General features: G+C 39.7%; 3 protein-coding genes and 1 non-coding gene across 14 annotated transcripts; 3 read left to right on the top strand and 1 right to left on the bottom strand.

Annotated features, from left to right (window-relative positions):
• Positions 1–74,233: 74,233 nt before the first annotated feature.
• On the bottom strand, positions 74,234–86,859 carry LOC105746239 (uncharacterized). Of its 10 annotated transcripts, none has more exons than XR_011648912.1 (3): positions 86,840–86,859; positions 79,857–79,918; positions 74,234–78,349 (listed from the first exon to the last, which is right to left on the bottom strand). XR_011648912.1 is itself a non-coding variant. In XM_071215388.1 (3 exons), the coding sequence occupies exons 1-3, from the start codon at positions 86,648–86,650 to the stop codon at positions 78,318–78,320; spliced, it is 549 nt and encodes a 182-aa protein (XP_071071489.1). In that variant the 5' UTR covers positions 86,651–86,805; the 3' UTR covers positions 74,234–78,317. The 10 variants fall into 10 exon arrangements, 2 of the variants coding, with proteins under 2 accessions (XP_071071489.1, XP_071071488.1); XR_009185925.2 differs by having other exon boundaries at positions 86,345–86,841; XR_011648913.1 differs by lacking the exon at positions 86,840–86,859 and adding an exon at positions 86,345–86,805 and having other exon boundaries at positions 74,234–78,611.
• LOC111764499 (small nucleolar RNA SNORA70) lies at positions 79,207–79,345 on the top strand. The gene has a single exon (XR_002797094.1). It is a non-coding gene; the product is annotated as a small nucleolar RNA SNORA70 (small nucleolar RNA).
• On the top strand, positions 86,112–244,302 carry VIPR2 (vasoactive intestinal peptide receptor 2). Of its 2 annotated transcripts, XM_071215386.1 has the most exons (14): positions 88,725–88,742; positions 88,836–88,935; positions 109,563–109,624; positions 129,354–129,461; positions 135,302–135,399; positions 210,761–210,858; positions 221,194–221,335; positions 230,224–230,374; positions 231,077–231,137; positions 232,639–232,708; positions 233,345–233,436; positions 240,310–240,439; positions 240,519–240,560; positions 242,360–244,302. In XM_071215386.1, exons 2-14 carry the CDS (start codon positions 88,856–88,858, stop codon positions 242,531–242,533), a joined length of 1,308 nt encoding a protein of 435 aa, XP_071071487.1. In that variant the 5' UTR covers positions 88,725–88,742; positions 88,836–88,855; the 3' UTR covers positions 242,534–244,302. The 2 variants fall into 2 exon arrangements, with proteins under 2 accessions (XP_004447691.1, XP_071071487.1); XM_004447634.4 differs by lacking the exons at positions 88,725–88,742; positions 109,563–109,624 and adding an exon at positions 86,112–86,220.
• Positions 172,168–172,933, top strand: LOC101423479 (microtubule-associated proteins 1A/1B light chain 3B). Its single transcript, XM_012525610.4, has one exon. It carries the CDS (start codon positions 172,260–172,262, stop codon positions 172,635–172,637), a length of 378 nt encoding a protein of 125 aa, XP_012381064.1. The 5' UTR covers positions 172,168–172,259; the 3' UTR covers positions 172,638–172,933.
• Positions 244,303–288,358: the final 44,056 nt, after the last annotated feature.

The raw sequence follows: 288,358 nt of genomic DNA, 5'->3' as shown, positions 1-288,358 counted from the left end.
CAAATCCCCTAAATATATCTTAAACCCCAACATTAACTGCACCTCCAGCACATTAGCATGAAAGTCTTATGAAGGGAGATCCCATCTGAGTCCAGATTCATCACACATAAACACCATTTCCAAAGAGGGGCCATCTGCCCTGGTAGTTAACCCCATCGGCCATGACCATAACTCCCATGGGTCTCTTTAGCCCTCAAAGGAACCAATATCTGGGGGTTGTATCTGCTTTATCTGTCTCTCTGACTCTGCTCAGTTGTGCATGAGGGCAAACCTTCTGCCAGCCTCCAGACTCTTTTTTAGAAACTCGTAGCCATATAAACTCATTTCTCCTTTCCATTTCCCCCTTACTTTAGGTCAAACAGCATTTTAAAGTCATGGTATTTTATGTAGACATGGATATTCTGCTGATCCGCATTGAACCTTCCATATAAGGTCATTTTCCAGTTGCATCATCAGTTGGTAGTTGATAGTGGTCCCTCGTTGCCAGGGAGGCTCATCCCCGGGTGTCATGTCCCACGCTGGGGGGAAGGCATTGCATTTACATGCTGAGTTTGGCTTCGAGACTGGCCACATTTGAGTAACATGAAGGCTGACAGAAGGAAATTCCCAGGCACAAAGTTGCTCTAGGCCTTGTTCTTATTTTGGGTTTATCAGCTCACAAGCATAGTCATTAGCATCAGGGGCTCACTGTTGAACCCTCACTCCCTCCCGGTCCCCAACACTGTACCTGGGAGACTGTCGCTGCTCCCCTAGGGACCACGACAGAGCACCACTGGCCAGGAACCCAGTACCCCCCCTGCTGTGGTTTTTAATTGTTGCCACTATGAGTATATCCAAACATTACCATGCACCCTGGACATATGTTCTGTACAGTAAAAAGCAGTTTTAGCACAGGTATTGTGCTAAATCCTTCCTCTACCACTTGTGACCTTAGGCAAATTACCTATTTTCTCTGAGCTAATAATACCTATTTCACAGGATAATTGAGTGGACTAAATGATACTACACCTGAACTGGTCCAGAGGAGTCAACCAAATGTTAGTTTTCCTTCTTATTTGTTATATTTCTTTGAGAAACTCTGAAAGACTTTCTTTTTGCAGTTCATTAAAACAGTACAACTAATTAAGTTACCAGTAAATCCTGGCAACTGGAAACCCTTCTGGTGAATCAAGGATAACATGCTAAATGGTTCTCTTCAAGACTCTTTCACTATAAATAGTCTTCCATTATAATGTTTACCAGGCCAGGGCTGCTTTTGTGTTGAAAGTACAACCTGCTTGATTTCCAAACCTGCTAATTGGAAAGATAGTTGGCTGTGTTTTTTGTTTTGTTTTTTTTTTCCTGTCATAGTTATGGAGAAAAGAAGCATGGAAAAATGAGTTCATAGAAAAGATTTCCAAAGGAAAGAAATCTTGCTTCTTAAAACCCAGATTTAACTGCTGATATAAGGTTTCAACCCATGCTTCCTTTTGCTTATGCTTCTTACTAATTTCCATTTGCTCTTCTAAGATCTAGGGGACCAGTAAGAAGTTGGAGGGAAGGGAGGAAGGGAGGAACGGAGAAAGGGAGGAAGGGAGGAAAGGAGGAAGGGAGGAAGGGAGGAAGGAAGACTTTTTCCCAAATCCAAAAAGGTTCCAGGTTCCTCTTATAACACCCTCCACATGGGAAAAGAGAAATATTAAAAAGGTCAGTCTCCAAAAGACCACTTTTTAAAGGTATCAGATGCATTAATCTTTTCCATTGATAGACAGGAGTTTCCAACCTCATAACAATATTTCTCCTCTCGCCAGTAGAAATAGTAAAGAAATATTAAAGACTAAAATAGAGTCAAAGGGTAAATCAATCCTAACCTAGTCATAAAAATGCAGAAACATAATAGAAGATGCCTTAATTTTCTGAGCTGTATTTATTTTTTCACAAATAAATTTAAAAAGCATGAACAAACACCTTCTATGTTCTTTAGGTACTAACTTGAATACCAGAAATAAAAAGATGATTTTTGTATGGAGTCTACCTCAAGGGAGCTCAAATAGTAGGAAGACAGATCATTAGGCAAACAGTGTTACAGATCTAAGAGGGAAAGTATGTACTAAGTGTAGACATAGATCAAGGAGAGGAGTGATTAAGTCTGTTTGGGAGGGATGAGTCAATGAATTCCTTTGCAAATGATAATCCCTGAGCTTTGTGTTTTGAGGTGTTTGCTTGGCAGACAAGAGCTAGATGGTTATTACAGTAGTGTAAAGTATAAAGTGGTAGATCAGCTGAAGATGATGCTCAAGAAAAGTAAGAGCTGAGATGCAGATACCAAAACTGTTGAGTTATAAATGGTCACTAAAATCATGGGGATGAAAAAAGTTCATTTCAGGCCAGCCAGCCAATCCTCAGTGACTTCCCTGCTATATATAAATTCCTGAGCTACCACTGAAGATCCAGAGATATGATACAATATCACCCCTCAAATAGTTCAAATCAAAAGGCTTAATTTGTGGGAAAACAATCACATCATAATATGATACTGCTATAATGAACTATGTCTGTGATTCAAAGAAGTATAAGAAGGAACTAGGGAACAAATTTAGAATAAGAAAGGAGAGGAGAGAACTCCAGAAACACTGACACTTTAGGGGATATCAATGGGAAGGGAGGCCACAAATGTGATTAAAAAGAATTGGTCCAAGCATGATGTATGCAACCTACTCTCAAATGTTTAGAAAATATCTAGCTAGATATAAAACAAATGTGGCAAACTACTAATCTGGGTATCTGGGTGAATGGTTATGTTAGAGTTCTGTGTATTGCTCTATGTATTACTTCTATATCATTTTTGCAATATTCCTGTACATTTGAAATTATTTCAAAATTTAAAAAAACATTTAAAAATCAGTACAAGATGAAGAGGGAGAATCAGGAGTCAGTAGACTAAGAAGCCAACATAGGAGAGTCCCAAGCAGTGCTGACCACCCATGCCAAACACCACAAAGCCAGACTGAACAAAGCTATTGTGGGTGAACAATTCAGAGGTCACAGTGAAACTGCTGGCATAGTTTTCATGTCATGTGAGTGTGCAGGCTGGCTGCAGCAGGTAAGGAAGTAAAGATTATGAAGAGAAGACAGTGAACTTGTGCTGTTCTAAAAGCTTTTAAGAAGAAAGAGATTGAGAAGCAACTACGTAGAGAGTAGATTTGACGAAGTTATACAGTCCTGTGATTTCTTTATTTTTCCTCCTGGAATGGAAAAGATTTGAGTACATGAATAGCCTGAGGGAAAGAGCTAACAGAGAAAGAGGTGTGGACGTCTCAAGAGAGAAGGGAAAGATAAGAAAAGGATCCCAGTAGAAATGGATGGTGATGGGATAAGGTGAGATTCCTGAATGAACTCAGGATTCTCCATCTTCTATAGTCCCTTAAAGTATAATAACAAATCAGCCAACTATAAATCCTGTGAGTTTATGATCCTCAAGAGTATTGTATGAGACACAGGGGGCAAGAAGGCATTGGTTTAAGTGGACACTCACCATCTCTCTCTCAATAAACAGCTGAGTGATGGCAAGATGCTGCCTAAGTGAGTTCTTTTGGGAACCCACAGAGCAGGAGGTTTCAGGGCATTGATCTGGAGGGAGCCAGACAAAGAGATAAATTGCTCTAGGTAAAACCGTGAGTTTCTCACCCCTGTGGCTGGAAATGGCAGATGGCTAAGCCCCACCCTCAAGGCAAAAATGCTGCTGCGAGCCCAAACTCCTGCTGGCCACACGGCGTGAAGTAGCATTCTCTGAGAGTTGAAGAGTCCTGGCAAAGTGTAGAGAGAGGTTTCCTTTCTGTGAGTTTGGTTGCGTGGACCCCCTTCGAGCTTTGGGGAGCATACCAGGCTGTTCAAGGGGGCACCAGGAAGAGGGGATAGGTGAATCGGCTGAGGCAACCTGATTTACCTAATCCTCCTGGGATAGAGAAATTTGACCTGGGAGAGGGTGGAGCAGGCAGTTGACTAGTCCGATGCTGAAAACTTTCAAAGTTTCAGTTCCTCTAAAGGAGGCAGACAGTCAGAAGCATTTACTAAACTTCCAAGAGCCTGTTTAGGGTCCCCTAGGAGAAGGAAATGGTCTGGAAGAGGGTTGAGAGTCATTTCTCTGTGGTGAGTTTGGATACCAGAGTCCCATTTGAATCAGAAGGGAACTCAACCTGGCCAGGAGAGGTGAGGGGGTATCCAATAACAGGCTATCATGTCCTGCTGCTCTGGGAGAGAAAGCAATAAGAATAGAAAGTGATCAGGGAAAAAAAAAAAAAAAAAGAAAGAAAGTGATCAGGGACAGACAGGCTCCTAATAAACAGGAATCTACCCAACTGCAAAGAGCCAAATCTGCACAAGGGAAAGTGACTGGATAGTTTTCTGAATAGCTAACTGACCCAATGAGAAAGTTTAGCTCATTGGAGGAGTTTCCACCTTGAATATATGAGGTCCCTAGTTCAATTTCCAGCTCCTCTTAGAATAGAGATTGACCGGGATAGCAAACATCCAGCTGATACTTCAGAACAGACATTATTTTGTATTATCTTCTCTTAGGTCTCTTATTTTTCCTAAAAAAAGTTACTTTTAAAAAATTTACCTTAGTTTACTTGCTAAAACCTACTTCAAAACCTGTGGAGAGCAGGCCGCAGGGTAATGGATTGATGAAAACCAGTAGCCTTAGAAGTTTCTCTGGGCCTAAAAGGGAAGACGACTTTTCCTTAGTTTTTCTTTAACTTCTGGCCTCTGTGTGTTTGTTGGTTGGTTGGTTGGTTGGTTGGTTGGTTGGTTGGTTTTTCTTTCCTCTTTCTCCCTGCCTCCACCTTTTTTTATTAGGTGCTGCTGACTTGTTTCTTGTTTGCTGTGTTTCCTCTTCCTTGGTTTCCCCCTTTCTGTGTACACCAATTTCATCTACTAGTGCTCTTTTCCTTCCTTCATTTTTCTATCTTCCACTTTCTGTTGTTCTTACACTCCACCTTCCTTTATTTAGTCCTCAATTATTTTGGTTTTTATCTCTATCTCGTCTATTCTGTTTTCTTCCTTTTATTAACTTTTTTTCTGTTTGTCTTTTCTTTCCCCCTTCCCTCTCTCCTCATGATTCTGGCCTTTTAATTCATTCCATATATTTTTCTCTATTCAGTTTCCCATCTCATTACTGGTACTCCACTTCTATATTTCTATTACTCTACACTGCTTACATGAGTTAAATATTCATTTTCCTAGGTCTTATGTGGCTCCTCTTCTCATTTTTACTATTATCATTACTATTAATCTTTTTCTTTCCTTACCACTTTCCCTTTCTCTGGCTCTAATCTTTTTCCTTCAAGGGAATATAGACAACAGCAAGGAAATAGAATAAGAGGAATAAAGTATCAAAGAAAACACCCAACACAGACACAAAAAACAGCAACTAAATAAAACCGTTGAGTAGAGAGGCTAATGAACTGAATAAAACCAGCAAGGAGATGACAAGACAGAAACAAAAAATTACAAACCATACCAAGAAACAGGAGGACATGGCCCCAGTGCAATGAACAAACTAAAAACCAGGAAGAGATGCAGAATATCAAAAACTAATCAAAGCTGTCCAAACAAATATCATGGACCAAATTAATGAAGTGAAGGAAGAGATTAAGGATATTAAGAAGGCACTGGGAAAACATTCTGAAGAAATTGTAAACATCCATAAAAAGATAATAGATATGATGGTGATGAATGGCACAATGCAAAAAATAAAAAATACACTGGAAGCATATAACAGCAGATTTGAACAGGCAGAGGAAAGAATTAGTGCTGTGGAAGACAATACATCTGAAATCAAATGGATAGTAGAACAGATAGACAAAAAGGATAGAAAAAATCCAGCAAGGACTTAAGGATTTGAACAACAATACAAAATGCACAAACATATGCATTATAGGCATCCCACAGGGAGAAGAGAAGGGAAATGGGACAAAAGGAGTGTTAGAGGAGATAATGGCTGAAAACAGCCCAATCCTATTGAGGAGATGGATGTACATGTCCAGGAAGCACAGTGCACCCCAAACCATATAAATCCCAACAGGCTTACTCCAAGACATATATTTGTCAAACTGTCCAATGTTCAAGACAAAGAGAAAATATTGAAGATGGCAAGAGAAAAGAGAACCATCATATACAAGAGAAGCTCAATAAGATTAAGTGCTGAATTCTCATCTGAAACCATGGAGGCAAGTAGGCAGTGGTATGACATAGTTAAGGAACTGAAAGAAAGAACTTCCAGCCAAGAATTCTCTATCCAACACAGCTGGCATTCATAAATGATGGAGAGTTCAAAATATTCACATGTATACAGAAATTAGGAGAGGATGTCAAAAGAAACCTGCCCTATAATAAATATTAAAGGGAGTCTTGCAGGTTGAAAGGAAAAAACAGAAGAGAGAGAGTTGGAAGAGAGTGTAAGAAAAACTAAAAAGACAAAAAAGAAATAAAAACAACATATGACATACATAAGTCCAAAGAAAATATGGCTAATGTAAGTAATTCCTTGAGGGTAATAACACTGAATGTTAATGGATTAAACTCACTAGTCAAGAGACACAGATTAGCAGTATGGATAAGGAAATATAATCCATCTATGTACTGTCTACAAGAATCCCACCTTAGACCCAAGGATTGAAGAAGGCTGCATGTGAATGGCTGGAAAACAATCTTACAAGTGAACAATAACCAAGAAAGGGCAAGAGTAGCTATACTAATATTGGACAAAATAGACTTTAAATGCAAAATTATTGTAAGAGAAAAAGACAGACAGTATATATTAGTAAAAGGTGTAATTTTCCAAGAAGAAAGAACAATAATAAACATTTATGCACCTAACCTCAAATACATGAGACAAACACTAGAAAAACTAAGTGGAGGAATAGATGCCTCTACAATTATAGTGGGGGACTTTAATACACCATTATCACCATTAGACAGAACAACTCAACAAAGAATCAATAAAGAAACAAAGACTTTGAAAAATACATTAGAAGATTTGGACCTAATGGACATATCCAGAACACTACACCCAAATACAGCAGGATATATTTTCTTCTCTAGTGCACATGGATTATTCTCCAGGATAGAGCAAATGCTAAGCCACAGAACAACTCTCAATGAAATCAGAAAGATTTAAATTACACAAAGTAATATCTCTGATGACAATGGAATGAAGCTGGAAATCAGTAAAGGCCAGAGAACCAGATTAGGCACAAAGATATGGAAATTAAACAACACACTCTTAGACAAACATTGGGTCAAGGAGGAAATTACAAAAGAAATTCAGTAACTACCTTGAAACAATGAAAATGACAACACAACATATCAAAACCTATGGGATGCAGCAAAAGCTGTATTGAGAGAGAAATTCATAGCCATAAATTCATATATCAAAAAAGAAGAAAGAGCTAAATTGAAGACCCAAATGCACACCTAGAGGAATTAGGAAAAGAACAACCAACTAACCCCAAAGGAAGTAAAAAAGAAAGAAATAACAAAGATTAGAGCAGAATTAAATGAAAGAGAAAATAAGGAAGCACCAGAAAAAATAAAACCAAAAGACGGTTATTCTAGAAGATCAATAAAATTGACAAACCCTTAACTAGACTAACAAAGAAAAAAAAAAAGATGCAAATACACAAAACAAGATGTGAGAAAATGGTGTCACCACTGACCCCACAGGAAAAAAGAGTGTAAAGAGAGGATACTTTGAAAAATTATATGCCAACAAGGATAATTTAGAGAAAATAAACAAATTCCTAGAAACACACATGCAGCCTACATTGACAAAAGAAGAAATTGATGAGCTCAACAGAACAGTCACAAGTAAAGAGATAGAGTCAGTCATCAAAAATGTCCCAGCTAAGAAAAGCCTAGGCCAAGATAGCTTCACAAATGAATTCTAACAAATATTACAGTAAGAACCAACACCAATCCTGCTTAAACTCTTCCAAAAAATAGAAATAGAAGAAACATTGCCTAACTCATTCTATGATGCCAAATAACCCTAATACCAAAGCCAAACAAAAGAAAATTATTGGCCAATCACTCTAATAAACCTAGATGATAAAATCCTCAACAAAATACTTGCTAATCATATTCAACAACACATCAAACGAATTATACACCATGACCAAGTGGTTTTCATCCTGGGTATGCAAAGATAGTTCAACATAAGAAAACCAATCAATATACTATGCCACATAAACAGCTCAAAAGAAAAAAAAATCACATGATCATCTCTATAAATGCAGAAAAAGCATGCAAAAAAAAGCAACACCTTTTCTAATAAAAACACTGCAAGAGATAGGAATAGAGGGAAGCAGCCTTGGCTCAATGGATTGGGCATCTGCCTACCACATGGAAGGTCTGCAGTTCAAACCCAGGACCTCCTTGACTCATGTGGAGCTGGCCCACAGTGCAGTGCTGATGTGTGCAAGGAGTGCTCTGCCATCCCCTGCATAGGGGAGCCCCACGAGCAAGAAGTGTGCCCCATGAGGAGAACCACCCAGTGCGAAAGAAAGTCCAGCCTGCCCAGGAGTGGTGCCACACACACCGAGAGCTGACACAGCATGATGATGCAACAAAAAAGAGACACAGATTTCCATGACACTAACAAGAATAGAGGCAGACCCAAAAGAACCCACAGCAAATGGACACAGAGAGCAGACAACTGGGGGGGGGGGGGGAGGGGAGGAAGGGAGAGAAATAAATACAAAATAAATAAATCTAAAAAAAAAAGAGATAGGAATAGAAGGAAACTTCCTCTACATGATAAAGAGTGAGAAAAGAACACCATATACAAAAATCACACCTTATACAAAAATCAACTCAAGATGGATCACAAATCTAAATATTAAGAGCCAAGACCATAAAGATTTTGGAAGATTATGTAGGAAAGCATCTACAGGACCTTGTAATAGGAAATGGTTTCATGAACTTCACACCCAAAGCATGAGCAATAAAAGAAAAAAATAGATAAATTTGATCTCCTGAAACTTAAAACATTTTGCACTTCAAGGGAGGTTGTCAAGGAAGTAAAAAGGCAGCCTACTGAATGGGAGAAAATATTTGGTAACCAGATATATGATAGGAGCCTAATATCCAGCATATATAAAGAAATCCTACACCTCAAAAATAAAAACACAAACAACCCACTTAAAAAATGGCAAGTGATACAAATGGTTAAATAGAACATGAAAAGATGCTCAACATCACTAGCTATTACAGAAATGCAAATCAAAGCAATAATGAGATACCACCTTAAACCCATTAAACAGGCAGCCATAAAAAACCAGAGGACTACAAGTGTTGGAGAGGATGTGAAGGAATGGGAACCCTCATCCACTGCTGGTGGGAATATAGAATGGTCCAGTCATTGTGGAGGACAATTTGGCGGTTCCTCAAACAACTAATTATGGAACTGCCATATGATCCAGCAATTCCACTGCTGAGTATATACCCAGAAGAATTGAAAGCAAGAACAAGAACAGATATATGCACAGCAATGTTCATTGCAGCATTATTCACTATTACCAAAAGTTGCAATCAACCTAAATGCCCATCAACAGATGAATGGATAAACAAAATGTGGTACATATATACAATGGACTGTTACTCAGCTGCAAGAAAGAATATAGTACTAAAACATGGGATAACATGGATAAACCTTGAGGACCTTATGTTGAGTGAAGCAAGCCAGGCATTGAAGGACAAATATTACGTGACCTCACTGATATGAATTAAGTAAATAGAGCAGACTCTGGGAACTATTGCCTGGAAGACAGGTTTACAGTAAATAGAAAGGGAGGAGAAATTTGTGAGCCAACACACATATGGGCAAAATCTATGATAAGGCGGAAGTGTGTAGTTGGGCAATGAAGGGATATGACAGGAGTCATAGTATTGGGTTGGGTGATACAGGTTTGCCTGGGGGGTAGAGTGGGGAGGGTGGGCTGGATGGTCCATGGACCTGGGGGCAGGATTAGGGGAGGGACATGGTAAACACTGGGGATTAGTGGGCATGTCATTGAAAGTACAAAGTTGAGAAAGCCCTTATGGCAATATGACAAGGAAGGGTTTCTGGTTTAGGGTATAGGATAGGGGGAGCATTTAGGATAGGGCACACTTGGGGTAGGCTTCTCGGAAGTGTGTGGGTGATCATTTCATCATAATTCTTTGTATCAGTGGATGGAGACCCACATAATGTGCAGGAAGGAATTGGACTCCCATCTTGGGGAGGCCAGAAATGTTCTCAAAGGGAGGGGTGGGAGTCTCTTGAAACATGGGCCTTTGCTAATAGGGGAGGACAACCCAGAGTGTCAAGACCTCAATGTTGTTGCAAGTAATTATGAATCTTGTTATCCAAGGAGTGAAGCCAGGTGGTCACCATGGGCCCTGAGGGGTGGGGGAGTGAGGAATAGAATAGATGGAACAGGGGGTATTTAGTGGGTAGTGGGAGGAGTTCTACATGATTGTGCAATATCATCAAAATTTATTAAAGTGTATGGTCTGAAATGTAAACCATAACGTAAGCCATTGACCATGGTTAGTAGCTATGTTTCACTATTTGTATGTCAGTTGTAAGAAATGTACCATCCACATATAAAAGTAATTAATATGGAAAGGGGAAATCGGGGAGGGTGGCGGGTATATGGGAGACTTAAAACATCTTTGAAAACAAAATGAAAAACGTAAGACACTGGAGAATAAATGGAAGAAATGCCACTGTACATAAAGAACAACAGATATTACAATGATGAAAGGCAAAATGTCAAAAAAATTTTTAATATTTTTCATTATTTTTTAATGTCCCAGTTTAAAATTTTTATTTTAGTTTTAGTTTTAAAAAATTTTTATGTATTTTATTTCTTATATTTAATCCTATCATTTTTATTTCATTTTCCTATTAACTGTATTTGCCTATTTTATTGGCTTTCTTTTTAAGAAGCTTTAGATCACAGCAGGGTTACAACTAGAGCAGGGGAAGATCATTAGTGTGGGGTGTCAGTGATGGGAGATATATGGGAGGAAGTTCACCTGTACATACATATAAGGTATATAAATGTGTACAAATGTTCACAAGGCATTGTCATAGTGGGTAGAGATTCACACAATACCCAAAAGAATATTGAATTCCCATCCTGGAGAGCTCTGCCACATTCTCTAATGGAATAGCAGCAATCTCCCAAGTACAAGGGCAATGACTAGTGAAGGAGGATGGTCCATTGATGAGCCCTTGTTATTGACAACATTGTTTATGAGACTTAGCCTAGTGTTATAGGGTGCCTAAGAGTTACCTCCTAAGAGCCTCCTTGTTGTTCAAATGTGGCCACTCTCGAAGCCAAACTCAGCATATAAATGCATTACCTTCCCCCCAGTGTGGGACACGACTCCTGGGATGAGTGTCCCTGGCACTGAGAGATTACAACCAAGCACCAACTAGCAATGCAACTGGAAAAATACCTTGAATAAAAGGGGGAAAGGTAAAGACAAATGAATTTATATGGCTAAAAGACTTCAGAGTGAGTTGAGAGGTCATTCCAGGGGTAACGCTTATGCATGTCTCAGCAGGAGCGCATAGACTGCCGGATTAGATACTATCCCAAATAGTGGGTCTCCTGAGGGCTCTGGAGACACCCAGGTCCTGAGGTCAGGGCAGACAGCTCTGGAGTTTGGTGCCTTGTCAGTGGGCCCTACTTTGGAGTTTGTGCTCCTGAGAGTGACAGAGTTGGACTCAGTTATGGCCTCCCCTACACATAGTTCATCTGTCCCTTCTATTTGAACCTATAGTTGGTGATAGAGTTGGTAGATGTACATCTAAGAGACTTAAATCTTTGTGCTGTCCATGTCCCAGTTGGGCCCTGAGTCCCACAGAATTGCAACACCCACTCTCCAGTTTACTGGACTCATCCAGTGCAACTAACAGGAAAGTAAGGATGAACAACCATCATACCAAGGGAACAAGAAAGCCTGGACATTCAAGCAAGAGAGCCCCAGCCATTGGCTGTATGTGATCAAAGCCCCCTCTCAATTAGAGGAGGAGCAGACATCACCATCCCAAAATCCTCAGGATTGGGGAATGACCTATGGACTAGAGTGGACCTACTGGTATTCTTCTATAGACTTTTTGTGATTCTAGCAATGGAAAAAGTACAACGTTGATAAGGAGGCAGTCGCCACTGGAAGCTCTGAGGGCAGGGAGAGGGACGGGACTTGGGAATCATCCTGAATGACATTGCAACAACAGATAAAGGCCATTATATATCTTCCCATAACCTACAGAATTGTATGTGAGAGTGTAAACTACAATGTAAACTATAATCCATGCTCAGTGGCAATGCCCCAAAATGGATTTATCAATTGCAATGAATGTACTACACTAATAAAGGATGTTATTTATGTGGGAAAATGTGGCCAGTGGAGGGCGTAGGGCATATGGGAATCCCTGTATTTTTTATGTAACATTTACATAATCTAAGTATCTTAAAAAAATAAAAAAATATATTAAAATAAAATAATAATTTTTTAAAAAGAGTATTGTATGACAGTAATTGTATAAACAGCTGCTTTTACAAGTTTGACAGCTATTGAATTCTTTTCTGGCTTCCATTGCTCATGAGATGGAATGAGTTAGCACAGGCAATATATCATCACAATTCAAGTTTAATACAGTTATGCCTGGACAAAAGGCAAAAAGCAAATGAGTTCTTCATGAAAATATTTCTATTTTAAAACAAATCAATGTATGCTCAAGGTATTCTTCTCAGATTGATAACCTTTATTCCCAGGATGCCAACCTAGAAGGAGTATTGTAAGATGTAGGTAAAAGTAATGCTAAAAAGAAAATCTATATCTATATTACAGCCCAGGTCAATCTCCCTCTGAATTGGATTAGCTGAAGTGTCCTTGTATTTCATTCAATTTTCCTGACATAAATCTGTCAGGAGACCTTCACACCCTTCCCATGATTGTCATTTCACTTCAGACCATATGGTTTAAATATAGATAGAGCTCTGCTTTTCCTCTGTCCTGTAAGCTAAATGAGGTTATATTTTTATTCATGTGAAAATTTACTGGTGACCAAAGTATGTCTGCTCTAAAGATGGAGTTCATTGCCAAAGAGCTTCCTTGGGTGGTCTGGCCTTTCAAATGAAGTCTTCATTGCATATCAACGTGAGTTTTGACTTTCTATTGAGGGATCTCTGCACTTTCCAATATTATTTTGGAGTCAGATTTTATGGATTATTTCTTTTAAACAATTAGATAACAAGCAGTTGTGGGTTAACAAAATTTAGCTTGATATTGGAACCATTTGTTTCAATGAATTTGTATTGACAATGTCTCTATTTTCTGGTAGAGAGTAGATTTGATGATGTTATACAGTTCTTTGAGTTCTTAATTATTCCCTTCAGCATAATTATATTTTTCAACTCAATAGAAACCCCCTTCTCTGCCTTAATGTTTTTCAGAGGAAATTCAAAAGTGACACTAATTAGTTTTAGTTTTATTTTTTTTTCATTCTCAAATCTAAAGCTTGAACTCCATCCTATCAGTGAGATGTTGCAGAGCGTTTCAACATGGTAGTTTCTTCAGGTAAGAAACAGGACCTTATTATCATTACCATTCAGTTTTAGAGACTCATTAAGTTTACTTATCTTCAAGCAACACCTATTTGCTTAGCAATTCAATAATAAGTGTGCTAGAAAATCTTTAGGATTGGCCACTGTGAAAGATAAGCAACCGACATATTCCAAATTGACAAGAAAGAAGAGTTGCTTGCAGTGTAGCCTTCTATTTTACATACTCCATAGAATGACCTAGATGTGCAAGTTACTGTCACTGACTGAAATGGGTTGATGCACCCTGACCACAAGGACAAGTTACTTCACACAGGAGAATTCTCATTTTCCTTCACAATCTCTGCTACTCCCTACCCACAACGACACATGAAGAGTATTGCATAGTTTTATATACAGAGAAAAAATACTCCTCTCCCTCAACAGACCACATTAGATGTTTAAATCTCGGGGGTAAAATCTTTTGTGACCAAAATACCCCCAATATTACTTATTAAATAAATTGTTTTTTGTTGTTGTTAATGACACAAAGCCTAACAACAGCACAAAGAACAGCAACAACAATAAAACAACTCACATTTCTTCAATTTACCATATGCCCGACAAGTTAAAGTCTCTTTATAAAGTATTACCATTTTTAATTCTAAAGAGTGGTAAATCATGGGTAAATCACATCATAGAGTCCTAAAGTGTGTTGAGCGGGGTGAAGGATATAAGAAGGTAAATCAGAGCTAAGTTGCTCTGCATTAGAAGTGAGAGCTAGTCCAGGGGAGATTTAGGGGTCAAAAGGATCAGAGAGTAAAAGATGAAGAGGGGAACCCTTTCAGTGGAAGTCTAAACAAAGAGAAACTATGAAGAAAAGCTCAAAGATCTTATAGGACTTTTTACAGCCCTCTGTAAAACCAATATTGTTTATGCATTATACAGTCATTTTTTGAGTGCTGGAAGGTATGCACTCACGGTCGTGGGGTAAAAAAAAAATCTAAAGTTAATTCCAAGGAACTCCACATTTATCACAGCTTGAGTTTTAGAAAATGCTTTGAACTCTATACTTTTCTTAAAATTTGAGGATAATAGAGACAATAATATTTCCGAGCAACTGGAAAGTCTCTGCAAAGTTCCAGTAAAATGAGTGCCCCGATCACTAGAGAGAAAGTTGGAATTCCCCAAATTGGGAACAAAATCAAATAAGTCTTTGTACTGCCATGGAAAGGCTTTAATCCACTGTAATCAGGATATATGATTAGGACATATTCAAAACCCATCCTGTGTGATAGTTGTATGAAGTTCATCTGCAGATGTCCAAAGGATCCCTGAAGCCGGGGGTCTTGCCCATATCCCACCTTCGCCATTTTAATAGGCCTGTGCCAGTAACTGTTAAGGATGAACCAGAGAGACCCTAGTAAAGTTTCCTCTTGATAGAGTATAGTGGCCAAACTGTTTTTGCTGTGTTGGGTAATTGCCTGTAAAATTTTTCAAGATACACTTTGTGTTCTTATACCACCACCAACAAACTATCATGAAAAACCCAGAGATTATTCTCATGGAATCTGCAGCCAGACATTTTCCAAAATCTCTATCGTGACTCAAGCAAATTGCTATTATTCTATACATCTTCAAAGATTTGGCCTCTAAGGATACCATTGAGGCTGGGATCTTAGTGAGGGCCACTGGTCTGACATGAGGATTTCTGCCTCAATATATTCACATCCTTTGCAAGCATTAGGGCACTTAAATATTTTTTAATCTGCTGGCTCCTAATCTGGGATTCTTGTTGAGGTCAAGAATTATCATTGTTTTAAACATTTTGAAATCATGTACTACCAAATACATACCTATTACTAATAAGAGTGTCTCTGTGTGTGTATGTGTGTATAGTATTAGCTCATTAATTGGCAAGTGTCTTCATTGTTCCTCCACTTTCTTTCCTTTCTTCAGTTTCTTAGATATGCAGAGTCATTGTTTTTCCAACATCCTTTCTGCCTATAGTAGCTTCAGGTATATTTATTAACTTAAGTTTTTAAAGATTAGAGTGGAGTCATCTACTACTTTATTTTCAAGTCTGTCAATTTATTCAGGGTCCTTTCCTTCTTTTTTATTCAAAATCTCTTTCAAAATATTCAGCAAGGAGTCGGAGATCTGGCAATAGAGCTATTTCCCACTCTGGTTTTTGCTTGTAAAATTCCCTGTTTTGGGTTTCAGGCCACTCACAAAAAGTGAGGAGAGAGTTGGGGTTGTATCTGCATCAGGTTCTACTCTTAAACGCTGTCTAAAATTATTAAGGAACCTATCCATGAAGTTTCAAATAAACTCATCCTTTCTTTTCTTGAGATATTATGTGCTCCAATATATTTTCACAGGAAAGACTTTGAGGATAAGTTTCAAAAGATTTTATCCTATATCTATAGCTGTTTTAAACCCCTCTGGTTTCCCATATAATTCAGGGTCTCTTAGGTCATCCTCATGGTGTTTACTCTGTATTCTCCATCCAATTCTTTTCACAGCTGAGATTCCTGCTTATATACATATCAATTATAGATCTGGGATTCCTGGGTTATATGTTCCTAGAAAAACTTTTAATTCCTTTGTAAATTTATATCTTTATTTTTTAGCCCTTTGAAAATCTTTAAATATCTCATACCTAAATTCAACCATAAGAGATTTAGCTTCAAAAAGCAACTGAGGGAAACTGACTTTGCCCAGTGGTTAGGGCATCCGCCTACCACATAGGAGGTCTGCGGTTCAAACCCCGGGCCTCCTTGACCCATGTGGAGCTGGCCCATGCGCAGTGGTGATGTACACAAGGAGTGCCGTGCCATGCAGGGGTGTCCCCCGTGTAGGGGAGCCCCACGTGCAAGGAGTGCACCCCATGCGCAAGGAGTGCACCCCATAAGGAGAGCCGCCCAGCGTGAAAGAAAGTACAGCCTGCCCAAGAATGGTGCCACACACACAGAGAGCTGACACAACAAGATGACGCAACAAAAAGAAACACAGATTCCCAGTGCTGCTGATAAGGATAGAAGCAGTCACAGCAAATGGACACAGAGAGCAGACAACTGGTGGCGGGGAGGGGAAGGGGAGAGAAATAAATAAATCTTTTTAAAAAACAAAAAACAAAACAAAATAAAAACAAAAGGCAATTGAGCTGCAAAGGTTTTTGGAGTTGGTTAGAGAAGATGTATGAGTAGAAGGTAATACAGGGGCATGGGATGAATGAAAGGAATAGTTGGATAAAGACAATTGGGTTCAGGTTGTGCTTTGGGAATACTTAAAAGAAAGTTAGTTTTAAGGAGCTATTTTGTATTTTGAATTTCTTTTGAAATCTTCCATTTACTCATCAAGAAATACAAACTGTTGAATGTTTAAGGTTTTACTGTGTTTACTCTAAGGCAACTCTTAAATGAGCAATTGCATTTATATTGAATATTTTCCAAGTTAGTGCTATCATTGTAATTATCTATGGTGAAATTACATCAGTTAGAAAGATGAGAGTTAGAGCATGAATATATGTGAAAAATAGGAGTCCTGCCCAGAAAAAGTGTGAATTAAATTTGAGACAATTCCATAAGAACTGCAATTATCAGTAAGAATGTTTCTTGAAACCACATCTCTCTGGAAACTGGACAATGCCCAGTCATCACCAATTGGGAGACCAACAAACCTCTATCTCTAAGAAGACAAAACAAAACAAAGCAGATCTTGGGGACACAAAGATTAGATGGAGGAAAGTACTCATAAGGTTTTGAAAAAGTGCTCCAAAGCAAAATCTGTCCAAAGAATCCTATTATGAAAATCTTTTTAACTCATTAGTCCTTGGAGTTGACCATATTGGGTCTATGTCCATCTTCTTCCTATAGGTTTCCTCTTACAGATACATAAGAGAAAGAAGAGAAAGTGACAAGGACAGATAGAGGAACAAACATAGTATTATTAGTCACACCCAGTAGAATAGCTACTATTAAAAAATTAAAAATAACAAGTGTTGGAGAGGATGTGGAGAAACAGGAACACCCAATCATTGTTGGTTGGAATATAAAATGGTGTCGCTACTATGGAAGAGTCTGACAGTTCTTCAGAAAGTTAAGTATTGAATTACAATATGACTTGGCAATTCCACTTTTAAATGTATACCCAAAAGAATTGAAAGCAGGAACTTAAACCAATTTTTGCACACACATGACTGACATTATTCACAATTGTCAAAAGATGGAAAGAATCCAAGTGTCCATCAAAGATGAATGGCTAAGCAAAATGTGGTATATACACACTATTAGTCAGCCAAAGGGGTGCTCATGCAAAGTACCAGATATCTGTTGGCTTTTATAAAGGGTATTTATTTGGGGTAAAAGTTGACAGTTACAAGACCCTAAAGAGTCCAGCTCAAGGTTGCTTTCTCACCCAAGTCAGTTGCCATGTGTTGAAGCAAGGTGGTTGCTGATCTCTGCCTGGTTTCTACTTCCCTATTCTTCTTAAGGCTCCATGGGCCCAGCGTCTTCTGACCTCAGCTGTAGGCTGACATAGGGCTGTTCTCTCTTCCTGGGGTGGCAGGATCAAAGTTCTCTCCTCTTCCGTGTCATGACAAAATTCTGTCCTCTGGCATCTGTGAAGCTCTTTCTCTTCCCATACATTCTTCTTGAGTGAGTGACATTTATATTAGCTCACCAAGGGACAGGGACTCAACCCTGAGTTGTGCCCTACTGATGTGGTTGAATCAAAACCCTAATCTTTTTTTTTTGAGCATAGAAAAAGTTATCTTTATTTTTTTGTCTTTGTTTTCTTAATATTACATTCAAAAAATATGAGGTCCCCATATACCCCCCATCCCCCTTACCCCACTCCTCCCCACATAACAACAATCTCCTCCATCATCATGAAAAATTCATTGCATTTGGTGACTACATCTCTGAACACCGCTGCACCTCATGGTCAATGGTCCACATCATAGCCCACACTCTCCCACAATCCACCCAGTGGACCATGGGAGGACATACAATGTCTGGTAACTGTCCCTGCAGCACCACTCAGGACAACTCCAAGTCCCCAAAACACCCCCACATCTCATCTCTTCCTCCCACTCCCTACCTCCAGCAGCCACCTGGCCACTTTCTCCACACCAATGCCACATTTTCTTTGATCACTAATCACAATAGTTCATGAATAGAATAAGTCCACTCTAATCCATACTCTCTTCCTCCATCCTGTGGACCTTGGAATGGTTGTGTCCACTCCACATCTATATCAAGAGGCAAAGCCCTAATCGTTTATCAAGTTGTATTAGTCAGCCAAAGGGGTGCTGATGCAAAATACCAGAAATTGGTTGGTTTTTATAAGGAGTATTTATTTTGGGTAGGAGCTTACAGATGCCAGGCCATAAAGCATAAGTTACTTCCCTCACCAAAGTCTATTTGGAGCAAGATGGCTGCTGACGTCTGTGAGGATTCAGGCTTCCTGGGTTCCTACATTCCTGCAGCTTGCTTTTCTCTGGATTCAAGGTTCCTTCCTTCCTGGGTCTGGCTTCTCTTTCTTCTGTGTGCTGACTTCCCCAGGCTCCAGTTTAAGTCTTCAGCATCAAATTCCGACATCTAAACTCCAACATCAGAAACCCTCACATCAAAAGCTCCAACTCTGTGTTTTGCCATGCCTTAATGATATGGCCCAATCAAAGCCCGAATCATAACTCAATCATGTCCAGGTACAGGTCAGATTACAAACATAATCCAGTATCTATTTTTGGAATTCATAACTGTATCAAACTGCTACACAAGTAAACTTAAAAAAACTTTGAATTTAATAAAATCAAAGGTTATCACAGCAAGAGGAATAGACTAGTTTACAAACATAATTTTTCTTTTTGGGGGGATTCATAAATAATATCAAATTACCACATATACAACTGAATAGTATGCAGTCATGACAGTGGCAAATTAAAGGAGGATATTTACCAGATTTTGTGATCTGGGCTCAAGTAGTTTAAGGTGGAACTTTCAAGGCAGGGGACTGATTGATATTGAGAAATCATGCCTCATAATATTTGAGGATTAATGTCCACAATAAAGCAAGGATCTTAAAAGGAATGCTGATGAGAAACAACAAGATGTTCTTTAGGTGAACAATCTGATTGAAAATCTGCTTTTCCAGATGAACATACTGCCCAAATAAACTTTTGGCGAATTTGCTGAAGCAGTTAAGTTATTCTTTTATAGTCTTATGTTCTTGAGAAACCATCATGGAACAAAATTTACCACAAGTTGATACAGATGATCCCAGTTCTCGGTGTCCTTTTCCTCCCTAACTTGTATATCCTTTCTTTCTTTTTAAACCCTAGTTTCCCAGAAACCTCATTGTGGGTACCATCTAGGTTTTGTCTTTCCAAGAAGCCTCTCATATTTTTCTGTTCTTCTATCTATCCGAGATACCAGTTGCACCTTTTAACTCACCAGTCCAACCAACACCAACAAGGGGTTAATGATCAACAACTGCACGACCTTCACTTAGTGATAGAGGTTACAGACAAGATCTGTTGAGGCAAAGAAACATATGTGCCTTAGGGAAAGTATCCGCTAGTCACCAATTGTAGACAAAAATGAGAATTTTACAAAGCCACTTATAAAAACCAAATGAAAGAGAGGGAAATCCATGGAAGCAAGAAGGTGAAATCAATGAAACCTAGAAAAGAAGGGAGAAATAAGCAGATTCCACCTCGTGCCTTGCTGTGTGATAGAAGCCAGGATCTCAGGCAGCCAGTGCAAGAAGGCTGGTCTTTAGGAAGAAAGCATTGCTTTGACGATGCCTTGATTTGGACATATTCCTGGTCTCAAAATCTTTAAGTGGGATTAGACCATAAGTAATGGAGGTGGCCCATGTCAGCCACCTGCACTTAATGCTCAGTGGTCTACACAAACATGCGTGTGGTTCAGATGGTCACACCTGTTTTTCTCAGGTGACTTATGAAAACAATCCTCAGTCAATTGTGAAGGATGCTGCCTTGTCCTCCAGGTAGGTCCACAAGTACAAGCAGAAATGTTAAGAGAGGCTCATCCGCATTGTCATGTGTCAGGACTTTTTTCCCTTTTTATGGCTAAATAGTGTTCCATTGTATGTATGTACCACATTTTATTTATTCATTCTTCAGAATATGGACACAAAAGTTGCTCCCATCTTTTGGCAGTTGTAAATGGTGTCACTGTGAAAATTGGTATGCAAATAAAACAAGAACCTGCTTAATGGGAGAAAGTATTTGGAAAACAAATAATATCTAGAAGATATAAAGAAAACCTTCAATATAACAACAAAAAGACAAACAACCCAATTTAAAAGTGGGTAAAAGTCTTGAATAGACATCTCTCCAAAGAAGATACACAAATGGCCAGAAAGCACATGAAAAGATACTTGACATTATTGATCATCATGGAAATGCAAATCCAAAACACAATGAGACACCATTTCACAACCATTAGAATGGCTGCTATTTATAAAATGAAAAATAACAAATATTGGAGAGGATGTGGAGAAACAGAACACTCATTCATTGATGGTGGCTTATAGAATGGCACAGCCACTGTGGAAGATGATTTGGTGGTTCCTCAGAAACCTAAGTGTATATAACTGTTATATGACCTGGCAATCCCACTACTAGGTATATACCCCAAAGAATTATCAGTAAGGATTTTCTCATTTTATGTCTGAACTTGAATCTCAGTTATTATAGCAACTAATAGTTTTGTATGGATTTCCATTTACCTTAATGTAATAGCTGGATGCTCCTTTCCTATGTGCTCACCATGTATAAGAAATCTAAAGCAATGCATTCTATAAATCATTGTGTCTAAAATATGTGCTTTAGATGCACTTTTGTTTTGGAGCAAGGAACTAAGTAGTGATAGGGTAAAACCAAATTGACTTTTATCAGAGATAAAACTGGTCAATTAGTAACCACCCTTTTTAAATAGAAATGTCAACTCCACATAAAATGTGTGTAGGTATTTGTAAACATATATAATAATATTTTGAACAGAATAATTTCATAAATTAAACTACCTTTTGATTAGGAAAAAACAAATGAAATAACTGAATAAGCTAGTCTAATTAAGTACGTAGGGAAGGAAAGTTTCACAAACGTTCACTTACTTCACTTTCAGAGAGTTACGTTTCACAGAGATTCTTTAGGGATGGTCCAGGCACTCAGTGATTAAGGATTCAAAGGACTATGGCTACTTCCAGGAAGATTCCCAGCACTTGTAACACCCAGATGAGACAGAACAAGCCTCAACACTCAGGAAAACACAACAGTAGTCTCCTTACGAAGATGTCAACCTCAGAGGCCTTTATCAGGCAGTTTTTCATCAAGCATGGTTTGGGGAACTCCTACTTTAGAATCACTTAGATGAGGGTGGGCAGAAGGGTGAGGAGAGGAAACAATTGCAAACCTATGGGGTCAAAAAGATCTGGAGTGGGTCTGAGTGTCTGCATTTCTACACTGAATCAGCTCAATCTGAAATAGGGGATTACTGGTCTTAAAAGGTGCCTAGACTTGTGAATAGCTATCTAGAGGAACAAAGTGGTGCACCGCATTTGAAGCTGGTGAAAAAACTAAAGGTTTCTGTCACCTGCTCCTTGAAGGAAAGTGGAATGAATATTATTGTAATAGGACATCCTCCCTCCCTTAGACAGTAAGCAGGTGATACTTGCTCTTCTTTCAGGTACTTATTTGTCTTTCTGCTATAGCTATGCAGCAAAATGAGAGCTATAAGCTACATGTGACTACTGTGCCCTTGAAATGTGGCTTGCCCAAACCAAGATGTGCTTTGTGAAATACATGCCAGATTTCATAGGGAAGAAAAAAGAAATGTAAAATATTTTATTAATCATATTATATGATTGTATGTTGAAATAGTAACATTTTAGAAATACTGGGTTAAGCAAAATATATTATTGAAGTTAATTTCACCTGTTTTTTTTTCTTTTATTTTTTTAATGTGGCTACTAGAGAATTAAAAATTATATATGTGACTTGTCTTGTATTTATGTTGGACAATGTGCTAGAGGCTCAGGAGTTTATTATTTCAGCGATTGTTCAATAGAGGTTTTTCCTATCTCAGGGATATCTACATTTTAACCTTCACTCATTCCACCTCCTCTGTTTTCTAGATATGTGGTAAAGAAATTACTTGCTTTAGTTTGAACATTGGTTTACTTATCCATAAAAAAATTATTTCACAAGATCAGTACTTAGGGCTAAAAAATAAATACTAAAAGTGGCTAGCATGTTGCCCACATATAAGAAATCCTCAATAAAAATAATGAAAATTCACTGTGTGTGGAGCCAGGCTCCGTGGCATAGGCTTTATGTACATTTTCTCATTTAATCTGCACAGCAACCTCACTAGGTAGGCAGTATTATTACCTACACTTTGCAATGAGGAAACTGAGCATGGGGAGGATAAGTGACTTGATGAAGGTCATACTAGTTAGTAAATGGCAGAGCCAAGATGCAAACCCAGGTAGATTGATAGGGTGCTTACACTTTAGACATGACATGTACATATCTTACTGCCCCTCTTAAATGCATATTTGATATCACTATGCAAGTGAGAGTAAGGAGGAAGACTGGGGAGAAGAAGAGCTTGAAATTAAAACAATGGCACTTAAATACTGAGAAAGCTTGGTAGTATCAGATTGGAAATAATTTTCAAAGTCGTTTATCACCAAGGAAACTGTGACTTTATTGAAATGAAATTGTTTCTCTTAATACTGGAAAAGAACTATTAAGTAGAGTGATATTTTGATAATAGTATTGTAACTCATAATACTCTACTCAAGTTGCCAGCTGAACTTGTGTTACTTGATCTCTGAAAGTAGTTTAAAATTCTACAGATTGCCTTTGTAGATAGGTTGGACATATGGTAGGTTCTCTATGCCCAGTTTCATTTTTTAATGACAGGCTAGTGGTATTTTGTTCATGTATGTGGCACATATTTGGGCATGGAAGCTGAGTCAACATGGGGCTGTAATATGATTCTGAAAGAAGATAATGGAAGAAAACACATCCAACTACAGAAATGCTCTACTGGCCAACAGGCACCATCTGCTTACCAGGCTCCCCTTCTGAAACAATGGCCTGGGCACAGGGCCCCAGAAGGACCTCCCTCACAAGTTCAAGTCCCAAAACTCCTTAAGTCATTTGTTTAATCCTACTTATGTGCCGGGTGGAGGGTGTGGGGATGTGTGTAGGTTGGGAGGTGATAGTGAGTCATTGAAGGCCTTGAAGGGAAAAATGGGAGCCAGTATCCATGTGGGTCTTTGTCTGTGCTCCAGACATCCCAGCTAGTCCAAAAGTAAATTAGAAACATTTGAAAACCCTCCAAAGCACAAAGCTTCCTGAAGCATGGGGCACTGTGGGTGATTTCATCCATCATGCCTGAATTGCCTTTTTTGCTAAACAAAGCAAATGGAAGCCTTTTCAACATGGTAGCTTGAAGAAGGTTTTCTCTTCATTACAAGTTACTCAATCGTAATATATTCCAGATCAAGGACTAGTTAGCTCATTCTTCTCTAAATATGTTCCTGTTTAGCAAAACTGTATCCCCTCTCTGCTCCTCACCCTTTACTTCTCTTCACTTATTCCCTTGTAGACTATTCCTTGCTAATAATCTGACAAAAATGTATCTGCGCATAAGAATTGGAAGTTGTAGTGCTTTCACCCCAAGCCATAATTTACACCTGGGTATTAGGATGCAGAGCATGGTACTGGTCCTAATATTGCCATGTATGTATCTGCCTATTCTACCAAAGACACAAGGAGAACTACGGCCCCAGGCAATGTTTAGTGAACCTTAGGTACTGCAGGGTGTTTGGTCAAAAGGAGGGTATCTTGATATTTGCTTAGTTTGAAAGAAAAAAATGGGAAAAGATTGTAAAAAAAATACTCATCAATCAACTCTTAAGAATCAATTGTGCTGCTCGTAAATATCCGCACCCCACATTTAATTGTCCATTTGTTTTAAACCAGTATTTTCTTCTGAAACTAAAAGTTGGAAATTCACCAGACATGCATGAAGAACTGCCATGATCTTCATGCATCACTGAGGTTCTCTTGAGCCTGAGCAATGCATGGAGACAGGAATCTAAAGAATCTAGCCTTTCACCTAATGTTCCATTGCAGGCTTCCTTCCTTTTCCTTACCATCAACTGCACACCACCCTGTGATTTGAAGGCTCAATTCTACCACTTGACTTTAGCCTACTTTTGCCTTTTCTGAAGTTTCCACAATCAGACATAATCAAAGCTGAGAGGATGGGGATGCAATGCTGGGGAAGCCACAGTTGACATACACACTCACTCACACACACACACACATACACATACACACACACATATCCCAGGAGGGGAGAAAGGCACTAGAAATACCATCTAGATTTTTCCAATTAGTATGTGTATTATTTTGAAATAATTATTATTAAAATGTTTAATGCAGTTACTGCCTATGCCTTCTTGAAGAATGATATTTACCATAATCACACTAAGACATTCTTTTAAAACTAGAAATTGAGTGGGGATAGAAAGTATTAGAATACTTTTTATAAAAAGTAGTATTCAGCTCCTTTAGTTCAAAAATTAGACTTGCTATAGGGCAATAGAGTTGCAAACCAGGCAATTGCCTTGAGAAAGTATTTTCTATATTATTTCTTCCCCTGTAGGCCAAGCAGGGACAAAACACTATATATATAGCAAAAAAGTTTGGGGTAAAAAAAGAAAATATTAGAAGCCCTTAGTTTTTATTAAAAATGAAGGGAACCAAAAAAAAATATTTGATATATGAATTTACACTGTCAAAACTATGCAGTCTCCATCACAGTCACATGTCCTAAATGTGCAGTGGCTTGAGAGAAGAAGGGAAACTCCAACACACAGAGGAGTTGATGGATTCATTGGTTTTGTTTCTTTTTGCTGCTCATTCATTGTTTTTCTGTTTATTTTGATGTGTTGGACTTCATATAAACTAAATTAAGTAGCTTTATAGATTATATGGAATACTGACTTTAAAAGATTCCATAGTAAAGATAATATTAAAACAACAAAGTCAAAGGAACACTTTAAAAAATGACTGAGTTGACCTTTTTAGAATCTTCATCAGTCACACACACACTCTCTCCTTTCAAGGTAAAAATTACATGTTAGCCATGGCAGAAAAGGCAACTGTGATTTTTTTTTTAAATCTATGCTTTTGAAACATTTTGAAAACGGAAATTTGAAAATCTATCATTTGTGATGTGTACCACCTATAAACAACGTATGTGTGTCATTTATAAAAGTTCTTATAACCTGTACCATTTAAAAACATGGAAACAGTTTTTTAGTATATTTATAAATCTTCCAAAGAGTTTCTTTGAGTTTGGAAAACATCAGTCAAAAATATAAATATAATACCATTCCATTATCCTATAAGATCAATTGATTGACATCAGGGAAGATGGAAATTAACTGGGTTAATTTCAGTAAAAACATCTCAGTAATTGAAGAATTATATTGAAAAATTAATATCATAATTTTCATATCTTTATTAAGATGTAGTTCATGTAACATAAAATTCACCCATTTAAAATGTACAATTCAATTTTTGGGTTTAAAAATTTTTTTTAAAGATTAATTAATTAATTTTAAAGATTTATTTTTTATTATTTCTCTCCCCTTCCCCCCCGCCCCAGTTGTCTGCTCTCTGTGTTCATTAGCAGTGTGTTCTTCTGTGACCACTTCTATCCTTATCAGCAGCACCGGGAATCTGTGTTTCTTTTTGTTGCGTCATCTTGTTGTGTCAGCTCTCCATGTGTGTGGTGCCATTCTTGGGCAGGCTGCACTTTCTTTCGGGCTGGGAGGATCTCCTTATGGCACGCACTCCTTGTGCACGGGGTGCACTCCTTGCATGTGGGTCTCCCCTACACTGGGGACACCCCTGCATGGCATGGCACTCCTTGCATGTATCAGCACTGTGGATGGGCCTCCTTGCGCATATCAGCACTGTGCATGGGCCAGCTCCACACGGGTCAAGGAGGCCGGGGGTTTGAACCATGGACCTCCCATGTGGTAGGCGGATGCCCTATCCATTGCCAAGTCCGCTTCCCTAAAGATTTATTTTTTTATTTATTTCTCTTCCCTCCCCACTGCCATTGGTCTGCTCTCTGTGTCCATTAGCTCTGTGTTCTGCATCTGCTTGCATTATCTAGTGGAACTGGGGAACCGTGTCTCTTTTTTGTTGCATCATCTCGCTGCGTCAGCTCTCCATGTTTGCGGTGCCACTCCTCAGTGGGCTGTGCTTTTTACACGCAGGGCGGCTTTCCTTGCAGGGCACACTCCTTGCGCGTGGGACACCCCTACACGGTGGCACCCCTGCGTGGGATGGCACTCCTTGTGCGCAGCAGCACTGCGTGTGGGCCAGCTTACTACATGGGTCAGGAAGCCCTGGGGATTGAACCCTGGACCCTCTATCAGTTAAGCCATGTCTGCTTCCCAATTCAATGTTTTTGATATAGGCACAAGATTGTGCAGCTACTAACACAATCTAATTTTAGAACATTTTGTTCCCCCCTGAAAGAAATCCCATGGCCACTAGAAACTATGCCCCATTATCCCTGCCCCTCTTCCTTACTCCCAAGCCTTAAGCAATCATTAATCTCCTTTCTGTCTCTATACATTTACCTCTTCTGGACATTTCATATAAATGGAATCATATACTATATAGTCATTTGTGACTGACTTCTTTCAAATAATATAATGTCTTTTAGGTTCATCCATATTATAGTAAGTAGTAGTACATCAATTCTTTTTATTGCTGAACAACATTCCATTATTTGGCTATACCTTGTTGTGTTTATCCATCATTTGATGGACAGTTGGATTGTTGTCATTCTTTGTTGTGATAAAAAAAATGCTCCTCTGAATATTCATGTGCAAGTTTTTTCAGAGAAGTATGTTTTCATTTCTCTTGGGTGAGGAGTGGAATTTCTTGGTCCTAAGGTGATTATGTTTAACTTTTTGAGGAACAGCCAAATGGGTTTCCAAAGCAGGTGCAGCATTTTGCTTTCCCACAGCAATAAATGAGGGTTCCAATTTCTCCACATCCTAGGTAACACCTGTTAGTGTGTTCCTTTTTCATTATAACCATCCTAGTGCATGTAAAGTAGTATCCCATTGTGTGGTGATTTTCATTTCAACTATGACTAATGATATTGAGTATGTTTTTCATTATTAATTGGCCATTCATTGGAAAATAGCCCGTTTAAATTTTTCGCCCATTTTAAAAATGGATTATTTGTCTTTTGATTGCTGAGTCTTGTGTTCTTTAATATTCTGGGTACAAGTCTCTGATCAGATATATGATTTATGAAAAATTTCTCCCATTCTGTGGGTAGTCACCACCATCTTGAGGGGATTGTGATGATACTGTCGGCAGCACAAAGGCTTTTAATTTCTATGTAGGCTAATTTTTTTATTCTTTTATTATTTGTTCTTTTTACCCCTGTAATTTTTTCTAAGAATTTTATAGCTTTAGCTTGGCATTAGGTATATGATCCATTTTGAGTCTATTTTTGATTATGGTGTGAGACAGGAGGCCAATTTCATCTTTGGCATGTGGGTATCCCGTTGTCCCAGAACCATTTGTTGAAAAGACAATGGTTCTGGAGAATTATCTTGGCACCCTTGTTGAAAACAATTGGCCATAAATGCAAAAGTTTCTATTTGGACTCTCAATTCTATTCCATTGATCTGTATAGCTAATCTTGTGCCACTACCACACTGACTTGACTATCATCACTTTGTAGTAAGTTTTTAGTTGGGAAGTGCAAGTGGTCCAATTTGCTCTTATATTTCAAGTGTGTTTTGGCTTTTATGGGTTCCTTGCACTTCCATATGAATTTTAAACTCAGTTTGTCAATTTCTGCCAAACAAATAGGCAGGTGGAATTTTGATAGAGATTGTTGAGTATCTGTACATCAATTGAGGAGTATTGCCCACTAAAGAATATTAAGTCTTCCAAACCATGAAGACCATATATATTTCCATTTATTTAGGTCTTTTAAAATTTCTCTCAGTAATGTTTTGTAGTTTTCAGTACACAAATTTTACACTTCTTTAATTAAATGTATGCATATTTTTCTTTATTTGATTCTATTATAAATGGAGTCATTTTCTTAATTTCATTTGTAGACTGTTCATTGCTAGCATATAGAAATACAATTTGCATATTGATCTTGTATCCTGAAACACTGCTGACTCATTTATCAGTTCTAGTAGTTTTTGAGGATTCATGAGAATATTGTCTATAAAAGGCCATGTCATCTGCAAATAGATATCATATTACTTATTCCTATTCAATTTACCTGGCTTTATTTCTTTTTCTTGCTTAATTTCCTTATCTAGAACTTGTTAAATAGAAGCAGAGAAAGAGCACATATCCTTCCTTCTTTTTGTTTTAGGTTTGGTGTGCTCTATTTTCATTTTCTTAAGGGATAAGTTAGGTTTTTGACTTGAGATTTTTCTTCCTTTTTAATATAGGCATTTATAATTATAAATTTCTGCCTGAGCACTGCTTTGAAAGTTTGTTCTAATTTTCCTTATGATTTCTTTTCTGACCCATTTGTTATTTAGGAGTAAGCTATTTAATTTCCATGTATTTGTTAATTTCCCAAATTTATTTTTTATTATTGATTTCTAATTTCTCTTATGGTTAAAAAACAGAAAATGTGGCATTGGTGTGGAGAAAGTGGCTATGGAGGCTGCTGGGGGTAGGGAGTGGGAGGAAGAGATGTGATGTGGGGGCATTTTCGGGACTTGGAGTTGTCCTGGGTGGTGCTGCAGGGACAGTTACCGGACATTGTATGTCCTCCCATGGCCCACTGGGTGGAATGTGGGAGAGTGTGGGCTATGACGTGGATCATCGACCATGAGGTGCAGCGGTGCTCAGAGATGTATTCACCAAATGCAATGAATGTCTCATGAAGATGGAGGATGTTGTTGTTATGGGGGGAGGAGTGGGGTAAGGGGGGTGGGTATATGGGGACCTCATATTTTTTTAATGTAACATTAAAAAATAAAGACAAAAAAAATTTTTTTTAAATTTAAAAAGGAAGTATATTTAATGATCCCAAATAAAAACATACTTTGTATAATTTCAATACTTTTAAGTTTATGGAAGCTTATTTTGTGCCTAGCATATTCTCTAACCTGGAGAATGCTCCATGTGTGCTTATGAAGGATGTATATTTAAATGATGTTGGGTGGAGTAGTCTATAGATGCCTGCTAGGTCTGCTTGATTTATAGTGTTGTTAAAGTCTTTTATTCCTTGCTGATCTTCGGCCTAGGTGTTCTATTCATTACTGAATGTGGGTCATTAAAGTCTCCAGTTATTGTTGTTGAATTTTCTATTTCCTTCCTTAATTCTCTCTGTTGTATTCTGTTTTATATATTTTGGAATTCTATCTTTTGTTAGGTGCAAATGTGTTATAATTGTTACATCTTTCTGGTGGATTTTATTATTATTATGCAATGTACCTTTTTATCTCTGAGAACAATTTTGTTTTAAAGTCTAGTTTGTCTAGATAGGAGGCAAGATAGCGTCGGTTTAAGTGAGCACTCACCATCTCTCTTGCAGAAAACATCTGAGAAGGAGCAAGGGCCTGCCTGAGTGAGCTGTTTTGGGAACCCACAGAGCAGGAGGCTTCAGGGCACGGATCTGGAGGGAAAAGGACAAAGAGATAAAAAGCCCAAGGGAAAACTGAGTTTCTCAGTCCAGTGGCAAAGCCCCATCCTCAAGGCAAGAAGCTGCTGGAAACCCTTTGATTCCCACCAGCCACTGAGCAGGAGGGAACATTCTCTGGGATTAAGAAGGTTCTGGCATTGGGTGGAGAGGGGTTTCACAGATTTGGTTACCTGAACCGCCTTTGAACTTAAGGGAGCATACTAGCCGGCAAGAGGTGGCCTGGGAAGAGGGGAGAGGCAGATCTGCTTAGGCAGTCTGATTTACCTGGTCTACCCGGGAGAGAGGAACTTGGGCTTGGAGAGGGTGGAGTCAGGCAGTTTGACAGGTCCAGTGCTGAAAACTATCAAAATCGCACTCCCCTAAGGAAGACAGGCAGTAGGAAGTGCTCAATAACCTTCCAAGGGCCTATTTAGGGTCCACTGGGAGGAGGGCGAGGTCTGGAAGAGGGTTGAGAGCCATTTCTCTGCGATGAGTTTGAATCAGAAGGGAACTCAACCTGGCCAGGAGAGGTGAGGGGATATCCAATCACATGGGCTACCACATCCTGCTGCCCTGGAAGAGAAAGCAATAAGAATAGAAAGGGGACAGGGACAGACAGGCTCCTAAGCAGCAGAAATTTCCCCAATTGCAAGGAGTCAAACCTGCCCTAGGGAAAGTGACTGGCGTACTCTCTAGCTAACAGACCCCACGAGGAAATTTAGCTCAGTGGAAGAATCTTTGCTTTAAATATATGAGGTCCCTGGCTTGATTCCTGGCTCTTCTTAGAGTAGTGATCTGCCGGGTTATCAAACACCCAGCTGATACTTTAGGACAGGGAACACATAGACAGTATTTTTGTATTAGCTTCTCTGGGGTCTCTTATTTTTCTTAAAAAATGGTTCTTTTCTTTAATTTTAACCTAGTTTACTTGCTAAAACTCGATTCACAACCTGCAAGGGCAGGCTGCAAGGTAATTGATGAATACGGGCAGCCTGAGAAGCTCCTCAGGGGCCTGAGAGGGAATAGGGAATGCTGTTTTTCCTAAGTGATTGTTTGATTGCTTGCTTGGTTGTTTGTTCTTTGTTTCTTTTTTTTTTTTTTTTTTTTTTCCTTTTTCCCTCTATCTTCCCCGCTCCCATTTTTATTTTTGTTTTTTAATTAGGTGCTGCAGTTTTGTTTCGTGTTTGTTGTGTTTCCCCCTTCCTTTGTTACCCCTTTTTTTGCATACCAGTTTTGTCTACCTATACTATTTCTTTTCCTTCTTTTGTCTTCCTGTCTTCTGCTTTCTGTTTTTATTCTTACATTCCATCTCTCTTTAGTCTCCAATTTTTCTTGTTTTTATTTCTATCTCCTCTATTCTCTCCCTTCTTTCTTATTTTAACTTTTTTTCTTATTGTCTTTTCTCTTTCCCTCTCTTCTTATCATTCTGACCTTTTAATTCATTCTAGATATTTTTCTCTATTCAGTTTTTCATTTCATTGTTTATAACTCACTTTTTAATTCTTATTCCTCTGCACTTCTTACATGGGTTAATTATTAATTTTCCTAGGTTTTATAGGGTTCCTCTTCTACATTTATTATTGTGACTATTGTCATTTTTCTCTTCTTATCTCTTTCCCTTTCTTTGACCCTAATATTTTTTTCCCCGAGGGAACACAGACAACAGCAAGGCAATAGAATAGGAGGAACAAAGTGTCAAAGAGAAAACACACACACACACAAAAACAGCAGCTAAATAAAGCCCTAGAGAAGAGAGAGACCTAATCTACTGAATAAACCTATCAAGATAAAGAGAAGCCTAAACACCAAAAACCTATAAACCATACTAAGAAACAGGAAGGCATAGCCCAGTCCAATGAACAAACTAAAAACCAGGAGGACATGCAGAACATGGAACAACTTACCAGAGCTGTCCAAACAATTATCATGAACAAACCTAATGAAGTGAAGAAAGAGATTAAGGATATTAAGAAGACACTGGGAGAACATACTGAAGAAATTATAATCATACATAAAAAGATAATGGATATGATGGTGAAAAGGCACAATCCAAGAAATCAAAAATACACTTGAAACACACAACAGCAGATTAGAACAGGCAGAGGAAAGAATTAGCAATGTGGAAAACAGTTCATCTGAAATCAAACAGATAGTAGGACAGATAGATAATAAGATAGGAAAAATCGAGCAGGGACTTATGGGTCTGAATGACAACATAAAATGCTCAAACATACACATTATAGGCATCCCAGAGGGAGACAAGAAGGGAAAGGGGACAAAAGGAGTGTTGGAGGAAATTATAGCTGAAAACTTCCCAACTCTGTTGAGGGAGATGGATGAACATGTCCAGGAAGCACAGTATACCCCAAACAGTATAAATCTCAACAGGCCTACTCCAAGACATATACTTGTCAAATTTTTCAATCTCAAGAAAAAGAGAGAATACTGAAAACAGCAAGAAAAAAGAGAATGATCACATACAAGGGAGGCTCAATAAAATTAAGTGCTGCTCTCTCATCTGAAATCCTGAAGGCAAGAAGGCAGTGGTATGACACAGTTAAGTTGCTAAAACAACAACAACAAAAACAAAAACAAAAAACTTCCAGCCAAGAATTCTCTTATCCAGCAAAGCTAGCATTCAAAATGATGGAGAATTCAAAATATTCACAGATAAACAGAAACTAAGTGAATATGCCAAGAAGAAACCTGCCCTTCAAGAAATACTAAAGGGAATGCTGCAGGTTGAAAGGAAAAAACAGGAGAGAGAGAGTTGGAGGAGAATGTAAAAAAAAGAAAGAAAAAGAGAAATAAAAACAACATATGACATACACTAACTCAAAGAAAATATGGCTAATGTAAGTAATTCCTTGACAATAATAACACTGAATATTAATGGATCAAACTCACCAGTCAAGAGACACAGATTGGCAGAATGGATAAAGAAATATGACCCATCAATATGCTGTCTACAAGAAACCCACCTTAAACCCAGGGATTCAAGGAGGCTGCAAGTAAATGGCTGAAAAATAATATTACAAGCAAACAACAATGAAAAAGGGCAGAGGTAGCTATATTAATATGGGACAAAATAGACTTTAAATGCAAAACTATTTTAAGAGACAAAGACAAACACTATATATTAATAAAAGAGGTAATCTTTCATGAAGAAAGAACATTCATAAACATTTATGCATCTAACCTGGGCACCTCAAATACATGAGGCAAACACTGGAAAAACTAAGTGGAGGAATAGATGCCTCTACAATTATAGTGGGGGACTTTAAACACCATTGTCACCATTATACATAACACCTCAACAGAGAATCAATAAGGAAACAAAGATTTTGCATAATTCATTAAAGGATCTAGAACTAATAGACTTATCCAGAACACTACACCCAAACATGGCAGGATATACTTTCTTCTTGAGTGCACATGGATCATTCTCCAAGATAGACCACATGCCAAGCCACAGAACAATTCTGAATGAATTCAGAAAGATTGAAATTGTAATTTCAATCAGAAATTGTAATTTCTCTGACCACAAAGGAATGAAATAGGAAATCAATAAGGTCCAGAGAACCAGATTAGGCACAAAGATATAGAAGTTAGACAACACATTCCTAGATAAATAGTGTATCAAGGAGGAAATTACAAAAGAAATTAGCAACTACCTTGAAACTAATGAAAATGACAACACAACATATCAAAACCTATGGGATGCAGCAGACGCTGTATTGAGAGGGAAATTCATAGCAATAAATTCTAAAAGACAAAAAAGACAAAAGAGCTAAAATAGAACCTAACTCCACACCTAGAGGAATTAGAAAAAGAAAAACAAACCACTCCAAAGGAAGTAGAAAGAAGGAAATAACAAAGATTAGTGCAGAACTAAGTGAAATAAAAACACTAGAAAAAAATAAGCAGAACCTTAATCTGGCTCTTTGAGAAGATCAATAAAATTGACAAACCCTTAGCTAGAGTAACAAAGAAAAAAAGAGAAAAGATGCAAATACATGAAATAAGAAATGGGGAAAGGATATCACCACTGATCCCACAGAAATAAAGTGTATCTTAAGGGATACTTTGAAGAATTACATGGCAACAAGAATGATAATTTAGAGGAAATGGACAAATTCCTAGAAACACACAAGCAGCCTAAACTGATGTAAGAAGAAATCGATGAACTCGACAGACCAATCAAAATTAGTCATCAAAAACTTCCCAACTAAGAAGAGCCCAGGACCAGATGGCTTCACAGGTGAATTCTACCAAACATCCCAGAAAGAACTAACACCAATTCTGCTTAAACTTCCAAAAAGTAGAAGTAGAAGGTGCATTGCTAAACTCATTCCATAATGCCAACATTACCCTAATTCCAAAGCCAAACAAAGATGCCACAAGAAAGGAAAATTACAGACTAATCTCTCTAATGAGTCTAGATGCTAAAATCCTCAACAAAATGCTTGCTAATCATATTCAACAACACATCAAATGAATTATACACCATGACCAAGTGGGTTTCATCCCTGGTATACAAAGATGGTTCAACATAAGAAAATCAATCAATGTAATACACCACATAAACAGATTGAAAGAAAAAAATCACATGATCATCTCAATAGATGCAGAAAAAGCATTCATCAAAATACAGCACTCTTTCCTGAAAAAAACACTGTAAAGGATAGGAATAGAAGGAAACTCCATCAACATGATAAAGTATTATATGAAAAACCCAAAGCTAACATCATATACAATGGTGAAATCTGAAAAGTTTTCCCTCTAAAACTGGGAACAAGATAAGGATGCCCACTATTACAGCTCCTATTTAACTTTGTGTTACAAGTACTTGCTTGAGCACTTAGGCAAGAAAATTATATAAAATGCATCCAAATTGTAAAGAAAGAAGTAAAAATTTCACTATTTGCAGGTGACATGATTCTATACATAGACCTTGAGAAATCTACAACAAAGCTTCTAGAGCTTATAACTTAGTTCAGTAAAGTCTCAGGTTATAAGATCAATAAACAAAAATCAGTAGCACTTTTTACACCAATAATGAGCAAACTGAGGAGGAAATCAAGGAAAAAAATCCCATTTACAATAGCACTAAAAGAATCAAATACATAGGAATAAATTTAACTAAAGATGTAAATGACTTATATACAGAAAACACAACACTGTTAAAGGAAATCAAAAAAGACAAATAAGTGGAACAATATTCCTTGCTCATGAATGGGAAGACTAAACATCATTAAGATATCTATCCTGCCCATGTCTATCCTGCCCAAATTGATCTACACGTTTAATGCAATCCCAATAAAATTCAACACAGAATCTTTTACAAATTGGAAAAACTATGAAATTCATTTGCAAGGGCAAGAGGCCTTGAATAGCCAAAGACATATTGAAAAAGAAAAAAATGAAATTGGAGGAATCACACTACCTGACTTTAAAACATACAACAAAGCTACAGTGGTCAAAACTGCATGGTATTGACACAAGGATAGACATACAGACCAATGGGACTGAATTGAGAGTTCTGAAATAGATGCTCACATATATAGTCATCTGATGTTTGACAAGGCCCCCAAGACCAGTCAACTGGGAGACAATGGCCTTTTCAACAAATGGAACTTGGAGAACTGGATATGCATACCCAAAAGAATTAGGGCAGAACACCATCTCACACCTTATACAAAAATCAACTCAAGATAGATTAAAGATCTAAATATAAGCGCCAAGACCATAAACATCTTGGAAGATATGTAGGAAAACACATACAGGGCCTTGTAATAGGAAAAGATTTCATGAACTTCACACCCAAAGGATGAGCAGTGAAAGAAAAAATAGATAAATTGGACCTCCTCAAAATTAAAACCTTTGCACCTCAAAGGAGTTTGCCAAGAAAGTGAAAAGGCAGCCTACCAAATGGGAGAAAATATTTGGTAACCATATATCTGATAGGAGCCTAATATCCAGCATATATAAAGAAATCCTGGGAGAGTGGGGGCTATGATGTGGACCATTGACCATGAGGTGCAGCAATGCTCAGAGATTCATTCACTAAAGGCAATGAATGTGTCATGATGATGGAGGAGAATGTTGCTATGGGGGGAGCAGTGGGGTGAGGGGGGTGGGGGGTATATGGGGACCTCATATTTTTTAAATGTAATATTTTAAAGAATGAATTAAAAAAAAGAAATCCTACACCTCAAAAATAAAAAGATAAACAACCCATATAAAAAATTGGCAAGCAACTTGAAAAGACATTTCTCCAAGGAAGAAATACAAATGGCTAAGAAGCACAAGAAAAGATGCTCAACATCACTGGCTATTCGGGAAATGCAAATCAAAACTACAATGAGATATCATTTTATATCCATTAGACTGGTGGCCATTAAAAAAACAGGGGACTACAAGTGTTGGAGAGGATGTGGGAGAATGGGAACACTCATCCAGTACTGGTGGGAATGTAGAATGGTCCAGCCATTGTGGAGGACAGTTTGGTGGTTCCTCATAAAACTAACTATAGATCTGTCATATGTCCAGCAATTCCACTGCTGGGTATATACCCAGAAGAATTGAAGGCAAGGACACGAACAGATATATGTACAGCAATGTTCACTGTGGCATTATTCGCCATTGCCAAATGTTGGAATCAACCCAAATGCCCATCAACAGATGAATGGATACACAAAATGTGGTATATACATACAATGGATATTACTCAGCTGTAAAGAAGGAATACAGTACTAACACAGGGGATAACATGGGTGAATCTTGAGGACTTTTTGTGGAGTGAAGCAAGCCAGGCATTGACAGACAAATATTACATGATCTCAGTGATATGAATTAAGCAAATCAAGTAGACTCAGAGTTAGAGTCTGGAAGATAGGTTTACAGGAAATAGAAAGGGAGAAGAAGGTTGTGAACCAATGCCCATACAGGTGAAATCTATGATAAGGTGGAAGTGAGTAGTTGTGCAGTGAAGGGATATGACAGAGATTAATGTTACTATTGGGGTGGGTATTGCAAGACTGACAGGGGGGTAGGGTGGGGAGGATGGGTTGGACAGTCCATGGAACTAGGGTAAGGTTGGGGAAGGGAGCAGGTGAATACTGGGGATTGGCTGGTATGTGGTTGAAATTCTAATGTTGGGAATGCTCTTTTGTCAATACGACAAGGAAGAGTTCCTGGTTTAGGGTGTTGAATGGGAGGCATTTGGGACAGGGCACACCTAGGGCAGTCTTCTAGAGACTATGTGAGTGATCATTTTGTCATAATGTGTTGTATCAGTGGGGGGAGACCCACATAATGAGTGGGAAGGAATTGTACTCCCGTTCTGGGGAGGCCAGATATGTTCTCAAACAGAGGGATTGGTGTCTCTCGAGAGCATGGGTGGTTCCTAATAGGGGAGGACAGACCAGTTTGTCAAGCCCTCAGTATTGTTGCAAGTAACAATGAATCTTGTCCTTCAAGGAGTGAAGCCTGGTGGTGACCATGGGCCCTGAGGGGAGGGGTAGGGAGGAATGAAATAGATGGAAGAGAGGGTATTTAGGGGCAATGGAAGTGTTCTGCATGCTCTTGCAGTGATAGATGTTAAATTTCATCAAAAATTTATAAAAGTGTATGGTCTAAAAGGTAAACCATAACATAAACCATTGACCATGGTTAGTAGCTATGTTTCAACATTTATACATCAGTTGTAACAAATGTACCATCCACATGTAAAAACGTTATTAATAGGGAAGGTGGAAAGGGGGGGAGGATGTTGGGTATATGGGAGTCCCCTATATTCTGTATGTGACTTTACTGTGACCTAAATCTTCTTTGAAAACAAAATGAAAAAAAGTAAGGCACTGGGGAAGAAAATGCCACTGTACATACAAGACAACAGGTATTATAGTGTTAAAAGGCAAAACATCAAAAAAATTTTAATAGTTTTCTTCTTTTAATATCCCAATTTTTAAATTTTATTTTAGTTTTGGTTTTCCTAAATTATTATATATTTTATTTCTTGTGTTTGGGCCTATCATTGTTGTTTCATTTTCCTGTTGATGGTATTTGGTGATATTCTTGGCTTCATTTTTGAAGAGGTTTAGGACCACAGTACAGTTGCAGCTATGGCAAGGGAGGATCATTGGTGTGCAATGCTGGTGATGGGGGATGCATGGGAGGAAGTTTGCCTGGGCATACACAGAGGGTGCATAAATGTTTTCAAATGTTCATGGGACATTGTCGCAGTGGGTGGAGATTCACACAATAACTGAAACGGTGTTAGGTTCCCATCCCGGGGAGCTTTGCCATATTCTTTGGTGGAGCAGCAACAATCCTCCAAGTGCAGGGCAGTGGCTGGTGAGGAAGAATCATCCATTGATGAGCCCGTGATATTGAAAATTATGCTTGTGGGCCTTTGCTCTTGGGACTGCAACTTGGCCTGATGTTGTAGCCTAAAAGTTATCTCCTGAGAATCTCCATGTTGCTCAAATATGGCCTCTCTCCGAGTCAAACTCAGCATACAAATGCATTACCTTCCCCCCAGCATTGGGGGATAAGTCTCCTCGACACCCAGGGATCACTACCAACACCAATGAGCAATGCAACTGGAAAAAGACCTTGAATAAAAGGGGAAAAAAGTAAAGACAAATGAGTTTATATGCCTGAGAGACTTCAAAGTGGGTTGGGAGGTCATCCCAGAGGTGGCGCTTATGCACATCTCAGCAGGATCTTGTAGACTGCCAGAGTGGATGCTGCCCCAGGTTGTGGGACTCCTGGGGGCTCTGGAGACACCTAGGTCCTATGGTCATGGCAGATGGCTCTGTAGTGGTGCCTTGGCAGTGGACCTTACTTCAGAGTTGGTGTTCCTGAGTGTGACAGAGTTGGACTCAGATGTGACTTCTCTCCTCATGTCTCTTCTGTCCCTTCTATTTGAACCTATAGTTGATGCTGGAGTTGGTAGGTGTAAGTCCAAGAGACTTGAATCTTTGGGCTGTCCATGTACCAACTGGGCCCTGAGCCACAGCAGAGTTGCAACACCTACTCTCCAGTTCATTGAACTCACCCAGGACAGCTGGCAAGGAGGTGGGGATGGACAGCTGCCATGTCTGAGAGCTGAGGGAATCTATAGCTGTGGGTGGGAGAGTCCCATCCACCAGCTATGTGGGATTGAGGCCCCCTCTCAATTGGAGGTGGAGTGGGCATTACTATCCCAGAGTCCTCAGGACTGGGGAGTAAAATATGGACTTGAGTGGAATTATTGGTATTCTACTATAAAATTATTGGTATTCTGGCAATGAAAGAGATTTGTATCATTGGTGTGGAGATGGTGGCCACTAGGGGTACTGGAGGCAGGGAGAGGGAAAAAGAGGTGTAATATGGGAATATTTTTTGGGACTTGGAATTGTACTGAATAACATTGCAATGACTGACAGAGGCCATTGTATATCCTGCCATGGCCTGCAGAGCTGAGTGGGAGAGAATGTAAACTACAATGTAAACTATAATCTATGCTTGTCGGCAATGCTCCAAATGTGTTCCTCAGTTGCAATCAATGTACCACACTAATGAGGGAAGCTGTTGGTGTGGGAGGGATGGAAGATGTGGGGGGTGGGGTATGTGGGAGTCCTTTATATTTTTGTGTGTGGCATTTTGTATAATCTAAGTATCTTTCTAAAAAACAAAGTATATTTAAAAAAGAAAAATAAAGTCTAGTTTGTCTAATGTTAGTATAGCCACTCCAGCTCTTTCATAGTTGTTCTTTGCTTGGTATATCTTTTTCCATTCTTTTATTTTCAACCTATTTGTATTTTTTAATCTAATGTGTATTTCCTATAGACAGTATATGGTTGGATCTTATTTTTTTTTTAATGAGATCTGACAATCTGTGCATTTATATTGGCTGTTTACTCCATTCACTTTAAAAATACTATTGATAACATTGGATTTACATCTGCCATTCTACTTTTTGTTTTATACCTTTTGTTTTATTTTGTTTTGTTTTTGTTCTTGTGTTCTCCTTCCTTGCCTTCCTTTGTATTCAGTGGCCATTTTCAAGTATAACCTTTTATTTCTCTGATAATATTTCAAAATATATCTTTGTGTTAGTTTCTTAATGGATGCTTTAGAACTTAACAATACACATCTCAACTTATAAAAATATAAATCAGATATATTCTAAATTAATTCCAAATTCAGAAATTTTACTCCTATGTAGCTCTATCCCTTCTCCTTTTTTGTGCTATTACTGTTATACATCTTATCTCTATATATGTTACAAACCCAAAAATAAAGTGTTAAAATTATCACTTTATATAATTTTATATTTTTTAAAGAAGGTGCTGAAAAAAAGAACAAGGATTTATTTATAGTGTTTGTCATATTAACCTTCTTCCTTACCCTTGTTTGGTTTTCTTAAATTCTTACCGTGGATTTGAGTTACCACTTTTATCCAATACAACTTTGTTCCACACCATCCTCCCAAGCTCTTTAATGAAGTTCTTGTCCAATATATTGCATTTCAGTATTTTTTTGACCTAACAATACAAATATATACACATTGTTTTATGCAATTGTTTTTCTAATCACTCAAAAGAAGAAAGGAGAAGAAATATGCAATGGTACTGTAGTTGTAATTCCCTATGTGATTATCTTTCCAGCACTCTGTTTTATCATGTGGATTTGAATTGTGGTCTGGTGTCTCTTGCTTTTAGCTTGAAGAGCTTCCATTAATATTTCTTGTAGGGCAGGACTACAAACAACATATTCTCTGTTTTTGTTTGTCTGGCAATAATATTAAGATTCTTGTTTGACAATATAGTTTTTTTTTTCTTTATTAGAAAAGGTGTGGGTTTACAGAACAATCATGCATAAAATACAGGATTCTTATACACCACCGCACCACCAACATCTTGAATTGGTGTGAAACATTTGTTACAACTGATGATAACACATTTTTATAATTCACAATTAATTAAAATCCATGATTTAAATTAGGGTTCACTGTGTAGGGTAGTTCCATGGATTTTATTAATTTTTTATTCTGTTATCATATATGTAACCTAAGATTTCCCCTTTCAGTCATATACAGATATATGTCAGGAAGGGCTGTCCAAAGCAAATGCAGTATGCAGGGTTTTCTCTGTCATTCCACACCTCTGTGTTGCCTTGAGTTTTCGCTTATTAGTTGTTTTGGAGTTCCCTTGTTTACAGGAGTTTTGTTTTCCTTTCTGTTAAAACCTTCTCTTGGGTATTGAAGTCAGAAGGCCATTGTCTTAGACTGTCTGCTTCATAGTTTTTAGCACTCCTTCTATTGTCTCATGTTGCTTTTGTCTGTACAGCAAATTCTGAGAGGAGGGCACACTGGAAAGAACTTTCCCAATTCAGTCTGTCCCAGTTAAAACAGAGTCAAAGACCCATGAAGGGAGTGCAGACAGGGTCCAAAGTGCCCTGGGGAAGGGATCAGGAAGGGTACCAAGAGCTGCTGGGATGGCTCCCCAAAGCTGAGCTTCCTGGCCTGCCCAGCAAATGCAGCCCCCAGCTAGCTGTCTCCTGCAGTCCTGAGGAAGTGCAGCACCTGTAAGTCTTTACCACCACTGTGCCTATCCAGGAGGATTGAAGGAATAAGAACAGCTGCTGCCATCTTTGTTTAGGGCAGGTTGAAGCAATGGCTGCTGCTGCATTTGTCTGGAGTGGGTTGAAACAATAGCTGCCCTCAGAGTTGGGACCCCAGCAGTCTGAATTTGCTAATCAAAAGCCGTGGTCAATGACCAGCTGTGCCCACCATGTTCTTGGGGAAGAGTATTTTTAGGTCCCTTTCTGTCATCAACAAGATAGCCAGAGGCTAGACACCAAGGTGGCCTGCCGTGTAAGTGGGGGGTGGGCCCTGGTAGTCACCATAGGAAGAGAGCAATTTACAGCTCTTTACTGTAATCTATCAGCCTCTTCCTCCTGCTCTCCCCTGGATGATATAGTGTTCTTCTGGCCGCTGGAATTTCAAAATACTTGTTTCAGACAGTCCCTGCATGTTTAATAGTTGTTTGGGTGGAAAGACTGAGTCCTGGAGTTCTCTACTCCATTATCTCCCACAATCCTCTACAATAATTTAGTTTCAGCACTTTGAATGTGCCGTCCACTGTCTTTTGGCCTCAACTGTTTCTAAAAAGAAATCAGCTGTTGGTTTGAGTCTTTTGTGAATCCCAGAAAATTATGTTCTCAAATTGAACCTATTGTGACCCTTTGATTAAGTTAGATTGCTTAAGGGCAATTTGATTAGGTTGCTCCAGTAGGGTGTAGCCCAGGGTGGGTCTTAACCTCTTGGTGTCCTTTATAAACTAAAGAATAAAAAGCCACACACAAATGAAAAAGCTGTAAGGACAGAAAGAATCTTCCTGATGTTGACAAACCAGGGGGAGAGAAGAGCCACAAAAGGAGCAGCCCCAAGCCAAAAGCAAGTCCTGGAGGGAGAGATGAGAGGACACTGCCACGTGCCTGGCCACCCACAGCTGTAGCTCAGAGAGAAGTCATCTTTAGTCGATGCCACCATGTTCCTGATTGTTCACAGCTGCAACTCAGTGAGACAGTGTCTCTTGATAATGCCTTGATTTAGAGACATTCACAGACTCAGAAATGTAAACTTTTAACCTAATAAATCCCTACTATAAAAGCTAACCTATTTCTGGTATATTCCCTCCACCCCCCACAGTTTTTAGCAAGCTAAAACAGATGTTAATTTTACTGGTGTTCCCTTGAGAAGGTGCAGCCTTTGGCATGAACACAGTTTTCCAGACTGCCATGGATAACTGTGCTATTATTTTAAAGCCTGGCTTCCTGGGATTCACCTCTGGCTCAAGTGGCTTATTGTTCAGCCAGTGTTTGGTCAGAATGTGTTTAAACGCCTTCTACCTGTTGAGGCTTCTTTCCTGCATGGAGGGGTCTGTGTGCATCTTGGGAAATGCTTTCAGATGTGCCTCGCATCCCGTACTTACTGCTTCTGAGGTAGTGCAGTCTAGCATGAAAGCATTTTTTTGCTGATCCCGAGTTGATTGTGATCCCAGGGGACTCTTTTTGTGTTTTCCCCTTGATCTATTAGTCTTCTGGTTGCTCTGCCCTTTTGTTTGTACCATGGAGTTACCATCTTCCTCTTAATTGCTTTCCACCAAGATCTCTATTATTTTTTGACAATGCCCTTCGAGATGGAGTTCTCCACAATTCCAAATAAAGTCATTCCCTTCAGGCAGAACAGCTGGAAATTTTGCTCTTATGGTCTGTCTTTATTCCTAGATAGAACCCCTGCAAGACTGCAGTGGAGACTGGGACCCACTTTTCCTGGAGTGGCACCCCTACTCTAGGATTGGGATCTCAGAGGATGAGGTGACAACCCCTGGTCTTCTTGCTTGGTTTGCACTTCCCAGTATGGATTCTTGGCCCCCTGAGTGAGCCGGAATAGAGACAATTGGGAACCCAGTTTCAGCCTGCTGCTTCTGGGGTAGAGCTTTTGTCCTACAAATGGGGACTGAGTCGGGGAAGATGGAGCTTATCTTTTTGTCTATGCTTTCTGGGAAAAGAGCTCTGTAACACATTGCTGAGAAATACCAGCAGTTTGCCCTTCCTGGGATGACCATGTAGCCACAGATCAGGAGTGGAGGGAGAGGGAGCCCCATATTGTTGGCTGCACATTTTTAGGTAGAGCTTCTATAACATGGAGCTTGGGGATAAGGGGCAATGAAGCTGGTCATGGGTCAAATGCCATAGTCTTTGATGTTCTTACCAAGATTTACTAGATTTTCTTGAAGGCGTGTTTCTCTACTTTTTGTGTTCTCTTAGAACAATTTCCAGAGACATTAAATGATTGCTGTTTTTTGAGTTTTTAAAAACAATTTTCACCAGTTAAATTGTCCATTGAGCTCCTTTCTCTGTCATTCCAGAAGTTCCACATCTCATAATTTAATAACTATATCGAATGATTCATATCTTCCATTGTATCTATGGCTCTTTTTAGCTACAGTGCTAGCTATGAAGGCTATTAAACAAACAATGAAATGAACTAACTCTATTTTGAACAATGCCTATGAATTGATGGATCAATTTTAAGACAAGATTTTTGAAAATAGTAAAATATATTCAGTCACATTGCTCTTACCAAAAGTATTACTGACAGCAAAATATTTTATGATATTAAAAAGGAAAGTTATTTTTTAAAATGTTTATTCCTATTTTATGACTATTTAAAATGTATTTTGTGTCTTAAACTACATACATAAAATAGTACAATAGTATATAAAAATACTTAATAAAAAGATAAATAAAGGGAGTCCTCACTTTGCATAGTTCCAATATGTACCAATTTCAGTTACCATATTTTTGTTAAATAAGACCAGTATCTCAATAACACAATTCCAATTTTAGTTATCACAGTATATTAACTGTGAGTAATTTTACATAAAGTATAAACTTCACTGCTACTTCTTCAGTCCAAGTAAATAATAAATGTGCATCATGATCAGTGACAAATATACCACTTGTTTCAAATTCTATTGGTGATTGATCAGTGGGCATCTATTATTCAGTTTATGCATAGATAGCAAAACATGGAGTTGTGTTGCCCCCTTGTCTGCCAGTGATATTATAAAAAATGGATAATGGACAGAACGAGTTGGCCAACAAAGATGAAAGTACAGCAAAGAAATGAAATGCAGTCACACTAGAAGTGAAATTTGAATTGAATGTAAATGGAGCTATAAAAGAAATAGCTGAATGTGGGAATGCCAGCACTTGCCACAGATTAAAAGCCTCTAAATATGCAACCAGAGGAATTTACTGAAGGAAGCTTATTGATATAAATGAAAAAAGTGGTTGTGAGGAAAAGGATGAACATGTTCCAGATGAAGTGACACTGCCAAAAATGTTCACATTAAAGGAATACTTGGAGATATTTCATGACATTGAAAGTGCAAAGGATAAAATGTTGGAAGCCATCCAATCCAAACTTTGAAAGGAATATGACAATTCACCATGGCAAAGAAAAGATGATTGCATCATATCATAAGTTGTTGGGTATTGAATCTTGTCCCCCACAAGACATCTTCAAGGGCTAAGCACTGCATCTATGAGTGTAAATTCATTTACAAATAGAATCTTCAAAGTCTTAGTCCTGTCAGTGTGGGCACATTTCCAAATAGGATCTTTGACGATAGTATTTTTATTTTATTTTTAAATTTTTAAAATTAAATTGCCTTTTTTAAAAGATATATAGATTACAAAAAATGTTACACTTAAAAAGATAAGAGATTCCCACATACCCACCGCCCCCCCCACTCCTCCCACATAAACAACCTCTTTCATCCTTGTGGCATATTCATTGCATTTGGTGAATACGTTTTAGAGCACTGCTGCTCTGCATGGATTATAGTTTACATTGTAGTTTACATTCTCCCCCAGTTCATTCAGTGGGTTATGGCAGGATATATAATGTGCAGCATCTGTCCCTGCAATATCATTTAGGACAACTCCAAGTCCCAAAAATGCCCCCACACCTCATCCCCTCTTCCCTCTCCCTGCCCTCAGTAACTACCATGGCCACTTGCTCTAGATCAATGCTACAGTTTTTTCCATTATTAGTCACAATAGTTCTATGGTAGAATACCAGTAAGTTCACTCGAATCCACATTTTATTCCTCCATCCTGTGGACCCTCGGTTGGTGATGTCCACTCTACCTCTATATTGAGAGGGGGCTTAGATCCCACATGGTTGATGGACGTGATTCTCCTGCTTGGAGTTGCAGGCACTCTCAAATCCCAGTGTGGTGGTTGACCATCTTCACCTCCCTGTTAGCCGACCTGTGCAAGTCCAATAAACTGGAGAGAAGGAGCTGCAACTCAGCTGAGGCTCAGGGCACAGCTAGCACATAGCCAGTCCAGAGACTGAAGTCTCCTGGGTATACACCAACCCCAGAGCAACCACAGGTTCAGTAAAAGTGACAGAAGAGGCATTTGTAGAAAGTTCACATCTGAGTCCAACTCCATCACACTCAGGAACACAAATTCCAAAATAGGGCCCACTGACAAGTCACTGAACTCCAGAGGCAACTGCCATGAATATAGAACCTGTGTGTCTCTGTAGCCCTCAGGGGCACCTGTATCTGGGATTGTATCTACTTTGGCTGTCTCTGGGATCCTGCTGACACATGCATAAGCATGACCCATCTGATGACCTCCTGACTCTTTTTTGAAGAACACATATTACAGTGATGAAAGGCAAAATGCCAAAAACAAAGTTTTATGATATTTTTTATTTTTTAATTCCCCAATTTATTTTTACTTTATTTTAGTTTTTCTAACTTAGTATGTATTCTACTTCTAATCTTTAAAACTACCACTACTATTTCATTTTCCTATTAATTGAATTTGGCAATATTTTAGGCTTCATTTTTTAAGAAGTTTTGGACCACAGAGGGGTTCAACTATGGCAGGGGAGGAATGCTAGTGTGGGGTGTTATTGATAAGGGACACATGGTCGGGAGGGAGTTCTCCTGGGCATGTGTATAGGGTACATAAAAATGTTCGGATATATGTAGGGTATTTTCATAGTAATTACAGTTACAAATGACAACTGAGGGAGGGCTGAGTTCCTAGCCAGGGGAGCTCTGTCACATTCCCCAAAGGAACAGCAACAATCCCCCAAGTGCAAGGGCAAAGACCGGTGAAGATGGATGCTCCAATGATGGGCCCTTGATACTGAAGACTATGCTTATGAGCCCATGTGCCTGAGATTTGAACTAGGCCTAGAGCTGCAAGGTGCCTAAGAGTTACCTCCTGAGAGCCTCCAATTTGCGCAAATGTGGCCAGTCTTGAAGCCAAACTCAGCATGTAAATGTGTTGCATTCCCCCCAGCATGGGACATGACTCCCAGGGATGAGCCTCCCTGGTGCCAAGGGAATTACTACCAAGTACCAGCTGATGATGTAACTAGAAAATGACCTTGAATAAAAGGGTCAACTCGGACCAGCAGAATATCTCAGTCTACATATAATACCAGGAGTTAAAAATGCTTTTTGACCTGATTAAAAGGGGGAAATGGAAAGGACAAATGAGCTTATTTGGCTATGAGTCTCCAAAAAGAACCAGGAGGTTATCAGAGGGGTTGCCCTTATGTACACCTCAGCAGAGTCCCAGAGACAGAGAGAGTAGATACAACTCCAGGTATTTGTTCTTATGAGGGCTACAGAGACCCACAGGTTCTATGGTCATGGCAGATGGAGTTCAGTGCCATGTCAGTTGGCCCTACTTTGGAGTTTGTGTTTCTGTGTGATGGAGCTGGACTCAGGTACAGTCTTTGTCCACAAGCCTCTCCTGTTTCTTTTAACAGATCTGTAGTTGGTGCTGGGGTTTAGTGTATACCCAGGAGACCTGAATCTCTGGACTGACCATGTGATAGCCAGGCCCTGAGCCTCAAGAGACTTGCAACTCCTACACTATGGTTTATTGGACCTACCCCACTCAGCTAACATGGAGATGAAGAAGGTCAACCACCACACCAGGGAGCCAGGAGCGCCTACAACTGAAAGCAGGAGAATTGCATTCAGCATCCATGTGGAATCTAAGCCCCCTCCTGATATAGATATGGAGTGGACACGGCCATTCTAGGGTCCACAAGATGGAGGAATAGAGTATGGATTAAAGTGGACTTACTGATATTCTATTCATGAACTATTGTGATTAATAATCGAAGAAAATGTGGCATTGGTGTGGAGAAAGTGGCCATGGTGGCTGGCAGTAGGGAATGGGAGGAAGAGATGAGATGTGGGGGCATTCCAGGACTTGGAATTGTCCTGGGTGGTGCTGCAGGGACAGTTACTGGACACTGTATATCCTCCCTTGGCCCACTGGGTGGACTGTGGGAGAGTGGGCTATGGTGTGGACCACTGACCATGAGGCACAGTGGTGCTCAGAGATGTATTCACCAAGTGCAATGAATGTCTCATGGTGATGGAGGAGGGTGTTGTTATGGGGGGAGGAGTGGGGTGAGGGCAGTGGGGGGTATATGGGGACCTCATATTTTTTAATGTAATATTAAAAAAATAAAGACCAAAAAAAGTTAAAAAATAAATAAATAAAAAAGAAGAAAAAGAGAGAAAAGAAAAAAAAAGAGAAGAGAAAAAAGGGGGCAAAGAATGGGGGGGGGGAGGAACAAGCAAGGAACAGTTTTTGCATAACAGGCAGCAATGAAGGAACTGAGCAACAAAAATATGACCTAGAAAGTAAATGGTGAGGACTGGCAGCCCAGCCGTGGTGATCCCTGAAATCTCTGTTGTGCTGCAGTGTTCCCAAACACTGAGTGGCTTGTTTCAGGGGCTTGCAGGGCAAGAGGTGTCTGGATGTCGATTTGGTGACACAGTGACAGAAGAGATTCTTGTGAGAGGTGGAATTTTGGGTTTCTGACATGGAGGTCAGAAGTTGTAGGCGGGACCCCTCCCCCTAGGGCTGGTGGCCCAGCTGTGGTGATCCCTGAAAACTTTGTTGTGCTGCAGTGTTCCCAAACCCAGTGTTAACCAGATACATGGTTCCCAGGTCTGTATCCCCTAAACCCTAGTAGCCCACACTCCAGAGACTCATACACCTTGAGTCTGCAATATCATGGACTTCCCATTTGTGAATCTACCATGCCCTGAAGTCCATCTGAGGTCCTTGATTACCCTAGCCCTCTGCGTTTTGTTTTGTTTTCGTTTTTTTCTCCTTGAGCTTGAGCTCCTCACCATTTACTTTCTAGGTCATATTTTTGTTGCTCAGTTCCTTCATTGCTGCCTGTTATGCAAAAACTGTTCCTATGTGGATCCGTTCCCCACTCCTCCTGTTAATTGTTACAAATTGCAAGTGTATATGTTGTGCATTGATTATTATTGATTTATTATTTTATGTAACTATCTTTAAAAGCACAGACCATAAATACATGAATACTGAATTTTATAATTACATATGTAGCTAACTTTACTATTTTACATCTGATTTTTATTGTTATGTATTAGTTAACTTTACCAGTGTATTTGATTTCTTTGGACTCAAGTTACTAGTGCTCTTTCACTTCAGGCTGAAGGACGCTTTTTAGCATTTTTTAGAGGGCAAGGTTACCAACAACAAACTCAATTTTTGCTGATCTAGGAAGAACTTAAATTCTCCAGATTTGAAGGATAATCTTGCTGGAATAGTTTTCTTGGTTGGCAGTCATTTTCTTTCAGAGTTTTGAATATGACATACCACTACCTCCTGGCCTCCATAGTTTCTAATGAGTAATCAGTTGTTAATTTTATTGAAGATCCCTTGTGCATAACAAGAGGCTTCTCTCTCGCTGCTTTCAGAATTCTCTCTTTATTTTTTGACTTTTGAAAGTTTTATTGTAATATGTCTCAGTGTGGGTCTCTTTGAGTTTAACTTACTTTGGGTTCATTGAGCTTCTTGGATGTATAGATCCATGTCTTTCATCAAATTTGGTAAATTTTCAACCATTATTTCTTCAAATATTCTTTCAGTCCCACCCACTCTCTTCTCCTTCTGGGACTCCTATTATATGTATGTTTGTATGTTTGATGGTGTCCCACAAGTTTCTTAGGCTATGTTCAGCTTTCTTCAGTCTTTTTTCATTCTCAGATTGGGTAATCTCAGTGGATCTAAATTTAGGTTTGTTCGTTTTTTGTTTTTGTTTTTTGGCTTAAATTTTTCGATCCTCTCTGGTACATTATTTATTTCTATTAGTGCTTTGTTTAGCTCCATCAGACCTCCTTTGGTTGATTTCAACATAGTTGTGTTTTTTGTTTTGTTTTGCTTTTTTAACTCTGTGGCACACTCATGTAGCAATTCTCTGAGTTCCTATATTTCATTTTCAAAGCTTTCCTTTAGAGCCATGATCATATCTGCAATTATGGTATAAAAGACATCATGTTCTGATTCTAATGCCTGGGGTTTCACAGGAAGAGTTTCTATTTTCTTTTATTCCAATGTAAAGTCCATACTTTCCTGTTTGCCTGTCTTGTAATTCTTTGTTGAAAACTGGACCTTCTGAATATTATGAATGTGTAATGTCTGGAATCATATTTGTTTCACTCTTCAGTTTGTTTTTGCTGCCTATTGTGATGGCTATTGTTTGTTTACTGACTCTTCTGAACTAATATTATAAAGTCTATACTCTTCATTTTTTGTTGCCACTGAAGTCTTTGGTTAGCTTAGTGATCAATTCATGATTTGATAATTTCTTTAAAATACCTGGAATTAAAAAACAAGAGCAACAACAACAGTAAAAATTTCCCACTCTTTGCCAGTGGGCTCTGTGTGTGTGTTAAGGGCACACCTTCGATACTTAGCTGTGCAGTTTAAAACTCTACCTTAGCCTTCACTAGCTGCTAGCACAGAGCCTGAAGGTCAGTAAAAGGTGAGGACTTACAGCCTTCTCAGGTCTTTTCTAAGTATGTACCCCACTCTTGGTATGCATATGGCATTTTTAAAAGCCCTTATTCTTTAAAGTTTTAGGATCTCTAACCTTTCTTCTCAGAATTTTTGGTGTCTACTGTTTGCCTCAACTGTTATTCCTTTTCCCAGGGAACAGTGGCTAATATATTTGTCTTTAAATACTTTTGAAAAATGCCTCTCAAGTAGTCACCTCTATCTTGGAAGAGTTCTGAGTCAGGTAAAACAAAGGAAACCTCTTTGCATGAGTCCTTCAAGGAGCCCCCACAAGGGTCAAAACAACCAACCCCAATTCTTTGAGATGAAAGTCTGCTCTGCTCCTTCTGGCACTGGGAATCCACACTGGGAAGGTACTGTCTTCAAGACTGCTGCCAATTTCTCAAATGCCAATAAGCATGCTTGTAGAAGCCCCTGGCCTGTTGCCAGTTGTGTGCTCTGTTTCTAGTGCAGGGTAGGTGCCCGGCCCTCGGTTTTGGCTCCGTAGGAGCAGGTCATCACTTCCCAGAGGATGGCTTGCCAGGGCTGTGTATCCCAGAGCTCATCCAGCTTCAAGCAGGCCTCAAGCAGGCCCCTGAGCAAGAGCAGCCCCAAACAGGAGCACTGGCATGGATCATGCACTCAGGGCAAGGGGGTGGCTACCAGAAAGAGAGGATGAGTCATGAGATAGTGAGCCAGGCCTGCATGGAAGAAGAACACCAGAGCCCCAGATTATCTTTTCAAGGATGTTTGGATGGTAAACAGCCTCAGAAAATATAGTGTCTCCTTCTGGAGAAAAGAACAGGTTTGTTTGCTGTCCAGCAAAATAAAGGTAATATCTCCCTCTGGGGAAAACATTTGGGTACCCTAAACTCTGGGTTCTTTCCTTTGATATACCTCACTAAATGGGCAGATGTCACTTGGCCCTATTCACAACACAATGTGGGATCTAGTACAATGTGAATACTCTGGCTACTGCTATTGCTCTGAGTAGTAAACTCTCCAGTATCTTTGACCCAGGAGTCTCACAGCCTCTGACAGCATCCATGAAATTTTCACAGATAATCTTGTTAACTGCAGGAAGGGCAAAATCTCAGATCCTTCATATTTCTTGTTAGAACCATGATAATTTAGGGTACACATTAGGAATGTAAGATTATTAAATAGAATTCATTTCCCAGAGATATTGGAACCATTTCTATAGATAAATTTCCAAAAACTTTAGAATATTTGCTTTATGATCCTGTTGGGGGTTTCATTTTATATGCTGCTCCTTCCCAGACTCTAGGAACCAATATTCTACAGTAATGATAGATGAGTTCCTTTAAGGAAATATAAGACTTTATCAATGGCTAAGTTTGAGGATGACTCATTCTTTACAAATACTTTGCTTTACTCAATATTTAAGTTTGGGCTCTTGTGTCAGTTATCTTTTGCTGAGTAACAAGTACCCCCAACTTAGTGGTATAAAAATAACCAATTAATTTTGCGCAGTAGTTCTGTGGCTCTAGAATTTGAATATGGCACAGTGGGTATGATTTCTCTCTGTTACATACTGCCTGGAACATCAGCCAGGAAGACTCAAACACCTGGGGTTGACTTGAAAGACTGGGGGATGGAATCATTTAGAGCTTTCTTCATTCATGTATCTCCCACCTGGGCTGGGATGCCACAAAGGCTGGGCTCAAATGATACTCTTGATGGGAATGGGGGGTGAAGGGGGGCATGTTTTCACATGACTTGGACTTCTCACAGCATAGTAACTGGGTTCCAAGGTGGAGCTTCTTAAGAGGGATCATTTTAAGAGAATTGGGAAGAAGCTGCATGACATTTTATGACCTAGCCTCCCAGTCCACATAGTGTCACTTCATTGGATTCTACTAGTTAGAGCAGTCACAAGCCTGCTCAGATTAAAGAGGAAAGGACATACACCACAATCTTAATGAGAGGACAGTTACTGTTGAAGGATTTGTGGTCATATTTTAAAAACAGCCATAGCTTGATTAATATTAAATTCCCCTGGAATATTAGATGGTGTATCCATCTCCTTTGCATTAGCATGGTAGGAAAGAAGGATGTAGAGATTTTAAATCCTTGTGACCAAATGTCAATTGAGACATGATAATAAATTATGATATTAAGTCATTATTAGACATTTGTACCTCAGCGATGGATGTTTTTTGCAGAGATTTAGCAAACCAGTGACAATTTCTAATGTAGGGCAGTTACGTTTTTTTTAATTTTTAATTTTTTTATTTATTTCTCTTCCCTTCCCCCAATCCCCTCCACCCCACCCCCCCATTGTCTGCTTTCTGTGTCCATTCGCTGTGTGTTCTTCTGTGTCCGCTTCTATCCTTATCAGTGGCACTGGGAATCTGTGTTTCTTTTTTGTTGCATCATCTTGTTGTGTCAGCTCTCCATGTGTGCAGCTCCATTCTTGGGCAGGCTGCACTTTCTTTCGCACTGGGTGGCTTTTCTTACGGGGTGCACTCCTTGCGCGTGGGGCTCCCCTACATGGGGGACACCCCTGCGTGGCAGGGCACTCCTTGCACGCTTCAGCACTGCACATGGGTCGGCTTCACACGGGTCAAGGAGGCCCAGGATTTGAACCCCGGACCTCCCATGTGGCAGGCGGACACCCTATCCATTGGGCTAAGTCAGCTTCCCAGGGCAGTTAAATTTTGATGGTTCTCCCAAAGAAGGGAGAGGGAAGGTGCAAGGTGCAGGCTAGGGTTTCTCTCTGGGTAACATATCTTGCATTGAGATTTCAAGGGCAGTTGACATTTACCCGAGTGGCCTAGAGAACCCAGAAAGGAAAAAGCAAGGAAAAAACTAGAAGTCTTCTAGTTTGAAGACCTACTTCAAAACTGTGCCTGTGATTGACTGGAATAAAGCAAGTTCCCCTGCTTTCTTGGACTAACAATCTGCAAGCTTTGAGAAAGTAGAATTTCTTCTGCCTGGAAAATAAAATCATAAATCCTGATCATACATGTAAATCCACCCACAGGAAATTCAGAAGCATTTTCTTTTGGCTTGGTAGGTAGGAGCTTCTGGCTTAGTTGAGTGTTCCAGGAGGAAATTGCTTTTCAAGGATTCCTGATTATTCAAAAAGAGGGAAAAAATACAAGGTCTAAGCCCCTTTTCTGATTGATGAGGAAACTTTGACTACCAGTAAGTAGTCAGTTTCCTGGCTCCTGGTTCAATGTTCTTTCACTTCCCTGAACAGTCCCTCTCATCTGTAAGATGAGGGAGATAGATCCAGCTAGAAATTATTCTGTGGCTGTTAAACTTAAAAGTTGAAATTTTTACTTTTCAGTAAAAGTTGTGTTGGTTACAAGTAGGTGGATTGGTAAGGGAGGCTAACTAAATCTTAGTGCTACCAAGATCAAGGTGAAAAGTTTAAAATTTAACATTTTAGCATTGTTAACCTTGTGGTAGGCAGAATAGGCTGTTGTCTAAAGATAATCCACTGTCTCTCCTCCTCCTCAAGTCTTTTCCTCCATTAACTTAAAACGTTTTTGTTTTTGTTTTTTTGGTTATTGTTGCTGTTGTTTTTATCATTCATTTGGGTTAAATCCTTGGAAGCTGAGAGAAAAAGCCCAAAGGAAAAGATCATCTAGATGACTTGTCACATTAAACTATGATCACTCAGTAACCACTTAACGTTTAATATTCTGTTGGATTAAAGCTTGTCCGGTAGAGAAATGTTTGGGGAGAGGACAGAGAATGGTTAAGTTTTACTTTGTGTGTGTGTTTGAGAGAGAGAGAGAGAGAGAGAGAGAGAATCAGAAAAGGTCCAGTACAGGAAGAGGCCATCTAGGTTGGCCCACAGTAGAAGACCTTGAGCAGGTGGTGAGAAAGCTGAGGCTACAGGGCAATGTTTAGGGGAGCTAGAGAAGAACAATTGACAGCAGTCACTAGTAAGAGCTAACAGCTATTGAGTGCTTACACCATGCCTGGAGCTGTTCTAAGTTATCTGTATTTAATCTTCACAACAGCCTATATCAATATTGTTATTATCTTCATTTTTCAGCTGTGAAACTGCTTTCAAAAGGTTAAATAATTGGTGCAAGGTTAGGCAAAAGAACAAGCAAGTGTGAGGATGCAAACCCAGGTTTATGCTCTACTCTAAACTGCTAAGAGCAAGGGTGAAGTGGGGAAAGGAGACTGGAAAAGAGGTAATTGCAACTCAAACTCAATTATTTTTCCCATTGCCAACTCACTAAAGTTGTCTCCCAGAGAAAAACCTCTATAAATGCTCTCAAAGACATCTCAAATTATATCCAATGCCATAGGTAAAGAAGTGTATTGGCCTGGTGTAAATCCATCTCTGCAACTAGCAAAACCCATTTAAATGCCAGGCTTATCATCAGATCCTTAGTTTCATTTAATTGATGATGGAACTTTATCTGTCACCCTCAAAGTTTATCACAGAATGTGATAAAGCTTTTTTGGGACTAGGGAACAATAAATTTTCAAAGACCAACAACCACATTCACTGCCTGCATAGTTTCCAGAGTTGCATTCCAGCTACCCAAACATCTTCTGGATACTGGCCTGGGAGATATAAATTTCACAGCAAGTATCCCCTCCCAGTCTTTTGCACTTGACTCCATTTCCTGCTAGGAGCACCACAGGAGGTTCACACGTATTTAGAGTCTGAACTGAGTTTGGGTTGTAAGAGCAAAGAGAAAGAAAATGGAAAAATTTCAAAAATGTTAATCTATACTTGAAATAAATCAAACTTGAACTTGTGAGAAGGTCTTCATCTTGTCCTAATCCTTATTGTGCAGGAGTTCTTAGGGGAAGATCACAAAAAGAAGTGTGAAGGTAAACTATTAGCAGTAAATGAAGTCTTCAGGAAAAAAACGTTTCAGTTAAGTCAAAATCTTTTTTTTAAGCAGGAGTAGGAAGATTTTGCTTGAAATACCTGAGTAATTTTCTCAATTTCATTTCAGTTTTAAACACTGAATTTGTGACCAAAAGGAAAGTGTTAACTTAAAAAGGGAATCTATTTTGATTTTCAAATACAACAGAAACAATTCTGACCTTTTGAGCACATGGTGTATAGGAGAAGCTGTTAATATTGGCCATATCCCCTCAACATTCACAAGCAATTCTGGCTCCCCTCTAGGTCTTTGGTGGTGAGTTATTTTCCCAGAAGCAGCCAATGACAAATGGGAATTGTAGGATGTATGCCTTGGCTTTCATTTCCCTTGGATGGGACAATTCTGAGGCATGGTCTGTATTATCTCTCAGAGATCCCCAGCAGGATTGTGCCTTAGTTTCCCACATTAATTTTCTTGTTAATGTACCCTTCTCTTCCTTATCTTACTTCCCCACACCCCTACTAGTGCTTCCTGAGATCATGTCCCAAATAAATGACTTGCACTGAAATCCTTGCTCAGAGTCTGCTCTAAAGGGAACCCAACCAAAGACAAAGTGTTCATTCATTAGCACTAGCGTACAGCTATCGAGTATTCATCTTGTTTGCAAAAGGTGGATCTCAGGCAAATTTATTTATATACTTTTCAAATGAATGAACTAAAAAAGGAATGAAAGGTATCTTTTTTAAAAAAATTAAAAGTGGCTTGAGGAGCTAATACCTTTGCAGGTACTTTGTTGACAAATTCCATGAGAAATAAAGAGACGGAAACCATAGTTACTTGTGATCAATAGAACACTGCAATTTCCTACTGGTGGAGCCAAGAATGGTGCTGCTGAGTAGTACCTGCTGTTCTGTTCATTGGCTTTCAGTTTTGCACCATTTTCACCATCCCGTGAAGCCAAGTGAACTGTGTAAAACATAAAAGAAAATCCATCAACTGGATGAAAACAACCCAAAAGGATAAATGTTAGAGTTGTCAGTCTTTCTCCAAATGGACCTTGGTGTACACCAATATCTGCTTCTATGAGATGGAGCTATTTCCTGTGACAACAACAAAAAACTTATGCCTAAAACTACTGAAAAAAAAAAAAACCCTGAGCACTGTCATATTTTTGCTAAGGTATCCCATACATAAAGTGAAAAAATCAAGTATATGATGCAATGTGTTTTACACACAGACATGCACACACATGCACATATACACACCCACATGCCCTATAACCTCAGTATGTTTTCTCAGCCAATTTTCCCAACCCAGAGATAATCACAATGCTAACTACTATCACCAGAGATCAGTTCTCAAACTTGGTATAAGTGGGATCTTCCTTGGTGGTCTTTTGTGTCTAGTTTCCTTCTCTTACCATGTATATGACATTCATCAGGTTGTGTGTATCAGTAGTTTGTTCTATTGCCATAAAGTATTCCAATGCATAAGTATAGTGCAAATTATTTATCCATTCTATTGTTGATTGTTATTTGAGCTGTTTTAAATTTGGGGCTATTATGAATAAAACTAAGAGTATTATTGTATATGTATTACGAAGGACATATGAACTTATTTATATTGGGTATATATACCTAGGAGTGGAACCATTGGATCATCAGTAGACATGTGTGTAGTTTTTAGTAGCTATGGCTAAATAGCTATCAGCAAATAGTCTGAGTTCTAATTATTCCATGTCCTCGTCAAGACTTGGTACTGTTCGTTTTTTTAATTTTAGCTATTCTCTTGGGTGTAGGGCATCTCGCCAATAAATAATGATGAATAACTACATTTAGCATACTTTTATATGGTTATTGGCCATTTGGATATTCTTTTTTGAAAGTAGCTTTTAAATTTTCATTATTATATAATATTCCATAAGCAAAGATGGTCCCCACCAAATGTAATTTTTAAAGTTGAAAGCATGTTGATGCACACCTCATTTTATAATGAAACTTAGCTAAAATATTTCAAAATGAATTTTCTTACTCAAAAAATGTTGCCTTGAAAATTCCTCAGGAAATAAGCTGACCTAGATTTTGTAATAAAAGTCCTGTCCTGTGTCTGAATTATTAAATAATTATGGGGATCTGAATCAGTGAGGGTTTGAGTGAAAATGATGCATGATGGACGCAGCCCTGGTTTGAGAGTTAGAGAATCTTTGGTTCTAGTCCTGGTTTTGTCAGTTAGTTTGCTCTGTGACTTTAGCCAAGTCACCTGAATTTTCTGAATGCCAGATTGTCCATCTTTAAAATTTATAGATCATGGCTGTACTTACTGGATACTCAACCAAGAGGGGTACCTATTTCTCTGGGCAGGACATGTGAGTTCTCTGACCAATAGGATAACATAAATTCTAGGCATTAGTAGCTTCTGTTGCCTGTGTTTTTGGAAGCCAAGCATCATATAAGATGCATGGCCACCTTGACACCACCACACTATGAGAAGTGCAGGAGCATCTAGAGGACTTGGAAAAGGAGAGGCCACATGGAATGAAAGCATTGAGGCACACACCTATGAGTGAAAAACCCATCTTGGAAGTGGATTCGTCAGCCTCGGTTGCCCCAGCTAATGCCACAAGAGTCAGAGAACAACCAATAGAGTCCTTCTCGACCTACAAAATCCTGTGCAAAACAAAACAGCTGTTTTAAGCTCTATATTTTGTTATAGTTTGTTGCACAGCAATGGAGAGCCTAAATAGTCATATCTGGGGGTGGGAGGAATGAGTGAGGGAACTACCTACCTGTTTTTCTAAGATCAGAATGAGCTAAATGACAAAGCCCTGATGTTATGAAGCTTATGTTCTAGAAAATAAACTAGGATTTCTAGTTGAGGGCCGAACTACATTTATAAGGTCTAAATTCTTTTCATCTTAAATTACTTTAAATGATGTACACTTCAGAGGTGGGTGCATTGTAGAAGTTATAAGCGTGGCCTCTGGAATCAGACTACCTAGGTTTCTAGAACTTTTAAGCTGTGATGTTTTGCACAAGTTACTTAACTCTTCTATGTGTAACTCTCCTCATCTGTAAAGTGAGGATAATAATAGCATTTACCTCATATGGGGATTTAAAATATTCATACACATTAACAGTAAAGTACTTAGAATAGTGACAAGTATACAGTAATAATTAATAAATGATACCCATGTAAATTAATTGCTTTCAGACATCAGATAGGGCTGCAGTCAACTAGACATTCAAGATGGCTCAGTCATGAGGTGGTGGTTGAGTCTGGGAGCACAGCTTGAGCTGCTGACCAGAGCATCCGCACCTGACCTCTCCAACATGGTGGTGTCAGGGTAGACTTCTTACATGGCTGTTGGCTTCCCTCCAGTGAGTGTCCCAAGAGAACCAGGTGAAGGCTCCGTGATAGCCTAGCTTTTTATTTTTTATCTTTTTTTAAAAAAGATACATAAATTACACGAAATGTTAAAGAGTATAAGAGTTTCTCATATACCCTACTTCCCCCAACCCCCACTCTTCCCACATCGACAACTTCTTTCATTAGTGTCATATGTTCATTGCATCTGATGAGTAGGAGCATTGCTACGCAGCATGGATTATAGTTTATGTTGTAGTTTACTCTCTCTCCCAGTCTGTTCAGTGGGCCATGGCAGGATATAATGTCCTGCATCTGTTCCTGCAATATCGAGGACAATGCCAAGTTCTGAAAATGCCCCAATATCACATCTTTTTTTCCCTCTGCCTGCCTTCAGCAATTCCTGTGGCCACCATCTCTACATCAATGATATAATTTCTTCCATTGCTAGAGTCACAATAATTCAATAGCAGAATACCAGTAAGCCTGCTCTAATCCATATTTTATTCCTCCATCCTGAGGGCCCTGGGATGGCAATGTCCACTCCACCTCTAAATTGAGAGTGGGGTTAGATCCCACATGGCTAATGGATGGAATTCTGCTTGTAGCTGTAGTCTCTCTTGGTTCCCTGGTGTGGTGGTTGACTATCCTCACCTCCCTATTAGCTGACCTGGGTAAGTTGACAAACTGGAGAGTAGGTGTTACAACTCTGCTGTTGCTCAGGACACAATTAGCACATAGAAAGTCCAGAGATTAAAGTCTTCTGAGCATACACCAACCCCAGTGCCAACCACAAGTTCAGTAAAAGTGACAGAAGAGGCATGTGTAGAAAGGTCACATCTGAGTCCAACTCCATCACACTCAGGAACACAAATTCCAAAGTAGGGCCCATTGGCAAGGCACTGGACTCGAGCCGTCTGCCATGACTATAGAACCTGTGTCTCTGCAGCCCTCAGGAGCACCTCTACCTGGGGTTGTAGCTACTTTGACTGTCTCTGGGATCCTGCTGAGATGTGCATAAGCGTGACCCCTCTGATGACCTCCCGACTCATTTTGAAGTCTCTTAGCCATATAAACTCATTTGTCTTTACCATTTTCCCCTTTTATTCAAGATCTTTTTCTAGTTACATCACCAGCTGGTGCTTGGTAGTAATCCCTCAGCGCCAGGGAGGATCATCCCTGGGGGTGACCTAGCTTTTAATCAGTGAAAATTTCATAGAGTTGATTTTCAAGTATTAATTACCAGGCTACTTAAAATTAAAGCTAATAAAATGAGTTTCAATATCAAAATTATTTCATGAACTTTAACTTCAAAATTAAAAATTTCATTTTTTAGCATTTACCATAAAATTACATTTTTTTCCTCCTGTGCTCTAGAAAAGTCATTCAGACCTCAGTTTGATGGGTTACTTCACTTGAGTTATAATTTCATAAATGTTTGTAGGATGGGAAGAGAACAAAAGCTATCAGATTTAGATGGGTTTGGTGATGGAAGAGGTGATTTTGAGTATTATTAAGAAAGAGGTTAGGACCCTAGAAAGGTAGAGCAAGGAAAGAATTCCAATGTGGGAAATGACTCCAGAGAAGCCTGAGGAGGAACAAATTACTGTTTAATTTGAGCAGAGTGCCTATGTTGGAAGGTAACAACAAAAAAAAATTGAGTACTTTAGTGGAGAAGTTAGGAGGAATTTACATATGAGGAAGAGGAATGTTCTTGCCATTGCAGGAGATAGCTTTGGGAAAACATCTTAGAAAGCAGGAACACTTTGCAACGTTCCCTGTAGCCTGGGATGCATGGTCCCTCCCATCGGCTTTCCCTTCACCTTTGCCAACATCGGTGTCCTTAAAAGTTCCTCAGCTTATGGTCTCTGGCCAGGGACTAAGAAGCACTTTATTTTCCCATCTTCTGAAGGATTAAATTCCAAGAAAATTTCATTAAAATAGTATTTTTAAAAAAGCATTTCATAAATGACTGTAAGGATATGAAAATATTTTTTAAAATTTCTTATTCAAAAGGAAGAGAAACTGAAGCAGCAAAATTGCATTAGTAAAGGTCATTTTGACTTGTTTTTAATAGACTTTTTCAATCTCCTTAATCTATCCTTATTATTCTCTGGTTCCCTATCTTGAAATTAAGGGGTTTGCTATAAGTTGGTTCATCATTTTGAGTTCCTATGTACTCTGGTAATGAAATCAATGATTTACAAAAGAAGTGTCTCTTTTTCTATTTAAAAACAAACAAACAACACAAGTGAAATATTTGTGGTAATGGCTGGGCCTTGACTCCAAGTGAATAAATGAAATTTTGTTAAAGTATAATGATTATATCCAAATAACTGATGTTTTCTTCAATCAATAAACAAGGATGTGAACTTGGAATCATAGAGTTCTGGAGACCTTGAGGTTCTCTCTCCCCTATTACAGACAAGAAAATTAAAGCCTGATTAGGCAGAGCTACCAAAGGTTAGCACTCATTGGAGAATTTCCTTCTAACTTTAGAGTCTCCTGTCTTCTGAGGCCAAATGACAAAAGCATGTTGGTTGCCATAGTCAGCTCCCCTCTGATGACCCTGTTCTTCACTTTGATTAGCTAAAAGGCAGAGACTCAGCTGGCAGGTCTTTAGATTGCCATGCCCTGCCTTTTGTAAATGCCAGAAAAGCAAATGCCCTGGAATGATAAGCTATGTATACTGGGAGGGAATAAGATAGAGGTTAAAATTATAGACCCTAAAATTAGACTATTTTGATTCCACATTGGGCTCTTCCACCAAATAGCTTAATTTATTCTCTCGTCAGTTTATCAGTGAAATGGTAGTGTATATAATACCCTATAGAATTAATGGAATTGAACAAAATATTCCATGTAGAATACCTCACATATAGTAAGTGTTCAATAAATATTAGCTATTATCATTATCAGGATGAGATGGGGCTGGTGCTGGGAGAAAAGAGGCAGGAATCATTTCTGAGTAAAGATGGAAGGGAAATGAACAGGACAGAGTGCTTCACTCTGAAAGTATGCTCTTCTCATTCCCACTGCTCCTAGAACTCTACTGCTAGAACTGATGGACTGAAGTCAAAAGTTGCCAGAAATGGCAAGTTTTAGCACATGTGCTGCCATTCCCCTCTTCTTGCTTGCGACAGAAATGGATAAGCATCGTACTGGACGTGGTCTCTGAATCCTTTTCAACACATCATTCCAAGAAGCTGCACCAATCAATTACAGGCACAAAAAGAATTAAACCTGCTTGCTATCCCTGGATTAGTTGCAGTTATGGATTCAATTGTGAATCCAAACAACATGTTCTAGTCCTAACCCCCAGTTCTGTGAATGTGATCTCATTTGAAAACAGGATCTTAAAGATGTTATGAGTTAAGATGAGGCCATACTGGATTAGAATGGGCCCTAATCCAATATGACTAGAGTACTTACAAGGAGAGGGATTTGACAGAGACAGAGATGGCTGAAGCAGAGAGAGGGAGGGAGGGAAAGAGAGGGGGCAGAGAGACAGAGAGAATGTGAGAGAGAGAGAGCGTGCAAGAGCGAGCACTCTATGTGATGGAGGCAGAAACTGAGTTATGGATACAGACTTCAGCCAAGTCACAACCAGAACCCTACTGATTTCAGAGGAATGCCAGCACCTTGATTTTGGACTTCTAGACTGTAGAACCATGAGATGATACATGTCTGTTGTTTAAGCCAACTAATCTATTATACTTTGTCATAGCAGCCCTGCAAAACAAAGACAGTTGCTGAGGCACAGCAACTCTCCACCTATTTGGAGAGTCATGGGCCAAAAGTGATTGTTGTTACTGTGGTTACCAGCACCTTGTATTGGGGACAGAGGAGCAGGAGAAGCCATTTATGATGAGCAGTGAGTGTGTGGTATCATGGGAAAAGCACTGGACTGGCCTTCTAGAAGCTGGACCTTCAGTCCTGGCTGTGTCTCTAACGCATCATATGACTTTCATGAAGAACTTTAGATCCTCTGCCCTCAGGCTCCTCATCTGCAAAATGATGGTGCTAGATCATCTCTAATGTCCCTGTGAGCTCTAAATGCTAGGAGTCTATGAATTTACTGGTGGTGCTTATAAAAACTCTGGCTGCTACTCATTTCCTGAGGGTAAACTTGAGACAGATGACATTATGAAGTGGACCAATCTCTTATAACTCAGTTACAGCCATCCTCCCCACACACTGCTACTGGAGAGAGGGGGCACCACAAAGTACCTTTTTGCCTACCTTATGTGAATGAAGTGGGAGAAAAGTTGGCATAGTGGTAATTTAATCACACCTGTGCTTTGCTCTTTTAGTATACTCTTCCAGTTTCCCATGTTCGAACATCTTCATGGAAACATATAAGATGGATGGATAGTACACTATGTTTAAAGAAAATTAAGGCAGGATATGACCATTTTGAGGAATGAATCATTTCAAAGCAATCAACTAAAGTGCTCTCAATTAAAATAAGGAACATTTGTCAGGAGAAGCATGGATTGAGTTGTAAGTTTGATGGATCTTCATTTTCTGCAGTTTTGAGGTATCCAAGTTGATGTGTTTAAAAGTTATATTGATTCATAAACGCATTTAAATTAAACCTCAGTATTCATTTCATTTATTATCTGTCTGTCAAATTACACCTAATCATTTAGTTGAGTTTATTAGAACAAAGTACCAAGAACAACATGGTTATTCCTGTAATTATTTGCTGGAACATCTGTCTTCCCTACCAGACTGTAAGCTCCATGAGGCTAGAGACCAAGTCTCACTTTTTTCATTGCTGGTTTTTCAAATGCAGAGCAAAGTACCTCGTACATACTGGGTGCTAACGAAACACTTGCTAATTGGTCAACTAACTCACTGGCCTTTTAGTTTATCTATTTTGGATGACCACCTGAAAATGGACTGGGAGTATGTGGCAAGTTAAAAATTAATTTGCTAGCAAATGTTTATCATATTGAAAGCTTAGTACTAGCCACCATAGGGGGTAAAGGAAATGAATGTCATGAGCAGTTTATAGTCTAGTTGAGGCATTCAAAAATAAAAAACAACTATGCAAACAATATATTATTAAATTCCAAAATGGGTGTACAGACATCAATCATTGTCACTATAGTGGATAATCAATTTCCAGACTATGTTCTAACAGTGTTCTCTTCTTGCTTTGTTTTAGTTTTGAAGTGTAGGACACGGTAATATTGAGGTGATGGACAGCATAATCAGTAGGAGGGGGAACAAGGGAAGCCCCTGAATTTCTGGAAATATTCTATATCTTAATTGAGGCAGTAGTTCCATGGGTGTACACAAATGTAAAAACTCATCAAGCTATGTACTTAAAAGATATGTACTTTACTGGGTGCAACTTATGCTGAATATAAAAAGAGTAAGAGGAAAAATATTTTTTCTTCTAATTACAGCTATCGCTATCATTTAGTTGAATCTGGAAACTTCTATATTTCTGGAGCACAAAAGCATCATCTGGCACACGGTAGTGTCATAATGAACTGGAGAAAGATGACTAGACAGATATAATTCTTATCTTGAAAACGTGCCACTGTATTCTTCTTACCTGAAAAGATTATACTTTATTTGTTTTCTCCTACCCATCTATTTGGGTAAGAAATTTTCCAGCTGATAATTTTAAATTCAAAGCTTTTCACTAGTAGAGTAATTAAATATTTGAAAAATATGTTTTGCCTTCCAGTATTTTATGCACTTTAAAAAAAAATCCTCTTCCAGTAAAAGCATTCAAGCCTCTGTTGTTTCATAAAGTTTGAGCAGACTGAAAAACGCTGTGTCAGATTGGAAATGAGATGTCCTAGACTCTTAAAAAAGTCTCCAGAAAAAAAGGAGGGGAATAAAATTGTCCATCCTCTTAAAGAGATGTATTATGTATATATGCATGCATGTATGAGTGTCTTTTCCTAAAAGACTCTGAAAACACTGAAGCGTCAGTCCGAAGAGGTAGGGAACGACTTCTAGCTATTCATACTTCCTAGTGCCTGGATCTCTGCCTGCTCACAGTGTAAGTACTCTGTGTGTAAGTATTTATCACATTTAATATAAAAAGAAATGACACGAACAATTTAAACCAAAAGAAAATGCCTTTCTTTTTTTTTTTATTTATTTTTATTTTTTTTTATTGACTTTGTAATAATATTACATTAAAAATATATATGTGAGGTCCCATTCAACCCCACCCCCCCCACCCCCCTCTCCCCCCCCCCCCCCAACAACATTCGTTCCCATCATCATGACACATCCATTGGATTTGGTAAGTACATCTTTGGGCACCTCTGCACCTCATAGACAATGGTCCACATCATGGTCCATACTCTCCTCCATTCCATCCAGTGGGCCCTGTGAGGATTTACATTGTCCGGTGATTACCTCTGAAGCACCATCCAGGGCAGCTCCATGTCCCAAAGATGCCTCCACCTCTCATCTCTTCCTGCCTATCCCCATACCCATCGTCCACCATGTCCACTTTTCCCAATCCAATGCCACCTCTTCTATGTGGACATTGGATTGGTTGTGTCCATTGCACCTCTATGTCAAGAGGAGGCTCAGATTCCACATGGATGCTGGATGCAATCCTCCCATTTTCAGTTGTAATCACTCTAGGCTCCATGGTGTGGTGGTTGTCCTTCTTCAACTCCATCTTAGCTGAGTGTGGTAAGTCCAATAAATCAGATTGTAGGTGCTGGAGTCTGTTGAGGCTCAGGACCTGGCTATCACATTGTCAGTCCAGAGATTCAAATCCCCTAAATATATCTTAAACCCCAACATTAACTGCACCTCCAGCACATTAGCATGAAAGTCTTATGAAGGGAGATCCCATCTGAGTCCAGATTCATCACACATAAACACCATTTCCAAAGAGGGGCCATCTGCCCTGGTAGTTAACCCCTTCGGCCATGACCATAACTCCCATGGGTCTCTTTAGCCCTCAAAGGAACCAATATCTGGGGGTTGTATCTGCTTTATCTGTCTCTCTGACTCTGCTCAGTTGTGCATGAGGGCAATCCTTCTGCCAGCCTCCAGACTCTTTTTTAGAAACTCGTAGCCATATAAACTCATTTCTCCTTTCCATTTCCCCCTTACTTTAGGTCAAACAGCATTTTAAAGTCATGTTAGAAAATGCCTTTCTTTAGGTATTATTGTTCCATTAAAAACTTCAAAAATAACCTTTATTTTTGTTAATAAAGTAACAAATAGTTTTAACATCTGTTAATATAGAGAAATGGGGAAAAAAGTAACAGCAGGTTAGAACACTTCACATTCTAGACTACAAAATCAGTTATCTGATTGAGAGTAACATCACAGCAAAATTCTGAAGTCGACAAATTTATCTTCAGAACCGCTTACCTCCTCACTACTCAACACACTCCTCCCCCCTTTTTTTTGTGACTCTTTTTCCCCCTCTCCTGGTTTTCTAGTTCCCTTTCCACATTCTCTACCCCCACATTCCAAAATCTTCATTTTCCAATATGTAAAGGGTTACCCTCTCCAGAGTTATCTGGACCAAAGCCTTAGGCTAGAAGTGTCAACCTTAATGATGGAATTTAGGGCGTCTGAGAGGATTGAGGGATAACGGAGTAGGGTACCAGGGTCTTTCTGTTCCATGCTGCCTACTCATTGTATTTTAAGAAATGGCCTATTTGATTATATGTCTGACAATCATAAAACAACCACCTAAATTAGTTATTAAAATGACTCAAATACCTAGATCTCTCGTTTAAGGGCCAGATATCCACCAAATGCACTTTGGACTCCAGCTAGCCACTGTGCAGATATAAGCTGCTGGTCACCAAGGGGACAGGGGCTTGCCCATGCCTAGAGTTCATATTAAATTAGCTCTTCCTGGCAGTGAGATTTGGGGGTAGGCAATGAGTCGCTACCATATTGAACGAACAATTCTGCTCCCTCTAGGAAGTGTGAAGTTTTTGGTTTTCATTTTGTTTTGTTTTTTAAACCCAGAAAATGAAAACAATCACTGCAGCTTTCTTTAACAGAAGGATACTACAAAACAGCAGCCTAAGCAAGTCTGGCCATGGCAGATAGGTGGGTTGGAAGTGTCTTTCCTTGAGCCTGGATGCCATGCATGCTGTCCACCTGCCCTCTTAATATGATGAGGACAAAAAAGGACCGTTTCCCCTGGATTCTGGGAGCTTTCCTTTCCATTGTAGCTCAAAGGCTGAGTAGGGAAATTAGGACAGTGATCCATGGGGCAACATACTGCTTTTGGGATGGGTGGCACTGAGGAGCTTTTGCACTTTGGAGGGTTTTATATTTATTTTGGAGCCTATTTTTCCAAAATGGCAGCCTATGTCTTGCCAACCTTGGAAACTTAAATGCCCATCAAATGAAAAAGTAGCAGAGAGGTAGCTTAATTTCTTGATTCATTTGTACAAATCTTCTGTCTTTAAACCCTAACAATAACATGGTGAATAACAATAACATACCTAAGCCTTTGCATACAGGACAGTGAATGACTATTATCAATCAGTCACATAGGGTGCTTGATTGGCCAATCAACTGGCAAAATAGGCCGCTTAAAATGTCTTTATTATACATGACCAACCATGAAATATTCTGGCTTAAAAATAGAATAGTTATATATATATATATATATATATGTTTAAAGTATGTTCTATGTTCAGATGTGATTCTTAAAGGCAGAAAAACAATACTGCTTCTACTTAAAATTTAGCTACTTCATCATAGATGTAAGACTATTTTATGGCATTACATGGAAAAATATTTCTTATACTTATAAATATTTTATTTTTATTCATAAATTATAATGTCAAGCCTGTTACATTTAGATAAAGAATTCAGACTGGCTAATAACTACATGTCCAGAGGAATGCAGTCGACCTCTGCTCATAAACTCACACATTCAGCATTCCATCTATGCTGGCTCAGGTGGTTAGCTCTTCATGAGTCTGATCCCAGCATAGGCTGGAAGAAGTAATTTCTTTTGTGCATATAGAGTGAAGGGCTAATTCCCAGCCAATCCTCCATGAAATGTGATATTATAATAATAACAGCTGTGGCAGTTTGATATTATTTATGAATTTAAAAAAGAGATGTTGATTATGTTTGTAAACTGGGCTGTTTCTTAGGGGCAATACCTCTTTGATTGTATTAAATTCAGAGATTTCACTTTTACCTTATTAAGTCAAGATCAAGGCTTTGATTCAACCACATCATTAGGGCAACTCAGAGCTGAGTCTCCACCCCCTTGAGGGACTGTACAAATGGACCCTCAATCAAAAACATGGAAGCAGATATGCGAGAACAGAGGAAGGGAGCTCCATCGACATGGAAGAGGACCCTGTGGCCCTGGGAAGAGAGATGAGTCATTCGCCTGATAGTTTACAGCTGTCCTTGTGAAGAGACCAGGGCAGCTGAGCCCAGAAAGAAATGAGCCCTCCAACCTACAGCTGAGATGGAAGGAGCTGGGACCATGGAGCCTTAAGAGGACAAAAGCAGCACCCTCACAGATGTTGCCAGCCGTCTTGCTTCAACATGTGGCAAAAGACATTTGGTGAAGAAGTACCTCTTATGGTACCTCGAGTTCGAATTTTTAGGACCTTGTGACTATAAGCTTTTGCCCCAAATACGCTTCTTACACAAATACTAACAGATTTTTGGCACTTTGCATTAGCACCCCTTTGGCTGACTAATACAACAGCCAAGATGGCCTACTGTGGGCCAAGGTACTATTGGAGATACTTTACACATATTAACTCAGTGAATCCTTATAATAATCCTATAAGAGAAGTACTATTATTTTCTCCATCTTTCAGATGAGGGAACTGAGGCACAGAGATGTTCAGTGGCGTGTCCACAGTCAAACAGCTGTGGCAGTTCTGGTCATCAAGCCCATGTAGATGGGCTCCATAGTCTACACTCTCAACCATTTGCCTGTGCTCACCTCCTAGCTGGGGACCCAGGGGCTAATTCATGAGGATGGATCTTACAAATCCTTTGTCACTACCCATAAAACTCTTGGTGTACACATATATCCCACTAATAAGTTGCTCATGCCTCTGTGCCTCATCACAAGGGTGTGTCATGTCATATCTGTGCTGGGATTTATTTTCCTCCCTGCTGAAAACAATAGCATATGACTTTTTCAATGATAAAAGCAAGCATCTGAGTGTTTACCATGCGCCAAATGCTAATCTACACATCTTCCCTTTAAAAACAAATTTTAAAAATCAAAGCACCCTATCAGGCAGGTTCCATTATTATGTCAATTTTACAGATGAAGAAATTCAGCACTTTAAGGCTAAATACCCAGCGCATGGTTAGGCAATTTTATTATGTAGCAGGTCTGGAAGTCTGAGCCGAGGCCTTTGACTGTAGAACCTTAGCTAATTGTCACGTAGTTCTGTCCTTTTGTGGGGCACTTGGAGTCCAGAGTGGAGGCAAGACACTGGAAAACTGTTATTCTTAATTTCCTTATTCCAGTAGTTACACCTCATCTGTCTGGAATTAGTGGTTAACAGGAATCAATTTTCCACCCTGCTGAAGATACACTTTGAGACCACTTGAACCAATTTTTTTTTTTTTTGCGGAAAACATTCTCACTTCTCAGCTTTCTTAAACATACCATAAACTTTTCATTTTCTCCATCCTTAAGAGATATCCCCATGGACACTGCTTAGTGTAGAGTACTTAATGCAGTAATACCTTGAAGGCATTGTTTTTGAGTTTCTGAAGCTACTTTTCAATTTTATTAGCTTAATGTCTACCCTTTTATTTTTTGTAGTTGTTGTGAACTTGACTCAATGTTTCTAAACTGCTTTGAAACAGGCCACCAGATAAATCAATGGACTGGAGAAAGGTCCCAAAAGACTTACCTAATTAGGCTGCTCAAGGTAATTTACCAAGTTTCTTGTTTGCAGAGTTTTCTAGATGGTGACTTTACTTGAAAAGTCATTTTTGGAAAAGAGAATTGGCTCTGTGATTTCTTTTTCTTCCACATGAAGAACTGACATTCTGGATTATGGATTGGTCAGTGAGGGTGATATACAGCTATGATAATAGGGTGTATTCTTTGATTACAGATGTAAAAATAGTTCTGAGTTGTTGTCTCTTAAAGATGCATGGTAAAAGGCATGATATGGACTTTTCTTCCACCCCCCACCTGTGACAACAAACTAGGTAAAAATCCCCTTATAATGAAAATGCTCTTGGTCTTTTAAAGACTTCCAAGAAATATGAAAATGCAGCTAAATCTATGTTTAAATATTGGCTTATTTTGATTTACAGTGGTAGAGGTAGTCATAATCATCAATTAAAATAAGTCCCATCTTCGAATTTTATAAATGAGGAAATTTGTGTCCTAAGAGGAGAAATAATAATGCCGAAGTTCCACATAGCAGAGCTGTAATTATTGCCTAAATCTCTGCATTCCCAAGGCCTTTTTGTTCAGCTGCTTTTAAATTAATTTGAAAATAAAAGAGAAGACTGTGTTCCTTAAGAACTGGGCATCCCTAGGAAGATGAGGGCACCTATATCACAGAGGAGCTATTTTACTAGCCACTAATAGTATTGCCTTGGGGAGGTGTTACTTAGTAGTCGGTAGTAAATAACACTTTGTAAATAATACTCATTAGGTTAGTTTATAACTCTGTCTTCTCCTTTACCCTTGTCTTCCTTCCCCTTCACGTTCCAAAACGCATTGGGAATTATAGAAAGGGCCAAATAAAATAGGTTAGTGAGTAGGAAAGAAGATTAAAAAAGAGGGAAAATACAGCAATATTTTAATGAAAGGACTAGTTCTTGAGGTGAAACTTCTTGATAGTTCTATAACCTCCTGGTTTTGTGTATAAAAGGAGTTAGTGATTGAGAACAATTATGCATAGAAAATCTCTCATTTTCATATGGTACTTTATGCTCAGGAGAACATTATCAATTATTTAAAGGGCCAGTTGAGTGATTAATTATCCTTCACTGTTCACTGTAGAGCAAACTTTTTAAAATTTAGCCACATTAATCAATTCACTCATCAATTAGATTTTCATTTCTGCTGAATATGCAGTTAAAAACAGAAATTCTCCATTTTCTTTCCTTTAATTCATTTTCTTCTCTTCTGCCTAATAAATAAATAAAATAATTCAGACTTTCTTTCTAAAGACTCAAAATGCTTTATGCCTATGATTTCTTTCCCTACTGTGGCCAGTCAGGTCTGTCTTTATAAGAGTGATAAGATCAGATCCTTCTCAAAACCTTTGATAAGTCCCCCTTTCCCAGAGAAGTACAGAAAAAACTCAACTTCCTTGGTGTACCATTTAAAGTTCTCTTAAATTTCTAAATCTACTCTTTCAATCTCAACCCTAACTAAACACTTCTGCACTCCCCTGATCTACACTGACTTTCCACCACACTGGATTACCCACCATTTAGTGAATCATTTTCAGGAACTCAGGCAGACTTGCTCCCAGAATGCTGCTTTCTGGAGAAAAACTTTGCTTGCCCTTCTGTTGGAGAAAAATACAGCGCTTACTGGGACACAGAGACTGACTGACCATAAGCAAAGAATTTATTGAGAAGCTCTCCCAAAGGAGGGGGTTTGAAGAACAGACTTCAGCCCCCCCACACCAGCATGATGGGGGTCTGAAGAGAGACTTTAGCCCACTCCTGGAAGTGGGGGGACTTGAATTTATACCAAACTTTCCTAGGTGGGGAAATGATAGTTGGTGGGAGGGGGCTGAGGGCCCAAGTGAAGTGCAGGGACCAACATGAAGCCCTAGAGGTGAAAACTTTTCCTAAGAGTGACTAAAAGATAGGGGGTTAGGGAGTTAGGGCTTCTTGGAATGCTGCAGAAGCAGATATTCCTTTGTTCTGTAGGAATTTTATCTCCCTCTGATATGCAGGTAGGGAAGGTTTCCATTTCCCTTTACTCCTGTTTCTATGTGGTTTCTTTATTTAACCTGTGGGGAAGTGCCATGCATGCCCTTAGGCATGTAGGCTTATGAGGGATGGGGTTAGCCTTTCCCCAGTGCATACTATGGGAAACCGAGAGTACGGCTTGTTAATTATTGCAAGCTTCTAACACCTTCAAAGCCCAGAAAAAAGGTAGCCTTCTCCACAGATCTGGCAGGAAAGAATCCCCCTTTCTCTGTATTTCTGGAGCTCTTTGTTCATCCTTCCTCTCTGGCATTTATCATTCCCCTGTTAGCTGTGCTTCCATGGATACACTGTCTTCCTCAGTAGACTATTAGGTCTTTGAAGGAAAGAATCACTTCTTAATTTTGTTTAGGTTTCCCATACCCTCAGGATTTTGCACAGAACTGTGGGCACAGTGGGACTTGATAAATGGTTGACAAGTGCTTTTGAAAAGCAAACCAGAAAATGAGAGGCTCAGCTGACTGTGGTCAAAAGGAGAAGTAGCATTTTCCATCACTACATACTGTTCCTTTTACTAAACCTCAAACTTTCCCCACAGCAGGGCTTCTGCCCAGGTTTCTCCTGTCAAAAAGGAAAGCCCTGATTTACCCATTCATATTAATATTAGAAAGGTAATACACTGTCCTTCTTCTGTAAAACATAACCAGTTTGAAAAGGAATCAGAAAGGATAGCATAATCCAGAAAAGGGATTTCATCCTAGCAGAAGGGAAAATGTTTGGCAGAGAAGGGAGCCTTTCTGATGTCCCTAAACACACTGTTCACTTGGTCTTTGTCTGTGGTGGAAACTTCCAGGAAGAACAGGAGTGCTTGCTTTTGGCATAAAGCTTAAGTAACTGTTGCTCATTACAAGCTTAATACTATTCCACCAGCTGCCAGTGAATATGGTGTCTTTCTCCTGAGGAAATGACAGGTTCCCTTTTCCTTATTAATAACAATGACACTTTATATCTTTAATGCATGGAGGTTAGGAAGTATTTTTTCATACATCATCTTACTCAATCCTCTCAATCACATTATGAAGTAGTCATCAATCATTTTAATTTTCATTTTATTTCCATAAGAAAAGTGAGCATCAGTGAAGTTTTCCCAAATTATGAAACAGAAAGAGAACCCAGATTTTCTCACTCCTTGGCCAGATCTCTTTCAAAAAACATTTCTTTGTATGGTATTTCTGTTCTGAAATGTCTATATAATGAAACTTATGAAAAACATTATAAATTGGTGTGACTATAGAGAAAGAAGTCAGACTCTTTCAGGAAATGATAGATAATACTCAGCTAATACTTAAGATTGAAAAACCAAAGAAAGAACTATTAGTTTTCTTTTTTTAAAATATTGCTGGTGTTTTAGGTTAATCATAAAATCTTCCACTAGAAGAAAAGAGAGTAATTGATCTTTTCTTGTCTGTATGTTGTAGACTTTTAAAAATCCATTTTTTCCTCAGTGTTCCTTTCTGACACAACTCTATAGTGTGGGAACCAATTTGGGGGAACTAGATAAACTGAAGTTGTTCCATGTGATGGAAGTAGATGATTGTGGCAGAGGAGTGCATTTCCATTAGGCTTCATAATCACAGACCATTTCAGAAAGTGCTGTGCCATCTTGCTGTGTGTGTGGGAGGGAAAATAATGTTTTTCTGATTTACAAAGTGCCCCTCTTTGATTTTATTTTCCATTTACTTTTTTATTGAGTACAGTCCACCTTCTCAACCAAAACAAAAGGTATTAGATGTCTTTTGCAAAGTTGAAGAGACAAAGTATGAACAATAAAAAAGAAAAGGAACAAGTTTGCATAGTGAAACTGCCTGTTGCTTCCTAAGTTTTACTCTCTAGTTTTAATTCACTTGTATCAGTCAGGATTGAGTTTGGCTGCTATAACAGAAACCCAGTATTAGTGATTTAACCAAATAGGATTCTATTCTTCTCAGGAAATAAAGTTAAGAGGTAGGCAGTCTAGAGCAGGTTCAGCAATTCAACAATGCCAATGGACCCAGACTCCTTCCAGCTGCCTCATGTCCTCATGGTGGCAAGATGGTTATTCCACTTCTAATCCCATGTTTGCTTTCCAGGTAGGAAAAAGAGCTAACAAGGAGGGAAAGTAACACTTTCCCAGAACTCTCTCTGGGTTAAATGGTAGTGTCATTGGCCAGAACTACTACATGGCTATTGCTAGCTACAACGTAAGCTGGGAAGTATTGGGCACATTGTGGCCGCAAATAAAACCAAAGTTATGTTATTCAGGTAAAAGGGAAGGATGGTATTGGGTAGGCAACTAGTATTGTTTGCTATGGGATTTGAGGCAGTAAAGACTCCCAGATAGTGTCAAGCTCAGAATAATTAGAATCAAAGGTCATTTCATTCATTCATTTATTTGTGCAGTCAACAAATATTTAGCGAATACATACTACATACTAGGTACAATGCTGTTCTCCAGAAATATAATTGTGAGGAAAACATTTTGTGGTATTAAATAATTTCTCTAAATATATAATAACCAAATTAAGAAAAGTATCACAAAAACAAAACAGTTCTACAAAGGGTGATGAAAAGTTTCCATAAATCAGAATTTAAAGAGCCTGAGCCCAGTGGCTATGAGAAATTGTGTGATAGCAAGCAGTCAGGGTCTCAGAGGAAGAGAATTGTGCAAATTCTTGGGGGAAAAAATGGTCAGAATCCATAATAAAATAGGTTTGACGGTGAAACTGTGACTGTTTGTGGTCTGTGACTCAACTGTACTATCTGGATTCAGTATAACAGACTTGATGGGTCCCCATAGTTTCTAAAAATCAGACAGACTTTGGGTGCAGCCAAGGGCCCACCCTAAAGTCCATGGGTTTTTAAAAGTCTGCAAAACACAGAGAAGGGAACATCAAACACCCTCTTTTCTTCCAGCTGAAGATTTTATGATTAACATAAAATACTAGCAATGTAAACGCTGAACTGAAAAATCAAGAATTTGTTTAAATGGTCAGTCATTCCTTTTGAACATGGTGGCTTTTGCCTTTGTAAGTCCCATCCTTGCCTTTGGTTTGAGAGATGGGATAGGAAGGCGCTGCTCCTTCTATAACACCTATATACAAGTCGATCCTCAGGGCTTTAAAATAATAGTCTCTGAGCAAATAATCTTTGATGATTATTCTGGCTCCATCCCACACGCTTACACCTCTGTATTGAGTGAGGTTTTCTGGCCTTGCCTAGCAGTAAACTCTGCTTAACACTCACTACAGCTGAGAGCTTAGTTTTCCCTCAGCAAGGAAAAACAAGATGCTTTCTGAGACTAGGGGGTCAGGCAGGCTTTCCTGAGGCAATACATCTGAGCTAAGATGGGAAGAATGTGAGAACGGTTAACTGGAGGCCTGTGTGTCGTGCGGAGGGCATGCTCTTCAGGTCAGAGGGAAAAGTATGGCTAAGACCTTGGGTGCAAAGTGAAGGAAAGTGGTGAGAGAAAGTGTTGAAAGTTAAGTAGAAGTCAGATGGTATATGGCATTAAAAGCAAGGTCATCATAAAATATGCCCAAACCAGGACATTTCTGAGAAAGCAAGGGACACTAGTAATAACACTGGACAGTAGGCATAAAAGGGGGCTGACTCAGGCAAACTGTGATACGTGGTCATATTATTTAAAAGACATATGAAAGATTTTAACCTTTATCCTAAGAGGGAAGAGAAGCCAAAGAAGGATTTTAGGTGTGCAGAGTGGTGTGGCCAGACCTGCATTCTGAAAGGTGGGGTTAGTGGATGTTGAGCAAAGCCCATGACTACAAACATCGCCTCCACCTGCTAGGAACCTCAGCATTAGGGGGTTGTCCTTTGGGCTAACCAGATGTGCTGTCCACTCACGGCCCTTCAGGCGCACGAGCGTGTCCCGCGGTGTCTTCCCACACACGTACTTCTTGCCTACAATGCCTTACTCAGCTCTCACTGCCATTGCCCTAAATTCCTGCTTAATTTACTACCTCATAGAGGTCTGGGTCAAATCTTCACATGACTGGACCTCATCTTTCCTACTGGATGGCGGGGCTTTGGTCTAAGGCAGTGTTTCTGGAGCGGTTTTATCGACATTTTTGGCAGGGTAATTCTTTGCGGGGAAAGTCTGCCCCAAGCATTGCAGGTGCTCAGCGTCTAGCCGCACAGGCACTAAATGCCTTCTCGCCACCCCATACACGCCCTGCAGTACCATCTGGGGAGAGAAAACTACTGTCTAAGGTATACCTTTCATCCTCTATTAGTGGCACCTGGTCGGTTCTCGGATGGGTACTGATAAATATCTGTAGATGACGGTGGAAGCCAGGGGGAGGCAGAGCCTTGCCTCACAGGATGGACTTTCAGGTGGGAAGGGGGGAGGGGGAGGAAATGAGTGTTGGGAAAGAGGGAAAGGCACTAGGGGAATCATTTACCCCTCGACTACTCGCCTCCTTGACGGACATCTTGGGCAGAAATCAAGCATTAAATTCTTTCAGGATACTTGGTCCCTGACTGCAGAAGAGAGTGTGACTTAAGAGTCAGAAGCATAAAATCCCATTTCTAAGCTTTTTCAAAAAAAAACAGGGATGAGGTGAAGCACGGGGAGATTCTGGATGAATGTAGAAGAGCACTAGTTTGGTTGGAAGTGACGTGGGGTGAGGCCAATGCAGAAATGTGCAGTGATGAGGATGTGCCATTGATGAACTCCTTGGTCTCTGTCACTTTAGTGCTCACCGCTGAAAATTAAAGCAGCCACGTTAGTGTCACCCAAGGGTGAGAGAGAAGCAGCTGCTCTGGAGCAGTAACCGCATCGTTTAGGGGTGATTTACATCAAGAGACAAAAAGAACGTCGCACAGGATTGCAGTGTGTGGGTTGCAGAAGCCAAATGGAGTTGGAAGGTATGTTGAAAGGTCTGCTCTGTTTTTTGCCTTCTCTTTCCTGGAAACAGTGCACAGTCTGCACTAATCCCCAAGATTCTAGACCAAATGGAGTGAGTGGGGGTGAACCCAGATGTAAAAAGCCTCATTCAGCTGAGGTCATTCTGTTCTCAAAGCCATTAATCTTCACCCTTCTCGTTTGGCTTTATCTGCCCTGTAAAATCATCCTGCCATCTAAAATATCAAAGTTTTAACTACCAAGGCTTTTGTGGTTTTTAACAAGGTACAAAAAGCATCACCCTTGACCTCTTGGTTAATCTGCTGATCAGTTAATCAGTTGATCTAGTCTCCCTAAATGTAACCAAGTCGGAGTCCATTTGATTTATACTCTGGAAAATACTTTGGAAAGTAATCATACATTTACTAAAATATCCTGCTATATTCGACTCCCATCCCTGGCTTTTCTTTGGAAAAACATATCCTTTCAGATGCATGTTACACACCATCACTTTGGTTCCTTTCATTTGGAGAGCCCCTGAAGAATTGGTCTCCTTCCAAGATGTTTCTTCAGGACCCCGGGCCAGGCTCAGCTGAGAGTTATGTAACTGAACATTGAAGACTACCAGACAGTTGGATCAGAGTTCAGGTGGACGCCCCAAAGACCAAGACACTCACAGTCAAGAATCCCCGCATTCCAGAGTGAAGCGCTAGGCCATCGACATAGGTCTAGCTGGGGTTAGCCTGAAACCCATCTCCAGGCTGTGTTAGAGTAAGCGAAGGGTCCCTAAGGATAGGGGAGGCCAGCACTGAAGATTTCTTTGGGGAGAGTAGCTCCTCTACTATGCGTTTTCCCTTTTTTCTTCAGGGAGGATGGGGAAAGCTTCATCCTTCCTCCAACCAAGTGATAGGGCCTCAAGATCCATTCAGGGAGCTTGGCACGTATCATAGGAATGCAGGAATAGTATGTGACTCACAGCTGAAAAGTCTGAAGGTGAGAGGCTGCGGCTGGCTGGCTGCCCTGGACTGCAGAGCCTGGAGAGGCGTCTGTGCTGGCGACAGCCTGCTTCCCACATTTGGCAAAGGAAAGGAGGGATTTATATTTTTATTAACCAGATGGGGGTGCCATGGAAGGGAGCCCTACTGGATCATCGTGAAAGTGTTTATCCCAAGAGGACCACCTAGAGGGGGCAGGTGATCCCAACAGAAGGGAAGTCCACTGGAAGCCAAGAGGCCATATCCATTGCGAGTGGCCAACTTACACAGGCATCCTCTTCATCAAAGAAACTAGCAATGCAGGGCCTGGGGAAGGATCTTGGAGGAGCTTCCAAAACACCATTTGGAATCTGCCACACCAGAGGGCACCCATGCTGCACCAGTAAAATATAGGCTTTTAGACCCTTGCCATCCCTCTCTCTGGCCCTTGGGGAGCCTGAGACATCAGTGGTGATGGGGCGGAAGAGGTGGAGCAAGAAATAAGAGAAGAGATGGCCATCCACCTCCACCTCCACGCACAGCTCCTCCCCGCAGACTTGCTGACCGGATACAGGGCTCGCGCTGGGGAGCAGTGTTTGACGTTAAAGAGGTTGAAAGTTTTACTCTTCCCTTGGACTGAGCTTTTCAATATCTGGAAAAGAGACCAGAAACATGCCAAGGGCTTCTTTGAGGGTTAGGAAGAGCAAGCTGGATCAGCAGGTTTGCTGTCCATTTGCTCTTCAAAGAATCCATCTCATTCAATACACCAGTTAAGGCTGAGAAACAGGAGGGATTGGAAATGTCACAGGGCAGATGCACAGCCAGAAATGTTGATGTTCCATGCTGAGGATCAGGGACTCCATGGTGCTGCGGCTGAGTCCATCCTGGCAGCAGAGGGCCAGGGTCTGAGGAAACTGGGAGTGGGGATGGAAGGTGGATTCCCAAAACAACACGTCACATTTGTATACTTTTAAAAACATGTTTGTGAGAGCTTTCCATATTTGATATTTGATTTTATCTTTGTAATAGTCTTGAGAAGTAGGCTAAGCATATGTTAGGCATCTTAACTCTACAGCCTGGGAAACTAATGCCGTTTTCTTTGACAAGCATGCATTAGACACCAGCTCTGTACTATCAGTGTATCCTGGGTGCTGGGGGTGCCAAGATCAGTAGGATGCTACCACTGCCTTGAGAAACTGAAGAATATAATCATAGAAGACTGTGCTCTCAAGTCTGTTCCCCAAAAACCAAGGTCAAGTCTCCAAAAAGGCTGCTCATCCTAAAGAACAGCTCCCTTGACCAGCTGCTGCTTTCCCCCACAATTACACAGCTGTGAGTGGATAAGGACTTAAAAGTGGCAGAGTTCTCCAACATCTCTTTTTGGGGAGGTGGGAAGAAGTAAGTTATTGAGCTATAACATCCATGCTTTTAAAAGATATGAAAAAGAGGGACACTTAGGAAAATGGTCATTTTCTTCACAAGCACAAGCTTAAAACGAGGAGTTTGGCTCTGCAGCCACTTAGGCTGACCATCCTCATCTCCCCATGGGAGCCAGGTATGCAGTGGCTGCAGAAGACAGTCCAGCACCTTGGTAGTGGACACAGCCTAGTGCTTACATGGTTTGCCCTAAGGAACCTCAGAGACAGCCCTTTCCTGTTGATATTTATCTGACCTCAGCGGTCCCCACTCTAGGCTCCACACAGGTATGTGAGGTGCCTCTGGAAAGCCCCAGGGGTCGCATGGGCCGAGTCATCATGACCATTCACACCAAAGCTTCGAAACAAGGGGCATGTGATTGAGGCACTGGGCAGGGCCACGTTCAAGTTTGCTGGCTGCCAGAAGACCCATATCTCCAAGAAGTGGGGCTTCACCAAATTTAATACTGACAAATTCAAGACATGTGGCTAGAAGTGCCGCATCCCAGATGGTTGCGGGTCAAATACATCCCCAATCATGGCCCCGTGGACAAGTGTGGGCCCAGCACTCATGAGGGCTTTGCCAACACTGCCCTTGCCTGGCTTGTGTCCACCGATAAACTACTTTTGGCTCCCCTAAAAAACGGAGGGGCTTGGGCACCCCTGCAAGGTCCCTGCCATCCTGCATGGGTATTCTTTCCTCCCTCCAAGCAGATGTAGTCACTAGAGCCCAAGTTAACTTACCTGGATGGGGCAGAGACCAGAAGGACCTCAGAGTCATGCTTCCAGGAAGTTTATTTTCTCTCCTGGAAAAGTATAGAGTAGCAGTATGGTATTTATTTTTGAAATGATTGAATGAGTGTATCTTATACTCTCTTCCAATCATGGAACCCCAAGGCTTCCCCTCACTGAATCACTGAGAGTTTCTGGGTTTTTGGGGGATAACAAACAAGGAGCTGCTCAATTTCTATTATTAAGAGATTTGATTCTCCCTCTCAAGAGCTCAGTGTGGTAAAACTGGGGAAGCCACAGGTGTGGCAAGTACCAGAGAAACATGGTTCTATCCAGGCAACAAGGTTGAAGGGAAGCACGGGATGTCTAGGTGGGAGGGAAGGGCAGCTGAAGTGTCCCTCTCCGCACCCTACCCCTCCAGAATGCTTAAGAAAACAGGCATGTGATGGTGCTAAGGGAGGGAACAAGGAGGCCGATGCATGGCAGAAGCTATGGCAGGGTGTGTTAGCACAGCAGGCAGAGGTGGAGGGCTGGCCGTGCCTCAGTGGGGCCAGTGCCAGAGGTCTTGGCCAAAGACCAGTTTAGCCCCACCACCATATCAGACAGCAGCGGAGGTTGGCAGAGGAAACTGAGTCCCTCTATGCCCAGCCCTGAGGATAAGTAAGCTTCCTTCTGCACCCAGACAACATTCTGCCTGTGGGAAGAGGAAACGGAAAACAAACCTGGAAGACTGGGAATTTGCCCAAAGAGACTAAGTTACCTTTAATTGGCAAATACAAGTACCACGCCCATCTCCAACATCAGTGGGAATGAGGGATTCAGAACGAGGTAAGAATAGTCAGAATAGCAGGAACCCATTTGTAGTCCATTCCATGTGGTAGTGTGTTAAATTTTTTATTCTTGCACAATACTGATTTTGCTGTCCACTGGATCTAGATTATCCTTTGGGTTCTTCAGGCCATATTTCTTACTCTGATAATCACAGCACTTTCATTTTCTTTAGTATCTCTGTTCAAGGTATTCTATCCGATTGAAGTGCTCTCCCATTTTCCAACCTTGACCCTCAGTCATAACAATTGTTCCAAATTCAGAATTTTCACTCTTCTGAGCAAAAGCTCATTCCTCCTCGCTTTAGTTTCCAAGATTGCTCAAGCAAATACCATGAAATGGGTTGTGTTAAACAATGGGAATTTTTTTGTTTGTGATTTGAGGGTAAAAGAAAATCCAGAGCAAGGCATCATCAAGGTGTTGCTTTCTTCCTGAACCCTGTGATGTAAGGGGGCTGGCTGCTGGCGAGTCTTGGTCCTTAGCTTATCACACAGCAGGGAACATGGTGTCTTCTCCAGTATCTTCTGGGCTTTGTTGATTTCAGCTTCTCACTTCCTGCGGCTTTCGTTCTGTGCCTGAATTTCACTCTGCTTACAAAGCACTCCAGTAACAGGATTAAGACCCACATTGACTGAAGTGGGCTGTACCTTCTTAACTAAAGTAACCTCATCAAAAGTTCCTACATACAAGGAGTCCACATCCACAGGAATGGATTAAATTCAGGAATATGTTTAATGGGGCTACCTACAGCATCAAACTACTACACCCTTTCTCACATTTGTCTGTATCTTTTTATTCTCACACATATCACAATCATTTATTTAGGTCATACACCCCTAGCCACAGTATATGAACTCCTATAGGGGAGGCAGCCTTGTGTCTTCCCCATCATCTGACCTCTCACTGAGCCCAATGCAGTAATGTTTAGAGTGTAGACTTCAACAAAGCACGTCTGTACACATCAAAATTTTTTGATTCTTACAGAGCCCCTCGAAGGGAAAAGGGCCAGCACCATTATTTCCATTTTACAAAGAAGTAAATTGACTGGCCCAGTCTCAAATAGTGAGTTAAAGAAATATTTGTCAAACTGGACTGAGAGTCAATAAGCTTCTAGGCCCAAATTGCACACCTGGCATGGAAACAGGGCTCATTAGAGATACTGCTGATTCCAGGGCAGGCACAGAGCAGGCACCACAGGAACCTGGAATGTCTTTTCATGCTGAAAGTAAGAAAGTGTTAAAATATGTAATCATAATAATGGACGTATGTCACAAGAAGCAGGAACCAGCATAAAAGGATTTAAGTGCAGTAATGAATTATAAACCATTGGAAAAAATAAGAATCTATGAGTCTATATCAGTAACAGAGAGAAAGATAGATAAATGCTAGGTAGACAGACGGATGATGCTGATAGGAAGGCATATATGATGGAGGGATATAGATTATGGATGGGTGGATTGATCAGTAGATAGACAGACAGACAAGCAGATTATAGTGGAGAAGGGAGGTTTTTTGTCTACAGTAGAATGGCAAGGGTAACTGGTAAATGAAGAAGAAGTGATAGAGATGGAAAATCATTGTTTTGCGACCATAATACTAAAGACTGGTTCAGGCAAGACTCACCAATGGATACTAAATCTAAAGGGAAATGAAGATGAGATAGGATATTTGCATGATCTTAAAGTGTCTCCCCAGACTGCTTATTAGTTATAAAGGGGAAAAATAGTAACTATAATGGCAGAGAAATCTGACCATACTTTGACCAAGTGATCAAAATTAGCATTGCCAATGAGAAGACCATAAACACTGTGTGCCTCCAGATGTGATGCCCAGAGAAGGATACAGCATCAATTCATTTAGAATTCTGGGGTGCAAAACCTGCAAAATCTAATCACGAGCCATATCAGACAAGTCCAAAAAAGAGGAACATTCTACTAAAAAGTAGGGGAGGGGGAAGATGTGTTTTTCAAAAATGTCAATGTCTATATTGGGCTTCAAATTTCGGGGAGTTCTGGATCACAGAGTGTTTCAACAATGGCAATGGAGGGATACTGGTATGGGATACCAATGACAGGTGATATATGGCTGACAGGGAGCCGTACAGAACATATGTCCAAGGTGCATGGTAATGTTTGGATATACTCATAGTGGCAACAATTAAAAACCACAGTAGGGGGGGTACTGGGTTCCTGGCCAGTGGTGCTCTGTCGTGGTCCCTAGGGGAGCAGCCAAAGTCTCCCAGGTACAGTGGTGGGGACCGGGAGGGAGTGAGGGTTCAACAGTGAGCCTCTGATGCTAATGACTATGCTTGTGAGCTGATAAACCTAAAATAAGAACAAGGCCTAGAGCAACATTGTGCCTGGGAATTTCCTCCTGTCAGCCTTCATGTTACTCAAATGTGGCCAGTCTCGAAGCCAAACTCAGCATGTAAATGCAATGCCTTCCCCCCAGCGTGGGACATGACACCCGGGGATGAGCCTCCCTGGCAACGAGGGACCACTATCAACTACCAACTGATGATGCAACTGGAAAATGACCTTATACGGAAGGTTCAATGCGGATCAGCAGAATATCCATGTCTACATAAAATACCATGACTTTAAAATGCTGTTTGACCTAAAGTAAGGGGGAAATGGAAAGGAGAAATGAGTTTATATGGCTACGAGTTTCTAAAAAAGAGTCTGGAGGCTGGCAGAAGGATTGCCCTCATGCACAACTGAGCAGAGTCAGAGAGACAGATAAAGCAGATACAACCCCCAGATATTGGTTCCTTTGAGGGCTAAAGAGACCCACTGGAGTTATGGTCATGGCCGATGGGGTTAACTACCAGGGCAGATGGCCCCTCTTTGGAAATGGTGTTTATGTGTGATGAATCTGGACTCAGATGGGATCTCCCTTCATAAGACTTTCATGCTAATGTGCTGGAGGTGCAGTTAATGTTGGGGTTTAAGATATATTTAGGGGATTTGAATCTCTGGACTGACAATGTGATAGCCAGGTCCTGAGCCTCAACAGACTCCAGCACCTACAATCTGATTTATTGGACTTACCACACTCAGCTAAGATGGAGTTGAAGAAGGACAACCACCACACCATGGAGCCTAGAGTGATTACAACTGAAAATGGGAGGATTGCATCCAGCATCCATGTGGAATCTGAGCCTCCTCTTGACATAGAGGTGCAATGGACACAACCAATCCAATGTCCACATAGAAGAGGTGGCATTGGATTGGGAAAAGTGGACATGGTGGACGATGGGTATGGGGAAAGGCAGGAAGAGATGAGAGGTGGAGGCGTCTTTGGGACATGGAGCTGCCCTGGATGGTGCTTCTGAGGTAATCACCGGACATTGTAAATCCTCACAGGGCCCACTGGATGGAATGGAGGAGAGTATGGGCCATGATGTGAACCATTGTCTATGAGGTGCAGAGGTGCCCAAAGATGTACTTACCAAATCCAACGGATGTGTCATGATGATGGGAACGAGTGTTGTTGGGGGGGGGAGGGGGGGGGGGTGGGGTTGAATGGGACCTCACATATATATTTTTAATGTAATATTATTACAAAGTCAATTAAAAAAAAATGTCAATGTCATAAAAGACAAGTAAAGGCTGTGGAAATATTCCACATCATGGAGGCTGAAGAGCCAGGACAGCTAAATGCAACACCTGATCCAAGACTGGACTTGTACTGAAGGGGGAAAAAATGCTCTGCAAGACATTATTAGGTCATTTGAGGAAATTGGCATAAGGAGAAAAAGATTAGACAAAACTACTGTACCAATGTTACATTTATGGAAGTTATACAAGTTGATAATTGTACTGTGATAACCAGAGAAGATCCCTATTCTCAAGGAATGCGCTTATGTATTTAGGGGTAAAGGGCCATGATGTATGGAACTCAACCCTCTCATGGTTTTATAGAGAAATATGTGTGTGGGTGTGTGGGTGTGTGGGGGGAGAGGGGGAGAGAGAGGGGGAGAGGGGTAGAGGAGGAGAGGGGGAGCAAGAGAGAGAGAGACAGAGACAGACAGGGAGAGGTGTAATACAAATGATAAAGCCAATAATGTGTAAACATTAATCGGTAATCTAGATAAGGAATACTTTTCTATTTTTCTAACTTTTGTATGAATTTGAAATTATTACCAAATGTTTTTTTTTAAAATTACCTGTTCCATTTCACATTTCTCAGTGCTTCGCCATTTAATGGGTGACAACTAGCTATTTACTCTAAATGAATCCTTCCGGATGTTAAAAGGTGGCATGATGCAATTCCTAAGCTCCAGGAAACACTACTCGCTCCCCCCACCCCCCACGCCTTTTCCCCCTGGAGTCTCTGGAGGCAGCGCTGTCGTGGGTATCGCGGCAGCAAAGCGTGTTGTGGGGGAGGAGGCGAGGGGGCTTGTCTCACGCCCCTGATATCACACCCCGGGCAGGTCCACGCTGCGCGGCGGTGTTCTCATCCACCCACCCGCTCATCTTCTGGCGGCTGCGAGTTGTGGGAAAGGGTATGACTTTCCCCATTTTACACACGTAGAACCAAAGACAGGCAGCAGAGCTGAGACTGGGAGCCGTCCACCCTACGTGCAATTTTCTCTCGAGCTTTCTGTTCCATCCGCTTTCCTCTTTTGAGGCTGCCCGGGGCCCTCTCCCCGCCCTCCGCCCCAAAACGAGCTCTAATTTTCTTTTTAATTTTCAGTTGGCCCAACCCCAAAGCCCCAGGCTTCGAAGGCAACCAACTCACCCTTCTTTGGGTGTCTGGCCTTTTTCTTAAACGTCTTTAGTTGTCATTATTTAATGAGGAGGGCACAGGTAGATTCCAGTGCGATTTGCGACGGAGCGCGCACGCCTGGCGCCCTCTTTCCCACTTTGCTCCGTGGATACCTTCCCGTTTGCGCTCCTCGGGTTTTTCTCCACTTAAAGTTGAGCCGAAAACTGGGCGCCCCTCGCCCACCTGCGCGCATCTCGCTCTTCGCTCCTCCCGCCGCAGTTACACCCGCCACTAAGAGGAAAGTGGGGAGCGAGGGAGGGGGGAGCGGGGGCCGGAGAGAGGCCGCCAGGCGCGGGGCGCCGGGAGGAGGGGAAAGCGCGTGGGACTGGAGGCGGCGGGCCAAGCAGCACAGCTCTGGGAGCCGACCCGGACGGGAGAGGCGCGAGGCGAAGGCGCTCCGAGGCGCCGCGCACCCAGCGGCCCCGCGGCTGCCGGCAGCGGGCGGCGAGCGCGGGCGGCGGCTCCCGGGGACCCACGTGGCTGCGGCTGTTCGGGCGGCAACTGCCGCGGCGGCGCCCACGGCTCTCGGAACGGCCGGGAGCCACCGGCTGCCGGGTGCGGAACCGCCCGAGGGCGCGGGGCAGGGGAGAAGCGTCCGCTCCGCACCTGCCTGCCCCGACCCATGACTCTGCCCTCGGCGTCGCAGGCGCCCTGGACAAAGGCGGCGGGCACGGGGTGGCCCGCGTCAGGCTGATCCCCGCCGCCCGCCCACGGGATGAGGGCGTCCGCGATGCGAGTCCCCGCGCTGCTGACCTGCTGCGGCTTGCTGCTCGCCTCTGTGAGTGCACCCCGCGGGCGCTTTGGGGTTCCTGCCTGCGAACCCTTTCGCTCCCAGTTCCCCCGGAATTCCACCCGGTCCTCAGCTTTTCTCCTCCCTCTCCCAAGAGGAGCGCGCTCCTCACCGGCCAGGTTGTCGCTTTCCTCGCCGCGTTCTGGCGTAGGAGCCGCGCCCGGCCGAGTGCCGGAGAAAGTAAAGAACGCGGGCGGACTCGGGTGGGCGCCGTGCACGGGTGGGAGCGCGGTGGCGCAGCCGCGAGGTGGCCGAGGGTTACCCGCGCGCCTGCCCGCGGGCTCCGCCGGCCGCGCGGGGATCCCGGAGAGTTAAAACTGTTGCCATATGGAGTTCGAGACCTTCTCAAGCAGGTCTTGAAGAACCGAGCTCCCCAGGTCTGGTCAGATTTGGAGACTCTGGGGCCGGGAAGACGCATTAACCTTCTTGCAGTCGTCTTTGATTTGGTAGAAACAGGACCCAGTTTCCTTTCTGACACTCCTTAAAAAGATGAAAATAGTTTCCGGCCACTTATTATTAGGGCCTTCAGACCCTGAGTTGTAAAACCCATCGCCTTGGACTTCCCTGAGCGGGTGGGTGGGTGGGTGGGAAGGAGCGCCACAGTCACCTGCGCAGGCTTCGCATTTCAGGGGGAAATTGGAGTTTGCTTTGTCATTAAATACTTCTTCCTACGTACTCGTAATTATTGTTTTTTATTTGTTTAGTGCATGTCATACAGGAATGTGGAGTGCTAAAGAAAGTCCTAGTTTATACTTTACCTTTGGAAATACTTTGCTTTAATTTTTATTTTTCCATGTAAGAGCAGGGAGAAAAATGATTAACAGAAGTTTGTTAAATGAGTGCATTAATACGTGATTTAGCTCTTAAGAATTCTTCCATTTATTTGATGACCTTTTACAGAAAATTTATTTGAACTTTGTTTCTTCATTTCCTCCCTAAACTGAAAGCTGAGTTCACATATGTATACAATACATATTTTATATGTGTGTATCACTGCCAACACCACTCTCTATTGATCCATATTCTCTCTTAGAGCGTGAAGGCAAGGGTGGAGTTGTTTAGGGAAAGTTGTAGTTGCTGCTGCTAATTCACTTTTTAGGAGTGCTGGAACCCACCCCTGCCCGGCATCATGGCCAAACTCCCCTGTCTTGTATGAAGAATACTAGCTCTTTTCTTGCCCACGGGAATACTGCGAGAATAAATTCTTCGGTATTAATTGTAAGGCTCTCAAAAAGCTAGTTTGTTAAAACTACCCGGAATTATTATGGTTAATACTGCTTTACTTTCTAAGTTCTCTCCAAATAACCCATTGCTCTGCATATTCCAGGAATATCAGGTACTGCAGTGTCTTTTAATATTTTACAAAATTTTGTTTTTGTAAGTCAATATAATTGCCCTGATTCTGAAATTTAAACCATTATTTCCTCGTGTATCAAAAATGTTGTGGTTCAGTAATGAGCTAGAAAAAAATAAAACACAAGCTTTGTGTCTTTTTAAAACAAGGGTAAATGTGGCAAAAGTACCCAGCAAGTACTTTTCTTCTCGCAAGTCCGTTAGGAAATTTTATTCCTGTTAAGAATTATAATTGACCTACCTCAGTAGTAGGATACATCCAAGAGTATGATTCTTTTTTAGTGACTGCTTTAGTAAGAGAAACTTTTTGTCAGACACACATACGTATACAGAGAGAGAAAGAGAGAGCTCTTTAAGCAATTGAAGGACAGTTGTACTGTATAGAACCTGTACTTGTTAAAGGGGGGAGGGGAGTCAATTAAAAAAAGAACTGTTGGGCAGTCCTTTGTAAAAATAGAGACCAGAGAATATTATATTCTAAGACTGAAAAACATTATGTAGGTTTGTTTTTTACACAAATGAATAGACTATTAATCACTGTTTATTTAGCATCTTTAATTCCTATGATAGACCCTGAAGTGGGATCACCCACCTCTTGTTTAGTGGAAGTCAAAGTACTCTAACTGACCCAAATCATCTTCTCCCTTCTTACCCCTCCCACTCCAATCTTTTCAAAAATCTTCATGCCCAATTCAGAAGTCGAAATGATTACAGTTTTATCTATATTCATAGGGTTAAGTTTCAGATGTGTACTGTGGCCTTTAAAAATAAAGTTATCCTATTATAGCTCTTTCCAGTGAATGCAGAGATTGTCCTCAGATGAAGCATGCTAGACTACAAATCGTCTATGATCATAAAGAATGGACTTATGAGTAAACAATGCATTTGCTTTAATCAAATCAAAGGCTATAAAATGAAGGAATCTTGAATATTAAGAGATTATTGGATTAAAGAGCTTTATTGCCCTCAAATTAGTACTAACAACATACAATGTATGTTAGTAAGTTTATTTTCCACCTAAAAAATTCTATTGAGTCTTATATTTGTTTTATAATACCTTTACAAAGTAAATAGTGAAGCTTTTTAAAAATAACCATGCCAGGGATGTGGAGGTGATTACTTCAAAATGAGTGTTAGTTTGGAAGTAGTTTAGAACTGTGAGTTATATGGTTGTTTTAGTAGAAGTTTTGCTTGATTTTCCATTTATTATGAATTCTTTACTTATTCCTGTTTCTTTTAACTATTAACAGGTGAATGGCATTCACCCAGAATGCCGATTACATTTGGAAATACAGGAGGAAGAAACCAAATGTACAGAACTTATAAGTGCCCAAACAGAAAAATACAAAGGTAAGCTGGAGGGCTTGATTGTACATACAAATGGATAATTGGTCACATAATAGTTTACACTTGACTTTGATATACTGGTATTTCAAGGTCACCTGCATCTGGAAAAAAATTAAAAAACAGTCCACTTTCCACTTAAAAAAAAAAAGGCCGTGCTGGTCAAACTTATACAGTATTGTGAGTATTTTGGGGGTTTTCATACAAACTTCTTTAAAAAAAGCCTTAATCCTTAGCAGTAATAGTTTGCATGATTTGCGATAATAGCAACAGTTACTAAAATAATTTCATGGAAAATGTTAAGCTTTGCAAAAGTATTTGATTTCTTGCATTTTAAATTCTGAATTACAACACAGATGATTTGGTCCAGTTAAAAATGATGAAAGCTTATCAGAAAGTAAACAGGAAAATGGGACTTCTGTTCTCCTGAAGACAGATCTATTGTGAATACAGTGAACATGCCAATTTTATTTTCTTCAGGTCTGCAAAAGGAATGCTGGGACATTATGCACTCAAACTAGGCATACTCACAACATGTTTATAAACTCAAAAGTGCTCTGGGATAAGACCCAGTTTATAAATAGCAGCAAAAACCTTTTATCCTTTAGCTTTCTTGTCTTCTGCTCTATGTCATTATTTTATACTCTAAAAGAAATATAATATGAGCCACATGTGTCATTTTGAAGGTTTTTCTAGATAGCCATTAAGAATAGCAAAAAGAAACATGAGATTATTTAATATGTTTTTACCTGAATATGTCTGAATCATTATCATTTCAATGTGTAATCATTTAATGAGATATTTTACTTTCTTTTTTTCATATTAAGTCTTAGAAACCCAGTTTATATTTTATACTTAAAGCACATCACAGTTGAATCTAGTCACATTTCCAGTGCTCAATAGCCACAAGTGGCAGTGGTGGTATACCATATTGGACAGTGAAGCTGTAGATTTTTATTAAAATACATGTTCTTTGACCTTTCCTGTCCCCTCTTAAGCCTCCATTTCCTCATCCAAAAATTGAGGTCTCTGGACTTCAAATTTCTTCCCAGCCTTACAAATCTGTGATTCTGTAGAACACGGTTCTGAAGTCCACATCTTCAACACTATCTGGTTGAACTCTCCCCAGACAAAGGCAAATCAAGTAAGTCAGCTCCACAACTGAATGTTGGTGACAAGCCATGTGCAAAACATTACACTATTACGAGGAGAGCTAAGACATAGTTACTGCTTTCCAGGGCCTCGTGACAAAAGAATCATCTATTCTTTTCAGTCAAAATTAAGAAGTTGAGGGAAAGGAAGTGCTTAGAAAACACAGACCTCAGACCTTTAAAACCAGAAAGGTAGTGATAAGTGAATCTGGATCCTGTAACCACATCCTAGAGGCGTCATCAGGTGACAGCCTCCTGCCGGCTGAGAGGGTTGGTGGGAGTGCTGCCTGCCATATCCTCCACGGATGCCACTCAGCCTCCACTTGAAGACTTCTGGGGACGGGAGCTATACCACCATCCTTGGACATTTCAAGTTGCTGAAAAGTTCTGAAGTCGGTCTGAGTCTGCACACTAACAGTTTTCACTCACTGGGTGGCAGTGAATGAAGGTACTTCGGTGTGAGAGGTGTCATCAAACAAGTAAAGGGTGTTCATATGCATATGTACTTTGCCTTCTCTTGTCTGAACAGAATACTTTAAATTCCTGCAACCTGTATTCATGACTTATTTCCCAGGCCCTTTTCCACAAACTCTGGACCCACAAAAGCCTTCTGAAATGTGAAAATGTAGAGTCTAGAAATGAATCGTGTACCTCTATGTGGTCTGACCAGGACGAGGGGTGGGTTTCCTTTATTGCAGATGAAGGTCGAGGTAGATATTCTTGGCAGTCATATTGTGTGTGTGTTTGTTGTTGCTGTCGTTTGTCTCCTGTTGTGCTTTTGGTTTAAGCCATCAAATCTTTTTCAAAGGACTTCCTCCCTTCCCATTTTTATTTTATTTTATTTAGCTTCATTGCAGAATTTAAAGCTATCCCTGTTAAAGTGTACCTTTTTGCCCTCGGCTCCATGTTCTAGCTTGTGGAGACAGTTTTGAATTTTGAGTCTCTTACCAAACACTTGAGCTTCCAGCCACTGCTGCCTTTGCACATCTGGAGGCTGTGCACCCCTCCAAGTCCTGCGTTAAACCAGGGGATCAGACAGAATCCCACGAGGCTTTACTGGGGAGCACCCTGGAGGCAGCACAGATCTATTACTCTCCACAACAGTTTGTGAATCTGGTTAATTCCTATAAATACCCATTTTAATTTCTTAGCCACCAAGTACTTAATTTATGAAATTGCTAAAATATGGTGTGGGCTGAAAATATGAATATATTCTAAAACTGTGTGGCAGTTTGAGATTATTAAAAGTCCTCAAAAGAGAAAGATTATGTTTGTAAACTTCCTCTGGATGTGATAACCCTTTGATTGTAAACTCAAAGTATTTAAGTTTACTTGATAAAATCAATTTAGGGCTTCTGGTTGGGCTACATCAGTAAAGCATAATGCAAGTTGAGTCCTCACCCCTTTGGTGAGCTAATGTAAATGGATACACTCAAGAAGGCACACAGGAAGAGAGCTCTGTCATCTTTGATCCTGGGGCCCTGGGGAGAGATGAACCATTTGCCTGATAGCGTACAGCTGACATTGGGAGGAGACTGCTATAGGAAGCCCTGAGAGACCAGGGGAGAGAGGACAGGAAGCCCAGAGGGAAAGGAGAGCCCAGGCAGCCATCAGTGATGATCAACACGTGGCAACCGCCTTTGGTGGGAAAGCAACCTTGAGTTGGGATCTTTACAGCCTTGTAACTGTGCTTTTACCCCCAAATAAATACCCTTTTTAAAAGCCAACAGATTTTACCCCTTGGGTAGACTAATACAAACTGTTCAGATAAAATTATGTGAGATGGAATCATAGTGAGATATTGTGTAGGGAAATTAGCTTGTGTAGGGATTGACTCTTTTTACTTTTTGATGTAAACAAGACAGCAAAAACTTGACATAACTTAACCCCAAATTCCCTTGTGTATCATTTTCAGAGGCTGTTCTTAGGAGCTTAATTTCATAAAATGCTTAGAGAAGTTTTTAATCATGAACACTTGGAAAACTGCATCCTGTGTGACCTTTTGAAGAGTTTCACTTAGGTTTGGGGAAGACCTAGAGTAAAGAAACTTTGTTTATCCTTAAGTTTGAGACCATAGCACTTTTCTTATTATTTAACATCCTCCCTGAGCCATGAGGAATGAGGGCGGAGACAAGCAACTGCCCTGGTGGGGAGGGGTATTTTATCATTGACTTTGCTGGCGTGTGGTCACAATAAAAAGCAGAACAACTTGTGGCCAGTTTTGTTGTTATTTTTAAATTCTCTACAGCCAATGCAGCCATTCATTGCATGCAGCTGAGGTGGACTGCTCTCATTGCCTTGCCCCTCACATAACGGGTTTGTTATGGAGATGCTCCTAAAATACTATCTTTGGCATTTCTTTCTTACCAGTCTTGATGACCTATGTTCATCAAGAGCATTTTGTTAAAAAATGGAAAACCGACTGTTCCAGTGGGTGACAGAAAATATTTAATGTTGAAGAAAGAGAGTCCTGACCCATGACTTTCCTTTAAGGGAAAATTCCCTCACCATTAGTCAGGCGCTGGGTGGACAGTGGGATGGAGCAGGAAGGAAGGATAAAGCATCTGTTTAGTTTGTGCCAATGACTCACCTTGAAAAGATGCTGGAAGAGGAGAAATAGGACCAAGTTCACAGAGGTTAAGTTCTCTGCCATTACAAAATATATTTTGATCCACAGTCAGGTATTTTTTAAAAAATAGTTAAGATTCTATATTACTGATTGGCTTGCTTCAATGGAATGTTATATTAATTAGTCCAAAATAATGTCCTTTTAGTTTTACTCTATTCCAAAGACACAGGTTTTACCCCTAACCTCTGGCCAACCTTTCATAAGCATAAGCTGTCTGATGACAGAGTGTGGATTAGGGACTGAAAAACCAGGTGCCTCGTGAGCCAGGCAGGACATGGCCACTGGCTGCGCAGACTGTGGGCACCTGGAGAGAATGGAGGGCAGCTGCTCACGAGCTCCAACTGGGTGCTCCCATGAGAAATTGCAGACTCAGAATTTTCCAGCTTTCTGTATTTCAGAAGACACTAGAGATGCAAGCTTTATGTCAAATATCACAAATATCACAATTTCTTAAAAGTTTGCCAGTATTTCATTAAAAAAGGAAAAGAAGTTAGGGAAAAAAAAAAATGAAAAAGCCCTGAGGGAGCTGGGCTGCACTCTGAATAGAGCCTGTGAGCTGCCAGCTTGTACTGTGTGTGGGTGGCTGAACTCAAGTTTAACCCTATTGTTGGAAAAACACCTCATGGCATACTCTCTTCTAAAGATAGGTCAGGACATTTTGAAATACAGTGCATTTTAAAATTTTCACTAGAGGCTCCTTCACAGTGTTCCTTCTCTCTTGACAGATAAAGCTCTTAGTTCAACATTTCTCAAAGTGTGATTTGTGGGTGATCTACATCAGACATTGAATCATAATATCTGAGGGTAGAGTCCATGAATATTCTTTTGAAGCCTTCCAGGTAATTCTTTTGCATAATAAAGTTTGAAAATCATTAAGTTCACTTTGGTATGAATTTGAGCAGAAAAAATACAGTAGATTGTCCAAAATAAGGGCCCGAGGAGCCTCCCTTGTTTAGAGCAGAGGGGAAAGGTATCCTTTCATTTTCTTGCAATGATGAGTATCAGTACTTGGATATTTCTTATATTAATGACTCATTTTATTTTCAGTATCAGCTCTATAACAAAAATATCTGTCTGATTCATTTCACCTTTTTTGACTTGCAAGAAGTGCTTGGTAACAAGCCAGCTACCCTTCAGGAAGAAAGCAACAAAGTAGTGGCTACTCTTTAGCTTTCAGCAAAGACAGACAACTTGTATTCTAAATTCCTTTTTTTTTTTTTTTTAACTCTGAAGCAGGCATGTCTCAAATACCAGGGATATAAATAGTGATAAGTTACCAGAATAAAGCTACTATAGATGGTATAAAACCAAAATCCACAAGCTGCCAGAGCTGAGTGAAGACATTCTAATTAGATAGGGATGAGAGAGATTGCATACTTCAATAAGTGTGCATTTGCTTCACAAAACTGAAAGTGAGATGCAATACTTTAGGATTTGCTGTAGCTTATTTTAAATTCCATACGATTAAGACATTGCCATAAAAGAACACACACACACACCAAAAAAAGCACCAGAAACAAGAAAAAACTAGTTCTCAATTCTAGTGAGGTAAATTGTCTGATATGGAAAGCCTTCTCTTTATTTCATGTAGGGAAAAAAAGAACAAACACGTAACAAATCCAGGCAAAACCAATCTCAATTCTAAACCCTTTTAAAATATTCACTTTGTATAAAAGCAAAGCTTAGGAGATATTTAGAGCCTTGTGACTTAGGATTGATTCATCACTAAAACTAACTTAATCTTACCAATATGTATATAAAGCACTCAAAGGACACAGATGCCTAAAAATATACATTGTTGTCCAACGTATGGCCGATGCTGGTATATAGTTGGAGAAGCTTTGCCCTGATTTCCTGTCAGTGCTCAGATTGAATTGAAATTTTCATGGGACTTTATGTCATTTTTTGTCTAGACATGGAGGGAATGTGGCTGTTATCTGGAAGGATAAAGATAGTACCTGTGTTTTCTTGATAGTTCCACCCTCTGAGCTCTATTGGTAAGGTGCAGCGCTGAAATGGATTTGATGGTAAATGTTAGCTTAGGATCAGGGCCCTAGGCGATACTTGACTGAAGAGCTTATTTTCCTTTAATTTTTTTAAACAAAGTGCTTTAGTTTGCTAAAGGCTGCCAATGCAATATACCAGAAATAGGTTGACTTTTATAATAGGAATTTATTAGGGTAAAAGTTTACTGTTCCAAGGCAGTGAAAATGTCCAATTCAAGGCCTCATCAGAAATGCTGTCTCACTAAATTGCAGCTGGAGGGTGATCAGGCACATGGCCTTAGCGTCCAAAGAGGCTCTCTCTCTCTTTTTTTTTTTCAACTTTGAAGAAAATTTTTTTTATTGTATTTTCTTTTTTAAAAATTTATTCTTTTTTTTAAAGATACGTAGATCACACAAAATGTTACATTAAAAAATATAAGGGGTTCCATATACTTCATTCCCGACACTCCCCACTCCTCGCACATGAACAACTTCTTTCATTAGTGTGGTACCTTCATTGCATTTGATAAATACATTTTTGAGTACTGCTAATACTGCATGGATTATAGTTTACATTATAGTTTACACTCTCCCCCTGTCCATTAAGTGGGTTATGGCAGGATATATGATGTCCAGCATCTGTCCCTGTGCTATGCTTTCTCTTGAAGCTCAGCTGTGGGTGATCAAGCCCACGGCAGGGCATAAAGGCAGTCCATTCATCTCTCCCCTCTCCTCTGGGCCTGTTGATTTCAGCTTCAAGATGCTCTGTGGGCCTAGCCTCTTGGGGGCCACTTTGCTTCAACTTTGGCTGCTCTGCTTATCCCAGCCTCTGACCTCTTTCTCAGCCTCTCAGGGTTTCTCTGTCCTCCTAAGGCTATAGGCGATCCTAGAGTCCTCTCTCACATGGCATGGTAAAAATGGCAGCTCTCTTTCTCTGTGTCTCCCTAAGTATTTTTCTCATTTATAAATAAAGGACTCCAGTAAGGGCACAATACCTGCCCTGGGTCAGGCCTCATTGAAGTACTCCAATCAAAGGCTCCCTACTGAATTCAATCCAGTCAAAGGATCCCACACCCACAGGAATGGATTAGCTTAAGAACATAATTTTCTGGGGTTCACAAAAGACTCAAGCCAGCACAAAAAGAATACTAATTTTGATCTAGGTGTCAAGAACTATGAGGGGTTTGATTTACCTTACTTGCTGGCCAACATTTTAGTCATCCACAGTGTCATAGATGCTGGCAGAAGACACGAGACTCCCAGGTCAGAGACTAAAGACTTTATTGCCCATTGCAGTCAGCATGAGCTTCCTGTTCACATAGATTCCCTTTGATTCCCAAGTTCCACAGGTGCAATGTAGAGTGGCCCAGACAGATGCAGTTCACACAGTGGGTTTGTGTTATAGCTGAGGAACCCTGAAATTAGGAACCCCCAAATGTTATGAGGAGGCTGCTGACAAATCCACTCAACCTTTGCCCCAGAGAGAGATGATACCTTTATCATTATGGTGAAGAAACAAATGTTCCTTCTGCCTGGAGGGAGACACTATCTCTGTGTTCCAAGGCTGTTTGCTATACAAACATCTTGGAAGAGATAGTTTGGAATGTAAGTGTCCATGCCTCTTCACAAGACATGCAGAAAGCTGAGGGTCCTTTGGGAAACTGTCTCCCAATACTGATTTCTCAGTCTGATTTCAATGCCTTTCTTTTATTATCTCAGACATGCAAAACACTTGTTTTGTTGGTCCTTTTGTTACATTGTCTTTGAGGGTAGAGACTACATCTTGTTTTCTGTTGCATTCACCCAATCTTCTATAGTACTGGGCATTAAAAAATATATTAAATAAACATTTGCTGAACAAAGTCATGAACATTTTCACATTAGAAATTGATATGTGCACATAGAAAAAAATGCCATTCATAAATATATTGGGGAGTGGGTATAGCTCAGTGTTAAGCACCTGCTTAACACTGAGTTCCTGGGTTCAATCCCTGGTACCTCCCAAAAAATTTAAAAAAACAAAAGAAAAAATATATATATATAAATGTTTCCCACTTCAGACCCCCAGATCACTTCCCTAGAGGCAATCACCATTGAAAGTCTCTTATTTATCCTTTAAGAGAATCCATTCCTAAGTATGCACATATGTATATCCCTCCCATTTTTCTTCTGCACATATAATAGCTAGCATACTATATACCCAAACACTCTGTTTTGTACCTTGTTTTCTCTTCCTTTTTTAACTTTAACAATATATTTGGAAACTGTTATGTATGGGTTCATATATTCTATTTAAGAGCTGTGTAGTATTCTAATCTACCTCTTTAACCTGTCCCATGCTACTGGACTTTTGGGTAGTTCACAAATATGTTATTACAAACAATGCTGTGGTGCAGGGGTTCTTAAACAGGGGTGCATGAGCTTGAATTGAAATTCAAAAAAACATTATTCTTGTGGGGATGTGTTGTGCAGGTGTGATATATTTATTAAATAGCACACAGTATAGTGTGGACTTAATGAGGGGTCTGTGCTTTTCACCTGCCTGGCAAAGGCATGGAACAAAAAAGGTTAAGGGCCCTTCCTCTAGCTATTATATTTGTTTATGAAAATAAAAGTAATTGGAACTTTCTTCTTATATGAGCAAACTCTCTTCTTAGAAGAACAAACACCATCATTTTAAGCAATTTTCTCTTTCTAAAATGATTATGTCACCTGGAATATGATTAGTCACATCCCATTTTACATCAGTCTTTTCCTTCTTGAGCAGGATATTATCATTGCCCTCAAGGAATCTTGAATCTAGTATGCTTATAACCATGTCTCTGATGGCAACGTGTTGCCATTGCGTTTCAGTCAACCAGGCTAATGGTGGCAGTGACACTTTAATTTGTCAAGAGACAGGGCTTTGAGTCAAAGGACAACAGGTTGTAGGATTTCTGAGAGGAAATTAGAAAATATGAATATGCAGTAGCATCAGTCTACATGGAATCAAAAACTGACCATGATAGAAAAGTGATTGAGGACTCATTTTATCTTTATTAAGAAATGAGGCAGAAAAAAGGTGGTTGAAAAATAACCAGGAAAAATGGAAACTTGTTTTCCATAAGCTAACTGGCAAATAAGCACATCATTAATTTCTTATAAACCTTTTTATACGTATTGTTAATGTTCAGGCGACCTTGTTTCATTTTTGCCACTTATGTGCTCAGGAACATAGAATGGCTCCTACTTGTTTACTCTATGAAGCCTACCTTCTGTTCTGCACTTGATCTTGTGCCCCAGTGAAAGCATCTTCCACACTCCCACCCCACCCTGACCGCTCTCATGTGGACAGCACTGGTCGCAACCAGGCTTCAGCTTCCCCGACTAGAATACTCTCCTTTAACTAGCCTACCCCGTGCTCCATTTGACCTTGATTGAGTTATTTCTAGTATGTATCTTAGGCATGTAAATCATTGTCTTTTCTGAAAGATTTTCCATTCCTTGCGGTCAGAGGTCTTGTCTTGTGGGTCTTCACCATCTTGGCCCCCAGATTTTATCTGAGGGGTCCTTCCAGTCTGGTAGTCATTGATCAGAGAATACCAGACTATGCCCACATAGCGATCAGGAGAATCCATGTGGTCTTGTTAATTAAGGCAATGCAAGGCGGCAAGAGGGCAGTGATAAAGGAGAGAGATGTAATTTACAGCTGAGGTTACCCTGGATTCCCTTTGCCTCATCAGAGTTTGGGGGAGTGCCCATTATCAATACTTGGAAGGATGTAAAGGAAATTGAAGCATAGACATTTAAGGGGACCAAACAAGATTCTCATTACTATTGGTGGCAGAGCCCAGAACCCTGGTCTCCTAATCAGACAGTCTTTTTACAAAACCATATTTAGTGTTTTACAGAAACAGAGAGGCATGCTTTAGAAGAGAATTTTCTTCTTCCTCAATTTCTGCTTCAATGGTAATGGCCATTCCTTTGAGCATCTCAACATCTATTGACCGAGATTTTTTTGAGAATGGGTGTGTGCATTGAGTTTGTTTGCATGTTCAGCTGAAGCTGTCTTCTGGTTTTAATGATTTCCATTAGTTTACTGCACACTTTGTGAACTTAGTGTTTTCTTTCTTCTGGCCTAAATTGATTTCTTTCAAGTTTTATGGCAGTGCCCCATGTTCCTTTATCTAGATTTTGGTGGACTCCTCCATGTTTACCCAGTTCATGTCCTTACTCATTATATCCCCTGACAGAAAAATACTCTAATTTTGGCCACTCTTTATATAAACAGGGACTTATTCTGTAGGTGGCTGTGGTTTATCTGACAAGTAGAGACTAAGCCGTGGAAAGCTGTATTGGACCTTAAAATGTCATAACTAAGAGCATTCTAGATGTGTGCAACCACTTTAAATATTGTAGTCACTATGAACTGCAGTTGGCAATGCTTCAGCTGCTCAAGAATTAACAGTTAATTTCAAAGGTGCCCTTTCTTCCATCCCAAGAAATCTATATTAATACTGCTTTTCAAACAACCTATAATTTACATGTGGCTCCTTCCTTCCTTTTAGAGAGGGGAAAAAAAGAGGGTGCTGTTCCAGGATACATATATGTGTGCCTGTGAATATACATTGAGTCTGAGCCTGGGTCACCTAGCATGGCACTGCCCTTTTGGTCTCTAGTGTTTCGATGACAAGAAAACTGAGTTCTTGTTACAGCTCCATACACATGCAGGTGGTTCATCCAGAAAGCTCTGGTGTCAGTAAGACCCTCTACTAGTTACTGGGGAATGGTAAAAATATATTCATGCACAAGATGGTCTCCTTGCACGCAAAAGAAGTTCTGTGGGAATTCAGAGGAGAGAGGAAGAGTGTCTCCAGCTCGGAGGCTCCAGGTGCTGGCTGTATACTGGAGCATGACGATGGTAGAATTTGCATGTGCAGAGGTAGGAGAAGCATCTGTAAGGCAGACAGAATGGCCTGCGCAAAGCCACAAGGGAGGAACCTTGGTAAGTATGAAACAAGACTTGGGAATATCAGGTGTCCGGTTGGTGGCAAGAGGAGCGTAAAATGAGCAGTTTGAGGAAGGCAAGCAGAGTTGATGTTCAAAGTCTGGAAAGCTGAGTCTTTCAGAAAGGTGGGTCCCCTGAAGACTTTTGAAAAGTGGGGTGTTATGGTAAGAGCTGTATTTCAGGACAATCCATATGGCAGTCATATGGTGACCCTGGAAATGAAGAAACTCACCATGTGAGTAATGTTCCAAGCTGAGATGAGGATGATGGTTCATTATCAAAAATGATGGAGAAGAGCAACTTTGAAGAGCCATTTTAATTGGTTGTAGGAGCCAGAAGCTCTACTGCAGGGAAATGATGACTGAGAATATCCTGAGGTGGTTGAGCTGTGTGTGTAAGCTACTCTTCCAAAATGTGACAAAGGAAAAAGAAAGCACAGGAATAGCCCAGAGCAGAGAAAAAGTACCTTATGGTGGAGACTCGTTCACATGTTTCTAAGCAGGGGAAAGGACTACTGAAGAGAGATATTGAAGGCATCTGAGTAAATGGGATAATTTTTGATAGAAGGTTTTGGAGGTAAGAGGAGGAGTCTCCAAGGGCAGGATTTGGAGGATTTTGCCTGAGAAAGAAAGAGGTTTACCTCTCTCTCTGACAGAGGAAGGAAGGGAGAGAGGGAAGGCATGGATACTGTAGAGAGGTTTTTAATGGGAGAGGAGGGAAATTAAGGCTATTCTTCCTGTGTGACTTCATTCCTGTCGGGAGTAGGAGACAGCATTGTAGATTGAGAGTTAGGGCAACTGAGGATGGATTTGGGGCGTGAGGAAACCAGAGGTTTGTTACACCCCTCGACATGGGACAGGGAGCTGGTGAAGCAGAACTGTGACCTAGGATGCTGATTGGTCAACATTCTAGGGGGTCCAGGGCTGCTGTGCCAGACCACAGCCCTTTCATTTTACAGTCCATGGACTATGGCAACTCTCCTGACTATCTCCTGGGTGGGATTGTATCCATTCCTACCATGGTTTTCTCAACAGGGTAAGATTGCCTATCACCTAGAAGAGCAATGACAGGTGTTTTCTTCAGGTAGTTCATTCTCTTATGTCGAAGATCAGGCCAGATAGGGAATAACTCAGAGAAGTTTCTGTTCCTTGTGTTTTGTGTATGAGAGGATAATTTGTCAAACTCATCATAACACCCGTGGATATATGTTTTGGAGACATTCTGGGAAATTAACCAAGTCCTTATCATAAATCTATGGAAGATTATCTTTGGAACAACATGGCAGGATTCCTGATGATTTGAGTCCGGGCTTACTCTGGCTTCCTTGAATGTTCATCTCCAAATTGGATTAACTTCCTAGGCAGGCCTTTTCATGCAAAGCATTGTGCAAGTCTTGTCTAGCCTTAAAGTTCATGAGGAACCAAGAATGCCCCACATTGTGGCAAACATTGGAGCAAAGATTTTTTTTTTTTGAGAATTTTTATTGTATAAGGAAACAGACTGTCTATGAAAGAGAATCACAGCAATAACTTGCATTGGAGACAGGCACAGACCTCTTGCAGACAATATAGCACACAGATCAGTTTTCCTTAAATGGATGCCATTTTATGAAACTTTTTTCCTTACACAGTGTTTACTAAGTGTCCATTGTCTGGGTGACACTGTTTAAAGGGGCCCGAAGGACACTAAGAATCCTGGAGAGACAAAAAAATGCTGCTCCTGTCTCTGGGGTATTTGCAATCCTTACTCCTTAGGTAGTTACTTTGAAAAATCATTTTCTTCAGTTAATAGCTTTAGTTAATCGCTGGGTTTTGAGTATTGATTTAATACTGGTTCAAGTCACAGAATATGACTTCTGCATGTAAAATCTATTGGATTTCCCTCCCCCCACCCTCATAAAACTTTGCTACTTCTCAGAGTCAAAATTTTGAGGTGATCCAATTTCAGAGTACCATCTAGTGGCAACGTCCCAGCAAATGATCTTCCCCAACATTAATTTGTATATATACAGCCCCAGAATATCGAGGGTGGGATCATTGCTATACTGTATTTAAATACAATATTGGTATATTCTGAGATGGTATGAAAAATATCTAGTTCATTGTAAAATATTCTTATTCAAAGCATGTTTGTAATCTGAGCTCTGTTGCAGGGCCTCAGTTTCCTCCTGTGTAGAATCCCAGGGTGTCTTATACAAGCCATCTGAGGAAGCAATATAATCCAGGGAACCTGGGTTCCAGTCCCATTAGCTGTTTCTCTCAGGGATTGTGTGACCTGTTAATGTTGAGGAGCAACTCCCAAAATCTTTGCTCTGTTAGCATAGTTAATCTTATGCAGTTCTTTCTGGCTGGAAAAGCTCTTTGTCAGGGCCATTCCTGTTATGTGACAGTTATAGAGTGCTTGGGGGTTTTAGTAGCGGCCCAATAAACATTTTTTGAATAAATGAATACTTGTCACAGAAAATTATAAGAAGGCATGGCTCCAGCTTACCTAAGAGCTATGATAAATCATGAAGAAAGTGCAATTTATTGATTTAACCTTCTACTGTTTAGTTTATATCTCCATGGACAATTTGATTATTATCACACTCTGAGCTTCTTCTACTAAATTGTCTTTTGAATCATTCCTCCAACTTGTCATTGTAGTTAACACCTTTTCCAATGTTTGGTCATCTTTCACCTAAACTGATTGTCTCCCAAGAAGAGTACATTCTCATTTTTGTGTTCCATGCATTCTTGAGTAGATTCCTTTTATTAGTTTTGACAGGTTATTGCTTTGGGTAGTTCCCTCAAAAGGCTTCTTTCTACTCTGCTTCTGCCAAAAGCAATTATTGTCATCATTCCTAATTACAACATTTCTAAAACAACATTTGGCACTGTATCCAGCTTAGCTAATACATAGATGCAGTCTTCCTTATATCATTGGCAAATATTTTAAGAACAAAGGATGGAAACATGAGTCCTTAGAACAAAAAGAAAGAAGGAATCCCTCATTTAGTAGAATGTGTGTCATCACTATTAGTGTTTGAAATAACTGGTATCCTATAGAGTTTATGAGTAAGAGAGGATATTTCACAATTGATCACCTGAACAGGCAACATTCAGAGATGGCTAAAGAGGAATCCACGTTAGAAATGGGCATGGACAATTCAGCAGACTGAAAGTACGGACCAGTGTCTCAGCAATCTCCAGATCCACTTAAAGGTTTACCAGAGTAATCATATTCAACTTTCTTAGAGCTGTGAAATCTGAACCCACTTGATAGTATATTCAGCATTTTGAATGGCCCTTGTCAGCTTCATTTTGGAGCCTTGTTTACTTTAAACACTGATAAAAAACAGCCATGGAATGCTAATATTAGAATAACAAAGCCCTCTTGTGCCACGACTCCTTGGTAGAATGGGCATAAACAGCTGACAGCTGCTCAGATGAAAACTTCCACACCCCAACTGCATGCACCCTGAGCTCAGAACAGGATTCTTACTATGATGTGGTCAACTCAGGCTACTGAGAAAGGATGGCAATAAATGTCCAGGCTGACACCAAGTGTTCAGAAATGGTATTATTTTGTGGGGGGTCTCTTTGAGCCAAAAATCAGTCAAAGTAATGTGGAGATGGAACTATTGCTAAATTGCTACAAATTGTAACTGCAACTGTCCCTTTTAAGTTTCCAGAAAGCAGAACTAGAACTTTGGGGTAGAAATTATGAGTAGTCAGATCTTGGGCCTAGGAAATCAGGAAGCATTTCATAGTGAATTTCAGATACCTGGAGAGAATGGACTAGTTGAGGAGGTACTGACTTGACTTCCTAGGCTCTGGGAGTAATAGTTTAGGGATACTTTATTATTTTTTTTTAAACTTTTTAAAATTAAAGCTAATAGATCACAAAGAATGTTACATTAAAAAACATAAAAAATGTAAGAGGTTCCCATATAACCCAGTCCCCACCCCCCCACCCCATCATTTTGTAAATTGTAATTTTTGGAAGATATATACATCACACAAAAAAAGTTACATTAAAAAACATAAGAGGTTCCCATATACCCTCACCCCCCTACCCCATTTCTCCCACACCAACAACCTCCTCCATCAATGTGGCATACTCATTGCACTTGGTGAACACCTTTTGGAGCTCTGCAGAACCACATGGATAATAGTGTACCTTGTAGTTCACACTCTCCCCAGAGCTCATCTTTTTCTTTTTTAATTCTTTATTTTCTTTTAAATGTTACATTCAAAAAATATGAGGTCCCCATATACCCCCCACCCCACCCACCCCACCCTCCCACACCAACAACCTCTTCCATCATTGCAGCACGTACACTGCACCTGGCAAATACATTCTGGAGCACCACTGCACCACATGGACAGTGGTCCACATTGTAGCCCACACTCTCCCCCAGTCCACCCAGTGGGCCACGACAGGACACACAATGTCCAGCATCCATCCCTGCAGCACCACCCAGGACAACTCCAAATCCTGAAAATGCCCCCACACCCCTACAGAGATATAGTGTAGGGGTACTTTAGATCACCTCTGTTGTCCCTTGAAGCCCTGGATGTCTACTACTCTGGGATTCTACTCTACAAGTGAGGAAGGGAGTGTTGATTGCAACTTTCTAACCACAGGGACCTTTGTAGAATGACTTACACATTTACTTATTTGTGAATACATTGCAGGAAAGGATTTAAGGCAGTGAAACTGGTTCTCCACTCAGTAAATCTGGCTTTAAGTATGAACTATTGGATGGCCCATCATTGTTTCTTCAAAGCTAGGGCTTTGTGATGATGCCAGTGAGTGAGAGCCTTTTCTGTTTGCAAAGATTCAGGTCTAAATAAATGGCTGTAGTTCACAGAGAAGGACAAAATACTTTAAAAAATGTATTGTTTTGCTTTGTTTTCCGACTCGGTGACTCATTTCATCAAGCTTTTAGTCATTTAAGTTGATAATAGGCACGGAGGAGGGCTAGGCACAGGAAATAGATCAATAGCTTTGATGACTAAAATGAAGATAATTCATTTTTTTAAAGAGACATATATCAGAATTTTAGAACTCCAAGAAATCTTAAAAAAAAAAAAAAAAAGCTCCTTGTTCAGTACACTTATTTTCCAGAAGAAGAAATGATGGAAGGCTACAACCATAAGGCTCTATAACTGTTGGTTATTGGAAGGAATTCAGAAATTCAGTTAAAATTATCCAGACCCATCCAATGGCAAAGAGCATGGTAAAAACGTCCACGATACTTTGCCGCCCCTATCAGTTTTTACCAAGGTTCAGTCTTTTCCTAGGAGAACACAAAGGCAGTTAGAGCAAAGCATAAGTCCTCTTCTTCAAGGAATAAAAATACATGAGCTACGTGGATGCAAAAGAGCTTACTGCTCTGGAGATGTTCAAGTCCTCTAAAAATAGATCCCAATCACAGCACATTTTCTCCCTTGACAACCCCATCGCTCGTAACCAGCCAGGCACCCAGCCATTGTTTTATTTTGTGCTACCTTTGCCTCGAGACTGCAGTGAGCAGGGAGCCTCCCTTGTCAGAAGGCGGCTGTGCCAGCTCACCCAGGCCTGCACTGGGAACTGACTTCCCTTCACTGCCCCGCCCCAGCCCCAAGCCCCACCCCCACCTCCCGGGGCCTTGCAGAGACGCAGAGAGGTCGCCTGAGCTCTTGTTCATGGGTGCTGCATAGCCAGGTACTTCGCTTCCAAAAGGGGACCCATGATTCCACGTAGTTCCGTGCTATTCTTATGCCAGGATGGTAGTGCAGGTAAAGGAATTTGTTACTCTCCCTTCTGATCTTACCGAGCAGTTTTCCAACAGAAAGGCTCTCTCCCAGCATTTTTTCCTCATCTTTTCCCTATGTTTGAAAAGTTGTGTAATGAAAATATTGAAGGAGAGGTACAATAAGCTCTCAGTGTTCACAATTCAGCAGTTGCTAACACTTTGCATATTTGCTTTGGCTCTATATGTTTATAGATTACAGAGTACCTATTTGGTGGAGCTGCAGCTTCACCCAGGAGCACTTCAGCCTGCATCTGCTCCCTCCTCATCACTCCCCAGCCTGGGTGGGGAGGGGGGCATCAGCTTCCTCACACTGGGGAAGCAACAAAGCATCATCTTCAAAGCCTGGAGTTCAGCATATTAAATATTGTCCCTTAGCCTGGAAGTGATCAGAGAACTCATTTCCTAAAAGTGACCAGAAATACTCTGTGCCCTGCCTGCACTTCCCTCTGGAGACAGAGAAGGAACCTGCCCACTGAGAAGGCTAGAAGGGCAGATACTTTTTTATCTTTATGTATCGCATAAACATAGTATTAGGTCATAAAATAAACATAAGCATTTAGAATATGTATGCACATACAAAGACTCTGCACCACATTATTTATAGTGGGTTATACAGGGGACTGCACTTAAAGGTTGTGGGTCTTCCCTGAAAATTTTTGCAGGTACTTAAGGAATGTTTGGTTCCAGTGACCATATAATACTTGCCTAATTTAAAGATACAAGCCTAGAATATAAATAGAATTTTAAAGACCTATTTAAATGAGGTGTTTTTATTATCACCTTAAATAATGAAAAGTGCTACGCTGTTTCCTTTAGAAAGCAGTTATGATGGTATAGTGGTAAGGGACTGTTGAAATGAGAATTTGTTGATAGTTTTTGGTCTGTTTCTAATGGGTTGACTTCTTCTGTAGAACAGAAGGAGGGCTAAAAGGTTCTTCACTGCTCTAAAATCCTTCCATCTTTTAAAATGATACCATTTTCTAGCTGACCCTCTAATCCAGAGTAATCCATTTCCTGTTCTTCCCCTGGCAGAACCCTGGGACTTATTTTAAACTCTACAAATAGAGTAAGAGAAACATGAAGTTTGTTTTTCTTAAATGCCTTTTCCCATTTAGTCTTTAGGAATTAGTCTGGCCTGAATTACCCCAGACCAAAATTCTGAAAGTCATAGCAACCATAACAACAAAAACCCTTCTCCCAGGTAGCAGGGGTATAGCTCAGTGGTTTGAGCACCTGCTTCCCATATACAAGGTCCTGGGTTCAATCCCCAGTACTGCCTTAAAAAAAAAAAACAAGCCTTCTCCCTGGCAGGCTCTCTGTGGGGCTGGCTCTGGACTTCCCTGGTCCTTCCATTTACTCCACCACATGGCTCCCTGTTGAGGGATGCTCCTCCCTGATGCTGCTGCGGAAAGCCCGTTCCCATTTCCATGGAGGAGCCTCAGAGTAACCGTGGCTTGAAGATGGTGTTACCTTATGGGCACACTGTTCAGAGATCCCCAGCAGAGCCACTTGCCACCAGTGGGAGATGCACATAGGTTGGATGTGATGTTCTTATTAAATCCTTCCCTGCCCCCAGGAGTGATGGAAGTTTCCAGAAGACCCCATCTGCCCCAGTGTCTATGCAGAAGGGCCTCAGTCGACCTAAGCACTCTGGAAGGACAGGCCAAGAATACAAGTCAAATTACCATCTGTACCTCACCAGACTGGAGTAATAGCAAGAGAGACAGTATGGGCTGGTGCTTAAGAGATGGGGCTCAGCCACTGACTAGGTGCCTTACCTTGGGCCATTTAATTAAGCTCTTGCACCTCAGTTTCCTCATATATGAAATGGGACTAGTAATACTACCTACCTTTTGGAATTTTTATGGCAGTCAAAGGAGTTAATATACATAAAGCATGCAGGGCAGTGTCTGGCCCATCGTAGGTATTACATGTGTTAATGTTACTCCTGGACACAGAACAGAAACCTGAAAAGAACCAACACATCATCTCTCTTCCTTTCAAAATGACTTGTGGTCTGGCTGGTTACTATAGCATCCTGTGTCATCCTGGAGGTGTAGGGAGAGGAGCAGTGAGCAGGGAGTCTCAACCTGACTCAGCTGGAGGCTTCCAGGTCCCTTGAAACTGTAACAATAATAGATAGTGCCAGCACGGCTACCTGCTGGAGCTCACTAGGTACCAAGCACTATGCCAAGTGGTTTTCATAAATTTTCTGCTATAACACTGACAAGGGAATTATCTCCATTTTCTAGCTGAGGAAACTGAGGCAGAGTACTTTGCTCAGGGTCAGAGCCAGTGACCTGCAGAGTGGGGGCAGAAACCCAGCCAGTGCACTTGACCACCAGTGCCCCTTGCTCCTGGTTTGTGTGTTGGGAGGAGAGGGTTGCTACCCCTGCTTTTCTGCACCAGAATCACCTGGAGCTTGTTAAAACCCACATCGCTGGGCCCTGCTCTCAGAGTGTCTGAGTCCCTTGGCCTGGGGTGGGGTGGGAAATCATTTCTAACAAATTCCCACATGGTCTGCGGCTGGTCTGAGGACCACACTTGGAGAGAACCACTCCACTAGTGATCTTCAAGGTCCTTTCTAGCATTAAATAATTATAAATGCAAACTGTGCCCAGGCAAATGAAGCCAGAGCCTCTAGGGTGTGCAGTCCAGCCATGGGTCTTTATAGAGCTTCCCAGGTGAATATTGTACAGCTGGGACTGATGAGCCACCACTGCTCACCTTCATTAGGAGGAGGTCTGGATGGTTACACTGGAAGGACCAAAGGACTGTGTTTCACAAGATCTGTGCCCTACTTACTGCTTTGCTACCATCTAGTCCCATAACTATAGCCTTTGATGTCCACAGCTGAAATGTGGGTGGTGGTTGTTGCTAAATCATTCCTCTAAATTTCTAAGTCAGTAGGAACCCACAAGAGGAAGACAGAAACACCGTATAGCAAATCCCTGGCCTCTTTTTAGTTAATGAGTTCTATACATATTACTATGTATAAATAAAAACCTGTTGCAACTAGCAGCATCAGAGAGGAGTTTTGTATAATAAATCTACTTCCATGTCCTGCCAAATGACCCTTGGAAATGGTTTTGTCCTGGCCACTGTGAATTCTATACAAGGAATGATCAGGGTACAAGAAGTGCATTTTCCTGACTTCTCTTTAGGTGAAATAATTTCTTTTTTAAAAAAACTTCTCTCCATAATGGAAGAACTTGGACTTGATTTTTTTCCTTTGAGGATGGGCAGAGAGGGAGGACAGTTGAACTGTGTTGATCCCACATTGAGGCCTTTACCATTTTTTCTTCTTGCCACTTAACAGCAATTTCTTCTCAGTTTCTTTCATCCTTTTCCTCTTGGATCATCCTATTCACGTTTAACCACACCCCTGAACTCACGAGCCACTGTACCACAAAAGAGACAGAAATCCAGGAGGAAGAAAAGGGTGAAGTGAAGCACACTTAATTCTTTTATCTTGCTGCATTCAAAACTTTTTTGCTGGATTTGGCTGGCTGCTCGGGTTCCTATATGGCTCTGTGAAACAAGTAAAACGATACTTAGTGGAATATTCCATTACAATCCAACAATTGGAATTCCTGATATAGGTCATTTTAAACAGATCTTACTCATGTAAGTCTCTCTGGGAAGAATTTTGGTCATTATCATCTGGAGCAGAAGCAATGGGGACACCAGAGAACTCTGCAGACACTGCAGTTAGTAAGTTTGTTCTGGCAAGATCTTTAACTGTCCTGGTTGAATGAGTAGTTACAGGGCCTTCATTAACCATGTCCCAGGAAAAAAAGAAAGGGTCATTCACTGAGTGCCTATTATTTGCTGTGCACTGGAGATAAAGTTGATGAAGACAGGTCTTCTTTGAGCTCACTCTCAGTAATTTCTAGGCTTTTCATACAGTCAGATGTTTGGCAGAGGTTTGTTGCATATGACTTTAGATTTAAAATAAACTTCCTTGAATGAAGAAATATTATTGGTAATAGTTGGATGTGAGGGCGATCTGGCTGCAACATCTGTCACCCCATTGATCGCCAGGGTTGATTCGGTGTCCCCTTCCTCCCTCACTGCTCCATGTGCCTCCCTCCTGAAGCTGCACCCTCGGTCGAAGAGGACTACCCTCCCCACTAGAAGAGAACTGTTCTTTGGTCAACGGTATGTGAGTAGCTGCACTCCCCTGCCAGAACCTCCAAATAATTATTGGTAATAGTTGTTCTCAAATGTAGAGGGAAGCCCATTACAAGCTGTTACCTTTGCTGAGACCTTAGTATCTGAACAGGTTTATTTCTCAGTTTTTCCTTTTTCCACTCCCTTGATGCTGCAACCCATTCCTCATACAACTTCTAGAGAAAGGTAATTCAGGATGATAAATTTTCCTAGGGCACCCAATCCCACTCTGTAGGTTCATTCTTCTCTCCTTCCCCAGTCTTGGGTGACAGTAGTTGAAGTTTCCTTCTCTCCTTATAGGTGATAACATTATCAGCCACTTACTGTAACTGCTTACTATTCTTAATATGAAACACTTTCATTACCATTGTATGAATGAGAACAGTGCAGTTTTATCTTCATGCATCATGCTGGCCAAGCTTTCCTAAACAATTTTACCCCTTCTGGATTTGTGGTGTTGGATATAGTATAGGAGATTAGACCTTTTTCAAGATAGAAACAGGGATGGGAGGGAGGGGAAAAAGTGCAAAAATTGGGGCATCCAATCACTGCCACACAGAAGTATCGATTCTCCAAACAAAACATGCTTTGCACAGTTGAGTGCAATCCAAGAATTTATGAAGTAATATGTGACTGGGAACTATAGTGCATGCAAAGAGAGTGTAGGACATATGACACATTCATCAATGTTCTCATCAGGTAAATATTTACAGTCTTATCTTAAAAATAATAACCTTTGCCTTTGCCTGGCATTTCATTCTACATAAAGTACATACAGTATGATCCCATTTGTTCAAATGTGTTTATTGGAAAGGATTTATTTCCATTTCACAGTTGGGGTTTGAAGAGAAATCTGAACTCAAATACATATCTTTTAGCTCCATGTCTGGTGCTTTTATCATTACATCATCTTACACATTGAAAATATGCAATCATGTGAAACTATCCGAATGTCCTATTTTATGATATTGGTAATAAGTCCTATGAGGTGCTGGCTAACATAGAATGGTGTTCTTCTAGGAAAAATAGCAATGTCTATGGAGTCAAAAGACCTGAATTCTGGCCCAGCTTTTGCTCTTCATTCTGTGACTTTGAACAATATTCTTAACTCTGTGAACCTTGTTTGCTCACCTTGGAATATAACAATGAGAGTTGTTGCCTCCTTCAAGGAGTTGCTAAGAGAATCAAATAAGATATTTGCAAAAGCTCTTTTCTAGTTAAAGGGCTGTACAAGTATAATACATAAATAGTAGATTTGTGTTGCAATTTTCTTGAAAATGAATTGATGTTTATATCATTGATATAATGAGAAAAGAAATCCAAAGTCAAAATAGCATGTCTCCCATTGTCTGTAAGAGTTACGACTTGCTAGGAGCACTTTAAAGAGAAGATTATTCTTTGAATACAGTGGGATTACAGTGTCCTCCACTCAGTTGACCTTTCCCTCTTAGCTAGCTGACTTTATGTAAGTTAAATTATCACTGTCTCCCTCAGAATTTCCAATTGTAGGCAGTCTTTGCTCTGTGCCCTATATATTCCAATATACTGATAACTATACATTCAAATAGCAGCTTTTCCTAAATACTATTCATCAATTTCCTGTGTCTATTCCATTGAAGGTACTGTGAGGTTTAAAAAGGTCTGTAGACTACATAAGATCAGTTTTCTGGATCACTTAGTCTAGAATGTCATTTTCACTAGACTAAACTGCCTTTCAAGCAAAAAGTTAGAAAGCCACCACCATCAATTTATATCGGATTTCTTTGCTTTTTGTCTTTTCCTTTGAAACTTTGCTTGTTCACTAAAAAACCCTCTTAACCGGCCGCCTCTTAGCTTACTCAGTGGTTACTGTGTCTATAGCGTCATTTCCTTCTTGAATCACGCTGTCTCCCATCATGCTGAGCAGCTAGTAGACCTCTCTCTGTAATGCTGGTGTACTCCTGCTCCATGCACCTGGGTTCTGTATTTCCCAAGAATGAGTAAGGTTTGTTCTTGTTTGACTTATTTAGGGCAGTATAAAAAAATCACTGCAAAATTTAGTGGCCTCAAAGATACACAGCAAGTTACTATTTCCCATAAATTTGTGTTCCAACTGGGTCTATTGATAGCTCTTCTTTAGCTGCGCTCAGCTGGTGCCCAGGCAACGGTGGAAGGTATAGGAAGTCTTCACTCTCATGTATCTTGCCTCGTAGTGCCTCTCTGTGTGGCCTCTCCACATGGCTAGTTTAGACTACATCTCATCACAGGTGCTCAAGGTAGTTGGACTTCTTACATGATGGCTACCTTCCAGAAGGAAAACAGAAGCTGTCAGGTACTAATAACTAAGCCCCAGGCCAGGCAATGTTGCTTCCTTTCATTCTTTTGGTCAAAGAAGGTCATGAGGTCAGTCCAGATTCAAAAGCAGGGAAATAGATTCCACTGCTTGATGGAACCTCATGTGCATAAAGGGCAGGAAGGAACTGATGGCAGCCATCTTTGGAGATTCACTACCAAGATTACAAAACAGCTATGCCTGTTAAATATGTTGTCATTCACTACTTAATTAAATAGCAAGTAAACTGATACAATATAAAAAGAAACATTTGTCTCTAGAAAACTAATTTGAATGCTTTGGAAAGACTATAAAAAGAAAGTTGCTAAGCAGCTGTAGAATTAGATGTGAAAAACAACTGTAGAAGATTAAGGGGTTTGAATTATAAAAATCTACCTGAGTGAGAGTTTAAGTTCATGCCAATTTAAATAAAATTGAAAATCAGAGAAAATACATTAGGGGTATAATTTCCACAGAAAATTGGAGAAAGGTGATCCTTGTTTTAAAGTGGCAAATGAATGCATTTCCTACATCTTTTGAGGAAATCATGTGGGTTTTTTTTCTTCTTCATTCTATTAATATTTATATGGTGTATCACATTGATTTTTTTTGTATGTTGAAACACACTTGCATTCTTGGAATGAATCCCATTTGGTCATGGTGTATAATCTTTTTAGTGTGCCATTGGATTTGGTTTATTAGTGTTTGTTAAGGATTTTTGCATCTATATTCATAAGGGAAACGGGTCTGTAATGCACTTTCCTTGTGATGTCTTTACCAGGCTTTGGTATCAAAGTAATGCTGGCCTCAAAGAATGAATTAGAAAGTATTCTCTCCTCTTGAATTCTTTGGAAGAGTTTAAGAAGTTTTGACATTAATTCTTCTTTAAACGATTGGTAAAATTCACCAGTGAAGCCATCTGGTCCTGGACTTTTCTTTGGTGGAAGGTTTTTGATTATTGATTCAGTTTAATCTCTCTGCTTGTTATAGGTATATTGATATTTTCTATTTCTTCTTGAGTCATTTGGGGTCTCTGATTAGTTCTAGGAATTTTTCCATTTCTTCTGGATTTCTAGTTTGTTAGCATACAATTGTTCATAATACTCTCTTATAATGCTTTTTATTTTTGTAAGGTCAGTAGTAATATCACTATTTTTTTCTGATTTTAGTTATTTTTATCCTTTCTCTTCTTTTGTTGTCAATCTAGCTGAAGGCTTATCAATTTTATTGATTTTTTTAAAAAAAACAACTTTTAGTTCTGTTTATTCTCTCAATTGTTTTTCTGTTCTCTATTTCATTTCTCTGCTCTAGTATTAATTATTTCCTATCTTCTGCTAGCTTTAGGTTTATTTTGTGCTTGTGTTTTTAGTTCTTCAAGATGTATGTTAGGTTATTTATTTGAGATCATTCTTTTTTAATATAGACATTCATAGCTATAAATTTCTCTCTTAGCACTGCCTCTACTGCAGCCCATATCTTTTGGTATGCTGTATTTGTTTTAATTCTTCTTTAATTTCACTTGCAATTTCTATTTTCTAATTTCTCTTGTAATTTCTTCTTTAGCCCATTGGTTGTTTAAGAGTGTACTGTATAATTCCCACATATTATTACATTTTCCAGTTTTCCTTCTGCGATTGATTTTCTAGCTTCATTCCATTGTTACCAGAGAAGTTATTTTTTATTATTTCAAGAGTTAAGATTTTATTTAGACCCTTCTTATGCCCTAATTTATGTTCTATCCTGCACAGTGATCCATGTGCACTAGAAAAGAATGGATATTCTGCTGTTGTTGGGTGAATAATATATATGTTCTACTTATATTGGTTAGATTTAATTGCTCGTTCCAGGTGCTCTATTTCCTTATTGATCTTCTGTGTTGGAGTTCTATGTAGTGGTGTACTAAAGTCTCTAACTGTCAGTAGAACTGTTCTCCCTTCCTTCAATTCTGTCAGTGTTTGCTTATTATATTTTGGCACGCTGCTATTAGGTGCATATATGTTTATAATTATTAAATTTTCTTGTTGAATTGACTTTTTTACTGATATACAACATCTTTCTTTGTCTCCTGTTAAAGTTTTTTACTTGAAGTTTATTTTGACTGATATTATATGTTAATATAGCCACCCCTCTCTCTTTCGATTACTATTTGCATGAAAATATTTTTCATTCTTTTACTTTCAACTATTTTATCTATGTATCTAAGATGAGTCTCTTGTAAACATCATATAGCTGGATCATGTTTCTTTATCCATTCTTCCACTTTCTGCCTTTTGATTAGTGGACTTAATCCATTTAATCCATCTTGATATGGCAAAATTTACTTTGGCTCTTATGCTAATTGTTTTGGTTTTTTTTACCCTCCTTTCCTCCATTACTGCCTTTTTGTTATTAAGATGATCTTTTATAATGAGCCATTTTGAATTGCTAATCCATTCCTTTAGTGTAAATTTTTTAGACATTTTCTTTATAATTACCATGGGGATTATCTTTAGTATACTAAATAGATTTCAATTTAGTTTATGTTGATTCCAACTTGACTTCAATAACTTACAGATCCATATTATCTATCCCTTCCTTTTATGTTGTTCATGTCACAAATTATATCTTTATGCATTGTGTGCCCAGTAACAAATATTTGCACTTTCATAAAATGCCTATGAATTTTCAGCCTTATTAAGCAACAAAATGCAGCATTAAAAATGAAAAATGAAATAATACTGGCATATATATTTACCCATATTGTTATTTATACTGGAGATCTTTGTTTCTTCATCTAGCATCAAAATGCTGCCTAGTGTCTTTTCCTTTCAACATGCAGGACTCCCATCATTAACATTAACATCTAAGGCAGGTCAAATGTTAATGAACCACCTCAGTTTTTGTCTCAATATGTCTTAATTTCTCCCTCATTTTTGAAGGATAGTTTTGCCAGATATATTATTCTCAGATAACTTTTTTCTTTCAGCACTTTAAATGTCTTCCCACTGCCTTCTGGCCTCCATGTTTTCTACTGAGAAATTGATGTTAATTTTATTGAGAATCTCTTATATGTGACACATCAATTCTCTCACTGTTTAAAGACTTGATTCTTCTTCTTTGATATTGGACAGGGTTTTCATTAACTAAGCCATCAAAATGCAATATACCAGAAATGGGTTGGCTTTTACAATGGAGATTTATTAGGTTGAAAGCTTACAGTTTTGAGACTGAGAAAAATGTCCAAATCAAGGCATCATCAGGTGATGCATTCTCCCTAAAGATTGGCTACTGGTGGTCTTGAACTTCTCTCTCATGTGGCAAGGCACAAGATACAAGTTCTGCTGGTCTCTCTATTTTCTCCTGGGTTTTGTTGCTTTCAGCTTCTGTCTCCTCTGGCTTTCTCTCTGCTGCTGTGGCTTTCTCTCTGTGCTCCTGTGAGTTTCTCTATACTTCTGTGGCCTTCTTTCTCAGTATTCAGTCCATTTATAAAGAACTTCAGTAAGAGGATTAAGAGTCACCCTGAATCATGCCCTACCAAGGTAATCTAATCAAATGGTACGACGTACAATAGGTTCACACCCACAGGAATAAATTAGCTGTAAGGTTATAATTTTCTGGAGTCCCTCCAGAGTCAAACCATCCTTTTGACCATAATATGTCTTACCATAGGTCTGTTTGGGTTCATACTGCTTTGCATGCATTAAGCATCTTGGATTTGTACATATCTTTCATCAGATTTGGTATTATTTCTTCTAATATTTTTTCTGACCCTTTATCTGTCTCTTCTCCTTCTGAGACTCCTATGATGTATGTATTGGTATGATTAATAGTGTCCCACAGATTCCTCAGACTCTTTCCATTGTTTTTTAATTTACTTTATTCTTTCTGCTCATAAACGTGAACAATCTCAATTCTTTTGTCTTCAGGTACACTGATCTTTTGCCTCCTCCAATCTGCTCTTGAACCCCTCTATTGAATTTTTCATTTCATTTATTGTACTTTTGAGTTCCAGAATTTCCGTATTTCCTTATAATTTTTGTCTCATTATTGGTAATCTCAATTTGTTCATATAGTTTTCCTGATTTCCTTTAACTCTTTGTCCATCTTTCCCTTTAGTTCACAGACCTATTTATGACAATTTGTCTAAGAATTTTAAATAGTAATTCCAGAGGATGTACTTCCTCTGGAATATTTTCCATCAAATTCTTTACTGTGACTGGCATACCTTCCTGTCTCTTTGTATGTTTTACTTTTTTTTGTTGTTGTTGAGATCTGGACATTCTGAGTAGTATGTTGTGGATCTTCTTCAGTCTACCAGACTAAGAACAAGAAGGGGAAAAGGAAGTAAAGAAAGAGAGGGAAAAAAAAGAAAATAAAAGAACAGTAACAAACAGAAGACTTTTTTTTCTTTATTTTTTTAATGTTACATTAAAAAAATATGAGGTCCCCATATACCCCCCACCGCCCTCACCCCACTCCTCCACCCATAACAACAACCTCCTCCATCATCATGAGACATTCATTGCACTTGGTGAATACATCTCTGAGCACCACTCCACCTCATGGTCAATGGTCCACACCATAGCCCACACTCCCATAGTCCACCCAGTGGGCCATGGGAGGACATACAATGTCTGGTAACTGTCCCTGCAGCACCACCCAGGACAACTCCAACCCCAAAAAATGCCCCCAAATCACATATCTTCTCCTCCCATTCCCTACCCCCAGCAGCCACCATGGCCACATTCTCCACACCAATGCCACATTTTCTTTGATTACTAATCACAATAGTTCATGAATAGAATATCAGTAAGTCCACTCTAATCCATACTCTATTCCTCCATTCTGTGGACCCTAGAATGGCCATGTCCACTCCACATCTATATCAAGAAGGGGCTTAGATTCTATGGATGCTGGATGCAATTCTCCTGCTTTCAGCTGTAGGCGCTCCTGGCTCCCTGGTGTGGTGGTTGACCTTCTTCACCCCCATGTTAGCTGAGTGGGGTAGGTCCAATAAACCAGAATGTAGGAGTTGCAAGTCTGTTGAGGCCCAGGGCCTGGCCATCACATGGTCAGTCCAGAGATTCAGGTCCCCTGGGTATACACTAAACTCCAGCACCAACTACAGTTCCAGTAAAAGTAGCAGGATAGGCTTGTGGACAAAGATCACATCTGAGTCCAGCTCCATCACACAAAAACATAAACTCCAAAATAGGGCCAACTGACATGGCACTGAACTCCATCTGCCATGACCATAGAACCTGTGGGTCTCTGCAGCCCTCAGAAGAACCAATACCTTGGGTTGCATCTACTTTTAACTGTCTCTGGAACTCTGCTCAGTTGTACATAAGGGCAACCCCTCTGATAACCTTCTGGCTCTTTTTGGAGACTCATAGCCATATAAACTCATTTGTCCTTTCCATTTCCCCCTTTTATTCAGGTCAAAAAGCATTTTTAACTCCTGGTATTATATGTAGACTGAGATATTCTGCTGGTCTGAGTTGACCCTTTTATTCAAGGTCATTTTCTAGTTACATCATCAGCTGGTACTTGGTAGTAATCCCTCGGCGCCAGGGAGGCTCATCTCCGGGAGTCATGTCCCACGCTGGGGGGAAGGCAGCACATTAATATGCTGAGTTTGGCTTTGAGACTGGCCCCATTTGAGCAACACAGAAGCTCTCAGGAATTAACTCTTAGTCACCCTGTAGCTCTAGGTCTTGTTCTTATTTCAGGTGCACAGGCTTACAAGCATAGTCATTGGTATCAAGGGCTCATTTTTGGACCTTCCTTCTTTTTTGTTCTTTGCCATTGCACTTGGGGGATTGTTGCTGTTCATTTAGGGTCTGTGATAGAGCTCCCCTGGCTAGGGACTCAGCACTCCCTCAGTTGTTGTTTCTAATTGTATCCATTATGAAAATATCGAAACATTTTTATGTACCCTGGATACATGCCCTAGAGAACTCCTTGCCAACCATGTGTCCCCTGTCAATAACATCCCAAACCAGTATTCCTCCCCTGCCATTGTTGAACCTCTCTGCGATTCAAAACTTCTTCAAAAGTGAAGCCCAATATATTGCCAGGTTCCATTAATAGTAAAATGGAATATAGTGATGAGTTTAAAGGTTAAATATAGAATACATATTAATTTAGAAAAAGTTAAGGTACAAATAAATTGGGGTATCAAAAAATTTAAAAATGCAAAAGCTTTGTTTTTGATGTTTTGCCTTCCATCACTGCAATAAGTGTTGCCCTGTATGCAAATTGGCAAGACAACTTCTTCTGTTTTTTCCTCAGTGTCTACATCCTTTCTTTTTCTTTTCTTTTCCTAATTATTAAGCATATCTTCACAAAAATTTTAGATCACAGTAATTCATATATACAATATACAGTACCCCCACATATCCAACATAAAACCCTTTTCCCTTCCATGGCAATAATCTTTTTACATATTCATACTATATTTACTGAAACTGATGTACAGATATTGAGATAATAGCTTTCAAACAAGATAGCATTTGGGTTTACATTGTTGTTTATATTTTAGACTATACAATTTTCTAAATTTTTAGTTATCTTATGTTTTACATTATGATTTACATTTTAGCCTATCAGCCCCTATACATTTTGGTGTAATTTAACATGTCTTATATCCATCCTTGTGTAATCTTGTGGAACACTTCTATTGCCCACACAGTTACACTGATTCTATCTATTCAATATCTCTTTCCCCCTCCCCTCAGGGCCCACAGTGACAGTCAATCTTCATTGCTTGAAGGGCCATGTTCAGAGATCCTTGCAACAGTGTTGAGGGCTTGACATGTTCAACTGCGCTAATGCACTGGGAGCCACCATTTCTCTCAAGAGATACAATTCCTTCTATTGAGAACATCAGTCCTCCCCAGGATGTGGGTATACCTTCACTCTCATTATATGTCTCTGTCCAATGATAGAATCCACTATGGCAAAATGAGCACTCACACACTCCCAAGAAACCTGTCCTGAGTCAGATTATCCTCTTTAAGCATCTTAAACAGGTAACCTTCCTTATTACATTTTTGAAAAAGTTTTCTCAGCATTGTACTCTCAACCAAATACCTGACAATCTCCTATGACAAACAGAAGACTTTCCCCAACACACACACAAAGAAACATGACAAAAAAGAGGGAAAAAAAATAAGTGCTGTCTCTTAAACTCTCCTGTTATCTGCCAGTGGGAAGCCAGAAGCTGCTGTTTTCTAGACCAAAACATAGGCCAATACACTTGCTTGTCCCTCAGGGATCTACTAAACCCAAAAATATAAAAGTAGAGAAAGAAAAAAGCAACCAATAAAAAAAAAAAAAAAGAAACCAAGAAAAGGGTGCACTGACTCTTTATGTCCCTGTAGATGCTGGTGTAAGGCAAGAAGGTGCTGTTTTGGTTTCACTTTTGAGAAAAACGGAGCATCTGCTCTGGGCCTTCAAGGATCCACCTGATTAAACAACACAAAAGAGAGAGAGAAGAAACCCAACCAATGAAAAAGTGCACTGGATTAAGTCCTGGTAAATGCTGGTGTGAGGTCAGAAGCTGCTGCTGCTGCTGCTGCTGCTACAAAGAGGGCCGAAATGAAGACCTAAGTCTACCCGTGCCTTCAGGGATCTGTCAGTCCAGGAAAGGCCCACACACAGAAGGGAGAAATAAAACAGCAAAGAGGATCCACTAGTTCTTTACATCCAGGTGGATGCTGGTGGAAGGCTGGAAGCTATGCTGCCAAGAGGGCTGAAACTGAGTCCAGCTTACATGCTGATACCTTCCTGGTACCCCAAACTGACCTTGACCTTTCCCCCAACTTTTAGAGAGGAAGTATCCTCTTCCAGCCCTGGTCCCACTGGCTGCTCCCAGAAGTGGGGCTATGCTGCCGCATCTGCAGCCATTTCAGCAGCTGCTGCTGTAGGTCTGAGCAATAGGGACTGGTTACTGGTTCATGCTTTTTCACTTATAAAAGTTAAAATCTCAGCAGCCTTTTTTTTTTTTTTCCATTCATATTTTTTTTTATTGACTTTGTAATAATATTACATTAAAAATATATATGTGAGGTCCCATTCAACCCCACCCCCCCACCCCACCTCTCCCCCCCCCCCACCTCTCCCCCCCCAACAACACTCGTTCCCATCATCATGACACATCCATTGGATATGGTAAGTACATCTTTGGGCACCTCTGCACCTCATAGACAATGGTCCACATCATGGCCCATACTCTCCTCCATTCCATCCAGTGGGCCCTGTGAGGATTTACAATGTCCGGTGATTACCTCTGAAGCACCATCCGGGGCAGCTCCATGTCCCAAAGACGCCTCCACCTCTCATCTCTTCCTTCTCAGCAGCCTTTTGCTTCCTCTGGCACTCCTGTGGTTTTTCTAAATGTCCATTCTGGCTCCAAGGTTACCACCTAGTTAATTTTCATTCTTTTTCCAGCCCTTTCATTTTTCTAGTTGAGGGAATGATATATAAAAATTCCTACTCTATCATTTTGTGCTTGCACCCTTTTAAACATACATTTTTGCATTTTAAATTAAGTAAGATGTTTAAAATATGTTTTGTTGTGTTTATGGTTCTCTACTTTAACCACGTTTTTCAATTCACCAAACTACTGTCACTTTAAAACCAGTGCTACCTTTACTCCAGTTTGCAGTGACCGTTTATGTCTGAGGCCTCATCAGAAGTACATTTATTGTCCATATTTCTACAAAAAATCTCTTCAGAGAAATCCAGGCCTTTTCTATTAAGCTTCTCTCAATTCCCATTTCTACTCATTAGCCAATTAAGAAGACTTTTTAGCATTTTTGGCATTTGCAATCACAGCACCTCCACTTTCCTAGTATGAAAATCTGTTTCAGTTTGCTGAAAGCTGCCAAAAGCAACCTACCAAAAATGGGTTGACATTTACAATAGAGATTTATTAGGTTGCAAGCTTACAGTTCTGAGGCCCTGAAAGTGTTCCAATCAAGGCATCATCAGGCAATGCTTTCTCCCTGAAGACCGGCACATGGAGGTATCTGCTGTTCTCTCCCTTCTCTTCTAGTTTGGTTGCTTCAGCTCATTGCTCTTGTGGCTTTCTCTCTCTGCCCCTGTAGTTTTTTCCCGTGCTTCTATGTGTTCCTCTCTGAGTTCCTTTGTCTCCCCATGTCTCTTTCAATATTCATTCCATTTGTAAAGGACTAAGACGATTAAGACCCACCCTAGGTCATGCCTTACTGAAGTAATCTAATCAAAAGCCCTTAACTGATGTGATCTAATCAAAAGGTCCCACCAACAATAGGTTCACACACAAAGGAATGGACTAGATCTAAGGACATGATTTTCTGGTGTCCATTAGCATCAAACCATCATAATCCTGGAGAATGTTTCATGTGTATTTGGGAGCAATGTGTAATTCTGCTGCTGTCAGGTTAGGGATCTGTAGATGTCTAATATAAGTAGTTGGTTTATATTGCTATTCAAGTCCTTTATTTCCTTATTGATCTTCTGTATACATGCTCTATCCATTACTGAAAATGAAATATTGAAATCTTCAATTATTGTTTTAGAACAGCCTGTTTCTCCCTTCAATTTTGTTAATGTGTTTCATTTATTTTGGGACCTTGTTCCTTTGTGTGTTTATGTCTATAATTGTTATATCTTCTTGATGAATTGACTCTTTCATCAGTATATAATGCCCTTCTTTCTCTCTTGTAACAATTTTTAGCTAAAATCTGTTTTTGCCACCCCAGAACTCTTTTGATGACTATTTCCACAGACTATCATTTTCTATCCTTTCACTTTTAACCTATTTGTGTCTTTGGGTCTAAGTGAGTCTTTGTAAGCAGCAGAGAGTTGAATCATGCTTTTTAAATCCATTCTGCCAATCTGCCTTTTAATTGGTGAGTTTAATCCATTTACATTTAAAGTGATTACTAATAACGAAGTACTTCTGCTTTCTGCAGTTTGCTTTCCGTGTTGTGTTATATCTATTTTGTTCCTTAGTCCTTCTGCTACTGCCTTCCTTTTTGTTTGGTTGATTTTTTTCTAGTGTACCATTAAAAGTCCCTCTTCATTTCCATTTTTTTTTGTAATTTTAATGATATTTTCTTTGTGGTTACTATGGGAATTAACACAGAGCATCCTAAATTTATTCCAATCTAGCTTTATTAAAACCCACTTAGCTTCAATAGCATGTATTAATTCTGCTACTATTCAACTTCATCCCCACTTCTACTGTTATTGTCACAAATTACATCTTTGTACATTGTTTACCTACTAACATAGATTTGTGATTATTGTTTCCTGCATTTGTCTTTTAAGTCATATAGAAAACAAAAAGAGGAGTTACAAACAAAAAATAATAATCATCCTGACTGTCTTACTTTGCCAAGACGGTGCTGTAACAAATACCATACTGTGTGTTGGCTTAAACAACTAGTATTTATTAGCTCACAGTTTGGAGGCTAGAAGTTCAAAATCAAGAAGTCATCAACAAGAAAAAGAAACAAAAACAATACTCCTGCATCAGTAGTGTTCTGATGATGCCAGTCATCTAATGACTGTACTTCTGTGTGTTCCTGCTCACATGACAATCTTGATGAGGCCTCCAGTAATAGAGGTTAGGCCCACCATGATTCAGTTTGGCCACACCTAAATATGAAAATAGAAGATCCTAAACACAAATGATTCCACATTCTGACTGGTAATACATAATCAAATGCTCCTATTTACAAGTCAGTTAACACCCAAAGGAACATGGATTAAGATTAAGAACATATTTTTTGTTCAGATAGATATTTTAGTCTTTTATGTGTACTTACATAATTACCTTTACCAGAGATCTTTATTTCTTCATATGACTCTTGTTTAATGGGCCTACTGGTAACAAAATCCCTTAGCTTTTAATTATCTGGGAAAGTTGTAATCTCTCTTTCGTTTTTGAGGGATAGGTTTTCCAAATTTAGAGAACATATAGTTCCTATTTGATGTGTTATTTTTTCCTCCAGCATTTTGAGTAGATCATCCCACTTCTTTTGACTTCCATAGCTTCTGGTGAGAAACTGGCTTCTAGTTTTATTGAGGATCCATTGTATATAAAAAGTTGCTTCCCTCCTGTTGCTTTCAAGATTTTTTCTTTGTCTTTGTCTTTCAATAGTTTGTTAGACTGTGTCTTAATGTAGATCTCTTTGAGTTGATTCTGTTTGGAGTTTGTTGAGATTCTTGGATGTATATATTCATATCTTTCATCAAATTGGGGAAGCTTTTGGTCATTTCTTCATGTCATTCTCTGTCCCACTCTCTCTCCTCTTCTTCTGCATATGTTGTTATGATTGATGAGGTCTCACAAGTCTTTTAAACAGTTCATTTTTCTTCATTCTTCTTTCTTCCTGCTCCTGAGACTGCATAATTTTATTTATATTACCTGCCTACTGACTCTTTCTTCAGTTTCTTCAAATCTGATGTTGAACCCCTGTAGTGAATTTTAACTTCAGTTTTTGTGCTTTTCAGCTTCAGAATTTCTCTTGGGTTCCTTATCATTTATATCTCTTTATTGATATTACCTACTTGTTCAGACATTGTTCTCCTGATTTCCTTTTGTTCTTTGTCCAGGATTTATTTAATCTCTTTGAGCATATTTAAGGTAGTTAATTTAAAGTTTTTGTGCAGTATGTTCAATATCTGGGTTTCCTCAGGGATGTTTTCTGTTTGTTTTTTTCCCTGTAAATGGCATATGCTTTTCTGTTTCTTTGTATGCTTTGCATTTTCATTGAACACTCAACATTTTGATTGTTGTAGTATGTAACTCTGGAAATCAAATTCTTCCTATCCTAGGTGTTGGTAATGTTGCTTGTTGAAGGGTGCAGTCATCCCTTTGCTATGTGAATTTTCCAACCTATATTCCTTGTCATGTGTAGTAACTGAAGTATCTATTTGTGTTGTTTTTTTTTCATCTCCACTGTCAGCCACTTATCTGACAAGACATTTCATTGAATGCCTGGATCTGATAAGAAGAGAGAGAGAGAGGAAAAAATGGGGGGTGAGGGGGCGGTCATTCTGTCAGATGTGGCCCTGGAAGCTGGTTTAGCCTGAGGGGTCTGAAAAAATGACTAGCGCCATTGTCCCTCAGTGACCCACCAGGTAGTCAAAACATACAACACTGGCCCTTGATAATCAAGGTCATTATTGCCCAACCTGGCACCAGCTAGTTGCACAAAGAGCGTGGGCCTTAGTTCCACAACTGCCTTCTGGAAGCTGGTGGATGGAGCCTACTATGCAAAACACACTAACTCACCCCAGTTTATTAGCCTTTCTTTATCAAGCACTTCTCTGGAAAGTGGAAAGGTTTGGCTAACTTCCAGAATTCTAAAATAGTTGATTATAACAATTCTTGCTAACACAATAGTTATTTTCAGGGGAAGGACTGATTCCTGGAATTTCCTACTCTGCCATCTACTGTGACATCACATTGGAAACTTCATCATCTACTTGTTGGATTTGGAAAGCTAGAAAAGAATTAAGTGATAAATGAGAAATATATTTTTATAAAAAGTTTGTTTATTTTGTTGTTTAACTGCTGTCTCTGGGACTGTGCTGTCCACTAGAACTTTCTGTGATGGTGGCAATGTTCTATGAGCTGCCCAGTATAATAGCTACAAGCCACATCTGGCAATTGAGGATTTGAAATGTGACTAGAGTAGCTGAGGAACTTGATTTTAATGTAGTTTTTAATTAATAGATTTTATTTTTAGAATTTTAAGTTTACAGAAAAATTATGTAGAAAGTGCAGAGATTTATGATATATTGCCATGCTCCTACACACAATTTCCCCTATTAACATCTTGCAGTCATACTGTATGTTAGTTACAATTGATAAAACAATATTGATACATTATTGGTAACTAGTGTCTATAGTTTCCATTATGGCTTACTCTTTTTGTTATACAGTTCTTTGGGTTTTCACAAATAAATAATGTTATCTACCCTCCATTTTAGTATTCCTGCTGTTTAGCCACTTTGCCAGCATTTGATAGTATCAGTTTTTTGGATTTTAGACATTCTAATAGGGTGTAGTGATTTAACAAATTTTAATTTAAGTAGCTACATGGGCCTATTGGAAAGTGCAGTCTTGGATTATTTTTCTTTTCTTGATAATATTTGAGAGCAACAGTTAGTTTATCTTAATCCATTGTTTTGGTTAAAGTTTTTATTATATTGTCAAATAATAATGGTGATAGCAAGTATCCAATCTGGTTCCTGATTTTGGTTATACATTTAGTGTCTTACTATTTCTAATAGTATTTTCTATTTTAAGCAAGTGATCTTTGGTCTGTTAAGGTAGCGACTTCTATTCATTCATTTAAAGTTTTTAACAATTAGTAAGGGCTGCAGAATTTTGTCAGAAATTTTTCAGTCTATTGATGGGAACACCTTTTTTCTCTTTTCAGACTGATCTTTGATTTTATTATCAAATCTCAAAAACCTAGGTGTTACCAATGCTTAATAGAAGTCAAATTCCTTACATAAGGCCTTCTTTTGTCTTATCCAGTCCACTATTCTTATTTATTTCTTGCTATCTTTGTACTTGAACCCTTTTTAGGCCAAATTGCTTGCTACGTTTCAAACAAACCTTTTCTCCTAAATGTAAAGTCTTCCCTTAAGCTGTTTTCCTATTGAGGGTGGCCCCTATGTATCAAATTTCTATCCATCTTCCAGGTTTAGCCCAAATGCTATCTTGGTTTCCCAGCCAGAAATAACCTCTTCTTCCTCTTAAATATTATAGCACCTAATTTGTATCACTAATTTGGATAGTGTGAAATGATGGCCTGTTTATACACTATATTGCTTTGGCCTACACATTTTTTTAAATGTGAGATAAAATTTTAAAATGAGTATTTTAACAATACTATGATATATCTCAAATTTTAATTTTTAACAAAGCAGTGCATTTTTTTTTAAGACTTATTTTTTATTTATTTCTCTCCCCTTCCCCCCCGCAACTCTCCCGTTGTCTGCTCTCTGTGTCCATTCGATGCGTGTTCTTTGTCCGCTTCTGTTGTCAGCGGCACGGGAATCTATGTTTCTTTTTGTTGCATCATCCTGTGTGTCAGCTCTCCGTGTTTGTGGCATCATTCCTGGGCAGGCTGAACTTTCTTTCGTGCTGGGCGGCTCTCCTTATGGGGCGCACTCCTTGCGCATGGGGCTCCCCTACGTGAGGACACCCCTGCGTGGCAGGGCACTCCTTGTACGCATCAGCACTGCGCATGGGCCAGCTCAGCACAGGTTAAGGAGGTACGGGGTTCGAACCGCGGACCTCCCATGTGGTAGATGGACACCCTATCCACTGGGCCAAGTCTGCAAGGCAAATACTATTACAAGACTTTTAATAAGGATAATAATCTCTGGGCTCCCCATCTCCAATTCTCATTTCCTTATGGAACCATTTTCAACTCTTCTGGGTGTTTCCTCTGATATTTGTTTTCATACTTCTAAACAGCATACATATGCTGCATTTTCATTTTTTTTCTAATTTGAGTCATTGTCCATTGAACTTCTATTTTAAATAAGGATTTTTCTCCTTTATACCATTCTTCCCACCCATATACACATATAGCATTCCCCACCCTCCTAATATAGTTATGTCACGATTGTTGGTTTACATTATTATGATCACAGATGAACCATATAACTATCAACGTTTCCTTTCTTGTATAATTTTTTTGCTTTTCCTGGAATAATTATTGCTTCATTTTTCTATTGCTTAGTTTTCTATATACCTATCAATATTTAAGCATCAAATTTCATGCCAGAATCAAACAACAAAATACTCTCACTACAACCAAACAAATAAGGTAATCTCAAAAAGTCCTATATTTTTCTCCTAGAGCAGGGGTTCTTAACAAGGGGTCTGTGAGCTTGATTTGAAATTCAAAAAAACATTTTTCTTGTAGGGACGTGTTGGTGTGAGTGTGCTATATTTATTAAATAATTGACAGTATAGTGTGGACTTAATAAGGAGTCCGTGGTTTTCATCTGACTGGCAAAGGGGTCCATGGAACAAAAAAGGTTAAGAACCCCTGTCCTGGAGCCTAAGACTGGTTGGTCCCTGGGCTTTCTGAGGGTTCTGTTCCAGTTAGATGCATACACCTGGCGTCCACAGATCTAAAAACCTAGCAAGGGAAGGAAAGTCTTAGTATCCAGAATTCAAACTTTGCCTCAATTCTCTTAAATTAAGTCCTCCCATGGAATGGTCCTGGTGCCTCAGAGCCTCTCTGATTTAATCTTTCCAAAAGCGAAAAGAGAATCTCCTGTTTCTTAGTCTCTTGCCCTCCTTCAGGCATTGGCTGCAGCTTCCTCTGCTCTGCCTATTCTTTAAGACACACCCATGTGCTTTCTATTTTTAAAATTATTGACATCTCTTGATGCCATCCTTTTAAATGTCTTCATTGTCATTTTAGTGAGATTTGGGACACACGTATCCAGCCTGCCATGTCTAGTGGGAAGGCTCTTGCCCTCAGACTCACAGCACCTGTAAATGCACTTATTACATTTACAGGCCACTCCCTTCTGGGCCCTTTATACTGCTCTTTCCGTCCTGACCACTGTAAAGGTATTGTAGGGATCCATGTCAGTTTCTCTCATATTCACTGTATCGAAATACACCTTGCACAGCTTGCAGATGGAGTTAATAACCCATGAAGGGGTAAATGAACCCATAAAGGGAATACTTCTTTAAAAAAAGATTGAAGGAGCACAATGATAAAGCTCTATCTACTTAAATCAAATCCCACTGTAATGCAAAGATTGCTTGAAATGAACCCAAGAATTTAATATCTCTCTGTTCAGCTTTCATTATTAAAGCAGAACTTTGTTGTGCTTGTGGTGAAGAGAGCTGAACCTTCAAAATAACCAGCAACAAAGCTATGAGAACATGCTGTTTTATCAGAGGTGGGGATCAGAAGGCTTTTCGCTGGAAACCTGGACAATCTCACTTTCTCATCATGCTTGTTGGCTCTCCTTTGGAAAACCTAGTCATGGCCCATCTCATCCCCAGTCTCACCAACTGTCTTGCTTACTTTCAGAGTCAAATGGTATTCCATTTATTATAATAGCTTAGCACTTTAAATAGCACAGTTACTTAGGATCTAATTACAGCTTCACACAGGGCACACTTGCTGCCCTTGCCACTTGAGCCCTAAAGAAATAGCTGCGGTTTCTAGTAATGATTTATATTTATGACCTCTTTTGAATATTTTAAAAGAAAACTCTCTTTTTCTTTAAATACGGGGTTGAGTAGTATGCATTCAGGTTCCTCTATCAAATCATTGATATGTAGCTCCATTTACCATTTTTGTAATGAACATATTTTCATTTTTATTAAAAAAAAACACCTTTAGAAAGTATTTTCATCAGCAAAACTGGATTTATAGCCAACTTTTCAGAGATGCATCTGTATTCTTGAAAGTCATTGCTGTGTTCAAACCAAAAATGTATATGCTTTATTGCTGTGTTTCTGTGACTATTGTACAGATTTGAATAGTATGCTAGCAAAAACTGTTATTATCGATCTACCTCGCTTCATTTATTTTTTTTACCCAAATTAACACAAAGTTCCTCTTATATTTATATTTATAACATTTTAGAGGTCATAAAATATAGTAGGAAAAAAATCTCTGGAACTTGTAGTAAAGAGTCCTGGGTTCAAATGTGGGCTCTGCCACTTATTGCTTGTATGACTTTGAGTGAGTTCTTAAACTATTTGAACCTAGTGCTTTTCATCTGTAAGATTATTGCAATATCTGTATGACTTATCCTCACTAGGTAGTTATTAAGATCCAATAAAAAGTCTGAAAAACATTATACAAATTAAGTTATTATATAACTCCATGAAGGTAACCTAGATTTTGTCATTAATCTGGTATCTTAATGGCTAAAATCAATCCATTTTGTCAAATATTTACTTTTCAAATTATCGTTGAAGATCCTCTAAAAGCACAAGCATATTTTAATCCAGGAGGACCCTAAGTCTTTAAGACTTATACTAGTACCAAACCTTGCACAATCTAACATACTGGGAGAAGGATGATCAGCAAAGAAAATAAATAATAACAATAATGATTCTCTTAAAATTCAGAAATTTTACAGTGCAGTTTGGATTGCTCAAATGCTGCAGATCTCAGTTCTCTCTCCAAAGCTAGTTAGTGTGAATACATCAAGCTAACTGTAGTCTCAAAGATACTGTTGGTGCAAGTTTGTTTCCCAGAAAAAAATAATTTGCAAGATAATTATCTAATTGATGGGTTTTCTATTTGTAAAGGTTTTAAACAACTGTCATATCAACTTGCCTCTTTTGCTCCAAGCTGTGATTTATGTGTACCTCTCTTCGGCATATGAGCTAACAATCCTTTCTTCATTTTATCTTTTATTTAGCCTGTGGTGGTGTTTGGGACAACATTACATGCTGGCGCCCTGCTGATATAGGAGAGACTGTCACAGTCCCCTGTCCAAAAGTTTTCAGCAATTTTTACAGCAAACCAGGTACTGCCTATTTGTACTGACTTCTTGTGTTCCTTCAGGGTGTTCATTTCGGAAAGTGTCATATATTTTTTCCATTAAAGCAGTAAGAAATAAGATCATCAGTTCTCTTTGGTGAATTCTGGCTGTTCCCTTGCACTGAGTAAAATCGTGGAACAGCTGTAACCACTGGGTGGTGGATGTTAGTTTTAGGGAGCAGGAGAATGTCGAGCTTCCCGCTGGGGTCCACGGCAGACAAAACGAAGGAAGAGCCACGAAGTCACGACAGGAGAAAAGCCAGAGGGAAACACTTGTGCAGTGCGCCTCCTTTGGCAGAAGGAGTCAAATATGCAAACAGATAAAAACCTATGCACCCAGAGTGTGGGCACGATGGCAACCACGACAAGGGGGGACAGTTGACTTTAGACGCTGTTGAGACTACAGGATTGTATTCATACATATGGATTTGGGTTCTCATAAACCTTCACAGCTACATCCTCCAGATAAAGAGAGAAGTAAGGACACTTGTGTCCCCTTGGCCAATTAATGACTAGGACAATTGTTCCTCATTTGCCTCGCAACAACTGGCAACTATTGAACTGATTCTTTTCAGTCCTCAACTTCCCACCTTGCTTGACTAGTTTGGATATTGCTTGAATAGTTGCGGTTTTCTCTGAGTTAGCCACAGAGACTCAGAAGGTGCTGATTTGGGGCTGGAGAGGAAGCCTCCTCTTCCTCGTCTGTTTCCAGGATTTTCTCTAGGCAGGTATGTTTGCATTTGTGCTAAAAAAAAAAATCTCTTAGCTCATTACTGAAAAGGTAGTTATTTTGTTTTATAAGAGATCCAGATTTTCATAACATGAAGAAATCTATTGGAAAAAAGAGGAAATACATCTGGAAAGCAGAAATGTTTAATACCTAGAGTACTGTAGAGAACTTATTTGTGTCTTGGGCATGTTACAGGGTAAAAACTTTGAGAATTAGTAATATTGACGTGCTTTCAACAGAGTTCTGAAGGACAGATTGGGGTAGAAGAAAAGGTGATTCAGAAAAGAAGGATCTCATTTCAAGTCTTCCTAGGACTTGCCTTGAGCCATTAGTGTTAATTTTCCTAATCGTGAGTTAATCAGCCAAGAAGTGGCATGAAGGCTAGATTCATGCTTGCCTTAGCCTCACTGATCATTTCCAAGTTGGTGAGCCTAAATAATTTTAGAAAATCTAAGCTTTAAAAAAAATCCCCATCTAATTAGTAATACGACTGCTGAATGATTTGGGTTATAAATATTCTCCTGGAAATTCCAAATGAATTGGCATATACTTAAGGCTTTTCCCTATCTGATAGTGTGATTGATGGTTCCCAGAGGAGCACATGAGCAGCCTGACAATTTTCAAACTGGCAAACAGCAGAACTGCCATGCCCAGGCCATCTGTTGCACCCAGCTCAGTCCCACCCAGGAGCAATCTGGGTCAGCCCAGGGGCCGGGCCAGGTGTGAAGCTGGTTCTGCTCTGAATTATTAGGCCACCCTCTAATTTGGAGAATGAAAATTCTCAGTCTGTTTTGGCTTAAATGCTTGTCATTCTTCCTTTCCAAAGCAGGGAACCTGACACCGCCTTGCTCTTGGTTTTCCCTGTGGGGAATGTGTCTATGGTGAGGAAATTTGCCAGTTTCCTTAGGTCTGGATTATCACAGCTAAATGGTCTGAAATACATCTGTTTCCACTTTTTCAATTGACCAGAAATATGAAATATGAGCTGACCTATGCCAGCTGTTGACTGATGGAGGGATGAGGTGTATAGAAGTCTATTTAACAGAGCATGTATAGCACTTAGAGGAACACCCGGGCTTAGTGGGGCTGGACTGGTATTGTATGACAGGGCTAAGGGCTCAGAGATGAAATTCAGCAGTGATGAGTGGGACGTCTTGCAGTCAGATTAAAGAATTGTAAGGCCTTAAATCTGTACATTTACAAAACACTTTTTACATATGCTATGTTTACCCCTCACAATGACCTGTGAGACAACTGGGTTATCTAAGTATGCACAGTAATAATTTCAGCCTACAATCACAAATGTTCCAGAAATGGATCTATATATTTTTAAAACAAGTTATTATCTCTTTTGACCTTCCATCCCTCAAGACAGGCAGGGCACTTGCGGGCTTCTCCTTGTATTGGGCAAAGTTTGGGGAGGGTGGGCTTATGTATTGTTAAGTGAGGGAGAGGGTTTCTGGCTATTTGTTATTACAAGCAGTCAGTTCCCTGGCCCTCTGTTGTTTCTAAGCCGGGTGAAACTCTGGAATCTTGTGATGTTGCCTCGGATCCTTTCTCCAGGGTCCTACAACTCCCCTGTGGCAGTGTTAGACTGAGGGATGCAAAGCCAGGCCTGGGTGGGGAATCGTGTTCCAGGGTGAGAGGAAAGCTGTGGGAACTAGGTGCCATTTCGTATGTCCTACCATATCCCTTCCCCCAGGCAAGGAGCTAAGTCCTCAAAGGAAAAGGGGCAGGGATAAGGAAGCAGCGGTTACTTATCTCTGCTATGGTACTGTCCTTTTATTTCACAGAGGTCACAGACAGCAAGTGACAGAAGACTTTTTTAGTGCCCTATCCGCTACATCACAGAGACTACATCACAGAGACTAAGAACTAAGACTAAGTTCTGCTCTTTCTTTTTTCTTTTCTTGACATATGTTACATGGTTTTAATTGCCCACAAGCTTCATGATCTCCACCTACCAGGCTAAGTATAGGCCATGTCCATGCTAACAAGAGAAATAGCTCAACCGCCTGTGCTGCTTTGGGCACACCTGTGGTGCTGTGTGCGGTTCTGAGAATAATCTTTAAAAGGAGTATCAACAAATATTAACCATCACATGGATGTAATGCAGGATTTGAAGGGAACTTGGAATATTTCTTCTGAAGAATTGATGCCTCAGGGGGACATGCCGGATGTCTTCCAGTATTAGCAGTTCCACTCAGTGGAAGACAGAACGGATGCGTTCTGCGCACGGAGGGGAAAGCCGGGACAAATGGCAGGTGCTTATTAGCACGGAGGGCAGGGGCGTGAGCTTGGCAGCCAGACAGGTCTGCGTTCTGGCTCTGCCATCCTCTCTCTGAGGGACCTTGAGCAAGTCACGTACCCACCTGTGGCACAGGACCTTCCTCAGAGGGTGGTTGTGAGGCCCCTGGCGAGGGTTTAACATAGCGCCTGTAGTAACTGAGCGCTCAGGAGATACTGGCTGCTTTTATGTGGGTTTGGGTGAGTCAAGACTTTAAACGGTTAGAGCTATGCCACAAAGGACTGCGTTGTCATAGAAAGTCACCATCCCTTTGGCAGTGCCAAGTGGAGACACCCTGGCCATCGTTCCTTTATTGGGCAGGACGGTGGGCTCCGTGAATTCTAAGGGTCCTTTCAGTCCAGGCTGTTGCGATTAGAGATGCCTTAAACATTGTTCATTATGTTTAGCCCCCTCCCTAATTAAATTTACATTTAATGAGTGCTCAGACTGCTAAGTCGGAAGCTTTGGAAAGGGAGTATGTAATCAGCTTTGGGAAGCTGGGGAGGGAGGCGCCTGTTACGCACGGCAGAGTGCCCCGGATGGAATGTGGGCTACACTTAGAACGGCAGAGCAGGAGGCCCCAGGCCCCCTTCCAAGCAGACGCCTGCTGCCTCTTGCTCCCTGGCCCACCAGCACAGCCCCGCTGCCTTTCCTTGTCCTCACCCCCTTGTCTCTGCAGATTGCAAGCCTCAGGCACTGCTTCTGAAGTTCACCTGCCATTCCACCTTCCACATGTCTCAAAAGGAATGGAAAGTCAATGAGGATAAAGAACCTGTGTATGTGTGCGGGTGCGCGGGTTCACGTCCTCTCCATTTCATAGAAGGGATTATCGACTTAAAATTTTTTGAAATTGCATTTCAATGTCTTCTTTAGGTTTGTTTTTGCTCTGTAGGGAAGAAAGAGTTGCGCCTCACAAAGTGATGAGTGCATGAGTTTAGATCTCACTCAACAACCTTATCTGGTTGTCAAGTACCAAAACTGATGCAGTGAGGAGTTGGGTGTCAGGAGTCCTGTGCAGACTAAGAGCCCGACTGCCTGGGTTTGAAACTGGACCCCATCACTCATTAGCTGTGCGACTTTGGGCAAGTGACACTTCTTTAATCCTCAGCTTTCTCTTCAGTGAAAGGAGGACAAAGGGCTTACCTCATATAGTTGACAGGATTAAATGAGTTGCTACATATAGGAGCCTTAGCACCGTGCCTTACCATTGGCACATGGTAAGGGTTCAGTAAAGAGTAGCTACCGTTACTATTATTATCATAAGTGTAATTATTCCTGATTTGGCCAAAAGTGATTTTGATGGGCAAATCACTTTTTGCTCTGTGGGCTTCAGGTTTTCGGCCGTAAAATGGGAAGTTGGGACCAGCTCTTGAAGTAACCTTGCCTCTTGGAAGGCTTCCATTACCTGTGCTGCCCCCAGAATTAGCTGGCGGGGCTGACCTGGAAGCTTCCTCTGGGAGCTGGAGCAGGAGGAGGGTGTTGGCTTTGGGAATCACAAAAGCCTAAGGGATGGGGCTGTTAGTGGGTAAAGAGGGAGGGCAAGCAGCAGCGCCAGTGGCTGTGCTGAGCCCCACACCCCACTCCCACTCCCCCTCCCCCTCCGGGAGACTTGGGAACTGAGCCCACCGCACAGCATCACAAGAAGTGCTTTTGCTCTTGATTTCGTCTGTAAATCAAAGCAGATGAGCAGGGAGGCTTCTGTGGTATAGAAGAGGACGATTCTTGGGACAGAAACTTCGGCCTGCCACTCAGTACTTACACATTCTCAGGCTTGTTACTGAACTCTCTGGACCTCCATTTCTTGCCTATAAAATAGGAATAGCCATACCTACCAAGTCTGCCTCACAAGATTGTTCCAAAAATAAAGAGATCATGCGAGTAGAAACATTTGCTACATCTGAAAGCCCTAGACAGTGTGAGTCCGTGGTGCAGTGGGAAGAACAGCCACTTTAGGGGAGGCCGGCCCCAGTTTGGGCAGCACCGCTGGCTAACTGCAGGAAGTCCCTGAGACCGTGTGCTCTTCTGTGAGCCCATCTAACATCCTATCTGGAGGTTTCGGGGGAGGTCACTGGCAGGATACAGGTAATTAGTGCCTGGCTGCCTGCCCCCTCCCTTATTTTATTCATTACCATCCCAACTCCTGTTTTCTGTAGTCATCTACCAGGGTGATGTTTAACATACAATTTTGGATTATTTAGGAGCACATAATGGGATTATAAGACCAAAAATACCTTTATTTCATGCAGCTTAAGCCCTATTATGTCTTAAGAGTCATTTTTCCTCTAACACCAGTGACCAGGAGGTACCTTCACCTATACACTGTGGTCACTGTTTTATGGAGCAAGGAAGGGGTGGGTACACAGACCCAAACAAGAGAGCAGTCAGGGGTATTGGGTTAAAACTGGATAATTGGTTCCATAATGATAAGATTTAGCTATAAATACTGCTCATGGTGACAAAACGGTCCTTGTCTGTTATGAGATTTCATTCTGCTCCAAATAATAAAGTCGTAATTATAACAATTATTATTTCACTTATAATTTGTGATATACAAAATATTTCCCCTCCCATTTCTTAGGAGTTTCGTATGAAGTAGGACTTATTGGCGAAGTTATAGTGGATAAGGAAACTGAGTCTGGAGAAATTAAGTGTACACAGCTGGTAAATGACTGGGCTAGAATTCAGACACAGGACTTCTGAACCTAAGATCAAGTCTCTTGTGACTATATCATGGCTGACCCTTAAGAATTTGCTACTAAGGCCAGTTTCCGTGGACTTGCAGATCAAATGTCTGAACTTTATATTACAGGAAACATAAGCAAAAATTGTACAAGTGATGGATGGTCCAAGATGTTTCCAGATTTCATAAATGCATGTGGCTATAATGACCTTGAAGATGAAAACAAGGTAAGAGCATTCCTACCTGGTTTCTCACATTTTACTTGATCTTTTACCTTTATCATTCAGTTACATTAAATAGAGTCAGTTTCCTGATCTCAAAGAATTATTTCAGTTTACTTTCCTCTGAGTAACAGTGCTACTTCTTATTGGCCAAATTAAGTGAAGGCCTCACTTCAGTTCTGTTGCCAGGCATTTGGAATTACTGGGTTGTTTCATCATTGTTGAGAAGGGGAAAGACTGATTTTCTTTACCCACTATCAGCATGCTCCTGATGGTTGTGAAGAGACACCTGACGAGTGGCGTCTCTGCCTGCTTGAAGAGAGCTTCATTTTTGTGATTGCCTCCTGAGAGGTCTACCCTTGCTGCCATTTATGTTTCTTTATCTCATTTAAGATTCTGCTGTTGAGAAGCCATGGCAGTATTTTTTTTCCTTATCCCTGAGCCAGTAGCAGGAGCTAGAACCAAAATTAAAACATTCTCTTGCAAACTGAGAGACTCCGGCCATCTTTTGTTGAGAGGTGTCTGGGCAGTAGATTAGCTGATAGCAATTTACCTCAAACTCTTGTTCAGCCAGCGTCCAGGTTCCCTCCTTGCCAGGTCTGCATTAATTTGCCAGCATTGTTTTCAAAGAGATCTCAGAGGAGTCCTATTCTTGGTGAACCTTTTCTCCAGTGATGTTACTATTAAGTAACTGAGGACATTTTTCCTAAGCTCAACTCTGTGTCAGCCTTCAACTCTGGTAAAACTCTCTGCTCGGGAATTCTGGCTGTGTACACTTTCTCAGCACTCAGGATCAGATTGCTGTTTGTTCCTGGGCTCTCACCCTGAAACATTGTAAGATCATGGTTTATTTTATCACCAGGAAAACAGATTACTGTCTTCCTTCTCAGCAGGTCCCAGAGCAGTCTGAGGTGTTTTCATTTACTTCACAGCACTGTTGGGGATAGGTGAGCACCTTATAGACCTAAAGTCAAAGGTGTGTATTTAAATACACAATTTCCTGCATACATTGGACCCAGGGCAAGGTACTAATTATATGGTATAGACCTGAAGCCATTTTAAAGAGAGCCTTAGGAAATACCTATCTATACATATACAAATATTTCTCTACAAGCCCATGAAATGTCTGATAAAATTATCTGTTCTATATAGGTACCATTTCCCCGCTTCTCTTCCCACCTGCCCCTTTAGATGTTTGTTCCCACTCCTTACCATGTCCCTGGCTTCTCACTATCCCTGCTTCCGTCTGCCATTCCTGCCACTTAGTGACATTTTCAGCAATGTTGCTGTCAGATTATTTTTCCAGGGGAATTGACAAATCTTGCATACTTCTTTATTACAGAAGGGCTTTCTTTACTCTGTTTACATAGATTCACAATTTTAAGCTAATTCCTTTCCCGCTAATTTATTAAACCCTATTCAGGGAGGGATCCTGTGTTTTAGGCAATAGCCCTCTAACTGGAAGATAAAACTCCTGACCTATGGCCAACAATGAACACTGATGATGGTGGTGGCTGACATTGTTGAATACTCACTATGTGCCAGCCGCTGTTGTCAATATTCTCTCATTTTGTGCTGACAATAATCCTTTTTTACCTTCGGGGAAACTAAGTTTTAGAGAAGCCACATGACTTTCTCAAAGTCTGCCAGTTCCTATGTGGATCCCCATGACTGGAACCCTTATCTGTTAGACTCTGAAGCTTGGGCTGTAAATTGCAGAGCTTCCCACTGGACTGGGTTCTCCTTGAGGCAGCTGCCTGGCCTCACCCCTCCTCCCTTTGGGCTGGCTCAGGATGAAAGCACTAGCCTTGGGCATTGAACAGGTCTGCACCAGCAGCCTGGCCTGGTGACCTCAGTTGGACAGGGAGCCCACAGCGCTACACAACTGTGCTCTTCTTGAAAAAATATAGAGATTCCATTGTGATGGCCCTTCTAGGGTAGTTGAGAGAGAACCATGGTGAGTGTCAGGAAACCTGGCTTCCAGGTACACAAGATATGCTCAGTGTACCCTTCAGTAAGACTCGTGAAGCAGAGATAACTACTAATTTTGGATACTTTTCAATGAAGCCTCTCAGCAGGAACATAAATTAGACTCTCAGCTATGGAGACATGGTAAAATTGTTAAAACCTCCCTTATCAAATAAATTCTGTACTGCTGGCACCTGATTCTATCCTGTGCAGTGTTACAGTAATGACAACTGTCAGCCATGCTAGACTTTTGTAGGAAATGGAGTTTCTTTTTAAGTTGTGGTGATGTGCGTGAAGGAAAGGTCTTATTAAATATTTCTAGAACCCAGCTTCCCCTTTGTTCTGTTCTCCGTTCTATTTCTGTTGTACATAATCACCGGCATTAGCTTTTCTATGTCAAATGTATTTAACACTCTCCTCAGCAGCTCAGTTACCCTTTGGTTAAAAGTGAACGGCGTGGGGTGGCACCTCTGCTCTTTCAGGTCATCGGAAGAGATGCTTTGGATTCTGTGTCAGGGGGCCATTTAGTGCATCTGGGACACAGTGACTATAGGAAAAACACTTGGCATTTAGTGCTAAATTCCACCCTGCATATCCCAGCCGATATGTAACTTACCAACCTCAGGCCAGCTTACACATCAGAGAAAATTAGACCCAGGACAATAGACTCCATGACTTCATTAAAATTTTAACCGTATTTGAATTTAATGCACCAGAAATGTCCTCTAAATTCCCTTCTCCTTTGTCCTTGCTTTCAGTCCTTTGCATCTTTCAAGGCTTAACTGGCAGCTTACATTTTCCACAGACATTCCTGTTTCTTTTCCCTCATCACTAAATTCCTATAATATTTTTATCCTACTCATTTTGAAACTTAATCACATTCTGTTTCATCACATTACTTAGAAGTCATCTACAAGTTTATCCTGTATGCTAGCGATAGCTGGTCTCTTGATGTGCAGGACTTTCTTTTGTATTTATTAGATTCCCGCAAATAAAACCCATCTAGTTCCCACTGAAATAGGTCATGGGGTTTAAGTCTTTATGTGTGTCTCTTGTGTGGCTGTAAGTACAAAGTGGTGGAAAAAACCTTAGATCTGGGTTTGGATCCTAATTGTGCCCAATAACTTTGGGCAGCTGTTTTAGTTTCCTAGGCTACTGAAAGCAGGTGCCATGAAATGGTTGGCTTACACAATGGGAATTTACTAGCTTACAGTTTGAGGATGTGAAAAGGTCCAAATCAAGGTATCATGAAGACTATGCTTTCTTCCTGAAGACCAGCTGCCAGCGATCCTTGGTATTTCAGCCACGTTGCAAGACATGAGGTAGCATCTGCTGGTCTCTCCCTTTTCTTCCAGGTTTTGTTGCTTTCAGCCTCTCTCTCTTTCTATTCGTCCCATTTGTAAAGACACCAGAAAGAGGATTAAGGATGGGCCACACCTTAACTGAGGTAGCTTCATTTCAAGATTTTACTTATAATAGATTCACACCCACAGAAATGGATTAACTTTAAGAACATGATTTACTGGGAATACATACAGCTCCAAACCACCCCAGCAGCCATTTAACTTTCTTGAAAAATGGGGATAAATACCAATTACTTCACTTGGCTGTTGATAACACAGTCCCTTGCCCAAATTCACTAATCTATTCCTGTTTAACTATGTATTTTCCCATAGAAACTGTATGAAGAAGTGTGCAGGCTCCCAGATGAACTAGCTCTAAATTGCTATTTAGGTTTTTAAAATGTCCAAACCAGGTTACTGTTGAATTACATTGGCTCTCCAAGAATAAAACTTTAAATTTTATAGAATTTAATCTCAGTTAAGGATTTGTTTCTGTAGTAAGAAGAGTTCCTAGACCCAGGAGGAGAGATTTCCCCCCCCCCCCACCCCAAACCTGATGACCAGGGACCCAGGAGTGGCTTCCATAGCAAACCCTGCCACACCTCCCCACCCCCTGGAAGAGCCTCTCAGAGTCTTGACCTGCTGGAGTTTGGTCAGACTGTTGGCGGCAGTGGAGAAGGGTGCCAGAGAGCTAGGAAAGGCAGAAGGTGTGTGGTTCAGAATCTTGGGGGCTTCAGTATGGATGGAACTTCTGAAGTTTACATTCATTCATGTATGTTGTGTGTGTGTGGCATTGGTCTGACTCTTCATTCTGTGTCTCTAGCAATTAGCATGATGATGTGTACTTACCACAGTGGGCATCAGGAAATACTGAGTGAAAAAGCAGCATGTCTTGTATATGTGTGTATGTGCATGCATGTGTGGGTATAAAAGTCACTAACTGCCATAAATAGAAAGAACTCATTCAAAATATCATTACCTTCCATTCAAAGAAGAACACATACCCATGAGATGACATCAGCAACACTTATTCAGAACCTTTTGTTTACAAGTCTCTATAAAAGGTGTGAAAGTGATACTCATCTCCCTTCCTTCCTTCCTTCCTTCCTTCCTTCCTTCCTTCCTTCCTTCCTTCCTTCCTTCCTTCCTCCCTCCCTCCCTCCCTCCCTCCCTCCCATTCAATTAATAAACATTGTTTGAGAACCTTTGTGTTCTGGGCTCTGTCTTATGATTATAAAGAAGCATAATATTGAATATGGAACAGTAGTGTGAGCTAAATACTGTTCTTGACTATATAAGCACACTTCAGCAATCAAACACTACTGCATTTTTTAAAGCAATTTTTGTCTTTTTTTTTTTTTAAAGATAGATCACCCAAAATGTTACATTAAAAAAATGTAAGAGGTTCCCATATACCGCACTCCCCCCCTACTCCTCCCACATCAACTGCTGCTTCTTCTGGTTTTTCCCCTTTCCTTCACACATTAGGTGGCATTTCCAGTAAAACCATTTGGAAAACTCTCCTTTGTCCATTTGATTCTTTGGAAAGGCCTATTACTGTATCCTGCTTGCATGAAACACAGAGCACCCTGTAATTCCCTGGTATCTTTTCATCTAGTTCAAAAAGCCGTTTTTCTTCTTAAGCATTTCAGAAAGTCTGCAAATATCATAAATGCATATTCCCTGCTAATAGATTAGGAAGTTGAAACATTTTAATGTGAGAAAGTGAAGAAATGATGGCACATAACTAAGGTGAATAATTATTTTTCCTGATTGCTCTTTCCTCTGTGAATTTTGAATACTTCGTTGTTTTAGTGAATCATTTCAAAGATGAATAAAATGCTACATGAAACCTGGTTGCTGAGCTGTCAGAATCAAATCCTGAGCTTGCACTCCCAGCCTTCCGGGGTTGAATGAAGGTGCAACATCCCTGGTAGGATTAAACCACGGTTTCCTTCTTCCTCTCAATGAACCCATGATTTCATCAGAGTCTTACTTTCTTCCCAGATTTATATTTTTAATTGGATTTCCTGCTTGCACACAGCTAAATTCTGTCCTGGGTGTTGTGTGTACAGGCTTTATTGGTTTCAAAATTAATTAAGTTTAAGAAAAAAAATAGCTTCCACAAAAGCCACGGTCTCGGCATCAAATGGTGAGAGAATTAAGAAAGAAAATACAATCAGTAATGGGAAATCCTCTGGAAAGGGAAAAAGGAGTTTAAGACCCTATAGAATCTCTCAAATGATGGCTGTCATCATTATTTATGTAGCCCCTTCTCTTTTTGAACCAAGGAAGACCCAAGTATTAGTAAGAGGTTTTGTTGGTGGTTTAGGATTTTACTTTCTTGGTCTCAAAACCTACAGTAAATTGTTTAAAATTTTTATTTTGAAATAATTTCAAACTTATAGTGCAGGTACAAACATACTACAAAAAATACCAGGAATTCTATATACCGCCTACCCAGATACCCAGATATAGCAAATTTTAACATTTTGCCACATTTGCTCTCTCTCTGTGTCACTCTTTCTTTCTATCAATCTATTGATCTCTTTTGTAAATCTTAGAGAGTGGGTTGCATATATCCTTTTCAAATTATTAATAATATTTTCATGTATATTTCCTAAGAACAAGAATATTTCATTCTATAACCTCATTAAATACAATAACTAAGTTCAAGAAATTTAACACTCATATAAAGCATACAGTCTAATTCCAGTTTTTTCACTTGTCCCAAAAATGTCCTTTTGGGCATTTTCACCTCTATTATTAGATCCAGTCCAGGATCATATATTATATTTAAATGTCATTATCTCTTTAGTCTCTTCTCTCTCTTTAAGATTGTATGAAATGTATACAACATAAAATTTCCCATCTCAACCACTCCCAACTATACAATTCAATGGTATTAATTACTTGCACAGTATTGTGCTACCATCACCACCATCTGTTACTGAAAAGTTTCCATCATCCCAGAGACCCTGTACCCATTATGCATTAAATCCCCTTTTGTCCTAACCTCAACCCCTGGTAATCTGCATGCTAATTTCTATTTCTATGAATTTGCATATTCTATTTATTTTGACTTCATATATTATCTGTTCCTTTGTGTCTTTTATTAAATTCATTCCTAGATATTTGATTCTTTTAGTTGCTAGTGTAATTGAATTGTTTTCTTGATAACCTGTTTAAATTGTTAATTGTTGGTGTAAAGAAGCACCAGTGATTTTTGCATGTCGATCTTGTATCCTGCCCCTTTGCTGAATTTATTAGCTCTAGTAGCTTTCTTGGAGATTTTTCTGGATTTTCTATGTATAGGATCATGTCATCTGCAATTAGGAGCTTTACTTCTTTCTTTTCAATTTGGATACCATTTATATCATTTTCTTCCTAATATCTCTGGTTAGAACATTTGGTACAATGTTGAATAATAGCAGTGAAAGTGGGCATCCTTGTCTTGTTCCTGTTCTTAGAGGGAAAACTTCAGTCATTTGCTACTAAGTATGTTGTTAGCAGTGGGTTATTCATGTATTCCTTTTATTGTGTTGAGGAAGTTTCATCCTATTCCTAGCTTTCTGAGAATTTTATCAAGAAAGGGTGCTGGATTTGATCAAATGCTCTTTCTGTGTCAATTGAATTATTTTCCATGTCCACCTTCATTCTATTAATGTAGTATATTAAATTATTTGAGTTTATGTTGAATTATTCTTGCATAACTGGGGCAAATCCTCCCTGACCATGGTGTATAATTCTTTTAATGTGCTGTTGGGTTTTGTTTGCTAGTGTTTTGTTGAGGATTTTTACATCTATGTTCATAAGGTAAATGGGTCTGTTATTTTCCTTTCTTGTGATATCCTTATCAGGCTTAGGTATTAGGGTGATGCTGGCCTCATAGAATGGTTTGGAAATATTCCCTCATCTTCAGTTTTTTGTTTTTTGGCTTGTTTTTTGAGAGTTTGAGAAGGATTGATGTTAATTATTCTTTATTTGCTTGATAAAATTCACCAGTGAAGCCATCTGGTCCTGCACTTTCCTTTGTTGAGAGGTTTTTGATTACTGCTTCAATTTTTTGTTATTGGTCTTTTGAGATCTTCTATTTCTTCTTGACTTAGTTTAGGTAACTTGATTTAGATTCTAGGAATTTGTTGATTTCATCTAGATTATCTGGCTATAGGTTTACAACTATTCACAGTATCATTTTTTTTTAAGATTTATTTTTATTTCTCTCCCCTTCCCCTTCCCCCCCCCCCCCCCCCCAGTTGTCTGTTCTCTGTGTACATTTTGCTGAGTGTTCTTCTTTGTCTGCTTCTGTTGTTGTCAGCGGCACGGGAATCTGTGTCTCTTTTTGTTGTGTCATCTTGCTGTATCAGCTCTCCGTGTGTGCGGTGCCATTCTTGGGCAGGCTGAACTTGCTTTTGCGCTGGGCGGCTCTCCTTACGGGGCACACTCCTTGCGCGTGGGGCTCTCCTATGCAGGGCACTCCTTGTGCACATCAGCACTGAACGTGGGCCAGCTCCACATGGGTCAAGGAGGCCCAGGATTTGAACCACGGACCTCCCATGTGGTAGATGGATGGCCTAACCACTGGGCCAAGTCCGTTTCCCCTAGTATCATCTTATAATGTGTTTTATTTTTGTCAAGTTTGCACTAATGCCCTAGCTTTCATTTCTGATTTTCATTATTTGCATCCTCTTTTTTCCTTCGTTAGTATAGCTAAATGATTGTCAATTTTATTGATCTTTTCAGAGAACCAGCATTTTTAAATTATCTCTATTTTTCTATCTTCTATTTCATGTATCTCTGTTCTAATCTTTATTATTTCCTTCCTTCTGCTCACTTTGGGTTTACTTTGCTCTTCTTTTTCTAGAGCCTTCTGGTGTGATATTAGGTACTGATTTTAGATCTTTCTTTTTAATCTAAGCATTTAAATTTCCCTCCCAGCACTGTCTTTGTTGCATCCCATAAATTTTGGTATGTTGTGTTTTTCATTTTCATTCAGGATGTTTCTTAATTTCTTTTGTGATTTGTCCTCTGACCCCTTCGTTGCTTAAGAGTGTATTGTTTATTTCCACATTTCTGTGAATTTTACAATTCTCCTTGTGTTATTGATTTCTAGCTTCATTCCATTCTGGTTGGATAAGATGTATGATTTGTAAGACTTCAATCTTTTAAAATTTATTTAAAATTTATTGAGTCTTGTTTTGTGACCTAACACAGGATCTAGCCTAGGGCACTTGAGAAGAAAGTGAAGAATGTGTATTCTGTTGTTGGATGAAGTAATACATGCTCAGTATAATTGGTTTATTGTATTGTTCAAGTCCTATATTTCCTTATTGATCTTCAGAGTGTTCTATCCATTATTAAAAGTGGTGTATTAAAGTTTCTTACTATTAACATTGAATCATCTTTTTCTGCCTTCAAATCTGTCAATGTTTGCTTTATATATTTTGAAACTTTTTTATTAGGTGCATATATGTTTATAATTGTTACATCTTCTTAATGAATTGACCCTTTTGTCAAGATGTAATGTTCTTCCTTGTCCATTTTAACACTTTTTGACTTAAAGTCTTTTTTGTCTTTTATCAATGTAGCTATTCCCACTCTCTTTTGGTTACTGTTGCCATGGAACTTTTTTCTCCCATCCTTTCTCTTTCAATGTACTTGTGTCTTGGAATTTAAGGTGAGTCTTCTGTAAACAGCATATAGGTGGGTCATGCTTTTTATCTATTCAGCCAACCTCTGCCTTTGGACTGAAGGTTTAACCCATTTTATTTAAAGTAAACACTGATGATATGGAATTTACTTCTGCCATTTGCTCTTAGGGTTTTTGCAAATCTTATACCTTTTTAACCCTCAGTTCTTCCAGTCTTTAATATTTAGTTGATCTTACATAGTGAACCTTTTAGAAACCCTTCTCATTTGTTACTCTGCATATTTTTCAGCTACTTTTGTTGTGGTGACCATGGGGCTTAAATTTATCATCCTAAATCTATAGCAGTCTTTTTCATTTGATAACAGCTTAACTTCATTTTATGCAGAAAATATGTTCCTGAACCTCTATATCCCCCACATTTATGTTGTTCTTGCCTTTACAAATTACAAATTATATCTTTATACATTGTTTACAAAATCACAGATTTATCATTAGTTTTTATGCATTTGCATTTTAGATCCTATAATGAGGTAGTACAAATCAACAATACAATAATACTGGCATTTGTAGTTACCCAGAGAGTTACCTTTATCAGAGATCTTTATTTCTTTATGCACCTTCAGTCTACTGTCTAGTGTCCTTTCCTTTTAGCCTGAAGAATTCCTTTTAGCAATTCTTGTAGGGCCAATATAGGGGTGATGATTTCTCTTAGTTTCTGTTTATCTGAGAATGATTTAATTTCTTTCCCATTTTTGAAAGACAATTTTGCCTTTTAACACTTTAAATGTGTCATCCCACTGCCTTCTTACCTCCTGTAAATAGGCACTTGGTTTTATTGAGGCTCCTTTGTGCATGATGCTTTGCTTCTCTCTTGTGCCTTTCACAGTTCTTACTTTGTCTCTGGCATTCAAGAGTTTGATTATAAAGTGTCTCAGTGCGGGTCTCTTTGAGTGTATGCTGTGTGGTGGTTGAGAGAGATGTACCCCAGAAAAACATGTTCTTGAACTTAATCCATTTCTGGGGATTAAGTAGGGCCTTTGGATGAGGTTATTTCAGCTAAGGTATGACCCACCTCATTCATGAGGGTCTTAATCCTTTTACAGGAGTCCTTTATAAGAAGAATGAAATTCATACAGATAGAGAGAAAGCAAGTAGCTGAAATTCAGTGAAATCCAGAAAAAAAGGGAAAGGCCAGGAGAGGCCACCATGTGCTTTGTCAGGTGACAGAGGAGCTCAGGACCAAGGATTGCTGGCAGCCAGCCCCAAAACATAGTCTTCAGGGAAAAAGTGTCACCTTTATGATGTCTTGATTTTGGAGTTCCTTCGATATATGTATTCATGTGTTTCATTAAGTTTGAGAAGTTTACAGCTATTATTTCTTTGAAAATTCTGTTTCTTTCTTTCTTCTTCTGGGATTCCTCAAGTGCATGTATTGGTACGCTTGATGATGTCCCTCAGGTGTCTTAGGCTTGATTCACTTTTCTTCATTCTTTTTTCTTTCTGCTCCTCAGCCTCTATAATTCCAATTGTTTTATCTTTACATTCACAGATCCTCTTTTGCCAGCTCCAGTCTGCTGTTGAATACCTCTAGGGGATTTTTATTTCTGTCACTGTGGTCTTCTGCCCTCTTTGGGTCCTTTCTATGATTTATCTCTTTATTGTAATTCCCTTTTAGTTCATCTGTCATTTTCTTAATTTCCTTTAAGTTCTTTGCATTTTTCTTTAACTCTGTAAGCATATTCAAATCATTTTTAAAGTCTTTGTCCAGCATGTCATAGTCTGGCCCTTCTAGTTGATGGTTTCTAATCTTTAATTTGCTCCTATTTCTTTGCATGCCTTGTAATCTTTTGTTGCACACTTAACATTTTAAAATTTATTGAGTCAGAGGTGGAATTTCATCATTGAGGTCCCTGTTCTTTAATCTTTTACCCTTTGTGTTATGACAGATTTTTTTGAATACTGGGCACAAACAACAAAAATGATTTAAAAAAAACAATTTCCTCAGTCTTTGCACATTGCAAATGCTCTCATTCAGAGCTTAGCTAGCCTGAAAATAGGTCTAAAGAGCAGCCTGAGGCAAAAGGGTAGGGACCACCCAGTTTTTCTGAGCATGCTTCTTGTCACATGTACGCACACATAGCTTAGGAATTCCCATGTTTGCACAAATCCAAGTGTTCTTCTTCCCTCTAACAGTTTTTCCTCCTGGTCCCATGTGCTATATTGTATCTTAAAACTGGTAATACATTATCTCAGGCAGCTACAATTTATTACTTTCCTATAGTTTATTAGCTGCCCTGTTACCTCCTATAGTGCTGAGCAAGTTCTGGGTTGTCGAGCCTGCAAAGAGCAAAATCCTGAGCCCTTCCCACCCCAACCTGAAAAAAAAAAGAAAAGGAAAAGGAAAGAGAAATCTCTTCTGGAAATTTAGACATTTTTTTCTTAGGTATGGATAAAATAGAATAGTATTTTGGGTTTCCCTCTTGAGGTCAGGATAAACTAACTGATCCTCTAAGACTTCTAACCCTTTGAAGCCCCACCACCATGCCAGAGGCTTCGCTACCATAGTCAATGATGGAAATGGGTAGACGTGTAAGGCAGTTACTTTAGAATGGTTGTCAAAGACTGTTGTAGGTCATTCTGCAAATCTTTCCAAAGTGAGTGGCCAGATACATGTCCCTATTTCTGTGGCTGTCCATCAGGGTTAACTGTGATAACTATCCTTAATGGAAAAGTGACCATCACAGCAATCCTTCTGGGAGGCAGGTCTGAATGGAAGGATTTTCCCAATATTGAAGGATGGTTGTGCATCAGTAAGGATCTCTCCCAGCCTCTGTGTTAGATGGAGGTGTCAAGGCTTCAGCCCTCACACTGAGCCAGCCCACATGATTTGCCTGTAGTTCAGACTCTCTATGGAGTTAAGCCCAGAGTTTCAGAGTTTCCTTACCCAGTTCCTCACACAGTCCTTAGAGGTGGGGAGGAGAGGAAAGCAAGGTCAAGAGAGAGGAGAGTGGGCACGATTCTTGAGCCTACTAATGGCTGCTAGGGAAAAAATAGGTCGGACTCATATTTTAGTGACACCTCTTAGCTTGGATGCCCACCCCCCTTCCCTCTTTAGGATGCTGAGGGTCTAATTTACTAGGAAGTTGTCTTGGGCATTGTGTTTTTAGCCTTAGAGGCAGAAGAGTGTCTCATTCTCCAGTATGGTGGAGTGATTCCACATTCCACTTGCTGTAGTTCTTAATGGTATAATCTGCTCTGTTGCCTATTACAGCATCTGCCTGTCCCTTGCCCCTGCCCAAGGTCCTTTCCAGCTCAGAACTTGAGTCTCCTCTGAAACTGGGTGGGAATAAATGAGTCCTGACAGCTCCCTAGGACAGCCCCCTCAGCTCTGCTGCTCATCCAGGCACTCCTTTGCCAGGATCTAGCTTTCATTCCTGTATCAGAGCCCATCTTGAGGCTCCAGGTCTGCCTCATTCCAGTGGGTCTGGCTCTGTGCCTTAGTTTCCCACCTGCTGCCCATTGTCTCCCCCTCATCTGATTTCCCAGAGATTCTGTGAGCCAGTGAAACATGAAAATACCTAAAAATTTAGCAACCACAATGAGTTTCTTTAAGCCTCAGAGAGGCCTCCTTTCTCTTGAGTATCAGAAATACTTCTCAGATGAATCTAGGATGACCCTAGAATTTCATCTAGCACAGAACCCATCCTCTTGGTTAAATTTCAGTTACTGCACATTGCTCTCTGCCTTTCTCTGCTGCCTCTTATTCACTGCCCAGCTGTCTGGGTTTCTGTGACCAGGCCAGCTGTGCTACAGAGCAACAACCCCAGTAACAAATGGGTGACTTTTTGCTTATTTTTATACTCAAGGCTTGTATGCTTCAGTGTTTCTTCTATATTATATATTTGCTAACATATTTCTTAGGTAAAGAGCTCTTCTAAATTTAGCTGAGAATTGTTTGACATTTTAGACTTTCCATGCATCAAGTGGACACACTTCTTCTTATTATGCCATATTCCTAAAAATATATATGTATTCTTCTATTAGCATTCAAACACTAACTAGTAATTTCTCTTCCCTAACATTCTCCATCCCTGAACAACAGTAACTGTAACTACTCACATTACCAGGTACTTGTGTGCCAGGCACAAATTGATTATCACATTTAATTCTCACAACAACCTAGTGAGGTATATACTGGTATCCCATCTTCACAGATGAAGAATCCTGGGCAGAGAAATGCTGAGTAACTTGCCCAAGGTCACTCAGCTATGAAGAGTTGGAGTCAGGGTTTGAACCCAGGCAGTCAGGCTTCGGAGCTTATCTTCTTAAGCAGTATGTACTTCCATCCTGCCTAAATATCCAAGTTACTTGATTTCACTTCAAATGAGAGTCATGAAGCAGGAGGTTGTTGTGGTCTGAAGCTGTATGTACCCTAGAAAAAATAGGTTCTTAAATCTAATCCATTTCTGTGGGTATGGATCCATTGTAAGTAGGAGCTTTTCTGTTAAGGTGTGACCCACCTCGTTCAGGATGGGATGGGTCTTAATCTTCTTACCGAAGTCCTTTATAAATGGGATAAAGAGAGAGAGAGAGAGAGAGAGAGAGAGAGAGAGAGAGAGAGACATGGAAGCAAAAAGCTGAAATCAACAAAACCCAGAAGAGAAGGGAGAGACCAGAAGACACTGCTGTGGTCATTGCCATGTGGCAGAGAAGCCAATGATTGCTGACAGCCAGTTGTCAGGAAGAATGCATCACCTTGCTGATGCCTTGACTGGACATTTTCTCTACCTCAAAACCGTTAACTGGTAAATTCCCATTGCTCAAACCAAATCATTTCATGGTATTTGCTTTAAGCAGCCTAGGAAACTAAAACAGAGGGTTTGAACCAGATGGAGTTGGATTTCTAAAGTTAGTCTCTTGAGGCGTATAAAGTGAATAATTATCAATTCAGTGATCTGATGTATTTTTCCAAACCAAGTCACTTTGCCTTTTGCTGCCTTTTGAGTTTTACCTGTTAATAGCGTTTCTTGTTGTTTTGTTTATTTGCTTTGAAACCATGCTGCTACTACATTTCTTTCCTTTACTTTCTTCCTATTTTTTTTTTAGTGAAGCCAGAATACTGAGCCATTTTTTCATGGGGGGGGTTGAAGCATAAATGTTTATTTGAATCTTAAGTTTTCCACAAGTGACAACCCTACTCCAATTTACAGAACTGTAGTTTGCACCCAGCCTGGTCTCTAAAAGGCAAGTGGTTGTAACTTACCAGGAAATGCAAAGTCATTTTCTGTTCATGTCTGCTAGGAAAACATCCCCAGCCTGTAGTGTTATTTATGCCTATAGAAGAACATGAATTTGCTTTTCTTCTAAAAAGATGGCAGGAATATTCCTTTAGGCACCAGAATTGAGTGTACAGGTTGATCCAAGAAGTGTTGTACAAATATACTCCATGGTTGTTTATGTTATGGTTGCTGCTATGACTTTATTCAGCTCCTTAACAAGTTTCAGCTGTAGTGTCTTCATTTCATTATACATCAACTCGCAGAAGAAAGCCTGCCTGTCACAGTTTTGAGTGAGCCTCTTGACTGCCATGCTCACTGCAAGCCAGCTGCACTGGATAGGTTCTTCAAGTGATGAGAGTGGATACACATGGAGCAGGAACAATTTGGCAAGCAGATGGGAGGCAATCAATCATGGAAGAGACAAACTAAAGAAGTGCCATAGGGCACAGTAACGTGGATAGGATGGTGAGGAATCAGAATAAGTGGATGGATTGGGCTGGCCTTTAGTTACCAGGGAGCCAGACACCAAAGCTACCTCTGGTGGGCAGCGAGGCTGACCTTGAGTGAAACAAAGCATATTGACCTTGGGGTTCAGGCAGACCTGACCTATAGTGGAAATATGATTCAGAAGTTGTTACAAGAGTAGACACACTATTTAGTTATTTTTTCTGTTAGTTTCAATTGACCCCTGTGCACCTGATACTTAATACTTGCCCAATAACTAAGTGAGTTGTTTCAAGGTCAGTGAACAAAGGTGATCAGGGAGAAGAAGTTAAAAAGGAAATACTATAGATATACTTTTGTCCCAGGGATAGGTTTAGTCTAAAAAGATTCTCTGAAGGGAAATGAAGTTATAGATATTAGAGGTCAATCTAATCAAGAAAAAAGAACAAAAGAGATCCAACTAGGATAAGCCAACAAGTCAGACTAACCTATCCAGGTTAAAAAAAAAAAAAAAAAAGGAAATATAACGAAAACAAATAAACAAAGAAATATCCTAAGGCAATACTCCAGGAGGAGGCAGTGGTTTCAGTAAGTGGTGTTTCTTAGCACAGATCTACCAGACACCAGAGGTAAGATGCTTATACTGGATGGAAGTAACGATGTGTCTGCTGAACTCTGGACACTCAAAGACAGAGGCATGGAGTCAGGAGCTCTAGTCCTTAAACAGAACTCTACCATTAAGTGTGTGTGACCTTCGACAGATTATGACGTCCCTTGGCCTCAGTTTTTTCTCTATTGTAAAGATGATGGAGCCAAGGTATGGCAAACAGAGGGCTTGGGCAAAGATTAGCAGGAGTCACTTGGCGCAGGTTAGAATTCTTGGGGAGAAAGTTAAACAGAGGTGAGCTTGGGCTGAAGTGCAGTTGTATCCAACATGGAACTGTGCTCCAGGGGAGGGTCTCAATCTCCCAGTTGCTCCTCCTTTTTATTGGGCTTGCAGGCACGCAGCCTTGCATGGGGGAAATCATTATTTTAGTTTTAGACATCTGGCATTCTGAGCTTTTAGGTGCCAGCTCATGAGAGCTGGAAAGCTGGTTTCCCCATATCTGGAATCCTTGAGGAACTGACAGGGGAAGTTGATCAAGTGTATCCCCTCTTGCAGGGAAGGGAAGCCACTGGTTCTGTAGTAAGGTGAGTTCGGCTGCAACTTTTTCCTCCTTGGCCCCAGCTAGCTTGTTGCTAGGCAATTCTGAGGAGCAGGAGTCCTGGGTAGTTGGTTGGATAACCCTGCTAGCTATATGTGATGTAGTCTAAATATTTATGCTCCTAAAAAATAATGAAGAGAATATAGAAACTAGCAATATTTGTGGATTTTTTTGTCTTTATTTTTTTAATATTACATTAAAAAAAATGAGGTCCCCATATACCCCCACCCACCTCAACATACTCCTCCCCACATAACAACAATCTCCTTCATCATCATGAGACATTCATTGCATTTGGTGAACACATCTCTGAGCACCACTGCACCTCATGGTCAATGGTCCATATCATAGCCCACACTCTCCCACAGTCCACCCAGTGGGCCATGGGAGGACATACAGTGTCTGGTAACTGTCCCTGCAGCACCACCCAGGACAACTCCAAGTCCCGAAAATGCCCCCTCATCACATCTCTTCCTCCCACTCCCTACCCCCGGCAGCCATCATGGCCACATTCTCCACACCAGCGCCACTTTTCTTCGATTACTAATCACAATATTTCATGAATAGAATATCAATAAGTCCACTGTAATCCATACTCTATTCCTCCATCCTGTTGACCCTGGAATGGTTGTGTCCACTCCACATCTATATCAAGAGGGGGCTTAGATTCCACATGGATGATGGATGCAATCCTCCTGCTTTCAGTTATAGGCACTCTTGGCTCTCTGGTGTGGTGGTTGACCTTCTTCACCTCCATGTTAGCTGATTGGGGTAAGTCCAATAAACCAGAGTGTAGGAGTTACAAGTCTCTTGAGGCTCAGGGCCTGGCTGTCACGGTCAGTACAGAGATTCAGATCCTCTGGGTATACATTAAACCCCGCACCAACTACAGTTCCGGTAAAAGTAACAGGAGAGACTTGTGGACAAAGATCACATCTGAGTCCAGCTCCATCACACAGAAACACAAACTCCAAAGTAGGGCCAGCTGACATGGCACTGAACTCCATCTGCCATGACCATAGAACCTGTGGGTCTCTGTAGCCCCCAGAAGAACCAATACCTGGAGTTGTATCTACTCTCTCTGTCTCTGGGACTCTGCTGAGGTGTGCATAAGGGCAACCCCTCTGATAACCTCCTGGTTCTTTTTGGAGACTCATAGCCATATAAACTCATTTGTCCTTTCCATTTCCCCCTTTTATTCAGGTCAAAAAGCATTTTTAACTCCTGGTATTATATGTAGACTGAGATATTCTGCTGGTCCGAGTTGACCCTTTTATTCAAGGTCATTTTCTAGTTACATCATCAACTGGTACTTGGTAGTAATCCCTTGGCATCAGGGAAGCTCATCCCTGGGAGTCATGTCCCACACTGGGGGGAAGGCAACACATTTACATGCTGAGTTTGGCTTCGAGACTGGCCACATTTGAGTAACATGGAGACTCTGAAGAGGTAACTCTTAGGCACCCTGCAGCTCTAGGCCTTGTTCTTATTTCAGATGCACAGGCTCACAAGCATAGTCATTAGTATCAAGGGCTCATTGTTGGACCTTCCTTCTTTTTTGGTCTTTGCTGTTGCACTTGGGGGATTGTTGCTGTTCCTTTAGGGACTGTGATAGAGCTCCCCTGGCTAGGAACTCAGCACTCCCTCAGTTGTTGTTTTTAATTGTATCCACTATGAAAATATCCAAACATTTTTATGTACCCTGAATATATGCCCTAGAGAACTCCCTGCCAACCATGTGTCCCCTGTCAATAACATCCCACACCAGTATTCCTCCCCTGCCATTGTTGAACCTCTCTGTGATCCAAAACTTCTTCAAAAGTGAAGCCCAATATATTGCCAGGTTCCATTAATAGTAAAATGGAATATAGTGATGAGTTTAAAGGTTAGATATAGAATGAATATTAATTTATAAAAATTAAGGTAAAAATAAATTGGGGTATCAAAAAATTTAAAAATGCAAAGCTTTGTTTTTGATGTTTTGTCTTCCATCACTGCAATAAGTGTTGCCCTGTATGCAAATTGGCAAGGCAACTACTTCTATCTTTTCCTCAGTGTCTATGTCCTTTCTTTTTCTTTTTCTTTTCCTAATTATTAAGCTTATCTTCACAAAAGTTTTAGATCACAGTAATTCATATATACAATATACAGTACTCCCACATATCCAACATAAAACCCTTTTCCCTTTCACAGCAATAATCTTTTTATATATTCATATTATATTTACTGAATCTGATGTACAGATACTAAGACAAGAGCTTTCAAACAAGGTAACATTTGGGTTTACATTGTAGTTTGTATTTTAGACTATACAATTTTCTAATTTTTTAGTTATCTTACGTTTTACCTTATGATTTACATTTTAACCTATCAGCCCTTATATATTTTTGGTGTAATTTAACATGTCTTGTATCTATCCTTGTGTAATCTTGTGGAATACTTCTATTGCCCACACAGTTACATTGTTTCCATCTATTCAATACCTCTTTCCCCCTCCCCTCAGGGCCCACAGTGACAGTCAATCTTCATTGCTTGAAGGGCCATGTTCAGAGATTCTTGCAACAGAATTGAGGGCTTGACATGTTCAACTGCCCTAATGCACTGGGAACCACCATTTCTCTCAAGAGATAAAATTCCCTCTATTGAGAACATCAGTCCTCCCCAGGATGTGGGTATACCTTCACTCTCATTATATGGGTCTCTATCCAATGATATAACCCACTATGGCAAAATGAGCACCCACACACTCCCTAGGAGCCTGTCCTGTGTCAGATTATCTCCTTTAAGCATCTTAAACAGGTAACCTTCCTTATTATATTTTTGAAAAAGTTTTCTCAGCATTATACTCTCAACCAAATACCTGACAAGAAGAAGGCAGAGTTTTGAGAAAGTTCACCTCCAGATTGTCAAATTAGCACCATCTGTCGTATCAGTTTGATTTGAGACAAAGGTGACAGGTGGGGTATGTGAGGAGACAGAGGGGATAAGTGGGCAAATGCATGGTCAGCACCTGATGAAATGAGGGTAGGTGGGAGGGGTCCAGGAGCAACTGGATGATAAAGGGGAGAGATGTTGTGGTCTTAAATCTTGGCAGTTCCTCCTAATAGTAGTGTTCTCCTTTTGAAATGCCGCTTTGGTATATATTTTCTACTTTCTCAAATAATAAGCATGTATTATGTCTTACTTGTGTATTCAAATAAAATTAAATTTAAGTCCCCGAAAAAGACAAATTTCAAATCCATGCCAAGTTTTTCAAATGATTTTTCCGTTTTATTTTATTTGTCTTTAGCCCTGCTGCTTTTAACCCTGAACTTGGTCAGGGTGAGGAGGAAACTCAGTTGCCATGTTCTGTCTCTGCCATACCTTTTGTAAAATCTAATTTTGAAATAATTTAAAATTTAAAGCTGTGAGAATAGTGCAATGAACTCTCATATACTCTTGAACCAGAATCACGGGTTGTTAACATCTTGTCACATTTCATTTTCTTTTATCATTCTCTGTCTCTCCCTCTTCTCCATCTCCCCCTCTTACAGTATGTGTGTGTATATGTGGATATATAATCACTTGAGAGTGGGCTGCAAACATCATGCCTTTTTATTTCTTAAAATATTAGGGCCATTTCCTACAAACAAGAATAGTCTCTTATATAACGTCTCTATAATTATCAAATTTAGGAAATTTAACACTTTTGCCAGGCTATTATCTAATCTGCTATCTATATTCCAACTTTATCAGTTGTCCCAATAATGTTATTTATAGCATCTTTTTTCCAAGTACAAGATCATGCATCATATTTAGTTGTCATGATTCTTCAGTCCCTTCAGTCTGGGACAGCCTGTTGTTTTATAGACTGGCTTGTGGTTGGAGCTGTCTGATGTCTTCTCACAATTAGGTTATCTGCCAGTCACATTTTTTAAAGCAAAGTTAAGAATATTTGGTGACAAAACCAAGACTCCTAATCCCTACGTCAGTTAACTTTCTTTTATTATGAACCTTAATGTTCAAAATAGGCCTCATTGGGATAAAATGCTTTAAAATATCTATGTCTGTTTCCCTTAGCTCAGAAATGTCATATTTAGATTTTAAAAAACTTTCGATTCTCCCTCCAACCCCTCCACACCAGAAAAGTAACGCTCAATGCAGCTACTTAAAATAAGATGTTCTATCGCAAGCAAGTCATGAAGTAGTGGTAATTAAGTGCTTGCATAGTATAACAACACCTTATTACATACACGTAGACTCTTCCAAGAATCACGTCTTCTTTAAAATGTCACCACTGGAGGCCTGCACTGCCAGGAAACTGCAAACTTACATTGCAATTATCACTGCGGGCTGAGCCCTAAAGTATTCTTACATGGGGTAATAACAATGTCGGTTTTTCAATGGGAAATCAACCTTCATTCAAAATAGGAACAGCTGAGCTCTGTGTCCCCTGATGCCAGCAGCATTCAACTTGGTGATCATTGCACGTCATCCTTTACTCAGTGACTGGCACTCGTGAAGCCTCAAAGAACTCAAGAAGCCATCCACTTCTGGGTGTCTCTGTTTATTCTCAAGAGCAGAACCAGTGACATGGCAGTCCAAGGGAATGCAACTGATACCTGAGGCCTTCATTTGGGACTTCTTATGACAGGTGTCACATCTAGCCCTGGGGCAGCAGCTCATGACTCATTGGTGCAGCCTGAAACTCACACTTGAGAGAGAGAGTCAAACAGTACCTGGATGTCTGCTGTTCGCCAACACAGCTTTCCCACATGTGCCTCTATGTCTTCTAGATAGACTCCCCATGGGGTCCAGCTCCCCATCGGGATTCAGCAACACTCCCAGTTCCTAAATTTTTGAAGGACTGAAAGATTCGAGGGGGATGAGGGGAGCCCTTGGAACCAGGGTTTCTGATTGCGTAAAATAACGAGTCCTCTTCTGCATATCAATAATGACTGAATGCTAGAAGCAGTATCTTCCTCTTCTTGATGCTGAAAATGAAGCAGGTTGGTTCCTGCATTGGTTTTACAGTCGCAAACAAAGCAATCAAGGTCTAGAGAAAGTCGCAAACAAAACAATCAAGGTCTAGAGAAAGTGGAAACTTAACAGGGTAATTTAAGCTCACTTTGACTGCAATCACCCAGATAATTGCCTTTTATCTCCCTGGCCTTGTTTGGGGATGGAGCCTTTCTGCATGAAGAGGTGTCTCCATAAAGAGCAATATTGTAAATAATGATTGAGATTGACTATTCCCTTGGTCTGCTTCTCTCTTCTGGCTTCTTGAGTGATTTAAAAATAATTTGCCTGGATTTAAAAACCATGTCTCCCTTTTAGAGCTTGAGGCAGTCTTATCCATCCCTAAAGCCACTGCCAGGAAATCCAAAGCCTAGGCTCACCTCTTGGTACCACTGAGCACTTCTAAAGCCATTAGACTCCCTCAGCGTACTTTCCATCCAAACATTTAATAACAACATCCCAAAATAAGGATGTCAGAAATAGCAAACAGCAGGACTAAGAAGAGGAGAGACTTGTTACTCTCCAAGGAGAATGGCTCACAGACCAGGCAGGATCAGGCTGCTTGAAGGTTATTTGGCCTGAGAAGTCCAGAGGAGTCCCTTCCCGGGGAGAGGGCCAAGGCATCAAGCCTGAAGGAGACATGCTCTATTTGTTGTGGGAGGAGCAGTTCTTAATTTCATTTTCAGTCTTGTGCTTCTTAAATGTGCTTATTTATATAATCCTTTATTTCAGAAGAAGCGGGGGTGGGGGTGGGAATGGACTGGGTAAAGAACATTCTCTCCAAGTAGATCTTTCTCTACCTTGCATTTCCAACTTCTAATCCACATGGTAACATGATTGTTTAAGTGTTCTCTACTAGAATGGTAAAGATTTAATAACTTTCCCCCCAGGGCAGTAGAGGGTGAAAATGTAATGATCTTTGGGTAGATTATGGAGAACAGTTGAAGAGGTGCACACAGGAGCATGTCAGGCTGTCTTCCAGATGCTGGTTCCTGGTGCCTCCCCAGGGCTGGGAGTCCTTTGGATCTGGGCCTCCAAAAGTAAGACTGTTTTCTCAAATCTTCCCTGTATAAGGGAGAGGGGCGCCTTCCTTTTATTCAGACCAAGTCAGCCTAGGGACGAGATATTGTATATTTAAAAAGTAAACCCTGATGTCCTACGTGGAAGCATTCCCCAAAGCCGGGATTGTACTATCATATGCAAGAGCCCTAAGCATGTAGTCTGAAGGGAAAGTGAGTGACCCCTCTTTTATCATCCACTGGAGCCCTCAAAAAACAATATCAGATCCATGACTATTGCTGTTTTGATTATGTTGAAGAAACAAGAAGTACTTTTTAAAATTTGGTTTTGTCCAGAGGGAAGTGTGCACTCCAAGTTAAAATTCACACTTGCCACGAGTGTCATCCTGATCACTTTGCCAACTCCCCTGGAGAGAGAGAGAACATACTTGTTGACAGTTGGGCGGGAGGTAACAGCGGTCATATGTTGGGGCTTCAGGGGTGTCTGCCTTGACCAAGAATCTTAAACTTGAAAGGAGAAGAAGGGCCACCATTGGTCGTAATGAAGGTGGACAGGATGAAGAGTCAGTATTAAAGAAGTATCTCTGGACGCTGCAGTCAGCACCACCACGAGGACTTCTAGGAGCTAAGGACACGGCTGCACAGATCCACAGCACCTCCTGGCATTCATCGGGACGCTGCATTTCAGACACTAGTCATACCCCCCTGCAAACACACTAAGCCTCGGTAAAAACAGTCTCTTGCCAGAAAGTATGCAGGAACTGCTAATGGAAAGACAATAGTTTGAATGGTTTGGGTTCGAGTTGTGCTTTTTTTCCTTTTTTTTTAAGATTTATTTTTTATTTATTTCTCTCCCCTTCTCTACCCCCCAGTTGTCTGCTCTCTGCGTCCATTCACTGTGTGTTCTTCTGTGACCGCTTCTATCCTTACGAGGCACCGCGAAATCTGTGTTTCTTTTTATTGCGTCATCTTGTTGTGTCAGCTCTCCATGTGTGCGGTGTCATTCCTGGGCAGGCTGAACTTTCTTTCGCGCTGGGCGGCTCTCCTTACGGGGCGCACTCCTTGCGCGTGGGGCTCCCCTATGCAGGGGACACCCCTGTATGGCACGGCACTCCTTCCCCACATCAGCACTGCACATGGGCCAGCTCCACACGGGTCAAGTAGGCCCGGGGTTTGAACTGTGGACCTCCCATGTGGTAGGTGGACACCCTATCCATTGGGTCAAGTCCGGTTCCCCAAGTTGTGCTGATACTACTAACTGTGGAACCTGAATGAGTCAGGGCTCTTTAAGAAAAAGGAGGGGGATGGGAATGACATTTTGACGATAACTATTTCAGTGGTCAGTGAGAGGTCAGAATCCAGAAACTCACCTTTCACCCTTTAATTTTGAAGTGAAAATTCCAGGAGAAAAGTGGAGAGTGGTGTAATAAAGCAAGTGAGTAAGTAATCATTTCCTTGTTGTAATGTTAGATTAAAATGTGATGTCTGATCATCCATGTGGAATCTAAGCCCCCTATCAATCTAGAGGTGGAGGGGACATCACCATCCCAGGGCTCACAGAATGGAGGAATAAAGTATGGATTAGAGTGGACTTACTAATATTCTACTATAAAACTTTTGTGACTACTGAAAAAAAAAGGAATATGGTGTCTGGGCAAGTTGGTGAAGGATTGGCCAGAGTAGGAAAGACTAGGGAAGGACTTGTTTCATTTCACCTGGCATCCTCAGCTCTCAGTTTTATGAACATCAGATTCGCCTATTTAGCTCTGAATTATGGAACCAGCGAGTCTATTGGTCTTTCCTCTTGCTCAAAAATGAGTTCAGCCTGTAGAGTTACTGTGTTCAGACAAGTTAGCTTTTGCAGTTAAAGATGAGCCTGTTCCTCAAGAAAACTTCTCAGCAGAATCTCACTCTGTGTAGAAAGGATTAGGGGGTTGTTATCTCCATTTTCTGTGGGATTAACTGCAGCCCAAGTTTTAGGTGGCTTTCCTAACCAGGACTGCCCAGTGACTTGGGTCACATTTTTGGTCTGTGGCACTGAAGACGAGTACATGCCAGAGTGATGGGAAAAGAAGTCTGCAGTGAACCAGCAAGGCTCCTTATTCACTTCTCAGGAGGTTGGTTCTGAGATGCATGGAGCAGCATGTCAGGCTTTCTTCCAGATGTTTCCCTTTCTTCCCAGTTAGCTTCTTGTGGTGCTCCTGCCACTCAGAGACAAACCAGTATTCACATCTGAGAATTACCATCTGGCCTTGGACTCAAGGAGCCACAGAAGTTCTCCAGCCCTCTGCTGAGTTGGCCCCTGACAATTCCTGGTCCCAGGGTCCTATGACTGCTAGTGTTGGGTTTAGGGCCTACACAGGCCCACCAGGAAATCATCCTCAAATATATGAAGAAGAAGCATGTGGAGGGTTGGACTGGGTTGTTCTGTGTTCCTCTGTGAAGCAGAGGGGTAGAAAGGAGGTTTTAGAAGAAATTCTTAGCCTGAGTAAGTAGGACTTTGGACATTGGATGAGATACCCTTTAAAATCCTTTTCATTACCAAAAATCCTTTTCATTACAAAATCAAACCAAATAATATAAATCATTTATGGAGCATTGACTGAGTGTCAGGCACGTGCTAAGCTCTTTACATGGATTACCTCATTTAATCCCCCAGCACCCCATGAGATCAAGTACTGTTACTATCATTTTATAGTAAAGGGAAACAGACTCAGAATGAGTAAATAACCCACAGTCTTATCAGGTAATAAGAGAAGAATTTAAACCCTCAAGTGTGAGATATTAACTACTATCTTAAACATGATGCCAGAATCATCTTGTACTCTCTAAAATACCATATTAATTTTAGTTCTGTTACTCCAGCTCTAGAAGACCATAATCATTCTGTGATTTGCTGTGAGCTCATGGAGTGGAAGAAATACAGTTCCCAAGGAAACAAGGCTTTATTAATTTAGGTGCCTGGTCTCAACTGCTTGGATGAGGAAAGAAAGAGCAGAATTTAAATGGGATCTGACCCATTTATCAGGTGTCCATCCCATATTATATTGCCTTTTGCCATAAAAATTCCATGACCTGTCATGGGACTTTATATCACTCAAAGGAACACAAGAAGAGATTCATTCCTGCATGATGCCGTGGCTGTGATACACTCCTCATTCATGTAAATGATTTCCTTTCCTGCTCAGAGAAAAGGATTTCATCCTATGACCCCTATTAGCAGGAACTGAAATTAGGTAGCTAATGGCTCCTGGACTTCACTGAAAAAAAATTTCCGACTCCTCTTTCTCATGTTGACTAGAAATTAAATAAAGAAATGGCAGTCCTACCTGGAGGTATTTGTGGGACGATCCTTATTTTCTGGTAATGAAATTACAGATGCTTCACCTGGTAGCTGTGAAAACAAGAAAGCAGCTTATTTAATAGGCTGTGCACTTTATCAAGACAGAAAAGAATTTAAGAGTTTTCCACTTGAAAACCACAGAGAAGTCCATTCCCCAAAACCTTTCTTTGAAGCCCTTTCTTTCCTTCATTTCCCGAAATCCTGGAGTTAAGAAAAGAAACTACAGATTAAAGTTGAAGGAACCATAGCACCAACTCTCTAATGTTGTTTTTACAGAGGAGGAAACTGGGTGTTTAGCTGTTTCTCCCAAGGACACACAGAGCCAGGACAAATGTGGACTGCTTAATTCCCAATCTTGTGTTCCTTCCTCTGTATTGAGGCACCGGCTAAGCAAGGAGAGGAAGCAGCTCACAGGACTAAGTCTGACTTGGGACAGTAGCTGTAGTTGTGCCTGAAACGTGTCTGCATCTGTCAGCCTCTGCAGAGATTTTATCAGAGTAGCTTCCTTGTCATCAGCAAAACTGTGCAGGGGCTTCAGTGGTCTTACATTATCTGTGCTGGGAGGGATCGTGCTCCTACCTAGCTCGCTTAATGAATGAATGCACGAAGGCACGCTGCTCTGCCTTTGAGAGATCATAAGCCTAGAACAGTGTTTTTTAAATGTTTGTGACTAGGTCCCACAGTATGGAATACGTGTTAAATCACAACCCTATACACACAAAGAGAGAGAGAGAGGAGAGAGAAGAGAAATATCCCTAATGTCTTCTTTTAAATTTTTTCAAGTACTGATTGAGACCTACTAAATCAACATGGCCATAAATCGAAACACATTGGCTTACAGAACTTCTGAAATTCAAAAGCTGGAATTGTTGAGTTATCAACTATTAAAATACCCAGAGAATAAGGTTTCCATTATAAACTAGGGAGACAAGTATAACTTCAAAGGGAAGCCACATAGTTTAAGTGCAGAGCGGTACCTTTTGGGGGGGAGGAGGAAATTACAGAATGCTGACAGAGCTTTCACTTTCATAATATTTGATTGGGTGAGGCAGAGTAGGGGTTTAAAATCACAGATAATAATAGAACTTCTGAGCTCTGTGGCTCGCCAAACTTTTTACCATTGCTAGTGCTGGGGTTTGAGAGAAAGGACTAACTTTCCCCCTGATGTCTTATTTTACCACTGCGGTAGTTTTGTCACAACCTTCGGCTCAGCCCTGGCATAATCAGACTTGCCTGCTAAAGTGACAAGGAGCTTAACATTGGCCCACAACTGATTATTTAAAGAAATTATTCTTCAACTGTCCAAGAAGTAGCTGGCCTCTACACACAGTTTCAAAGATTTCTTTGTAATATATTTTCTTTCTGACATGGCTTAATTATAATATTTCATCCCCTTTTGCAGCACTATAATTTTTTAAGCCCTGATTTCATTTGCTGTTTTTCCCTCCACAAGAAATTTCTCCCTTTACCCCCAGTGGTCCTTATTAATAATGGTATTCTTCTACATGTGGAATAATTTGAACTCATAAAAATGTAGCTTTTTTTTTGCACATGGAAGGTAGTGAAGAAAGGTTTGTTGTTTCTTGCACATGGTAGGTAGTCAGGAAGGTTTGTTGACTGTTAAGAGTCCTGTTTACTTTTTTTTTCTTTAAAGATTTATTTTATTTATTTCTCTCCCCTTCCCCCGTTGTCTGCTGTGTCCATTAGCTGTGTGTTCTTCTGTGTCCGCTTGCATTATCCTGTGGCACTAGGAAACTGCATCATCTTGCTGCGTCAGCTCTCCACGAATGCCAGCTCTCCGCGTATGCCAGCTCTCCACGTGTGCGGCACCACTCCTGGGCAGCACCACTCGTGGGCGGGCAGTGCTTTCCTCACGCAGGGCAGTCCTCCTTGTGGGGCGCGCTCCCTGCGCGTGGGGGACCCCTACACTGGGACACCCCTGCATGGCACGGCACTCCTTGCTTGCAGCAGCAGCACTGAGCATGGGCCAGGTCCACACAGGTCAGGAGGCCCTGGGGATCAAACCCTGGACCCTCCATGTGGTAGATGGACACTCTATCAGTTGAGCCATGTCTGCTTCCCCTGTTTACTTTTTAAAGCTGTTGGACAGATGGCATTTTTTTAATAAATGGAGAAACATGAGTTATAAAGTGTTTAATGACTAGCTAACAAAAGTCATTAATATTTATTGAGCATCTAGAATGTGCTAATATTAATTACAATGATAATTATTATAATTAAGGGCTTACTATGTCCTAAGCACTTTATTTGTAATTGTATAATTTAAACTATACAACAATACCTAATGGATTGGAACTATCCCCATTTTACAGATGAGGGTACTGAGGCATGGAGAGGCTCAGGTCATATACTGAAAAAGCCAGAAATATGTTATCAGCATTGTTTTCAGGTAATGATTGGAAGAGCTTGAGTAGACTCCAGTATAATCATTTGTGTTTATTTTATCTTCATTTCATCACCACCCCTACCCCTAGGTGACACCCATTTTTCAAAATCTAGACATTGTCTTTGACCCAAGTGATCCTACACAAATTAGAACTTAGTCTACCTTGGGAGACACTACCCTATCCCTTTCTAATAAATGACTTGGGCAATGTGATTGGATTGAATATCCCAAGTCTACTTGCATACTGGATCTGATGTGTTGGTTCAGATACCAGCTTTCCTCTGTTAAAGTAGAATTGTAGTCCAAGGTCAACAGACAATATGCTGGTGGAGGTAGAGGAAGAACCAACCATTCTTGACTCATCAGAAAAGCCTTTGTTTCATTGCTTGCTTTCTCTAAAAAGAAACATAATGTACGCAGGTATGTTTATAGGTGTTGAAATCACTAATAACTTCTATCAATTGCATCTCAGCCCTGCCCAGTTATTCCAGGTACAAATTGAAGCATGAAAAAACACACACACACACACAACACTGTAGTGTCTAGTCTTTGGTTTTTCTTTGTTTTTAATTTATTTTGGAAATCTTGCCTTACATTTAGACTCATGACAGCAGTTTAGTTTTCTTCACAAGAGAAGACATGCGACCCTCTCTAGACCTTAGGAGTCAGGTGCTGGTATTTTATTAACAGATTCTAATGATAAATTGCTAGGCATCATAAACCAGTCTTCAAGATTCACTTTTACCATTTCAGGGAAATATATCAGTTTTGCCATATGACATGATTGCCAATAAGTAATAGTGTCCATATGCTCTGCTTAGCAGGGTGCCAGGTTGAAAAGAGAGTACAAAAGAATCACACAAGAAGTCCTGTTCAAAGGATTTGTAGTCTTGCTGGAAGGGCTTATGTAAGATGGCATGAACAGGACACGAGGGTCCTGAGCAATTCAGTACATGAACTCATGGAGAATTGCCTATTTAAAAAGGAGCAGTAGCCTTTAAAAATACTTTACACTGCCATCCCACCATGAGCGTGTGCTTTTCTTTAGTCATGCAGAAGATACATCAAAAGCTTGTGTTGCCATGGGAGGCAGAACTGCAAACCAAGGAAGCCTCATGATTTGTAGCACATCAGCATCAGAAGGCTACAGACTTCAGGGAGAAAGCATGGCTTTGCCAACATCTTGATTTTGGACTTTTAGCCTCCAAAACTGTGAGCTAATAAATGCTTATTGTTTAAGCCAAAAAAAAAAAAAAGCTTGTATTGCAGCCTTGTAGGCACTACCTTGTAATTTACCATTGTTCTTCTCATTTGCGGAACCTAAGTTGTTACAGTTCAACCACATTGGCTCAGGATGTGTCCAAGCTTTTGCATTAGGAAGGACCCCCTATTGCCCCACTTGGGGATGCTGCTTGGTCCCTTTCCTCCCAGCCATGCTGCATCAATTAGAACAGAAAGCCACCTTTCACTGGCTAAGCTTAATACAGTGTTTGATTTTCACATTGCCCTGTAGATAAAACAAATTAAGGTTACATTGTTGGAAAACAATTCCCCTTCACCCTCCTTCCTGGCACGCACACACACATACACATTTTCAAGATGGCAGTCTTTCCTAAATTGTCCGGTAGGCTTTGACCAGTTCTTTTAAAGAAAAAAACATTGAGTAACTGTGGCTTCTAATTGGGGGAGGTCTCATAGTATGAGAGGATGCCATAGGATTTAGGCTCTATTCCCAGCTCTACAACTTAATAGCTGTGTGTCCTTGAACTTGTCACTAATCTCCCTGAGGCTCAGGTTCTTCATCTATATAATGGGCATATAGCAAAAATACTAGACCTACATCCTTCACAACACTATTGGAAGTAAAGGAATTTATTTTATATGCTATATTTTATAAACTGAAAAATACTCCACCATCATTAGAATTATTGTTACAGTCTCCCAAGCAGAATAAGTCATGGTAGAATAGGTTGATCTTAGATAGTCTGCCATTAATGAACAAGAAGAAAGAGTCTACATGCTAACTTTTTTCCTCAAGTATATGATGATCATGAGTTTCATCCTGAATCTTGAAAATATGTATAAATCTTGGGAAAGGATGCTTTGATAGGTCTATCAGGTACTTAGGAACATGAACTTGGGAAATAAATGGAATCTTGGGAGACATTCCCATGAAAATAGCTTGTGGTTTCTGATGACCTTTAAAACATTTGTAAAGCCAAAGAAAGCTTCAATCTTCTACATTTTAAGGGAAGAACAGGCACCCCTTGCTCTGAGACTGAGAGGCCATTGGGTCACATCCAATAAGGACTACTAGTTCCAAAGTCTGTGGAAATCTTTCCTACAACCCTGCTTCCAAAGCCCAACAAATAAGAAAAGACAAGCTGAATAGGGCCTGTACATACTCCAGGGTTCTCATCCAAGCCTGCAAACATTTTCTGCAGCATGAAGCCATCTCTTTAGAGTCCCAGTCAAAACTCTGACCCAGTCTTCTGACACTGTTACTTGCTATTGCCAAAAGCATAATGAAACACCTCAATCCACTTAGTCTGGTTGCCTTCTCTACAGGAATCTAAAGACCTGATAGAGGAAATAGGAAAACAATCGAATTTTCCCTGGGAAATAAGAGGAAGGGAGAAGTTGAAGCAAAACTGAGGATGCTCTTAGTATTTAATGGTTTTCTCTGGCATGGTACCCAAACTTCCCTGCCTGTCAACTAGTGCCCTTAGAGTTGTTCCTGCCCTACCTGATGAATCTATTTTTCTCAGGCTTCTTCAGCTGTCCCAGTGCTCCAAACAGGCTGCTTTTCTCACTGCACCCCTAAAAGCATTCTGGAAGAAATAAGTTGTTTCCAAGATAGTGATGTACATGATAAAGAGCATGTAAAATAGGTTCAGGAAATTAGGGGGCATCAGAGGGTCTATTTTATGAGTTTATAAATCAGCTAAAGGATGGGGTGAGAAAGTGAACCTAGACTTTTATCAGAAAAGTTCATGGGGGTGTTCCTAGAATGCATGTTACCCCTGCCATTGTGTGCATCTAGATGGGCTGTAGGCGGCCACCAGGAGCTGAGTTGGAGAACTCATTAGTAAGCCAAGTGGCTTTCAACTTTTTGATTAAAACCCACATTTAGAAATGTGTTTTATACTGTGACCCAATACAAACATTTCACAATGCTGCATTTCCTAGATTCTCCTTTAAAAATATATTGATTGTTGCCCATTAAATAGATTGCATAACCCACCCAAGAGTGAAAGAGAACTATTAATAATTACTTCAGGACAACAGACATAAACCAGTTCTGTCCTGGGAAAATTGGAATGTTCAGTCATCCTAGTTATGACTCACTGTTTGGAAAAGACTAGTCTAACCCACAGTTTAACATAGCACTCCTTGAGAAGGGCTCTCTTTACCATTGTAGCTCCTGGGCAGATACATTCATGGACGGATTAATTTGGAAGAGAACTTAGATATCACCTTGCCCAATGCAGTTATTTTAGAGATGAGGAAACTGAACTCAGAAAGGGGAGCTGACTTGCCCAAACTCACATAGTCAATTAGGGTAGGTCCAGTCCCCCTGCCCTTTTTCTAGGATCCCTGTTGTCTTTCCAGGCAGTACCTTGCAGTTTAAAGGTGGGTGTGAGGTTTGTCTGTCATGATTCTGAGACATGAGCTATGAAGGCTGAATGGAAGCTTCCCATTCCCAGCACAGCCCCAAAGGCACCAGAGCCAAATGGCCTTTCCTGCCAGCAGTACAAGGCCATTTCTGGCTTCAAAAGTAGTGTTAAGAAAGAGGGAAACATTCCATGGACATGATTATTTTCCCTTCCTATCTGATTTTGTAGTGGTAATAATATTTTCTAAAGTACTTTTACAAGTAAATGAAAATCACAAACTTGCGGTGAAAAATTGTGGTTCCATTTAAAAGCATCTCATCTAGCCAGAGCTTTTCAGTCCAGTGAAACTGTTAATACAAGGACATGGGTCCTGCTGAGCTTGCATCATGAGTGGATCAAGTGTTGGATTGTGCTCACTCAGAAGCATGTGAAAACATAGTCCCTTTGTCCCAGTATGTTTGCAGAAGCTAGGCCTGTCCCTGCCCACACAAACTCGCCCCATCAGATGTGATGTTTCCAGAGCTGAGTTCCTAGAGACTGTGTGCACACTGCTGAGTTGGGCAGCCCAACAGAGAGTTTCTTCTGGTCAGTCTTTCAATTGACTTTTCAGTACTCAATTAATATTTGCAAACCTTTCTGTGTAAAAATACACAGATCATTTAATTATCTTCTGAATCAAGGCATTTTGGTAAGGAAACCTTCCACTCCAGGATTTTTTCCCCTCTTGGTCAATTTTCATTCCTTCTCCGCATTTCAATGACAGGGCACACCTGGAATCACTCTGCTAATTCAGACTAGGGGTGGACCAAGATTCATGGGGCCTAAGTAGGAACAATTGGGGAAACCTTTAAGAAAAAGAGCATAACATTAAAAATACAAAATAAGACTGAATAACACAGTGAATCCTGAGGTGGATGAGAATTGTAGTTAAAAGTACAAATGGGTGTCCTTCTGTGAACTAGAACAGATGTACATCACTGTTGCAGGGTAGTGGGAATATGAAGAAGCAAGTTATTTAATGTAATGTTTTGTGTGATCTATTACCTTTTAAAAAAAGATAATTAAGAAATTAAATTAAATTAAAAAGAAGCATGGGAAAAATACAATTAATATAACCTATGGACTATAGTTAACAGCAATATTGTAATATTGTTGCATCAATGACAAAGATGTACTGTGTTAATAACAGGGGGGTATGGAAAAAAAATACGCCAAATATACGCTTTGGACCATAGTGCTAATAGTCTGATGATATTATCTTGTCATCTGTAACAAATGTTCCAAAATGGTGTGGTGTGTTGGTGAAGGGGTGTTGTATGGGAATTCTACACATGAGCATGATTGTTTTGCAAGTTCACAACTTCTGTAATAAAAATATATTTTATAAATACAAAGTTAAATATAAAAGTAAGTATTTATTTAGAATGAGAAATGGAATCATAAGTTCCTAGACCATGGGGCATTCAAGTCCTCTTTGTCTGAGAAGCAGTTTGCCAGAAATTCATATAGTAATACCTGCTGATACTAAACCTCATGACTTTCCCAACTCTCATGTCTGCAACTCCCAACTCTCAGGGGTGCCAAACAAATGAGGTCCTCCCTGAAATCTTAACCTGCCTGAACTTCATGGTAAATCCACCTTTGCATGCAGTGATTCAGCTGATGAGAAAACTCTGAGGCCTGCAAAGGCTGCAGTTTGATTTTTAGTCTCCTGGAAGAGTGCTCTTTTTCTACATCATCAGAGTAGGCTATTTTGTTCCACAATTACATTTGCAGCCAAAATTCATGCTTTAGATTGTATAGTACAGTTGAAGGATAGGAAATGCATAAAATCAGTTCACTTGGATAGGAAAAAAAAATCAGTTAAGCTATTTGATCCAGTGTGTCTTAAACAGATGGCTGGCTGGATCTTTAAGTTTTCACCTCATATTTTGGTGATGACAGAGCTTTCGTAATTTAGAGGTTGTTTACAACTTGGAACAATAGCATTTTATGAACATGCTGAAATTTAATTGTACCTTCCTCACTTCTCTCTATTGGTGATAGGTGACATGGATGTTTTCAGAAATTATACCTGCCCCATCACCCTAATTAGCTGTGGAAAAATCTGAAAGGTATTTATGATTCAGAATCTGAGCAATGCAGATAAGCCCTGAGTGAATGATCAACTTTTTAAATATATTCTAGAAGGACACCTTGTCCTTTACGTTATGGAGAACCACAGCAAAAAGAAAACAATGACGGTCTTAGTTCTTATACATTTTGAAGCTCTGCACATTTTATTCATTTCACATTTATCCACATTGGTGTTTTTGTTGTTGTTCGTTTGTTTTTTGAGTTTTTTTTTAATGATTTTTCTTTGTTTACTACTCATATCAATCCCCTAGGCACTCCTCTGTGAAATCTCAGGGAAAGCCCCAAAGATCAGGCAGGGCCTTTCTACTGTCAAGATTCACTGGTCAAGTATTAAGAAAAGTCATTAAGGAAGATATTAATCAATTCTATGGGACAACAATAGGGGAGTAAAGAGGGTATGGGATTTTTCCTTTTGGAGTAAGGAAAATGTTCTAAAATTGACTGAGGCGATAACAGCACAACTCTATGATGAAACTGAGAGCCACTGAGCATACACTTGGAATGGATTGTACAAAGCGTGTAGCATAGTGAATCCTGTGATGCAAGATGGGCTGTGGTTAACAGAACAACCATGAGAATATTCTCTCATGAACTATAGCAAATATATAATAATACTAATACAGGGTGCTGATGATCAGGTGAGTTGGAGGAAAAATGTACCAAATGTGGGATATTGGCTATAGTTAGTAGTAATTTGACTATCCTCTTTCATAGTTTGTAACAACTGTTTCACAACAACGCAAGCTCTTGGTGGTGGGGTGATGTATGGTGGGAGCCCCGTATAATGATATGCATGTTTGTTTTTTTAAGTTCACAACTTTTACTATTTTTGTATTTTCATGTAAAAATGATATAATTAAATAAAAGAATTTTTTAAAAAGAAAAGCCATTAAGGAAAAGGACGGTCTATTGCTGCTGTTATTCCTATTTTATAGATAAAAGAATTAAGACCCAAGGACTTCACCAGACTTGCTCAAGATCATGGCACCTATACGTGGCAGGGCTAGAGCTTAAGCCTAGATCTTTTTGACCCTATGGTTATACTTTTCCACTTATTTAATATCTTTGGCCTTTGGTCTCCCTTTCTTAGATGAAGGTATTCATACCAGCTGTCCCCTATTTCATATTCTGTTGTGAAGATCACATGAGATGAGTGCATGAGAGGGCTTTTGAAACTGGGAAGTTCTGCAGTAGTTCAGAGTGGCACACTGTGTGTCCAGGACTGTGCTTAGGGACTGAGGTTTGTCATAAAGGTGAAAAGACATATGCCCTGCTCTCAAGGAGCTTCCAGTCCAATGGGGGTGAGGGTGAAGGTGGCAAGGGCAGTCACTTCAATACAACACAGTAAGTGGTAAGACAGAAATATGGGACCTGGTCCAATCCTGGGATAAGGGACAGTTTCTTAGAGAATGACAAATGCTGAAGGATAGGCAAGAGAATGAAGATAGGAAGGGTATTCTAGAAAAACAGCAAGATCAAAATAGGAATGTGCAAGTAAGGTAATGCAAACAGATGGTTATTAGACTGTAGAATTTAAGAAACAGAAAGGCAGGACTTAGAGCTAGGGAATTAGGTGGGCTTGAATCCTGGATGGTCTTACATTCCTTGTTAAAGGTTTTGTTTTGTGAGGGAATGAAAGAGTTACAATTTACCTTTCAAAACTATCTCCTGTAGAGAGACCAATGGTTCTTAAGCTTCAGCTGCATCAGAATCACTTGGAGAGTTTGTTAAAACACAGGTTGTGGGCTCCATCCCCAGGGTTTTCTGATCCAATAAGGTTGGGTTGGGCCTGAGAATTTGCATTTCTAATAAGTTCTCAGGTGATGCTGAAGTTGCAGTTTTGATAACCATTGGTATAGGCTATGGAATCATGGTTTGCATACTTGGATACACATTAGAATTACCTGGGAACCTTTCATAAAGTACCAATGCCTGGGCCCCAACCAGAAAAATAGTAATCTCTGCAGGTGGGGTCTGGGCCCCAGGCAATTATAGTTTGAAGCCAGGCTTAAAAACTACTAGGATGGAGTGGGCAAGATGGCAGCAGAATACAGAGCTCCAAGAGTCAACTTTTCCTACAGTGCAGTTAGTAATCAATCAGAACTGTCTAAACCACTTATTTGGGGGGCCCAAGAGAACAGAGGAGCACCTTGCAACATCCTTGGAAGAACAGAAGGAGGATATTGCCCATTGGCAGTGAATATTCCCAAGTAGAACCCTCAACTCCACGTAGGCTGGAGCCCATCCCTCATTGGTAGATCAAGATGACTTGAAAGCATCATTTTCCAAATGATGAAGCTCCATTTTCGAAAAACCAGGGAGAAAGAGATGGTGAGGACCAATTTCAGCTACTGATTAGCAAATTTGGCTGGCTAAAGTCCAGTTCTAAAAACAGCTGAAGTTTGAGCCTGTCCAAATCAGAAAGAGGCCAGTGGCCTCCATTTTAACTCCACCCCCAGCATGAGAGGATGCAGGGCTGATTGAAAATTACAGTGATGGTAGGGACTGGCTTCTTTTCACCCAGGTCAAATTGCAGCCCTAGCCTAAGCTCCAGCCCCATCTTTGGAAGGAAAGAAGCTGAGGGGACCTGCATCAACCTCTCCAGGCAACTGCAGGTGCTTTCACCCCACACAGACTAGGTTGGTGGCAAACCTGTGGCTATATGTCTGCCCCCAATAGGATGGTGGGGTGTGGCGGGGGGAGGGTCCTCAACCTCTCCAGGCAACTGCAGGTACTTTTAGCCCACAAGGACTAGAGTGTTGGGCACTCCTGTGGATCCATCCCCACCTCTGACAGGGCAGAAGGGACAGTGCTCCCTCAGCCTCCCCAGCAACTGCAGCCACTTTTAGCCCACAGGAACTAGATTATTGGATACATCTGTGACTCTTTCCTCACGCCTGACAGAGCAGGAGGAGGGGCAATGCTCCCTCACCCTCTCAGGGCAACTGCAGTTGCTTTCAGCCTGCACAGACTAGATTGCTGAGCTTACTGGAAGCTCCATTCCAGCCCCTGGCAGGGGAGGAGGAGGGTTGATGCTTCATCAATCTGTCTGGGCAACTGTAGTCAGTTTTGACTCACACAGTTTAGTTTGCTAGACACAACTGCAGCTACATTCCTGCTCCAGACAGGGAAGGAAGGAACATGGAGTTTCATCAGTCTCTTTGGACAACTACAGATGGCTTTGGCCTGCACAGTTTGGGTTATTGCCCTACCTTTGGTTCCATCCCTACCCCTGATAATGGAAAAATGTGGGAGAAATTTTGTTGGTTCCTGGAGCAAGGTGGGAAGCTTCAGCTTACATGGCTTACAGTACCAACCACATCCACAGCTCCTATTCCACAACCAGCAAGGGAGAAAGGACAAGAAACAGGTAAATAAGAGCTGAAAAGGTCTTTCGCCACCGTCTCCTCCAGAGCTGGGCCCCTCAGCGTCGCCGCCGCGCGCCCCTCGCCCCGCCATGCCGTCCGAGAAGACCTTCAAGCAGCGCCGCACCTTCGAGCAAAGAGTGGAGGACGTCCGGCTTATCCGAGAGCAGCACCCTACCAAAATCCCGGTGATAATAGAAAGATACAAGGGTGAGAAGCAGCTTCCTGTACTGGATAAAACCAAGTTCCTTGTACCAGATCATGTCAACATGAGTGAACTAATCAAAATAATTAGAAGGCGCTTGCAGCTGAACGCCAATCAGGCCTTCTTCCTGCTGGTGAACGGACACAGCATGGTGAGCGTTTCCACACCCATTTCTGAGGTGTATGAAAGCGAGAAGGATGAAGATGGGTTCCTGTACATGGTGTATGCCTCTCAGGAGACATTTGGAATGAAGTTGCTGGTGTAAGGCCAGCAGGCGCATCTACTCCTGAATTATTAAAGCCTTACACCCAGGCAAAAAAAAAAAAAAGAAAAAAAAGAAAAAAAAAGTGGGCTCTTACAACTGAGCGGGATCGGTCCTCAAAGAGCAGTGCTCCCGCCTGGGGGCTTTAGGAAGCTGTTTTTGTATTTCAGGCAGAAAAACTGCGCTCCAGATGAGCACATTCAGCTTTGGAAAACTATATTATTTAACTCAGAGCATCTTGTTTTCAAATTTTAGAAGTTTTAAAATAAAAGACTCTGCATTTTAAGTTGCCAATAAAAGAGACCTTCGAGTTATTTTAATTTGCACTTTTTCTCCAGTAGGAACACATTGAGAGGGTCATAGAATCTGCCAGCTTCCCAGAGCAGGGTTCCACTCCGTTGGAGATACCTCCCGGGGCATCTGGAAGCTTGTGTTGTCAAGCTTAACCCCAGAAAACCACTTGCCGTAAAAGTTGACACACAGTAGGGTTCATGGGCGTGTAGAAAGCAGCTCTGGCCCTGAGCTGCTGTTCCATGGTCCTGATTCCTGTGTCGGGTGCCAAGCCAGGGCTCCAGCAGCCTCAGGACGTTTACAGACACTAAGTTGCTGCCTTGATTTGCAGAAAAACGCCACAGTTTTGCAGGAATCTTGAGTAATTGAGAATTTTGGTCTGTCTACTAAAAAGGCCCAAGAGAAAAAGGAGTGGCATTTCTTTTTTGGGATTTTCTCTGAGAACTCAAACTGCTAGTAGCTGATTTGGTAAATGAACAAGCAGTTGCTTTACCTTCTTTAGGACAGTGGTAGAAACTAAGATTCAGATGGACTCCCTCCTGCTTTCTGGCTTAAAGCTGTAGCTGTTTCATGTTATCTGTTAAGTGGGCAACTAAAACATGAAGTATTTTTCACAATTTTAAGAACACTTCTCACTGTGAGGTGAGATGGCCATCAGAATCCCCCCTCCTCGGTGCATGTCAGTTGTGAAGAAAATGTGGAAAAGGAGACGTAGCTTTGAATGACACCTTTTCCAAATTCTGCCCGGAATGAGTCGATGCTTTCTGCTGCTTGCATGGGGTTTACTATTTACTACTTCACGGGAGTCTCATAGAGCGGTTGCAGTTACCGGTGTCGACCGTGCAGGCTGGCGTCTGTGTGGGTGTGTGCTGCCTGTCTCCAGCGGGAGTGGCTTGCCGCCACGGGGGGAGCCGTCTTGCACTCGTGCCCAGCCTGGAAGGGATCCGCTCTGCAGCCACCTCCTGCCGCATGCCCCGTCCACGTTGCTGACTCTGGATTTGTGTAGTTTTACATTATGTAAATTCTCAACCAGCCTGTCTTGTTTAGACTGTGTATGTCACCATTGTAAAGTACTATGTGTGATAAGATTCCTATAAGAAATACTGCTTAAAAAAAAAAAATACCATGCAAAAAAAAAAAAAAAAAAAAAAAAAAGAGCTGAAAATATTCAGATCAGCTAAACATGAGCCATTACAAGTTCCAAATTAAGTTAAACCAAGTATCAAAGAAGGGCTATAGCACAAAGCCAGTCCAATAGAAACCCTAGAGTACAGAGAGAAAAGGGGTGAAGAATAAATACATCTAGTGAATCAGATGCCAAGACACCAACCAAAACTACAATCCTTATCAAGAAACAGGAAGATGAGAGCATCCATGTTGCTCAAATATGGCCACTCTTTAAGCCATACTCAGCATACAAATGCATTACCTTCCCCCCAGCATGGGACATAACTCCCAGGGATGAGCCTTCCTGGTGCTGAGGGATTACTACCAATCATTAGCTGGTGATGCAACTAGAAGGAGACCTTGAATAAAAGGGTCAATGAAGACCAACAGAATATCTCAGCCTACATGTAGGATCATGTGTTAAAAACTGCCTTTTGACCTTGAATAAAAGGGGGAAATGGCAAAGACAGCTGAGTTTATATGGCTAAGAGTTTTCAAAAAAGAGTTGGGAGGTCATCAGAGGGGTTATGCTTATGCCTTAGCAAGACCCCAGGAAAAGCCAAAGTAGATACAACCCTAGGTACTGGTTCTGAAGGCCACGGAGACCCACAGAGTATGTGGTCATGGCAGATGAATTTGGAGTTCTGTGCCATGTCAATAGGCCCTACTTTGGAGTTTGTGCTACTGAATGGGATGGAGCTGAACTCAGATGTGACCTTTCTACACATGCCTCTTCTGTCACTTTTACTGAACTTGTGGTTGGCACTAGGTATGGTGTATACTCAGAGGACTTGAATCTTTGGACTTCCCATGTGCCAGCTGGGCCCTGAGCCTTAGCAGAGTTGCAGCTCCTACTCTCTGGTTCATTAGACTTACCCAGGTCAGCTAACAGGGAGATGAAGATGGTCAACCACCACACCAGGGAATCAAAAGTGCCTTACAACTGCAAGTAGAAGAATTGCATACGTCATCCATGTGGAATCTAAGACCCCCTCTTAATCTAGAGGTGGAGTGGACATCACCATCCCAGGGTCCACAGAATGGAGGAATAAAATATGGATTAGAGTGGACTTACTGATATTCTACTATAAAACTATTGTGACTAATAATAGAAAAAATTGTAGCATTGAGGTGGAGAAAGTGGCCACAGTAATTGCAGAGGGCAGAGAGAGGGAAGAAGAGATGTGATGTGGGAGCATTTTCAGGACTTTGGGTTGTCCTAAATGATATTGCAGGGTCAGATGCTGGACTTTATATATCCTGCCATACCCACTGAATGTACTGGGGGAGAGAGTGAACTACAGGGTAAACTATTATCTATGTGGTGCAGCAGTGCTCCAAAATGTGTTCACCGAGTGCGATGAGTGTGTCACAATGATGTGGGGAGGTTGTTGGTGTGGGATGGGGAGGTGAGGGGTATATGGGAGCCTCTTATGTTTTTAAATGTAACATTTTTTGACATGTATATATCTTCAAAAAATACAGTTTGCAAAAATGATGGGGGTGGGAGGGTGGGGAGTGGGTTATATGGGAAATCTCTTATGTTTTTTAATGTAACGTTCTTTGTGATTTATTAACTTTAATAATTAAAAAAAAAAGAAACAGGAAGATATAGCCCAGTAAAAGGAACAAACTAAGCCTCCAGATGATATAAAGGTGTTGAGACAACTAATAGTAGATTTTAAAACAAATCTCAAGAACATCAGGAAGACACTGGATGAGCACAAAGAAGAATTTGAAAGCATACATAGGAAAATAGCAGATCTTGTGGGAATGAAAGGCACAATAAATGAAATTAAAAATACAATGTAGGCATATAACAGCAGATTTGAAGAGGCAGAAGAAAGGATCAGTGAGCTTGAAGACAGGGCCTCTGAAAATGAACTTACAAAAGAACAGATAAAGAAAAGAATGGAAAAAATTGAACAGGTTTTTGGCAATTTAAGATTATTTTATGAATCCCAAAAAGGAAAAGATTATGTTTATAAACTGTAGCTGTTTGAAGCATCAAACTTTTGGAATTTTGATGAATTCCAAAAAGAAATATTGGATTATGTTTGTAAACTGATCTTTTCCTCTAGGCATATCAGATTCATAGGTACACTTGATTAAGTAATTGTGTAAACCTCTTGTGCCAGTAGGGCATTGAGTCCCCACCCTTTGGTGGGTAGGGACTCACAGAAAAAAGGCATCACAAAGAACAGAGTTGAGGGTTCTTAATGTTGGAGTTTTATGTTGAAATTTGATGCTGTAGCTGGAGGCCTGGGAAGAGAGGAACCCTAAACCCACAATGAAGACCTGGGAAGAGAGGAACCCAGGAAGCCTGAACCCTGTCAGACGTCGGCAGCCATCTTGTTCCAACATGTGGAAATAGACTTTGGTAAGGGAAGTAACTTATACTTTATGGCCTGGTATCTGTAAGCTCCTACCCCAAATAAATGCTCTTTATAAAAAGCAATTGATTTCTGGTATTTTGCATCAGTACCCCTTTGGCTGACTAATACATAAACTAATCTATTCCTCTGTGTGTGATACCCTTCTTAAAAAATATATATTTTTTAATTTACATTTAAAAGATAAATAGATCACACAAAATGTTACATTCAAAAAATAAAAGAGGGCGGCAGACTTGGCCCAGTGGTTAGGGCATCCATCTACCACATGGGAGGTCCACGGTTCAAACCCCAGGCCTCCTTGACCCGTGTGGAGCTGGCCCATGTGCAGTACTGATGCACGCAAGGAGTGCCGTGCCACACAGGGGTGTCCCCTGCATACGGGAGCCCCACGCACAAGGAGTGCGCCCCATAAGGAGAGCCGCCCAGCACGAAAGGAAGTGTAGCCTCGCCAGGAATGGTGCCGCACACACAGAGAGCTGACACAACAAGATGATGCAACAAAAAAAGAAACACAGATTCCTGTGCCACTGACAACAACAGAAGCGGACAAAAGAAGATGCAGCAAAATAGACACAGAGAACAGACAACCAGAGTGTTGGGGGGGTAGGGGGAAGGGGAGAAAAATAAATAAATAAATCTTAAAAATATATATATATAGGAGGTTCCCATATGCTCCACTTCCCACAGCCCCACTTTTTCTACGTCAACAACTTCTTTCATTAGTGTGGTACATTCATTGCAATTGATGAATACATTTTGGAACACTGCTACAGAGCATGGATTATAATTTACATTGTAATTTACACTCTCTCCCAGTCCATTCAGTGGGTTGTGTGTGATATCCTTTGATTGCGCATTAGATTCATTCAGCTGAGGAATCTTTGATTGGATTATTTGATAAGGCTGCTTTGGGCTTTCAGTTCAACTAAATCAGTGAGTGTGATTCAAGTTGAATCCCCTCCCCCTTGCTCAGGCTGATGTAAATAGGCATTCACACAGACAGACACATGAAAAGAGAGCTCTGTCATTTTTTTATTCTGCCATGTGACAGAAAGGAGAAGACTCAAACATCTGAGGCCCCAGGGAGAGATGAGCCATTTGCCTGATAGCTTACAGCTGAGATTGGGAAGAGAGTAGAACAGCAAAACCTGATGTAGGAGGCCTGGAAAGAAAAAATTCCTATACCAGGAGAGAGAGGACTACAGGATCACTTAGGCATGAACCCTGAAGAGGCTGGGCCCATGGAGCTCAAGAGGAAAGGGAAGACAGAAAGCAGTAAGAGATCAGTGGCTATGTTGCTTCAACACATATCAAATGACTTTGGTGAAAAAATAACTCTTATGGTACTTGGACTTTTTTGTCCTTGGAGCTGTACAGTTTTACCCCAAATAAGACCCCTTTATAAGAGCCAGTAGATTTCTGGTACATTGGCACCCCTTTGGCAGACTAAGATAAGGATCTCTGGGAACTAAATGACAGCAAGTGACATGCAAACATACATGTTACAGGTGTCCAAGAAGGAGAAGAGAAGGGAAAGGGAGCAGAAGGAATATTTGAGGAAATAATGGTGGAAAATTTCCCGACCCTATTGAAGAACATAGATATCTGTATCCAAGAAGCACAACATACTCCCATCCAAATAAATCTGAATAGATCTACCCCAAGACACTAATCAGAATGTCAAGTCCCAAAGATTAAGAGAGAATTCTGAAAGCAGCAAGAGAAAAGTGATTCATCACATACAAGGAGTGGCCAATAAGATTAAGTGCTGATTTCTCATCAGAAACCATGAAGGCAAGAAGGCAGTGGTATGATATATTTAAGATACTGAAAGAGAAATACTGCCAGTCAATAATCTTATATCTAGCAAAACCACCTTTCAACAATGAGGGTGGGTTTAAAATATTTACAGATAAACAGAAACTGAGAATGTTTATAATGAAGAGTACTATCACCTGAAAAGAAAAGATGAGAGAGAGGCTTGGATGAAAGTCTAGAAATGAAGATTATATTAGTAAAAGTAACTGAAAGTATGAAAAGAATGGTGAAAACAAGATATGGCAGATAAAACCCAAAGATCAAAATGGGTGAAGTAAGAACTGTGTTTAAAGTAATAGCATTGAATATTAATGGATTAAACTCCCCAATTGAAAAAACACAGACTGGCAAAAGAGTTAAGAAAATATAAGCCATCTATACAATGTCATAGGAGACTCACCTTGGATCCAAGTATACTAATAGATTGAAAAAAAGACTAGAAAAAGATATTCCATGCATGCAGTAATCAAAAAAAAAGAAAAAGGTGGAGTATCTATAGTTATATCTGATGAAATAGACTTATAGACTTTAAAAGCAAGCTGTTAGTAGGGATAAGGAAAGTCATTATATACTAATAAAAGGGGCAATTCACCAGGAGAAAATAGCAATCATAAATATATATGCACCAAATCAGGACGCCTCAAAATTACATGAGGCAAACACTGGCAAAACTGAAGGGAGAAATAGATGCATCTAAAATAATATTTGGAGACTCCAATATACCATTCTCACCAGTGGATAGATCATCTGGGCAGAGGATCAGTAAAGAAACAGAGAGCTTGAATAATATAAACAAACTAAACATCATAGACACATACAGAACATTGCACCCAAAAACAGCAGGATATACATTCTTCTCAAGTGCACATGGATCTTTCTCTAGGATAAATGATATGTTGAGTCAGAAAACAGATCTCAATAAATTTAAAAAGATTGAATATATAGAAAACACTTTCTCTTGTTATAATGGAATAAAACTGGAAATTAATAACAGGCAGACAAAGAAGAAACTCACAAATATAGAGAGATTAAACAACACACTATTAAATAATCAGTGGGTCAAGGAAGAAATTGCAAATAAAATCAATCAATATCTCAAGACAAATGAAAATGAGAATACAACATGATAACCTATGGGATGCAGTGAAAGCAGGGCTGAGAGAAATTTATAGCCATCAATGCTTACATTAAAAAGAAGAAAGAGCTAGAATAAATTACCTAACCACACAGCTGGAGGAACTAGAAAAAGAACAGCAAACTATATCCAAAGTAAGCAAAAGGTATGAAATAACAAAGTTCACAGAAGAAATAAATGAAATTGAGGAAAAAAATAGAAATAACAAAACCAAAATTTGGTTCCTTGAGAAGATCAACAAAATTGACAAACTCTTAGCTAGAGTGACAAAGAAAAAAAGAGAAGATGCAAATAATTAAATTAGTAATGAAAGTGGGCACATTACTGACCCCATAGAAATAAAAGAAATCATAAGAAGATAGTATAAACAAATGTATGCTAACAAACTAGACAATGTAGATGAAATGGAAAAATTCCTAGGAACATACAAAAACCTACATTGAACATAGAAGAAATAGAAGATTTCAACAAACCATTCACAAGCCTTTGCTTGTGAGGTTAGCAAAACCTCCCCAAAATGAAAAGCCCAGGACCAGATGACTTCACAGATACATTCTACCAAGTATCCAAAGAAGACTAATCCCAATCTTATTCAAACTCTTCCAAAATATTGAACAGGAAAGAAAGTTACTAGACTCATTCTATGAAGCCAATATAATCTTAATGCCAAAGCCAGATAAAGATATTACAAAAAAAAAAATCACAGCCCATTTCCCTAATTAATACAGATGCAAAAATCCTCAATAAAATACTTGCCAACAACACATTAAAAAAACTATTCATCATGATCAAGTGGGTTTTATCCTAGGCATTCAAGGGTAGTTCAACACAAGAAAATCAAATTGAGAGATCAAAGAAGAAATCACATGATCATCTTAATTGACAAAGAAGAGGTATTTGACAAAATTCAGCATCATTTCTTGATAAAAACACTCAAAAAGATAGGAATCAAAGGAAACTTTCTCAATATGATAAAGAGCATGTATGAAAACCCCACAGCTAACATTGTATTCAATGGTGAAAGACTGAAAGCTTTCCCTCTGAGATCAGGAAAAAGACAAGGATGCCCATTGTCACCAATATTGTTCAATAGAAGTTCTACCTAGAGCAATCAGATAAGAAAAAGAAAATGTGTGCAAATCAGAAAGGAAGATCTAAAGCTCACTATTTGCAGGTGATATGATCTTATACCTAGGAAATCCTGAAAAAACTACAGCATAGCTATTAGAACTAAAAAACAAATTCACCAGAGTAGCAGGATACAAGATTAATATGCAAAAATGAGTAGTGTTTCTATGTACTACTAGTGAGCAATCTGAAGAGAAATTCAGGAAGAAATTCCGTTTACAAGCAACTAAAAATATCAAGTGTTTAGGAATAAACTTAAGCAAACACATAAAGCACTTGTATTCAGAAAATGACAATGCATTGCTAAAAGACATCAAAGGAGACCTAAATAAATGTAAGGACATTTCATGTTCATGGATGGGAAGAGTAAATATCATTTGAGATGTCAGTTCTACCCAAATTGACATACAGATTCAATGCAATCCTGATAAAAATTCCAATGACCTTTTTTAAAGAATTGGGAAGCCCAATTATCAAATTTATTTGGAAGGGTAAGTGGCCCCGAATAGCCAGAAACATTTTAAAAAGGACGAATGAAGTTGGAGGACTCTCACTTCCAGACTTTAAATCATATTGCCTAGCTACAGTGGTAAAAACTGCATGGTCCTGGCATAAAGACTGACGTATAGACCAATAGAACCAAATCGATGGTTCAGAAACAGCCTCTCACATCTATGGTCAAGCCCTCCCAGCTGGGCCAGAACAAATGGTGCTGAAAGAACTGGATATCCATATCCAAAAGAAAGAAGAGGACCCATACATCACACCTTATACAAAAATTAACTCAAAATGGATCAAAGACCTAAATATAGAAGCAAGAACTGTAAAAATACTAGATGAAAATATAGGGAAATATCTTCAAGTCTTGGTGGTTTCTTAAACCTTACAGCAAAAGCATGAAAAACAGGAGAAAAAAAAATAGATAAATGGGACCTCCTTCAACTTAAACACTTCCGTGCTTCAAAGGAATTGTCAAAATGAAAAGGCAGCCCATTCAATAGGAGAAAATACTTGGAAACCTTTTTTCCAATAGGGGTTTGATTTCCATGCTATATAAAAGATCATACACACAGAGTGTTTCAACAATGGCAATGGAGGGATACTGGTATGGGATACCAATGACAGGTGATATATGGCTGACAGGGAGCTGTGCAGAGCATATGTCCAGGGTGCATGGTAATGTTTGGATATACTCATAGTGGCAACAATTGGAGACCACAGCAGGGGGGGTACTGGATTCCTGGCCAGTGGTGCTCTGTCGTGGTCCCTAGGGGAGCAGCGACAGTCTCCCAGGTGCAGTGGCGGGGACCGGGAGGGAGTGAGGGTTCAACAGTGAGCCCCTGATGCTAATGACTATGCTTGTGAGCTGATAAGCCTAGAATAAGAACAAGGCCTAGAGCAGCATTGTGCCTGGGAATTTCCTCCTGTCAGCCTTCATGTTGCTCAAATGTGGCCAGTCTCGAAGCCAAACTCAGCATGTAGATGCAATGCCTTCCCCCCAGCGTGGGACATGACACCCGGGGATGAGCCTCCCTGGCAACGAGGGACCACTATCAACTACCAACTGATGATGCAACTGGAAAATGACCTTATACGGAGGGTTCAATGCGGATCAGCAGAATATCCACATCTACATAAAATACCATGACTTTAAAATGCTGTTTGACCTAAAGTAAGGGGGAAATGGAAAGGAGAAATGAGTTTATATGGCTACGAGTTTCTAAAAAAGAGTCTGGAGGCTGGCAGAAGGATTGCCCTCATGCACAACTGAGCAGAGTCAGAGAGACAGATAGAGCAGATACAACCCCCAGATATTGGTTCCTTTGAGGGCTGAAGAGACCCATGGGAGTTGTGGTCATGGCCGATGGGGTTAACTACCAGGGCAGATGGCCCCTCTTTGGAAATGGTGTTTATGTGTGATGAATCTGGACTCAGATGGGATCTCCCTTCATAAGACTTTCATGCTGGTGTGCTGGAGGTGCAGTTAATGTTGGGGTTTAGGATATATTTGGGGGATTTGAATCTCTGGACTGACAATGCAATGGCCAGGTCCTGAGCCTCAACAGACTCCAGCACCTACAATCTGATCTATTGGACTTACCACACTCAGCTAAGATGGAGTTGAAGAAGGACAACCACCACACCATGGAGCCTAGAGTGATTACAACTGAAAATGGGAGGATTGCATCCAGCATCCATGTGGAATCTGAGCCTCCTCTTGACATAGAGGTGCAATGGACACAACCAATCCAATGTCCACATGGAAGAGGTGGCATTGGATTGGGAAAAGTGGACATGGTGGACGATGGGTATGGGGAAAGGCAGGAAGAGATGAGAGGTGGAGGCGTCTTTGGGACATGGAGCTGCCCTGGATGGTGCTTCAGAGGTAATCACCGGACATTGTAAATCCTCACAGGGCCCACTTGATGGAATGGAGGAGAGTATGGGCCATAATGTGAACCATTGTCTATGAGGTGCAGAGGTGCCCAAAGATGTACTTACCAAATCCAATGGATGTGTCATGATGATGGGAACGAATGTTGTTGGGAGGGGGAGAGGGGGGGTGGGGGGGTGGGGTTGAATGGGACCTCACATATATATTTTTTATGTAATATTACTACAAAGTCAATAAAAAAATAAAAAAAATAAAAAATAAAAAAAATAAAAAATAAAAAAAAATTAAAAAAAAGATCATACAACTCAACAATTAAAGAGCATATAATACAATTTTAAAATGGGCAAAAGACTTAGACATTTCTCCCAAGAGGAAATACAAATGGTTAAAAAGCACATGAAAAACATTCGATAGCACTATTAGGGAAATGCATATCGAAACTACAGTGAGATATCATCTCACACCTCATAGAATGGTCATTATTAAAAAAAAAAAAAACAGAAAACAGGTGCTGGAGAGTATGTAGAGAAATAGGAACATTCCCTCATTGTTGGTGGGAATGTAGAATGGTACAGTCTCTGTGGAAGATAGTTTGACATTTCCTCAATAAGCTAAATATAAAATGGCCATATGATCCAGCAATCCCTGTATTAGAATATATCCAGAAGAACTGAAAATAGTGATACAAACAGACATTTGCACACAGATGCTCATAGCAGCATTATTCACAATTACTGAAAGATAAAAACAACCCAAGTGTCCATCAACCAATGAATGGATAGGCAAAATGTGGTATTTACATACAATGGAATACTGTGCTGCTGCAAGAAGAAATGAAATTGGGACCCATATGATAACATGGATGAACCCTGAGGACATTATGCTGAGTGAAATAAGCCAGACACAAAAGGAAAAATATTGTATGGTCTTCATTAATATGATCTTAATATAAAGAATAAACAGATGGAGTTAAAACCTAGACTATACATTAGTAGTAGATAGGATAAGGACTGAGAAGGGGTACTGATGCTTAATATATAGAGAATTTTCAATTAACTGTGAAAGTGTGAAAGTGGGTAGAGTTGATGGTGACACATTATAGTGAGGATAACACAGCTGGTTTATAAATGGGATTGTGGCTGAAAGGGGATAATCTAGGGATTAAATGTCAGTTGAAAGAAAGCTAGAGAATAATCTAGGAACTGAGTAACAGAGTGAACCTGGAAGTGGATGAAGATTGTGGTTAATAATACAAATACAAGATTGTTCTATGAACTAGAACAAATGTATGTCACTGTTACAAGGTGGTAATAACATAGTGACGCATGGGGAAAATACAGTTAATGCAGGGGTTCTTAACAAGGGGTCCATGAGCTTGAATTGAAATTCAAAGAAACATTAATTTTGTGGGGATGTGTTGGTGCAGGTGTGATATATTTATTAAATAATACATAGTGCAGTGTGGACTTAGTAAGGGGTCTGTGGTTTTCACCTGATTGGCAAAGGGGTCCATGGAACTAAAAAGGTTAAGAATCCCTGAATTAATGTAATTTATAGACTCTAGTTAACAGCAATATTGTAATATTCTCGCATGAATGTCAAAGAAGGTGCTGTATCAATGCTAAGTCTCAATAATAAGGGAGTATAGGGCTCCCTTTTGGGCTAAGGAAGACATTCAAAGGTTTCCTTGGGTGATGACTGCACAACACTGTGATGAAAGGGAGAGCTACTGAGTGTACTTTGGGTAGAATGTACAAGGCATGGGACTATATAACACAGTGAGCCACGTGGTGGAAGATGGACTGTGGCTAGCAGTACAAATATGAGTGTGTTCTCTCATGAATGATAACAAATGTACAATACTAATACACGGTGTTAATAATAGGGGGTGTAAGGGAAAAAGTATACCAAGTGTACACTGTGGATCATAATTAGTGGTAATAGTATGATCTTTCATAATCTGTAACAAATGTTCCACAACAATGTAAGGTGTTGGTGAAGGGGTGAGGTATGGCAATTCTGCACATTATGCATGATTGTTTGAAAAGCTCACAACTTTCTCTAATAAAAAATATTTTTTAAGTCTTTAAAAATGAAAAATAAGTAAGCCATAGGAGAGAGAGAGGCTCTTGGGGCATACTTAATACCTCTACCATTTTTTTAATGACCTTCTCTCATACCCACAAGGGAATCGTCTCAGTCCACAATCCCCAGTACCACCCTTTCTCTCTTTTGTAAAAACACAAACTTTTCTGTTACTTTAGTATTCCAAAGGAAATGGGTGAACAAATTTGGTAATTAAGGTAAATTCTGAATGATTCTCCCATAGAAACATGTTTAAAGGGTTTAAGCATCAAAAAAGCAGCCTGCACTGTTTTCATTTACATTATTTCAACCAAGCTGGTTTCATTATATTTTTTTTATTTATGTGTAAAATGGATATAATGGCTCCACAGAGACTATTGTACTGTGTGAGGTTTTTCCTTGCTTTCTCACACAGACAGATCGAATCTGAAACTCAATTACATAAACTAGAGCCCAATATAATTAAAGGGCTTAACTGAAGGTTTTCTCTTAGATGATAGTAAAAAGGTTATTTGGACTCTAGAGAAAAGCAAAATACACATCCCATAATAGCGTCTCTCTTTTTTTTTTTTCTTTTTTTTTAACACCATGACAGTATACCAGACTCTAAATGTTTATTATAAATAGTTTGGGAGTAACAGCAGGATCCTAAACTTTTCAAAAGGATCTGCAATGACCAGACTATTCAATAGTATGCCGCCCAAATGAGGTTTAAATTAATTATCTCTAACAAAAATTCAATTCACACTTTCATGACATTCTTTGCACAGAATCATTAATAAGCTCACTGTATTAAGGTCCAGTTACTGTAATTATAAATCAGAGGCTGGTTAAGAGCTATTGTAGACAATATATAACCTGTGAGATTGCCTTTTATTCCCATTGAACACATGCAGAAACTAATGCTAGCATATATTAAGCTGTTTGGTAGTAGCATAGCCTGAATTTGACAAGTCTGACCCCAAAAGCCATGATGTTAAAATATCAGTAAAAGTCTGTATTTCTCAAGTTAACTTTTCATGGACATATAGACGCTCCTACCCCAGCTCCCTGCTTCTCCATTGTACCTCACACATAGTGGGTACCAAAACATTTATAAAATAAATGAGAGTCATGAATTTCAGTTATTCCTTTGTCTTTGCTTTCTTATTGTTGGCTTAAGGAAAGCAAATTCTTCTAGGTATCTGGTCGTAAGAATGATTTGTCATAGGATATTTTATCCTCTTATCTTGTTTGGGTCAAAATTGAACATTAATTTCAGCCAGACGTTTTAAGTAATTTTGCATGTGTGTCAAAAAGTTATCGCAATAGAACATCAAATAATTCTCTTACGGCTGAAGGGGAACAATGGCTTTCTAATATCAGGTTAAGGTGGGAGGGGTGCAGCTTTGGAATTCATTACCATTTTCCCCAAAAGATTTGCATCCTTAATTGTGTTTTGCTCAAGTTAACATTAATAGTAGTTTCTGGAGCCTGGCACTGCAAAGAAGCTTGCATGAAGTGTGCTATGTGGCAGAGGGCACCCAACACAAATTATGAATGTGACTCGTGAATACCTAAGACTTGAGTTCCTGTTTATTTCTTGAAGATATGTAAAAACAGACAAGTATTTTTTCCTTTAAGAACTTGAGAGTAACATTACTAAGAACTAAAAAACTAAAGCCTCAATTATCAACCTAACTCACCTCTCAACAGTCCATGGTTTACTTCTGTAGTATATAATCTTCACTTCCTTGTTTTTCTGATTATATATGTAAAATATGTGGGTTGTAAACACAGAACATGGGGGTTAGGGGGGAGGCAGGAAAGTATAAAGAAGAAAAGAATTTCTGTAACTGAACATTATAGCCAACATCTAGGGAATATCATCTTCCTGTCTTTCTCTATACTTATATATTCATTTCAAAATTACCATTATGCTTTATGAGCAGTTTGCTTGTTCACAATTCAGGTTGTTTCTAATATTTTGCTGTTTTAATTAATAAAGAAATATTTGTACAAATCTGAAATTCCTGGGCTAAAGGATAGGAATATTTTTAATGTTCTTGATATATACTGTCAAATTATATTCCAAACCAATATGTTGATGTATATTCTCAACTAGGGATATATGTGAGTGCTTATTGCACTATACCTCACCAAAACAGGGTTTCATATTTTTTTCAGTTATCACCATTTTTATGAGCAAAAAAAAAATACCATTTTCATTGCATTTTATTGATTGCTAATAGGCTAAATTGGGCTAAAAGATTTGCCTAGGTTTATTATTAAACTATTTAGTTTTAATTTTAGCTTGTTTCCTTTGCCAGTTTTTCTATTTGTGCATTTTCTGTTCTTATTCACTTGTGAGAGCACTCTATTAATTAAGGACTTTGCCCTTATTATCATTAGGTATGTTGCAAAATTTCCCCCATTTTGTCTTTAACCTCTAAGGTATTTTATAGTGCACAAATGAGTTTTTGAAAATCTATTTGTCTTTTACTTTGTGGATTCTTCCTTTGCTTTTATACTTAGATCTTTTGCATCCTAACATCATCCACTAGTCACCTGTATTTTTTTCCTCTTTTTTTTTATAGTAACTCTCTAATCCACTTGAAATTTATTTGAAATTTTCAAAGTGTGATAAATACTGTTATTTTTTTCACATAAAATTTATTCTCCCAGAGCCATATATTGAATAGTCTATCCTTTCCCCACTAATGTAATAATCCGTCTTTATCAGATAGTAAATCCTGGGATCTGCTTACTGTTCAGTTGATATTTTTGCTATCTCCACTCAATTTTAATGGTTAAAACCGTATTCCCTTACCCCCAACAGGAGTCTTGGGACTGGTCTCAGATAGAAATAAATGTCAGAATTTCTATCATTCACCTCCCCCCAGAAAATTCCCATAACTTTCATTGGCACTCAATTCTCATAAATTAATTAGGAAAAATAGCATCCTTAACAAATTGAGTCTTTTATACAAAAATGTGATCTCCCTCTTTATTGAGATTTCTCTATTCTTCCTCAGGGAAGTATTTCAGATTCCTCATTTTGGACCCAGAATGTTTTTTGTTAATTTTAGATCGCAATATTTTACCATTTGTATTGCTATTTTGAATGGAACCCTATAAAAAAGCACATCCGATAGTTAAATTATTTCTATTAATTTTCTTTGATTTTTGTAGGTAGCAATTATCCCATCCACAGATAATAGGTTTTTTTCCTTCATTTCCAATATAGGTAAAATGCTTATTTGCCATATTTTATATATTTTATTTTTAAATTTTTATCCTGTTACCAAATATACAATGTAACATTTCCCCTTTTAATCACATTCAGATATATATATTTCAGTGCCATTAATTACATTCAAAACATTTCCATCATTCCAAATATAGGAGCCTTATACATTTTAAGCCTTAACCTTCACATTCCCTCTCCCCACCGTCTCCCTTAGTACAAGTATTATAAAGCAACAACCTACACAGTACTACCTGTTGCCTACAATTAATTGTCCTAATTAATTTGTCCTGAGGAGTTATAATTCTCTTTACTTTAAAAAATAAACAAGGGTAGATGTATGTCAAGTGAGTTAAGAATTTTCCATTGCCAGATATTGATCATAATTATGTATCATCTTTGCATACCTGGGAAAATCTGCTTGGTCGAGGGGTCTGTTTCTTCCTATAACATACTTCTAAATTGATTTTATGTTATCCTAGTATTTCATTTGAAATTTTCCTTTCTGCATTTATAAGTGAAATTGGTTTGTACTTTTTTGTTTATTTTTATTTCAGCATATTGTCTGATTTTGAGATCTGACTTATACTATTTTTGTAAATAAAATTATTTGCTTTTCTTTTTTTATTAGGTTCTTCAAAACAATTTTTATATCCCAGTAATAAGCTGTTCTTCAGAAAATTGAAATAACTCATCGTTAAAACATCTGAGTCTAGTGTCATTTTTACAGATTATATTTCATCAACTTTTTAAAAATTTCTTCCCTGGTTGTTGGTATTTTTAAGTTTTCTTTGAATTTGGTAATTTTTACAACCCCTTCCCTGCATTTCCTTGAACTTATGACTTTGCTAGCACTGAGTTATGCATAGTACTTTCTTTAAAATATGTAAATGTGTGTAAAATAAATTTTAAGTATTTGCTTTCCCATTATTTTTCTTGTTTTGATATTTCATAATTGTATCTATTATAGTGGTCTATATTTTTTTTTAAAAAAACTATCTTGTGGATTTACTGTAGATCTGTCCATTTTTTCTAACTTCTTTAAATATTTATTGAGCACTTTCACTATGTGCCAGGCTTGTTCCAGGCATTTGGGGTATGTACCAGTAAATAAAACAAACAAAAATCTGTGCCCTTATGCAGTTAGTTTTCTAGGGAGGAGCTTACTTTCTGATGCTTTTGTTTTTGTGCTTTATCCTCATTATTTCCGTCTTCTTGCTTTTCTTAGGCTTGTTTTTATTAGTTTTCTGACTTCCTTCATTGACTGCTTTATTTTCTGATTTATTAACAAAAGCATTCAAAGCTATAATTATGCCTCAGTATAGTTTTGACATTAAGTTTAATATGTTTCCTTTTTTTTACTTCCCAAATCTTGTTTTCCTAATTTTAATTTTATTTCTTTAAGAGTTTATTCAGGGAAACATTTAAACATCCATATCATTAGGGTGTTTTGTTATTATTGAAATCAAATTTTATTACATTCTGGTTAAAGTATGCAACTATATAATATCTTCTTCCTGGATTCATCAAGGTTTTCATGTGAGTCTTTTAGTGATTAGTTTTTTTCATACCTCATAAGTAGTTGAAAAATGTGACTATTTATAATGTATTATAAAACACACACATATATTTATACATATATATACATATATATATTTAACCTTAGAAAATACATTATCCAAGTCCTCTATGTTCTTATTTCATATGTGAGCATTTGGTGGTGGTTAATAGCATAAGTTCTGGTGTCATTTTTTTTTAAGATTTATTTATTTTTTTCCCCCTCCCTCCATTGTCTGCTCTCTGTGTCCATTCGCTGTGTATTCTTCTGTGTCTGCTTGTGTTCTCATTAGGCAGCTCTCTGGGAACCAATCCTGGGACCTTCTGGAGTGGGAGAGAGGCAATCACTGTCTTGCACCACCTCAGCTCCCTGGCCTGCTGCATCTCTCATCATCTCTCCTCTGTGTCTCTTTTTGTTGCATCATCTTGCTCCATCAGCTCTCTGTGTGGCTAGCACTCCTGAGCAGGGCAGCCCTCCATGTGGGCCAGCTCGCCACACAGTCCAGCTTGCTTTCATCAGGAGGCCCTAGGTATCAAACCCTGGACCTCCTACATGGTAGGCAGGAGCCCAATTGCTTGAGCCACATCTGCTTCCCTCTGATGCCATTTTCCCGAGTTTAAATCTCATCCCCTACTAATTTGGGCAAGATGCTGTATCTTTCCATATCTTTTCTTCGTTAGTAAAATAGGAATTATAATGTTGTCCTTTGCATAGATTTCACAACAGGACAATGATGAGACTGGCAAAAAGACACCAAAGTAACAGGCTATAGTTATTGTGAAAAGGTATGGTAACTTTCAAAGAAGATTACAGAAATCAGGGATTAACATATGCTCCCAGGTGGAGCTATGGCTTCCCAGGACCTACAGTGATGCACAGCTATGGAGACCATCAGAAATCCTTCCAGCCTCCTCCTCTGACTGTTCTGGACATTATGACCACATACCTATGTACATACAAGGTACGAATAGCTGGTACCCAACAACCCTAGCACATCCCCATGTGTCCACTGGGAGAATGACAATGTGAGAACCTTTCCTTCACTACCTTTTAGAGTGTTGCGATAATTAAATGACAATACATTTGACATGCTTACAACAGTGCTGGTACTTAATGCTCAATAAACATTACTATTCATCGACATTATTCATTATCAAATGTTGACTGTGGAATGTTAAAATCTCCATTACCATTGTGTTTCTGTTAATTTCTCCTTTGTTTCCATTTGCTTTATTTATTCTGATGCTGTGTTAGATTGTAATTTATCAATATAATTCTGTTCTTCTCTTGTAAGCCAAAGTTTTTTATCTCAAATTCTATAGTCCCTGAAATATTGCTGTTTTCACTGTTGTTTTTATTATTTGCTTAATATACATGTACCTTTCCTTTTTTACTTTTAATATTTTTGTCATTTTAATGTGTTTTTTATCAAGAGAAAAAGAGAGTTGGATTTTATTTTATCCAGAGTCTGCAGATGTATGTTATTTTAAATCTATATCATTTTATCTCTTATAATGAATTCATCTTTTATTTTCATATTATTTTCTTACATAGTGCAAGTTGACTATTCCATTTCCTCCACTGATCTCTTAAATCTTACACTCATCTATATCATTTTCTATGAGCTTTCAAGACTCAGCACTTATATTTGTTTGGATATTTGTAGCTGTTCTGTTTACATTTATTTTCAATCATTCATGCATCCAACAAGTATTTAATGATTCCCTACTACATACTAGACAATATAACTTGTGGAGTGTTTTGGTTTTTGTTTATGTATACATATATGAAATTATATGAGTTCCAATTTTCCAAAAGATTTGAGGCACATATGATTTTTCTTCATTTGCCTTACCTAGACCTAAATTTAAAGAGAAAACCCTTTCAATCTATTCTGTTATGAACAGTCTTACTAATATTTAAGAGTTTGCTTTTTATTGGCTGAACTTCCCTTTTAGATAAGCCTGGGCCTCAGGAAGTCAAACTGGGGGTGAGGAGGAGTTTGACCTATAAGAGCAGCTGGGGATTCACAAGAAAAACAAAATTCATAGCAAAAAAAGTGCCAAGAATCATGGAGACACTCAGAAGAAACCATTTCCTCTGAAGCCACCAGATGGGGACAGGAGTTCTGTGAAGCATCTAATGCCAAGGACCTCACTGGGGACACCAGAGAATGAAAACAGAAAAGGCAGTGGTAGGTGGAGCCTGGGAAGTTCCTGAATTCTGGAGACAAAAGCCACTTATGTAACCCCTTTTCTGCGCTTGAAACCTTTTGGCTGGCTTAGCCACTGTAATGAAAATAAATTAAAGCTTGCACTGAAATTTGAAAATTCTGCCTGGTTCTTCAGGGTCTAAACGTTAATTCTTACTCTGCACTTCTGTGGATGTTGGCAGTGGTACCGGGGATGGGGATGAATGTCTACGCAGCCCAGAAAAACCATAAAAGGTGTTCATCCTACCCACTTCAGCAGAGACTCTTGATTATTTTCTTGGGATTTGCCTCTTTGTCTTAAAATTTGACTATAAGAAAAAAAACTCTTGTTGCCTAAAAGTTCCACGTAGCTATGACCCAGTGAGCTGCAGGCTCCCCAAGCTTTCCCAGAGCCCCGCATTCCGTGCGTCGATCCCATTCATTGCTCAGCCATTGCTGCCCTCGTCCTCAAGCGTTCTGTGCCTAAATGGGCTGTGCCTGGCAAGACCTTCCCAACTCCACAGTTTGATTCAGAGGTCACTAACTTGCCATGTAGTCTGCTTTGCTTTGCCAAGACCTTAATGGAGGCAATTTGTGAGTAACCAAATTAAACCTTCTTGAATGATTGGAAACATGGGGTGTGTAAAATCTAAACCACCTTTGAGGGAGCTCCTATAATTTGAAATGTGGATATTCCTATTTTCTTAGTGAATACAGAAACAAAATTTAATTCATACCTTTCTTAATTTCTGATTCATATACTATCTCCTGGGACAGTCCCCAAAATCAGTGTTCATGCGATGAAAATATGGGTTGTGGGTGTCATCCATCTCTTAGTCATCTTTGTATTTCCCAAGGCAACTTGCACAGTATCTGGATCAAATTAAGTGTTCGGTCAATGTGTGGAAGGAACGAATTATTAATAAATTAACCAACGATACCTAACATTTTCAACAAAAAATACAATCTTATGTAAGAATTTGGGAGTAAAACCGCCCACTACAAATCACCCCAAAATACTTAGTAAAATATCATAAAAATGATCCCTAAAAATGCATAATTGGGATCTCAAAGGCGCTGGGACCAGGGCCATAGGCAGTCCTGACGTTCTGGTTCCCTGGGGCATTTGCTGAACCCATTAGGGAAGGGCCCTGGACGTCGGGGCCTCACAGAGCAGCATCTAAGGCCCTAAGCCAGGCAAGCAGGCTCCTGGAATTGAGATCTCATAAAGCCAGGACCCTGTGAGAGCTGGACTTTTGGTGAAAGGATGGACTAAACTCCAAATTCCAAGCATGAAGGCGACAAGGAAACCTCTTGACTTTTCATGAGGAAAATTCAGAGAGTCTCTCCCTAGAACCTGTGACACAGGCCTGCCCTTTTGCCAGTTGAGTTTCCTATGATGATTATGTACGTGTTGCAGGAAACCCTGAGTGAGACATTAACCTGAAGTGTCCCTGAATTGGCAGTATGCAGGGGTACCCAGCAGAAGCAAGCACAGGTCGTCTCTGGAAGGAGCCATCTTTCCCAGGCCTCATAGGAGCCCCATAAACTCCAAACATGAGCTCATACTCCAGATTCACAGACTACACAAAAGAAAAGGCCACTTTGAACAAAAGTCAGCAGATGACAAACACTGGCATTACATTCTAAAACTTGAGATAGTGGAATCATAAGGTACAGAACACAAATAAATAGATTTAAAATGATTTTTAAAAAGAGGGAATTGAAAATATAAACCAGAAGCAAGATACTCTTATTTAAATCTTATATATGCCTTCAAAAATAATGAAAATGAAGTAGATACATTAAATAGCAAGTTAGATATGGATGAAAAGAGAATTCTGGAATGAGAACTATAGATCTAAAGAAATGACCTAGAATGCAGCCAAGAGAAACAAAGGGACAGGAAATAGAATAGGTTTAGAGACACAGAGGGTAGAAGGATAACGTGGTCTTAGGAGAAAATAAAATGGGTAGTGGCTACAAGTTTTCCCAAACTCGTTTGAGGCTCCAGTTCTAAGATTCAGAAAGCTTAGAATGCCAGATGCAATGAATAAAAGGAAATCCACAGCTAGAACACATTGTAGTGAAACTAAAGAAGTATTAAAGAGCTAAAGATCTTAAAACATCAAAGAGAAAAGACAGATTACCTACAAATGAGTAAGAACAGCATGGCAGCAGCCATAGACAATTACAGAAGCTGAGAGAAAATACTTGTCAACTTAGAAATGTAGAGCCAGCTAGGCTTCCACTCAGAAATGAGAAATTGACATTTTTAGGAAAATAACAACTGACAGGGAATACAACAAACAGATCCTGAGTAAAAACTAAACGATATTTTTTTAAAAATTAAACACAGGAGGAAGAACCAAACTGAGAAGCAAGAAAGAACATGAGCGAAAAATTGGTTAACATGGGAAAATCTAAGCAAACTTCAACTATTTAAAGCAATAATAACATTTGGAGCTGGTGACTAAAAGGCATGATGAAGCAAGTACAAGACAACAAATAACACAGTTGATGGAGGGTGATAATAAGTACCAAATTTAGGGAAGTTACCTGGGAATGGGGAGGGAAAGGGATAAGGGGGAATGTGAAATGAGTAGATAGGGGCCTTCAATTTTAATTTTATTCATTTGTGACTTGATTTCTGCTTTTGGTTGATAGGGACATGTGTTCATTACATTGTTCTCTATGCTTTTGGTAGGTTTGAAATATTTCATTTTCTAACTGTTTACTGAATTCTTTTCACAAAATAAAATGATGGAAAGCTGCTCAATCTGCCATCTCCTATTTATAATACTTCAATCAGAAAAGAAAATAGAAAATGGACAAAGAAAAATTTAAAGTAGAATTGTCAAGGATGTTTTTGGAACCTTATTCTGTCATTTACTTTCTTCTTGAGACTAAGCTGTGGAACATTGCAGTTGAAGCTGAAAAGAATGACTAATTTCTACTCACATCTGACTGTGTTCAAGCCTTAGAAGGAAATCACCTCTAATGGTGCTATTTGTTGTCTCTGTGCCATGTTAGATAAAAGCTTTGTTACACAGATTGTGATGGTTTGAAGCTGTATGTACCCCAGAAAAAATACGTTCTTAAATTTAATCCTTTCCTGTGGATATGAACCCATTGTAAGTAGGACCTTTTGATGAGGCTGCTTCTATTCAAATGTGACCTACCTCAGGCACAGTGGATCTTAAATCTATTACTGGAGTCCTTTATAAGAGAAGGAAATTCAGAGAGAAAGCCATGGAAGAGGCAAAACACCATGGAAACAAGAAGCTGAAATTACTGAAACCCAGAAGAGAAGGTAGAGGCCAGCAGACACCGCCATGTGCCTTGCAATGTGGCAGAAGAGTCAAGGATTGCCAGCAGCCAGTATTTGGGAAGAAAACATCACCTTGATGATGCCTCAGTGTGGATATTTTCCTGGCCACAAAACCATAAACAAATAAATTCCCATTGTTTAAGCTGAACCATTTCATGGTATTTGCTTAAGCAGTCCAGGAAACTAAAACATGTACCATTACCATCTTCACTAACTGAAGGCCCAGATCTATCCAAGAATTAACCAAAAGAATGTCCAAGAATGAATCAAGAAAAAAGGAATGATGAGAGAAGCACTAGCTATTACACACATGCACACACACACAAACACAGTGGAGTACAGAAGTCTTGTACAGGAAGATTTTCTTCCAATGTTTAAATATCATTTCTGTTTCTAATTAGAAATTGTTCATTCCTGTTGACAGGGTAGGCTAGATGAAAGGGCATCAGATTGGGGATCAGAGGACTATGCTAAACATTCAGATTTCTCTGACAGGTTTTAAATAATTCTGGTCCACTTTAAGGGGGGAAAAAAGAGTGACTTTTAAAAATGGCTCCATGTTTTGGGCATGAAAACAAAAAAATTGTGTTCAGCAGTCACCCCTGTTACTTGCAAGCTGTTGGAGGTTGAAGCAAGCAGCTTAAGGTCTATGAGCATTAGTTTACACTGGGAGGATGCTAATACTTATATTTATTTGTCAGACACTAGGATGTGTTCAGTAGTTTCAATAAACATTGTGTTTGTCAGTATTGTTTGATTTGTGAGTCAGTTGCTGTTTACTTCTGGAGGCATGGGTCAGCTCCTTTACGTTTAGCATTGAAAATTTCTCAACCTGAGCCTATTATAAATGGAACATTTCCATTGAGGATTGGCTAACACCTCAAGAATCCTCTCATCTCACATTTTGACAGCTGTTCTGCTTAGCCATACACCATTACTCAGTGACATTGGTAAAGCATTTGCTTCTTTTTTGGCAAGGAGAAGTGGTAGCATTAAATTTATGAAATTGTCTTTTGGTCTTTTGCCCTTCTCCTTGGCTCTGAGTCTTGGATCCAATAATCTTGGATCTGTGGAAAGAAATTCAAGGCCTTGCAAAAGTCTCTTTTCAAAAACAGAGCTGGAATTAACTTCTGCAGTAACTAAGAAAGCCCCCCAAAGCCACAGCTGTGTAGATCATGCCCTCTTTTACCAAATACATACATTTCTTGCTGGATTATTCTTCCTTTTTCTAGTATGAAGTCATGGCTTTTTTTGGATCCTGTCATGATCAGAGCCATTGTACATTCTTGAGATATAAAGTACCCATATTGAACTGAGCATTTTTCTTCTTGAAAGAAACTATAGAAGCATTACGGATCATGAGATATAACTTCCTAGTGTCAGAATGATAACTCAAGGTCATTACTTAAAACAATTTCTAGATCATCAGTGAGAAGGGTGATGTATACAAGGAAGCAGACTACCATACCTCTACCACAGACCATGAGTTTTCAGTTGTTGTTAGTCATTGTATATCTGTGTGGCTCTTTCCACATACCTTCACCCACCAGCCCTCCCTGTAACCAGAAGCTCCATGGTAAGGATAAATCCTCAAGCTATAAAATAGAACGAAGGTACCTGCTTTCAACGAAGTCAGAGCATCAACTTTGTCTTCCTTTAAGTGAGCCCAAGTCATGAAAATGCATGTGAGGATTCTTATGTGGATGGATGGTTACTAATTGGTGTCCAGTGCTGCCTGATATAACTTTCTGCAGGGATAGAAATGTTCTATAAGGGCTCTATCCCATATGTTCGCCACTAACCATATGTGGCTATTAAGAACTTGAAGTGTCGATTGTCTGAGTAACCATATTTTAAATTTTATTTCTTTAACTAAATTAAAATAGCCACATATGCCTAGTGGTTACCATATTAGATAGAACAGGTCTAGACTTCTTAAAATTTATATGGGTTTATCTTGGTTTGTCTGTTGAGGTTTAAGGAGGAAAAAAATACGCCTCTCCTTAAATTATATTAATACATTGAAGTTTGCAAGATCAAAATTCTGATTACCTGGACTATTCGAGAATGGGGTTGTATTAATTAATTTAATTTTCTTATTGAATAAGTATTAATCAGAGACTCATTTTTATTACAAAATGAAATTTATTTTCTTTCAAAAATAGATTAGCTCACTATCCAGCTTGTTAATAGGTGGACTGTGATGAATATAGAGAAGACTTTCCTCAAAATATCATCATCATCATCATTTTGAACTCCATTTCTCATTGGTCAAGGTTACAAGGAAATATGTAAGGAAGGGATGCAATGCCGATAAATCTAGAGCAGAGGTTGCCAAACTATGTGCTATGGTATCCTGGATCCCATGATATGATTATAGGAGCAAAGGACTCAAGAGACCCCTCGCTCCCAGTGCACATCTGTTTTAATCTCTAAAATATATTTTCAATGTAAGAGTTTGTTCCAGAGGCTTCTCTTATTTTAAAAGAGTTGAAAATTCCCAGCTGTTAGGTGTGCATCTTCTTGTGCTTATTACTCAGTAAGCCTGACTGTATAGACGAGCACCTGGTACCACGCCGGCCCCTGTGTGTTGTTTAGTGAACAGTGCAATCGTGGTGGTCTGGCTCTTCCAGGACCTTGTTCTCTAAAAAAGTCAGCCCATAAGCATGTAATTCCAGGTGTCCTGGGGGTTACCACGAAAAATCAGGGTACCCTGGAGCCAAGAGCTTCGAACCCATTGCCAGTTGAGGAAAGCTTTTCTGGGGGAAGTAGTGTTTACACAAGACCCGAAGGACTGTGCGGTGGTAGGGGAGGGCGATGGGATATGCAGTGGTCAGGGCTCTTCAGGCAGAGGAGGCAGCTTCTGAGGCTGGGAAGAGCAGAATACATTCCAGTCCCTGATACCTTCTTATTCTCGTGATATATCTATTTCTTCTAAAAGCTTAGCGTTAAATTTTTTCCAGTTAATCTGATGCTTTATTTGGGTTTGAGTTTATCAAAAATGTTACTGTGACTACATTAAGAACACTGTATCCATGCAGGGTCTTTTTTTTTTTTTTTAAAGATTTATTTATTTATTTGATTTCCCCCCCTCCGCTGGTTGTCTGTTCTTGGTGTCTATTTGCTGCGTCTTGTTTCTTTGTCCGCTTCTGTTGTCGTCAACGGCACGGGAAGTGTGGGCGGCGCCATTCCTCGGCAGGCTGCTCTTTCTTTTCACGCTGGGTGGCTTTCCTCACGGGCACACTCCTTGCGCGTGGGGCTCCCCCACGCGGGGGCACCCTTGCGTGGCACGGCACTCCTTGCACGCATCAGCACTGCGCATGGCCAGCTCCACACGACCATGCAGGGGTCTTGATCGGAAATAGTTGGCACATGTGAAGGGTGAAATGGAAATGCTTAATGCAGGGAATCTTCACAGAGGTCTGGGCAGAATTAAAAGAAACAATGGGAAATGGGAAGCTGCCACCATCCAGCAACTGTGGGAAGTCATCCCAGCTTGTTGGCTGGATGGGGCAAAAGTAGGGACCCATGATAATGGAGCCCAGCAAGAGCCCACCAAAGTAGAGAAAGGCAGCCACTGCTAGACCTGGGAGGGATGCAGAGGGAAGAACCACCCTGCTCTTCCTTCCCTCCTGACCTCACTGGGCCTCTTGTTGGGCTAAATCACCTACAAGGAGAGGGCCAGTGAGTCCTGATGTGTAGACACAGTGGGGCCGAGATGGGAGCAGAATGGATTGGGGGCAAGGGGAGGGGGAGGCAAAGAGAACGGTCTTCATGAATATCTTTCCCGTAGATTAAAACATCTAGTGATGAAGGCTCCAGTACAAGTAAAGTGAGTGGAATTCTCCGTCAGCACTCAGATCTTTCCCTTGTTAGAAATTAGGCACTTAGAACAGTAGGGAAACTTCTCTCAGTTCACTGAGGAATCATTTGGGATTTTGCCATATTCCCATTTTGTGATTTCCTGAGTTCTCCTGTGTATCTTCCACAATAAAGCAGTCATGGAACAAATGTGACAGGTTAGAAATTATTCTGAGCAAACAGACAGTTTCCGCTGCCACCACTGCTTTCTCTAAGGTCAGCCAGATTCTTGGCACCATTGGTGATAACAGAGTCTATGTTATTTAAAATCATCAGGCCCCCACAACAGGATGTCAAACCAGATCTATAGATTTATGGAAAAGAGAATGGTTTTTGTTTTTATATTTTTATTTTTTTAATTAATTTATTTTTAATGTTACATTAAAAAATATGAGGCCCCCATATACCCCTCAACCCCCTCACCCTAACCCCCCAAAACCACAACCTCCTCCACCATCATGGGATATTCATTGCACTTAGTGAATACATCTCTGAGCACTGCTGTACCACATGGTCAATGGTCTGCATTACAGTTTACACTCTCCCCTAGTCCACCCAGTGGGCCATGGGAGGACAAACAATGTCCAGTAACTGTCCCTGCAGTACCACCCAGGACACTGTTGTTTTTAGTATGTAATAAAAGACTCTTCCTGCCATGCAGACATGAGTGGTTTTTTTCACGAAAACTGTGAGCTCCGTGCCCCTGCCCTACTAAAGACATTTCTGTATGGCTGGAGAAAGGGACAGGGCAGCACACAGCCCCACAGGCAGGGCAGGGGGAGCCTAAAGAGACTGCACAGGCTCCAGTAGGTAAACCACTAGTGCCAGTCAGTAAGTCTTGGAACGAGGGTATGGCAGGGCCAGCACCCACTAAGCCAGGAGAGGCCGCAAGGCTTGTTTCCAACAGATGGACTCAGATCCCCATGGTCAAGCTTGAGCTTCACTGACTAGGGAGAAAACCATCTTGCCCTGGTATTTGTGCCAATGTGTACATCTCAGGGATGGCATGAGGAAGCTCCAGGTCAAGCAGGTTCCTCATCCTGTTGCTACCCCACTTAAGGCCTAGCTCGTGCCACCAAGTAATTCATTGTCCAGGCTTTCCTGCTTGAATATATAGATTTTGCTGCCTTTGCAAGATACTCTCATTCTTTTAGCACTCATTTTCATCATGCCAAAATCCCTACTAACAATCTTAATTTTGCTCATGCAGATGTCAGTTATTTTCCATTCATTTTTCTTTCATTTTTCCTTCCATTCCTTACTTCATTCATCAGTCTTCATCCTTGCCCTGAAAGCATCTACACAGTACTGCTGGGAGACATAAGGTGTCAAGAAATGCAATAAAGTATTTGTGGCAGTTTGATATTATTTATGAATTCAAAAAAAAGATATATATTATGTTTGTAAACTGGTCTGTTCCTCTGGGCATGATACACTGTGTTTGAATTGGATTCAGCTGAGATGCCCTTGATTAAATTATGTTAAGATTAGGGCTTTGATTTGAGCAAATCATTAGGGCGATTCAGTTTGATGGGCTATATAAATGGATGCTCAATCAAGAACATGGATGCAGATGTTTGAGAAAAGAGGGACTGTTCCATAGACATGGCAGAGGCCCCAGGGAGAGAAATGAGCCATTCACCTGATGGTTTACAGCTGACCTTGTGAAGAGAACAGAGCAGCTGAGCCCAGAAAGAAATGAGTCCTGGGAAGAGAGATGAGTCCTCCAACCTGAGATCGGAAAAAGCTGGACCCACGGAACCTTAAGAGAGAAGAGGAAGGTTGCACCTTCACAGACATCATCCGCCATCTTGCTTCAACACATGGCAACAGACTTTGGGTGAGGAAGTACCTCTTATGGTACCTTAAGTTGGACTCTTTAGGGTCTTGTAACTATAAACTTTTACCCCAAATAAATACCCTCTATAAATGCCAACAGATTTCTGATACCTTGCTTCAGTGTTCAAGGGCAGAGGGCACACAAGGGTGAAGAGGGTCAGTTCAACCAGGGGGCCAAAGTAATAGTCTTCATATTTTGCTCAGATTATAAAACTAATGCATACTCCCTATAAAATGTGGTGTAATGAATGGTGTAAAGAATGAAAACCACTCCTAATCCCAACACAGAGAGATAATCCCTAGTATTAATAGCATATTTTAAAATTTTACATCTGGTATATTTTTCCCCCAACCTTCCCTAATATTAATTATTATATCATTTATACATAAACATACATAAATAATGTATAGTAAAAGTTGTGAACTTGCAGAACAAACATGCATAACTTCATACAGGGGTCCCATACATCAACCCACCACCAACATCTTACATTGTTCTGAGACATTTGTTATAAATCATAAAAGAATATCATCAAAATCTTATTACTAACTGTAGTCCTTATCTTTCATTTGGTGTATTTTTTCCCAAAACCACCCTATTATTATTTTTTAAATGTATTTTTATGACAGAAGTTGTAAATTTATAAAACAATCATGCACATGTGCAGAATTCTCATACGACACCCCTCTATCAACACACCACACTGTGGTGGCACATTTGTTACAGATTAGGAGATACTATTCATCAGCTTATTACCAGCACATATTGGACATACTTTTTCCATACTCCCACATTATCAATACAGTACGTTTGGCATAGATGCATGAATATTACATTATTGCTGTTAACCACAGTCCATAGGTCACTCCAGTTGTATTTTTCCCATGCTTCTCCACATTCCCACCACCCTACAATAGTGATGTTCATCTGCTCTAGTTCATAAAGGACACTCTTGCATCTGTACCATCAACCACAATTCTCATCCACCTCTGGGTTTACTGTGTTATTCAGTCCTTAGATTATTCACAAGCTTTCTATCATTTGGCATCCCTAGACTACACTTTTCAGCCACATTCCCATTTATAAAACAGCTCTTACTCAGTATAATGTGTTACCCTCAACTCTATACATTTCCACACTTTTAAAGTTAATAATATTGAACATCAATAGTCCATCTCAGTCCTCCTCTTATCTCCTTTAAGAATCTACCACCTACCACCAGGTCTTGAAGATGTTTTCCTGTATTTTCTTCTAGAAGCATTATGTTTCTTGCTTTTATATTTAGGTTTTTTATCCATTTTGAGTTAATTTTTGTACACAGTATGAGATACAGGCCCTCTTTCCTTCTTTTAGTTATGGATGTCCAGTTCTCTCAACAGCATTTGTTGAATGGACTGTTCTGCCTGAGTTGGGTGGGTTTGACAGGCTAGTCAAAAATCACTTGACCTCTTGCCCAGGAATGGCGCCGCACACATGGAGAGCTGACTCCACAAGATGACGCAACAAAAAGAGACACAGATTCCGGGTGCTGCTGACAGGAATACAAGCAAACACAGAAGAACATACAGCAAATGGACACAGAGAGCAGACAACTAGGTGGGGGGAGGGGGGGCTGGGAAGAGGAGATAAATTTTTAAAAATTTTAAACACTTAAAAACAAAATCACTTGACCATAAATGTGAGGGTCTGTTTCTAAACCATCAGTCTAGTTCCTTCGGTCTATGTGTCTGTCTTTATGCCAGTACCATGCTGTTTGCTGTTTTTACCACTGTAGTGAGGTATTATGATTTAAAGTTTGGAAGTGAGAGAGTCCTTCAACTTCGCTTTTCCTTTTTAAGATGTTTCTGACTCTTCAGGACCCCTTACCCTTCCAAATAAATTTGATAAGCAGGTTTTCCATTTATTTTTAAAATACTGGTGGAATTTTTATCAGAATTGCATTGAATCTGTATATCAATTTGAGTAGAATTGACATTTTAGTGATATTTTCCAATCCATGAGCATGGAATATTCTTCCAATTATTTAGGTCTTTTGTTATTTCTTTTAACAATGATTTGTAGTTTTCAGAATACAAATGCTTTACATCATTGGTTAAGTTTATTCCTAAATATTTGGGTTTTATCTGTCACATTTTATTTTCACCATTCTTTTGACACTTTTAGTTACTTTTACTGGTATAATCTTAATTTCTAGACTCTTTTCCAAGCCTCTCTCTCCTGTCTTGTCTTTTCTTTTCAGGCCATAGCACACCCTTTAGTATTTATGCAAAGTCAATTTCTTGGTTACAAACTCGCAGTTTCTGTTTATCTGTTAATAATCAAAACTTGCCCTCATTTTTGAAAGATAATCTTGCTGGGTATAAGATTCCTGGCTAGAAGTTTTTTCTCTTGCAGTATCTTAAATATATCATACCACTATCTTCTAGCCTCCATAGTTTCTGATGAGAAATCATCACTTAGTCTTAACTGAGTATCCCTTATATGTTATTCATTGCATTTCTCTTACTGCTCTCAGAATACTCTTTTTTTCTTTGGCATTTGACACTCTGATTAGCATGTGTCTCAGATTTATTCTGATGGGTATACATTGTGCTTCTTGAACATGGATGTCTATTTCCTTCAATAGGGTTGGGAAATTTTCTACCACTAATTCTTCAAATATTCCTTCTGCCTCTTTTCCCTTCTCTTCTCCTCCTGGGACTACCATAACACAAATGTTTTCACATCTCTTGCTGTCATTCAGTTCCCTGAAACCTTATTTAATTCTTTCCTTTCTTCATCAGTTCTTTTGTATGTTTGCTTTCAGAAGCCATTTCTTCAAGCTCACCAATCTTTTCTTCCACCTCCTCAAATCTGCTATTATATGATTCCAGTGTATTTTTTATTTCATTTTTTACCACAACTTTCATTCTCATAAGATCTGTTATTTTTCTATGTATGCTTTCAAATTCTTCTTTGTGCTCATCAGTGTCTTAATACCCTTAATCTCTTTAGCCATCTCATTGAATTTTTAAGTAGATTTATTTGAACATCTATGATTAGTTATCTCAACTCCTTTATGTCATCTGGAGGCATGTCTTATTCCTTTAACTGGGCCCTATCTTCCTGTTTCTTGGTGTGAATTGTAATTTTTCATTGGTATCTTGGCATCTGGCTTACTAATTTTTCCTCTCTAATAGTTTCTCTCTTTAGTTTAGGGCTTCCTGCCCCTTCTTCCTTGCTCATTGTGTAGTAGGAGCCAAGAATGTAGTTTGTGCTGTAAGCTGTGGAGGCTCAAGCTGCCCTCATTTTCCCAGGGACCAATGAAGCTTCTCCCAACTTTCTCCTTTGCCGGGGGTAGAGATGGAGCCACAGCTGTCTGTAATAATCCAAGTCACGCAGGCCTAGAATGTATAGTTGCTCAGGGAGACTGATGAATCTTCACATCTCTTTCTTCCCTCCTGGGGTGGGGATGGAGCTACAGGTGTGGGCAGCAGTCTATGCCATGCAGGTCCAAATGACCACCATTGCCCCAGTAGACTTCCAACTCTTCAGTCTGTGCCAGCCAAATGTACCTGCAGTCACTTGGAGAGGCTGGTGCAGGGCCCACCAGCTTCCTCCCTGGTACAGGTAGGGCTGCAGCTAGAGCTGCAGGCAGATCTGGGAGAAAGAAGCTGGTCCCTACCTTCACTGTGATTTTCAGTCAGCCTGGCTTCCCCTCATGCTAGGGTTGGAGTTAAATGTCCACTATGGGCCTCTTTTTGGCTTGGACGGGTTCAAGCTTTAGCTGTTCTTAGGGTTATACTTTAGCCAGCCAAATTTACTAATCAGTAGCTGGAATTGGTGGCCAACTGTCTCTTCCTCCCCTGTTTTTGGGAAATGGAGCTTCCAACTCCAGCCACAGAATAGTTCCTGAGGCAGCTTGCACTGCCAGAGTAGGATAATCACTGGCCTCCGCGGCATGGCCTCTCCCTAGTAGCATTTTTTAATGCATTTCCTTTCTGTCCTTTTGCCATGCTTGTTTATTAATTTGGATATCTGTTCATTTACTTATATTTGAGATCTCACTGATTATGTAATTTGATATGCTGCTTTTCCATATCATTATCACATCAGAAGCATTTTTCTCTATCATTAAATTTCTTCTAAATGTTCAATCTCTTAGTTTTAAATACCACCTGTTTGCTAATTCCTCAATAAATATCTCTGGTCCAGACTTTTCTCCTGAACTCCAGCTTCATATAGGCTACTGCCATTCAACTTTCCCCCCTTGATGTCTAACAAGCGCCTCAAACGTCACATGACCAAAACCATTCCTCCTGCAGCATTTCCCCATCAGCTGATGATGTCCGCATTCTTCCAGTTGCTCAAGCCAGAACCTTTGGCATCATCCTTGGCTCCATTTTCTGCCTTTCATCCTGTATCTGTTCTGTCAGGAAATCATGTTGGCTCCCCCTTCAATTCCAGTCCATTAGTATCTGACCACTTCTCGTCACCTTGCTTCACACTGACCCCATGACACCTCATGAGACTTCTGCAGTAGCCACCTGAAAAATCCCCAAGATTCTACCCTTTCCCCTTCTACATCTCTTCTCAGCCTAGCAGCCAAAGACAGTATCAGATTATGTCATTCCTCTGCTCAAACCTTTCCAGTGGCTCCCTCTCACATAGAGTAAAGGCAGTGTTCTTAAAACAGCTAGAAGGCATTGCATGGTCTTTCCCCCCTCCCCATCTTTCTTTCTCTGCCTCATTCACTTTTCCAGCTACATTGGTTTCCAGGATATTTCTCAAATACTCTAGGGACACTTTTGCCTTAGGACCTTTGCACTTACTGCTCCTTCTTCGTGAAACATGCACTCTCCCACTTATCTGTGTGGCCGCTTCCCTCACCTCCTTTGGTGAAACCTACTGTGGCAGTTTGAAATTATTTTATGAATCTCAAAAAAGAGAAAGATTATGTTTGTGAACTAATCCAGTCCTGTGGGTGTGAGGCTCTTTCAATTGGTCTGCGTCAGTGAGGCGTGACTCAGGTCAAGTCTCCACCATCTGGGTGGGTCTGATAAAAACAGACTCAGGGAAAAGGAGCCATCATATTTGATCCTGCAATGTGAAAGAAAGGACTCCAGGTTCACACACAGCTGAGCTGCAAGGAAAAAAGCCCCCGAGAGGCTCACAGAGCTCAGGTCCAGGGAGAAATGAGCCATGTGCCTGATAGCATGCAGCTGAACTTGGAAAGAAAGTAGAATAGCCGAAACTGACAGAAGAGTCCAGGAAAGAGAGCCCTGTGCCTGACTGCCCAAAGCTGAGGAGAAGGCAGAGACCTTGGCGGGATTGGTGGCCATCTTGCTTCACCACACGTCCAGACAACAGGGTCAACAGTAGCTGACTTTGGTGAAAAAGCACCTCTGATGGTGCCTCAGTTTAGACATTACATGACCTTGGAACTGTAACTTTTACCCCAAATAAATACCCTTATAAAATCCAGTACACTTCTGATACTATTTTTTGCATCAGCACTGTTTAGCCAACTAAATCACCTACCTTGACCATATTTTTAAAAATTGTAACTCACCTTCTGCCAACCACCCACCCAGAGTGCCTAACCACCTTTAACCTGTTCTACTTTTTGCTTTCTCTAGAACATCTTAACATACTAGGTGTTTTATTTAAATATTATTTGTATTATTTATTTTGGGTCTCTGCTGCTAAAATTTAAGACTCACTAAGGCAGGGATTTTTGTTTAGTTTACTGATGGATTCTAAATACAGCAAGTACTCAATAAATACGTGTTGAATGAAAGAAAGAATGAATTTTAGTGGCTGCATATTTATTCTCCCTTTTGCCAGACATTTATATCATTTCCATTTTCAAATAATAAATAGCAGGTCCTTTTACAAAAATCATTGTTCAAGTTTTATGTTATTTCCTTAGGTTAGAATTCAAGAAGTAGAATTACTGAGCCAATGATTATGAATATTCTCAAGGTTTTTGACATGTTTCAAATTGTTTCCAGAAGGTTTATGCCAATTCGTGCTCCAAGCAGTCATATATGAAATGCCCACCTTCACTGGAATTAAATATTCTTTTTAAGCTTTTATTAATTGGGTAGAAGGGAAATGTATATTATTGGCCAAAACAATTTTCCATTTCATCTTTTGGATGTTTGAGATAGGCTAAGTCAGGTCACAGTTTATTTTATTCCCCCATATGTTCTCCCTCTTTCTTTGAGGAAATCCCAGTTTTCCTTCCTGTGAGACCCTTTCCAATCCCTCTGTGAGACCCTTCCCCATCCCCACCCCACCATCCAGTGGTAAATTGAGTTGGCTAACCATCAGTTGCTGTGTAACATGATACGAGCACGCATACGCAACAGCCAATTTTTTTGGTTTTCTCTTTTAGGAGAACATTGCTATTTTTTCTTATGAATGAAATCTATATTCCCACATCAACCTTTGGGTAGATTGAATATAATTTTCTACAGCTTTAGCTCCCTTTTGCGGGCTCTTCATTACCATGCTACTGTCCATGTCTTTAAAAGTTGCTGGCTCCCTTTGAGCTACTGACACAGATCAGAGAGTTCATATTTTGAGTCAGGATCATCCAGAGAGCCTTGTGAAATACAGATTCTGAGACCACATTCCACACTTCCCAAATCAGTGTCTCTGGGATCAAGACCTGGGACCCACTCTTTTAACAAGTTCTCTAAAGAGCCCTGATACAGCTCATCCCCAGCCACTGATCAGATCCCCCACTTTATTGCACAGACAGATTGTGAGATGAGAAAGGTGAGGTGATTTTTGCTAAGGGAGAATAATCTCTTCTCATAAGTAACCTGAGTATAAAATGAGTCAGGTAAGAACACTTCTGTGCTAACCTGTGTGTAGAACCCAGGTTTTGCGGCATAAGGAGAAATCCAAAAATCAAGATGATAGCTGTGTTTTACGGGTGGGTGGTCTGGAAGGGAAAGTGGGCAGTCAGTCCTGCAACCATATTTAATGAGTACCAGCTGTATGCCAGGTCCTGCTGTTCATAATAAACATTTAATAAATATATATTGAATTAATAATTGATTAATTAACAAAGCATAAGATGAAATCACACAAACTGAATACAGGATGGTAAGAGGTAATCAAGAATGAATGAATAAAATTGATTTGGAGTTATCCATAGAAGCTCCCTTTTGGAGGGAGGGCAGGCTTATGTGTTCCTCATAAGAAGAAGTGGCACATCTCAAGTGGGTGGCAGGGCGAGTGAAATGGTGGCAGGAACCAGCAAGCTGTTTGCAAAGGTTGTCAAGCTGTCCCATGTGCCACATAAGAACCTTTGAAAGGGCCCAATGAGAAGGAAGATGCACAGAGGAGTAAAGAAAGGGCAGGAGGAGGGACTTCTCTAAGGCTGATTTTAAGAGCCAATAGTAGGGGGGAGGACTGCTGGGTGAAAAGATTTAGAGCCCAGCAATGAGCTTCACGGGACTAAGTCACAGGTAAAGCCAAGGAGCAGCTGTTAAGTACCCATAATGTACTTAGGCCATGCCATGGGAAATTGGGATATAAAAGTAGCTAAAGAAGATTGCCCCGCCTGAACTTACGACCTGGCTGGGAAGACAATAGTTGCGTGCATAAACATTTAGCGAACTATATAAAGTCAAATATAATCAAGCATAGCTTTATTAAGTCCATAAGCAGCAAAAGAGTTCAGAGAAGAGGAAGGTGTTTGTGGACTGGGGAAATCTGGGCCAACTGACTGGGTGGTTGGTTGAAGTCGAGGAACTGATGGGGATGGAGAGAATGGCGGTATTTGTTGTACGGCTTGTTGAGGAAGGACAGAGGTCTTGTGGCTTCTTATAAGAAGAGTCAATCCACAAATCACAGACAAGATGTTCAATTCAGTACCTCTTCTAATCTCTTTCATAAGTGGAACCTATGTTCTCTCACAAACTAAAAACACCACATAGCAATGCAGATTCCCCGTCAACACACCTGCCCACTGAGGCTCAAAACTGGCTCCTCAGCCAACTGAATCCTAACTCCATCCTAGAAAAATCCTACCCACCCACCCCCACACACCATTTAATGACTAGTACATCCCTGCCTTCTCGGAGCTGCCTCTCCTGCCCCAAGGATTTTGAAGAGGTGTTTTGCCCAATCACTTTCCTCTTCTGGTTGTGGACCTCCAGCCGCTGGCATTGTTGTCATGCACTAACACCAGCACAAGCCCCTCTGGGTCTGTGAGGGGAGTTTGGACTAACCCAGCCGTGAACTTCTAGGAAAACAGGAAGAGTAACAAAAATCCCATTGGTGTCCCTTCAGTGCTCAGTACAATGATGAAAACTCAGTTAAACTCAGTATATATTTGCAAAATGAACACATTCCTGGGTTTTGGGGGATGCTCTCTTGGGAAGCACCTCTTCTCGATGTCTCGGGCTTTCAATATTAGCTCAGACCAAGAAATTGGGATCACCTTGCCAGGGTCATCCCTTGCCTCCCTGTTCCGCTGTTCCTGGAGCGATATTCATGACGGCGTGGGGAGAAGGGCAGCCTTCCTCTCATGCCCCTGCAGTGCAGTCTCGTCAGGAGGAGGGGAGCCTGCAGGACTCCCCAAATCTGCTCTAACCAAACAGTGCCCAGGTGTGCACTGGAGAGTTCGTTACAATCCAAATGTAAATGTAGTTGTGATGTCCAAATAATGATCAGACCATAGAGTTATCATTAAAACCAAAATTAATAAACGGAAGCATAGCAGGTTTTTGTTCTGCTTTATATTTTTATCATAAAATGTCAATCAGGTTTAGTACTACTTATACAGATTTTTAGGACTCTGGCAAAAATAAAATTCATGGTGTAAGAATATATGGATTCGTTTTCTCATTCCTTTATTTTATAAGAATTAAATCATTTCAAGAAAAATTCAATCCAGGAAATCACCTCTAGGAATCATGAGTGATTATTCCATTATAGGTAGTGGTAGTTTTATGATACAGTGATATTTCTAATGGGCCTAATTCCTCTTCTATATGCTTTCATATTATAATAACACTCTCAGTGCTTTTGTCACAATGATTATTACTAATCCCCTTCTGCGCTTGATGATAATCTCATGGGGATTAAAGTTACCAAGCCATGAATTCTGCTAAGCCAAGAAATGTTAAGAAAATAAAATTTGCAAGATATTGCTGTTCAGCTACTGGTTCTGTATTGGTAGATTGCTTTATCTAAGTATCTTAGCCATGTGTCTGTAAAATAATGTGATTTTATTTTAATATACTAAACTTGTACATTCACATGGGCTTTGTCCTGCAAATGTGTCACCTTGGAAGTCTAAACTTACTTCATCGGTGATAACTGCTGCTGACCCCAGTTTTTGAACTCTCCCTTTGAAATTTAATTCAGCACTTACTACCTTCCTTTAACTTGCCCTGATGTTGGCAAATCACATTCCTTCCAGAAGATTTGCTTTAGGGAAACCATCAAATGTCTTTCATAACCAATTATGAGAAAAAAAGGTGAGTGTTTAAAGTGGCTAATATATTTTTTTGTTGTTCAAAAAAGATATGACTTTTGGAGGTGGGACTATAAAATAATACTGACTGGTTCATGCAATTCCAGGCAATCTAGAAGTGGGGATTCCTGTAGGAAGGGAAATGCACAGTCAAATCTGGGTAGTCATTCCTGTTATTTGATGCTGATCAACAATCACTTACAAACCCATTTTTCTTTCTTTGTAGATCACGTTTTATATTCTGGTGAAGGCCGTTTACACCCTGGGGTACAGTGTCTCCCTGATTTCCCTTACAACCGGAAGTATAATTCTTTGCCTCTTCAGGTAAGAAGAGGAAATGAGCAAGTCTACAAAGAGTACAAGACGGGCAGGCTTTCAGTTTAAGCATTTAAGGCATTTCCGAGGAAGGCAGGAAATCACTGCTTCCAAACTTATTGCCCATCTCCCTAGTGATTACATGGTCCCTGTGCTAAAACCAACAAAGCTGCCTTGGAGAGTGCTAGTATGAAATATGATTTTATTTAAATACTCTGCATTTCTTATATAACAACGTCATACTGACCACGGATTAGAATTCAATCCAGCTATTATTTACTAAATATTTAGCCATTGTGCAAATGCTTGGAAAATAGAGAAGCGATATGCAATATTGTGCTTGCCATTAAGGAGCACCTAAATTTTAGCAGTCAGTCTTCTATTGAGAGACAATCTAATGTAGTTAAGATCATGGAGACAGGAGTCAGACTGTTTGGGTTCAAATCCCAGATCAGTCTCATGGTAGCTCAGTGAACTTAGACAAATAACTGAACCTCTTTGTGCATCTGTAAAATGAGGATACTAATAGAGTCTACTTCAAAGGTTGTCGTGAGAATTCAATTGTGTTAGCAGATGTAAAGTGCTTAGAATAGTACATCGCAGGCATGCAATGAGCGCTTTTTAAATGCTGCTGTTTTTTCCTCTGGTAGTAGAGAGATATTTTCCCCTGCCCCACCTGAATCTTCGGTAGATTTTCCTAGAAGCTAATGGTATATATTTTGCAGGTGGTTGATCAGGGTGAGAGGGCAGAGGCTTTAGTGTCGAAATGGAAGTTTCTCTCTAGGGAAAACTAATAAGTGTATTTAGGATTAAATCCATGTTTTTGTATCATTAGCACTAAATAAAATGGGTGCTATCCAGTTTATGTTAACAGTGTTTCAGTTACTACATATTTTATTTCTCTCTGCTAAAATATCCTTCAAATGTTCAGTGGTATGTCAAATAATATCAATAATATAGCAAATAGAATATTTTCAGATCCTAACAACCCATTAGAAGACCCATCCTTGAAAATAAAATAAATGAGAAAGAATTGATGAAGAATATAGCTAGGAAACCCAGCAAATGTAATTGTCATACCTTTCATTTTTCAGACATCTTAACTTTATCAAGTGGTTGGTTATTCTCAAAAAGAATATCGTGGTCAGTACCTTTAATCTAGAACTATATTTTGGAAAATGTGGGGAAGATCTATCATATTCTAGTTCTTTTTTTAAAAAGCTGATGGAGTATTAACATTTGTTCTATTATCCCCCATTTTACTATGTATTTTTAAAATATCAAATTGTTGAAAAAAGAAAGAAAAGAAAATCTAGGGACATAAGTTGGCACTAGACAATTTAACTGGAAAAATATCAGTGTATTCTTTAAAAACATCTGTACTGAACAATCCATATTACTGATGTGCTTTAATTTCATGCAATCAATTAGGCAACCTAATAACATTTTGGAAATATTGTTCATGTAGACATGGATCCTTTAAGAGACTTTTAAATGGCTTTTTAAGGATCAAATATAATCTTTGATGTATGGATATCATTAATCACCTGTCTGTGATACTTTTTAGTTAAAAACAAGACATCTTTGTATTGAAAGTCATTCTGCTGCTGGTTAAATATCTAATGATGGCTAGAAAATGTATCCAAAGCCAGTGTACAGTTCTGAGCACTGCCTTTCCTCTCAAGCCACAGAATCTCTCTGCCCTTCTCCATTTCCATGTGTCAGATATAGCTATCTGATGCCAGTTCCCTGGCGTGAGGTGAAAGTAAGTCGATTCTAAAAATCCATGTTGTAAAAATAACATGCTTCATTGTCCTGGTAATTATATCCAGGAAATACAGAATTCTTTGCAGTCATTGAACATTTACTCTCCATAATAACCCAATAAACTAAGAAAGCATCAACTAGAGACATATTTCAAGCCCAGGCTTCTAACCCCTACAGCTTTGTACCTGCCCTTCACCATCCACAGTTACCAAGTTCTCCAGAGTCTATTTCCAGACTTCATTAGTGAGTGGAGTGCAGCCTTACTAATTTAGAAGCCAAACTTCTGATTATGTCCATCACCCATTAGCAGATCCATAAAAGTAAAATAAAAGAACTGAGCCATGAGCGATGAAGAATATAGCTAAGAAACCTAGCAAATATGATTAGATTGGCTGGTTTGCTAACTGGAATGCATGATCTTTGAGTGATGGCTATAAATCCCAAATCCTACCCGGTGGGAAGACATGGGATGAAAGAGAGAGAGAAGGAGAAAAAATAAAAGTGATTTGGAGAAGTGATTGCAGCCAATACAAGCAACAACGGAAAACAAAGGTGGCATTCTGAAAGTGAGCATAAAGGAGATAGTCAGGAAAGGCAGCCACTTACACTTCAGCGATGCCAAAGGGTTTACAGAACAATGTGGTATAGTCAGTGCAGCCGTAGAATTGCGCCTAGGACACCAAGAAAAATTTATATGTAATCCAATAATCTTCATTAAGGTTCAGCAGCAGAGTTAAAGACAGTAAAATAATCTTTTGTTAACGAAGTATATATTCAGTAAAGTGGAGAGATCTTAAGTGGACAGCTTGAAGAATTTTTACAAAATGAGCGCTACCCCCCCTCAAGATATAGGATATTAGTACCACAAGAAGCCCTCCTCATGACCATTCTGAGTCAATAGTACCTCTCCTCCAAAAATTATTCAGATAACTGTCGCCATAGATGACTTTTGCTTCTTTTTTGAAAATTTTACCCTAGAATCATACAAAAGGAAATTTTCTATCTCTGGGTTCTTTCATTTTGCAGTGAGATTCACCCATGTGATTGCAAGTAAAATAGTTTTCATGTTCTCTTTCCTTGCTGTATGGTATTCCATTTATTGACTATAGTACAATTTATTTATCCATTCAACTATTTATGAATATATGGGTGACTTTAAGCTATCACAAATAATGCTACTGTGAACATTTGTATACATTATCTGTTGCACAGATGTATATATTTCTTTTGGATTATATGCTATATATATACATATGTACATATGTGTGTGAATGCATATACATATATATCTATATTTATTTTATATTTGTTGGTCATAGGCTTTGCATATGTTTAGGTTTTCTAGGGTACTGCCAAATAATTTTCCAAAGCAATTGTACCCCTTTACATGCCCTCCCAAGCTGTGTAGGAGATTTATATTTGCTTCATATCTTTGCCACCATTTGGTATTGTCATTTCAAATATTTTATATATCCTTAGATGGTGTGTGTTTTAATTTTTATTTCCCTGATGGCTGATGAGACCATGTGTTTGGAAATCTTTTTTAAAAGTGCTTATTCAAATGTTTTATCTATTTTTCTATTGGTGCTCTCTTATTTTTTTAATTATAGGCATCATATAGCAGAGGCTTTTGATAGATATGGGTATTACATATTCTACTGCCAACACTGTAGTTTGGCTTTACACTCCTATTTTTCTGACTTTACACTCTTTTTTTTAATTGTGTTTTTTATAGATAAATAGATACTTGACACTCTTTAATGAGTTCTTAATTTTAATAAAATCTAACTTATTTGTTTATTTTAGCTAATGCTTCTTGAGTCCTATGAAATATTTTCCAAATTCTTCTTTATCTTATAGAAATGTTAACTGTTCATGTTGAGGTTTATGATCCAACCATGATTTTTTTAAAGGGGGCATCAGGGATTAAGCCCAGGACCTCATGCATAGGAAGCAGGCATTCACCACTGAGCTACATCTGCTCCCAATGAGAGTTGGTCTTTTCGTTCATTTGTTTATTTTGGTTTGGTTTTTAGGAGGTACCAGGGAGTGAACCCAGAACCTCATATATGGGAAGCAGACATTCAACCACTTGAGCTATACCTGCCTACCCCTATGACTTATTTTTGAATATTGTTTAGGATAAGGGTTAAGATTCATTTGTTTTTTCACTATGTGTATCCAATTTATCCATGACAGTCCATTTAAAAGACCATACTTTACCACTGACCGTGGTATGTTTGTCATAAATCAGGGGGCTGTGTATGCGTGGGACTAATTCTAGACTCTGTGCTGTTCCATTTGCCTCTGTCTTTTATTGTGCCGTTTTTTATATTGCTATGATTTTGGTAGCTAAATAATACGTCTTAATTTCCAGGAGTGTAAGTCCTTCAACTGTTTTTCATTAAGGGCTTGGCCATTTGCCTTTACATATGAATTTTAAAATCAGCTTCTCAGTTTCCATTAAAAAGTTCTGCTGGGATTTCGTTTTGGACTGCATTGAATTTATAAATGTGCTTGGATAGAATGGACATCCTTACAACAGTGAAACATTCAATCCATGGTCATAATACATCCTTCCCTCTATTAGGTCTTCTTCAATTTCTCCCAATAGTGTTCCGTGGTTTTCTGAGTAGAGTTCTTGCACATCTTTTGAAAGTCATTCCTAGGTATTTGTTTATGCTCTTGTGTTAAATTCTATTTCTAATTTTTTCTAGAAAAAGAATTGATATCTTTATATTAATCTTATTTCATCAACCTTGCTGAATTCATCTATAAATTCTGTAATCTATAAATTTATTTGTATTCTATGTGAAACTCATGTTGTTTGTAAAATACAATGTTGAGTCAAAGTGGTGATAGCAGACAACCTTTCCTTATTTCAGAACTCAAGGTAAAAGCTCTCAATATTCCATTATTACATTAACATGATGGTTGCTGTAGATATTTCAAAGATCCCCTTTATCAAATTAAGAAAGTTCCTTTCAATTTCCAGTTTCTGAAAGCTTTTATATCATGAATAGATATTGAATTTTATCAAATTATTTTTCTGTATATATTGAAATGAGCGTATGCCTTTTTATCTTCATTTAATGAGATAAATTACATGGATATATTTCTACTATTAAATCTACCTTTCATTCCTGAAATTAAGTATGATACATTACTCTTTAATATATAGCTAGACTCAATTTGCTAATATTTTATTGAGGATGTTTGCATCTACGTTCATGAAACTGTTTGATCCATACTTTTCCTTTCTTATAAATTCTACTACTGTTTTTATGTGACAGTTATGCTGGCCATAAAATGAATGGGGCAGTGTTCTCTCTTTTCTGTTTTTTGGAATAATTTGGAATAATATTAGATAAGGTATATTTTCTTATTTAAATGTTTGGAAGCATTCACCATCTGGATAGATGAGTTGTCATTGTGGAAAGGTTCTTAATTATAGGTTCCAGTTTTTAAAAACAGATATAGGACTTATTCAGATTTTCTGTTTCTTCTTGTCAGTTATGGCAATATACTTTTCAAACGTATTTTCAAGGAGTCTGTCCATTTCATTTACATTATTTTCTTACTGCCTTAGTGGGTATAGGCGTTATACTGATACCCCTTTCTTCATTCCTGATATTGGCATTTTGTGTTTTCTTTTTTTTATCTTTGCTGAGCCTTACTGTATAAAGCTTTATAAATTGTATTAGTGTTCTCCAAGAACCAGCTTTTGATTTTATTAATTTTATCTTTTGTATCCTTGTTTATTACTTTACTTATTTCTCCTCTTTATTATTTCTATCTTTCTTTCTCTGGTTTTAACTTGTTCTTTTTTCTAGTTTTTCTGAAAATAGATGCCTACAATATTTATTTTTAGGCTTTCTTTGCTTAAAATGTGTTTATTTATATCTACAGATACCCCTCTCAGCACTGCTTTAGTTCCTTCCAGTTTTAAGATGTGTATAAGTACATGCATGTGTGTTTCCATTACCATTTTGTTCAAATTTTTCTAAACTTTGTGATCCCTTTTTGGGGCTCTAGAAGTCTACAGCTTGATATCCAAGTAGTTAATTTTATAGACAGTTTTTTGTTAATTTCTCGTTTAATTCCATTGTTATCAGACAGCACACTACTTAATTTCATTCCTCTGAAATTTATTGAGATTTGCTTTATGAACCAGCATATGGTCTATTTTGGTAAAAAGTTTCTTTTCATTTGAAGACACTGTAAAATCTGTAGTTACTCATTTGTAAGCTACATGTCATGTATTTCAAGTTTTGTCAATCATGTTATTCAAACATTCCAAATCTTTACTGATTGTTTTAACTGCTTTTAAAATCTCCAACATAATTGTGGACTTGTCTATTTCTCCTTTTATTTGTATTTATTTATTTTTCTCTCCCCTTCCCCCCACCCCGGTTGTCTGTTCTTTGTGTCTATTTGCTGCGTCTTCTTTGTCTGCTTCTGTTGTTGTCAGCGGCATGGGAATCTGTGTTTCTTTTTGCTGCGTCATCTTGTGTCATTTCTCCATGTGGGCGGCGCCATTCCTGGGCAGGCTGCACCCTCTTTCGCGCTGTGCGGCTCTCCTTACGGGGTGCACTCCTTGCGCGTGGGGCTCCACTACGGGGGGACACCCCTGCGTGGCAGGGCACTCCTTGTGCGCATCAGCACTGCGCATGGGCCAGCTCCACACGGGTCAAGGAGGCCCGGCGTTTGAACTACAGACCTCCCATGTGGTAGACGGCGCCCTAACCACTGGGCCAAGTCCGCCGCCAATCCTTTTATTTTTTCATTGTTTACTTTATGTATTTCTATGTTATGCTATTAGGGGCATAGCAAATTAATGTTTTAGCTTCCTGTTAAACTGACCATGTTTACTAATGTCTTAAAATCTTTTTTTTATCTATTAGTATAATTATATTTATAGATATATTTGCTTTCATATATTTAGTGTTTGTATGGTATATTGTTTTGTATGCAGTTAATTGGGATTTACTTATTTTTATTTCCAATCTGACAAACTTTATTTTTAATACAGCATTTTTATACTCATTTAGTGTTCTTACTGACAACTTTGAATTTTAATCTACTTTCCACTTTCTATTTCTTTGTTTTCTATTATTTACTTCAGCTCTTCTGTTCTCATGCTTTGCCTCTTTAAATAATCAAGTATATTACTATTACAAGTTTCCCCTGTATTAGCTTGTTAATTATATATTCTGTTATTTTCTAGTTTTCATCCTAGATTTTCAAGGAGTATCTTTTTCTTATAGGAACTGACTTCCAATTACTATTTTTACCATTTTCCAGTCAAATACTTTATACCATTTTAACTCTATTTACCCCCTCATGCCTTTTGTGTCATTGTTACATATTTTAATACCGCATATATTTTAAACCACACAGGACATCCTTATTATTATTATTATTATTATTATTGCTCTAGACAGTTTAGAGTTACTCACATATTTATCTTTTCTGGTGTTTCTATTTCCTTTCTGCATTTTCATGCTTCCTTCTGGGATCATTTTCCTGCTACATGAAGATCTCCTATTAGTATTTTTTTCAATGCAGGCCTACTGGCAATGAATTCTCATGATCCCTGATTGCCTGAGATCATCTTAATTTTGCCTTCATTTTTGAGGATACTTTTGTGAGTTTCAAATTTTTTGTTGGCAGTTATATTCTATTAAATATGCACATGTTTTATTCCTTTTGAAAAGTTAGCTGCCAGTCATACAGTTGTTCCTTTGAAGGAACATGTCTTTTTTCTTCTGGCTGCTTTGAAGATTTTCTCTTTGTCTTTGGTTTTCAGCAGTTAAACTATAATGTGGCTTAATCAAAATTTTTTCCTATTTGTCTTTCTGGGGTTTATGAGGTTTCTTTAATCTTTTACTGCCTTCCATCAGTTTCAAATTATTCTTGGCTAGTTTATCTTCAAATACCGTTTCTGCCTACTTCTTTCTTTCTCACATGTGTTTGGTGTTTTTACCATTTCCCATTTATTTCTTACTATTTTTCCATATTTTTTAGTATTTTGCTTCTCTGTACTTTAATCTAGCTATATTGTACTGACTTATTTTCCAATGCATACTACCCTATTTTACTTTGTCTCAACTGATGTTAAATCCATGTATTCTTCATTTCAGATTTTTTTAAGTTTTAAAATTTCCATTTAATCAATTACCATTCTCTGATGAAATTCTCCATTACTTTATCTGCTTTCTTGACTATGCTAATCAGAGTCATTTTGCAATCCATGTCTTAAAATGCCAGTATATGGATATCTTTCTGTTGTCTTTTTCTTACTTGGCTTTTAATCATTTGGTCCAGTTTTGGCATACCTAACAATTTTTTATTGAATGCCACACATAGTGAACAAAAAATTAAATTGTATTGGCTTTGGGTGATATTACCTTACTACAGAGAGGAGTTAATTTCTCCCCAGCAAGCAGACACCAAAAGGGCAAATTACTTGAGCCAATCAGGGATTGAATTAGTTTGAGGCTGAATTTCAGGCTTTATGAAGGCTAGTGTATTTCTGGTTTGCCGTTATTCCTAGGTCATAGCTTTTCAGGGATATCAACAGAAAGCCCAGGAACCTCTCCACCTTGGGAAGCCCTGAATTCCAATTTTTAACACCCCATACCTTGAGGTTGCTAAAATTTCTGCCTAGCATTTTACCTTCTTAGCTACTGCTCTTTGCTTCATTTCTCAGTCTTCTCACCCAGCACATATACACCTTAGGAATCAAAATGCCATGGTGGTTAATTGCCTACTGAATTTTCAATTCCTTTGTCTGTGTTGTCCTTTTCTCTGGAATCACCAATCTTCGCATCTGTTACCTTGAAAGCCCTTAGCTTCCATTTCTCTTCTCTCAGCCTCTTGAAACTGCTCTAGGCTCTGGTATCTAAACAGCCCCTTTATCCTGAGACACGAATTAACAAATACTCCTCGGAGACAGAGGAGGTGGGGGTGAATGTAGGTCTAAGTGCTTTCCCCTTTTCTCCAAGATATTGACCCACCAAGTTCTAGTTATCTTGGCTGCTCTCCAAAGCCTTTAAGCAACTTTTCATAAATCATGTTTGACCCCTTAGAGGGAGGATTAGTCGGATAACTCTTCTTCACAGTCACAAGTGGAAGACTTCTTTAGTATTATTTTTTAATATTCTCCCAAAATTTTAAATTTCATTTCAACTTAAAGAGTTAGTGTTTCATGATCTTAACTGTGCATTTGTGTGGAACAGCTCCTTTTCTAATAACTCCAAACAAGTAAAGTTATTGTATTTTAGCAATGTTGAAATTCAACTCTCAGAGCAATTCACATCATCAAGACATTTATGGAATGCTTATTATGTGCAAGTATTAATACTAAGTTATAAAAAGTATGTGAAAATCAACAAAACCATGTTAACCCTGGAAAGGAAAATTCAACACATGTATAATGAGCCCCTACTTTGCTTTAGGTCACTGAAATAACCTTGGAGGAGGGAGTAAAATGGATAAAACATGATTTAGTATCCAATTAAAAATTCTCCAGCACAGAATTTAAGAGTTATAAGAGAGATATAAACAAAATGTTCTGAACCATTTTTAGAGAAGCAAGATATCACATAAAGTTAAGGTTCATGGTGAAATTTGATTTGGGTCTTGCAGGAGGATTCTGAGAATTCTAATAGGTGGCGTTTTATTGGGAGAACATACCTGCTGAAAACCAGAAAAACAAAGGGGAAAAAAATCCACAGCAATAGAAGTTCTTTTTCCTGACCAAAAAAGGTCTTCAGCCCTCAGAGCAGATTTGATGTGAGATACTTCCATGGGTTTAAAAAACCAGGGCGATGCTTTAGTGAATGACTGGAGAAAAATAATTTATGCAAGATAACTTTTCCTGCTTGATAAATGAAGTTAGGCATACAATTAGAGCCAGAGTCTCTGAGAACTTGGTATTAATTAATTAGCTGAGAGAAAGGATGAGGCTGGTTTTGCTCTCAACTATCTCAAAGGGAAGAATCAGAAAGAATGAAGGCAACTCTGGGAGACGGAAAGGGACTGAAAATGAAGGATAGGGAAAGGAGAAAGAAGAAGCAAAACATCCATTTTTGAAGGAATCAAAAGCAACAAAGCACAGCACCTGAGTACCTGATGCTGATGTTGAGGTGGGGGCCATGAGTGGTGAATAAAAAACTCAAGAACTCCAATCTGTAGGAAATTGGCTGCAAAGAATGGCTCAGTCCTCACATGTATAATGTGAGACACATATCCACTGTATAAAAGATCTGCAGGTTCTTGACTCCTAGCACATTTTGCTTTATACTTTAATGCTGAAGTTCTGTTTCGAAGATTCTAACCTAAAGAAACCATCAGAAATAAGGGAAAAAATTTTGTACAAAAATATTTATCATTGTGCAAAACTGGAAAGAATCTAAATATACAATGATAAGAGAAGTGTTAAAGAAATGATTAGCTTTCATTAAAAAAAGAAAACTTTAAATTAAAAATGACACAGGCAAATATTAAAATGACCACTAAATCAGTGTTTTAATTTCCTCCCCTCTCTTCCTTCCTCCCTCTCTTTCATCACAGGAAACTGCACTGCACCCGGAACTACATCCACCTCAACCTGTTCCTCTCTTTTATCCTGAGAGCCATCTCGGTGTTGGTCAAGGACGACATCCTCTACTCTAGCTCTGGCACGCTGCACTGCTCCGACCAGCCATCCTCCTGGGTAAGGCTGTGCGTGGAGTCAGGTTCCTTCCCTAGCTGCCTTTCCCGATGGCCTCCAGTTCCTCGCATACCCTTGAGAGGCGGGATGTCCTTCATGAGCTCTAGCACCCATCCACCACCATCCACACCATCTCCGTGCCTTCATCTTCATTCCCACTTTTCAGGATTAAGTCACAGTGCTGGTGCAGTGGGGTCCCTGGAGGTCCCAGTTAGGACACAGAGTCAGTCCTATCTGGAAAGGTTCTGGCAGTGAGAAAAATAACCAGGCAGCAGCAGCAAGGCCGGGGCGTCAGACCTGGTACTGAGACAGAAAGGGTGAACTGCAAAGCCTCATGGGTCTGATGGAGTCCAAGGCCACTGCTCAGGGGCTGGGAAGTGAGAGGGGCCATGAGAGCTGACCCACAGTCAGCTTTCTGTACGTTCAGTAGAGCCAGATCCTAGCTGAGGGGACTGCAAGGAGCAATCAGATGCAGGTCCAGGTTAAATAATCCTGACGTTGAGGAGCACACAAACTCTGTTATTTCCTATCTAAATCTAGATTCTGAGCAGTGAATGCCTTCATTCCAATTGCTGGGAAGAAATCAGTTTGTGCATAGAATAAATTGCATGGGGTAGGTGATAACAGGCAATGTCTTGTAATAAACCCAATTGAATGCCTGTTAATATGCTTGCATCCAACTCTTTGATACAAGGATAGATAATCTTAATTATTGGTTTCCACAGATGCAACACAGACTCTACTTCACACTACCCATGCTGTGGTTTGCCCTTAGCTATATTTGTCATGGTTATTTAGTACCTAATTAATTGAATTTAGTACAATGACAAGTATTTATTGAGCACCTCCTATATACAAGTCATTCTACTAAAACTTTTGTCCTCTACAACATAATGGTAGAGGATCCTTGGGATCTTTGGGAAGCATTTGGGAGACTGGTACATCACTCTTTATTTGAGCTTATAGCTACTGAGGTTGGCTACTCTCTTCTAAAAGGAGCCTGGATGCTGAACCTTTCCTCTCACATTCCAAAAGGATGGCTTCATCGGCTGGCACAGTTGCTCTGGACTGAACAGATTTGAATTAATTTAGATTTAAGATAGTAAAGACCTTTTATAATTCTACAGAACAATCAGCTGTGTCATAGGCAAACTGTGCCAACACGCTTGGCTACTGGTAAATGTATTTCTGGGGATGATCTGGCTCATGATGCATGTGGATTGAATTAATAAAACAAACCTATCACAATAACAAAATCTAAACCAAGACACTTCATCTGGCAAATCACTACCCAAGCAGAGACCAGGGCCACCAACACTCTGGTCGCAAGATGAGTTTCCCCATATAAGCAAGCAGTGGGGTGAGCGCTAATGAGAAAGGCAGGAAAACAAGTCAGATTTTCTCCTCCTGCTGAGATATTTTCTGTCTGAGGCTTTCTTCTCTGTGTGGGTTTCAAAGTTATGCTCTAATGATTCCTCTTTCCTTAGCTCTTTATTAAAGGAAAAGAGAGTTGCCTGAGAAATATTGAGCCTTGAGACCCGTAAACATTGTACTAGAGCAACAGCTCCCAACTTTCTCTTGCCCCTTAGACCCAAAGGATCCGACCTCCTCCTCACTTAGAGCAACTGAGGAAAACAAGTGACTACAATTTCTTAGGAGTAGAGCAGGTGTCTGAGCAAGCTCCTCAGGTGATTCTGCCAATCTAAGATGGTAGATTTGAACAAGGGCTCCAACAAGACGTGTTCTTCATCCTAATCCGCGTACCCGTGGGTGTGACCCATTTCTAAATGGGACCCCTTGAAGAAGATGTATTGTCAGTTAAGTGTGCACCCATTTGTGCCTAGGATCTCTAAGATCCTCTTTAGGTATGGTTGAACTGAATCAGTGTGAACCTTAATCTGGATTACTGGAGCCCTTTATAAACACAAGTTCGGACAAGAGAAGGCCATGAAAAGAAGCTGGAAGTCAGGGGAGCCTGCAGGAACAGGTGCAAGAAGAGAGAGACCTCTGTGTGATGAGAGAGATGCAAGCTTCGGAGCCCTGAGAACTGCAAACCCAGCACCAGAAGGCTTCAGACAGCATGGCCTTGCCAGCGCCTTGATTTTGGCCTTCCAACTTCCCAAATCATGAGACAATGAATGCTTGTTGTTCAAGCCAACCCATTGTGTGCTATTTGTCATAGAGGCCCTGATAGACTGAAACACAATATCACCCAGTCTGGCACCTAACTTGGGAATCACTGGCCTCTTCTCCCTTTGTTGCTTTTCTGTGATGGGCTGTTTCCTTGGACAGTATTGGTTAGTTCTCAAATACCTTCAGAATAGGAGGTAGCCCATTTTACAAATGAGGTCAACCAAGCTACTTGCCCAAAGTCACCAAGCTTGAAAGCAACAAGGCAAGATTTAAACTCAGAGCTCCGTGTATACATTCAAATGTTAAATGGCCACATGCCCAGAAAAGTGGAGCCCTGTGTGCTGCATTTCATGGCCACCTTGTAAGAACTAAATTTTGAAACAGTGCTGGATCCCATTGATTCTCCCAGGGCTGCAACTCTGTGCAAGCAGTGGGGAGGGAGGCCCCGGGCATGTCCCCACCAAGTCCTCCTGTGCCACCCCCATGATCCAGGGAGGCAAGGAAGAAAGATATGGAAAGGGGTATGGGAGAGGAAGACAGGGACACAGGGGACAGGAGAGAATGGAGGGAGGAAAAAGAAAGACACATGAGTAGTCTAGGGAGATTAATGTTAGTTAGAGGACAGCTGGAGGACAATATAGGGAATGTGTTACAATGACTTTGGCAGTAAATGATTATTTTGTGTGTGTGTGGTTAATAATAATATAAATATAGGAAATTTCTACTACTGGGTGTTAAGAATATGGTGATATATGGGAAAATATAACTACTGTAATTTGTAGGCTATAGTTAACAACATTGTAATGTTTTGGAACAAAAACAAAGTTGGTACTATATTAATGCTAATGTAAAAAAAAGAGTATGGGGTTTGGTTTTGTGATATATGAATATGATTAACCATTTTTTCTCTTCTTAGTTTTTTTCACTAATAAGGTGGCCTTGACTATGTCATTTAATCTGTATTCATCTGTGTATCTTTCTGAACACTAGAGGAACAATTGAGTTGGTAGTTGAAATTAGATTAGATAAAAGTACCTGGACAGAACTTTTTAGGAGTAATGCTTCCAATAAGTTGTTGAGTGCCTTTTTCTGTTAATTTATTTCTTTGAATTTGAAATAAAGTTATTTTTTTAAAAAAGAAAGAAAAGTGGGGGGTTCCTCCCTTTTATTATCCCATAAAGAATGTGAACTTGTTGAGCAAATGACTTTAGCCAGATTTATCATTAGACCTCAGCCTGGGGAACTAGAAAACATATCCTCTCTTGCAGTTGCATTTTTGGGGCCTGTTTGTTCCCAGCTTGAGTTAACCAAACCAGCATTTCCCAAAGCAGAGCATATGGGACGGGTCTCCCAAAATAGGTAGCATGAGCCTTTTTCTCAATTTGTTAGCAGGAGCCAAGAATAGGAAAAGGTCTATTCCCTTTCAAACTGAAGGCTCCACATTCCTGCCAAATGTGCCCTGCTGACTGGCAGGCCTGTGGAACAACTAAATTTGGCTGGCCCCTCTTCCCAAGGGGCTCGGATGGGAGGCTGTCTCCTCGGGATAATGTCACCTCCAGCCACAGTGCTGTGCGTGGGTCTCCTGGCTGCACAGAATGGGCTCTAGAGGACTCTCAGGAGCATTGTCAGCACGCCCGAGTCCCCACAGAGGGGACGGCTGCCTCTAGCATCAGGCCTGGCCTCTGCGAAGGGCAGTCTTACAAACGCCTGTGTCTGGACCTCAGCTATCAGGCAACATGAGGCGTGTCTGGGTTTTGTTTTTTTGGGTGTGTGCGTTCGTTTTGTTTTTTCCAGATGCAGTGGAAGAATGTTCAAGATGGATATTTTGGAATGGAATGAGTTATGTACAGGCTGCCTCATGAGATGCTAACAAGCAATTTATTCTCACCATAGACCAGACCAGATTTCACGTAGGGGCTATGGGAATTTTCAAAAGCCTCAAACCTAGGGCTTTATAAAAGTCCTCTCTGGTACTCCCTGGGGGTGGGATTGAGGGAGCTGTGTTCAGCAGCCTAGAATTCTCCAGCCAGGCCAAAACTTGAAACAGGGGTGCACCTAACTAAAAGCAAAATGCTGACCTGGCAGCTACAAGCTGCCACAGGTTTGTCGGGGAGAGGATCAGAGCCAAAGATGCAGCCTGGAAGGTGGGCTGGGGATCTGCATGGGCAGCATGGTGGCGACCACTGTTATGGAGGGACTTTGGGCCAGGCAGTGACGCAGTCAAGCTCTCTCTCTCTCTCACAATCAAACACACACACATACCTCTTCTGACTGTTCTATGCTGTTAGTGATTCATCTCCTTGAGAGGATCCGCTGGCGCTGGGCTTTGCATGCGTGAGTGGGGATTCCAGAGGAGTGCCATGTCCCTGTTCTCAAGGAGCTTAGTGTAGCCATGGAAACAGAGCACATGTGAAAACCCAAATAAATGGGTATCATCATATAGGGGCGACTAGGCCCCTAACTGTGCAGGGTGAGGGCTCCAGGGACATCCAGTCCGGAGGCCAGTGATGTACACGGCGCCCTGGGATTCCCTCCCCCACACTCAGTTTTCTCTGCCATCCCCCATCCCACAGCCATTTGGCATGCAGTATGTTCATACATTTTAAACGAAATATCCTATGTTTCTTGCTCTTAATCAAAACCTACAGATCCCATAAATCTTCTAAATATGCTAATGAAGCCGCCTCACATCTCTGCAGTGCCTGGAGTTTACCAAGCATTTTCAAGTACGTTATCTAATTTTATCCTTGGAACAACCCTGGAGGTGGGTGTTCTTTTTCCCATTCTGTTCATGAGGAACTGAGCCTCAGAGAAGCTAAGTGCCTTGTATAAAGATTACAATGCCAAAACAAGCAACAAAGTCAAGACTCCATTTGAGGCCGTCTGAGGACAGCCGCTAAGCTCTGTTTAGGCCCGAAAGACACAGCTCCCTGCCACTGGGAGAGGGTCATCACCTGACCCCTGGCATGCATTTGGGATACTCTTCTTTATCAGGATGGGTGTGTTTTTATTTTCATTCTAATCTAACTCCTATGGAAAATCACTCTAATCTAGAGAAAATGTATAACTAAATTACCACCTTGAATTTTAATTTAGCCAGGAGCTCCTGTGACTAAAGACACCTCTGCCTTTCTCCGTCAGTGCTCCTCAAAGTACCAGTAGGAGTGGCAGGGTCCAGTAATGGGAAGATCACAAGATTGGGCACCCTGAGCTGCAGTTAGGGATCTGCTAGTAAATGGCTAACTGACGTGGAGCAAGTTTCTTCATCCCATGTCATAATACCAACAGAGCCACCTGGCTGGGGTGGCAGGAGACCCCGGAGGATTCCTGTCCACCCACTCCCCATATCACCCACCTGTGGTCACTCCTCTATGCTCTTGACCTTGTGGAACAAGGTTGGAATGCCACTGCTGTAGAAAATGGAGTCAAAGGATTTGTCCCATGTGGGATGAACATGGTCAATGAATGAACCAATGGGAAGAAACACAGAGATTTTGTCACCATTTTACCAAGAAAATGGAATCGTGTTAAACACACTTCTTGTGCATCTCTTTCTCTCATTGAGTGATACATCATAGAAATCTCTCCAAGTCACCTGATGAAATAATTCCCTCAATCGTTAAATAAATTTAATATTTGTTTTCATAATTTCATTTTATTTTATTTTCTATCACAAACAGTATTGCAATAAACATCATTTAGGCTCTTATTTCTGTCAAATGGAACTCAGGAGGGAAATCATTGGATGAAAGAGTATATATATGTTTTAGTTTCCTAAGCAGGTTAAAGCAGACACCATGAAATGGGTTGGCTTAAACAATGGGAATTTTTTAGTTTATGTTTTGAAGCTAAGAAAAGGTCCAAATCAAGTCATCATCAAGGCAATGCTTTCTTCCCAAAGACTGGCTGCTGGCAATCCTTGGCTCCTTCGTCACATGCAAGGCACATGGCAGCATCCATTGGTCTTTCCCAGGTTTCATAGCCTTCAACCTCTTGCCTCTGAGGCTCTCTTTCTCTGCCCCCCTCCCTGCCTCCCTCCTCTCTCTCCCTCCCCCTCCCTCCCTCTCTCTCTCCCTCCCTCCCTCTCTCTCTCTTTCTCTCTTCATTCCCTTTATAAAGAACTCCAGTAAGAGGTTTAGGACCATCCTGAATGGGGTGGGTCACACCTTAACTGAAGTAACTTCATCAAAAGTTCCTACTTACAATGGGTTCACTCCCACAGGCATGGGTTAACTTTAAAAACATATTTTTCTAGGCTGTATACTTCAAACCCCCACAATCTATTTTTGATTGTAGTAAACATAACACTAGATTGTTTTCCAAAGGTGGTAACAATTGACAGTTGCATGAGCAATGTGCAAGGATAATCTTTACTACATTGCCCAAAATACTTAAAATTAATTTTTGAAGTTCTGTCTATCTGGTGGATATAGAGTACTGCTTCGAGGATACCTAAAGGACATTTTCTAATTGCTGGTCAGAATGATCATCTTTCCACAAGTTCTTTTGGCCCTTTTGAAAATTGCATTACTTTTTTCTTGCTTTTTTCCTGTAATGTCTATCTATTATAGAAATTAGCCATTTGTATTTGTATTGCAAGCATATTTCCAAATCCATCATTTGTCAATCGTTCTTTATGGCCTCTTTTGCCACACACAAAGTGTTTACTGTTTATATAATCAAAAATTGCCTTCTGTTAATTTCTGCAGCTCCTACTTTGGTTCTGGATTTCTTTCCTTGATTAAGAGATTTTTAGTTTAATTTTTTTTTCATTTATGTCTTTAATATATCTATAATTTACTTATTTACTTACATTTATGTTTTCAGATAGAGGTCTCTTTTTGAGAGTGGAAGGAAGCAAGATATATTCAGATTAGGTCACCATCCCCTCCAGAATCCCACCTGCCCTAAAAGTTTTAAAATTTTATTTATTTAATTTTTTTATTCATTTCACTTTCCTGTTCAAATAAGTGGTCATCGGTCACAAATGTTGGTTTTTTTCCTGTTTCCATAGTTATCATAGGCACATTTCCACTTAACATGTGCTATCCTAGAGCTCCAGTATCATAACTTGCTAGCATCTGAATATCCATCTAGCAAATATTTAGTGAGTGCCTTCCAACTGCCGAGCACTGTTCCAGGCCCCCTGTGGGCTTCTAGGTACTTGACTTATATTCTCTTAATGAAGACAGACCATAAATAGTAACTATTAAAAATAAGTTATACCTAAGAAAAATAAATTACATTGTACCTTCCTCTACTTAGGAAAAAAGAAAAAGTAGAACAAGTTAAGGAAGAGTGGGAGTGCAAGAGAGGCTGAGGTGGGGGTCAGGTTATGGGATTGAATAGGCTGTCAGGGTAAACCTCATCATAATCCTAAAAGGCAATTTGAAATTGTGGCCATGAGTTTCCTGTAAGTATATCCATCCCATATATACACACACACACTGATATATGTAGATGTGTAAATATGAATGCAAATGTATATATGGTATATTTGGGAGTGACTATACTTATATACACATATATACATATGTCCTACTGAGGGTGTAGCATAGATAAAGAAATAAGAAATGAAAGTACTATTCCTTTTCAACATACTTTGTCTAAGCTTAATACCTAAAGCAGCAATTCGATGTTTTCTCATAAAATTGTAATGCCTGGTATGCTTAGTCATATAAAGGTTTGAGAGATTAAAATATATATATTTGGTGTAATATGTAATTTTTTCCCAGTGAAAACCTTTTCAAAACTACTGGGAAAAATATTTTTATTTGCCTGATGTCTCTTATTCTCTCTATTTTTTCATCTCTAGTCAAGAGTTTCCCAAAATTGAAACCACTTTTCTTAGCCTCACAAAGTTTACAATTGAGGAACTTACAGGGTTGTAAAAAAAAAAAATGTAAAAGAAAAGTCTAGAAACCTAGTTTTGGTCCATAGTTTTGACCTTCCCACACATCTCTCTGGGCTACTATTAATAATAAGGAATACAGGCTGATATACTTCGTCCGTTTTCTCCACTCATCCTCCTCCCAGAAGGAACGGCATGCTTGTTGAGCCCTGTCATTGTACCTGGTTACACCCAGGCACCACTGGATGTCAAGCAATGGCATGTGAGGTGCCATGTCCCCCTGTGTGGTGCCTCCTTACTCCAACACTAGAAATCTAGATGCTAAGATAAATGTAGTCTCTTCTTCACTACTGAGAAAGAACCTTCTTCCATTCATGTGTGGGAGGAAGCTTTGAGTGGATGGTGGAGGGCAATGGGTTGGAAGGGATGAGACCAGGAAAAGAGTTGAAGAGGAGCAGAGAGAGGATGAAGAAGCAAGAAACTGGAGATGGGGCAGAGAAAGCGAAGAAAAGAGGTCAGGCAAGTGTGTGAAAAAATTCAATGTTTAGTGAAACCTTCCAGCAGTTCACTCTGAAAGTTATGAGTTTACTATTCTTAGGGATGGTTATTTCCATTTGCCTCTTTCCCCCTATGTTTATCTTACAGTAAGTTCAAAGTACTCATGTAAATAGTCTCCTGGGGCGTCATGTATATACAAAGGGCCTCACTCTAACATAACACACATTTCTTTTAGTGAACGCCCTCACCACTGTATTTATCACTTCCCTTCCCTTGACTGCACCCTGATTTGTCCTTTATTCCTTATACAAACATGAGAGTGTGCTATGTACTGGAGCAGCAATGTCTGCCATAAACTATTTTTATCTAAATGTGACCACATTCTCTTGTTCTGTTTATGATATTCCAGGTTGGCTGCAAGTTGACTTTGGTGTTCTTCCAGTATTGTATCATGGCAAACTTTTTTTGGCTCTTAGTGGAAGGACTCTACCTCCACACCCTCCTTGTGGCCATATTCTCCCCAAACAGATACTTCTTGGTCTACCTTCTGATTGGATGGGGTAAGGATTACAAAAGCATGCCTCATTCTCCCCACCCTTGCCCCATGAGTTAATACCTCCAGCCCTCCTGCCTGAAGCCCTGATCTGCGAGCTCCCTTTACCCTCCATCCCATCACAGAGTCACCACGCAAATCTTCCTGGTTCCTAATTCCCATCCCACCTGACCCAAAAGATGCAGACTTTACTAGCTCAGAAATATACTTTGACACCCCTGTAGGGTGCATTTCAGGATCATTTTAGGACTACCTGAGGTTCCTTCTACAGCCAACCCTTTAATATTTCCAGTAACCAGAAACTAGTTTAAACTGTTTTAAACTCCCATTCCTAGCCCCTTTCTCCCCAGACTCCAACTGTGATCTGAGTTCACACCTCTTCCCTCTTCCCACTGATGGGTGGAAAATCAGAAAGAAAGGACCAAAGGAAGAGCAGGAACCTTTTCTTAACCAAGGTTGGAAAGGGATATAATGTTGTGAGACATTTCACATCAGTAGGGAAGAGGCAAACACAGAAAACACCTTCTTCATGGTGTCACAAAGTCAATAAAGACATCTTTTGTACTCTTCCACACACTTAATCTTTTAATTATAGAATGCCATCACTCTTTATGATTCTGGTTAATAAAGTTATTTGTTTGTGTCCAGATTATTTGACCCTATTCCCATTTAGCCCATGGTCTGTGTATAACCAGCAGTCTTTCTGCAGGCATCCCCACTCTGTGCATAATTGTATGGACGGTGACAAGGCTTCTTCTAGAAGACACAGGGTGAGTGCCATTCCTATATCTTTCCCTTTAAAATAAGATCAGGCAATGTTGCTTAAGTACCTGTATATATTAATTTCTTTTGGAAAATAGAAGCTTATTATCTAGTTCAAAAGACAAGAAGCAGTTCCAACCAATAGAAGAGTTCCACACAGAGTATTTGGATGGTCAATAAATGAGAAGAAAAGACACCAAAATTCACAGGGAGTGGGGTTATTTGGGGTTGGAGTATTTGAAGGAAGATTCTTGTAGAAGATGAGAACTGATCTAGCTTTTCAAGAGTGGGTCAGGCAGAGCCAGGGAGGCAGCATCTTAAGTGGGAGAAAACAGAAAACAAAAGGCATGTGTTTGCCTGGATCAAAGTGTTCAAGAGGTTGAGCTATTGAATCTCAGAATAAAACAGCCAGCTGGAGTACAGGTAACATTTTCCCAAGAGAGTTGTTCTTGATTATTACATCTTAAGCATAGAATGCCATCAGAATAGGGCTCAGAACTCTTGTGATTTTGTATACAATGAGTTCAGTCTTTATCTCCTGTGAATGGTTAGGCTAATAGTTAATAAAGGTACATACTTGTGACCACATCAGCTGGGAAGGCTCTTCTGTGCTCCACATGGTCTCCTACCCCCCAGCAGGCTACACTGGGCTTGTTTCACAGGGTCCCTTTGGGGTTTCAAAAGAGTAATTGGAAGTTTCTTGGGTCTAGGCTCCAAACTGGCATTTTCTCCACATCCTATTGCCAAAGCACATGCCAAAACCAGCTAAGTTTCTGGGACTGAGGAGATAGACTCCCCCTCTTGATGGGAGGCACTGCAAAGTCATATTGCAAAGGAGTGTGGCTACAGGGAGGGGAATAATTGTAGCCTTTGACAATACCATGGCTTCATACTGGAGACAACACTTAGGCCAAAAATCAAAAACTGAAAGTATATTTCTAGACCAAACATTCCTAGCTGTACTGCCTCAAATATTCTAAAAACGTTTTTATTACCTTCAGTCAAGATACAGGTACAAACCATTTAGGCAATAAGAGAAAAACTTCCTTTCCATGAGAAAAAAAAATATCCTTTGTTTATGAGGGCACTTGGAGCCAGACTAAACTTTGGCTATACCAAGAATCAAGTTAAGACACACTGTATTTTGAATTTAACCTGCTCCTTCTCCCAGCTTTCTAGGGTTGCGCTTTGGTTTCACCCTGTCCATTAGCAGACTATCATGGTGAGAAGAAGAAAACTAAACAAAATGACTCTCTCAGGACTGATTGTTTCAAGATGTCTAGATGCAGTATAATTGTGATTTTAGAGTCGAGTAAATAGGCAGGTCATAAGGGACCTCTCTACAAAACCAAATGAGATGATACATGCAGTAAAGCTGGTGACAGCATGTTTTATATTGCAAGCACAGTATAACTGATAAATCCACAGGCAGCATACTTATCTTCATGTACTTTGTTTGCTAGATGAAATCAGTGGTAACGTGATTTTCCTTCTCTCTCTTTTCAATAGTTGCTGGGATACAAACGATCACAGTGTTCCCTGGTGGGTTATAAGAATACCAATTTTAATTTCTATTATAGTAAGTAATTTCTCTATTGAAACATGAATTATCCATTGACTTGTACACTTAGGCAGAGAATAAGCCCGTTATTCTTTATTAAATATAAATACCTCCTTTCTACTCAGTCTTCTGAGAGAAGAACCTCTCAGAAGCCTGACTCTACCCAAACAGTTAGAACTCATTCCCTGTATAAATCCAGTTTACCTCAGTTACATCTTCAGGGAAGAAGGGGAATTTGAGGGAACAGAAGTCCACTCTGAACAAACGGGGTGCCTCAAAGGGAATTAAATTCACAGTAACCAAGGATGCTTGATTTTAGGTCTAAGTTGGATTTCCATCAGTACATTTCATATTTCAGAATTAATTTGTGTTGCTACAAGCTGAGGTCATAAAATATAACTTCAGCCTAGAGAAGGATGTCTAGCCCCGACTTCCAGAACAGGCCAGCCGATTGGCAGTGCTCTGGTCTTTCTGATGGATAGTGCCTGGAGCCATACCCAAAGCCAGTAGGATAAGGGCTCAGTCAGATGGGACAAAACCAGAATGTGTGGGGGGTGAGCCCAGCAGAAATCCCACTCGTACCCATCCACCTGGGAGGTTTCTGGGGACTGTGCAGTAGAAAATCATGCACAAATCTACTGTCTTTCTGTGCAGGTCAACTTTGTCCTTTTCATTAGTATCATCAGAATTTTACTGCAGAAGTTAACGTCACCAGATGTAGGCGGCAATGATCAATCACAGTATAAGTGAGTATTTGGGTAGAAACCAGTTGTCATACTAAAATCATACCCCTGAAGTCCCCCCTCACCAGCCTTCAGATGGCCCAGAAAATGAAAGCACCTGATTTTAATGAAGAACTAAATGCATAAATGAAAAGCAGAAAGTATCTAGAACTTATTTGCCAGGAAGGATCATCAGGGTTACTGGGGCGGGGGGGGGGGGGGGGGTTGACCAGAGGGAGAGGTCCTAATAAGTGGGCAAGCAGCAAATGGCCCACTTTTTTCCCATTTAGTCACAGGAATACACTTGTTGCTAATGTACATATGATCTGCATGTATCTGACATTCAGGGATAAAAAGTATCTTTTTCTTGTCCAAAATAATACAGCTTCTTTATGTGATGATCATTAAAGTGAATCAACTTTTATTTATTGGATTTCTTCTTCAGTGAATGTACTTAGTTAAGCGTTTTGCCCACTTTTTAACATGTAGTCTTTTTCCCCCTCACCACACATCGTTTTCATTTTCTGTTTAATTCTGTCCTCACCATGAGACCACATGGTCGTGGCTGTGTGTTTGTCTTGCATTCCATTTAACTATTGATACCTAATATAGGGTCTTGCACTTATTGTTTATTGACTGAATGATTACGTGAAGATGGTTATTATTATCTCCATTCAGTAAATGAGGAAAGAGAAGCACAAGTACTTAAATAAATTACCCAAGATCACCCAGCTAATTGATGATAAGCTGAAGAATCTATAAAGAAATGTAGATTCTGAAAGAATTTATAAAGAAAAAAAAATCTACAACTCAAATATAAAATTTGTATAAAATAATTTAGTTGAAGTGGTGTCAGTGCAGCCCACTAGGAGCCTCAGAACCAAACAGACCAGGTTAGAATCACAGTCATGCTACAGGCTTTGCGACCTGGGGTAAGTTACCTGACTTCCCTGGGCCTCGGCCTCATTTGGAAAATGGGATCAGTGCGGCTTTTCAGCACTGCTTTGAGGATTCAGTACAATCCTGTAGGTTGGAAAGTCCAGCACAGGGTCCACCTCACCTGCGTCCTTTCCTTCTCTCCCTATGGAAAACACAGAGTGTGGTTTTGGATAGCTGCTTTTGGACAGATGGTTTTCAACAGGCAGTTTAGCACAGGCGACAAGAGCATGGACTGTGGAGTCTGGAAGTTTAGGGTTACGTACCAGCGGGTAGCCTGGGAGGAGTGATTTAACCTCTCTCTGTTTCAGTTTCCTCATCTGTCAAATGGGAATAGTAAAAATAATTGTCAGTAGAGTAAATTGAAAGGCATTAGTGCCTGGCGCCAGGAAACAACTTAAAAGACTGGTGAGCAGATAAGTCTGATTGTTCCACTGTGGAACAATCCAAAGAATTAGTTATTCTCCCCCAGTCCACCGTTAAAGGCTGTACAAAAAGCCAGACCTAGAGACGGGACCAATGTCAAACCCGGAAATGATAATGGAGAGTCAGGTAACCCTTGGAGCCCATGTAAGGCTCGGGTGAGAAGCCAGGCCGGTTCCCCGGCCTTACCCCAGGGCTTTGCAGCTATAAGGACAGAGGCAGTAAGTTCCTGGTTGCCCTTCAAATTAAATGTTTGATTTTCCATAAATCTTGTTTAGCTTCTCTCTTGACCTTTTCATTTGGTTCTTTAGTTGAGTTGGTCTCAGAAATGGAAGCTTTTATTTTTGAAACAAAATTAAGTGGAGATCATAGAATAGAATCTATTTTTTATCTAAGATAACAAAGAGGCTGAGCATCTCCCAATACTCCACCCTCTGGGTCATATCTTTATGCCTATTTTATATAATGATTTTGTGACAGGGGTAACAAAACACTCTGTGGATGAAGCCCAAGAGGAATCAGCCTCATTAAAAGCTCTTTTCTAGAAACTAGTGTAATGGCAAACTTCTGAAATATTAATAATGGAAGTCAAAGCAGGTTCTCTCTCTAACATTTAACTAAAGAGCTTTCTCTAACATTTAAGTAAAGGGCATAGCTCCCTACAGAATCCCATCTCTTATTCACCAGACTAACACTGAACACAGAGAAGTTAAATGCAAGGACCAGGGGTACCTTACAAAGTTAAATGGGCAGATTAGCAAGTGGGTGGAAAATAAATTAGTGATTTTGTATAAGTGTTGAGGGAGGCAACTAACAAGAGAAGGTGGGAGGAGGGGAGCAAAAATGGGTCATCTTCATTCCTTACCCCTCAACTCACATTTTTTGAGGACTATATGGTTGAGTAGATTGAGAATTTAACTGGATATTTATTTCTATGGCAGAAGACAGTGCATCTCAGACTTTACTAATGTGTATGCCCATCTCCTGGGGATCTTGTTAAACTGCAGATGCCATTCAGCAGCCCTGGGGTTTGCCCTGAGATTCTGCATGCCTCATGAGCTCCCAGGTGATGCCAGTGCTTCTGATCAGCAGTCCATAGTTGAGTAGCAAGGGTGAACTCATTAGCCCTTACATTTGGACTTGCACTTGGCCGCACTTTGGAATCACCTGGGAAGTTTTTAAAACTACCAGCAGAGGTCTGATTTAATTGGAATGAGGGGCAGACTAGATGGACATACTGATTTTTAAAAGCTCCACAGATGGCTCTAGTGTGCAACAGAGTTTGAGCATCATTGGTCTGGAACAGGGGTTCTTAACCTTTTTTGTGCCAAGGACCCCTTTGTCGGTCATGTGAAAATCACAAACCCCTTACCGAGTCCACACTACACTGTATGATTTAATAAATATATCACACCTGCACCAACACATCCCCACAAGAATAATGTTTTTTTTGAACTTCAAGCTCATGGACCCCTTGCTAAGAACCACTGATCGAGACCACTGGTTCCCAAAACATGGCTCCCATACAGCAGCAGCATCTGGATCTTGATAGAAATGCAGATTCTCAGGACCACCCCCAAAGCTACTCAAGTCAAAAACTCAGGAATTCAGGCCCAGAAATCTGTGTTTTAAAAAGCCCTTCTGGTGATTCTGATACATGCTAAAATTTGAGAACCACTGGCTTAGATAATGGCAGTGGGACAGATGAAGGTCATAAAACTGGAAGTGTATTTGCTTGGACTAGACAGGTTAGGGTAGAACAAAAGAAAGATGAAAATTACGTGATGGTGAAGGGAAAAATTAGTTCCAGTATTTAATTTCAACATACAATGCATTGAGCAGAAATTCTATTTTTTATTTTGGTAGATCATAACTGTTTGATGGACAGAGAAATTACATCCAAAACAGTTTACCTGATTCTACAAAACTCATTATAATAAAGAAGTGTTCTCATGGATTACTTGCCATGATCTATAAATAGCCTACCTTTAAAGAAAACTTTTTATAATGTTTGTTGAAATGAGATTTCATCTGTTCTATGAGCCTGCTCTTTTGATCTGAGACTAAAATTTGCCTCTGACCTTTAAATGCTGATGACACATCCTGATTATTAAAACCAATTACAAGTAGAACAGTAAGAGACACTAATAACAACATAGCCTTTAGTGTACTCTTCAAGATTTCTTGCAAGACATTTACCACTTTTTGAGGGAGAATCATTTTTATTGTCACATTTGTACATTCTAATCACAGTGGGGAGTGGGGCAGAGAAATGGTGGAAAAAGGAACTTCAGAGTTCCATCCCACAATAGAAGTTTTGAACAATCAAAAAGAACTAGCAGAAACATCTTTCTCAAAGCTCCAAAAAAAGTTAAAGGATTGCAGTAAAAAAGCGCCATATCAAAAAAAAAAAAAGTCCATAAATGTGGTAGGATCTCCTGTTGCCCTGGCTGGTCCTTCCCCACCCGTCACTGGACCATGCTCCCAGTGCAGTCCCAGATCCTGGTTCTAGAGAAAGCAGAGTAACCCTTGTGCATATCCTGGAAGCATGTATACGTGGCCCAATCTGTCTAGTAGTGGTCTGAGGGAACTCATTGTACCAGAACTTGCCCTGATTGTAGAAGGCAGCTCTCCTACAGAACACTGTGGGAGAAAGGTCAAGTCAAATCATACAGCCTGGAGCAAAGGATTGCTGGCTATAGGACAAACTGCCTGGCACCATGAGGAAACTGTTTCTTAGGGAAGAGGAGAAATTTGTATCCATGTAAACAGAGGAATTCCTATGGCCATATACACACATGCCCAAGACAAGAGGAATGTACAGAAAGGGTCAGGGACACACCTACTCTTTGGCTTGCAGCTATTCTCTAAATTTATTGTATGAACACACTATGAAGAAAATCACCCCCAGAAGTCAATCTGCAAAGACTGGAAAGGTGTTTTCTTTTTTCCTTTTTTTTTTTCTTTTTGTTTGGTTAGTACTTGGCACTCAAGGAAAGTTCTTTCATTATACTAGCTGGGTACAAACTTAAAGAATAGATACCACAGAGTCTAAGTCCCAGCAATGACATGTTAGAATATTAAAATGTCCAGATTTCAAAAAAAGATTAAAAAGCATGCAAAGAAATAGGAAGTGATGGCTTAGGCAAAGGAGAAGATTAAATTATTAGAAACCAGCAATGAGGAGGATCACACTTGGGACATTCCAGACAGAAACTTTTCAAAAATGGTCCCAAATAAGCTCAAAGACCTAAAGGAAAACATGGGCAAAGAACAAATGGAAAGCAGGAAAATAATAGATGAACACAAAGAAATTATGAAAAGGAACCAAACAAAGCTGAAGACCACAGTAACAGAAATTTTAAAATCCTTAGAATGGCTCAACAGCAGATTGGAGCTGGCAGAAGAAAGAATCAGTGAACTTGAATATAAGAAATTGAAATCATCCAGTCTGAGGAACAGAAAGAAGAAAGAATGAAGAAAAGTGAGGAGAGCTGAGGAACCTGTGGGATACCATAAAAAGTACCAATATATTCATTGCGGAAATCCAAAAAGGAGATGAGAAAAAAGAACAGAGAGACTATTCAAAGAAATTATCAATGAAGATTCCCCAAATGTAATAAAAGACAAGAGTACACATATCCAAGATGCTCAGCAAATTCCAAATTTAATAAACCCAAATAGACACTTACCGTGCCATGTTATAATCAAACTGCTGAATGCCAAAGATAAAGAGATTTTCTTTGCAAGGTAGAAGCAAGATGAAACATACAAGGGAGCCTCAAAGGGATAGAGTACTGATTTCTCATTTAAAACCATGAAGACAAGAAAGCAGTGGGATGACATCTTTAAAGTGCTGAAAGCCAACCAAGAATTCTAGATCTGGCAAAACTGTCTTTCAAAAATGAGGGAAGGAATAAAACATTTCCAGAAACAAAAGCTGGGGTACTTCATACCACTAGACCAGCTCTATACGACATGCTAATAGGAGTTCTGCAGGTTGAAAGGAAAGGACATTAGACAATTCACTGAAGCCACTTGAAAAAGTAAAGACCTCCAGTAGGATGATGATCTGGTAAACATAAATACTGGTACTATTATAGTCTTGATTTGTAACTCCACATTTTACTTCCTACAGGATCTAAAAGGCAAATGCATAAGATGTAATGATAAATCAGGGAAGCAGATTTGGCTCAATTGATAGAGCATCCACCTACCATATGGGAGGTCCAGGGTTCAAACCCAGGGCCTCCTGACCCATGTGGTGAGGTAACCCACATACAGTACTGATGTGCACAAGGAGTGCCATGCCATGCAGGGATGTCCCCCACGTAAGGGAGCCCCACGCCCAAGGAGTGCACCCCTTAAGGAGAGCCACCCCATGTGAAAAAAGTGCAGCCTGCCTAGGAGTGGTGCCGCACACACAGAGAGCTAATACAGCAAGATGACACAACAAAAAGAGACACAGATTCCCGGTGCTGCTAATAGAATACAAGCAGAAACAGAAGAACGCACAGAGAATGAACACAGAGAGCAGACAATTGGGGGGGTGGGGGAAGGGGAGAGAAATTTTTTAAAAGAAGATGTAATGATAAATCAATGGTTTTTGATTCATAATGTGTAAATATATAATTTATGACAAGAAATACATTGAGGCAGAGGGGGATGGTGGGGTATAGAATATGGTTATATATACTACTGAAGTTTAGATGGTATCAAAGCAAATGAGATTATCCTAGATTTAGGATGTTAAATTTAAGATCCATGGTAATCCCAAAGGAAACATCATAGACTATGCAAACTCATAAAGACAGAAAGGGTATAAGTTACCAGGGTTGAGGTGCAGAGCAGTGGGGAGATAATGTAAAATGTGTGTAGGATTTGTGTTTGAAATGAAGGGAAAGTTCTAATAGTGGATGGTGGTGAGAGTCCTGCAACACTGTGAATGGGATTAATCCCACTTACTATGATGTGCTTGAGAGGGATTGGGATGGGAGGGTTTATGTAGTATATGTTTCCACACTTTTAATAAAAGGAGAGATACTAAAGAGATAATGACAAATAAATGCAATACATGATACTGGGTAGGATTGAAAGATGGAGGAGAAAAGGACATTTATTGGAACATAAAAAAAATTGGAAAATAGACTCAGTTTTACTTCAATGTTAAATTTTTTTAATTTGATAACTCTACTTAATGTGATTAAATACTTGTTTGTAAGAAATATACATGTAAGTATTATGTGTTCATGGACTATGATGTATACAACCTGCTCTCAAATGTTCAATAGATAGATCGACCGACAGACAATGATATGACAAAGGCAGCAAAGTGTTAAAAGACAGGTAGATTTCCATAGGATATATTAGAGTTCTCCGTATGGGGTCTGTGTTATTTTTTCAAGTGTTCTGTCAGTTTGAAATTATTTCAAAAAGGCAGCGAAGTGGATTTTTTTTAAATGATAGCAATAATTCCCATAGAGAATCTGCTGTAGTTTATTAGCTAAGCTTAATTTCCTTTTTTTTTTTTCCTTGTAGGAGACTTGCCAAGTCCACATTGCTACTTATTCCATTATTTGGAGTTCACTATATGATATTTGCTGTATTTCCTATAGGCATTTCCTCCAAATATCAAATACTATTTGAGTTGTGCATCGGATCATTTCAGGTACATTTGTGAAAAGGTGGTCCTGTGTTCTATTACCCCAATTCAGCTTTGTTCTCTGATGACTCTTTCTTGTTTGCAGGGCCTGGTTGTGGCAGTTCTCTACTGTTTCCTGAACAGTGAAGTAAGTACTTTGTAATTCCTTGAAAACTTAAAGTACAAATATTTCATTTGGAGAGGTACTTCCTAAAATGCCCAGCCCTGTGAGCTGACATCATTGATATCAGAGAGAGCCCAAGCCTTTTGTCAAGCCAGAAACCTCAGCATGAAAAACCACTGTCTCCTAACCTCACTGCCTGGGCATCTTATGGCTATCTTCAGCCATAAGATGTTTGTTTTGAATAGAACACCACTTTTCTTGCAACCATATTGGCCCAACTTCTTGCCTTCACTTCCAGCATCCACTTACAAAGCCTTAGTCTCTTTTCTCTCCACACCATGCAATATCAATTACCCAGCCCTTCTGCACATTCTTTTCAAGAAAATTCTCCAGCTAGGCATTTGAAAGTGAGCCTTTCACACCTTATAGACATTGTCTTTCTCCTTGATCCATGACTTATGATTTGTGGACATGTGGGTGGCAGTGTAGACTGAGAATGGGAAGATAGAAGAAGGGGTTAGAAATTATTGATGGAAAATGTTTCTCAGATTCACAAGGCTTAGTGACATCTCAGGAAATAGAATTCCTTAAGATAAAGCTGTGTGACTCCTGCTCTAAACTCTATTTTCTGAATGCTCTTACTTACTCATTTTCCATAGAACCATCAATTTGTCTCAGTTTTGGTCACCTTTTGCAAGGTGGCATTGCCAAAACTTTATTAACTCTTCTCTTTTATGCAGCTTTATGTAGTAATCAATTTGAAATGCTTTTCCTTTCCCTCTTGCAGCAGTGTCTCAAATGCCAAATTCCCAGTCCAACATCAGTAACAGGTCATAGCAGGAAATTTCAAGCACAAGAAAATCACCAGCTGGGTGCCACTACCTTCTTTATTCCCAGGTTCCTCAAATACAAGAGGAGAAGTCAGCCTGGAGATCCCTAAACATGTGGCCAGGTCCTGTTCTGAGCATAGGATGGTGGGTTATGACTTTGGACTGGGGATGGACACCCTGATGTTCACACACCATTCACCCTCCCCTACCTCCCAGATGCCTGTCCTTCACCTCGGCTACTGTGATACCATTAACTGCAAGTGGACCTAAGTGTATTTTACCCTAAGTGCTGGTTTTCAACCCTTCATATTCCCCTTTTCCTGCTTCCATCCCAGCCTCCATTCTATTATTAGCTTTTCCTTTCCTTAGCATAGCACATTCACCAGCATGCCCTTGATAAAGCTAAACCAATCTGCTATTACTTGTGCTATTCTTTTCCTTTCTCACTGTTGGTAGGAACAACTCCTACACCTCATTCATTCCAGACTCACAAGAAACAGCCTGCACTATGGCAAATATATCCCCAGCCTTGCCCAACAAGAAAGTCACTGGAACCATGTCCTTTTATCCAAAGTATTTTCATACCCCTCCAGCTTCTGTGGAAAATATTTTCTGAAAATATAAATTAACTATCTCAGATTCTTGATACAGAAGTCTTATGACTTTCAAGATCTCTCTAAATTAATACCCCAAAGATTTAGATTATAGAGCCAACATATTTCTCTTGGCTCCTCAAGTCTTTCCAGTCGCCATTCCCTTTACCTTTCTTTTCCAAGAGTATCTTTATTTCTAGCCATCTGCTGAGGATGTAGAGGGGTGTCAGCACTACCAACTACCCCCAAGAAAGGTCAGAAGGGAAAACTAATGGCTATTCAGTGGTGCTTTTTTTTTCTAGGATGTACCGTGAGTTCACATTTTTCAAGCTCACACACTTGTCTGTTCTTCCCCTATTTCCAGCATTGATTTTTATCCTGTCCTCCTCATTTCCTCCAGGTACAGTGTGAATTGAAAAGAAAATGGCGAAGCTTTTGCCCCAACCAGTCAATGAGCCGGGATTACAGATTCCATAGCTCTTCAATCTCTAGAAATGGCTCGGAAAGCGTCCTGCAGTTCCACCGGAATTCCCGTGCCCAGTCGTTCCTGCAGACTGAAACCTCAGTCATTTAGCCAATGTCCATCTGTCCACATTTGCGAACAAACTCAACAAAAGACTGTATAAAATTATGTGCAGCTGACTGTGGTGGGTTTTTTCTAAAATGTGTGATGCTTTTTTCTGTTTTACATGTTAGGAATGACCTAGTTGGATAAATCAGTGCCATCTTGACTTCACAGAACTAATCGTTAATCCTATACATGGAAACTCGGGTTATACTGTAATTTGCTTGGATTTAAATGCTAACTATTGCTAAACTCCAGCATTTAAGTAAGTTTGTTCATGAGACATTTAGGACATGGAATGTTTTCAACCTTATAGCTGGATCCATTTTCAAAGCGAATAGGAGAGAATGAGGTGGACACTAAATATCAAAACAAAATGTCATGGCCCACAATTTGTGATCCAACAACTGCTGAGGGGGTAATGAAAGGATTTTCTATTCTCAGTGCTTCCTCTCATAAAACACCCACTAGTTTCAGTAAGAAGCAAAGGCATGGTGGAAGGAGGTGCTGGGATCTGAGGTTTCAGAGGGTGAAAGGCAGCTTTCCCTTCTGCGTGATCACCCTGATTGGAATCACACCCACATCAGTGACTCTCTCCCTCTTTCTGGGCCCTATAAGGGGAACCCTCTTATCTCCAGGATATGTGTAGAGAAGCTGGATTAGGAATTTCATGAAATTATGCCTGACTGTCCAAGTAAAGTGGAAGCCGAGTTGGACCAGACAAAATCAGAAAGAGCAGATACCCAGCCCCTCCCTTCCATGCTCCACCTGGCCCACCCCTCACCCTGTCCCGTCGTCCTGGGATGCTCATCCTGCACTGTCCAGCTCTAGACTTTCTTCTGCCTGTTCCTCCCATCAGGATTAACCAAGCCTTAGCTCATTCCCACAGGGCTTTTTTTGACCTCAGCAAAGAAAGTGGACAGAAGAGATAATCAGGTAATAACAGCAGAATAATACTCATAGGAACATATTACCCTCCTCAGGGCATGTGCATTTTAATTAGAGCCCTTCCACCAATGAACAGATGCCTTATGGGGCAATTTCCGTCACCATTACCAAGCAGGTAGCAAGACTATTTTTGTGCAAGGAGGTCTTCCCATACCCTTCAAACTCTGCCATATGAGAAGTCCTCAGCTCCTCCGGACCTGAACACTCAACGAGACCTTGAAGGGCACCGTTGGCTGAATTCAAGGCGACATGGAACACAGAAGGAACTGTATCTTGTGACTCCAGGGGAAACAGAAAATATATTCTCTTTTTAATGAAACCACTCACCTCCCCTGCTCTTCAGCCTTCCCATCTTTAAAAGGAAGATAAAAGCATTTGCCTGGCCCTCACAGCACTTTTTGAGGTAAAGCCAACATGTTGTAACTGAAAGTGTTTTGTAAACTTTAAGGTGCTACTCCAGTATAATAGCAAAGGATGACAGGATGTGCCCAGGTACAGGGTAATTGTTAGTCCCGTCATTTAGAATGTGCCAGAGATAGAAACAGGGAAGGGGGAGCCGAATAAAATTCTCCTCAGTTAAATATGTGCCAAGGCTACATAGAGCCAGGAACTCTTCTATCTTGCCTGGTAAACAGAAAAGGAAGTTGGTAAAGAGAATATTTACTAATAGAAGTGGTTAGACAATAGAGGAGTGGGTGATCAAATAGTCTACAGTCATTGTTTTAAAATGTATGTAAATGTGTACAAAACGTCAGCTCTTGAATATTCCTCCATGTAATGAGCAATGAGCTGTGTAAATATTTCAATAAAACCTAATTTCATATCTGTAAGTTGAGTAAGAATTCACTTTGACCAGCAAACAGCGCTTGCTGTGGTCGGGGGTGGAAGACTGATGAAGAGACGAAAGAACAGGGCTTTGCCTGCCTGCCCTCACATACCCCACATCCTCAGCTCTGCAGAATCTGAAAACCTCTTACCTAGGAGCAGGGCTGGGTGTGGGTGGGTGGGTGTGTGTGCACGCAGTGACCCTTAACCACATTTATGCAACAGGCTGATAAAATCTATTTCTAATAAATTCCCATGCTCAACCAAACTGTTTCATTGTCAGGGGAAATACAACACACTGCTAAAAATCAGATTCTCCAGAGAGAGCTGAGAAATGAGCTGGAAGATCCAGACTCTGGTGAGTTTAATGTGAGCAAAGGAAGCAGAAAGAAGGGACACCAGACCTCGGCACATAGCAGCCTCATTGCCAGTCCTGAGGAGGCCGCTGTGCCGTGGACTGTTTGATTGTAGAGCGGAATTTGGTGCAGAGTTCTTTAGGGTTGGAAAATATTCCCGATAGACAGAATTCAGTACTTGACAATAGAACCAGGTGAAGAAAATACTGAGAATACCATGAAAATAACTTGTAAATTCTTATCAAAGATCTTTTGCAACGTCTATTTTTGGTCAGGTTTTCAGGTCACATCAATAATAGAGGAGAACTATAAAAATTCAAATATTATATACAAATGCTACCTAGAAAGTGAAAACCCTGAATTCCATCTTCTTCCTGCCAATGTTTGAAGAGGTAAATATTTAATTAATGGCTGTTATCATCCCCCAATATTTGCCTCTATGTTTATGCAAACCTATCATTCTCTCTCTCCCTTTCTTCTTTTCCTCCATGGAAATTTTGTATAAAATGATGTATTGTCTTATTAAATAGAAGGGTCTGCAACTTGTTTTTTCTTCCAGTTAAGACAGATGGTTTCATATCTGTACACATACAGAATCATTTTAACAGCTGCATATTCCATAGTATGAATATCACATAGTTTATTCACTCAGCTCCATAATGAGGAATAGTTGAGATGCTTTTCACCAGTGAGTATTTCCACAGAACAAATTCCTAAAAGTGGGACTGTTGGGTTAAAGGGCATAAGTATTTAATTCTTGGTAGGTATTTGCCCTACAAAAAGGTGGCTATAAGTTTACACTCTCACTGACACTGTGGCAGGGCTCGGTTTCTCACACTCTCCCAAAACACTTCTATTAGCAATGTTTTTAACCTCTTCTAGCCTGATAGGTGAAAAGCCACTCAATTTGTCATTCTTTAATTATGACAGTGAGCAACACTTCATGATTTTTATCCATTTGCGTCCTTCTGTTTATAGAAAGATTTTTTTTTATTTAATTCAAATATAAATCTGAGCCTCAGCCCCATCCATAAACATCATTGGACAGATAACCAGCCTAGCAGTCATTCAAGACAGCCACCTCATCTAAATGGCACGTCCTGCTTGCCATTTTGCAAATTAATGTTTTTATTCTTGGGAAACAGGGAAGAGAAAAAAAAATTGACTGCTCCACGGAGAGCGTGCATCATTTGCCTTGTTGTTGTCCACACTGCCTTTATGAAGCTATTGTGTGCTTTTAGGGAGTGCAGCTGCCCTGGGAGGCATTATAAAGGATTTAGGGCATCTTTTTATACAGAGAAGTTTTCTTTGGAAGATGGAAAGAAAAGGGATTCTCGCTTCTTTTATTTATTCTACAGGTTTAATAAGGAAAGTGGGGTGGGTAAGAGATTGTAAGTAGGTGGTCTCCTTGCTTATGAAAAATAGTCCCACCTTAGCCTTTGCAGTGACATACACAGAGCCCCACTGTGCAGCAGGTTTTTAGGGTGCATACTCATCCCCAGAGCTATTATTGGGATCTTTGTAAAGCTACTTTTATTCAACACCTGGAACTGAAGAAACAATAAGGGAAAAAATTAACTATTAGAATATAAGTATGAACTAATGAGACTGAGTAAAACTAATCTCTCTTTCGAAGATTCAGGATTTTACATGTCCCTTGCATTGTTAAGGTTGTATGTGATAAAGTCTAAGAAAGCAGTATGTAAATTCAGAGCACCTTAAGCAAACAAGCCATCACTCTTTAAATTATTACAATTATGAATCTAGAATATGCAAAAATTTGTCCATTTCCAATCATATTAATTTACAGCCCTTTCAGATTCAAAAATACACAATCTAATAAAGACCATTATAATGTGGCAGTTATGCAGATTTTTACACAGCATGAATAGATGGTCTTCCCAAATCTTTCAACGCTCAACCTGAGCATTATCAATTTTTTAAACCCTCTAGAAGCTATAGAGATGCATAAGACACCCCCATCTTGTGTTTTTGTATGATTAAAGCATGTATGTGTATATAAAATACACATATATAGTGAATACTTGGATAGAAATTTGTAAATGAGTGTTCCAAATCAGCCATCCCTTTGCCCTCTGAAAAGTACTTTGGCATGGCTCACTTCAGCATTTGTCTTTCCCCACCCTCCACAGAGAATTCTACCCTGAGACTGATCCTTGGGCTTTTGTCATGGAGAATCTCAAGGAAAGGAAGAGATGAGAAGGCAAATAAGAGATGAGGGGATCAAGGACTACAGAGGGACTTTTTTTCTTAGCAGTAGCTATAGGGGGCAAATTTAAGCAGAACATAGGAGCAATGCTTAGGAGCAGCTCCGTGTAGGAGGGAAGAGGATAAAAGTGCCCATGAGGTGCTGAAACCGATGAGTTGCCTCTATCTTGTATAGAAAGTACAAGTGAAGGCCTTTAGTTATTTAAAAATACTTTTAATGCATGGACTTTGTTCTTTTGATCCTAACACTACCCTGGGAAGGAAAACTGGATGACAGATTTATCAGCATATGTGACAGTCAGCCATATCTGGTCTATACTGTATCTCCGTGTCTGTACATCCATCTGTCTGTCTGACCATAAGATTCCACAGGAGCACTTCAGAAGACAAATGTCAAGAGTGCAGGGAGGGTGGGAAGTGGGTGTAGTTCTATGGCTGAATGCCTGCTTCCCATATATGAGGTCCTGGGGTCCCAGTTTCTGTCCCCGGTACTTCCTAAAGAGAAAGGCTTCCCCTTGGATCCTTTCTCTGCTTCCCTGAAGGAAAAGGTAGACTTTGAATTAGGTGTTAAAGGATGAGTGAAATTTATAAAAAAAGGAGCCTTAAAAATAATTTTAAATGGAGGAATGGACATAGCATAGCACAGTTTCCCAAGTGAGGCAAACCAAGTTCCATAGAGGAGTAATAGGGGATATGTGTGGAAATAGAGATGAGCTCAGATCAGCAAGGGTACCAATGGCTAACATATGAAAATTTGATTTCTTTAGAAAACTGGGAGCTTGTCAAGGCTTTTGAGCTAGGGAAGAACATGGCCAAGGCCATGTTTTAGGAAAATTATTTAGGCAATTTTTGGTAGATGGAAAGAGAAGGAAGAGACTTGGATGAGAATCCAGTAATTTGATTACGGTATCATTGCAGATGCAAAATGAAGAGGTCAGGGCTTGGGTTACAGAATAGAAATCAAAAGAATGACTAGTGTCAATTACTAGGAAAGAGACATCATGAAGGAAAAATTTCCACACTTAGTTAAGGTAGTCTATAAAAGAGGTAATATCCCTGGGACTCTGGGGTTGCCTAATGTTTTAAAATTGTGATATTACCCTGTTGCTAAAGGTCCTCCTGCATGCATATCAATTACCTAAATGCCTGATCAATGTCAAAATAAAATGGACTTTGGCCATTGTTGAATAAAATTAATGCATTGCTTTTTAAAATATTGGATGGCAAATAACGTTCCATTTCTAAAACCAGCATATGGAATTTTTCAAGAGCTAAAAGTTTAGGATATTGTCTTACCCTTTAGAAGTTTTCCTAGGCTAAAAGGGGATGACCAAAGGTATGCCTTGTTCTCCATTTTGGCATTGTGGCATAATTCTAACCCCATAGTTACATGAAAAAGAGCTTTGAGTGAGAGATTAGAGCAAGATTATGAGCCAAATACCATAACAGATCACATGAAATTGTAGAACCCCAAACTGAACTGATTCCAAATACATTTCTCACTGACCTATGAAGTAAACTATTTTCTTTTCATATAAAGAATCTATTTTTTAAAGAAAGAAAAGGAAAAAAGGTATGCATAAAAACTATTCAACTAGATTCAAGCTAAAATATCCAAATAGTACCCAAAATGAATCTGAGCCAAACCTATAGTTTAGTTCTTGGTCTCATTGAGGGTTGCTGTAATTAAGCAGTCAACACTTGCCACCCACTGTGAAATAGTATGTAAAGCACCCAGCAAAATGGTTGATGTAACCAACTTTCCCTAACCACACCACTTAAGATTTCAACCTAGATAGCATTTTTCATTTAAACAACAGGTTCCAGAGAGCAATGTCTAAAATATAATTTTACATGAATCAAGCCCTCTAAAATATATTTTTAAATGAATCAAACCCTACGTTTTCCCCACAGTTCTATTTGGGCCCTTAAAGAGACCATGCCAGGGATATGAGAAATCTTACAAGGGAAGAAGACCCATCAGGGAAAATTTCCCTAAAAGATCAGGCCCACTAAATTGGAGTCTGAGACACTAAGCTAAAGCAGTCAATAAAGTTAAGGTCAGATTACAGGCTGAGGGCAGGAACAACAAAGTAAGAGTTCAGTATAAAGATAGTAAATGGCAAGATCAAGGTCAGGCCACAAAATCTAATATAGATAACAAGGTCTATAGAAAGGAGAGACAGAAGAGTGGAGTGACACATTAAGATTCCCAACAGCTAAGCAAGTTAGGTCCAGGGCCTTCACAAAGAAGTCCCATGAAGATAGGGATGGTACGTGGCTCCAAACCATATGGCAAGCCTGGTTGCCTGGTAGTGGCTTCCTGGAGGCTAATGCTGAGAAAAATCCCTAGAACCAGTCCAGGTTTGGCATGTGAGAAATCTGTTATTGGTGATAACCATTGCTGACAGAGAAGGACGCAGTGATCTCACACGGGCCCAGCAGTGGTGGTTTGAGAATTTCTACATAGGAAGGACTAGTGGGGAGCCACACAGTTAGAGGGGGAAGTCAGAAAACATGTCTTGGAGCTATATCTGCACAGTATATTTATCTAGTTTGTGAATGTTTTGGGGATGTCTTGGTCCAGGCACCAATGGGGATTATCAGGGAAATGGGTTGTAAATAAAGAAATCAACAAAATATGCCAGTTCTCCAGTGGCCCCATCTCACATGGACTAATCACTATAAGGAGTGACCTGGGAATCTCTTTCCTATTTCCTCCCATTTCCCTGCCATTCTAGAAACAACACCTGGCCTTGGCCAGAATTAATTCTCTTGCTGCAAACAATCGTTTCTCTGGAAGCTGGACATGAAAAATTAGCAGAGGGATTATAAAGGAAGAGGAGATAGAGAAGCATCAGTTTCTTCAGAGCATTTGCTACAGTCACCTTTGAGTATAGCTGAAATTCAGATTACCTTCCTGTCCTGACACAATCCTTCTCCTAAAGCAAGTCAGCTGCTTTGGTGAAAGCATGTTCAAGAGGTGTCATGTCATCTTTCTCTTAGTGCTTTTGGCCAAACTTCTTAAATGATTCAAACATCAGCAGTTCTTCTCTTTAAAGTAGTGGGGTGGACTAGAGGGAGTGGTGCCAGGGTAAGTTATCTTACCCAATTTCTGATACATCACTTCTCCACTTTGGGTTTAGGATGCTTGACCCACCCCCTCCTTTGCCACTTCTCTGGCCTGCTCCAAGGACCCTCACCACTCACTCTAAATTTGCCAAAAGCCCCTGTTACCTTTTCCCTTGTTTGGGGTTCATGACCCCTTTTCCCCAAATTGCTTAAATTCACTGTGAAGACAAATGAGATCAATTGTCTACCAAATGAGGGAGAGAAAGGTTGAGAAAATATTGTCGCACATTATTTCTTGGCTTCCCTGGCCTCTGGCCTCGTGGCTATAGGGAATTCAAAGCCTATTGCTAAACAGACTGGCCATTTGAAATCGGGTCAGCAGCAATGTCACCGAATTGATCTCTGTGTGTGGCGAGGGCAGAGAGACTGCTGGGGGAGGAGCTGCGTGTGCATACAGCCAAGCTTTTTAAAAACACTCGTTTGCCTAGGAAGGATGGTGATTGCTAAACTTGAGAGAGAACCTGCTTGAGGCGAGCTGGAAGGAGTAAGGTCACTTGACAAAGAGAATTAGGAAGCAGCTCCTTCAGCTCCAGAAATTCCACCCTCATGGTCCCTAATTCTGAAATCCCTTTAACAAGAAACATTTCCTTTTAGTCCATAGGAAACTGAAAATTAAAATACACACGAGAGAGGAAATACCATTTCCATTCACAGTACAGAGAAATGAGTGTGGTGCAAGACTTTCTAGCATGGATGCTGTTTTAGTTTGCTAAAGACAGCCAAGGCGATATACCAGGAATGGGTTGGCTTTTAGAATGGAGATTTAGTAATTTATAATCTTACAGTTCTAAGGCAGAGAAAAATGTCCAAATCAAGGCATCATCAAGAGATGCTTTCTGGGAAGTGGATTTGGCTCAAAAGATAGAGTGTCTGCCTATCACATGGGAGGTCCAGGGTTCAAACCCAGGGCCTCCTGACCTGTGTGGTGAGCTGGCCCATGCACAGTGCTGATTTCGCGCAAGGAGTGCCATGCCACGCAGGGATGTCCCCCGCGTAGGGGAGTCCCACGCGCAAGGAGTGCGCCCTGTAAGGAGAGCTGCCTAGCACAAAAAAAGTGCAGCCTGCCCAGGAGTGGCACCACATACATGGAGAGCTGACGCAGCAAGATGACGCAACAAAAAGAGACACAGATCCCCGATGCCGTTGAAAGAATATAAGCAGACACAGAAGAACACACAGCAAATGGACACAGAAAGCAGACAACTGGGGGGCAAGGAAAGGGAGAGAAATAAAATAAAAATAAATAAATCTTTAAAAAAAAAAAAAAGAGATGCTTTCTCCCTGAGCTACAGCTATGGGTGATCAGGCACAATGGCTACATCTGCAGGTCTCTGCATTGTACTCCAGGCTCAGTTGCTTTCAGCTTCTAGCTGCCTCTGGCTTCCTCTATGCTCCTGTGGTTTTCTCTCTCCTGGGTTTCATTGATTTCAGCTTCTGGCTTCAGGGGCATCCTCTCTAAGCTTCTAGGAGTTTTTCTCTGTTTCTCTGCATGTTTCTTCCATTTATGAAGGGCAACAGTAAGAGGATTAAGACCTCTTAATCTAATCAAAGGCCCTTAAAGGAAGTAATTTAATCAAAAGTTCCCACTGACAATAGATATACACACACGGGAATGGATTAGCTCTAAGGACATGATCTTCAAGTCCTCTCAGCTTCAAACTGTCATAGACAGGAGGTTTGAGTACCATGGAAGAGGGATGTGAGCAATGAAAATAATCTCCAAGCACCCCATAACTGCTTACCCCTAGAATTTGGATAACATGGGGAAACATATTAGAGGAATTTTCAAAAATAATATACAGTTTCAAATTGTAAGAGTGTTTGCAAAATAAACATGTCAACTAAATGACACAATGACGGCATTAGCTTATTCATCTAAACAAAGTCCTGGGTGAACTAAAAATTTCACCCAAAAGTTCCCCCTCCATATTCCTCTTTTAGTAGGATATGGGTATAAAGTTGTGCTGGAGTCATGAACTGCACAAGACTTTTGTTGATGTTTGCCCACCCTGCACTCATTTGGGGAATTGGCCTTCTCATCAACCAGACCCCAGCTGGACTGATTGGATGCTCCACCCTGGAACATGAATTATTAGCAAACATGACAAAGAGGCTGAAAACATTTGGAGATCATTTCTGTGGTGGTAGGGATGCCCTGACAAGTTTCTCTTGCATGAGCACATTTCTGCAGTTGTCTCTCTGCCTCCCAAGCTGCTCCATTCCTGCCCATTTCTAACCTGGGGTCTCCATTCCTTATATCCTTCTAACATTCTTCCAAAAGTTTCCTTTAGCCTAACTTGGCTGGAGTCTCTTTCTTTCAACCAAAGAACCCCACTACAGACTTCAAAGAAAAGATAAGCCATCCAGAAGCTGAAAAGAAATAGTTTTGACCTTGACCATCCATGATCTCACTCAGGCTCCAGGCACTGATTTTGACCTTTTAATCAACAGGACTATTCCAGGTCTGGTGTTGTGCTGTGATGCTCTGCTCAGAGCCTTCTTCAAAATCCCCCAATATTCTCCCAGCAGATGGCAGAGCTGCCAGCACCTGCCCTCAGCTCTCAGATCTCTTGGGGATTACCTCAGCTGAAGAAAACTGTCTTACCCAAGATTTCATGCACTGCTAGAGACAATCAACAACCAGTAACTGATGGATGTGGGGATACATAAGCCTTTTAGTATCTTTTTAGATTAGTGTGTGCTTTTTTCCCTTTCAATAATAATTTAATGAATTAAACTAATAGGTTTTTAAAACGTTGAATCATTTTCCATTTATGAAATCAAATCTCCTTGGTTATGGTGTCATATTTTGATAATATTCTGCTATTATTGGAGGGACCATTATTTTATTTAGGATTTTTGCACTGACAGTTGTGGGTTACAATACTCTCTATTTTTCTATTTTTGTTTTTGTTTTTCAATGCTATCCTTACTGGATTTGGTTTTAGGACTATACGGACCTTTATCTTAAATTTAGACAAATTGCCTATTTCTTGATATTTGCTATAATAAAAGGAAAACTTTTCAACAACATTAAACTTTATTGAGTGATTCATAGATCATGCAGCATCCCATTCAAAAAGTAGAGGAGAGCTCTGCCAGTGGAGTGGAAGAGGGAAGATCATATAGGGTGAACTTGGAAGCAAATGAGGAGATGTTCTGATTGGCTGATTCTACACTTCCTTTTTACATTGGGGGAAATCTTACAAAGTTGGGAGCAGATATACACTGAGTATTATGATATGCTTGTTCAAGCTATCTCTACTGGACCAAAACTAGTTTATCACCAGGTATTGCTTATCTGAAGTTTTGTAGGTGCTTTCCATTTTCTCAGAAAGCCCCTGAAGGTTTTTTGTCTTCAAGAAATGCCCTTCTTGGAAAGGGGCTCCCTCCCTGCAATGCCCAATGCAGGTGACCATTTTATTTTACTTAGCTACAACTTACCTGAAAGTTTTTGGGGGATATCATTTAATAACTGTTTTGATTTCTTACATTTTTTATTTAATTTTCTATTCATGTTTTCTACATCTTTTTCAAGTAGATTTCTGTTTTCTTGAAATATAATTCATTTCTTTTTAGATCTCCAAATTATTAGCAAAACCTATATAGTGATCATTTTATAATTTTTATTACCTTTATGTCAGTTAGAAACCCTTTCTCATGTCTAATGTTATGCATTTTGCCCCCTCCCCTTCTTTTATTAGGCTTGCCAGAGATTTGGCTTTTCAAAGAATCAGCACCTAGTTTTATTAATCAGTCATAATTGTGTTTTATGTTACATTTGTCACATCTATTTGAAGGATTCTTTTTCTCTATTCTTTTTTTTTTTTTTTTTTTTTAAAGATTTATTTATTTATTTAATTTCCCCCCCTCCCCTGGTTGTCTGTTCTTGGTGTCCATTTGCTGCGTCTTGTTTCTTTGTCCGCTTCTGTTGTCGTCAGCGGCACGGGAAGTGTGGGCGGCGCCATTCCTGGGCAGGCTGCACTTTCTTTTCACGCTGGGCGGCTTTCCTCACGGGCGCACTCCTTGTGCATGGGGCTCCCCCATGCGGGGGACACCCTTGCGTGGCACGGCACTCCTTGCGCGCATCAGCACTGCGCATGGCCAGCTCCACACGGGTCAAGGAGGCCCGGGGTTTGAACCGCGGACCTCCCATATGGTAGACGGACGCCCTAACCACTGGGCCAAAGTCCGTTTCCCTTTTTCTCTATTCTTGAAGTTCAACATCTCAAAAGGATCTATTTAAAGAGGTAGTGGGTTTTCCTATAGTCCTGCCAGCTGGCATCTCATGAACTACCATAAGGGAGTCTGTGAAATGCAGTCCATCAAGTGTTTACATATCCCAGGCTCTGTCAGTAAGGCAATAGCACAGAATGAATACTGGGTGGATAACTATAGCCTCTATACACCACTACTAAGGATTTGGTTCTAAGAGTATTTGTATTTTTTTATATTAATAGTCACTGCTAAATTACCTTCCCAAAGATTACAACATTCCCAGGGCCCACAGCACTGGGAAAGAATGCACATTTCCACGGAGCCTCACTTTAGCTAACTGATACCTCCTTTTTAGGACCGCAGATGAATAAAAAATGGTATCTCAATACTGCTTACTTGTTTCATTTCCCTGAGTACCAGTTGATCTTAACTTATTTTATTATGTGTTTGGACATTATAATTTCCTTTACTGTGATTACCTGCTCATTTCTCTGCTGACTGTTTCTCTCTCTCTTTTTTCTTTTTTCCTTACCCATTTTTAAGAGCCCCTTGTAGAGGAGGAATAGCAAACGTTTGTCTAGCACATACATTGCAAATATTTTTCCCAGTCTATCATTTGTATTTTGATTTGTTTCTGGTGTCTTTACTATACAAAAAGCAGTAATAATAATGATAATGATGATGATGATGGTGATGATAACAAAAAGAAAGAAGAATTATTTTATATATTTAATAAGTCTGTATTTTGGTATGAATTTCCTATCTTGGGAAAACCTTAATAAGGTCTCTCCCAGTGCCAAACTCATGTAAATACTTCCCTAAATTTTCTTTCAATATTTTAATTTTAAATATTTAGCTATTTAGTCCAAGTAGCACCTTTATATTGGTAAGTTGTACTAGTATGGCAGGTACAAATTGATATGGAAGCCCCTCCACTAATTACGCCTGCAAAATTTTGTTCAATGAATCATCCCTTTTCCCCAGAACTGAAATGCCAATTTTGTTATGTATTAAGTTTCTATCTATATTTAGTCTTCTTTCTAGAACCATTATTCTGTTCCATTGATCTCTTTGGCTAGTCCTGTTCTAACATCATACTGTTTTGATTAAAGTAACTTTATAGGAAGCTTTCTGATCCAGTAAGGTAAGACCATTTTACCAGTTATCTTCTGTATAATTATTTTTGCTATTCTTAAACGCTTATTGTGCCATATAAACATCAAAATAATTTTATGCAGTTTCAAAAAATATTTTTAAGAAACTCTTCACATGCTAGAAATCTGACTAGATATCTATTACATTTATATATTAATTTTGGTGGATTCCAGGAACATGGTGCATCAGTTCAACAATTGGGTGCTCATACAAAGTACCAGAAATCTGTTGACTTTTATAAAAGGTATTTATTTGGGATAAAAGCTAATAGTCCCAAGACCATGGAAAGTCCAACTCCAGGTACCATAAAAGCTACTTCCACATCAAAGTCAACTGCCACGTGTTGAAGCAAGATGGCAGGTAACTCTGCCAGGTGTCAGCCTTCCTCTTTGGACTTCATCTTCCTCTTGAGGCTCCGTGGGCCAGCTTCTTTCCAATCTCAGCTGCAGGCTGGCATTGAGCTTGTCTCTCAGGACTTCCTCTATCAGTCTCGGGCCCTCTTCCCAAGGTCAGCTGTAAGCTATCAGGCAAATGGTCCTTCTCTCCCCAAGAGGCAAGGACTCAACCTGAGTCATGCCTTACTGATGTGATCAAATAAAAAAAGCCCTAACCTTAACAGGTAATTAAATCAAAGACACCCCAGCTGAAATTAATGCAATCAAAGGGTACAACACCCAGAGGAATAGTTTACAAATGTAATTTTTCTCTTTTTGGGATTCATAAAATAATCTCAAACTGCCACCAATGTCAGTTTTCATTTGCCCAGCTATTATTTTGTTTTTCACTGAAATGTTCTGAGTTTTATAGGTCTTTTTCTTAAAAAGATTTATTTTATTTATTTCTCTCCCCTTCCCCTGCCCCCCCCCACCCCCACCCCCGTTGTCTGCTCTCTTTGTCCATTCATTTTGTGTTTATCTGTGTCCACTTGCATTCTCGGTGGCACTGGGAATCTGTGTCTCTTTTGATTGTGTCATCTTGCTGTGTCAGCTGTCTGTGTGTGCAGTGCCACTCCTGGGTAGGCCGCACTTTTATTTTTTTCACATGGGGTGGTTCAAAGTGGGGCACACTCCTTGTGTGGGGGCTCCCTTATGTGGGACAACCTATTCGTGGCACAGCACTCCTTGCACATGGCAGTGCTGCACATGGGCCAGCTCCTCACATGGGCCAGGAGGCCCTAGGTTCAAATCCTGGACCTCTCACCTGGTAGGTGGACACTCTATCAGTTAAGCCACATCTGCTTCCCTATAGGTCTTATTTTCAATAAATTTTTCCCTAAAGATTTCATCACTTCATTGGAATTTTTGAAGCTTTTATTTGTATATTTGCAGGTGGAAGATAAAAACTTTTCCTTTTTATATATTTATCTTGTAGCCCACCGTTTTTCTTGAACTCTTTTATAAATGCAATCAGTTTATAAAAAAAATTTGGGGAATTCTTAAGTATGCAGTCATATCATCCAGAAATAAAAATGTTGTCTCTTTCTGTACAATATTTAGGAAGTATTTCATTTTATTGCTCGACTGCATTAGTTAGAACTCCCAAACAATATTGAATAAGAGTGGAATTGATAGGCATTCCCTATTAGTTCCTGCTTTTTATGAGGACAGTTGGTGTAATACGTATTCTTGGATGGAAGCCTGAACCAGAGAGAAAAAAGAGACATTGTTGGGATTGTTGGCAAAATTTGAATGAGATTGTGGAGTGGATGACTGTGTTGTATCACTGCTAATTTCCTGGCTTTACAGCTGTAAAGTAGGAGAATTTCCCTGCCTGTGGGAAACACACACTAGAGGGTTTAGGGATGAGGGGAAATCAGGTCTACAGATTACTCTCAAAAGGTATAAAAAGAGAGTAATGATACTGGTGAGGGTAGGAGGTATGAGGGATGAAGCAAATGCAGTAAAGTGTTAACAATTGCAAAACCTGGGTGAAAACGATATGAGACTTCTTTGTACTGATCTGGTAATTTACCTTATATTTTATATGGTTTCCAAGTAAATTATTATTTAAAAATTCATACAAATATTTCCAGATAGCCTGATGCTATGGTTTTTGATCATGAAAGAATTTGACTCTTCTACTTACATTTCAAACCAAATATGTTCTCTACTTCTCCTCTCCTCTCCTCTCCTCTCCTCTCCTCTCCTCTCCTCTCCTCTCCTCTCCTCTCCTCTCCCCTCTCCTCTTATTTTGTGTCTTTCCCTCCCTTATTCCCTCCCTTCCCCCACATCCTCATTTCTCCTTTCCATAAACTTGCCATCAGTTTACTCTTGTTATCCTTGCCAAATGAAGTTACAAACCTAGGGAAAACTTTCTATCGGCAGATGGTTGCTCTGTGCTATTTAGGAGGGGCTGACTGATTTTAAAACCATATCTTTAGTTAAACCAGAAGAGCCTTGCTCCCATCTGGCTGGATACTGATGAGAGGCCTGCTTTCATACATATGCTCTGGGAATGAGATTGAATTCAATGTTTGGACAAGGTTCCCAGGGCAATGATTAGGAGTCAGTTTGAAAAACAGGTTACTTTTCCCTTGAGCTAATTTAACAAAATTTTAATTTTTGTTTGACTGAGGTTTCTTCTTAGCATTCAGAAGGTTTTGATCTGAGTAACTACGATGTGTGACAAATCCAAGTAGTTTTAGAGTTAGGGGGGTGGGATCTTTTTACAATGAGAGGAGGTCTCAAAAACTGAGGGTTGGGTAACATGTCAGAGCAATTTGCTCTGGAATTGTTCAGTCTGTGCCAAGTGGTAACATTCTAGATTTTGGAACAAGGGATGTTGATAGCAGATGCCACCTGAGTAGGGGAATCTAAGACATTTTCTAGGGCATGAAGAATAGAATAGAGATGCAGGGAAATACCATGTTTTAAGCCAACATGGAATAAAGCAAATAAATAAATTTAAGGATCTTAAAATCCCATAAACAAAACCAACTCAGCCATCTCTCAGTCTTTGCCAAACACAACATGTGCTTGGCTAGCACTGGCATGAAGTTCTTTAAGACTGATGTTCTCTCTCCTTCACTTGGTCATAAACCTTGCCATAGCACTAAAGGACCAGCTCAACCTTGAAAGCTTTCAATTACTCATTAGTACTTGGCAGAATATCTTACCCTAGTTCTCTAGAAAAAAAAAATTGGGTTCTCTACTTGACAAATTAATTTTTTTGCTTGGTTTCCATTAGTGGTGAACTGTAAGAGTCATTGTGCATTTTGTTTTGTTGGTGGCTTTGTTACGTGCACTGTATGTTCAAAAGAAGGTGATTTGTCATGGTGGCATTACTTACAACAGCCAAAAGGTGGAAGTAACCCAAGTGTCCATGAAGAGGTAAATGGATAAACAAGATGTGGTTTACACATATAATGGAATATTTATTCAGCCGTAAGAAGAAATGAAGTTCCGATACATACAGCAACATGGATGAAACTTGAAGACATCATGTTGAGTGAAATAAGCCATATACAAAAGGGCAAATATTATATGATTCCACTTATATGAAATCCCTAGCATATTCAAATTCATTGAGACAGGAAGTAGAATACAGGTTACCAGTGGCAAGGGAGTTAAGGAATGGGGAGTTATTGCTTAATGGGTACAGACTTTCCGTTTAGGGTGATGGCAAAGTTTTAATAATGGATGGTAGTGGTGATTGCACAATATGGTGAACACAATATCACTGAATTAAACACATGAAAGTGGTTAAAATGGGAAATTTTGTGTTATAAATATGCCACCACAATACAAAAATTTCTACAAAAGAAAGTGGCTGTCTCTGAGTTGTCAGCTGGCAGAGGGGCTCCTTTCTAGTGGGATGTCATTGTCTAACATTGTCTGTACTTTTCATTTTATGGGATGTGGGTTGTCAATACCCTGAGGATCCAGACAGGCTTTCTATAGATAAGTCTTATTCAGAACCCAGTTGCCAGGATGAGAGCCCCTTGTGGGGGACTAAGAAGGCAGCTCTTGACCTGTGAATGAAAAGCCAAAGGCAATTTATCAGGGCAATATTATTGATTACCTATATCTGAAAGTTGGATAGAGAGGTTATTTTGAGGAGTGCATGTTTCCATGTACCATTTCACATAGATCTGAGTATTGTTGAATGAAGTCAGAATTATAGGAAAGAGTTAACTATAAGCAGAAAAAACAATTATCTTGTGTAATCTGAGAGGGATTTACTAGTTACCTTGCCTCAAAATACCTTTCGTGGATCATGCAACCTGAAATTCCCACCATTATGCATTCCGTATAGTAATTAACTCTGCCAAGCAAACCATTAATAATGAAGAACAAATTTCATTATACAATTACTCACCTAGCAAGGATTTTAAGTAATGAAATTTAGAATGGCCTTTTTTTTTTAATCAAATGGATGGGGAAAGGGAAAAGTCTGGATTATCTAGCATGGGCAGTTTCAATTATAATACAAATGGCTTACACATATCTTGACTTCTAGCTTGGTATCTCTTCCTGAGGTCCCAATGCAAATTTCTGCTTGCAAATTAGACATCTACACTTGGTTATCTCATGCCGAATTCAACATCTTCTTCCCCTTTCGTAACAGTAAAGGGTAATTCATCAATTAGACATAACAATTCTAAATATGTATGTACACAATAACAAAACTTCAAGATACATGGGACAGGGTGGCAGACTTGGCCCAGTGGTTAGGGCATCTATCTACCACATGGGAGGTCCGCGGTTCAAACCCCGGGCCTCTTTGACTCGTGTGGAGCTGGCCCATGCACAGTACTGATGCACGCAAGGAGTGCCGTGCCACACAGGTGTGTCCCCGCGTAGGGGAGCCCCACACGCAAGGAGTGCGCCCCGTAAGGAGAGCCGCCCAGCACGAAAGAGAGTACAGCCTACCCAGGAATGGTGCCGCACACATGGAGAGCTGACACAACAAGATGACACAACAAAAAGAAACACAGATTCCCGTGCCGCTGACAACAACAGAAGTGGACAAAGAAGACACAGCAAATAGACACAGAGAACAGACAACCAGGATGGGGGGGAAGGGGAGAGAAATAAATTTAAAAAAAGAAACATGTAGTTAAAAAAAAAAAAGATACATGGGACAAAACTGACAGAACTAAAAGTAGAAAGACATAAATCCATAATCATAGTTGGAGATTTAACATACCTCTCTTTATGTAATTTTTGGAATAAGCAAACCAAAAAAAATTAGGTAAGGGTATAGAACATGTGAACAATATTAACCTGCAATACAAATCAACCTCAGCCTAATAAACATATATAGAACACCTCACCCACCAACTGCAGAACATGTATTTTCTTTCAAGTGCACATAAAACATTCACCCAAATAGAATGTATGCTGGCTGTAAAGCAAGTCATGATAAATTAAAGGAATAAAATCATATAAAATATGTTCTCTGATCACAATAGAATTAAAATAGAAATCAAGAACAAAAAGTTAACTACAAAATATGAAATATTTGAAAATTAAGCAACATCTACATAACCCATAGGTAAAAGAAGAAATCACAAGGGAAACTGTAAAATATTTTTAAGCGAATGATAATGAAAACAGTGTGTTAAAATTTGTAGGAAGCAACTAAAGAAGTCCTTGGAAGAAAATGTTTAACTTTAAATGTGTATATTAGAAAAAGAGAAAAGAAAATTTAGGAAAAAAACAAAAAATGAATCAACATCTTTCCCAATCAATTTTTCCTCTTATATTTTCAGAAGTCTTGAAAGCATCCTAAATTCCGTTTTCTTCCCCATCCAATCCCTCATAGCCAGTTAATCAACATCTTATCAATTCTACCTCATAACCTATCTTTCTATAGTTCTGCCACTGCCTTTGTTTATATCCTCATTTTTCTGCAGGCAGGTTATACCACTAGCTTTTTAACTGGTCTGCTCTTGCTCCCCTCTAAGTCTTTCTCCAAATCAGCCAACAGAATGACGTTTCTAAAATGCAAATTATACTCTTACTCTAAAAATAATTTGTCACTTTCAGTTCAGTTTAAAATTAAACTCCATACCACCATAAAGAAGGTTCTATATTCTTGCCCATGCCTATACGTCAATGCTCTTCTCTTTCTTTTTGTTTTCTTTTAATAGAATGGAGCATTTAATTTCCCCCCACAGTAATCAAAGCAACATTTTATCATTATTACCCTTAATATATCAAACAGAATCCCAGGAATGTAAGAAAGTCTGACTTGGAAATATTACATAGAAAAAGGCGGAATTAACAAATACATTTTTAAAGTTTTTTCTTGTAAGTATGCATTAACATCTACTTATTTGATAGCGGCACTGCTAGTTTCAAGTTGTTTTTTTTTCCTTCCAGAGGGAATGAAGAATGGTAGTACTATCTTTGGAACAAATTTAAGAAGAAAACAAGTAAAAGAATAACTTCTACTTGTATTTTTCAAGGACAATAAATAGATAATATATAATTATTCAGTCGCCTTCTTTTGCAAATTCCTTATGCACACTCTCTACTCCAGCTATGCCAATTGACTTACAATTCTCCAAACTTGACCACACTCTCCAGGCCTCCATGCTCTCATACTTCACCTTTCTTCTTCTGGGAATGTCCTCTTTTTCCATGTGGGCAGCTCCTCTTTACTCTTTAACTCAAAAATCATGTCTTCTGAGCATCTTCCATTACATATCCTAGTTTGTTGATACCCCTTTTCTGTCCTTCCTCCTAGCAGCCTCTACATACCACTTTTATGAATGGTGATAAGCTTTAATTCCAAGTTTTCAAGTATATCTTTCCACTAGACCATAAATTAATTCCTACACTAATTAATCATTCTCTTGATCCCCTCTATATCCTCAGTACTGGGAAAAGTAAACTGCAGATAGTAGATTCATATGGATTCACTCATTGTTAATTTGTTGATTAGATAAATGAAACTGACATGTTGCCTACAAACATATGTAGAAACCTCACCCAAATTAGAAGTTACCCCTTCTCTGACAGACCTCATTGGGACTTTTAAACTCATGGGATATAAGATATGTCAGGATACAAAGGAACAAACTAGTCAAAAGATTTATGCCTTCTTTTAATTTTAATTAGGTTCAATGTCCAAAGATTCTTAGACATTATCTTCATTGCTTTCATCTCTGCTCAAAGGTAGAAACTTAAATTTAGCCTTCCTAGAGACTCTTTCCATTAGATCTTTCGAGGGAGAAAAGTCTTGAGATTCTTTAAACCAACTACTTAACAAACATTTCGAGCCAAGGCACACATGGGCACTATTTGTTCGGCACCCTGTGAAAAGCAGATGAGGGACTTGTACCAGGAGGCAACTGGCCAGCCCCCAAGCCTCTGGACGCATGGACTCAGCACCCTGCACTTGAAACAAGTGTGCCCCTCCCAGCACAGATGGGGTGCTTATGCCTTAAATGAAGGGACAAACCTCCACCTAGGACATTAGGGAGAATATGAGAGACCAGCAGGGTCCCTGCACAAAGTACCTCAGTCTGAGGGGTTTGCATAAATTATTCATCCTTCCTCCAGGCCAACAAACAAACAGGTTGCAGAAAAAGAGCACGGTGACCCTGACAAGTATTGCTTAGGAATAATGATCACAAATTTATGAATACTCACTTATACCTTTAAGAAAGGAAAAATTAGGAACACTGAGTGTTTCAGATTTTCATTAAAATGTCTAATAGCAACAGGATGGACTACAGGAAAGCTCCATGAGGATATGAAGTTGGGGGGAGGCGTATGTTTGGGGGGCCTGAAGGGAAAAGAGGGGGACCATAATAAATCAACTTCATAATTTGGCCTAAGTCTGGGCTACAGACTGTGGGCATCCCATATTTGATTAAGCCAATATTATATAGATGTTGGCATTATTTTCTTGGAAATTCAGTTGAAAATATTTAATTCTATGAGAAAAAAAAACCTAATTTAAAATAAAGTGACTAACATTTTTTCAAACTCATCACTTGGGCTCCTTCTATTAGCCTTAGCACAGCACGATACTTATTGCTATAGCAACCAGTATGGAATAAGAAATAATCAGTTCAGAATTTTCAGAGTTCTTCCTCAGAGAAAAATTTTCTGGTTTTGTTTATAAGGGATTTTTTTCATTAAGATTATTCTGTTCTCAAATAGCAGGCATATCTGTTTTGGAGCCAATTGTCAAATGAAACAAATGTTTCCCAGCCACATTATTTGATCCTCGACATTTCCCCACAAGCCATGCAGTGACTCAGTTGGTAAGAACAATGTACTATTATCCATCGGTCAAGAATATTGCCCTTGACTTCCACAATACTTGGATGGTTATCTCACTGGTTAGAGCTCTGTGCTGACCAGCACCAATCAAATATTCTTTCCTTACATGAGTCCTTCAAAAATAGTAACACATTGAAATTATAAAACAATAGAGTCTAGAAGAATATATAGATGAATATTTTTTATTGTTGGTTGAGAAATTTCTTCCTCAGCTTAAATAAGTATGTTACATTTTGTCATATAAACTTTTTAAAGTTCTGTACATTTTTAAAAAATCATAAACTAAATTAAAAGCAAACAATAATATGGAAAAATATTTGTAAGAAATATGAAAACTAGTAAATATCCATAATTTCAATCAATAAGGAAAATACTGACTCCAATATATAAGTAGGCAAATTACACAAAAAGCCAGTCTTCAAAAATATAAATAAAAATACCTAACCAGCATCTCTTTATATATCATGGATATTAAACCCTTATTGGATATGTGATTTCCAAATATTTCCTTCCATTGAGTCAGCTGCCTTTTCGCCCTTTTGACAAAGTCCTGTGAAGGGCAAAAGTGTTTAATTTTGAGGTTACATTTATCTATTTTTTGTTTGTTTGTTACTCTTGCTTTGGGTGTAAGATCCAAGAAACCACGACCTTCCACAAGATCTTAACGATGTTTCCCTACATTTTCTACCTAGTAGCTTTAAGGTCCTAGCATTTATACTTAGGTCTTTGATCCATTTTGAGTTGATTCTTGTATAAAGATTGAGATAGGGGTCCTCCTTCATTCTTTTCGTTATGGATATCCAGTTCACCCAGCACCATTTGTCGAAGAGATTGTTTTGTCCCAGTAACATGGACTTGGTAAGTTTCTCAAAAAAACAGTTTGCTGTAGATGTAAGGGTTTATTTCTGGACTCTCAATTCTATTCCACTGATCCTTTATGCTAATACCATGCTGTTTTGACCACTGAATCTTTGTAGTATTTTCAGGTTTAGGCAGTGTATTAGTTAGCCAAAGGAGGTCTGATTCAAAATACCAGAAATTGGTTGATTTTTATAAAGGGTATTTATTTGGGTAGGAGCTTCCAGATACCAGGCTATAAAGTATAAGTTACTTCCCTCACCAAAGTCTATTCTCATGTGTTGGAGCAAGATGGCTGCTGAAATCTGCAAGGGTTCAGGCTTCCTGGGTTCCTCTGGGCTCAGCTCCTGTTTTCTCCACAAGGTCAGCTGTAGACTGTCAGGCAAACAGCTCTGTCTCTCTCCCCAGGGCTCCAGCTTAAGACCAGCATCAAACTCCAGCATCAAAACTCCAACTTAACTCTTTTCTTTGTCATGCCTTTTATCTGTAAGTCCCACCCACCAATGTGTGGGGTCTCAATGCCCTAAGGATGTGACCCAATAAAAGCCCTAATCATAACTCAATCATGCCCAGGTACAGACTAGATTACAAACATAATCCAATATCTATTTTTGGAATTCATAACCATATCAAACTGCTACAAGCAGTGAAAGTCCTCCCACACTGCTATTCTTTTTTAGAATATTTTTCACGATTGTGTGCACCTTCCCTTCCAAATAAATTTGGTAATTGCCTTTTCATTTCTATAGAGTAGGTTGTTGGAATTTTTATTGATATTGCACTGAATCTATAAATCTGTTTGGGTAGGATTGACACTTTCATGATATTTAGTGATTCAATCCATGAACATGGAAATGTCTTTCATTTGTTTAGGTCTTCTTCGATTTCTTTTAGCATCGTGTTGTAGTTTTCCAAATAAAGGTCCTGTATTTCTTTCGTTAAATTCATTTGAGGTATTTGAGTCTTTTTGTTGCTATTGGAGTGGATTTTTTTCCTGATTTCTCCCTCAGACTGTTCAATACAAGTGTAAAGAAACATTACTAATTTTCACATGTTGATCTTGTATCCTGCCTCTCTGCTGAACTCGTTTATTAGCTCAAGTAGCTTTGTCATAGACATTTCAGAATTTTCTAAATATAGGATCATGCCATCTACAAATAATGAGAGCTTTACTTTCTCTTTTCCTATTTGTACTCTTTTTTTTCTCATCTAATTTATCTAGCTAGAACTTCTAGTACAATATTGAATTACAGTGTTGACAGTGAGCATCCTTTTTTTTTTTTTTTTTGACCGTATAGGTGAGGGTTTATTTCTGGATTCTCAGTTCTATTCCACTGATTGATGTGTCTATCTTTCTTCTAGTACCATACTGTTTTGGCCACTTTAGCTTTGTAATATGTTTCATGGTCAGGCAATGAAATTCCTTCCATGTTGCTCTTGTTTTTTAGAATGCTTTTGGCTATTTGGGTGCACTTTCCCTTCCAAATTAATTTGGTAATTGCCTTTTCTAATTCTGTAAAATAGGCTGTTGGAATTTTGATTGGTATTGCATTGAATCTATAAATCAGTTTGGGTAAGATTGACATCTTCATGATATTTATTCTTCCAGTCCATGAACACAGAATGTCTTACCATTTGTTTAGGTCTTTCAAATTTTCTTTTAGCATTGTTTTGTAGTTTTTTGCATATAGGGTCCTGTACTTCTTCAGTTTAACTAACTCTTAGGTATTTGAGTCTTTTTGTTGCTATTGTAAATGGAATTTTCCCCTATTTCCTCCTCAGATTGTTTAGTACTAGTGTATACAAAGATTACTGATTTTCCGCATTGATCTTGTATCCTACCACTTTGCTGAACTAATTTATGAGCTCAAGTATCTTTGCTGTGGATATTTCAGAACTTTATAATGCAGGATCATGTCACCTGCAGATAGAGTTTTACTTCCTCTTTCCCTATTTGGATACCCTTTTCTTTTTTTCTTGTCTAATTGCCCTAGCTAGAACTTCTAGCACAATATTCAATAACAATGGTGACTTTGGGCATCCTTGTCTTGTTCTGGATCTTAGAGGGAAAGCTTTCAGCCTTTCCCCATTGAGTACAATGTTGGCTGTGGTTTTCTCATATATGTCTTTTATCATATTGAGGAATTTTCCTTCCATTCCTATCTTTTGAAGTGTTTTTATCAAAAAAGAATGCTGGATTTTTGTAAAGTGCCTTTTCGGCATTGGTTGAGGTGATCATGTGGTATTTTCCTTCAATTTGTTAATGTGGTATATTGTGTTGATTGAACCAACCTTGCATACCAGGAATAAATCCCACTTGGTCACGATGTATAAGTCTTTTGATATGCTGTTGGATTTGATTTGCAAGTATTTTGTTGAGAATTTTTGCAGCTATTCTCATTAGAGAGATTGGCCTGTAATTTTCTTTTCCTGTAGTATCTTCATCTGGCTTTGGTATTAGGGTGATGTTGGCTTCATAAAATGTGTTGAGTAGTTTTCCCTCATCTTCATTTTTTAAAAAATATTTATTTATTTATTTCTCCCCATGCCCTCATTGTTTGTACTTGCTGTGTCGGTTTGTCTTCCTTGTTTCTTTAGGAGGCTCCAGGAACTGTACCCACGATCTCTGATATGGCAGGGAGGCACCTAATCACTTGAGCCATCTCTGCTCCTTGCTTTGCTGTGTCTCTCATTATGTTTTATTTTTTTCTTCTTGTTCTTTTGTTGTGTCAACTTGTTGTGTCTGCCCATTACACCAGCTCACTGTCTTCTTTAGGAGGCACCAGGAACCAAACCAGGAGCCTCCCATGTGGTAGGTGGGAACTGAATCAATTGAGCTGCATCTGCTTCCCAATTTTCTGGAAGAGTTTAAACAGGAATGGTGTTAATTCTGTTTGAAATGCTTGTTAGAATTCACCTGTGAAGCCATCTGGTCCTGGACTTTTCTTTGCTGGGAGATTTTTGATGATGGATTCAATCTCTCTAAATGTGATTGGTTTGTTAAGTTCCTGTGTTTCTTGTAGCATTAGTGTAGGTTGTTTGTGCATTTCTTGGAATTTGTCCACTTCATCCAAGTTATCTAGTTTGTTGGCATACAGTTTCGCATAATATACTCTTATGATCCCTTTTTATTTCTGTGGGGTCATGTATGTATTTTTTTTTAAAGATTTGTTTTATTTATTTCTCTCCCCTTCTCCCCTGTTGCCTGCTCTCTGTGTCCATTCACTGTGTGTTCTTCTGTGTTCACTTGCATTATCTGGTGGCACTGGAAAACTGCGTCTCTTTTTTGTTGCATTATCTTGCTGCATCATCTCTCTGTGTGTACAGTACCACTCCTGCATGGGCTGCACCTTTTTCAAGAAGGGCAACTCTCCTTGTGGGGCACACTCCTTACGTGTGGGACACCCCTACGCAGGGGCACCTTTGCAAGGCACAGCACTCCTTGTGCATGGCAGCACTGTGTGTGGGTCAGCTTACCACATGGGTAGGAGGCCCTGGGGATCAAACCCTGGACTCTCCATATGGTAGGATGCTCTATCAGTTGAGCCACATCCATTTCCCATCATGTGTGTATTTTTAATCAAAGAAAAGTATTAAAACTATTGACTCATTAGGCATCACTATTCTCTCTGTTTTAGTGGTCCAATCTGAAGAACCTCTGATACAACCTTGGAGTCCATTGCTTGAGGAACAGATATATAAAACAAGTGACTGGCATACTGTGGAATATTGTGCAGCAGTTCAAAACAGCAACTTAGGTGGATGTACAGCAACAAGCCTTTTAAACAGAAAACAGTCTTTGGTCTCAGGGTTTGCAGTCGGCAGTGGTGCCTATCTGGTGTAGCAGGAAATCATCCTGGGGAAGAAGGAGCAGGCAGCTTTTGCAGCCCCAGGTCAAGGAGCAGAAAGGACTGAGGAGGATGAAGAGGAGGTGAAGGGGTGGTAGAGCAGGTCTGACAGGTCTGCACTGATGGCCTCTTCTGTCCAACCCAACTGAAGGCCACCAAAATTCAACTCTTTAATTGCCCACAAAAATTTTTCAACTTTTAGAAGCTTCTTCTGGTAGTTGAGTTACAAGGCCCTAAAGAATCCAACTCAAGGCTGCTTTTTCACCAAAGTCAGCTGCCACATGTTAAAGCAAGATGGTGATCAATCTCTGTCTGGTCTCTCAGGCCTTCTCTGCTACTCAGCTGCTCTGTTCTCTTCAGCTGCAAACTACCAGGCAAATGGCTGCTCTCTCTTCCCAGGGCTTTTGCTGTTTGAGGCTTCTCCTTTCTGTGACATGGCAGGACTGAAATGACCAAGTTCTCTCCGAATGCTGAAATCACTTCCATGTCCATGGGCATCCTTTTAATGTTCCCAATCTTAGAGGTGAAGCTTTCAACATTTCTTCCTTGGATACAATGTAGGCTGTAGGTTTTTCACATATGCCTTTTATCATATTGAGAATGTTCTTTCTAATCCTATCTTTTCAAATAATTTTATCTAGAAAGGATGCTGGATTTTGTCAAATCCCTTTTCTGCATCTATTGAGATGATCATGTGTTTTTTCTCTTCAATTTGTTAATGTGGTATATTACATTAATTGATTTTCATATGTTGAACCACCCTTGCATACCAGGAATAAATCTCACTTGGTTATAGTATATAATTTTTTTATATGCTGTTGGATTCTGTTTGCAGGTATTGTTTTGAGAATTTTTGTATCTATGTTCACTGGAGAGATCAGTCTGTAATTTTCTTTAGTATCTTTATCTGGTTTAGGTTTTAGAGTAATGCTGATTTCATAAAATGTGTTGGGTAATTTTGCTTCCTTTTCAAATTTTGGAAGAATTTAAACAGGATTGGTGTTAATTCTTCTTGAAATGCTTGGTAGAATTCACCTGTGAAGCTATACGGTCCTGGACTTATCTTTTTTGGGAGATTTTTGATGATTGATGAGATGCTACAACTCAAAAATAAAAAGACAAACAACCCAGTTTACAAAGGGGCAAAAGACTTAATAGACATTTGTCCAAAGAAGAAATACAAATGGTGAAACACATGAAAAAAAATGTTCAACATCACTAGCAATTAGGGAAATGCAAATCAAAGCTACAATAAGATATCATTTCACACCTATTATAATGGCCACTATTAAAAAGACAGAAAACAAGTGTTGGAGAGAATGTGGAGAGATAGAACACTTATTCATTATTAGTGGGAATGTAGAATGGTACAGCCACTGTGGAGGACTGTTTGGCAGTTCCTAAAGAAGTTAACTATAGATTTTACATGTGACCTGGCCATCCCACTACTAGGTGTATACCCAGAAAAACTCAGATCAGTGACACAAACAGACATCTGCACACCAGTGTTCACAGCAGTATTGTTCACAATTGTCAAAAGATGGAAAACATGTGTCCATCAACTGATGAATGAATAAACAAATTGTGGGCTATATACACAATGGAATATTATACACCTGTAAGAAAAAATGAAGTCATGAAACATATAACAACATGGATGAACCTGGAGGACATTATGTTTAGTGATGCAAGCCAGACACAAAATACTGTATGATTGTGCTATTGTGAACTAAATATATTGCGTAAACTCATGGAGTAAATAACTAGAATACAGGTCACCAGAAAATAGAATGAGGTTAGAGAATGGAAAGCTAAGGGTTAATCTGTGCAGAATTAGTAAAGATGTTTTTTGTTAATATTTGGAAATGAATAGAAAAGGGGAAAGTACAACATAGTATTTGTAACTAGCAGAGCTATTATAGAGGTATGACAGTGGTTGAAAGGGAAAATCTAAGGTAATGTATATGAATAGAAAGAAAACTTAAAAATGTATAATGGGATTGTATAGGATAGTTAAACCTCATGTGAAATATGAATATGGGTAAATTGCATATTTAAGACTGTTTTTCTTTGAAACTGAAAATATGTATGTTAATGTTACAAGATGCTAATATCAGATTGAAAAATTATGCTAAGGGAAAGAAACCAGACACAAATACTACATATTGCATGATTCCATTTATATAAAATAAATATGAATAAATTTATAAAGATGGAATTAGATTAGTGGTTATGTAGGGCTGGGGAAGGATAGAAGGATGGAAAGGTGACTGCCAAGGGGAGTGGAGTTTTTCTTTTTGGAGTAATAAAATTGTTCTAAAACTTTTTGTGGTGATGCACAACACCAGGATTATACTGAAAACTATTGATTGTACACTTTGGATAGATTGTAGATAGATTTTTATTGTGAATATATCTCAATAATACTGCTTTAAAAATGCCTAATCAGTATGTGAAAATTATTCAATTTCACAAGTAAATTAAAGCAATGCATTTTTAAAATAAAAATACATTATTCAATTCTGGAAATGTGTGACAGCAGAAGAAGGAATGTTACTGATAGGAGTTAAATTGATTCAAAATTTCAGGAAAGTAATTTGGAAAATATAGCTAAGTTTTTTTAAATGTTCATGGACTTTGAACTAATAATTTCACTTCTTATGACTCTACCCTAAGCAAATAATCTCAGTTTTAAGCAAGTATTTATGTACAAGGATACACATCACAGTGAAACCTGGAAACAATAAAAGAAGGAATAAGTAAGTCAGTGTATGATCATTTACTGGAATACAATATCACCATTAAAATTATGTTAATAAATTTTAATGATAAAAGATAATTCTTGTGAGGTTAAGCCAAAAAATCAGCATTTAATTGCATATAGAATTTTTTATTCATCTAAACATGCATTAAAATACTAAAAGCAAACACATGAAATATTAAAGTTGTAATTCCAGGTTGGCAAGAATTATTCATTCGTTCTCATCAACTCATTCTTCCATCTTTCAACTAATATATATTAAGTACCTTCTATTTACCAGGCAAAGTTCTTAAAGCACTGGAAATATAGAAGTGAACAAAACAAAATCCTTCAACTTCCAGAGCTTACATTCTAGTGGGGAAGACTGACAATTAAAAACAATATTAATAATCCAGGAAGATGGCAATGGAGTATGCAGACAGGGTTCAACTCTCTGAGAAAGGACCAAAAGCTGTCCAAGGGGCCTGATTTTGGGGTCATCAGACCAGGACAGTGCTGCACAACTCCCAGGACAGTGAGGGACAGAGAGACAAAAGGCCCAAAACAACAAATGTGAGTTACTAAACCCCCATGGAGGCTGGAAAGGCTTCACATTCCCCATCCTCAAGACATACAGCTGGGATAAAACTCCCGGCTCACTGTAGCTGACTGAGAAGGGAACAGATGTCTTCATCCCTGCCAGCTGTTACAAGGGAAGAGGGAGGGGGCCTTGGAGGGCAGAGAGTGGTTTCTCTTTAGTGAATTCAGTCAGTAGAGCCTGCTTTGAATCCCAGCTCTGGACAGACCAAAAACACAGAAAAGCAGAGGTCAAAAGAAACACCTCAATGGAAAGGTTCACCAAGGGGTGCCATGTGCTGGCTGGTCTGGAAATTGCAAGAAGAATGGCTTTTTTTTCTCTCTGTAGACTCACCCATGGCAGAAAATCTGCAAACTATTAGTGGTCCAGTTTGGATAACTTAAGCTGGACAGTTTTAAAGACTTAGAATAAGTTGACCAAAGACCAAAGAGGAGCTGTGAAAAAAAAAAATTAGACAAGAGAGAAATTGACCATGAGAGTAAGTTCACCAATATATTCAGATGCCTAGACATCAGCAAAAATTTACAAGCCATTCTAGGAAACAGGAAGAGATGGCCCAGCCAAATGAACACATCAATATCCTAAAGAGATACAGAATTTAAGACAAGTAATCAATTGATAGTCACACAAATCTCCTAAATCAGTTTAAAGAATTGAAGGAAAATATGACAAAAGAGATAAAGAATATTAAGAAGATACTGGGTGAGAAAAATGAACAATTTGAAAGCCTATAAAGAAAAGTAATAGAGATTATGGGGATGAAAGGCAGGATGGATGAGATTAAAAATACATTAGAGACACATAAATGCAGATTTGAATGGTTCAAAGACAGATTTAGTGATTTCAAGTACAGAACATCCAAATTGGAAAAGAACAGAGAACAGAAAGAGAAAAGCATAGGAAACAATAGAACAATGTCTCAGGGAATTCAATGACAATGCAAAATGCTCAAATATATGTATTAGTGGTGTCTCAAAAGGAGAAGAGAATGGAAAGGGGGCAGAAAGAATATTTGATGAAATAATGACTGAAAACTTTCCAACCCTTATGAAAGACATAAATATCAAGATTCAAGAAGGACAAAGCATACCAAACAGAATAAATTTGAATAGACCTACTCTGAGAAACCTACTATTCTGTATGACAAATATCAGCAATAAAGAGAGGATTCTGAAAGCAGCAAGGGAAAAGCAAAGCATTGCATTCAAGTGAAACTCAATAAGATTAAGTGCCAACCTCTTATCAGAAACCATGGAGATTAGAAGAAAGTGGTATTTAAGAGACTGAAAGAGAAAAACTGCCAACTGAGAATTCTCTATCCAGCAAAACCATCCTTCAAAAATAAAGGTGAGTTTAAAGTCTCTACAGACAAACAAAAACTGAGAAAGTATGTTACCCAAAAACCAGAATTACAATAGACACTAAAGAGAGTGCTGTATCCTGAAAGGAGAAAAACAAGGGTCAGAGACTTGGAGAAGCATATAAAAATGAAGATTATTAGGAAGGGTAAATTAATTGGTAAAAAGATAGAAAATAGTAAGATAGGATAATGGAAAGACAAAGGACAAAATGGATTAGTAAGTAATGCCTTCACAGTATAAACATTGAGTGTTCTTTTTAAAGATTTATTTATTTATTTCTCTCCCCCACTCCCCACTCACCCCGGTTGTCTGTTCTCCATCTATTTGCCGCGTGTTCTTCTTTGTCCGCTTCTGTTGTTGTCGTGGCATGGGAATCTGTGTTTCTTTTTGTTACGTCATCTTGTTGTGTCAGCTCTCCATGTGTACAGTGCCATTCCTGGGCAAGCTGCACTTTCTTTCATGCTGGGCGGCTCTTCTTACAGAGCGCACTCCTTGTGTGTGGGGTTCCCCTATGTGGGGTTCACCCCTGCGTGGCAGGGCACTCCTTGCACGCATCAACATTGTGTGTGGGCCAGTCCCACATGGGTCAAGGAGGCTCAGGGTTTGAACCGAGGACCTCCCATGTGGTAGACAGATGCTCTATCCACTGGGCCAAGTCCACTTCCTGAAACACATTGAGTGTTAATGGCTGTAACTTCCCCAATCAAAAGACATAGACTGACAGAATGGATAAAAAAAATATGAGCTATCTATATTATGTCTACAAGAAACTCACCTCAGCTGTAAGGATGCAATCAGGTTGAAAGTTAAAGGTTAGGAAAAAATATATTCCATGCAAATAGCAATAAAAAAAGAGCTGGAGTACCAATACAAATATCAGACAAACTAGATTTCAAATGCAAAACCATTATAAGGGAGGAAGGTCATTATATATTAATAAAAGGGGCAATTCACCAACAAGAAATAACTAAGAAATATTTATGCAGCTAGTCTGGTTTCCCCAAGATAAATGAGCACTACCAAAATGGAAGGGAGAAATAGACATTTCTACAATAGCAGTTGGAGACTTCAATACAACACTCAGTATTGGATAGAACATCTGGACAGAAGATAAATAAAGAAACAGAGCTTGAAAAATATGATAAATGAACTAGGTCTAACAGACATTATAGAGCATTACTCCAAAAACAGCCAGATATACGTTTTTTTTAAGTGCTCATGGATCCTTCTTCAGGATAGATCATAGCTTGGGTGACAAGACAGATCTCAATAAATTTAGAAAGATTGAAATTATATGAAACACTGTCTTTGTTCATAACAGAATGAAGCTGGAAATCAATTGTATCAATCAGGGTTCTCTAGGGAAACAGAATCAATAAGAGATATCTGTCAATATTATGAGATTTTATAAGAGTCTCTCACATGACTGTGGGGATGCACAATTCCAGGTTCCACAGGCAGGCTGCAAACCAGGGGCTCCAATGAAAGTCCAGTGAAGGTCTTTGATGAGTTTCTGGGAGATGTTGGCTGTCCAAAGACCAGCCGGGAAATTCTTTCTGAATGCTGAAATCAACTCCCCTTTAAAGGCATTCAACTGATGGGATATAGGGGCACTCATTGCTTATAGCAATCTCCCTGACCAGCTATCTCTGCAGTAAACTCACTGGTGACTAAAGTCCATAAATGTCCTTTTTTTTTTTTTTTTTTTTAAAGATTTATTTATTTATTTAATTTCCCCCCCTCCCCTGGTTGTCTGTTCTTGGTGTCTATTTGCTACGTCTTGTTTCTTTGTCCGCTTCTGTTGTCGTCAGCGGCACGGGAAGTGTGGGCAGCGCCATTCCTCGGCAGGCTGCTCTTTCATTTCACGCTGGGCGGCTTCATAAATGTCCTTGTATTACAATTAGCCCAGTGCTCCCTTGACCAAACAACTGGGCACACTTACCTGGCCAAGTTGACATATTAACCTAACCATCACATCAACAATGGATGGAAAAAGAGAAAATTCATAAATATATGGATATAAAACAACACACTCTACAAATTAGTGGGTCAATGTAGAAATTGCAGGGGAATTCAGTGGATATCTTGAAACAGATGAAAATGAGAACATAATGTATCAAAACCTATGGGATACCACAAAGGCAGTACTGAGAGGGAAATTTATAGTCCTCAATGCTTACTTTATAAAAAAAGAAAGAGCTAAAATTGAAGATCTAACTGGACACCTGGAGAAACTGGAAAAAGAACAGCAAACCAAGACAAGGAAAGAAATTGTAAAGATCAGAGCATAAATAAATGAAACTGAGGGGAAAAGAAAAACAAAAGAGAATTAATAACACTAAAAATTTGTTCTTTGAGAAGATCAACAAAATTGACAAGCTCTTAACTAGACTGACAAAGATAAAAAGAAGACACAAATAAATGAAGTCAGAAACAAAAGGGAGGACATCACCACTGACCCTGCAGAAATAAGAAAGATCATAAGAGGATACTGTGAACAACTGCATGTCAACAAGCTAGACAACGTAGACAAAATGGACAAATTCCTAGAAACATAATGAACAATCTGCACTGGCCCTACAAGACATAGAAGAGCTCAACAAACCAATCATGAGAGATTGAAACAGTCGTTTTTTAAAAACTCCCCAAGATGAAAGCCCAGGACCAGATGGTTTCACAGATAAATTCTACCAATCTTTCAAAGATGACATAATACCAATATTGCTCAAGCTCTTCAAAAAAAGTTTGAACAGAAAAGAGTGCAACCAAACTCATTTTATGTAGCCAACATCACCCTAATACAAAAAAAAAAAACAGATAAAGATACAAAAAAAATTCAATACCAGTATCTCTAATGACTATAGATACAAAAATCCTCAACAAAATACTTGCAAACAGAATCCGAAAGCACGTTAAAAGAATTATACACCATAATCAAGTGGGTTTTCTACCAGCATCCAAGGGTGGTTCAACACAAGAAAATCAATTAGTGTAACAAACCCCATTAATAAACTGAAGAAGAAAAATCACATGATCCTCTCAATTAATGCCAAAAAAAATGTTTGACAAATGCATCATCTTTTCTTGATAAAAACACCCCAAACGATAGGAAGGACACTTTCTCAATATGGTAAAGTGCAGATATGAAAAACCTACAGCTAGCATTGTACTCAAGTGTGAAAGACTCAAAGTTTTCCCACAGAGATAAGGAACAAGAAAAGGGTGTCCACTGTCACCACTGTTACTCAATATTATGCTATAAGGTCTAGCTAGGGTAGTTAGGTTAGGAAAAGAAATAAAAGGAAATAAATAGGAAAGGAAGAAGTAAAACTTTCACTATTCACTGATGATCTAATCCTATATCTAGAAAACTTTGAAAAATCCACAGCAAAGTCACTAGAACTAATAGATAAGTTCAAAGAATGACAGGATACAAAATTAATATGCAAAAATCAACAACATTTCAATACACTGCTGATGAGCAATCTGAAGTGGAAATCAAAAAAATTTTTCCACTTATAATAGCGAGTAAAATAATCAAATACTTAGGAATAAATTTTACCAAGTATTACCTATATTCAGAAAGCTATAAAACAATGCTAAAAGAAGCAAAGAAGACTTTTCAATAATTGGAAAAGCAGCGTTCATGAATCGGAAGAATAAATGTTAAGATGTTAATTCAATCCAAGCTGATTTATAGATTCAACAGAATCCCAATAAAAATTCCAACATCTTTTTTTGCAGAAATGGGAAAACTAATTATCAAATTTATTTGGCAGGGAAGGGGCCCCGAAATTTATTAAGCAAGAAGAACAAAGATGAAGGAATCTTATTTCCTGGCTTTAAAGCAAATTACTTAGCTACAGTGGTAACAAAAAACAAAAACCCAGCATGATACTGGCATAAAGACACACAGCTTGACCAATGGAACCAAATCAAGAACTCAAAAATAGATCCTCCATGTTTATGGTCAAGTGATTTTTGATAAGACTGTCTAACCTTCCCAGCTGGACCAGAACAGTCAAAGTCAATTCTACAAGCGGTGTTGGGAGAACTGGCTATTTATAACCTAAAGAAAGAAAGGGAACCCCTATATCAAACCTTATACAAATATTAATTCAAAATAGGTCAAGGACCTAAATATAAATGCAAAAAATAAAATAAAATGTCTAGGAGAAAATGTAGAGAAACACCTTCAAGATCTTGTGGTAGGTGGTAGTTTCTTAAACCCTACACCAATCATAAGCAACAAAAGAAAAAATAGATAAATGTGACCTCCTCAAAATTAAACATTTTTGCACCTCAAAGAACTTTGTCAAAATGGTGAAAAGGCAGCCAACTCAGAGAAAATATTTGCAAATCACATATCCAATAAGGGTTTAATATCCATGATATATAAAGAGATACTACAATTCAACAATAAAAAGACAAACTACCCAATTAAAAAAAAAAGACAAAAGACTTGAATAGACAATTGTACAAAGATGAAATACATATGGCAAAAAAATACATGAAAACACATTCAACATCCCTAGCAATCAGGGAAATGCAAATCAAAACCATAATAAGATACCGTTTCATATCTTTTAGAATGGGCAGTATTAAAAAATTGGAAACCTACAAGTGCTGGAGAGATTGTGGAGCGATAGGAATGCTTATTCACTGTTGGCGGGAATATAAGATGGTACAGCCACTGTGGAGGACTGTTTGGCAGTTCCTAAGGAAATTGAATATAGAATTGCTATGTGACCCGGCCATACCATTACTAGATATATACCCAGAGGAACTGAGAGCAGTGACACAAACAAACATCTGCACGCCGAAGTTCATAGCAGCATTATTCATCATTGCCAAAAGATGAAAACAACCCAGGTGCCCATCAACCAATGAATGAACAAACAAATAGTGGGGTATGTGCACAATGGAATATTATGCAGCTATAAGAAGAAATGAAGTCATGAAACATATGACAACATGGATGAACCTGGAGGACATTATGTTGAGTGAAGCAATCCAGATACAAAATGACAATTACTGTATGGTTGTTAGTATGAACTAAATATGTTGTATAAACTCATGGAGTTAATTAGAAACTAGAATGAGTTTAGAGAATAGAAAGCTGAGGGTTAGTCTGTGCAGAATTGGTAAGAATTGTTTGTAAGTCTTTGAAAATGAATAGAAATGGTAAAAACACATCACACTGTTTATAACTAGCAGAGCTATTTTAGGGGTGTGACAGTGGTTGAAAGGGAAAGACTACGGACATGTATAATACTAGAAGGAAAGCTAAAAAATGTAACACGGGACTGTATAATACAGTGAAACCTCGTGTGAAAAATGAATATCGGTAAAATTGCATATGTAAGACTTTTTATAAAATATAGATACAACTAAACTAAAGAGAAATAGAATACAGCTATGACAGCAGGGAAGCAGAGACATTGAGAAGCGATGAGTTTTGTTTGTTTTTATTATTATTATATTATTGGAATAATGAAAATGCTCTTATAGTGACTGAAGTGATGAATGCACAACTATGTGATTATACCAAATACCATTTCTATTAGTCTTCCAAAGGGCTGCCGATGCAAAGTACCAGAAATCTGTTGGCTTTTACAAAGAGCATTTATTTGGGGAAAAAGCTTACAGATACAAGGACACAAAAAGTCCAACTCAATGTTGCTTTCTCACAGTCACCACATGTGGAAGCAAGATGGCTGCTGATCTCTGGCTGATCTCTGCCTTCCCCTCCGGGCTTCCTCTTCCTCTTGAGGCTCTATGGGCCTCAAACCTCTATGAGGTTTCATGCTTAAGTAAAGTCCTCTCTCTCCAGGCATAGTAGGGCTTATCTCTCTTCCCAAGGTTAACTATAAGCTATCAGGCAAAATGGTTCATCTCTCCCCAGGAATTTAGCTGTTTGAGCCTTTTCCTTTCTGTCACATGGCAGATTCAAAAAATAACAGAGCTCTCTGTTCCCATGTGTCTTCTTGAGTGAGTGTCCCTTTATATCAGACCAGTAAGGGGACAGGACTAAACCTGAGTCACACCATCTGATGCAGTAAGATCTAAAACCCTAATCTTAACAGGTAATCAAATCAAAGACATCTCAGCTGAATTTAATGCAATCAAGGGGTATCATACCCAGAGGAATAGATTCATTTACAAACATAATGTTTCTCTTTTGGGGATTCATAAAATAATCTCAAACTGCCCCACCAGTGATTGTACACTTCAGATAGATTTATGCTTTTTAAATATGTATCAATAAGATTGATTTATTTAAAAATTTAAAAATATAAGATTTTATATCTGTATGTATAAATTTTATATATATATATATATATTTAGTGGCAAGTACTATATACATGGTAAGAAATCAGTGACACAGAAACATTTCCAGCAGGAAAATGGAGGGTGCCCCAATACCAACTATGATCTTAAGAAAAAAATAGACAATGTTGGAAATTGAACTTTAAAAAGTTATATTGCTAAATGCCACAATTCCTAATGAAAAAATAAGGGGAACTATTTTACAAACACAAGAATAAAATAGCAAAAAGAGACCATAGCAGCAGGAAATCTTAAGATATCCTTCCTAATCTTTGATAGACTAAGTAAGAAAGCTATGGATCATTTGACTAATAATAAATTTATTTTTGTACAATTCAATTCTACATTTATTAAGTAACCACTAAGTATGAGAAACTAGAAACACAAAGAATAACACATGGCCCTTCCCTTGAGGAATTCAGTCCAGTGGAGGATGCAGTTGCGGGCAAAAGATGTGTTAAGTATGGAAACAGAATGAAGAAACAGAAGAGGGCACATCATTAGTTCTGCATTAAGGATCATTTCCTAAAGGATACTAATGGTTTTGTCTTTTAAATTTCTTTCAGCCTAGCCAACTCCTCCCTTTTTTTCCAATAACAGTGACTGTTTAAATGATCATGACAGTTTCCCTTCAAAGTTGGCATTTAGGTAGACCATTTCAGATACTTAGTCAACATTGATAATGGATTTAAGGAAAGTGAGACTGATAATCCTGAAAGAGAGGACATATATTAGTAGTGAACTTGGGATGAAAATGCAAAACGAGGCAAAAGTTGTAGTGCTGGAGGGCCAGGTTGATTGGAGAAATGCATAACTGCAGATAAGAAAGCAATGATAAGGGAATGTATATGAAGAGATTGAGAAACAAGGAGTCCAGAGTGACCTCCAGCTTTCCACATTGAATAATGGATACTTGATACAGCCATTAATTGTGCAAGAATATAGGAAGAGGAGCAGGATTTAAGTAGAAAATTAGTTGTGTTTTGAACATAGTTCATCTGAGAAATTGCTATGGGACATTTACCTCTACACTGGACATGTCAGTGATGAGATTGTGATTGGAGCTGTAAATTGGGCAGTCATCTGTATAGGTCAAATCATGTCAACAAGAATGTCTAAGGCAAGAAAAGCCATGAGCAGAACCAGGAAAAAGGATGCCAAGAAAGTGACAGAATAGCAAACTTCAAATTGTTAAGAGATTAACCTGGAGAAAAATGCCACAGATTCGAGAGAAAAAATAATCTCACAAACAGAAAGCACCATCCAAATGGCATTAAAGGAAACACAGAAGCTGTCTTGGTTTTCCAGGGCTGCTATGACAACTACCACATACTGGATGGATTGAACAACAAGAATTTATTAGCTCACAGTTTTAGAGGCTATATATCCAAAATAAAGATGTTGTCAAGAGCATGCCTACTCCAACATCCGCCATGCTCTGGTGATGCCTTTCTCGCAACCCTCCATCATGAAGCAATCATTCTCTTCCTCTCTCGTCCTCTGATTCCTCTTCCATATCCAATTTCCTTTGTTGTTATAAGGATTCCAACCATAGTGGATGAAGGCAGCACCCTCATTCAGTTTGGCCACACCCTAACTAATAACACCCTCCCAGGTCTTATTTACAAATAGATTCACACCCATGATCAGGTCCCAGGGTTAGGACCTGAACATGCCTTCTGTGACAAACCTGATTCAATCCCCAAACAGAAGCCTAGCAAGAAAAGCAATTTAAAATATCTGTTAGATCTGACAATATAGTGAAACTTCACTAGAGTAGTTTGAGTAGAGCAGGAAGTAAATATCAGGAGTTTTTGCAAAGAAGGAAAAGCAAAGTAGGAAAAGCTAAAGAGAAAACAAAATCAAGAGAAAACTTTGATTTTTACAATTTTTATTTTAGAATGGAAGAGACCTGAACATATTCATAAGGCATAAAGAAAGAGGCATGAGAGAATGAGAGAAGAGAAAGTACAAATATAAGGTTTGACTTTGAGCAGAAAGAGGGTTGTGGCATCTGTGTGATGCTTAATATTTACTCTCAATTATCTCAGCATAGATGGTGTGAACTTGTGTGGAAGTTTGTTAAGTAAGACTAGGGACACTATTGATCCAAATCAAGGTTTCACATCAAGGGGATCGGCAAGCAGTCCAGTGGATCTTAGTGATAAGCCTAATGAATGCTACAAATAGGTTTTTAGTGGATAATATTAGTGGCTTCTTAATCAGCACAATGAATGTTGGAAATGAACTCTGTTACTGAAAATCATGATACTCAAGATATCATATGAAATACCTAAAATAATTTTTGAGCTATTCCCCACTACCTAAGAATCTAATGGAGCTTTGGTTCATACTTTAGAAATGTCATTACAGGTTTAATCCCTAAATGATCCTGTGTCCAACTGTGAATTCAGAGAATTCTTGTTGCTTGATTAAGAGGTTAAATGAAACCTGCCTCTAGAATATTATGGCTTTGACTAAACCTTTCTTGCAAGGTATAGTAGAGTGCCTAAGAGGATAGAGAGCTAAGAATTCCTCCATCCTACAGATCGAGTTGTAGGATGGTTTTGTGCATGATTACTACTAAAAGCTTCCTAAATAAAAGTTCATATGTGTGGTAGAAGTTCTTCATAGTGTGCCTGTGGAGAGAGTAGCTCATATTCATCCCCTTTCAACTTTTCTGTAGCTATTGCTTTCTACCAATAAGGTCCATGAGTTGTGTGTGACCAAACGAGACTCAGGCTATAGGTCACTCATATTCACCTGTCCTTCACTCTGTACCCACCCAATCACCCTGGGGTCTCAGGTACTTATCCAACTACCTTCTAGGACAGCCTAGTGATGGCTCCTGCTATTCCCATGTTCATAATGTCCAGCTGCCCCTGATGCCCCTGCTCCTCAGCTGAACTGAGGAGCATTCACACGTGTGGTATCAACTGACAAGGAGAGACCAGAGTGCATGCACACTGGCCATTCTGGAGGAAGCCCAGGCTTCCTCAGCAGCTTATCTGTAGGGGTCACAGGATGCCCTCTGGAAGGGTGGTAGATAAACTCTCCATGGAGAAGATTTTGAGCAATGGGAGATGGGAAGACAAAAGCAGATAAATTGCTTGCCCTTCCTTTCCTCCAATGAGTAGTTTTCAGATGCAATATTTTCATACCAACTCTGAAAATATTCTATAAGACTGAAGAAACAGCTGGTTTTGTGGCAAAGCTGAGGCCAGCTTGGTAATGCACCCTCTAGTATTTGCTCCCCTCGCTCTTCCTTTCCCTTTCCTTTTTCCCTCAGTCTTGCTTTCCTGGGATTGCACTCATGATAAAGAGTCAGTACATAAACATGTATCTCAGAATCTGTTTCCTGGAGATCTTAGACAATGACCCAATCCCTTGGGTGAGTTCAAAACAGTATTTTGCAAATAAAAATGAGGCAATAAGAATAAGTGAGGAGATAAATAAGTTGATAAGGAAAAAGTGAGGACTGCTTCTAGGTAGTTAGTTCTTTGAGTAAATAAGGAAACGGCCCCTTCCTCTAAGCAAGGACAGCCCCATGCCATAGGACATGGCACTGTGATTGGCGCACAGGCTGCAATGCAGCCCCGTCACCCCTTCGCCAGGGTCGCCTCTCATAGGGTATCACCTGCACAAACTTGCAAGAGCACCCTGGCTTAGGCAGGACTAATAGGATGTGGTTAGTTGACAAGAAAAATGAGGAATCCCTAGACTTTTGTGGACTCAGAGGGAATACTTTCCTTTGAGCTCAAATAACATTACCTTCATTTACTTGGCCCAGGAGCAGCTTCCCTCCTCTGCTGGTCACTTCTTATTATCAGGAAACCATCTGCTCCAGAGTGGCCACTGCTCTCCCTTGGCAGGGCCGTGGGTCCTTAATTTGCCTGAGCACAACTAAGAGGCTTACAGGGCATTGGGAATAATGGAAGGGAAAACATTTGTTGAATGCTCTCTCCCAAAAATATCACCAAAATAATCCCCTACTAAGATAAATCTGAGTTTAGTAATATTACTTGATGGTGAATTGGCAGGCGTGAGCAAAAGTGAGATACTTATGAAGTTTGAGGGGGGTCTCGTTTAAGATGGGTATTTTGGTGTGAGTTGAGGGGGGGATGATTGGGACTGGATAAAACTCTCAACCTGATAGTTTAGGGTTTTGTTGCTTAGGGCTCTTGAAGAGTAAATAGTCATTTATGAGCCAGCTATCATTATGAGAAGTGTGTATTTACTCTAATAAGGATTAGGTGGGTAAATGATTCTTCAAATGAATGGATTTGCAGGAAGTTCTTGAAATAAACAACAAGTGATTTACAACTTTATCTTCCTAGACAAGAGTTTCTTGGAATAATAAATTCAAGTTCAGGTAGCTGTAGATGGCTTTTTTTCTCACATTGCAGAAATACGTTCAAACTGGAAATTTGCCTTCATTTGTCCCCCCAAAAGCACACACTGAGATAGAGACTTTGGTGCAAGAAATTTATTTGGCACTGATATCAGGAAGTCCATGAACAGAAGGGCCTAGTCAGCCTGAAGAAGAGAAAAAACAAAATCCAGTAAACCGGAATTTGCCAACACACTCTCAAGGAACCCCAAGCGTTAAACTGCCCCAGCTGGGGGGCTTAGCCACAGAGGCTTAGCCATAGAATCCCTGAGGCAGGTGTGTCTCTGTGGGAAGTAATTTAACTGGCTTGCCATATTCATTTTTTTAATGTTTATCCAGCAGTTTTTTAATTACCATTTGGTTTCTTCCAGCAGCTTGACTGAAGAGAATATGTCTGTGACAAGATAAAAATGATTAATATTGGAGTCATCGCAGTCTCCTCCCCACCACCATCACCAAACCCAACTTAGCAGGGAGAATCCTGTATTTGCCACTGAGATTTTGCTTCTCCTTCCTTCTACTCTCTGAGCTGAGTTAATCCCACCTGGCCAGTTCCAATCCTTCAGCAATGTAGAGCTGAAGAATGTTCAGACTGTAGAAGGAGTCAGAGAACTAAATATGAGCTATTAAGTAAATCCACACAATAGAACTGTGAGAGAGAAAGGAGAGGAGGAAAAGAGTAGCTGCCCCAGAGGCTGGGAGTAGAGGAGAGTTAGGAGTGGGGATAGAGAGACTCTGAGAATGTGAGTAATTGAGGGTAAAAATACACAAGGGTCATTTCTGGGGGAGGTATGACTTGGAAGGATACTAAGTCCCTTGAGAAACAAGACAAAGAAGGAACTATCTTTTTATCATTGTTTCTGTGTGCTGAATTGTAAATGTGACACCTCTCACAGAGAGAAGCTTGTGACTTCTGGATATAGCAGGGTTATACACTGTGGGTATCCTTATTCACTCGACAGCTGTATTTATCATTAAAATTCACAAATTGGCATTATGGTTCATACCAAGGATCTGCAAACTTTTCCTGTAGAGGGCCAGAGAGTAATATTGAGGTTTAAAGACTCACGCAGTTTCTGTCACGATTCAGCGCTATTATTGCAGCATGAAAGCAGCCAAAAACATGCATAAATTAAGAGCCATGACTGTGTTCCAAGAAAATGTTATTTATGAACACAGGCAGCAGACACAGTTTATGGACCTCTGCACTGGACAGTTCTAATTCTCATTGTAAATTTATGAACTGGCATTATGATTTACACATTCACCCCAGGAAGCTTAGTTAACATGAATCTCTTTTCTGGGAGCTAGATCAATACTCCACGTGTGCAATCTGTGAAGGATATGGGCTTTACAGTAATGAACTCACCACAGTAAATGCCATCTTGGGAAGCCTCTTGGGAGACTGCAGGCTAGCCCTTCAAATAATCCACCACCACCCCCATTCATCTCCAATAGTGCCTGTGCCACATAATAATCAAACATTCCAACTGCAGCATAGGGTTTCTGGGATGAGATATGGTCTACCAGAAGGACAGGATACTTGGAGTTAGGGCTCTTGTGCAAAGCCAGTGAGACATAGAATGTACACATGCCTGAAGGAGCACTGGACACTAAGTTAAGCAACTGAGTTTGGATCTTATTTCTGCTACTAAGCATCTGAGTGCCATCTTTCAAGTTATGTACCTCTCCAAATTTCATTCCCCATATGTACAACTGGGGGGCTTCCCAGAAGACCATCTCTGAAGTCTTCAACTCTGGCATTCCAAAGGGCTTTGCCCAAGGGAATGTTGCCAAGAGCACTGCTTTTCCTTCAGTCTAGCAGCAGCATTTGGATCTTTTTTTATCTTTCCCTGAGTAGGTTTCCTACTATTTCCTTTGTACTTTATCCCTTGTCAAGCTTATCTCAGCTTGGAACACTAGTAAAAATTATGCCGTTAGACCAAAGGGCTGTGTATAATGATTGGAGAAATGACATAACAGCAGTGTCAAAGCTTGGGGTTGATTTTATATAGTGCCTGACCCAGTTAATCATCTGACAGTATTAGAATGCAACCAGTTTCCCACTAATGGGGGAAGGCTAGAAAAACGTTTCTGAGTGGAGACTGAATTAATTGCTGCTTTATTTTTCCATTTAAGCATGTAATAATTATTAATCTTTGTTGGAACAAATATAAGTTCCAGCTTCTCAGATGTCTGCTTTGAGAGAGCATGAAGAATGACAATTTTAGCTCTGTCTCCTTACCAAAATAGCAAAGAACAGTCTGAGAGTAAGAGAAAAGTAATGAAGTGTTAGAAGAATTTGAAGGCTTTGACAAGAAGGATAAATATTCTAATGTTAACTGCTATATTCAAGAATTTCTCTGAGATGCAACTAAGGAAAAATAAGAAAGGTTGTCTACAGGTGTTTTAAGAGTTGTGTGAGAAAGGAAGGAAATAAATATTCAGTTCAAATATAGGCATTTGATGGCATAATTGTTATAAACAATAAGAGTTTAAAATAGTAAGACATGGTAGAAAAGCTGCCATTGAATGAATAAATCAATTCATGGAGGGATGTTTAAATTCTGATGTCCCAGAAAAAGATGAAGAAATGGTCCCCATATATTTGTAAATTACAAAATAACCTGACCTCTGGGAAGCACAGCCTATTGGGTGGCTTATACACTGCAGGGCTCATTTTCCTTGGCTCATATTTAACTTCTTTTGTGTGTTTCCCTTAAGGACCTATCACAACAAAACAAGGATCTTCAAGAAGTAGTTTCCTCAAGGCTAATTCCAGAAATGAGTACTGCATGTGAGTGTCTTGGAGCTAGTCGGCTTAGCTAGCACACGGTCAGCATAGCTGCACCTTCTCCTCTGGCTTATTCTGCCTCCTTCACACAACTATCGTCTCTCCCTCCTAGGAAAAAGAGGCTTTGTCATTGAAGTCAGGAGTGAGGGCTGGAAAAAGCTTTTGAAAAGCTATAAAAGTCCCTTGGAAAAATAAAGCTAGGAATGCATTTTTGGACTTTCTTTATAGATTAAAAGGAAGATTATTTCCCAGAGATCAGTTTATAGATTTGAAGGCAATTGCTTGGGTTACTCATAAAATAATTATGTTTTATTGGTACTCCCCACCAAAATATGAGGTGAGGTTTCACAAGAGCAGAAACTTTTTTCTTTACCTAGCACCTGTAAGAGCGTCTGACACACAGTAGACACTCAGTATTTGTTGAATTAATTGTAAGATTTTAAGGATTTGAAGCATGGAGAGATAAAAGAACATGTTTAAGTCCAGAGGAAGAAGGGGGATTGTTTTACTGAAATTTCTTTTTTGTTTTACTTAGTCATTTGCACCTCTTTACCTCTCTCCCTCCTTCTACTCACCCCTCACCTCCCCAACACAGAAAGGATTGGATTCAGTGATTTAGACTCTTGTGTGAAGTTAACTTCATGTTACCTTTCTAAGAATTGACTTTTTTTTTTAGTATTTATTTATTTATTTCTCTCCCCTTAGCCCCGCCTCCCATTGTCTGCTCTCTGTGTGGATTGACTGTGTGTTCTTCAGTGGCTGCTTGCATTCTTGTCAGGCAGCACTGGGAATCCGTGTCTCTTTTTTATTGCATTACCTTGCTGTGTCAGTTCTCTGGGTGTGCAACGCCACTGCCGGGCAGGCTGCGCTTTTTTTTGCACAGGAGAGCTCTCCTTGCAGGGCACACTCCTTGCGCATGGGGCACCCCTATGCGGGGGACACCCCTGCTTGGCACAGCACTCCTCACACACAGTAGCACTGCACGTGGGCCAGCTCACCACACGGGCCAGGAGGCCTGGGGATCAAACCCTGGACCTCCTATACGGTAGGCAGACACTCTATCAGTTGAGACATATCCACTTCCCAAGAAAGTGACATTTTAAATAATATCTCCCATTGTAAGAGACTGTATTCCCTGTTAAAGGTAGGTCAGACATAATCCATGTGCCATATCCCCAGAAAAATATACAGGTACCTGGAATTTTTTTACATACATCTTAAAGGAGAGTATGGATCCCCTGAAGCCCTTTCAAGGGAAAGAAACCGCACTTTAATGGACTCTTTAAATGAATGGGAACTGCAAGCCTTTCATCTTGTGACTTCTGAGCTGGTCTATTGGGGTTCCTTCAAACATTTGGGCCATTCATGTGCAGGTGGCCCTGACAAGGTTTACCTCTGCTCTGGTCATTCTCAGATTCAACCTTGTCCCCTGGCCTAAGGATTCTTCAGAATCTAACAGAAGAGGTATGCATTTAGTCTTAGAGGTAGAAGGATTTTTGTGTCAAGTAAGGAAAAAGGCATCAAATGGTTTTTAGAGCAAGAGATTCAAACAACCCTAGACACAGGGCTGGAAAAGATACAAATAACACCAAGAACCCCAGAAGGAATTGGTCCCCAACCTGAAGAACTAATTGCTTGTTTTAACCTGCACTTACTACCACACAACATGACTTTCTAAGTAGAATTTAAATGAAATATTTCTGAGGACAGATTGAGGAACACAGTTCAGATTCCATCACCCAAAAGCAAATATCCTTCCCTAAATTAGTTTTTCATTTTTAATCATTATGTTCACAGTCCAATAACAATTTA

This window comes from Dasypus novemcinctus, chromosome 5 (genome assembly GCF_030445035.2).
Source record: "Dasypus novemcinctus isolate mDasNov1 chromosome 5, mDasNov1.1.hap2, whole genome shotgun sequence".
Classification (NCBI taxonomy): domain Eukaryota; kingdom Metazoa; phylum Chordata; class Mammalia; order Cingulata; family Dasypodidae; genus Dasypus; species Dasypus novemcinctus.
Note: the sequence above shows the minus strand (reverse complement) of the source record. Positions and strands in the feature narration are given on the sequence as shown.

What these genes read in the sequence shown, in the direction of transcription:
- VIPR2 (XM_004447634.4), top strand. Translation starts at nt 86,158, where the DNA reads ATGAGGGCGTCCGCGATGCGAGTCCCCGCGCTGCTGACCTGCTGCGGC. An exon ending in GCGGCTTGCTGCTCGCCTCT is followed by an intron (nt 86,221 to 88,835) that starts GTGAGTGCACCC and finishes AACTATTAACAG; the next exon opens with GTGAATGGCATTCACCCAGA. An exon ending in AATGATCAATCACAGTATAA is followed by an intron (nt 233,437 to 240,309) that starts GTGAGTATTTGG and finishes TTTTCCTTGTAG; the next exon opens with GAGACTTGCCAAGTCCACAT.
- LOC105746239 (XM_071215387.1), bottom strand. Translation starts at nt 86,650, where the DNA reads ATGCGTCTTCCCGGCCCCAGAGTCTCCAAATCTGACCAGACCTGGGGA. An exon ending in CGAGCAGCAAGCCGCAGCAG is followed by an intron (nt 79,919 to 86,195) that starts GTCAGCAGCGCG and finishes ATACTTTTCCAG; the next exon opens with GAGAGAAAATAAACTTCCTG. An exon ending in CTGGTCTCTGCCCCATCCAG is followed by an intron (nt 76,584 to 79,856) that starts GTAAGTTAACTT and finishes TTTAATTTTCAG; the next exon opens with CGGTGAGCACTAAAGTGACA.
- LOC101423479 (XM_012525610.4), top strand. Translation starts at nt 172,260, where the DNA reads ATGCCGTCCGAGAAGACCTTCAAGCAGCGCCGCACCTTCGAGCAAAGA.